At 35.7% G+C, this 288,358-nt stretch overlaps 1 long non-coding RNA gene across 1 annotated transcript; it reads left to right on the top strand.

Moving 5' to 3' along the window:
* The first annotated feature begins 28,427 nt into the window (after positions 1-28,427).
* On the top strand, positions 28,428-205,774 carry LOC309634833. Its single transcript, XR_014248457.1, has 3 exons — positions 28,428-42,252; positions 42,673-44,030; positions 196,807-205,774. It is a non-coding gene; the product is annotated as an uncharacterized lncRNA (long non-coding RNA).
* Positions 205,775-288,358: the final 82,584 nt, after the last annotated feature.

Raw genomic sequence — 288,358 nt, forward strand, 5'->3', positions numbered from 1 at the left:
GGTGGGTCAAAAAGGATCTTGCTGTGATTTATGTCGAGGAGTGTTGTTCCTATGTTTTACTCTAAGAGTTTGATAGTGTCTGGCTTTACACTTAGGTCTTTAATCCATTTTGAGTTTATTTTTGTGTATGTTGTTAGAGAGTGTTCTAATTTCATTCTTTTATGTGCAGCTGTCCAGTTTTCCCAGAACCACTTATTGAAGAGGCTGTCTTTTCTCCATTGTATATTCTTGCCTCCTTGTCAAAGATAAGGTGACTATATGTGTGTGGGTTTTTCTCTGGGCTTTCTATCCTGTTCCATTGATCTATATTTCTGTTTTTGTGCCAGTACCATACTATCTTGATTACTGTAGCTTTATAGTACAGTCTGAAGCCCAGGAGCCTGATTCCTCCAGCTCCATTTTTCTTTTTCAAAATTGCTTTGGTTATTCAGGGTCTTCTGTGTTTCCATACAAATTGTGGAATTTTTTGTTCTAGTTCTGTGAAAAATGCCTTTGGTTGTTTGATAGGGATTGCTTTGAATCTGTAGATTGCTTTGGGTAGTATAGTCATTTTCACAATGTTGATTCTTCCAATCCAAGAACATGGTATATCTCTCCATCTGTTCGTATCATCTTTAATTTCATTCATCAGTGTCTTATAGTTTTCTGCATACAGGTCTTTTGTCTCCATAGGTAGGTTTATTCCTATATATTTTATTCTTTTTGTTGCAATGGTAAATGGGAGTGTTTCCTTAATTTCTCTTTCAGATTTTTCACCATTAGTGTATAGGAATGCAAGAGATTTCTGTGCATTAATTTTGTATTCTGCTACTTTACCAAATTCAATGATTAGCTCTAGTAGTTTTCTGGTAGCACCTTTAGGATTCTCTGTGTATAGTATCATGTCATCTGCAAACAGTGACGATTTTACTTCCTCTTTTCCAATTTGGATTCCTTTTATTTCTTTTTCTTCTCTGATTGCTATGGCTAAAACTTCCAAAACTGTGTTGAATAATAGTGGTGAGAGTGGGCAACCTTGCCTTGTTCCTGATCATAGCAGAAATGGTTTCAGTTTTTCACCATGGAGAACGATGTTGGCTGTGGGTTTGTCATATATGACCTTTATTATGTTGAGGTAAGCTCCCTCTATGCGTACTCTCTGGAGGGTTTTTATTATAAATAGGTGTTGAATTTTGTCAAAAGCTTTCTCTGCATCTATTGAGATGATCATATGGTTTTTCTCCTTCAATTTGTTAATATGGTTTACCACATTGATTGATTTGCATATATTGAAGAATCATTGCATTCCTGGGATAAACCCCACTTGATCATGGTGTATGATCCTTTTAATGTGCTGTTGGATTCTGTTTGCTAGTATTTTGTTGAGGATTATTGCATCTATGTTCATCAGTGATATTGGCCTGTAGTTTTCTTTTTTTGTGGCATCTTTGTCTGGTTTTGGTAACAGGGTGATGGTGGCCTCATAGAATGAGTTTGGGAGTGTTCCTCCCTCTGCTATATTTTGGTAGAGTTTGAGAAGGATATGTGTCAGCTCTTCTCTAAGTGTTTGATAGAATTCGCCTGTGAAGCCATCTGGTCTGGGGCTTTTTTTTGTTGGAAGATTTTTAACCACATTTTCAATTTCAGAGCTTGGATTGGTCTGTTTATATTTTCTGTTTCTCCCTGGTTCAGTCTTGGAAGATTGTGCTTTTCTAAGAATTTGTCCATTTGTTCCAGGTTGTCCATTTTATTGGCCTATAGTTGCTTGTAGTAATCTCTCATGATCCTTTGTATTTCTTCAGTGTCAGTTATTACTTCTCCTTTTTGATTTCTAATTCTATTGATTTGAGTCTTCTCCTTTTTTTCTTGATGAATCTGGCTAATAGTTTATCAATTTTGTTTATCTTCTCAAAGAACCAGCTTTTAGTTTTATTGATCTTTTCTATGGTTTCCTTCATTTCTTTTTTATTTATTTCTGATCTGATATTTATGATTTCTTTCCTTCTGCTAACTTTGGGGTATTTTGTTCTTCTTTCCCATATTGCTTTAGGTGTAAGGTTAGGTGTTCATTTGAGATGTTTCTTGTTTCTTGAGGTAAGAATATATTGCTATAAACTTCCCTCTTAGAACTGCTTTTGCTGCACCACATAGGTTTTGGGTCGTCGTGTTTTCATTGTCATTTGTTTCTAGGTATTTTTTGATTTCCTCTTTGATTTCTTCAGTGATCTCTTGGTTATTGAGTAGTGTATTGTTTAGCCTCCATGTATTTGTATTTTTTACAGATTTTTTCCTGTAATTGATATCTAGTCTCATAGCATTGTGATCAGAAAAGCTACTTCATATGATTTCAATTTTCTTAAATTTACCAGGGCTTGATTTGTGACCCAAGATATGATCTATCCTGGAGAATGTTCCATGAGCACTTGAGAAGAAAGTGTATTCTGTTGGTTTTGGTTGGAATGTCCTATAAATATCAATTAAGTCCCTCTTGTTTAATGTATCATTTAAAGCTTGTGTTTCCTTACTTATTTTCATTTTGGATGATCTGTCCATTGGTGAAAGTTGGGTGTTAACATCCCCTAGTATTATTGTGTTACTGTTGATTTCCCCTTTAATGGCTGTTAGCATTTGCCTTATGTATTGAGTTTCTCCTATGTTGGGTGCATAAATATTTACAATTGTTATATCTTCTTCTTGGATTGATCCCTTGATCATTAGGTAGTGTCCTTCTTTGTCTCTTATAATAGTCTTTATTTTAAAGTCTATTTTGTCTGATATGAGAATTGCTACTCCAACTTTCTTTTGATTTCCATTTGCATGGAATATCTTTTTCCATCCCCTACTTTTAGTCATTATGTGTCCCTAGGTCTGAAGTGGGTCTCTTGTAGACAGCATATGTACAGGTCTTGTTTTTGTATCCATTCAGCCAGTCTATGTCTTTTGATGGGAGCATTTAATCCATGTACATTTAAGGTAGTTATCGATATGTATGTTCTTATTACCATTTTCTTAATTGTTTTGGGTTTGTTATTGTAAGTCTTTTCCTTCTCTTGTGTTTCCTGCCTAGAGAAGTTCGTTTAGCATTTGTTGTAGAGCTCGTTTGGTGGTGCTGAATTCTCTTAGCTTTTGCTTGTCTGTAAAGGTTTTAATATCTCCATGGAATCTGAATGAGATCCTTGTCACGTAGAGTAATCTTGTTCATAGGTTTTTCCCTTTCATCAGTTTAAATATGTCCAGCCACTCCCTTCTGGCTTGCAGAGTTTCTGCTGAAAGATCAGCTGTTAACCTTACGGGGACTCCCGTGTATATTAATTGTTGCTTGTCCCTTGCTGCTTTTAATATTTTTTCTTTGTTTTTAATTTTTGATAGTTTGATTAATATGTGTCTTGGCGTGTTTCTCCTTGGATTTATCCTGTATGGGACTCTGCATTTCCTGGACTTGATTGACTATTTCCTTACCCATATGAGGGAAGTTTTCAACTATAATATCTTCAAATATTTTCTCACTCCATTTTTTTCCTCTTCTTCTTCTGGGACCGCTATAATTTGAATGTTGGTGCATTCACTGTTCTCCCAGAGGTCTCTCACATTGTCCTCAAGTCTTTTCATTCTTTTTTTCTTTATTCTGCTCTGCAGTAGTTATTTCCACTATTTTATCTTCCAAGTCACTTATCCATTCTTCTGCCTCAGTTATTCTGCTATTGATTCCTTCTAGAGAATTTTTAATTTCATTTATTGTGCTGTTCATCATTGTTTGTTTGCTCTTCAGTTCTTCTAGGTCCTTGTTAAACGTTTCTTGTATTTTCTCCATTCTATTTCCAAGATTTTGGATCATCTTTACTATCATTACTCTGAATTCTTTTTCAGGTAGACTGCCTATTTCCTCTTCATTTGTTTGGTCTGCTGGGTTTTTACCTTGCTCCTTCATCTGCTGTGTGTTTCTGTGTCTTCTCATTTTGCTTAACTTACTGTGTTTGGGGTCGCCTTTTTGCAGGCTGCAGGTTCATAGTTCCCATTGTTTTTGGTGTCTGCCCCCAGTGGCTAAGGTTGGTTCAGTGGGTTGTGTAGGTGGAGGGGACTGGTGCCTGTGTTCTGGTGGATGAGGCTGGATCTTGTCTTTCTGGTGGGCAGGACCACATCCGGTGGTTTGTTGTGGGGTGTCTGTGAACTTGTTATGATTTTAGGCAGCCTCTCTGCTAATGGTTGGGTTTGTGTTCCTGTCTTGCTAGTTTTTTGGCATAGGGTGTCCAACCCTGTAGCTTGCTGGTCGTTGAGTGGAGCTGGGTCTTGGTGTTGAGATGGAGATCTCTGGGAGAGATTTTGCAGTCTGATATTATGTGGGGCTGAGACGTCTCTGGTGGACCAATGTCATGAACTCAGCTCTCCCACCTCAGAGGCTCAGGCCTGACACCCAGCCAGAGCACCAAGACCCTGTCATCTGCACAGCTCAGAAGAAAAGGGAGAAAAAGAAAGAAAGAAAGAGAAAATAAATAAATAACACAAAGTTATTAAAATAGAAAAAAATATTAGAAATAAAAAAATAAAAAGTAATGAAAAAAAGAGAGAAAGAAAGAAGAGAGCAACCAAAACAAAAATCAATCCACCAATGATAACAAGCGCTAAAAACTATAGTAAAAAAACCCCACAAAACTAAACTAAACAGACAGTCAGTACCCTAGGACAAATGGCAAAAGCAAAGCTATACAGACAAAATCACACAAAGAAGCATACACATACACACTCACAAAAAGAGAAAAAGGAAAAAACAAAAAATATATATATATAAAATTAAAAAAGGAAGAGAGCAACCAAATCAATAAACAAATCTACCAATGATAATAAGCTCTAAATACTAAACTAAGATAAGCATAAAACCAGAAACAAATTAGATGCAGAAAGCAAACCCCAAGTCTACAGTTGCCCCCAAAGTCCACTGCCTCAATTTTGGGTTGATTCATTGTCTCTTCAGGTATTCCACAGATACAGCGTACATCAAGTTGATTGTGGAGATTTAATTAGGTGCTCCTGAGGCTGCTGGGAGAAATTTCCCTTTCTTTTCTTTGTTTGCACAGCTCCTTGGGTTTAGCTTTGGATTTGACCCCATCCCTTTGTGTAGGTCACCTGAGGGTGTCTTTTGGGAAGTCAGAGGTCTTCTGCCAGCGTTCAGTAGGTGTTCTGTAGGAGTTGTTCCACATGTAGATGTAGTTTTGATGTATTTGTGGGGAGGAAGGTGATCTCCACGTATTACTCCTCTGCCATCTTGAAGACGCCCCCCCCGAAAGTCATATTTTTAAAGAAATATAATGATTAAAATCACTGTTTAATTATGCACATTTACACTTCATCTTGCTTACATGGAAATGACACAGATTTTTAAAATCATCATCACAAATTTTCTTTGAAATATATTTAAAATAATTTCTACATGTAAACAAATAATAGCAGTTCTCAAACAACTTTTTATATGACAAGTTTCCATTTATTGTTATATAAAGTCATGGGATCTTAAATGTTTATATTTGGGGAATATGCAATTATAAAACTTGGCTAAATACAGCTGTTTTGTGAGTAACTCTGGCCTCTGGGTCTCACAACCTTTCTGATCATCATTTTTATTTTATTCCACTGAATCCAGAACTGTGTACTAAGTCTCAAGGTGCTCTTATTAAGAACGTAAATGAGTTAGTAGTATTTTTCCCACATTACACATGGAAAAGAAATTTAGCAAAATGAAATGACATTTTCAAAGGCATAGAACTCAGTCCATATGAGAATTCGCGTTTACGATTCTTTCTTTCTGCACTAGCTAATCCCATCTCTTCTCTCATCCTCCTTGGTCAAATGAAATTACCACAGAATTAATGGCAGGTTCCGGATATATGTGACAGGTCATATTTTAGCTAAATGAGCACTTTTTTTAGCTCTAGTTAGGTTTTCTACTCCAGATCCTTCTATGTTCTTCTTAAGGGGTTAGGACCAGCTGAAATCTTACACATTGTCTTATTCACTGCTGTACCTGCAGCCCTAAAATGGAGCTGAGTGCATAGTAACTGGTCAGTAAGTATTTCTTGAAAAAATGCATTATTTACCAAAAAGAAAAAGAGATTTAAGTCTTCTCTCCTTCTTCCAAAATCTCAGCACCCCCCTCTACCCAGCAGGTTGTCCTGTATCTTTTCCTCTGATGATGACATACTTTTCTCAACATGTATCAGAGCCTTTTTCCCTAAAGATGTTGGGATGGAACTATGGGACACAACTAGACGTTCAAGAAATTCATCACATCGAACAAAACATTTAGATTTGTTAGTAACGTACATTTACCACATTTATAGATATGTTGCAATTAAAGGTAAAACACCTTATTAAAATATAATGGAAAACTTTAGCACAATTCCTGGAACTCAGTAGGTGCTTAATAAAGTTTAACTTATTTTTCCTATCCTCAGTTTAGGATAATCTTGCCATATATAATATTATCAACTTGTAATCTTCATGCACATTAGCCCAATCTTTACAGATTGTCTGTTATGTGTCAATATTCAAAGTGTGACATCCCTGAAATTTTTTCTTCAGTGTAAAATTCTGTATAGTGGATGGCAATTTCCCCCTGATTTTAATTATTTCCATAATACAATTATTCAGTTAAGCATAAAAGGACATTGATTCTGTAAGTTGAAAGCAAACAAACAATAAAAAACCAAAAAGCAAAAGCAACTTGAAGTGCAGGCTCAGGGCCAGGTCTTTCTGTATTTTTTTAATCTTGGGAGCAATTCAAAGGCCACTAGTATATTGGAAAAATTCCTACTTTGAAGGTCATGTCAACTTTAATATACATGCTAGGGAGGAAATAGATTCCCAGTCATCAGGATATTGAATGAACACACGCACACCCCAGAGTCTTGGCAGGACTGATATCATTATGAAAGGCTTTGTAATTTTTTATAGCATTAGACTAATTTTTCCCCATGGCTCTTCTTGTCATGACATGAATAATACTTAAGGAACTATCAGAAAAACAGCTATTTCTACAAGTATCAGCTCATGATAATTCATGACGACACACCTACAAGATGTTCAAGACCACAGAAGCCAGGGTTAAGCTGTTAGCCTATTTCCATTCTTACCTTGTAGAATTCATGGTTGGCCACCTCAGAGGCTAAATGTCTGCTGTCAGTGGACTCAGGCATTATCTTTTGTCTGCCTAAGCATGGTAATTCAGGTTGCAAAATTCTGGTCTGTAAAGTTTCATGAAGTTAAGTACTGTCATGGCCTATAGCTCTCTCCTGGTGCCCAGAGACTAGTGTCAGCAGAATTCAACCTGTGGAGAGAAAAGTTGGGAATGGGAAGTCATGGTCTGTCTAGATCTAAATTTGTCCCCTGTCCCTCCTAAATTTCTTGTTACTAGTTTACTCATTGTTACTGATCTACACATTTTTTCATGGTCATACTATGCTGAAAATGCTTAAAGGGAGTAAATGGAAACCAAGATGTAAAGAAACTAAGACAGATGCGTGGCTTCCTCTAAGACCCTAGGAAAATAGTCTCTAACAAGATATCAGCATTTATTAGTACCTGGAAAATTGGAATAATAGAGTCCAGGTGAAATGAATTTTCAAAGATTCTTATACTCCTGAGATCCTGAGGATAAGAATATTCTTCTTCCTGATTTTCTAGGGATCTAATATGTGCAATGAGACACTAATATATTTTGTTTCTTTCATGCTATTATAAATTGGCTCTCTTAAAATTACATTTTCCAATTATTTGCTACTATTTATAAGAATAAACTTTATATGTATTACATTTGCAATTTGTGACCTTGCTGTAATTGTTTCGTAAATTCCTTTTTTCTTTTTTTTTAAATAAATAATCATAATCATGTCACCTAAAAATGGAGATAGTTTTACTTCTTTCTCCTTTCCTCCCTTCCTCCCTCCCTTCCTTCCTTCCTGTAATCATTAGACCCTCTAATGTAACATTAATAGAAATTATGAGATTAGATATCCTTCCCTTGTCCTTGATTTTAGGAGGAACGTGGTCGGTTTTTCACAATTAAGTAGAGCATTAGCTATTGGTTTTTTATAGATGCACTTTAACAGAGGAAGTTTCCTTTTATTCTGTCATGTGCTAAGAGGTTTTAATTGTCAGTGGATTTTGAATTGAAATTGAATTCCTATTTTAATATATTTTAATTGTGAATTGGTGTTTAATTGAAATGCTTTTCTGCATCTACTGAAATGGCCTACTTTATTCTATTAATATAGTTTGTTAGATAGAATTCTAAGATGGCCCCCACATTTCCTGGTCCTTGGTGTGTACACACCTTCCATCAATTATTCAATTAAACACTAATGTAGGTGCTGTCATGAGGGGCTTCTGCAGATGTAACTAAGGCTCCTCATCAACTGACCTTAAAACAGGGAGATTATTTGGGTGAGCCTGACCTGATCAAATGAGCCCTTTAAATCTGGGTCTCAAAGTCAGAGAGAAGTCAGAGCAAATCAAAGCGTGAATGGGATTTGACAAGAGAGGAATTTTGAGTGCTGGTGTGGGAGCATGCAGTAAGGAACATGGCGACCGAGAGCAGCTTATGGCTGCAAGCCAGAAAGGAAAGGGGACCTCAGCCCTATAACCAAAAGGAATTGCTTTAGTGCTGCCAACAACCTTCATGAGCTTGCAAGCCAGTTCTTCCCCACAACCTCCAAATAAGAATTCAGTTTGGCCAAGCCCTTGATTTCAGATTTTGAGGTTCTGAATAGAACTCCACTGCCCCCTCATCAGCAATCCACAAGTGGGTGAAGCAGAGAACTTTGGTAGGAAATAGCTTCATGCCAGCAAATGGCCTCACTGTGGCCCAAAACCAGGTGCTGCATTTGGGGAAGGCTTTGCCCGAGACCTGAAGGATTGAACTTTGAGCATCTCAGGAACCAGCTCCAACGCATGACTGTAGCATCAAGCAAGCAAGCCGTGGATTTGCTTAGCAAGGAGCGATACGTCTGTTCCACTGTGGATGCTGATCATTTTAAACCCACAGACGCAGAATAACTGTATCTAACTGGGGACCTGAGATATCCTTCAGCTGGACCTATTTTCACAAGTCTCCGGCTGTGCATATGTGTGACCAATTGACTTCTAGGAAGTAGGTTTCATCTATAAAAGATCTCAATTAACATCCTTCTGAAATTTAAGTATTTATTTACTTTTTTATTGCTATGAGGCTTTGCGTGTGGGGCGGGGGCGGGGGGCGGGCAGTAAGTGCTGGTCCTGATGGAGGGGCAGGGTGGAAATGGGCTGGGAGGCACTGAGAGGTAGTTCAGAGAATAGCAGAATTCAGGCCCGAAGTGGGGCTGCTGCGCCCACTCTTTCCAGCGGAAGTCCAAACTCGGGAGGGTCTAAAGAATTCTATAAGAGCCAGCGGGGGAGTCCTGGGATGAGAAACACCTGAGTCCCCTGGGTGCCAGAGGTCCCTCCTCCCAAACTCAGAGTCACCGTGAGGGGGCACCTCGTATCAGGCTCTGGCGCAAAGACTTGCAGCTGGAACCGCCTGAGACCAGACAGAGGAAGTAAACTGCGCGTGCGCAGGCACAAATCTCGGCAATTAAGTACAGCCTTCCAGGAAGCGGGGGTTCCGAAGCAGCAACTTGGGCTTCTGGTTTGGCATTCTGGGTCCTCAGTCATACCTCTGCCAAAGTCCGGAACATGTCGATTTATCCTCGGGGCCAGTTGTTTCTCATGGCAGTTGTGAGATGCCTAGAATTCGTCCCAGGAGATCATTGCAGCCTTTTCCTTAAGCCTTTCAACTGAAGATCAGCCTCAGGTCGTTGCGCTCTTTCTGAGCCAGCCCAGCTGCCAGCACTGCAATGGGGGAACTGGCTCCTTCCCTCAACCCCTTCCATCAGGTAATGTTCTCCTCCTCTTTTGTACACTATTCATCCGCCTAGATTGATTCCATGTCTTGGTTATTGTAAATAACACTGCAATGACCATGGTGGTGCAGATATCTCTTTGGGATAGTGTTTTTGTTTCCTTTGGATAAATACCCAGAAGTGGAATTGCTGCATCATATGGTAGGTAGTTATGTTTCTAATTTTTTGCCAAATCTGCATACTGTGCTAATTTCCATAGTGGCTGCACCAATTTACATCCCCAACTACAGGGCACTGAGGGTTCCCTTTTTTCTACATTCTCCCCAGCACTTATTCTCTCTTGTCTTGTTGATAATAGCCCTTCTAACAGGTGTGAGGTGATTGACATCTCATTGTGGTTTTGATTTGCATTTCCCAATGGTTAGTGATGCTGAGCAACTTTTCATGTACCTGTTGGCCATCTGTATGTTTTCCTCGGAAAAATGTCCCTTCAGAGCCTCTGCTCAATATTGTATTTTTGAACATTGTTAAGAGAGTAGCTAGATCTTAACAGTTCTCATCACAAGAAAAAAAAAATGTAACTATGTATGGTGATGCATGTTAACTAACTGGAATTACTGTGGTGATCATTTCGAAATATATACATATTGAATCATTATGTTGTACATCTTAAACTAATATACATTTGTCCTTTGGTATCGTGGGGGATTGGTTCCAGGACCTGCTGCAACTGCCGATATCCATGGATGCCCAAATCCCATAGTCAGCCTTCAGTATCTGTGTCTTCTGCATCTGTGGATGCAAAGGGCCAACTCTATGTTTATTGTAAAAAATTTGCATATTAGTGGGCCTGCACAGTCCAAATCTGTGTTGTTCAAGGGTCATTTGTAATGTTATATGTCAGTTATATTGGATATGGCCATAGCTAAATAAAAAGAAAGAAAATTGGAACAGAGGAATTACCAAGTAAGAGAGTAAAAGGGGGAATTAGAGATTTATCATTCATGAATTCACAGCAGATTTTTATCTAACCTTTAAGCAAGAGATGAATACAACTCTATTTGGAATAAACTATCCAATTACTAAGGATAGCATGTTTTCAGGTAAGATGTCAAAACTTTCTGCCTTCATATATTAAGTGAAACTAAAGTGTTATTCATGTCTTCTTTAATGAAATAAATGTGAAAAATTTGGGATATATTTGGAGAAAATTATTCCATAGCAGGAGATGCCTGGTCAAGTTGGGATTACAAAAGACAGTACCAGTCAGCATCTTTACAGTGTCTCTGTTTCTTAAAGTCAAATAAAATGAAGATGACAAAAAAAAAAAAAAATTACTGTGAAAAGACAGTCCACAGAATGGGGAAAAAGATTTGCAAATCATATCTCTGATAAGGGATTTGTATCCAGAACATATACAGAACTTTTACAAGTCAATAATAAAAAGAAAACCTAATTTAAAAATGGTCAAATTATTTGAATAGATATTTATCCAGCAAAGATATTCAGATGACCAACAAATACAAGAAACGATGTTCAGTGTCATTAGGCAAATGTAACTCAAAACCATAATAAGATAGTTCCTCATTTGAACAAACCATATATAAAAAATATATTGGGTAAAATTGAGGAAGAAATTATTTTTGATCTGTTAGATTTGATAATGGTTTTAGGGTTATAATTTAAGGTAGGAAATGCTGTTATCTTCTAGAGGTGCACCTTGAAGTACTTATAGGTGAATTCTCTTTATGATGTTTAGAATTTACTTTAGAATATTTCTAAAAAAATATTAATTTGATGATTATATATATATATATATATAATATACAATGATGAAGTTAATGTGGCAACACTGCTAACCTTTGTTAAATTCAGTTGTCCAGTTGACAAGTACAATGGTGTTCATTATACCAGTGTCTCTATTTTTATGTGTATTTAAATTTTTTTCTATGATAAACAGTCCAAAATGGTGGGGTAAAAAAGGACTGGAAACACCCCCAACTCCACTAATATTTGTTAATATCTCCTTGAGATCTTTCTACATATAATACATTAATAAAGATACTCTCTGCGGTCTTTACCTTAGTTACGGTACAACCTCTTATGCATTTATTCAGTAAATAAACTGAAGGCTTAATGTATGCTAGGAACTGTGGTAGTGCTGACCACTTTGTTGTCCAAGTGAGAAACCTAGGAGTTAAAAAAAAAAAAAAGAAAAAAGAAAGGAAAGAAAACCCAGCTAGGCCATTCTTGGACTGCTGACATGCAGAACTGTGAACTAACAATGGATGTTATTTAAAGGTGCTAAATTTGTTATAATTGTTTATGGAGCAATAGAAAATTAGTACATATGGTCAATTATACTGGGTGGTTTTCTGACATTGAACCAAACTTTCATCCTAGAAAAAACCCCGCTCATGATTTATTGCCATTTTTTTATGTTGTTGGTTTTGATTTGCTAGATTTTATTAAGATTTTTGTGACTAGTAGTGGTATATACAGTAAGATTCTTATGAACCAATCTTTCATCCTAGAAAAAACCCCCCTCATGATTTATTGCCATTTTTTTATGTTGTTCGTTTTGATTTGCTGGATTTTATTAAGATTTTTGTGACTAGTAGTGGTATATACAGTAAGATTCTTATGTCTGTATTAATCTAAAGTTGTCTTTTCTTGTGATGCTTGTGTTTGAGTTTGAACTAAATGTAATACTGGCCTCATAAAATGAGTTGGAGTATCTCCACCTTCTCTATATTCTGAAGGAATTTTATAAGTTTCATGTTATTTCTTTTAATTTTAGTAGAATTCACCAGTGAACCCACGTGGGCCTGGATTTTTCTGGTTGACATTTTTATATGTTGGATTTAGTGTTTTTAATAGAGATAGTATTATTTATGTTTTTGTTTCATCTTGGGTCATTTTTAGTAAATTGTATGTTTCAGTAATTTTTTCCACTTCGTTTAGGTGGTCAAATTTCTTGGCATAAAACTGTTCATAAAATTCTCTTATTATTATTTTAATGTCTCTAATTCCATATGGTTATTCATGCTCTCAGTTTTTATCTTGATTAGTCTAGAAGTTAATTGATTTATAAATAATCTCAAGGCACCAGCTCTCTCTGCTCTTTGTTTTGTATTTCATTGATTTCAGCTCTTTTGTTTCTTATTTCCTCTCTTCTCCCTGGCTCCCCTCCTTGTCTTCAACCTCTTGCTAATATTGTTATTATACTTTTTTATTCCTTTTCTGTTTTGTTGTTGAGATGAAACCTTAGGTCATTAAGTTTAATACCTATAGATATAATTTTGTCTTCAAGCACTGTTTTACCTTTACCTCAAAACGTTTAAACTGTTGTATTTGTATTATCCTTTAGTTCTAAATATTTTATAATTTCTCTTGAAATTATATTTTTTTTGTTGACATGTTGATAATTCATTTTTTTTGGTGTTGAATTCTTTGTTGACATGTTGATAATTGAGACTGTGTTTTAAAATTTTATAATACTGATTTACTTAGTTATTTCATGGTTATTAATTTTTAATTTAATTATCTTGTGATTAAAAAGTATTTTAATCCTTTAAAATTTATTAAGACTTTTTTATGGTCAGCATATTGTCTATCTTGGTGAATATACCATATGCTTATGAAAAAATTCTTCTTATATTCTTCACTTATTTGGTGTAGTCCTCCATGTATATAAATCAAGTCAAAATATTTGTTGATGTTGTTTAGATTGTTATATCCTTGCTAATTTTTGTTGTGTTGTTGTTATTCACTATCAGCTGGTAAGAGGGGTGTTTAAAATCTCTTTTCTGTTTTTCGTTTTTCCATTCCATTTTCCTTCTTCTGGACTGTGTGAATAATTTTTAAAATTCAACTTTAATTTATCTCTTTTTTGTACCATACTCAGTTATATTTTAATTTCAAAGTTAATATCTTACCTCTATAATTAATAATTTGGTTTACCTCTTAATATTTACTTCACAAAAAATGCAGAAATCTTGTTCTGTAAAGATTCATTTAGCACTTCCCTTCATCACCACTGATGCTATAAAAAGTGTACGTACTACGTCATCATATATTATGAATCCCATAAGATAACTCAATTTTAAAATTTTGAACACTTTTCCTTTAAGTAAATTAAAAAGAAAATGATCACTTATGTTTACTCAGATGTTAAAGTTTTCCAATGCCCTTCATTAGTGTTTGAAGGCCTGACTTTCCTCTATAATTTTCAGCCTGAAGATTTTTTTCTTTTTTTTGCATTTCCTGTAGCATACTGTAATGATGACAAAGTCTCTTAGTTTTATTTATCTGAAATGCCTTTATTTTTCTTTATTCTTGAAGGATAATTTATGTGGCTGGATATAGAATTTTAGGTTCACATTTTCTTTCTTTTTTCTTACCAGCACTTTTAAGATGTTTACCGTAGTGTACTGTCCTCAGTGGTTTTTGAGAAATCTGTAGTCATTCAAATATTTGTTCCGATTATGCAATATTTCATTGTTTTCAGACTACTTTCAATATTTTCTCCTATCTTTGGTTTTTAGTAATCAAATTTAGATATGTCTAGGTGTGTTATTCTTATTTATTGTGTTTGGGTTGTGCTGAACTTTTAGAATCTGTATATTTATATTATTAACCAAACTTGAGAAGTGTTCAGCCATTATTTCTTCAAATATATATATGTCCTAATTTTTAAGACTTTACATTTGAGAGCAGTTTCAGATTTATAGCACAGTTGAAAGGAAGGTACAGAGATTTCCCATATACCCCTGATCTCACACATACATAGCTTCCCCCATTTATCAACATCCCCCATCATAGCATATATTTGCTATAATTCATGAACCTACATTGGCATATCATAATCACCCAAAGTCCATAGTTTACCTTATAGTTCACTCTTGGTCTTGTATATTCTATGGATGTGGACAGGTGTATAATGACATTTATCTATCATGATCCATATAGTATCATGCAGTGTATTTTCACCACCCTAAAAATCCTCTGTGCCTATTAATCCCTCCCCACCATCCCAACCCCTAACAACCATTGATTTTTAAAAATTTTCACCATAGTTTTGCTTTTCCAGAATGTCATATAATTGGAATCGTATATGTAGCTTTTTCAGATTGGCTTCTTTCACTTTGTAATATGCATTTAAAATTCCTCCATGTCTTTTCATGACTTGATAGCTCATTTCTTTTTAGCACTGAATAATAATATCCCATTGTCTGGATGTACCACAGTTTATCCACTCACCTACAGAAGGACATGTTGGTTGCTTCCAAGTTTTGACAGTTATGAATAAAGCTGCTATGCACATTGTATATGGTTTTTATGTGGACATAGCTTTTCAACTCTTTTGGATAAGTACCGAGGAGCATGATTGCTGGATTGTATAAAAGAGTATGTTTAGATTTGTAAGAAACTGCCAAACTGTCTTCCAAAGTAGCTACACTATTTTGCAATCCTACCAGAAATGAATGAGAGTTTATGTTGTTCCACATAATCCTTGTCAGCATTTGGTGCTATCAGTGTTTTAGATGTTGGCTATTCTGATAGTTGGGCAGTGGTATCTTGTTGTTTGAATTTGCATTTCCCTGATGACATGAAGTAGGGTGTCTTTTCATATGCTTATTTGCCATCTATATATCATCTTTGGTGAGGTGTCTGTTAAGGTCTTTGGCACATTTTTTAATCTAATTGTTTTTTTTTATTATTGATTTTTAAGAGTTCTTTGTGTATTGTGGATAATAATCCTTTATTAGCTCTTCAAATATTTTTTCTCTTCCATTCTCTCTTTCTCCTCTTCTTATGGAAGTTCCAATTACACAGATGTTATGTCTTTTGATTTTGTGCCACAGTTACCTAAGGCTCTGTCCATTTCCCCCCCAATTTTTTTCTGTCTCATTCAGGTGGATGAATTCCACTGATCTGTCATCAAGTTCATTTATCTTTTCTCTGTCATTGTCCTTCCATTATTCTGCTATTAAGCCCATCCAGTGTTTTGGGTTTTTGGTTTTTGGTTTTGTTTGCTTGTTTGTTTTTGAGAAGGAATGTATTTTTCAGCTCCAAATTTACATTTGGTTCTTTTTAATATTTTCTATTTCTCCGCTGAAATTTAATCTCTCATCATTCATTATTAGTGTAGTTTTCTTTACCTAATTAGCATGATTATAATAGCCAGCACAAAGTTCTTCTCTGAAAACTTCAATATCTACTGTCATCTTGGGATTAGACTCTGTTAATTTGCTTTCTCTTGAGAATGTGTCATTTTTTCTAGTTCTTTGTGGGTTGAGTAATTTTGGATTTTATCTTGTACATTGTGAATATTTTGGTGTGGAAACTCTAGATTTTGTTACAGTATTGAGGAGTACTGATATTTTTGGTTTAGTAGACAATTAACTTGGTTAGACACAAATTGTAAACTTTTCCTCAATTTAGGATGGATGGCAGTTAAATTCTCACTTCAGACTCTGTGCAGTCTGACCTTTGAATGTGTGGTTAAAGGGTCAGCCAAAGACATGAATCAAGTTTTATACGTAAAATATGGGGTTTCCCTTCGTTGGCTTACTCCTTTCTAAGATTCCCCCATCTCCTACTCCATTCTCTGGCAGCCCTAGGTGCTGCAGGCTTTTTCCCCAGCTTTGTTTACCCAGAGAGATGGCTGATCTTCTAATGAGGTTTTAGCCACCCTGCCCAACCCTGCAACTGTTGCCGTCCTCAGAGCAAAGCAAAAACTTAAAACACTTTGCTGATCGCTTCCTCCAAGTTTTGACTTGTTGCCAAAATCTGCCTGCTGTATTCAAGGTTGGTATCTTAGCTAATTATATTAAAAATACATGATTTTTATGTATTTCAGAAAATATTTAATTAAGCAGATTTTTTCATATATTGTATTTAATTTAGTAAAGCAGGAAAATAGAGTAGCAGAATAATATGTACCTTGTAAGGTTGCTATAAAGCATAAATAAGATAATGTATACAGAGTGCTTAGCAGAATCCCAGACATAAAATAGGTGTTCAACAGGTGGTAGATCCTTATCTTTGGCTCTAAGTTGATGCCAAGAAAGTCACTACTTATTCATTTTGTTTCATAAATCCAAGACAAAAAATATTGTTGGATCTACTAACATTGGAATATAAAAGGATGACTGAATATTAGGGAAAGTCTATTTACATTTCTTCTGGAGTGATGGCCTCCTGGAGAGAATATTGGACTGAAATCGTCCCACTGAAGAATCTCAGCAGACCTCTAGTTCTAGCATCTTCTTTGAACTTTACTAGAATTCTCAGTGCAGATAAAGGAAGTTTTTCATTGACCTTTCATATTTCTGAGTGTTTGAGTCCCCAGCTTTGATTAATAAACATCACGTACTTGGTTGTATTGTTTGTGTACCCAAAAGATTTATGCCATTTTTAGTCTGCTTTGCTTTTAGTCAATAAAATAAGATTGATTTGGCTACTTAACAATGGATCATACTCTATTGTAAAAGTCCCTATATATAATCTACGTTCCATTTAAAGCTTAGCAATACGAATAATTTGTGGGTGTACATGTGCCTGTGTGTATGTGCGTGCATGCTAGCTAATACCTTTTTAAAAAAATATGTTATCTATATATTCTGAGTCCTTAATTTCAGCTCTAAGTCCCAAACTGTAAATGAAATGTCTAATTACTTTTGGGTAACGAGAAATAAAATTACATTATATTATTCTGAAGAATACCTGCTACAAAGTTTTATCTAAGTTAATATATTCCAAAGCTAATACATTGTAATCAAAGCAGAATTCTACATGGTAAAGATTTTAGAAATGCCCTTGTTTCATAAAATCCTGAAATGGTCTTGGGACATGAAGCAGATTTGTTTTAGAAGCTGGCCAGGAAACAAATTGCTAAGAGAGTGTAAAAGCACATTGAAGTTGAGCCAGATATTACCCCCTGAATTAAAAGAGCAATTTAAAAATCAAGACACTATGTTTTAACCAATAGCTAGCATAGGGATTTCAGGTAGGGAGAAATATATTTTGATTAATTTTGCCCTTTTCTGAAGGAATCTGGCAGCTTTGTCCTTCACCAGCTGGAGTTTATGTAAGGCCTTATGGAGCTAGTCAGGCAACAGGGGCTTAGAATAATCTGTTCATGGCCTGGATACTGCCTTGCATGAGCAGCTTGCTTAAATAAAGTGTTTTTTTTTCAATTCCCACCAGGGGGCTGAGAACACAAAGGTATTGCGCTGGTTTCCCTTGTGTGACCAGACTTCTCAGGGAGTGTCAAGATCCTTATTTACTCCTCTCTGCCTGATTTCTTGAATAGTCTGGTTAGGGAGAAAAGCAACAGAAGATGTTATGATTAATGATACCTCTCTAATTCTAGAGTAAACAGCCATGACCTTCTAAATTTAGGAGGGAGTTAAGGTTGACAATTTTCCATTGACTTTGATTCATCCTGATTGGTAGAGTTTTTAGTTAAATGTCAATAACCACTGCTGTATGCCCAGATTCATGCTGGGTGCAGCACTTGGGATTTTGCCTTAATTGTTTTAAATTTTGTGCATCTGCTTGCTTAGCCTCCTTACTTGGCTAAGAGCAATTTAGGTATCATGACCAGTGTTGGTTTTTCTCTGGGACAAACACTCAAATATATTGGTTTTTTCATCTGGAATTGCATTTAGAGTTGTGCCAGTGCTAAGTTTACCACCATTCACATCCTTTACCCATGACCAATTTCTAGAACAGAACCTATCACACTGCATATCATCTAAAATATTTATTGATTAGATGAAAATTTCTTTATAAAGGAGAAATATATGTAACAAAAATATGACCTTTTAAACCCAACACATAGCATAGATCACTTGTTCCCCTGAGGAAATAAGATAACTTTCTGACCTGTCTACTCTTTGAGATATTCCACACCAAAATGCAGTTACACATCAAGGAGCAAAGCTATAGGGTAGTCATTTTGACTAGAATTTATCTACTCCAGTCACTTTTGCTCTTTGTCTTTTTCTAGCAGAAGTTTCAGATTTTCCTTAATTTGTAACATTCCCTAATTAACTCAGGACTTTCTCTAATAATTATATTTAATCTTTATAAATTTGGATAACCTTGACTTTTATGGTCTTTATACCGTTTTATTTAATATATATATATATTTAAATTTTTATTTTATATGGGAGTATAGTTGATTTACAATACTGTGTTAGTTTCAGGTGTAAAGTAATTCAGTTATACACATACATACATCTATTTTTTTTCAGATTCTTTTCCCATATAGGTTATTACACAGTATCGAGTAGAGTTCCCTGTGCTATACAGGAAGTCCTTGTTGATTATTTTATATATAGTAGTGTGTATATGTTAATCCCAACCTCCTAATTTATGAAGTCATTAGTACTTACCATTTAGATATGTTTCTCTTCAAAAGGGAAAAAGAATAAAGTAGGCTTTTTGTTTTGGATTTTAAACATGCCTTTTCTATATAGCAATATAAGATATATTTGGGTTGAGTCAATGAGAAATTTACCCGTTAGCTATATTACACTACCTGTATAAAATATAGAACAAAACAACTGAGATGTTAGCATGATCTCAAATTCTAATTCAAGAGAACCTTTCCTTGTTCCTAATGCCTTCACTCCCTGGGTCCACTGACTGCTTTTGTTATCTGAAAAACACTTGATTTGCAAATGTTTGGTTTTTGTCCTTTGTTTAGTGTTATAGAAATAGGAAGCTTTTAAAATGAAATGGTGACATGAGGAAGGGGACCCAGGAATATCCTGATTCTGCTTTCTGCAGGAACCATATCTCCTCCTCCTACAATTCTCAAGGAAAAGACATAATACAGGAACAATAACACTTTACTGTTAACTAGGGTTCTGACCTCAGATTACTGTGTAGAACTCCAATAAGTGGGATAGACCACCAGAAAAGCTTATTTTGATTAAGGTATGTGGCTAAGTGCTTTCTCCCCTTTATGTACAGATCTGAATTTGAGAGCTTACCATGATAAAGAACTAAAACCCAACCAACCAACAAAAAACAAAACTAGAACACCTGCATGGGGAAAATAGTCCATGAGAAATAACATGATGCTCCAATAACTGCAGGCAACTTTATTATGATTACCTCAACTCCTCTTCAACTATTTGCTCCCATGGGCTATAACCCAGAGCCTCTAACTACAGGAAATAACATCACCAAAGTGTAGTTTTCATGGAACTACTCTCTGAAGACAACTTCCTCTACATTCCATTGTTTCCCTCAGTGTTACTCTGTACACTTATCTTTTACTCCATTGAATTCTCCAGCCTTAAATCTTTCATTTTCTCCTAATATTTGCCTTCTGTCTTCATGTGCTTCATTCAGATCCAATGTAGCCTATCATTTCAACAACCTGTTATCAGGGTAATGTTGGCCTCAAACAATGAGTTAGGAAACATTTCCTCCTCTTCAAATTTTTGAAAGAGTTTGAGAAGGATATGTATTAAATCTTCTTTGAGAGTTTGGTGGAATTCACCAGTGTAGCAGTGTAGTGCTGGTCCTAGACTTTTGTTTTTTGAGAAGTTTTTGATTACTGTTTCAATCTTTTTACTAGTGATGGGTCTATTCGGATTTTCTGTTTCTTCATGATTCAGTCTTGAGAGGCTGTATTCTAAGAATGTACCCATTTCTTCTAGGTTGTCCAATTTGTTGGTGTATAGCTGTTCATAATAGTCTCTCATAATCCTTTGTGTTTCTGTGGTTCCATTGTAACTTGTCCTCTTTTGTTTTTTATTTATTTGAGCCTCTGTTCTTTTTTTCTGAGTCTAGCTAAAGGTCTGTCAATTTTGTTCATCTTTTTAAAGCAACAGATCTTAGTTTCATTGATCTTTTCTATAGCTTTTTAGTTTCTCTTTTACTCATTTCCACTCTGATCACTATTATTTCCTTCCTTTTACTAATTTTGGCCTTATTTGTTCTTTTTCTTGTTCTCTTATGTGTAAGATTAGATTGTTTGAGACTTTTCTTGTTTCTTGAGCTAGGCCTATATTGCTATAAACTTCCCTCTTAATATTGTTTTTGCTGCATCTCATAGATTTTTGCCATATTTTTATTTTCATTTGTCTTCAGGTATTTTTTGATTTCTACTTTGATTTTTTGATTGACCCAGTAATTGGTCAGTAGCATGTTGTTCAGTCTCCACATATTTGTGATTTTTCCAGCTTTTTTTTGTAGTTGATTTCTAGTTTCATACTACTGTGGTCAGAAAAGATGCTTGTTATGATTTCAATCTTCTTAAATTTATTGGGTCTTGTTTTGTGTCCCAACATATGGTCCATCCTTGAGAATGTTCCATGCACACATGAGAAGAATGTGTATTCTGCTGCTTTGGGGTGGAATGTTCAGTGTATATCTATTAAATCTATCTAGTCTAATGTTTTATTTATGGCTGATGTTTCCTTGTTGACTTTCTGTCTGCATTGATATAAGTGGGTTAGTAAAGTCCCCTACTGTTAATGTGTTGCTCCCTTTGGTCTGTTAATAATTGCTTTATATATTTTGGTGTTCCTGTGTCATGTGCTTGTATATTTATAAATGTTATGTCTTTTTGATGGATTGTCTACTTTATCATTATAAAATGTCCATCTCTGACTCCTGTTACCTTTTTTGGCTTGAAGTCTATTTTGTCTGATATGAATGTGGCTACACCCATTTTTTTTTATTCCCCCTGACTGCTGTTTGCTTGGACTATCATTTTCCATTCCTTTACTTTTAAACAGGAGAAAAAACATAGTTTATTCATATGCATATGGCAGTGCACAACTGAAGTAGCTAGCTTAATAATAAGAGATAGGTGTTTATATACCTAACTTAATAGGGGAAATGGAAGGGGGAAAAAGGCTTCTGTGGGGAGATCAAATGATTTCTTTTTTTTTTCTTCTAGTTTTATTAAGATATATATATTAAAATATAAAACAGCACTATATAAGTTAAAGGTGTACAACATAATGATTTGACATATACAGTGGAAGAAATTTTCACATATTAAGGTATGGGAAAGTCATTCTGGCTTATACATGATTTAACTTGAACTTGAGGCTAACCAGAACAGCCTGTTTTGTGGCCTATTAAACATGCATTTTTACATCTGCTTTAACTGTTAAAGAAAAAAATAAATTTAAAAATCAAAATGGAGTAACTGTGGTTCAGGCATCCAAAATGGAGCTGGGTGGCCACTGTGGATGCGGTTTCAGACACATCCTGCACCACCGAGAACTTGAATTTTCTTAACTGTATCAGACTCAAGAACACTGCCAGCCACTCTCAAAATAATATCTGCTAGCAGCTGCCAGCTGCAACTTTATGGTTTCAAGGTCTCCCCTTGGAACTGTGCAACCATTTTGGACCCTAACCAATTCCTGCTTAATAAGCACCCTTACTTCTTGCCAGCTCCAATTATAATTCTTATGTAATTACTTACGTAATTTTTTGGTTTTTGCCTTTATAAGCCTCCCCCATTGTGTAGTCTGGCAGAATACAATTCAGGTGCTTCTTGAATCTGTGTCTCCAGGGCTATAGTCCTCAGTTTGGCTTAAATAAAACTCTTTTCTGTTTATATTACAGATTGTTTATTGATTATTTCCATTGACACATACATCATGAAATGATTACCGTAGTAAGTTTAGTGAACATCCATCATCTGTAGATATAAGTTTAAAGAAATAGAAATTTTTTTCCTGGTGATCAGAATTCTTAAGATTACTCTCTTAACAATTTTCATATATAACATACAGCAGTATTAATTATATTTATTATGTACTTTTTATATCCCTAGTACTTATTTATCTTGTAGCTGGAAGTTTGTACCTTCTTCCATCCCTTCATTTTGAGTCTACGTTTGTCTTTAGAGCTGGATAAGTCTCCTGTAGGCAGCATGTAGTTGGGTCTTGCTTTTTAATCCACTCTGTGTTTCTTGGTTGATGAATTCAATCCATTTACATTCAGGGTGGTCATTGATAGGTGAGGACTTACTACTGTCAGTTAATCTTTTTTTTTTTTTTCCTTGTTGGTCTATATCTCCACTGTTCCTTTTTCCTTGTGTTTCTGTCTGCCATTTTACTTTGGTGATTTCTGTGATGTTTTTGTCAGTTTTCTCTCTTTTTTTTATATTTTGTGTCTCTGCTCTAGATTTTTATTTTGTGGTTACCATGAGGTGTGTATAAAATGTCTCATAGATAAAACAGTGTTTTTTCTGCTGATAGCATATTATATTCATTTGCCTATACAGGTTCTGGCCTTATATCCCAGAAATTTCTCAGTGATTATTTCTTTAAGTCATCTCTCCGCTCCCTTCTCCCTCTCTTCTCCTGGGATACTCATTGTCCTTTTTGTTGCCTTTTCTAATGGAGTCTGATAGTTCTTGCAGAGTATCTTAATTTTTAAACAAATTATTTCTCTCTCCTCTTCTCCCTGAATCATTTCTAGTTTTCTATATGTGAGATTGCTAATTCCATCTTCCATATGGTTTGCTCATTTCCAAGGCTTTCTAATGCATTCCTTATCTCATTTATTGAATTCTTTAGCTTCAGAATTTGTTTGGTTCTTTTTTAGAGTTTCAATCTCTTTGGTAATATATTCCTTCTGTTCATTAATTTTATTCCTGAGCTCATTGAAATGTCTTTCTAAGTTTTCTTGTAGCTTGCTGAGTTTCTTCATGACAGCTATTTCAAATTCTCTATTAGTTAGAACACAGTCTCTCATGACCTTAAGTTTGTTTTCTGGAGAATTGGTATTTTTGTGTGTATGTGATACTATATTACCATGGTTTCTCATGGTGCTTGATGAGCTCTTCCTCTTCGGGCTCATTTGAAGTAGTGAACACCTTGCTTATTTTAGTAAACCTTTATTTACTTTAATTCTAAGGATTCAACAGGTGGGTAATTAGAGGACTTTCTTTTGTTTTTCAGTAGGTGGTACTATAGCATAAGTGTCTGTTTTTTTAACCTGGGCTGCCTCTGGCTATCTTTGAGAATCTGCACTTTCTGCCTTCCACCACCTCTGCCGAAGGTGTTGCTGGTGCCCTCATCATTGCTGCTTGTGCCTTTGGGGTCACTGGTGCCTTGCTGGTGTCGCTGCTGTCACTGGCACTGCCTCTGGGTACATCAGGATGATGAGTGCCTCTGCCACATCTGGGGTTGCTGGGTTTGTGAGCACTGCTGCCATAGGAGGGGGGCCTGTGACCCCGCCTCTACTACTGCTACTGGGTTCTCTGGGGCTGTAGGCAGTGAGGCCGGGATTGTGGGCACCACCTCTGCTGCTCACCAGGTTCTTTCTCCTCTATGTGTTTCAGGCCACCTACTTTCAGATGTAGTGATGTTTGCAGCTCTCTGGCATCCTGGTGTGCTGGGCAGAGGGACCTTTGTTTTACTAGTTGTAGATTGAAGGGAGAGACGAAGGGAGCATTTCATGCTGCCATGGTACTAATGTCAGTCCCAAAATGATGCCTTTTTTTCCCTAGTTCCTCTATCGTGTCTCCCCTCTCTTACCTCCTGGCTTTTGGAAGAGCTGTCGCATCCACCAGTGTCATTGTTCCTTCTGTCTCTTCTCCAATTAGTTAACTTCTACACCCCATATGTTCAGCTCTAGGGAACATTTTCTGACTTTAACTTTGCCAGCAATGGTTAGGGGTCCTCCTATAGCACCCACTATTTATTTTATACTGTTATTTATTGAGCTTCAGTATAACTGATTCTTCAATTGGCTGTCTACCTCAGCAGCAGTAAGCTCTGTGATACCTCACTGTGTCCTCTAGCCCAGCACAATGGCTAGCACACAGCAGGCATTCAATAGAGTTGAATATATCAACAAGATTATGTCATTTGTCCAACATCATGCATTTATGAAGTTCAGATCTTGGAACCCGAGATCTGGACTCAGGTTGACCAACTTCAGTGACTTTGCTCTTAATGGGCAAAACTATAGTGCCTCATTATTACTTGATTTTGGAGTTAGCTCAGTATTAGGTGAACATTTCCATTTCTAAAACTCTAACTTTCCTACATTCATTATTTTTAAAGATTATACATGAACCCAGAACCACGGTTATCTTTGTACTTTATGTATTCCTCTATTCATAGTACTTAAAAGTTCTTAAGTATTATTCCCATGGGAAAATATCTTTCTATATTCTCATACTTCACATCAAGTGTTTTCCAAACTTGAAGTTTGCATATGCAATTATCACTGGGGCTAACAGCCCTGGGTGGTCCATGCATCCTGCAAGACTTGCTCATTTACTTTTCTATAAGACAGATAGTCTCTGAATTACAGTATAAAGTGTTTTTGGTTTAAGTAGGACTTTCACATGCTTCCTTTATTTAATATTCACGGCAACCCTTAGAAAGCATTATTATCCCTGAGTTATAGTCGATGCCAATAGACATTTTTAACAACCAACTAAAATACACAGTAGTCTATCTTCAGTTCTTTTGGATAACAAAATACAATGTAAGGTTTCATAATACTTTATAACTGTATTAGTTACAAATTAGTTTTTTTTTATCATTTAAACATACCCCAAGAAGAAACATATTTTTTATTATTGGAGATATAAGAATTTTTTTGCCTTCTATCTCTGTGTGAGTCAGAAAGATGAAAATGCAACTTTTCCTTTTTATAATGTTACTTTGAGGTGATCACCTGACACAATTAATCCTGCAGCAGAAAAGCCTGTGGTCTGTTCTTACACTCCTAAGAGACTTACCAAATTTGTTTGGCACGTTCAAGGTCAGAATATATGACTTATTTTCTGTCTGTTTCTCATGCAGAAGAGAGTTTGCTCCATTAATTTTAATGAAGGGGAAGTCGGGATAAATTCCACAGATTAACACTGGTCTGTAAATTTGCTCTGATGAACAGTGTATTTATTTTACCACATATTTTCCATATATTTGTCTATATTTTTACACTTACTTTAAATATATTGAGCAAAGATATAACTTATTTTCATGGAAATTTCAGAAATAACATTTCAGTAATCACAGGTGACTAGAGCCAGTGGGTGCCTATTAAGTTGCTCACGAGAGAAGTCAAAGCTTCCTTACTTTTATTTTTGTAGGATTATTCCTTGAGAGCCAAGCATTACAAGCTAGTACTTCTATTAGATTGCTGACAAGATACTCGCCACATATGTATGTATATATTTTTTCTTATTTTACTTACCACTTTATTTTATAGCTAAGCTTCCAAGCAGGTACATATAAGTCTGGTTGTAGGAGTGAATTGCTTAGGTTTAGATAGACGTTTCTGCAGTTGGTGAAAATGTTGGGTCCTGAGCCATTTTCAGAAATATTTGGTGCTTTATAAGAGCAGTTATGCAGTAGTAGGCATATCATATCTTTCTCTATGTCTGTGCTTATATCCACATCTGTAGATACATCATTGTCTATCTCTCTATCTCTGTCTACATATACATCTATATCTGACTACCTTTTTTGCTAAGAGTGGAAGATCTGGTAATGTTTTGCCTTCACAGGGAGGAATATGGTCTTGTTTGTTCTGATGAGACCACAGTGTATTTTTGAGTCCTCCCTTTTTCTAGACACCAATGTCTCTCTGGGCAGTGAGTCTTATAATTAAATCTCACATTCTACTTCCAAAATATTTCTAGATTCCATCTTCTTCCTTCATCCCTCTAAACTTAGGTGAAATGTATTATCGCTCACCAAGATGACTGCAGTAGCCTTTTAAATAAATTCCCTGCTTTGAGTAGCACACCTATGTAATCACATTTCACATTCCTCTGAGAGTTATTTTTCTAAAACGTACATCTGGTGGCATTATTTCTCTTTAAACACCTTTGAAGTCTCCTCCTTGCCTCCGGAATGCTGACCCCTCCCCTTAGCCGGGACCTTAACAAGTTGGCTTAAGTCCAACTGTTTAGCCTTAAGTGCGGCCAGCATTTCTTTAATGAGTATGCGCTTTTGGTGATTTGTACCTGTATTTATGCAGTGACCTCTCCTTCAAGCCCCAATTCAAATTTAACCTCTTCTGTGATGTCTTCCTCAAATTCTCGAAGTAAAACTTAGCATTCCCTCTTCTCCTTTGTGACAGCACGTTGTTCGAAGTTTATTTCTGTCCTTTTATTGTAACAAGCATGTTAGTTTGCCTACTCGATTCCACTTGTCCTTACAGTTTCTTTAAGAGCATGAATTTTATGTAGTTCCTCTTTATCTTCTCATTTTCTAACACAAATTCTACATGTCATGTGGTATGTGATCATTAGGAGAGGTCTGAATTAAATAGAATTAAACATTGCGTGTTTTTGTCTAATACTCTGCATTATTCATTATCTCAAAAAGGATAATGATGGGAAAAATAAATCCTTTAATAAATAAATTATTATAGACTTTACCTCATTTTGAAAAGAGAACAAGCCACTCACCAAGAGCAAGTAAAAGACATTGACTGAGAGAGTCATAATCACATCATGGTATCAAGTGGGCCTTGCGCACATGGTTGGGGAACCTGAGGATGGAGTGAGGGAGGAAATATGAGAAAGGAGGTACTTTAGTTGGGTATCTTATTTCAAGTAAATGTAACCTGCTTGTTTAAGGTAGAACTTAGAGGTGTCTCATGGAAACCAAGAGTAAGGATCTGCCCTGGTCTCCGAAAAAATTAGAAAGGATGTGGAATGCCTTCTGCTTCCATCACCTCTACGCATCTTTGTATTTCTACTTTATTCTTTTTTCTTACTGCAGATCAGTTTTCTTGGTTGTAATATGGCAACTAGCACCTCTCATTCAAGAGGTAACCAGATTAAGGCCGGCATCATTAAGTTTTAATTTCAAAATTAAATTAGGGAGCAAGCTTGGACCAGCTTGAACAAGATGACAACCCCTGGGCCAGTTATGTCCAGGAGTGAAGAATGGGTGGGTCCTGTTTGGTTTAGGGATTCCTGCTCCCACCTTAACATGTGGAATTGCTAGAAGAGAGACTCCTACTGCAAACTGAGATTTTGGGAGGTATGGATAAAATACTGTTTGCTTATCATTATGCTATGAAGTATTATTTTTTAAATCTGGATAAGTAAGTCTTATGTCTTTCTTTAGTGTTAAAGCAATAAGCAAAACATATATGTCACAAAAATTGAATCCAACCAATAGGACTAACTGTTGCTTGGGTTTAAAAATCCCCACATTCCTCCAACTCCCTCTTGGCCCTTAAAAAGTGTTAGGACTCTTCTACCCTTTTCTGCCATTTCCATAAAGAAATGTTCACTGTGAGCCATAGGAGAGGAGCTGTTGGGAAGATAATCTGACCCCTTCACTCAGTCTTCTCTCTCATTCTTCTTGCTAATTTGATCGATGATCCTGAGGAAGGACGGTTCTCTCTTGTGTCTAAGGGTGCACAGGGCAGTGGCCTTTTCTTTTTGCTCCTGTCCTGTAAGCGTGACCCTAGTGCAGTGGTCCAGGGCCATCTAAGAGACAGGGTAGGAATGTGGTTTTTTGCCCTCCTCTTTGAGCTCAGCAGATATGAAGCAGATCCCCCCCTTTAGTAGATTTGGAAAGAAGTGTGTGTATGTTACAAATCCTATTTTCCCATAGGTCTGGGTTGCATTTTCTATTTCAACTTTGTCAGTATTAAACTTATTTTTCCCCTTTGATCTTAAATCATATCTGAATAGAGGTTTGATTTGTTAGCTTCAATAAACCCCAAAACAAGGTACATGAGCTAGAAAACCTATTGAAATGGACCCAAACATCCATTTTGGAAACAAACTTACAAGCTTAACTTATTAGATTTATGTCAGGTTTTTCCAGTTGCAGAGGTGGAAGCCATCCGTTGTTCAGTGGTGACAGATTTATTTTTCAACTGGCACAGGCCTGCATGCCAGGAACAAGACTTTGCTGTTGATTTTTGACATAAGCAGCATGGCTGAGAAAGAAATCCGATCACCAAGAAAAGAAAAGCTCTTAGTTCTAAGAATGACTTGCCTCCGTAAAGGCACAGCTTCTATTAAAAAAAAAAAAAAAAAAAAAAAGCTCAATTTTTTTTTTTGGGAGGTGAAACCATGTTGGCTTTTTCTAATGCAGTGTTTCTCAGAATGTGGTTCCCAAACCAACAGCATCAACATAATCTGGGAACTTGTTCGAAATGCAAATTTTCTGGCTTTGTCCCCAGAGGTTCTGATTTAGTGGGTCTAGAGTGGGACTCCAGGATTTGTGGGGAGGTGATTTTGGTTTTAACATTAACTTTATAATTCTGAATTTACTTTGATCTCAAGTTTATGAATGCAAAGTGAGATAATGTTTGGATTTCAATTTCGCCCTGAAAATTAAAGTGTAGGGGCATTGAGATTTGGGAATTTTGCTCTTATTGTTTTGTACTTCTCAAATATTGTTGTCATTGTATCTTTATGATATATGGACTCGATGAATTATCTTGGGTGAAGTTGTGTTTGAAAATTAAAGACGGGAATATATAGATTGGGGAGTAGGCTCTTACCCTCAGGCACAGTTGGGGTGATTTAACCCATGTATTTTTCTGGTCCATTCCAGAGCCGTGTTGAGGCAAAAGCCAATGCTCAACAGCAGTCCCAGGGTACATAAAAGAGCAGAGGTTAGTACTGGAGTGGCAGCCTCAGGGTGGCAGCAGAACTGCATGTCTCACTGTCAACCTTGTTGGGGCCCAGGGTAGGCTGCCCCAAAATGTGCCTCAATGCCATATTATCTTGAATTAAAGTTACTTAAGAAATGGCCAACACTAGAGGGACACTCTGACTCTCTGTCTCCCTGCAAGCAGGAAATAAATTTCTCATGCAACTAGTGGTACAAGGACACCCTTATCCCCAAAGATAGGTCATTTGGGGCCAGGAAGTCTATATAAACAAACCTTGTTACTTCTTTAATTTACTCCCCAAAGCCCAAACTCTGTTTAGATCCTTCACTCATTAGGCACCCAAAACCTAAGCTGCTTTTGCCATGTCAGTTCCTCACAAATGTATTGTTTCTTTGTCTAAAAAGTATAAAAGCTGCATCTTTGGCCAATTCTTAGGTCCCATTTCTGTGGGATTTCCATGTGCATGAATTGAAATTTGTTTAGTTTTTTTCTGGTTAATCTGTTTTGGGTCAATTTTCTTAGTCCAGCCACAAGAACTCAGGAGGGGGGTGGGGGGTGAGGGGGAATTTTCTCCTCCCTGACGGCCTCCTCCCCTGAGAACCAGCAACGTCCATGGACTGTTGGGCCCATGGGTTGAAAGAACCTTGTTGTCCTAGACCTCATATTTCCAAAATGAAATGGCTGTTCTACTCCTCCGGTGGTAACAGTGTCAGGAAGATACCTCCTGCCATCTTCCAAGCCCTCCTAATCTATCTGTCCACAAAGGAGGACGAGGCACTTGCTTGCTAGATGGTATTTTGCTCAGGTTGTGTGGCTCTACCTCATCCCAGCTCACTTGAGCTCTGCCTGCTCACGGGCAATAGAAGGTTTGCTGGGCTCCTGCTGTTAGGGAGCTAGCAGCTCTGAGTTCTAGAGCCTTCCCACGTAACTCGTGGTTACATGGCCCAGCGGCAGCATCATTACCTGGGAGCTTCTTCAAAATCAGAATCTTGAGCCTTACCCTAGATGCACTGAATCAGAACCTACTTTTTAACCAAACCCTTAGGTGGTTAATATACCATTAATATTTCAAAAGCACTGATGTATCTTTTCCCAGACTTCCGAGATAATAAGAATTATACGGGGTGAGTTTTTTTAAGTGTAGATTCCCAAGATCCATCCTGTGGCCTCAGAATGTTCAAAGGAGGATCCTAGAGAAATACGAGAAACACTGGAAGTCCTTCTCCCACAGTCTGGAACAGCAACTCTCAAACTTTAATGTGTATTTATAGTCCCTAGAAATCTTGCTAACTTGCAGGCTTGGATTTAGCAGGTCTTGGTAGGGGCCTGAATTCTGCATTCCCAGCAAGCTCCCAGGTGATGCCCAGGCTGCTGAACCACAGGCATCATTCAGTAGGAAGGTCAGAACATCAGGGCTCATGGGTTTGAAGCAGTGAATAACTTTGCAAATGTGTCTGATGTGTCTGTCTTTTGAACACTCTTGGGTATGATGTCCTAAGGTCTAGATTTATAGAGAGCATGTTAGTAAGTCTGTCTGGGGGCCAGTTTCAAACAGTGTTCTCCAACTCAAATTATAAATAATACAGATGCTATTTTGATCTTCATAGGTTTGACTCCTAGGTCTATTCCTAATAGAGTTGACACTGTGTGTGTGTGTGTGTGTGTGTGTGTGTATCTGTGTCATTTTAAACCCTAGCAAGGCTTAACAGATACAGTGACGCTGTCTGAGACTCATTTCCAAATCCTCTATTCTCCACAGACAGTATCACTATTAAACTTCTACCCCATCATCTCTTCCCAATAAATTGTTTAGTTTTTCCATAAAGGTACCTCCACATGAGTTAAGATTTTTGCTAGCTGCTTCTGAGGCCAGCCATAATGTGGTCAACGTCTGTCTCTGCTTGAATCAGAAGAGAGAAATAAACATTTGACAACATTTTGAAATTACTGTAAGGAGTGAAAGAGTCCACCAAGAAAGAGATTCTGAGAGAACTTGCAAAAGGAGGCATGTGAAGTCACTAAGTCATGAGTCCCAGGCTGTACTGGTGGCACAAATCTGGAGAATCTAAAATAGAAGAAAAGCAGAAGAACAGTGATAAGATTTTTGTATATAAGTTTTGCTGGGCACTGGTGTAATATGTGCCTGAATGCTCAAGGAGAGCAAGTGCTTTGGAAAAATACAGATATTTTGTGAAACAAAGGGAAAGTGCATTTCCTTTTTTTTTTTGCAGAGAGGAACTTATTTGGAATAGACATTTGGTTGGTGGGGTGGGGGGAGCTTTCTATGGCCGACTCCATCTTTCAAAAAAGCAATGAGAGTAAAGGCTTTAGACAGAAAATGAGTCATACTCCAGGGGTATTGAAATTGTACAATAGAACCCTTTTTTTTTTTTAAAGTAGGATTCATGTTTGTTTTGGAAACTTGTCAAAGATATTCTTCAGTTATTTTCCAAACCAGTTTTTGTTGTTGTTATTGTTCTATTCAGGTACTTTTTTTTTTTGTCTTGAACATTAGGAGACACAGAGACTAAAAACTCAAAAACTATCAGTGGGGCTTCCCTGGTGGTGCAGTGGTTAAGAATCCTGCCTGCCAATGTAGGGGACATGGGTTCAAGCCTTGGTCCGGGAAGATCCCACATGCTGAGGAGCAACTAAGCCTGTGCGCCACAACTACTGAAGCCAGTGCGCCTAGAGCCTGTGCTCTGCAACAAGAGAAGCCACCACAGTGAGAAGCCCGCGCACTGCAACGAAGACCCAATGCAGCCAAAAATAAATAAAATAAATTTTTTAAAAAATCAGTGAAGTAAGGCCTTTACTGAAAAAAATTCCAAATGAAATATAGAAAGGAAAATGCTCAAAACTGATAAGAGGGTTAAAGAGTTAGTAAGCAGCTGGTAACAGAATCAAGTAGAGGATAATTGACCAAGAAAGCAGAAATAGGGTAGCCAAGAATTGAGAAGCTTTCTGAGCTAGTTCCTTATATGAAATAAAGTCAGTCTTCACACACTTAGACTTTGATTTTCATGGAATGGTTTACATTTTGTACGTAAGAAATAAACAAAATCTTCAAATAGGGTTGGAAGACCCGAAGGGGGCGCTCTCACACCCTGGGATGATCACAGAGCCAGGCAGGAGAAGGACTCTTCTTTTCCTGGCAAGGACTCAGCCAATGAGAAGCCACAGACTCCTTGTTTACTATAGCCCTCCCACCTTCCTTTTCCTTCCAATACAAGCGCTGACCTGCTGTTGCTTTGCTGGGACTTGCAAATAACTCGCCATGGTTGCAGACCCAAAATTGCAATTCTCTGATGATCTTGAATAATCCTATTTTTGCTGGAGAAATATCTGGTAGTCTATTTGTTTCAGGTCAACAGTACCTAGGAATTTTTATTTTTTTATTTTCTTGAGCGTCATATCATTTATGTTAAAATTCAGTGTTATTAAAATTATTAAATAAGTGATTTCTTATGAGTTAACAAAAAGAGATATAGGGAACAGGTACTTATTAAGCACTGTTAAGGTAATTTGACATTTTTTAGACGCACAGAATCCATTATCCCTTCCTGACTGTACTTCATTTCCTAGTGGGCAAATAATTCTTCCTGACTATATGTAGACTTTCTAGGATGGCAATTCCACAAGCAGTCTTCTATCACGGAAGATTAATCAGAAGCGCTCTCCCAGGATTTTGAATCTCCAGCAATTGATGCAAGTCTGAGAATGAATGTTTGGGTGTTTTTCCCTCCCCCCGCCCCCGTGACTAGGCTTTCCGGCAGTGAGGCTTTTTGCTTTCAGGAGCTTCCATTGTTTCTGTTTAGTCCCTAATCTGATCCTTCCAGTTTTCTGTCAATTTAGTATCTCTACCCTGCCACCCCTCTGCCCCAAATATTCTTCCAATAAATTCCTTTTTACATAAATTAGCCATTGAAGGGGAGCAACATTTGTCACCCCCAAAATATGCCTCTTTGGCATAAGGGTTATTTTATGCTGATAATTTTTAAAAAACAACATACAGGAGAGAAGCTCTGAAAAATCAAGTAGAAGTTACCCTTTTGTAAGAGCAATTTACATTTATAAGGGAAATCTCCATTTGTAAGGGTGTCTCCCTCTCTGTACCAGGAAGAGTAAGATGCCTAAATCTGTAGACATTCTTATCAGTGGGGAAGGCCTGGACTTAAACCTGCCTAACAATCATACCCTTGTTTACTGTGCTTTTCCTGAAAACCTGGCTCTCTCCCACCCAACTTTTTTTTGTTTTTTCTTTTAGCTAAAGATGGTATTTAAGGTGATGGCTGGGCCATTTCAGGGAGTTACTCAGTTTTCCTGGGTATAAATGTTATTAAACTTCTGTTTTTCTACTTTTAATCTGTCTTCTGTTACTGGGGCATTGGGGGGAGGCGTTAGCAAAAAACCTAGGAGGCAGAGAAAAAATTACTGTTCTCCTCCACACCATTTTGTGTTGTGTTGTTTGTCAACAAGAACCTGTTTTGTATAACACAAGACAAAATAGGCACCTCTGTTTATCGTGTCCAATGAAGATTTGGTTTAGAGTCCAAAAGATTAAATTATCTGTAGAAATTGCATACTGAATCGTTTTTGGAACGTTAAATATCACATATATATTTGCTATGTGTTCCTCACACTTCACGTTACCTACTAAAAGGAAAAATCTAGAGCACACAATCAAATGCAATTTGTAAAATATGGGCAACAAAAAATAATGGTATTTAACTCAGTGCAAATATGAGGTATCAGGTGAATCATACTTTCTTCTGTATATTTATATACACTATTTGCAGTTTTATAATGTGTATGCATTGTTTATATAATCAGAAATATAAGCCACTTTATTGAAAAAAATTAGAAAAACTCATCAAAAGCCATCTTATTAATAGACATATTAGGTATTAGCTTCTTGACATTTAACTATGTATCTAGCAAGATTTATTCTATATTCCTTAAACAAGGAGTGGAATTCTTACCTCTAGTTTTCTTTAGTTCTTACCTCTATTTCTTGTTCTCTTGGTTTACTCAGAGCATACTTTAAGAAACCACTTGGTAGTTAAGGACGAAAATGAATAGAAAATTCATGTGGTGGAAAATCAGAAATGTGTACAGCTAGAGATGTTAAAGTAAATGGAGAGTTGTTAAGGTTTTAAGCATTTGCTACATTTAGGATGGAATCATGTGTATTCTAAGGGCAAATACAAATTAAGAATAAGAGGCTTAATTCTCTCTGTAAGGGAAGAAACAAGTTCTGCCTTGCCTTGTCTTCCAGTATTTACTTTAGAATACTTGTAATTGTAAATACTTTCCGTGTCTCTTTGAAATGTATGTAAATCTTTTTAAAAGCTAAATAAACCTCTCGAAAACTTTAAGATCCAGGAATGCCTTTCTCAAGGACCTGGAAGCCATCTCTTTGAAATGTTATCACCAAGGAGGATAAAACCCCATCTCCCAGTTTCTTTGGGTGGGCAGGAGCCAACTTTAGTGGGTGCCTTGCTCACCTTCCAAGACTACCTCCTATCACAAAGAGATGAGTAATTTATTTTCCCTCTGGAGAAAGCTAGTTAGCTAACACAGATGGTCACCCCAACTACCAATTGAATTTAGAATGAACTACGTGTGACAAATGGTGCTTCATGTCTTCTTACTTGAGGACTAGTTGTTTATCTTGAAAATATGTATGTAATGGGTAGTATTTGCTTGGCTCTATAAAAGGGTAAGATTTTTTTTCTGTCTTTGCAAATTTCTTAGCAGATTGAGATTGATTGTGATGTGTATCACATTCTGGTTTAATGCTTATTGAATAGTAAAATTGTTTTCTTTCTCTTCTACCTTTGTGGAGAGGTTTTTTAGGTTGGGAGGAGATTTTGTTTTTAGTTTTCTTTCCCTAAAACTATGTGAAATAGATAATCATATCACTAGAGTTTTAGGAGTTTATTAAGTATTAATTATATGACTTATACTGAGAAAAGAAAAGGCATCTAAAAGATTTCAAGATCAGTTGAAAGATCAAGATCAATTTTTGTCAATTTCCTAAAATAATTTTGATTAAAAATGGTCCTTTAATAAATCCTTTTAAAAATTAAAGAAATTTAATGTACACATTTTTTTTTGGTGTGTCCTAGTAATTGTATACTCTCAGAGAAGAGGATCTGTGTTTATACTGTAATAAATAGCCCGAGTACCTACAAGCTCGTTCATTCCTTTCTGGTACCATGAATCCTTCACTTGTGTATTAGGTGATTTATTATCTTATAAATTCCAAGAAACATTTTCAGAACAATCTAATGATTTTGGTATTTATTGTCCGCTTCCTTACCGTGTTTGTATCCTTCTGGGATAAATTTATTATAAAGAAAGCCTTTGCAATAAATGGATTCACTTAGTTCCAGGAACAGACATGGTTTCTAAATATGGAATGCAGAGGTCGTCAGGCTGTCCCTCCTAACCTGTGGTCTTTGAGGTCTCAATAGTAGCGGTCTTAATAGTTCATCTGCTTCTGACAGATTTTGTGTTTTTTAGATAGTCCCAAATGTACATTATATGACCCATTTGACAGCTGGTCTGTTTTCTCCTTAGTGATGTGGCTCTGTAAGGACAATGGAAAAAAACAAATCAACAGTAACTAATTTCTACAGTAAGAATAAAAATTAAGTAAGCAGGAACTTAATCCATTGAAGTTTTGTATTTATTGTTATTCTGAAAAGATGCAACATTACTTTCTAAAAGAAATGAATAATCAAAGCACTTTGAGTTAATACTGTTACTATGTGAAAGTGTTGACTAAGATTGAATTAATTTGAAACAAATGTAAAATCTATGTGTAGGGACAACAGTAGCCACTTAATTAAAAAAAAATAATGTGCAAATACCTATTTATAAAAAGGATCCAAATTGAATGAAGTGATAACTGTTCTAAGATTATTACCTAATGTTTAATCCTTATAATAAACAGTAGTGAATACTTACAAGTTGAAAGGAAATAGAAGTTAAGAAATTTAAATAAGATAAAGTAACTCATTTTAATGCAGTAGGGATGTGGAATCCCTGGTTATATTTATTTGGATTAAATTCTAAAGTTTTAGTGGCCCGTGTGGGGATGTGATGTTTGCCTTCATCAGGCAAAATTTCATGAAAACAAAGACATCTCTAAACAGCTGCCTGATTTTGGACTGCAGCTGACCAACATTAGGAAAGAGCTGTTGTTCCTAATCAGAACAGACATTGGTCTCTTTCTCATGCAAATGATTATTTCTAATGGCACTTTGAGTCATAATTCAGGCAAGGATTGATTCTGATTGTATGGGGTTGCTAGGAAACACCCTTCTCTGAATGTGGGTGAAAAGATACTTCTTCACTGTGCAGATTTTTTAGAATGATGGATGTTACATTTTAAGATGATGTGTGAATTAAACATTTTCATAAAATTGGAGATAAAAGGTTTTGGTTCCTTAGAAAGATGTAGGTATATAAAGAATTGCTGGCTTAACTTTTAATCTAAAATATCTGCATTTCAAAATTGAAATTTCAATATGAAATTTCCTCTACATGGCAGTGTTTTTGCTGTGCATCCACAAATGTGAGATGTTTTAAACGTGATATTAATTAGCATGTTGTTAGAGTGTAAGGAATTTTAATAGCCTAACTGGAAGGGCGCCCACATGTCCCTGGAAAATTATAAGCAGCAATTCACAAGCTGTAACTGATAAGCAGATGGATAAGTATGAAGTTATTATTATTTCTTCTGGGACCAGAATGTCAAAATGAATATCTAATTAGGCTACTGAACAACTTTTAGGAACACAAAGCAAAAAATGATCAAGGAGCAGTTTTAAGAACAATAAAATAGAAGAAAGCCATCTTAATAACAAAATAAAGGCAAAAGGAGTGAAGCTTTAGAATTGTTGAATGCAATACAAATATAATATTTGACTGCTATACCTGCTTAAGTAGAATATGTGCAATTTATTTAACTGTCATTTGAAGCTGATTTATAAATTGGTGAAATAGGTACCATGGCTACAAATTAAACAAAGGAAAAATTATCTTGGTAGCAGCTATAATAATTGGCTAAGCAGTAATAGTCATTTTTGCTTGAAAAAATATACTATTGGTGTTTCTTTGAATCTTATAAAAGAGAAGCATTTATTTGAAATTTATATCAATAAATATTTATTACTTGCTCTGGGGATAGAGGTGATTAAAACCTCTGTATGCTCAAAGATCATAAAATTTACTGGAGATGGTTGAGGTAACTTGTAGAATTAGGACACAGTGCCCTCTAATTTTATACTGTAATTTTGGGAATTTAGAGTATGTGTGTGTGTATATAAAATAAGCATATTATTATTTTTCTTTTTTTTTGCATATTATTATTTTTCAAGAACTTTATTCTTAATTCCCCTCTTTTTAATTGTCTATTTGTTACTTGTTTTAACTCTTTGATTTGAAGCAATAAAATGTTTTATTGTTTCCATGCTGATTGTAGTATCATTTCTTATACAGTGGAGAGCTTGAGGTACACAGACACGTATCTTGATAGGTAGTTATTTTCTAAATGACTAGTGGTCTCCAGAAAAGAATTTCCAAATGAGAAAGAGAATAATGGGATTGTTTTTGAGACATCCAAAAGAGATGGTCAGAACATTTGAAAGTACAGGATTGTGGCTAAAGGCTTGGGCTGTAGGGTCATTCAAAACTGGGTTTAAATCCAAGATCCGCCAATTAATGTTGTTATGCCTTTGGGGAAATACCTATTAAATAATCAGTTCCCTCATCTGCAAATTGGGTACACAGTATCTTGGCTATAGAGATTCCATAAAAGTTTAATGGAAAAATGAATATAAACCATTTAGGAAATTGTTTATCACGTGGTAAGAATGTAGTAACTGCTGATTATTATGGTTTGTTTACATAAGCATCAGCTAACACGAAAATTTCTAGGAAATTGAATACATTGCATTTCTGTCATGGCATGCTTTCTTCAAAGCATCATTATTTTTTCCTTTATCTTTTAAATCTATGCCTTGGTACTTTTTAGGTCTGTTGCTTTTCAAATTGTCAGTTCCTTGTTCATATTATTACCTATTAAGTTGGCCCTACTATGGAAAAGAACTTACTGCAAAAACTGAGCATTGCTGCTTTTAAATTCATACTTGAGGCAAGCCAGAATCTTTGGCAACATCAGCCTCTTCCTTATGTATATGGAGTCCAGAACTTAAAACCCCTCCTTGTACCAGCACACCCAGTTCAACGGTAACAGTACTTTCCTTTTAATCAACAGTACTTTCCTGTTAAATGTCATCAGTGTTGTCCATTTCTGCTTTTAAGAAAACAGTGTCCACATTAAAAGCAAAATGTTTTAGATATGAATTTCAATCCTTGGAAACTCACTTTGTAGAGATTTAGACTGAACACTGGTTTAGCACCGTAAGCTTTGGAAAAGAAATATGATTAGCTAAACTAAACATTTTGAAGTTGAGTTAACTTTCCAGAATTATTTCAGATTTCTGGTGTTTATGGATATTATAAGGTAGTGTGCAAGAATTAAATGTTGAAGTGAGCTTTTCCATATGAAAATGCTTATTCAGATCCAGTAGTGACATATAACAGCTTTGTAGTATTTTTACAGTAATCGTGGAGTCACATTAATCATCCACATTTATTACCATTCTTTTTAATGGTATTTGTTGGAGTCTAAAAGGAGAGAAAAAGGCATAAAAGAGGAAGATATCCACCAGTCTTCAGAGCTTGATGAATGCATCAGCTCAGGCTCTCCAAGAAGATACCAAATGGGATGAGACATGCCAGAGATTTATTTGGGGTAAATCCCTGTGAAGGATAAAGGGAGAGGGAGCAGGAGAAAGCAAGAAATGCCTTCAGACCGTGGTAGAGGATTGAGCCCTGTGAAAGGAAAGAATGAAGGAAGGGGGATTGGGTAGGAACAGCTTCAGTTAGCAGTGCCATTCTCAGAGAGGCTCAGCCAGGCTGAAGAGAAGTTCCAAGAGAAACTTACTGGTACAGGAGGCCCACATTGGGCAGGAATAGTCTGGCTCTAAAAGCTCTTTCATGCTAGGTCATTGGTTGCGAGCAACCCAGAGGAAGCGTGGCCTGGCAAAACATGTGACAGCTGGAGGCTGTCAGCCAACTATGCTGTCTGCAGCAGGTCACTTGAAGGGTAATCTGAGCACTTGGTGAGCACCACAGTAATGCATACGTACATACACACACACACACAGACACACAGAGATAGATACATATATATATATCCCCAAAGTCCAGGAGTGTATTTGGTTCATGCCAAATGGTTTTGGACCTTTTGACATGAACGAAATGCCTGAAGGACATTTTGGATACAACCAAACGGACCTGCAAATATCAAGGACCTTTTGGTGTGGACCCACTGTCTTATGGAGCAATGTCTTATGGACATTTTGTACAGGACCAAATGTCTGCTAACCGTACTGTATATCTAGAAGTTGCTAAGAGAGTACGTCTTAGAAGTTCTCATCACACACAAAAAAAGAAAATTGTAACTGTGTGAGGTGATGGATGTTAATTAAACTTGTGTTAATCATTTCATAATACATACATGTATCAAATCATTATGTTGTACACCTTAAACTTATACAATGTTAAATGTCAGTGGTACCTCAGCAAAACTGAAAACAGTAAAATTTAAAAATAAAAAAATATAAAATATATAGCTTTATGTTAACAATCCACCTTGATATCTTAAATGATCATTTTATTTTCTCTTGGTAAACCTGGATACATTCTTCTCAATATAGAAAATCAGTTAAGTAACACCAATTACATTTGGTGTATGAGCAAAGAATCTATTAGCTGTTGTCACACTAGACACTCTAAGATATATTCCTCAATTAAGTCAGACAAGCAAAGAGCTCTACATATGACCCTTACATTTCCTTCCTTATTGATTGATTGATTCATAGATGGATGGACAGATAGATAGTAGATTAACTTATTTATTGATGGATTCAGATTTTTAAGGATATAGTAATTAGGAGATAAAACGTGCTGTCAGAAAACTCGCAGCCTAGAGGAGAATAAAGACTAACCAACTGGTTACGACAAAACAGGCTGATGGCTACTATCCTATGGAAGTATAGGAGGATCTGTAAATATACAAAAGAGGCAAAGTTCATAGAATGACTGTGATAAAATGGCAAAAATGACAGTAGTAGAACTGGAGTCCTCGGCAGAACTCCACGTTAATACAACAGAACAAGAGTTGAAGTGAAAACCCTGGATTTTCCTCTCAGCTCTCCTTCTTACTAAGTACCAGATCACTTCCCATCCCTGAGCTCCAGCTCCCTCTGTATCTCACAGTGTTAGTAAGAAAACTGAAAGTTTATGTAACATGCCTTGTGAGTTCTAAGCTTTATAAACAGATACACTTTTACTCTTGTTATCACTTTGGCAAATGTCCCTGGACGCATATTTTCCAGAATACATAAAATATGAGATGCTAGAAGTAGGGCTGTCATATTTAGCAAATTAATACAGATGCCATGCAATATTTGGAAACATACTAAAATATCATTGTTTATATGTAATTCAAATTTAACTGGAAATTTGTATTTTATCTGGAAATCCTAGTTAGAATGGAAGTAGTAGTGGAGAGGGGCAGGCGATAATGCAATGGTAAAGATGTGTAGGAAATGGATAGTAGCTAGATTACTCTATGTACTTTTTGCTTGCCTCTTTTTTTTCCCCTTAAAAATGAGTACACTGATGTGTAAAAAATTGATGACTAATAAGAACCTGCTGTATAAAAAAATAAATAAAATAAAATTCAAAAATTAAAAAAAATGAGTACACGTTCACTTAGAAAAATTAGGAAAATAAATATAAGCAAAAAGAAAACAATTGCCTGAATTATTAAATATCAAGTGGTCCTTATTAACATTTGTATGTATTTTCTAATTACACATAGGTATATGTATCCATATAAATTTAGCATGACAAATGGAATCATGTTATACATCCTGTTATATAAATTGAATTTTTTTTACCTAATGCTATATCATAATGTCTCTTTGTCAACAAACCAGGTGTACATCATGTATTCTGTAGCCTGTAGATCATCCCATTGTGTAGAATAGTTGATTTAAACAGTTCACTAAAGTTGGATATATAGTTTGATAAAACTTCTGTACTATTACGGAATCAGCAATAAGGAGTGTATTTATAGGAAAATCTTTATAGGCATATTCTTACAGTCTTATTATTCCCTTAGTATAGATTCTCTGAAGTAAAATTATTTAGTTAAAAGAATAATTATTTGGCTAGATTTTGACATAGATGATTAATATCCTTTCAAAAATATCTTACGCATTCCTATTTTCAGAAGTAGTATATGGACATATTCCTACCTATTCTGGCAAAGCCTCTGTATTATGACACTTTTGACAATTTCATAAAGAAGAATGGTGTTTTGTTGTCATATACATTTGTTGATTACTGATCAAGGTAAATTGATGTGTTTTGGCCATTTCTATTTGTTCTGTCATTGTCTACTGTGACAAGAAAATTGGCTCACTCAGCATTATCTCATTTCTCTCTTTTCGTCTACCTTCAGTAGGCTAAAGCCTGGCAAACTACTATCTATTTCCCAAATACACCAGCAGGAGTCCACGCAGCCCCTCTCTCAAACACTGCCATGTACTTAGGTTTTTTTTGTTTCTTGTTTTGTTTCCCCTGCTGCAACAGTATCTGGGAGTTGGATTGTCAGATCCTTGGCTTTCTGGGTGTCTGATGGCATTGGCAGGTGGCAGCAAGAGCATTATTTCTTTTTTTTTTTTTTTTTTATGAATTTTTTTGATGCAGAGGAAGGTGCGTTTTTGTTTTTTTTTTTTTTTAAATCCCATGCATTTTATAGCTACTTTATTTATTTATTTATTATTTATTTTTGGCTGTGTTGGGTCTTCGGTTCGTGCGAGGGCTTTCTCTAGTTGCGGCAAGCGGGGGCCACTCTTCATCGCGGTGCGGGGACCGCTCTTCATCGCGGTGCGCGGGCCTTTCACTATCGCGGCCCCTCCCGTTGCGGGGCACAGGCTCCAGACGCGCAGGCTCAGTAGTTGTGGCTCACGGGCCCAGCTGCTCCGTGGCATGTGGGATCTTCCCAGACCAGGGCTCGAACCCGTGTCCCCTGCATTAACAGGCAGATTCTCAACCACTGCGCCACCAGGGAAGCCCAAGAGCATTATTTCTATTGGAATAGTCTCTTGCTGTGACTGGGCATTACTCCTGGCTGTATCATTTCTGGTTAAATTGCATCAAAGCTAGAAATTATATAAATTTACTAATACTCTAATATATTTCACTTATTCCAGCTAGAGTGGATTCTGTTTTAAAGTACACACTCTGAACAATACACTCTTAGGCCCACTAACACTTTTGTGTCCTGAGGGTCATATTTCATTATTAGTTTGTAGTAGCATTTGACATAGTTAAGGTTGCAGTTTTCCCCATCATACACATTAAATGTTTTCTCAGTTTTCTGTTTACCTTTTAAATGTACTTAATTCACATCAACAGTTCACTAATTGCAAACTGAACTAGACATCTTAGTCCCTTTTCTTAATATATATGAACATATCTAGCTAAAGCATTGTAAAAATATAATATATTTAGAGTAGTTAAGTTCATTGGCGAACATTTGGCAATTAATGTAAATGATAAATGCAATACATTTTATATACTTTCTAATTGAGCTTCCAATTTTCTGATATTCTGCTCTTCTGAATCCTATGTTCCGTCAAATCTTTGCCACCAAGCTGGAGTGAGGAGAGACAAAGTTATCAGTTACAGTAAGACTTAACTTGCACAGGAATGAGAAATGAAACTCACAGTTTTCTTCCCAGGGAAATTTTGGTGGGAAGTGGGGTGGGTGAGATAGGACTAAACAGGCATAGAGTGAAACTTCCATGTCTCAGAGAAGGTGAGGGTAGATACCTCAAGAAGCAGGCTGAAGCTAAAAACATTAAACCCATGAGTAATATCGAGACTTTGACTCCCAAAGCTCCTTTCATTCCCTGCTCCCATCTGGGATACACCCTATCGAAGTAACCTTGCAGGCTGACAGCAAAGGTGCACCGCGTTAGTAGTTAAAATGGTTAATTCTCAACACTTGAGCTGAGCTCCTCCTCCTTCAGCAGATGCCGTCCATACGCATTCCAACCTAACACCAAATATCTCAGGTGTTGGCTATCTTAAGTTTAGTTTTCCTGAAGCTTCAAGGACCTCATTTGGCGTTGAGAGACTCAGAAGTTCTTTCATTCCCCACAGAAAAGACTCCGAGGTAACTGCGTGCAGAGCTAGTGGGCTTTCCGCGTCGGCCACCGCAGAGGCTGCTGCGGTGAAAACTCCCTCGGAAGGAGGCACAGACTTGCAGATACTTTCGGGACAGCCAGGGCGGAGGTGGGGCCTCCTCAGCCAGGGAGAACCACCGAATGCTCACCAGGCCGAGGCCCGGCGCAGGCCGCACCAGCTTTCTCCCTCGGCTGCACAGGCCAGCAGGGCTAGCCGTGCCCACGAAGCCAGAAGGTACTGTGTCGTGGGGAACACCACGTGACTTATTACTATGAGCTTTATAATATCTTTCACCTTATGTTTTTCTTAAAAATTGGCTTACGTATTTTGGGTTCTGTCTTCTATATTAATTGAGTACCGCTTTGCCGGTTTCCAGGAAAAACCATATTGGCTACTTTCTTTTATCCGAGTAACATTGAAAATATAAATTAGTTTTGGCATCGTTGTGATACGGAAGCATCCTGTCTATGAGCATAGTTTATGTCTCTGTGTATTTAGATGCATGTGGATTTCTGATCTAGTTCTCGTCCATAGAATTATCATTTATCATTTATCATTTTTCTATCAGGGACACTTGATATATATTATACATTTATTTATACGTTATCTACATTATATATTTATAGTATATATTATAATATCACTATATATATGTGTGTAAAATCATTGTATTTCAAGTGAAGCAGTGGTAGGGTGTGGTCATCGAAGTTCTGTTTGAATTACTCCATCATCCCAGTGAATTCATTCTTGATTTTTATTATCTGAGCTGGTTCTTTAAAATACGTAGTTATATAACCAAAATATTGCTTCAGAGTGTTTTGAAAAGTAATTACTTGGATACATTGTGTGAAGCTTAAAAGTTTTAAGAAATAACATGCAGAGAATTGCATCATTAGAGACTTAGGCTAATAGTTAACAACACAGAAAATAGGATTAAATGCATGAAATACTTTTTTATAAAGCCGAGTAAATATTTAATGTAGAAGCAGATAATGTGGAATTATAATTTTGATGATGAATATTTCTGAGGGCCATGTGTTATACATATGACATATAATATTATTTATAGTTACTTAAGTGATGTTTTGGATTCTGAAAGGGAGAAAATTCACTAGTATTTAACGCATCTTTGTTTCAAGCTCCAATTTTAGAAAATTCACTTTTTGTGATCAAAACAACATTAACCTTATCAATACAACTTTACTATTTTTGCTTTGAGAACTGGTTAAGCTATTTTATTTCTCCCTCTTTACTTTCTCCTCAAATGACCATTTCTTGAAAGAAAGAAAATGTTCTTTTCCCTAACTGTTTTATTCAACTGTTAAGAACAAAATGAGGCTGCTTTCAGTAGAGGATATACAGCCTCATTTATCATGATTTTTAAAAATTTATCAACTTCTGTGTCAACCAGTAGTCATAATCAATAAACTCCAATCTCTATGCTCTTATCTTTTATTTCATCCCTTTTACTTCTCTTATTCTTTGGTATGTAATTCCACCGTTTCTTTTTGGTTAATTTAATTTGGTAATTTTTCCTTCTGAGTTTATATGGCTGTAAACGAAGCGGGTGTCTGGAGTGTATCTTGGTTCTTCTTCCGACAGCCCATTTTCAGAGACGCCGCCCTCTCTCAGGTGGTTGATGTGGTCATCACGATCGTACACGCCAAAGAACTGCTGGGATGCGTGTTTGAGCCATTGTATTGTGCTGCACGGTGATCAATTGCCTGTCCAACTTGATTCTGCGCTGCTTGTTATTTTCATGGAAATTTCTTTCTTGGCTATTCTTAGGTGTGCTCTGCTTCCTACTGCCTCTACCCATCCATACTCTTTATGCATCTTAGGGGTTTAATAAATTAAACTCCAACATGCACATTAGCTGCCGAAAACATTAATATACTAAGAGTCACAATCAGAACTATTCCTGTAAACCTGTATTAGGAAATGCTGATTGCAGGGCACTTAATGGAAGTGCCCTACTTTCTGGAGTCATTTGTTTTGATGAGAGCCTGAGTGTAAATTCTGTGCAAAACACAGACAGCTATTATGCAGTTAATTATGCACAAAGTAAACATGTGCAACTGCAAACAGCAAAATGCCACCTAATAATGGATAACTCCAGATTTATGGTATGCATGCCCAATCTGTAAAGGCTTCTCATGAATCTAAAATGAATGGAACATTACCTAAATGATCCAGAATGAAGGATTTAATACATTGCTCTACCCTTATTGCTACTCATTTCTTGTCAGCAGATTCTTCATTTTGCCTTAATTCATTGTACATAAACACTATGCAAATGTTTGGGTCATATTTAAAAACATATGGCTTGTGCTTATGATTACTGCTTAGGCATATTATTACAAATTACTTGTTAAGCAAATCACGTTCTTAATTATACAGGTCAACATATAATCACCGTGCACACATGTACTTGTTATACAAAGCTCCACTAAGTAAACATATTGTGTGTAATTTAGGGAATATGTTTATGTATTGTCCCCAATATCTGTGTCAGTGTTGCCTCCTGATTATTTTCATTTATGCAAATGAAATGTCTGTTGTAATGAGCATTTCAAATTTTGTATCTTCTGCTGGTAGGGAGATTGTTCTGAAATTTGATACCAATATGTTATATCATTTGATAGTTTTATCTGTCCCCCAAATGAAAGTAATAATTGAAAAGCCACTAAATAAATTTAAATAATATTAAATTAATTTGTTTTTATCCCCCTTTGTTCTAAGAAGTTAATGTGACTTTAAAAATGCCAGAATTGCAACGATTTAAAGGATATCTAAGTGAGTATCTCAGGGTTAAGGGAAAATAAAGGTGGAGAGGATAAGATGTAGTAGGATTAAGATTAATTTACAGAACACATGCTGGGAGACTTTTCAGACCAGACAAACTGGCTTCAGTCATCTTATTAGTTAGAACAGACACACAAAAACAAATGCTTAATGATATATTATGTCAAACCAATCCACCGCTTCAGAGAAGCACACTTGTTCTTTGTTCTGAAACTGTAGAAATGTATCCTGTGCATCCTTTTAGAGAAAATAATCTTTAAAAAAGATCCCAGATGTGTCATAGTAGGTTCGTCCGTTGTAACAAATGCACCGCTCTGATGGGCATGTAGCTAGTGGGGTTGTGTGTGTGGTCGAGGGCACAGGGAGGATGTTGAAACTCTGTACTTTTTACCCAGTTTTGCTGTGAACCCAAAACCGCTCTAAAAAGTCTATTAATTAAAGACCGAAACAATATTCTCATAATTAATGCTTACGACAAGGTGTAGGCTGTTCCTCATTCAGACCTTCAGTGTAAAATGATGGCTTAATTCCAAGTACAGTTGAGTAACAGCTGCCTCCTAGGGGTGATAGGGAAGGTGATGGCTAGGTAGGTCATGGGTAGTTTTGTTATGCAGAATTAGAGAATATCTCCTTTAAGCTATTGATATATTTTCCATATTCTAAATTGATATATATTCCAAATTCTTATGGAGTATTTATATGGGTCCTAACTCATTAGGCCTCCCCTATATAATGAATGGTTTTATATTAGAAAAAGATTGCCTTGATAATCTCATCCTTGAGAAAAGGTAAGGGATGCACAGATAGACGAGATTTAAAAAAATGAATAAAGTAGATGGGAAAGGTTTGGGAGGGGTCCTTTTGATGACACAAAGCAGATTGCTTTACTTGGCTTGCATGCATTCTTTTGCACCAGGGCATTTGTGGAATCTCAGTAAACTAAGGGCTAAGTGCCTCATTGACTTTGAGAAAAATGATTTGGTATTGGGCTATTTTAGCTAAGTAAGTTTTAGAACAAGTTCTCGAAGTTGTAGCTACATATCACCTTTTCTTCTTTTTAAAAAGTTTATATGATCACTTCATAAGGAGAAAAAACAGGTAAAGCAGATCTAAGTTCTTGTTTAAGTTACTATTGTTATTTATGTTATTTGGTGTTATGGAATGGGAATAGATGAATGCCAGTGCATGAGAGGTCAAAATATGAAATCACTTACCTGATTTGTGCAGTTCCAGTTTCTATACAAAGCACACGGCTTTTCTGTTTCTTGCTTGGATACAGTGACTTGCCATTTCCCATTGCTAATATTATCAGCTATCTCTTCATATGATTTTCTTTTACGGGGTGTAGGGGGATATGATGTTATTATGTACTCTTAAAATATTCTTCTGGCTTGATTGCACTGCTTATCTATTTATTATAAAAATCAATAACTATTTTCAAAAAGTGAATGAGATCAGAAAGAGTGAAAAAGAAATGTGCCAGAGCCTAAATGCAAATCTGACTGAACAGACTATTTACTATATTCAATTAAAAAAATAAAACCTAATTATTGGTTAGAATTATGGAATTGGGGTACAGAAAAGAACAAAGGAAAAAGGGAATTAGTAGAGACTAAAATTCCAAACCTTTTAATAGCCATGCAATTCAAGTAAGTATATAAATCAAGATTCTAAAGACTACTTACACTGCAGACAATAATGAACCATTTCATCGCTTTAAATTTTCAGCGATGATTATTTGTGTTTGGAAAGTCTCATTGAATTTTACCCTGAATATTACTTAGCAATTAATATTGGAATATTGAGCAAAAATGCATTTTACCTATGCTTTCTTTTCATGTGCTTCCTCATGTTGGTCATTGGAAGTACAGACCTTCATATTTTTAAGTTGTTCTCTTAATAGTGTGAAGCTTATTTTCATGATTAAAAAAAAACTTGACTTTATTCATTAACAGTGTAACTTACACACATATGCACACACACACACAAATGAATATTTTCTTTTTGTGATCATCTTATCCTTTGGACTAATTTTTCTGAAACTTGGAGGATTTATAAAATACATCTGTCAGTGCCTTCAGTGTAGTTGCCTTAATTCTTATAATATAAACCTTAGCATATACCTTCATAAGGGACATCTAAACTTGACAGTGCTCATCTGTAAATAAGAACTCCTGTATGTTTTTTTGTAGAATACTTTTTACTCTAATCAAGGAGTTGTAAGGAAAACTTGTTTTGTTTTTCTCACAGGAAATGCCACCTTCCATTCAATATGATTATTTTCATATTCCTAAATGTATCATAAGTGCCTTGCATCTGATTTTAAGTTCAAAGAGAAATGACAGGAGTGTCATAGAAATATGTAGGTAATTTTAAAATTACAGAGATCTGTAGGAATATTATTTTTTACATCCCTCGTGCCCACCAATTCTAATAACAACTAATAAAGGAGCTAAGTGTTTATATTTCAGAACCCTTCCTCTCCTTACCACAAATAATTGGAAAGCAGCTTTCAGGAAAAAATATTGAACTGATAGGGACAGAAGAAAACAACACAAATAGTAAACTGGAATATTAGTGACAGAATCAACTTCCCAAGATGCTAGGAAAAGGAAAAAGAAGCAAATGGGTAATAAGAGAGGCAAGAAGAATGTGAGAGATGCAATTAGAAAGGAATTCTAGAGGTTAAAAGAAGAGATTTAAATAAGAAAAATTATTTATATAATATGAAAAAATATGGGCTGTTTATCCATGTATGTACTACTTCTCTGCAAAACTATGTAATTCTATGTAAATCCATTTCCACTTCTCTGCATTTCTTTCTGTTGATATATATTTCCATCTGACATCATTTTCTTCTGCCTGAAGGAGTTATTTTATTATTTCTTGTAGTGTGCATCTGCTGGTGATGAAATCTTTCAGCTCTTGTATGTCTGAAAAAGTTACAGTTTAGCTTTTGGTTTTGTGAGATATTTCACTAGGTGTAGAATTCTAGGTTGACAGTTTTTCTTTCAGTGCTTTATAGAGATTGTTTTCCACTCTCTGATCACTTACATTGTTGCTGACAAGAAATCCATTATCATTATTACTTCCCTTCTTTTGGGAGCAATATGTCTTTTTCTGTTTGTTTTTAAGATTTTTCTCTTTATCATTAGTTTTGGTGTGCCTAAGTGTAGCTTTTTTTTTTTTTTCATGTTACTTGTATTTGGAGAGACTTGAATGTTTTGGATCTGTGAGCTCACAGTTTTCATCATATTTGTAAATTTTCAGGTATTATTTCTTCAATTATATTTTCTGTCTCTCCTCTATCACCTTAAGTGGGAAATCCAATTAAATGTATATTGGCCAACTGAAGTTGTGCCACAACTCACTGATACCTTTTTAATTTTTTTTTTAAATTCTTTTTTTCCTATGTTTTATTTTATGCAGTTTCTACTGCTATGGATTCAAGTTCACTTATCTTCTCTTTTTCAATTTCTAATGTGCCATTAATCCCACTAAGTATATTTTCTTCTCAGACAATGTAATTTTTATCTCTAGAAGTTTCATTCAGTCTTTTCTATATTTTCAATGTCTCTGACATTTAGAATATATGGATTACAGCTGTGATTACTGATTTAGTGTACTCTGCTAATTCAAACATTGTATCAGTCCTTGGTTAGTTTTGATCAGTTTATTTTTCTCCTTATTATGGGTCGTATTTTCATGCCTTTTTGTATGACTGGTAATTTTTATTGAATGCCAGATGATACAATTTTATCTTGGTGGGTGCTTTGTTTTGGGACAGAGTTGTGTAACTTAAAACAGTTTGATTTTTTTTTTTTATTTTGCTTTTTAAGGTCTTCTAAACAAGACCTTTCTGAGTACTGCACCCCATGTTCCATGAATTATGAAATCATATAACAGGTACTACTTCATGTCCTATATAAGTGTCAAGTACTTTCCCCTGTAATCCTTTTGGATGATTCTTTCCCTAGTCTTGGGTAGTTTCCTTAATACTTGTGCTGATCAGAAATCTACTGAATAATTAAAATCTCTGCAGATATCTGGGGTTCTCTGTGTATCTTCCTTCTTCCGTGCTTTGTCCTGCCTTGGTCTCCATAGATACTCAGCTCCATCTTCTCCATAAGGGAGTGTGACTGGATTGTAGCTCCTTGCGCTGTGTCTTGGGCATTTTCTCAAGGAAATAAGCTGTGAAAATAATTGGGTTTATCTTGTTTTCTTTTCTCTCAGGGATCACTGTCCTTTATTGTATCATGACCAATGCTTTGAAGAAAGTTGTTTCATATGTTCCCCCCTCACCCCTGCTGGATTTGTGTGTGTGTGTGTGTGTGTGTGTGTGTGTGTGTGTGTATAGTGGTGAGAAAAAGAAGTTAAATCCAGTCCCTGTTACTCCATCATGTCAGAAGAGAAACCAGTATATATAGTTTTATTTCATGTGATAGGTTCTCACAGTGGGTTTACTGGTTCTACAGATAAGTGTTTTTTAAATTTTCATAGATGTTGGCAGATTTTGTTTTAAAATGTAACAAATTACACTTCTGCCAGCAATCTATAAAATATAAAAGTACATTTTCCTACATAACTTCAAAATTGGTTCTTTTTAAATGTTTCCCATCTGGTAAAAAGTTATCGGTTGTTTTTAATTAATAATTTGCATTTCCTGTTATTGAGTTTAAGCATGATTTCATATGCCTGTTGGTCATTTGAATTGGCTCTTCTATGAATTGCTGAGTTGTATATTTTGCTCATTGTTTTACTGTTATGTGGGTGGCCATTTTCTTATTAATTTGTAAAAAGCACACTGTGTCTTTAAAAAATTAATTCTGTGTGTAACTTGTAAACATTTCTCTCTAACATATTGTTTATTTTCTAATATTTCTTTATTGGTTTGTCTTATCCCTGATTTTTAGTTTAAAATTTTTAAAATTTTAATTAGTTGATTGAAAATAGCACATTTTTAAAAAAAACAACAGCAAGGTTTTGTAGTATCTTGAAAGATATCCTTTTCCCTGCATTGCACAGGTAGTGTTCTGGTATTCCTTGCAAGGTCTAGGGTTATCTAGGCAGTAAAATGGGAAACTGAAACCAGAACATCTGTTTCTGTGTCCTTTCCATTTTGCCATAGATCTGTTACTTGAATAATCATAATCTAGTAATTAAAATAGACTTTCAGTTTCTGAGGAAGGAAGGAAGGAAGGGAGAGAAGGAAGAGATGGACAGAAAATAGAGACCTTTAAACCATGACATTTTTTAAATTTAAAACATATGTGTCTGTTACATCTAGATTATTTTGAGAAATAAGTTATATCACTGTCATCAGCAGACCCATCAAATGAGATTCAACACATTTCATAAAGTTTTGTTTTATCAATCAAAATTTCTAAACCAGCTGGTAATATTTCTACTTGAGAGTGAAATTTGAGTGTGTATTTCAGTACATACAGTAGTGATAAAAGGAAATATAAGAGTATAGAGTATTAATATCATATACTCTTTTAATGGTATCCTCTTGAGGATTTCATGGATGATACAAGATGGTACCAGACTGGTATGAAACAAGTTCTGAGACCATGATGTCTACCTGCAGGTTAGTTCACTTTCAACTGAATGCTAGTATGTATTTCAGAGATGAATCCTATAATCATAGCTTTCTTGCATCTCTAATTGAATAGTTATACATTAGTCCATGATAAGAAGACCTTGTCTTTTGTTTTAGCTTTAACGCCAAAAGAGTTTGAAACTTTAAATGGTTCATTTTTCTTTTTTGTACTTTTGAAGCTGTCCAAATTTCACTCAGTGGTATTCTTTCATTTCTATCATAACAATCTGTTGAAGAAAGTGGATATCCAATTAACCACTTACCTGACACTACAACTTCCTCTTCAGAATGATACCTTAGCTTTGAGATACACTGAAGCTTGACTCTCTTGTGGCATTTCACTACCAAACATTCAGGTGGGTTGTATTAAGGACATTAATTTCCCTGCCAATCTCTCAAAGCAGTGCTTCAGAAATGTCCAGTAATATAGCAAGTATTATAAGAAGACCTGAACTCATTGTCATAACATAATGTTGTTAAATGTTGTTATTCAGTCTATTCTACTGTCTTAACCTGCAGACTTACAAAGTAGTGACATTTATACGTGATGTCTCTTTGTAAGGTCATCACATTATGCCATATTAAAAAAGAAAGGGAAAAGAAAATATATAAGTGCCGTTAGAAGCTACAAAAAGCAAGCAGCGTTTTCAGATTTCACCAAGTAAAATATTTTTTCCAGGATAAATGTTATAGTGTTTAGTATTTTGTTTAAAAAACATAGAATTTTACAAATATGGTTATCATTCCCTAGATCCCATGCATTATCTATCCTTATTATTCCAAGTTTACTAATAGTCACAACAATTTTGTGAGTTTTATGTCTTTGTAATTTTCTGTCTTGTGAGTTTTATGTCTTTGTATCCTCAGTGACTTGTGTACAGCTGCATATGTAGTAGAGAGTCAAAAACACTTATTGATTTTTTCTTCAACAATTTAGAAATATATATTGAAAATCTATATTGAATAGCTTACAGGTGACATAAATATTAGTGAAATAAATTAATACTTATCCTCAAAGAACGTATATTCAATAAGGAGGATAAGACAGAAGCATACAACACATTCACACATACACATATTCACACAAAAACCAAGCAGAAATTAGAAGAAACCATCCATAAAGAGCTAAAAAACATATTGTTGTGAGAGTTTAGAAGAGGGCTTGGAAACCAATTCAGTGAAATCAAGAAAAACTCCATGAGGAAGTGTAATTTAACATGACTTATGAAGAAGTTTTACAAATGGTTGGAGAATGAGGCGGTTCTATACTTAGAAAACGTATATCTGAAAGTTTGAAGGTGTAGGTTGTTTTCTTGGGGAAAAATGTAATCAATTTGAATAAAATACAGGGAGTATTCACAGGAATAGAGTAGGTCATGGTATCCTTACTTAGGACCCATTACAAAGGTACAATTATTGGTAAGCAAAAGAATTTACGCTTAAAAGTTGTTTATAAGTAGATAGATAGAGTGACAAAGCAACAACCGTAAAAGCACCAAAAAATATTTTCAGCAAAATTGGAAGACTGAGAAAACCCCACAATCTAATATTGTCAGTATTTCCCGAGGTAACAGATCTGGACAGAGGGGGCATAATATTAGAAGGTTTCAGAAATCTCCAGGAATTAATCATTACCTTAAGGACACTCTCGCACTTAGTCTGCCATGAACAAGACAATGCACAGGGAGTGAATGCCTGGTAAACAAATAGAGAGGTGATACAGGAAGATCAGAGTAACCCAGAAACAGAAGCTCAGAAAGTCAAAGCAAAACTGTCTATTCTAATCATTAAGGAAATCACTATGAAGCCCAGGCTGTGTTCCATGCCAGCCAACAGCTTGTGAAGAAACTTGAAACTCACAGCCGATATCAAAACCCCCCTTGAGCCAGGTTGATTGAGGGAAGGTAGAAAAGTCATGGTTACAGTCTACTTGTAGCAACATAAAAGGGAGTCATGATCAGGAAAGTCTGAAAAATGACCCTGGCCCACTCATTCAATCCAGAGAAAAAGCTTATGAAGAGTTGTTTAAGAAAATGCCCCAATTCAAATAGAACCAACAAGATGAAAATATATAAGATTCATACAAAGATATTGTAGAACATGTGAAAAAATAGCAGTACAAGTTTTTTCTTTTTACAGATTAGCAAAACTCATTAAAAAGATGTTGCCACAAGTAGAGACATTCCAAAATGAGTTTTAAAAAATTGAAAGAAACAATTACTTCTATGAAGGAAGACCAGAAAACACATATACAGAAATTCTCAAACAATATGGCCAAATTGTAGGATGGTAAACAGAAACATGCAGAGCTCAGGAAATGAATAGAAAAAGACAAAATCATTTGAGGAATGAAGACTAAACTAATTACAAGAAGCACAAAGGAGAATAGATCTCATATAAAATCAGTAACAGAAATAAATGATAGAATTGAAAAAAATTAATAAAGGTGTTATTTAAAGAAGTTGAGAAGAAAAGTAGATATAGAAGACAGTCAAGGGGGATTCAATATATGCACAATTCGATCCTCTGTGCCAAAAATAGAATAATAAAATACAATGAAATGTTTACATTGAAATGAAAAAATAATATGTTAAATGGCGTTACATTTAGAGTGCCCATTTCAATTTAATCTTTAATTGTTAACGTCACTTCAGTTGATCCATGTCAGCTTGTCCTATTCACATGTCTGTCCTGTTCACATCCATTTCTCAAAATTGTGCTCATTTCAAATGCTTGAATGCTTAGTGAAATACTACGCTTCTCAGTAAGTTCAAGTATCTCTAATAATTGTCTTGCCAAATAGGATGTGATCACTTGCTTGTTTAATTTTCAGAGAACATTGAGTCTTATGACAGTCATTATAGTTTGAACTTGCCTTATATTTAATGTTTGTATGTGTGTGTGTTTTATTAACATACAGATTTCGTATCATTTTCTAAAGTGACGTGGTAATAGGTGGCGTATACTTTATTAAGTATTCAATGTTTGGAATGTGCAGTTGAACATTGTAGGTGGTCAATTAATATTTGCTGATTTAATGAATAATGTACAAGTATTGATGACTAGGTTAAATGATTTTTTAATGGATTCAATCTAGCTTATTACTTTTGCCAATATTTCCAGAGGCAACAGATCTGGACAGAGGGGGCAAAATATTAGAGGTCTCAGAAATGTACCCATACACTGTATACACTGTACTCCTCACTTGCAAGCTTTGGTAATTTGAGCCACAGTAAACAAAGTACATGTATACATATATGTGTGTAGATTTGATAAAATACATATATGTTTAAAAATGTTCACTCTAATCTGATTTGGGATTGAACTTTCTGGCATCACCAAATCGAATGTAGGAATTCAGCCTGTAATTGCTTACATATTTCAGAGGCTTCTCTCCACACCACACCTGTGTCATTAATTTTTTTCCTCTTGAAACATTGTTCATTAACAGATTCTAATTAAAATTTTGCACTTTCTGACTTTATCCATCATTTGATTAGCCAGATTGAATAAAAGGCTATAGAGATTGCAGTTTCTATATTAAATAATATGGGCTCATTATTTTCTGCCTCCAGACTGTCAGGTACATAATTTATTAATGTATCTCTGTAACTTTTAAATTGCTTTGTGCTTTGTTTATCTGTCTGGCAACATCTTCCACAATTTCCCTACTTTAGGGTAAATCTTGAATGATACTAAAACATATCTAATTCTTTGAATATGCCTTTTTACTCCCTGTTACCCATCCACACAATGTTATTTCTGCTTGCAGGACCTTCCACCATTGCTCACATGCAAAGTTTATGCTTAAGCCAATAGCTCTAAATGTTTTTCCTTCACGGGCGAGGCATATTGGTTCATTTTTCTCTCTGCTCCTCTCATGCTTTTTGTATTCAATCATCAGAGCAATTTTCATGTTGTTGTAATTGTTTCCTTATATGCTTCTTTCCCACTGGATTTTAAACTCTTCAATAATGTGAGTGTTTATTCATGATTTAAATGTCATAATCTTTATAAACCCATTATTTTAGACAGTGCTTGCAACCTAGTGTTCAGTAAATGGTCAGTAATTTTTTTATTTATTTAACTTACTTTAGATGGAACTAAACCCTCTTTATATTTTCTCACCAAGGAAGTCCCATTAGAGTTGTATTTTTAAATTTTTAAAAATTTTCAAGTCTTTTGCGCCTGTTGCATTGTACTCTATAATGCACTGAGAATCCCTAGCTCAATGACCTTTCCGTTACAATGGATCTATGAGTAATGTGCTTTATCTTCACGTTTTTGATTTCCTATCTCTTTTTCTGGGCAGCCTGAGCAAGCTACCTCATCTCTCTGTGCTTCACTTTCGACCTCCGTAAAATAGGGATAATAATAACATCTACCATGTAGAGTTATTGTGAAGATAAAATAAAGTTATATATGTAAAGTACTTAAAACAAAGTATATAAAACATACATCCCTAAAATGGTTCCTATCACTATGATTGCTATTTCTAGCTGCTTCTATTTCCTTTACTCATTTTGACTTTGTACAGTGCTTAAATGGGAAAAAGACCTTGCACTATCTCTTTGGAATACCAGCCTATCCTGTATGTGGCAGTTCTTGAAAGTGACTGCTTCTCAGGTGCTAAGAATTTTTCAGTCTGCCTACAACAGACATGGGTTTTTTAAAGCCTTGATTAGGGCCAATGATTAGAGCCAATTCCTCAGAAACAAAATTGACTCCATATGTTCCAGAAGCAATTCAGTTTATACCTGATTGTACTTAATAAGAAGTTCCATTTTAAAAGGGAAAATAAATCAGGAATTATAATTATGATTACTAATATTATTACTTGGTAGTCCACACCTGTGCTGTGGTCATGTCTGTAATCTAGGAACCAAAAACTTTGTTAGTTTGCTGTTATCATTATAAGTCCTTCTGAGGAAATAAATAGCTCTGATTCTGCTGAGAAATACGTATTTACAGTCAGGTAGTTAAAGTTGAGATGAAAAGGGGTCATCTGGCTCATCTATCAAATATGTGTGAAAGTACATGTCTGTGAGAATAAAATATAATTTGTGAGTGCCTAATTACAAATGGATCTTAATGATCACGTGACTTCACTATTTCTGCTGCTTTGTCTTTTTGTACCAGTTCTTTTCCTTGAAATTGCATGGTAATTTGGGTGTACTTGTGACTTGTAGAGTGAGAAACCTAGGACAAAAATTTTTTTCAACTTGGCAGTTTGTTGGATATCCAAAAAGAATCACATTTTATCAGTAGTTATTGAATTTTTTGATCTCTGAACTTCCACTGGGGTACAAAGTCTCAAACATTAACATTTTATCAGTTGATTCAGTCGAATGCATCTTTTGATACAGAGAATATATCTACACTTATCAATAAGTTGACTAGGCAGTTGAATAGTGTATTATGGTAGTGAATGCTATTAAAAGAAATTAGGAAGAACTATATTGACATCTAGTATTTATATGAAAATATTTTGTGAAAAATAATGCACAGTTTCTTAATTCACATATTTATTGATCATCTACAATGTAAGAGCATTTGAAACACTAGAATCCTTGTCAACAACAGATAACAGAATCTTTGCCCTCACAAAGCTTATGTTCTAGTGCAAACATGATTGTATAAAAGATGTATATCATCACTTAACATTAAAATTATATATGAAAAGCTATTGTTAATTATCTTATCAAAAGAAATATTTTAGCAGGTGAAGAGAGTAAAGAGAGGTAAAGAGAGAGAGAGCAGGGTTTGCTTTATATCTACTTCTGCAGATATTTAATTAAACAATTCTCCACCAAACTGTAAATCATTTTACCAATTAAATTCTTACAGTGGGAGCTTTCAACATAAAGGGGCTTTGTATTATGAGCCTTTGCCTTGGCTTTTTGCCTTTGCCTATAATGCTCTCCCTAAATATTTTAGTAGACTAATCTCTCATTTCAGTCAAGTTTTTGTTGAAATTCCCTCTGAGGGAATGTCTCTCACCCTTTCTAATAGAGTACCTCCATACTGTCTCTCCTTACCTGCTTTATTTATTTTTTGTATGCTTACCACCAACTGATCTATTATCTGTATTTTTTGCTTACAGTCTCTTTTACCATGTAGAATGAATGCTTCATGATAATGGTGAATTTATTCAATCACTGCCATATCCCCTATCTCTGTAATAGTGATGAGAACATTGTAGGCCTTCAATAGATAGTTAACGAGGAATTAAGTAATGATGTATATAAATGAAATTTCAAACTAATTCTATATAAAAGGAATTTGTATCAAACAGTTATCTGAAATGAGGAAGAGTTTATTTTGTTCTTTTTGGCATAACAATGATTTATTTACTACAAAAGAAGATTGGGTAGCTTTTCAGCTATAACTCAAGCTATAAATACAAAGTTTAGTTGTTTCTAATCATTTCAGTTTAGTTTCTTTTTTAACCTTTTAAATGTTACACACAAGCAACCTCATTTGAACAAGCAGTCTACTTTTAAGACAGATTTTTGTAAAAATACTAGTTTTTCTTTACTATGCCATTTTACCCAGAATTTAAGCAATTTGAGAAGGTAATAGTGTCTTTTACAAAAGAGTTTTTACTGAATACTAATTACCAGAACAGTTTTAAAAATGCAGTTCTTCTAGGGAGCAGAATAATCTCATTTCTTTAAATCTCAGGTTTTCCTTTAATAATTATTCTAAAAGAAACTTCATTTCACCAGGGAAATTATGTAAGCAATATATTAATAGTTTGATCAAAATGCTGCCTCAGCAATTAATTGTTTTTCACAATGTGGGTCCACTTCAGCATGGCCAAACAAGTGGAAGCAACAGCAAATATTTGATAGAAACTGAGAGAAAAGGACATGGAAAGTTTCATGTGGAGACTGAGCCCTGTTCTTGGTTGGTATTGTTTTGAGGCCAGTGCCACATAATTGGTTACTCAGTGAATCTTTATTTGATGAATATGTCCTAAATAGTACATTATGTAATAGCATTTTAGGTTTAGTTAGGCAGTCAAATCTTAAAATATAAGTTTCTAGAAAAAGATTCTTTACTTTCTAGTGTTAATTTTTTAGTGATGTTAAATCAGTTAATTGAGTCTGTATGAGAGACATTATGTCATAGGCTGACCAGATAGCTGAACCCTATCATTTTATAGCTAAGAAACCATATGTAGAGGGAGAATAGTTCAACAGAAGCAAATAAAACCAAAACCAAAATTACATGCACTTGAGAACTGTTAGGTATTTTACAGCCTTCTTAATCAATTGATATTCTTAACTAAATTTATCTTTCATGAGAAAGTAAAGTGTTATCTGAATACTAAAATAATTTAAGCTAAGTCTCACCAAAAACATTGTTTCAACGTATTTTGAAGAGTTATACATTTTTAAGCCACACAAATTAATTACTATAAAGAGAACCATCTGAATCACATTGATTCTACTGATGTTTAAACTTGATAGCACTCTTAAAATGCAGTTTGCCAAGATAATTAGTGGTCTCTTTGCTTTTATTTTCCAAAACATCTTTTTCTGTTTTTATTTTTAACTTAGGTTTCTGAATGTCTAAACATAGACCTATTGACAATATAAGATTTTTCATATTTATTGTCAAGCATTATGACACTTTCCTGTTTGTCATTTCCAATAATATAGCATTTTTTCCTCAAATTGAATCCTTAAAAGTGATCCTACAACTAAGTAAAACGCTGATGCAGTGGACATGAAATGCCAGTCCCAAGGTGACATATCTGTCACATTAGCACAAGCATTGGCTAATAGAAGGCAGGGAGTGGTTTATAGAAAGAATTGTTTCCAGGTTTTTAATTACTTTGTGCTGTCAAATTACTACTGCTAGGAAAAAAAATTAACAGGGAGTGCTCAGTTAACTAAAATCCTCAAGGAGATAAAATAGAGGAGTGGGGGGTTAAAATTAAAACCAAATTTTAATTGGTTTCCAGAGAGCAAGATTTTTTTTTTTTTAAGAAACCTGTCAAATAAAAAAATTGGCACACTGACAGATTTTATTATAGTACATAACTGTGCCAATCACATGTAATGGAGAATAACATTATGTACCTGCTAGAATGTGATGGGTAGCAGTTTATATCCTTGAAACCTTTAGTAAAATAGAAATGTATTATCCTGAAGACCATGCTGAAAATGATTATTTCATTTAAAATTTCATGTTGGTAAACAAACGTTAAGTTTCCATTATAAGAATGCATTTGAAATATTCCAAATGAGTTTTAAAATATATAATTTATATTGTCGTTTATAATTACTCAAGGGAAGGAAGACATTCCTTTTGATTTTAGGCATATGGTGAACAAGAATTATCCATAAGAGGTGCCCAACTATTTCTAAAGCGTCATTAATACTTTTAACTTAGAGAATAATCATTGAGGTAGAGGAATGTGTTGGAAACAATAATAGATTGGAATCAGATTAGTGTCCTAATTCATCATCTATGTGGCACAGGACTAATAACTTATATGATTATTAAAAAGGGAGTTAGACTAGATAAATTGCTAAAATCCTATATGTCTTTAAAATTCCATGATCCTCTAAATTATTTTTACATAATTCTAAGGTCAAATCAAGGTACATTCAAGGAGGTCGGTCTCCTTCATCCTGTGGCCTCTCTCACCTTATAGGTAACAATTTTTAACATTATGATTTAACTTTCCTTATTTGTTTGTTATTTATAAGCATATGTTTATGTATTTTAGTTCCCCTCTATTAGATAAACAGTAACATACTACATATATACACAAAAAAAATAAAATAAAATAAAATTCCATGATTCTCAAAAGATTACACCATAAACTGAAGCACCTGTATAACCATTTGTTTCATCAAATTCTTCTATTCCTGTGGTATCAAATTATTCCTTGAGACTGAGTTTGCCTAAGTGGTGTCATAAAGTTACACTTGAGCTGCTAAATTATTATATTCTATTTATTTGTAGATTGAAAGTTATACCTCTGCTTCTAATTAGAATGGCAAGAAATGATTTCCTTCTTTTTGTGATTATTAAAGCATAATTTCCATAAAATCTGTAGATTTTAATTTTGCTCTCTATTTCTGGCTCCCTCACTTCTGCTTTCACTCTAAGCTAACTTCCCTCCCTCCTTCCTTTCTTCCCTCTTTTATTTCTTCTTCCTTTCTTTTCTTCTACTTTCCTTTCATCCCTTGTGCTCTCTGTCCTCTTTCTCTCTCATTCTCTCTCTTTGTCCTTTACTCTTTTCTTCCTTAAATACTCATTGTGTGGGTAGTGTACTAGACACATGCATTAAGAATACATGAAGAGGAAACACAGTCATGGCTCCAGGGAGTCTTAGTGTGGGAGAAGCCCAGGAAGGCAGATGGGTAGGTGCTAGGAGAGTGGTGTAACTGGTGGTTAAAAATACTGGTTTTGAGGTTAGAAATTTGGTTTCCTTTTGTATATATATAGGAATAAAAATAATCCTAACACAACCACATAGAGTGTCTTAAGGATAAGATGACATAATGCATGAAAGAGACTTAGAATATCGCCTGAGTTACATGAATGCTTAGTAAATACTATTAGCATTTTTGGTGTTAGTGGTAGTAGTAATCATAATAAACCATGATTTAATTCAGTAATCCCCTAGTTCTGGACATGTAGTTTCTTTCCAAACATTATACTGTAATAAACAATTTTGTGATGAAATCCTTAAAGCTAAATCTTTTGCTCATACTTTATTGCATTTTTATTATAATTATAGTTTGGGAACGCAGAATTGCTCATGCAGTATTTATACAGTTTGAAAGCTTTTAATATTGGTTTCACCAACTTGATGGCCCCAAACATATTTATTATATTCCCATCACAAAATTTGAAGACTTTGGACACATATTGGTAATTTAGTTTCCGTCTCACTTGTGACAATTCGTATTCTAACCTGCCCCATGTGAGGGTGTGCATTACTGCAGACTCACTTCTCAGAACAGCTTCTTGATACAAGCTCTGAAATTTAGCTATCGAAAGGGCATCATGTTGATGTTTCATTTTGGCTGTGTTCAGTTACTTATGAGATTAATATTTATCTTGTGTATTGGCATTTTTTAAATAAATTTATTTATTTATTTGTTTATTTTTGGCTGCGTTGGGTGTACGTTACTGTGCACGGGCTTTCTTTTTAGTTGCGGCGAGCGGGGGCTACTCTTCGTTGCGGTGCCCAGGCTTCTCCTTGCAGTGGCTTCTCTTGTTGCGGAGCACGGGCTCTAGAGCACGGGCTCTAGAGCACGGGCTCAGTAGTTGTGGCACACGGGCTTAGTTGCTCTGCGGCATGTGGGCTCTTCCTGGACCAGGGCTCGAACCTGTGTCCCTGCACTGGCAGGATTCTTAACCTCTGCGCCACCAGGGAAGCCCTGTATTGGCATTTTTGATGTCTACTTTCACAAATCAATATTCCTCGTCTACACACGTCAGGTTTCTCCTACCTTCCCAATTCCATCTCCCCCTGTGTTTTTATGCAATAGTATGCATTTAATTATTTATGCATTTAAATATTTTTTCTGACATTTCTAGAAAATTAGGGTGATGAGAAAGAGAGGTTTCCCTGTGTGTTCAGTCTTACTGATTATTATTACCCTGGAGAACTCATGTATTTGTTTGTCATTTGTTTTAATGGTTGGATCTTCCAGAAGACTTAATATTAGTGATTCAACATGCTCCAGACATATGTTTGACTTCGTTGGGAATAGTTCTGTAGTATTAAGATACATGTTAAATATACAACAAAAATACCTTGCTGTTTTCAATAAAATAATAATTTTCTTTTAAATATGTGACAGTTAAAATTTATTTTTCGAGTGACTTTTCTGCATCACTAAATGGTATTTTTAGCTTTTGGACCAATCGCCTAGGCAGATAAGCATAATCTGTTTTTCTAATATTAAACCTTTCTATTTATGAAATAAAATATCTGATAATAGCATATTACTAGTTTTTTTTTTTGCTGGAGTTGACTTGGCAGTTATTAAAAAGATTTTTACATTTTAAAATCGTATTTGTTCTTTTTTGGTATCGTATATTCTCTTTCTACCAAATTTCAGTAGTTTGCTCTATCAATATATTTATTATTCTTATATTATTACTTATGTTAATATAATATATTAATAATATAATCAGTGTTACTTATACTATTACTTAATTTTATACTGTTGTGATGATACTATTATACAATTAATGACTAGTTTTCTTTAAAACAACTCACTGTGCAAATAAAAATACATATATTTAAAAAGGGAATTATGTTTCACTATCATAACCATATAATTACCTGGCATCACTCTCTCATATAGAATGTTAACAGTAAAAATAAATGCAATGGAAACAAAACAGTGATATAAATTTATAACAATAAAATATCAATAATAAATCAATAGTATATAAAATTCATACTAAAATATTTTTATTTGATAGAAGAGTAGAACTATTTATAAAAAAAATATTGGATTCAGGGTTGCATAGTTGAAGAATAAGACAAGGTTCATCAATGTCAATTCTAGTTTAACTTGGTGACTGTGTTAAGAATCACTGAGAGGTCTCAGTTGAAAAGAATAAAATATATTTAAAAGTTTCTTTTTCAAAGGATGTAAGTTTAGTTTTGTTATAAAACTCATACATACCTGAAGAAAAAAAGAGTATATAAAATGCAAGTATCTGAAGAAATCTCCAGAATCTGTTGTTCGGAATTTGGCAAGATAATTTGTAATAGACTGAGGTTTCTCTTTTTATTGCTTTATCCTATTATTCATACCACTTGCTTTGTGAAATTACATAGTAAGACCTTTTGGAAAGACTTTCAATTATTTTTTTATGATGTTTAATTGTTTAAAGGATATTTTTCCAGGTTAATACTATTTGAACATAAAGAAATTCAACGTTTGTTAGTGTTTGAAAGTTAATGAGGTCACTGGAATCCTGCCCAGAGCCCTGGGCACACAGTCAGATTATATCATTTGTTAAAAGTTGATTGTATTTCAGACTCTGTACTAAGTGCTTTACAGCGATTATTTTTCTCACAATTCTTGTGGTTGGTAGGTATTGGTATTATTACACCTCTTTTACAGTGAAGGAAACAGTCTCTCAGAGACAGTAAGAGAGATCACCACATGGCACTAATGAGTGGGGAGTTAGACCAGAACGTAGACCTGTACAGTCTGGATCTGTGCTCACAAATTCCCTTCTCCACTGCTTCAGTGGGAGCTTGAGTGGAACCCTGAGCTGTAGAGACTCCTCTGTCTTCTGAGAAGACTGAGCTCCTTGCGCTGGATGGCAGGCTGGCCCAGGTACCTGTGATTACTTGTCTCAGGGGAGCCCCCAGGGCTGGCTACCACTTTTTGGAAAGCGCTCATATAAGTGGATATTATTTTAGTACATCAGTATTCTTTCTTATGAATTGAAATATTTATCAATCAATCCAGAAAACATTTTGGCTTTGTGATGCATTTTTCTTTCAAAATAAATGCTTTCTTAATTTCTCTGATATTACATTTGTTCTTAGCCAAAAGGTCAAGATTATATCAAGATTGATATTAATATTGCTATCCTTGGTGCAGTGTTCTGTTTGTGTGGTATAGAAGAATGAATTATAAATTCTCTTAAGCCATAATTATATTAGAGAGTATTTATGATAGATCAGTAGGTTAAAGAGTATAAAACTGGACACAAAGTATGAATTTCTTTGAAAATCTATATGTTTATGAACATGCACATGGAAAATATTGTACTTCTTTAAAATGTTAACTGTGGTTATAAAGAAATAGAGGTAAAAATTATTATATTTTCCTATTGAGCACTACATTTCTCCCACAATTAGTTAATACTGCCTAAAGAGGAAAAAATAAATTTTATCTTCTAATGTGTTTTTTTTCTTTATTTCTCTGAGTCTATATTATAGAAAGCCATTTGATCTGATTCTGAACAATGTTCCTTTTAGTTTTGAACTAAGAAATATTTTCATATCTGGAGAAAATATTTTATTTTCATTTTTTCCTTACAGATGGAAGTTTATACTTTTACATTTTAGGGAGTAGAAATTGCCTATGAGCCTATCTAAATATTTTGAACCCAGATAAAATAGAAATGTAAAACTTTAGTGTCACTGTCATTTTATTTTTTAATTCATAGATAAACTGAACTAAGAAAGGAAGAAGGCAATTGCAGTGAGGCATTTTTGGAAGAAGCTGGTTTTATTGGGAAGTGTTTCTTCTGTTTTATCACACCGTCTCAAAGAAGGTGTGCTAACTTTGTTGGTTAGATTCTAGGGCATTCATTGAATTACGTCGTTTCCAGATTAAGGTGTCTTTGTACATGAAGAGTTCAGCACACGTGTGTGTTGGCTGTTATTTTTATGTCTTATGGAATTAGCACCCTTTGCAAGTTTATGAGTAAACATTAGAGGGAAATGTTTTTCTTGTATATCTCTTTCTCTGCTTCTACTTTTTCTTTTCTTTTTTTTTTTTATTATTTATGGCTGTGTTGGGTCTTCGTTTCTGTGCGAGGGCTTTCTCTAGTTGTGGCAAGTGGGGGCCACTCTTCATCGCGGTGCGCGGGCCTCTCACTATCGCGGCCTCTCTTGTTGCGGAGCACAGGCTCCAGACGCGCAGGCTCAGTAATTGTGGCTCACGGACTGCTCTGCGGCATGTGGGATCTTCCCAGACCAGGGCTTGAACCCGTGTCCCCTGCATTGGCAAGCAGACTCTCAACCACTGCGCCACCAGGGAAGCCCCTAGTTTTTCTGATGCAGGTGTATGTTGGATCAGTCTTTTCAGCTTATAGCGCTGTGCGCTAAAATTCAGATATGGATGAAAACGTGTGAAAAAGACAGAAAGTGTCATTGTATGCTTTCTCTGAGATTATTTAGGCCTTGTGTCAGTTATCGATTTGTTGCCTCTCAGCTCCAAATTTATCTTCCATTGCTTCTCTGTGAAAATGGAGTGTACCCCTCTATTTCTCATTTGTCAGCTGGAACAACTTCCAATTTTGTCACTAGAGGATGCTAGAGTGAAGGAAGGTGCTTTCTTTCTGGGTTCAGAGTACTCTTCTCACAGGCTCCTGAATCTCTGGCTTCTCCAGCTTCTGGTTCCTACAGTGAACAGCTGGTCTGGTTCCTGGAGTGAACCTCTGGTGGCTGGCGGCACACAGCAGCTAACAGAAAGAAAAAAAAAAAACAAAAAACCCTTCCAGTTGCGCCCTCTGGTGGCCTCAGAGTGCAGTGCTGCAGTGAGGCTCTCCTTGGGCAGTTGTATAGTGCATTCTGGACTGTGGCATCTCCTTGTGGATGGCTTTCCCTGAAACTCCAGAGGACAATTTCCAGCAAACTTCACTGGCCAAATATCACATCCAGAGAGCCACAGCCATTTACACTCCAACAAAATCTGAATTTCAGTGCTAGGACGAGGGCGATGCTCTCTTCATCTGGTGCTCTATCTCAGCCCTCCAGGGGTTGGCTGCTCCTTACATTTGCTACTTAAGTATTCTTTAGAGTTCTTTTTACTTTTAATAGCCAATGCTTTGTTACTCCAATCTGCTTTTATAGTTAATGATTCTTTACGTTAAACTTTACTGTTCAAATCACTGTGTGTTTTCTGCCTCCTGGAAGGATCCTGACTGATACAGGCCTTATTAGCCTAAGAATGATTCATGTGGTTCAAAGTAGATTAACATTCTCTGCACTGCTGTATGTGGCAAAATGCATAGATATTTATAATGTGTATATTTTACCCTCATTTATTACTGTTCAGTCTTTCCCCAGGTCTCTTGAGAGAGGAGTCTGACAAAGACACTGTTGCCTAGTGTAGTAGTCATTCTAATTTCTTTCTTATTGAGAGAACTCTGTTTTTGTAGGTGTGAACATTGTCTTCTAGAATAAAAAGTTTCTAGTTCTCACTCTCCTTTTCATTAGAATGATTATGTAAGTAAATTCTGACCAATGCATGTGTAAGACAGAATGTTGCTTAAAGGGAGCTAATCTAACTGAAAGGGACATGACCTTTTATATACCTGTCTGCCTTTCCTTTGTCTACTGGTGTGCAACTTGATGTGATGGCTGGAGCTAGAGTAGTTATCTTGAATCATGAGGTCCTTCACCGGGGTCATAGAGCAGAAAGATACAAGCCTGTTCCTTGATGATACTATAGAGCAATTAAACAAGTTCTTGCATGCAACTTTTAACTTGTTTAAGCCACGGTTTGGGGGGGGGTTGCTTGTTTGTTTTAACTTTGTGGTATACATTTGAATATAAACTTTACTAATGCAGACTGATTATTTTTGGTCTTTATTCTGGCATTTTTCATTTGTCTGGCCTAATATCATACTAGTAAATCAATATTGTGATAAAATCAAATAGAAGAAAAATGTGCCTCCGTGTCAGATTTTATTTTCCATATTTGTTGTAGTAGTCAGTAATTTTCTGAGGCTTGTTAGGCATTCTACAGAGTACTGTCACCAGCAGGAAGAACTGCCATGGACGCATCACTCAGGGTGCCTGAGGAAGGAAGCATTGTTACAATTTATATGTGTTTCCACCATCTCCACTCATATCTCTACTCTTTTACACTCATATTTTCAGCCATTTCTTCTTCACATGACAGAAATCTTGTATATATGTTGGGATTTTATTCTACTTATTTTTCAAGGAAATGATTTCTTACACTTGAAGAGCTACAAAAGCATTTGAAACATCAAAATGACACATCACACATTTAAATCTTAGAAGGAACTCCTTAAGTTTTGGGAGGTTATAATGTCACCCGTCCCTAACATTTGCTGCTAAGATGTATTTTGCCCCTGTTTTGGTATTACTAATTTCAAAGAGAAATGGGAGGAATTTCACTTCAAGTTAGAATGTAGAAAGAATGTGACAGACTTTTGTTTCTATGGTAACAATAACAAAAGGAAATGGATGAAATAAAAATCATACTTTTCTATGAATCAAAGTCCTGAACTTAAGGAAAGTATGTTGAACTAAATTCCAGAGATAAGCAAGTATTTATAGGTGACTCGTGGGAACTTCCACACCAGGGGCCTCTGCCTGATTTGAGTGTGGAGAGGTAGAATAGCAGACCAAGCATACACAAAGAGATTTGCAGATGGAAACATATTGGTCATCATTGATCAAGTGATTTAAAGCATTATATTTGTATTCCACATACAGTTTTAACTTTATTTTTGTATTCAATTAAGTGAGAAAAAAAAATCTCTCTACCCCTTTAGTTCCTTCTTTTCTCTTTGCATCTCTTCTAAGAGGGAAAATTAATCTGGTTGAGCCTGACTCTCCAGCATGAATTGGTCCATATTGACTCTGGGGCAGGGCTGGACATGGTGGATTCTCTTTGTCAAGTTTTGCCATTCATGAGACTGGAGTGGTATTGTACTAGGGCTGGGCCATGGCCATCTTTCTTCCTGTCTCTTTAGCTTCTTTCCTACTTGTATCTGTTCAAGCTGGGCTTCATGTTCACTCTCACTTTTCTTTCTTTCACATGCTTTCTCATTTGGGGGGTTGAGGAACTACGTAAGGCTGGGGAAGGAGCTGACTGCATGTTTGGGAAAGTCCCAGGTCAAGCTTTGTATTCACATTGTTTTCCAGAAAACTGTGAACAGGGTTCTAACCCAGTCGATAATAAAATGATCACCGCCTTTTTAGGGATCTCATGGGGAATGTGGTGACTTTGTGAAGGCAGAATTTCACTATTCCTGAGTGCTTTCACCCAAGAATCATTGCATATTGCCATAGTGGACAATCACTTTATTAATAATATCAGAAACCCACAATTACATGGAAAAATCTGTTGACTGATAAATGTACTGATTATTATTACATCCTAAGTATTGAGTACTAGTTTAATAAACTTACATTAAAATCACTTTGTACAACATTGCAATCAGTTTATTTTAATTTGGATTTTAACTTATCCATGGCCTTCTCCCCACCATTATTCTAGTTAGTAAAGTTGTAATTGGCATTTTCATGTATCCATAATAAAATATTAATAATAATAACCTTGTATCATAAATCCTGAAGTATTTTAGAAAGATTAAGTTGTATTTAGCAGAGTTTTAGTCATATGAAGGGGTATAATGTATCTAATAATACTTATTTAAAAAAGAAGTTATACATTACATATTTATTATTAGATTAGTTTATGAACTATGCTTAATTTTCTAATTGTCCTAATAAAGAAAATTAACTCTATTACAAAGTTAGGAGAAAAAATGCAAATAAAGAGAGACAATGAATACTACCTAAAATCTATAAACCAAAACATGAAATTTTTGTTGCAACATAACATCTTAAATGTACAAAATGAGATAGGGGATTAAAGAGGAAAAAAATCAAATTTTGAATAACCTTCCTTACTGATAAACCTAGAGTCACTGCATGCTATCCATTTGCAGGTCAAGTAGCTATTTTCCAAACCCAATACCCATAAAAGGCTCAATGAAATTAATAAACCCATTTATTTCAGTGGGAATATATTACACTGAGAATAACTCCATGAATTCATTATAGATGAAGCTAGCATCTCATTCTGTTCACTTCTTCTACTTCTACTAATGCAATACATAAAAAGATATATATATATATATATGAAATACATTTGTTTAAAATATTTTTTCATACAAATAGATAAAATTTTTTTAGACTTGATTTTTATAACTATGTTATAAATGCAATAAAATATATCCTTTTGGTTACTCCTAGGACAGTCCGCTTACAGAAATGTTGTCTTAGAGTTATTTGGAATGCATATAGATATTACTGTTTTTACTAAATCTCAGACTATAATACAGCACATGGAAAGGCATGCCTACTAGACAGTGTTTTTTCCAAAGAGAGAGTGCGTTTTATATATAGACAGAGTGGTCCCTGATATGTAAACATTATAGAATAAAAGAGGAGTGTAGCTGAATCAGATCTACTGCTTCTGTTTTCCATGGTACTGTTCTGGATTTGGTCAGTAAGCAAGTATAAAAGCAACACATACTATATGATGGATTCCAGACAGGGGGAGGTGAGACTGAAATTTTCTGGTGTTTCAGAGTACATTTATAGTGAAAAGTATTTTGATTATGTCTTCAAATCCCGTTAGGACTTTGTAAACTTTTACAGAACTGTTTTAGAAAAGAAGGAAAATGTACAAGCTAAAAATTCACGCAAGAGTAAACAAACCAGATACGTTAGAATATAGAAAGGAATTTGATATTAAACTTCCTGCAAAAAAAATACAGACTGGTAATAGATATAAAATACATTTCTTGGCTTAAATCTTGGCAGTACAAGACTTTTATCTGCCTTTCTAGGACATTCTTCTCTTATGTAAATTTGCAAGCTTGAATGACGCAGTGAGGATGTAAATAATTGGCTTATCATCAAGATGCAATATACTAATATTATAACACACCTTATTAAAGGAATTGTTGCCAAAGGATTTCAGTGAAGTCGAGTGTGTTACATTCTTTACATAATTTACTTTCAAAGTAAGACAGGCTTTCAGAGCATTCCACCCAGTAATGAATATCCGTCGTTAGGTATGTCACCCTGTAAGTAAATTCAGAAGACAGAGAATACAAAAGAAAGACTCCTCCACAGTGACCATGCTACTCTTTTTGTATTTTAATGGCATGTGTAAAATAATAACACTTATACCATAGACCAAAGAAGGCCTTTCTTTCTAAGTATTCAAAGGACATGGCCCTAGGGAATTCTGAGGTTCATGCAGTTGCTATGTTCATAGAGTGTACAATAAGTGGAAATTAATAAATGCACTAGCAAAGTCCACTAGGGTGTATATGTGTGTATGTGTGTTTGTGCCCATGTGCTAAATCTTTGTAAAATAATTTTACAATAAAGGAAGGAGTTACTTCTCTGTACAAACCTATACATTTAGATTTTCATGTGTTATATTTGATCAAAAAGGAATATAAAACATCTTTTGGAGATGGAATTATTAAAATTTGATGAGAAACATACTTTAAAATATTTGCAGTGTTAGAGGGCCCTTGACTGAATGAACATGCATTTTGAGATTTATTTAGCTTCTTCATCGTATTTTCAGCTTCTTTAGACAGTGATCTTCCTCTGAGGTTCCAGGTAAAATAACATTATGTCTTGTGTTTTACCTCTTCTCAGAAGATCACAGATGGGTCAAATAAGAATTCCCAAGGTATCTAAGAAAAGCATTATGACTCATTTCTTTAAAAGTAGATGGTATTCAACCCTTTGGAAGGTACTTTTACCCTTCTGTGCATAGGATGGACTTAAGAACTGTTTCACATTTTAATTTCTTCTGTATAAAATCTCTCAACAAAGTATAAGTGTGATTTTGTTGTTTTTCTTATTGCTATGTGGTTGGTTTGTCTGGGGATACTGGACAATCTCACCTGGCCCCTAGCTTGCTGTCCCCAGTGCAGATGTAACTGGGTGACATAATCCTGATCGAGGCACATCCCTTACAATGCAGAGGCACCTGGAAGCCATAATTCTGTTTGGGACCTTTGCAGGCCATGATCTCCAGCCAGCCCCATGCTTTATGTGGCTACAAGTCAGATTTTCACCAGCCCATCGGCAGCACTCAGATAGATTCTGAGACTTACCTAATATGGGACAAAGATAGCAGTCAGTCTTTTGTGTTTAAAAGGTCTACCACACTTCTCCTCCCTGGAAACCCATCGCTGAGGGTCTACCTGACCTTGTGCAGACAGGGTTCCTCACTTGCCAGTAAAACATCTTCACAAAGCACGCCATCTTTTAGTGTCTAAGTAGAGACAAAGAGAAACAGCTATAAAGACTTCAAGTGGAAAAAAATAATTCGTTAGAGATACAAATCAGTAGCTGAAAGTGACCAAGAAAACCATTAGCCTCCAGGGAATTTGAAAATGCAGTTGTGTTTCCTCACAGGCTACAGGGCGCCCGTGGAGCCCATGTTCTTTATCCCTGAGATGCGGTGTTAACCCTGATGACATCTAGAATTAAAATGATCAATGACTTCCCAAAATAGTAAAATTTGCCTTTTTCAGTCTTTGGAGTTTACCTTACTGAATTTAAATTTCCTATCATTTGAAACATAGAATTGACAGAGGAGAGAAAGACAAGCCTCTGCAAGAAAGAGATGCCTCACTGCAAAGAACTTGAAGTATCTTATGAAAACAGGAACCCCTCCTGGCACTTTCCCCTCCACCTTATTTAAGGATTTATGGAAATATGGGGTGAGAGACATATTTTCCACATAAGCAGATAACCAGAAAAATGTTAGAAAATAGGGCACTTTCTCAAAAACCCCAGACTTTCAAGTTCAGTGATGCCACTAACACCATTACTTTACGTTATTTTGGGAGAGCTGCAATTCATGACACATTTGTGACATGTCATTCTTCCCCACATTGTATGGCTATTAGGAACCTGTCAGGGTGATGCAGGGGAAAGCTTTCTAGCGTTGCTCTGTATTATACACCCAGTGGCCCTCTTCCCTCTTCTATCTCTCTTTCAGTGAGGTGAACCTAGTTAAGAATCAACTACAAAGGGAATCTGATCATGAATTTTGAGTTGACTGAGTGGTGTTATCCAAGCAACACAGATGCTCTTTATAAAGCATCTGGGCACAATGCGTAGCAGATAGTCTCCCTTTGGTTTCAAGCCAGAGGCAATACATCTATTTAATCTCTTTGACTTTTATGGGTTTCTCCTGAAGAATTTCTCCTGTATAAATGATGCTTTGAATGTGTGCTATGTTTTCTTACCTCAGACTCATTTAAGCTTTAGATTTCAATAGTGACTGTCTTTTATTACTCAATAATGGATGAAAGCAGTAGTTGGAAATATGTTTTGTGGAAATGTGTATTTTTGGACTGAGAAATACCCAACAGTTTTCTCTTCCATAACTGAGTCTAGCAGATAGCATTCTGTATTTCTGCTTAGCTGGCAGGAAGTTTCAGAACTCTGTCCACTTTCCCCTTTAAATGCCAATTTATAAGAACTAAAGGTAGCTCTTCAGGGCATGTATCCTTTAGAAACTGTCAGGGACATATCTGCGCCTTGAATACAAACCCCAAAATAACATTTTTCCTAAAATTTATATAGGAGTTTTAATATTCTTCTCTAGTGTCGAATGACAAATTTGTATGAAATTTGTCTGCCTGTCCAGCTTCTAGAAAAAAACAGAATATTATCTTTTAGGAGGGTTCTCCATGTCACTTTTGGAGAAACTGGAAGGACATCTGGGGATATTTGAAGATTGTCTTCTGGGGAAAAATATTTAGTGCTAGTAGGTTTTGATAATGTAAAGGTGAAATTATTTTCCAAGGAGAAGGAGTCAGTCTTGGGCAATTTATATAGAAAGCAGGGGTTACATTTATATGGATAGAAGCATACATCTTAAAAGTTAGGTAAATCTGGTAATGTATCTAACAGCTAGAGCTGTGGAATCTCCTTGGAAAGTTAAATTGTTGGCCGGAGCAGGAGAGAAACTCAACCTTATCTGCAAATCTCCAGAAGTCCAGAGAAATTTGTCTCATGTGGTTGAGAATAGAGCATGGCTGGTGCTCAGCCTTTTAAAGTGTGAAGGACACTTTGTTAATATGACAGAAATTTGATAATCCTCGTAGACTGTTATGGTTAGTATCTGCCTGCAGATACAAAAGATGAATTCAATAACACTTCTAAATAAATTTTTTTTATTCATCACAATATTCTTTATACACATTCACAAAATTGTAGTGTAACCTTAGAATCTAAATTCCCCCAAGTCTCCACAGTCTATAGTACAAATAAGTTCATATTAACAATACAGAGTTATGCTGCTTTGACTTACTCCCTTTGACGTATGCTGCATACTTCAGAATCTCATTGCCTTCTCTTACTCCATCAATTCAATTCTGGTCCAGGTATTTCTGAGAAGTCTGTGATTTTCTCACCTGCAGGCACCAACAGCCCTCCCCTGCTCTTCCGCTTTGGGGCCCCTCATTAATAGTGTCTGTTATTACTAAAGAAGCCACATAGTGGTGACTCTGCCTGGTACAATCCCTGAAATAACTTCCAGACACAGAGGGGTCAGTAGCTTATCGATTGAGGGTCACCAAGCACCAAGAGATGATGGATGTACTCAACACAGGGCAGCAGAGAGCTTCAGGAGAGGGCACCGCCTAGAGCTTTCCTCCAGTTTTGAGTGAAACCTGGTCATTATTGATGGGCACTTGGCTCTGGTAGCCCTTTCAAGTGAGCGAAGGTTATTCTCTCATGCCTCAGGCATGGCATCCTTCTCAGTTCCTAATAGCATCTTCTATAAGGCTAACCAAATCGTTGCCCTCCTCTTTAGAAGCCGTGTGTGTGTGTGTGTGTGTGTGTGCGTGTAAATTATATGGTTTAAATAAACATAATCCTTGCTGTGTTAGTACAATAAATAAAGTTTTTGTCTGTTTTTTGCTTTTTTTTTTTGGTCTAGGATAAGTCTGATGATCCAACTAAATAACTTTCAGGTTTTAGTTTCAGTATGTGACTTAATATGACTTTCTCTTGATTTCCCATATTGCCAAATTGTATATGCCATAAATTATGTAATCCCTGGGAAAATATATCATGAGAATTATTTGCAAGATAATATTGACAGGAAGCCAAAAGGTGAAAACTCAAATGTCCATCAATACATGAATAAACAAAATGTGGTATATCCATAAAATGGAATATTATTTAGCCCTTAAAAGGAATAAAGTACTGATATATGCTACAAGGTAGATGAGCCTTGAAAACATTGTTAAGTGAAAGAAGTCAGATTCAAATGTAACATATGTATGATTCTATTTATATGAAATATCCAGAATAGGTAAATCCATAGAAACTGAAGGCAGATTGATGGTGGCCAGAAGCTGGGGAAAGGAAGGGCCAGAGGGTGAGTGCTTAATGGGTATGGAGTTTTCTCCTGGGATCATGAAAATGTTTTTGAAAGTGGATAGAGGGGACAGTGGCACAAAATTGTGAATATCCTAAGGGCCACTGAATGGTATACTGTACAGTAGTTAATTTGGTTATGTAAATTTCACCTAAAAAATGTGTTGATAGGATATTCCCTTTTGTTTTTAAAGTAATTGGTTAATTTTAAAAAAGTAATTAATCCTTAAATAATTTTTACCCTATATTGTTTAGGTTGTAAAAATCTCAGCTAGATTTACATTGTTTAGTTTATCCATAAAGATAGTATATAAGATTTTCTAATAGGAACCTGAAGACTTTGTCCTCCATATCCACCATGTCAGCTTATTTTTGGCCTGGAGAGCCTCAGAACTGGTCAGAGGAAGGGAAAAAGTTTCAGTGTCACCATACATTTTGTACCAGCCTCAGGTATTTTATTGAGATATAGCACTTTCAGCATCAACTTTTTGTCATAAGTCTATGTATTAATTAGGGTATCAGTCAGAAAAGACTAGGTCATGCTGCAGTAACAAACAGCCTTCGAATCTGAGTGGCTTCATGCAGCAAAAAAATCTGTTTCTTGCTCATGTTACATGTCTATTGCTGGTCAACTGGTCAGGTCATCACAGACCCTTAGAACATCCACCACTGCTAATTGTATTTGACATACAAAAGAGAAAAGATCCCTGGTGTCCCTCAAAGGTGTCCACCTTTAAGGTACATGTCATTGTTTTTCCGAAGTCATTGATCATTATTCCTGTAATCTCATCCAGCCTCAAGGGGACCAGGAAGCATGGTACTTCTTTGTGCCCAGAAGTTAAAAGAACTGGTGATAATAGCAGATAGCACTAATGACTATCATAATGAGTAAGCATGATATTCTAGGTTGTCAATTAGACCAACTTTCCAAGTAATCTATCACATAATTTAAGACAATTTGCCATCTGTTTTTGCTGTTGTTGTTGCTGAGATCTGTGTTTCATTTAGATTTCTGTTTGTACTTTCAACTACTACAGTGTTCCCCAAACTTTATTCAAGTCATATCTTTGGTCAAGATATGAAGGATAGACATAGAAGGATATGTTAACACAACATTTGGAAGGATATGTTAACAATAGTTTAAAAGGGTGACTGAGATTCAGAACATTGAACAATTACAAAAAGTTCTGCTGTTATCTCAGTATTCTGTGCAGTAGGTCACTCTATTAAGCATGGTGTCACTTTTCAGTAGAATTGTCTCCTGCCCTAACTTCACTGTCATATCATCCAGAAATAAGTCATTTCTCTTTGGTGTTTGATTAATGATAAATCATACCACTTACAGTATTTTATACGTCAACCTCATCTCAATATTTTATCTTATTAAAAAAATCACTATAAAACTATATGTCCTCAGTTGAAACAGAACTAAAATTTATATCTTAGTCAAAATTTAATGGCACAACAAGGAAGGACACCCTTCACCTCTCTTTCTTGTTCTCTGCTTTCTTGGAGGCCACTCCCTGCCATTAACTGAGGGTTTGGGGATTGGACACACAGTATTTTCCCACATCAAAGTTACCATAATGTCCATGTTAAAGACACACACCACTGCTTACTCTCACATTTCTTTGCCTTTAAAAATGACTTTGCCCTCACCTCCACTTCTCCTTGGCCACCACTTCCATATTGTACCTGCACCTTTTTGTCACGCAAACCTGACATCATTATCTTTTGTTTGAAGCATTTAAAAGATTCCTGTCTGGTATATTGTCCTACGGTTTCCCCTTTCCAGAATATTCCTAACATTGCCATTTTAGTAGTCTATTCAAAATGCAAATTTCGTCCTATCAATCTACTCTTTAAAACCCTTCATTGACAGTTGAGATGCAAAGTTCTTAGCATGTCATATAAGACCTTTTCTTAATTTCTCCCCTCCTCACTTTTAAACTTCATTCCTTACACTCTTACCCACTCATTTCACTCTCAGCCCACTTCTAGACCCATGAATACGCCATCAGCTCTCTTGCCTCAAGGAATTATACATGTTGCTCTGTTTTCCAGGAAGAGCCATGCCTTCCCTGTCTTCAGCCACTTACTGTTCGTCCATCACTTCTTAGTCTTCTGTGATATGCCAAGACCCTTCTTTACGGCTTTCATGATGTTTTGTGAGCTTATCATAATCCTAAGAGCTTCTCTGTATTTGTAAGCTTAACCAGAAATAGATGTTCACTTATAATTGTTTAATAAAATCAATGAATTCCAGCAGAAGTCACTTTGGCAGAGAGCAGCACAGCTGACTGAGGGAGCAGGCTATGGAGAATTCTCAAGTGAAAAGGGACTGAAATTGATTCCGGGGATTACTCATCATGAGATATTCAGAGGCTAGGGTATTTTTGTAAAACAGATTATGTATAATTTAACTCTTGTAGAAAAACATTTATTTTTCTATAAGAAATATTTCTTATCATATACTACGGCTTGGGCATAAAGTATTGGCACTGGACTTAGTTGTGAGTCCAGCTGAGTCCAACAGAGAGAATTTTTTGACCTTAAAACAGGTATAAACACTGAAGCAAAACTTAACTTCTTTTGCGCAGATGTCCCTGGTATGATGGAAACACTAGAACAAGGTCAGCGTAATATGAACACTGAAGAACACCAAAAGAACATTGAATTTAGAGTGGGAAAAACTGAATTCTGTTATTAGCTTTCCATCTTCCAGCAACGAACCTTGAGTAATCCTTCAGACTTTCTGAATTTCTAGGTTCTTATTTTTCTAAAATGGTAATAACAATGAACAGTGTCAATATACCTCACAAGATGTTATTATCCAGTTGGACAAAATATGTGAAACCACTTAGGACACCATAAAGGCATATAAGAGAGTAAAAGCATAAGTCATGTACAATTACATTTAATATTATTGTAAAATGGAAGTAGAAATTTAAAATACCTCCTGTGTAATCCCAGTGACAATTGAGGTTCCAAATGGCTTGTCTAGAATCTCATAAACCTCTCAAGAGGTTAAGACAAAAATAAGCCCACTCTATTATATATACCAGCACAGAATTTTTTCTCCACTTGAGGTGGGGAAAGTAGACATTGTGAAATGTTGATATGATTTTCCTCATATTGTCTTCAAGAACAGGTAAATGAAAACAAACAATTTGAAATGAAAAAAAAAAAAGGCAAAATTAAATATCAAACTGTGAGCAATACCTCATTAAGTAATAGTCTACAATTGGGTGTGTGTGTGTGTGTTTCAGATGTGAGTGTCTGTAATCATAAGCTTTAGCTTATAGATCTCTGAGTTATGATACTCATAACTAATTTAAAAATGGGAATAATTTCATAACCTTCAGCATAACTTTACTAATCTCTTTTCTTTACTCCTGAATATTTCTCCCCTTTCAGCTGCTCACAAGCCTCTTGCTTATCAAAGCCTAGTCTTTCCCAGAATTCCAACAAACAGTACCTTTGTGCTCTTTGGCTCTGTCCCCACTCGTAGCCTGATTGATTGACTGATTGATTGATTTTTTTATATTGTCTACAGGCTTTACTTCTTTGAGCTTGTGGTAAAATTAACACGATTTGGATTCTTACTGGTTTTCAACATTGAATAGAATAGAACTCAATTTTTTTTTTTTTTTGGAACATCAACCAATTTATTTATTTATTTAAACTTTAAAATATCCAATTTTATTTTATTGTTTTAAAAAATTTTATTGGAGCATAGTTGATTTACCAATGTTGTGTTAGTTTCCAGTGTACAGCAAAGTGATTCAGTTATACATATACATATACTCAATCTTTTTCAGATTCTTTCCTCTTACAGGTTATCACAGAATATTGAGTAGAGTTCCCTGTGCTATACAGTAGGTCCTTGTTGGTTATCTATTTTATATATATTAGTGTGCGTATGTTAATCCCAAGCTCCTGATTTATCCCTCCACCCCACATTTCCCTTTTGGTAGCCATAAGTTTGTTTTCGATATCTGTAAGTCTGTTTCTGTTTTATAAATAAGTTTATTTGTATCATTTTTAAAAATTAGATTTCACATGTGAGTGATATCATATGATATTTGTTTTTCTCTGACTTACTTCACTTAGTATGGTAATCTCTATGTCCATCCATGTTGCTGAAAATGGCATTATTTCATTCTTTTTTATGGCTGAGTAATATTCCATTGTATATATGTGCCACATCTTCTTTATGCATTTCTCTGTCGATGGACATTTAGGTTGCTTCCATGTCTTGGCTATTGTAAATAGTGCTGCAATGAACATTGGGGTGTATGTATCATTTCGGATTATGGTTTTCTCTGGATATATGCCCAGAGTAGGATTGCTGGATCATATGGTAGTTCTATTTTTCATTGTTTAAGGACCCTTTATACTGTGTTCCATAATGGTTGTACCAATTTACATTCCCACCAACAGTGTAATAGGGTTCCCTTTTCTCCACACCCTCTCCAGCATTATTGTTTGTAGACTTTTTCATGATGGCCATTCTGACTGGTGTGAGGTGATACCTCATTGTAGTTTTGATTTGCATTTCTCTGATAATTGATGATGTTGAGCATCTTTTCATGTGCTTTTTGGCCATCTATATGTCTTCTCTGGAAAAAAAATAGGTAGATTTAGCCAACATGTCTGGTTCAATCCACTACCTTCTTTCTGTCTGTATAATTCCAATTTCCCATCATAACTAACTAGATTGAGTGACAAAGAAGAATGAGAAAATAAAGAGATGAAACATTCACATGTTAATTAATTGTGTTTCAATCACATTTAAAATCATATATAATGCAAAGTGGTAATGATTATTAAGACAATCTAAAAAACTAAAAAGATGATAACTGTATTAATTAGGGCTCTTGGTTAAAAGTACCAGAAATTCAGTTCTATGTCTACTTGGCAGAATGGGGAAATTATGGGATGGATACTCAGGTGCCTCATTTTATACCAGGAGGGGTAAAATCATGCGGAGAGCCAAGATTCAACTGGACTCCTCTACAAAATTGGTTTCTCATTCATTCTCTGTCTCCTTCTGCCTTTCCCTCTGCCTTTCCCTCTCCCTCTCCTTGTCTCCTTTTCTCTCACACACATTCTCTCCAACTCCTCATCTATGCTTTCTCTTATCTGTGTGTTGGTTATGTTTTCTTGATGCAGGTAGAGTGTCCTTTTCTACCTGCCAAAGAATATGATTGTCATCAGCCCCCATGTTTCAATTTTTGCAACTCCTAGTACCAAATCAGAGGAACTTATTAGTATGTGTGTGTGTAATGTTTCCAGTTCCTAAAATTAAAAAGAAAAGAACAGAGAAGAGCTCTGATTAGCCATACTCCTTGATATATCAGTAGTGGTAAGAGGGGAAGAGAACTAAAAAATCATGGTACTCTTGTGCAAACTCATGGGTAGGGTAAAGAGAGAAACAGTTCCCAGATGAAGGGAAGATATTTCTGCTATTATCATCCTAACCAAATCAAAATGAAAAAAACAAACAAACACACAGCTATTAAAATGTGAGTTTTTAGTTGCTCTTTCATATTTTCAGAAATGTCATTTGTATGAACATCATGTCTATGCTTAGGGTGTAATTCATATTTGGAATTCTCATTCCTCCAAGGTACTGAAGGAAGTTAAATCAGATTAAAGAAATGTATCATGGCCAATTAATTGTTTGGTAATTGTACTTTAGGGCATAAATTGTATTAGAGGGTTCAGGACAGTGATTATTCCTCAGAAATTAGCACACTAAGCATAATTTCTTTGGAAAATTTATCATATTTTACTTTATACCTCTTTTGTTGTTTAAATAATTTAATGAAGGATTTTTTTCAATGAAATAATGATCCTGTACTGGCATATAAAACTATAGCAGATTCTGTTTATTTGATTTAAGGTTCTATTGTATTACAATTATTGCTAAATTTAGTATAGTATAGACATACTTAAAGATTCATATAGGATTCACATTATATAAAAATTATTTCCCACTAACTTTATTCCAAAATTGGGTATATTCCAGCAGGGAAATTTTTGCTAAATATTAAAAATATCCTTAAAGTTAGGACAAACCAAGTAATGTTATGAAGAAAAGATGTCACTGCAATACCTTGAAAGTATTCCTCTTTAACAACAACAGCTAAGCACATGGAGTTCTAGTTGTCCTCCAGTGAGTACCCAATGATTACTTTTAGCTGATTATGTGTTTTAGATAGAGAATGGGTCAATATAATGCTAAAGAAAACAAAAATACTAACTTAAAAAGATGTATGTAACCCCATTCCATTGCAGCATTACTTGCAATAGCAAAGAATTTATAATTTTGACTGTCCAAATAATATTTCATTAATTTGTTTCTTCTTTTAAGTTAGTGAGTTTTTACATCTTGGGGGAATTACTCTACTTGTACTTAATGTCTTTTTCAAGATAAATATTAAAGGATTCCCACTAGTAGTCTGGTGTCATTATCAATAGGATATGTTTCACAATGTTAGCCAGTGATTGAAAAATAGACCAAGTTTAGTAGAGTCAAATCTGGCCTGATTGAAATTTTGTCTATTACATTAGCCAACACTTCTGAACATCTACAGTTCAATAACACATTCAAAATTATGGTACTCACGAACTCCAGGAATCTAAGGGCAATGTGAATTGTCAATGATTAAAGCATATTTATTATGGAGGTAGAATAAAATGTACTTTACTGATTTTTTATTTTTTAGTTTTCTTCACTCCTCCTCCTCCCCCCTCCCCCTCTCTTCCTCCTTCTCCCCCTCCTCCTTCTTCCTCTTCTCTCTCTCTCTCCTTCCTCTCTTTCTCTTTCTTTGTCTCTTTTCAAATCAACCCATGCAAATGTGGGTGGGTAGCCTCTAGTAATGAGAATATTAAATCAGAAGCTCTTTTCTTTAACTCAGCAGGTAAAAAGAAGTTTACTTTAATAGAACACCATTCCACTCTTCATTATCTATAAAAGGAAATCTTAAATATTCATCATGGATCCATGTCACATTTTCTAGAGAAGTATAAGAGTTTCTTTATTTAAAACAAATAAGATGTAATTTTGACTAGAGAAAGGCAGACGGCAGAGGGGAAAATGGTGATAAAATCTTGGGAATTGCAGAGACTGGTATTTTTTAACTTTTCTAATGATGGAGAGAAGAATCAGACAAGAGATGTGTTTAATCTGACATATAGCAGTTTTCCAGAAGGATTTAATATCTTCTCAAGACTTCACATATATTTAAGAATTGCTGCCTTAGCTTTACTAACACTAACATCACAAATTTTCATGCCAAAATTTATTCAGTGCCATTTGTTACTTATTTATTTTTTAAATAGACTTTATGTTTTATAGCAGTTTTTGGTTCACAGCAAAACTGAATGGAAAGTACAGAGACGTCCCATATACCACCTGCCCTAACACACACACTACTTCCCCCATTATCAACATCTCCCACCCAAGTGGTAGATTTGTTACAATTGATGATTCTGCATTGGTGCATCATTATCACCCAAAGTCTGTAGTTTATACTAGGGTACACTCTTGGTGTTTTACATTTTATAGGTTTTAGCAAATATATAATAACACATATCCACCACTACAGTATCATACAGAATAGTTTCACTGCCCTAAAAATCCTCTATGCTCTGTCTGTTCATTCTTCCCTCCTCCCCTAACCCCTGGCAACCGCTGACTTTTTAATTATCTCCAAAATTTTGCCTTTTCCAGAATGTCATATGTCAGTAGTTGGACTTATCCAGTATGTAGCCTTTTCAGATTGGTTTCTTTCACTTAATAATATGCATCTAATGTTCCTCCACGTCTTTTCATAATAATTGATAGCTCAGTTATTTTCAGTGCTGAATAATATTCCATTGTCTGGATGTACCAAAGTTTATCCATTCATGTGCTGAAGGACATCTTGGTTGCTTCCATGTTTTGGCAGTTATGAATAAAGCTGCTATAAACATCCCTGTGCAGGTTTTCTGTGGACATAGGTTTTCAACTCCTTTGGGTAAATTCTACAGAGTGTAATTTCTGTATCATATGGTAAGAGTATGCTTACCAAACTCTCTTCCAAAGTGGCTGTACCATTTGGCATTCCTCCTGGTAATGAATATGAGTTTCTGTTGCTCCATATTCTTGTCAGCATTTGGTGTTGTTAGTGTTCAGGATTTTGGCCATTCTAAAAGGTGTATAGTGGTACCTCTGTAATTTTTCATATTACTATTACTAAGCCCAGAGAATTAAACAGCTTTCAGGAATATATATAAACCAGTCTCCACATGAAAGCTGATTCCCAAAGCATAGCCAGAACAAGCAAACAGAGACCCAAGAAACTTAAAGTTATTAAACTTAGTTATTTTCTGTACGCATGAACTATTTTCAGGGATTTAGGAATATTTGGTAGAATAGTACATCTACTTAAAGCACTAAAGAATAGATCAAAGTGAAATGAGTTCTGAAACCAAGGATATAAGTTTTCAAATATTCTGAATGATGAGGGCTTTGGGTACTAGAAGGTGTACCAATTGCTTGAAGGCATGTTAATTCAATGTTTCCCCCACTCTACCAAACAAATAAAACATACTAACACAATTTCACCACCAACCACAAAATGTAGGCAAACTTTGTTGATACTGTACCTGCCAGGGAAGGAAACCGTGAGAACTTAAAAAAAAAAAAGACTAATGCTTTCTATGAACGGGATGTGTTCACAGGGCTTGCTTTTTTGTTGCTGCTGTTGGGGGTAATTAAAGGAAGCACCACATGTACACACACCCATGTGCCCTACATTCTTTTCAAATCCCCAGTTTACACTCTAATGCTCTGTGCAATAAAAGCTTCCTCCATGTGGTAAAATGCTTTCTAAGCATTAATACGTGAATTTTAGATCTTTACAGCCTGGTCTCCCTCATCTCTAAATTGTTCATGTTTTTATCTCTATTCTTGTTTAATTACTTGTCTATTTTCTCTATATTGCTTTGGCTTTTTATTATGCATAAACTTATGTTTTATATAAAAAATTACTAATTCTCCACTACCAGTATCACAGACCTCATCATGGGTAAGCAGTTTCGGACTCTCTGCAGACAGCTCAAATAAGTTTTGTGAATAAATTTCAAAATGATGCCAAAAATAGAGATTGTGAAACTTGTAGACTCATATAGTTTATAGGAAATTATATTAAGCCATTTGACTTGATATTTCAGGGTCATATTCAAAGAACATAATAAACCTCATAAATACTAAAAGTTATAAATAGTATACTCATACTTCAGCAAGTAAAAAAAAATGATATTGACATCAACGTACCAAGAATTTAATACTAACAGTAACTTTATGAGGAAGGTATTAACATTCACATTTTCTAATGGGAAGGACTTAGCAACAGACAGTAAATTGGGAACCTCAGTTTATATATTCAAGGATTGGGTGACAATCAACTAACATACGATTACTTAGCAGTGATATGCTCTAATGTCTTATTATAAAGAAGCAAGAGTTATAAATTTTAGTTTTTTGAATTAATAACAGTAAAAGTAATGATTAAGGCTTTTCATATACCAACTTTTTAGAAGATATTACTGAGAGTCATTGAATAACTCCAAATTATTTTTATTAAATAAATGTTTCCCTAATGGACACACTTTCTATTTAAACATAGTTGAGGACTCCGTTCCAAAGAGAGAATTTCCAGATTACCTCTCAGTGTCCTCTATTAAAACAGATATCCTTTAAAACTGACAAATCACATTTTTCTCAATTCGTCAGCTGCAGGGGAGTTACATTGTTCAGAAGGAAATAAGATGGATATTCTAAATAGAATGTTTTTGGATACCTTTCATGAAACATCAGTGGGTCTTTAAAGAGAGTTTCTTGATTTTTCAGGCAGCACCGCAGGCAGCCCAAGATCTGTTGCTTTGTCACTTTAACGGCGGCAGTGGACGTGCCACTTTTTCTAGGAGATCTTTCTCTTAAGATTTGAAAAGGTCTACAAAGCAATTGCATCTGTCATCTCCTGCTTGATCCACTGACTCCCACAGGCCATGTCTGAATGGTTAAAAGCTATATTTTTGCCCAAAATGCTTGTTGGAACAAATGCATTTTTTTAGGGCAGAGACTCTGTAAATGAAAACTATGCATTCAAACCTGTAAACATCTGTGAGAAGAGCTGTGACCAGGAAGGAGGCAGACTTAGTGGATTCTATGAAAGACAACCAGACTTATGGCTGTGGGTCACCTGGTATACCATCTCAGACACACAACCAGTTTTCTTTGTGGCTACTTCTAGGGGAGGGAAGCTTAGTATTTCTTAAGAAAATCCATTTCATTTTGGGATTGAAAAACTTTTAAAAATGATATTTATGTTATTCCAGAATCTAGCTTCTTCTAACTTTAATTTTATTGTCACTAGGTCAGCACTTCGAAGATTGCCGTCAGCGTAACGTAACAAAACAGATTTCTTTCATCTTTGTATTTACAGCATAGTCAGTCACTCTCCTTGTCATGTCCTTGGGATGCACCAGATTTTGCAGTGTTCCTTAAAGTGTTCAATTGAAAAAATATATAAACCTTAAAGTATGAAGAAAGGGTGAATAAAATTTTTAGATAGTTCTGGATCAATGTCCAAATTCACCAGAACTCACAGGCCCTTCTTTCTTCTAGGTTTTGGCTTGAGGATTTTTTTGGTCATTTTATGAAGGATTTCTGAAAAATTAGGTTTGCCTTTCTCAAGAGGAAAATGTGGCAAATACATTTAGGTATGGATTCTAAATACATTTTGGATTATCATATACTTCTAAAAGTATATATTAGAGATAAGCTTGTGCTTATTAGCAGATGGTAATGTCAAAAATTATTATGTATTAGAGTTACTTTAAGAGTCAGCTTTACTTATACGGTTTTATCAGTTAAATATGAGCTTCTGCTCTTAACGAGTAGGTGTTCATATTCCTATGAATGCACCAATTAGGAATCAAGTTCCATTTCTGAAGCAGCAATTTTGGAGAATTATAGTGCAATGATAAGAGCATGAGCTCTGGAGTCAGATTATTTCATTTGCTTCCATCTTTATCATTCAACTCAAATAAATATGCTTCTCACGGCTCTGTCATGCCTACTTAATTTGATTTGCTCAAATGCTTGGATTAACAATGATAGACAACCAAACTGCCTCCATTGCTGAGACAGTTGGGCCTTCCTAACATGCCTGCTACCAGATACAATGCTCAGTATTGCGTTGCGGAGAGACCAGACAAACAGAGTGGAATCAAATGGTACCTCAGATCCAGTATTCGTGCATAAGCCTTGGTGCCTAAATTGGGACTGTGTCTTAGAAATGTGGCATGCAAAAAGATACCCTGTGTACCTACTGTGGTATGAATGCAGTCTTAGGAGATACATCACTCATACTTCAGATCAACTTTATGTGTCCCGTACTAAGGACTTTCCGTTTGCGAGTTAAATGATTACTTAAAGCACAAAAGACATGTGATATTCCCCCAGCCTTCCTGGTACAAAGCCACCTAAAATAAAAATATTTAAAATTAATCTTTCAATAGCAAGATAGTAAGGAAATCCTCAGAAGCTATAATCAGAAATCTTATATATAGAAAAATCTGCAAGTATTGAAGATGGATGTTGCCTTAGGGTCTCTGCCAACTGACTCCTGCCCCAGAGCTTCAGTTTTAAGGGCCATAAGTGAATGACAAATATTAGGATACAGTAAGTCCCCTACATATGAACCTTCAAGTTGCGAACTTTCAAAGATGCAAACGTGCGTCACTGGATCGTTTTTTCAAGAGGGTAGATAGAATTGAATCCAGCAAGGACCCGGAACCTGTGCCATCAACGTCAGGCATGAGTGAAATTGCAGCTTGCCCTCCGTCTGCTATTGCTGACGATCCTTCAGCTCTACCATCTCCCACCTCCTCTCCCTCCTCCAGTCAGTAACTCTTCTTGCCTGTTCACTCGATGCCAGCCCCTGTATGCCAGCTGTTGTACTGTACTACTGTATTTTTCAAGGTACTGTACTGTAAGATTAAAAATGTTTTATTTTTTTTGTTTGTTTTTTAGGTATTATTTGTGTGAAAAGTATTATAAACCTATTACACTACAGTACTATATATCCGATTGTGTTAGCTGGGTACCTAGGCTAACTTTGTTGGACTTAACAAACAAATTGTACTTACGAATGTGCTCTCGGAACAGAACTCCTTTGTATGTAGGGGACTTACTGTATATATAGTGGAGAGGTGGGTGAGAGGTTCAGAATTAACCCAGAGCCCTCAACCAGTGACACCCTCTGTGGCTGAAATAAAAAAACAAACCTTTCTTTTGGTGTGAAATATCAAGAAATCTTTGCCTGTCAGTGGCTTCAGAAAAAAACAAAACAACAGACAAACAAATCTCTCCCAAGAATTCATAACCATCCTGCCTGGGTAGGGATTAGAAATAACACTAATTGGTCCTGAAACCCACAACCAGAAAGTTTATTTTCAGTTGACCCTCAGGTGCTTGGTAGAAGCATATGCAGATCTTCTCTGGAGAAAAAAACACATTCAACATAAGCTTCAAGATGATCCCACAATAATCTTCCAGGAAAACTGATTCTCAAAAACAAAAACAAAAAATTCATAAGACACATGAGGAGAGAAGTAAGACTGTTAGAGCCAACAAACACACAAACTACAGAATGAGATATTTACCGTCTACTGCTATTGAAATTATCATCATAGAATATTAAATAAGTATGCTAAATATGTTTAAATGAAAAATGTATCAGATTATGGCTAAGAGAGAAGACTTTCAAGATGATCTAATGGAACTAAAAAAAAAATTGTAGCATTTCTAGAAAAATATATGAAACACAAAGTCACACTAAACCAAAAATGAGATGCAATGAAGAGATTAATGCAATAAAAAAAAATCAGAAGAGACATATCCAGAAATCAGCACAGAAGGATAAGAGATAAAACTATGAAAGACAGCTTAGGAGACATGTAAAGTGATAAGTTTTAACATTTATACCTTCATCTAATTGAAGTCCAAAACAAAAATTAGAATAGGAATAATCAATAGAGATAATATCTAGAATTTTTCAGAATTAAAAGGAATGAAAACCCAAAAGTAGGATAAGTGAATCTTAAAAATCCCAAGGCAGGATAAATAAACAAATGTCAACATCTAAATACATGAAACTGCAAAGCACCAAAGAGCCATTTGTGAAAGCTGCTCAGGATAAGAGACAGCTTACCTACATAGGGAGGGAAATTAAACTAACAAGTGGCTTCTTAATGGCAGTAATAAAACTAAGATATTGTGAAATAGTATCTTCAGGATACTGAGAATGCCGGGCAACACAGAATTAAATATACAATGAAATTATCTTCGAAAATAAGAGTGACATCAAAATGTTATTCGACTCATTATCATAAACATTTCTGTCATCTGCAAATTGATATTTATTCTAATTCTAATAACATCCCAATAGTTTGTTTTAATATGTTGAAGATAACTTTGAAAATTATGTGTAAGAACAAAAATTCAAAGAAAGCGCAATAAACTTGCAATTACAGAAATGAAAAGCAAGAAAATGAAACAATGTGTAGTGACTTAATCAGATAACAGAACACTTTAAGATATAAAATTTTAGAACAATGAGTGAGGAAAATGATACAAGGAAAATAAGTCACTTCTGCGGGGGGAAAAAAATTGATCCCTACAAAATAAATTCAAATAAATAAAGGGCAGAATTATATAAGGCAATACTTTTAAGGATTTTGAAGAAAATATGAAAATATCTTTAACATCAGGGTAGGTATGAATTTTGTGAACAAAATGCAAACATAATAAGCTAAAGGAAAAAGCTAAAATTCTATTACACTAAAATTAAGAACTTCTGTTTTTTCTAATAGCATAAAGGAAGTGCCAAATCAAAGCAGAACCAGAGAGAAAATATTCACCTCATACATATTACTGACAAGAGATATTTACTATCTATAACTGACAATAGATCTTATAATGGACTAAATGTTTGTGTCCTCCCAAAACTCGTAAGTTGAAATCCTACCCTCTAGTGTGATGGTATTAGGAGGTGGAGACTTTGGGAGGTAATGAAAGAGGAGCCCTCATCAATGGGATTTGTGTCGTTATAAGAACAAACTAGAGAGAGATGATCTCTCTCTGAGCCTTGTGATGATTTAAGGAGAAGATTGTTGTCTGTAAACCAGGGAAAGTGACCTCACCAGGCACTAGATCTGCTAGGACATTGATCATAGAATTCCCGGCCTCCAGAACCATGAGAAATAAACGTTTGTTGTTTTAAGCCATGCAGTCTCTGATATTCTGTTATAGCAGCTCAAACTGATTGACACATTTTTGTCTGAAAAAAAATTATATATATAAAAATATATATGTGTATATTAACACACACAATATTTATAGAACAATAAAAGTAAACAAACTAGCAAACAGGCAAAAAAAGCATGGAATAGTGAATATATATATATTCATATATTGAGATATATACATCCTGGAAAATGAGTACAAAAACAGATCAAATTCAAACATAATATTTCAGGGTAAAAAAATAAATCACAAAAGAATAGACAAAATGAATCCATTTATATAGTGGTAAAACATACAAAGCTAAACTGTTTTATTTAGGGAACATACGTGTTGCCTGTAATTATTAAAAAATTAAATATCAGAAAATTTAGAATATTGAATGATTAACTCTTCAGAGAGGCATGTCAGTCTGATTGGAAAGGTACATACAAGGGATCTCAAAGGTAGTTGTTACGTTTAAGTTGTTAAAATGAGTGATAGGTACATGTATGCTTTTAGCAAATATTAATTATTATTGGTAAGACCATAAAATATATGTACTTTTTTGTGTTTATGACGTTTTGCGGCATGAAAATCTCCAAATAATAGGAATCCATTTGCAATAGCCATCTTTAAAAATGATTAATCATTAATCTTTATGCCACCGTAATTGAGTCCTCAACATATGGAGTAAATAAATAGGGATGTGTCCAGATCAGTTCAACATTTTTTTTGTCCAACTATATGCAGGACTTAAATCTTGGACATATAATCTTGTCCAATATGTGAAATGTGTAGGGTGATGAAATGCCTGGCATTTCATCTATAGTACCATAGTCCTGCTTTAATTGATTTTAGCACCAAGCTAATTTTATGCTTGAGAAATTAAAAAAAAAATCGTGTTAAAACTTTGGCAATTTCCAATTAATTTCTGACTTATTACATCTAGTAATAGAATAGCAGGATGGAAGAAGGAACTGTGTAAATGGTTAGAAATTGTTTACAGATTATAGGAAAACAGCCAGAAAGTGTGATATGAATGATGAGAGGAGCTCAAAGCTTCAAGGACTTGATTTTAGAGATGCTCCTGTGCCCAGGATGTAGTGGTTCTTAGAGAAGGAAGATTAAAGGGAATAAAGATGGTATTTAGTGGGGGAAAATTAGACAAATGATGATTAATACCTAATGCGTAAAATAAAGTGAGCAAGCACTTGGTATTAGTTATGCTATAAATTATCCACAATGAGATTAATATCAACAAGTTATAAATGCTAAAACTAAATATCAGATGTTAGGTTACTAACTGGTCAATGTCAGAGCTGTGCTGAAATCATGGTTGCTACGGAGATTGTTATTATTTATTGGTGTGTAAGATTCTAGGAAGCATAAACATAAAAAATGTTTATTTTAATTTAGTTACATATATGCATTTCCTTTTTTTCCACAAATATTTGAGGTGCCTTAGCATTGTACATAAATCAGAATAAAATTGAAAAAATATACAAATATTTCAGGGTGATGGGAAAATACAAACAGAATAGGAAGATAAGGTCAAGGAAAAATTTGAGGAGGACTTAATTTCTTCAGAAAAGTGTTTCTCACCAGTAAATTTTATTCACTCCCATTTGTTGATATGGTTTAAACCAAAATTAAAACATAGAATGTCTAGGGAGATAAATGGATTGAAACTTTAACCAAAAATTCTTGGTAAACATCACTCTTATGGGACTTGAGATTCTACGTATGATCTCTGGGTTAATGCTATAATTAAGACCTGACTTTCACTACTTCTCTACAGGTGTATTTTTATTTTTTCATTTTTTTAATGAACAATATTATATTAGTTTCAGGTGTACTCCAGAATGATTGGGCATTTGCATACATTATGAAATGATCACCACAATAAGTCTAGTAGCCATCTGTCCTCATAAAAAGTTATTACAATATTATTGACCATATGCCTTATGCTGTATAGTACATTTGCATGAGTTATTTATTATATAACTGGAGGTTTTTACCTCTTAATCCCTTTCACTATTTCATCCCTCACTCTCCTTTCGGGCAACCACCTGTTTGTTCTCTGTAACTATTGAGTCTGTTTTCATTTTGGTTTGTTTGTTTTGCTTTTTAGATTACACATATAAGTAAGATCATGTGTATTTGTCTTTCTCTGTCTGACTTTTTTCACGTAGCATAATACCTTCTGCACTCACCTGTGTTGTCACAAATGGCAAGATTTCATTTTTATGGCTGAGTAATACTCCATTGTATATCTGTACTACATCTTCTTTATTTGTTCCATAGACATATGTATGATATTGTAATGGTGGACATGTGACATTATATATTTGTTAAGACCCATAAAATATAAAACACCAAGAGTGAACCCTAGTATAAACTATGGACTTCTGGGTGGTGTATCAATGTAGAATTATCAGTTGTAACAAATCTACCACTCTGGTGGGGGATGCTGACAGTGGGAGAGACAATGTGTGTGTTGGGGCAGAGGCATGTGAAAAGTCTCTCTACTTTCGATTCAATTTTGCTGTGAACCAAAAACTGCTCTAAAAATAGTCTTTTTTAAAAAAGATAATTCATCAAATACATTTTTAATCTAATATTTTCTTTTCATCTTTTTTTTCTAAAAAATGCCAAGGACTATAAGAGTAGACCCTAGGAGAAGGTCTAGGCTACAAGTTGGGCTCCCTCAACTAAAAAAAATAGTAAGGTTAAAATATCAAATAAGAATCAAAGTTGTCTCTCAGAACAGACCTTGGATAGATCACTATGATCTATTCAAATGGAATGTACTAAAAATGTTCTTCGTATAGCAAACTCTTTACATTGTATATTTTAAATAAGATCAGTTTATTGTGTATTGATTATACTTCAATAAAGCTGAAAAAAATTATGTCTATTAAAAAAAATGTTTCCATTAAAATAATTCTAACATACAAACCATAATATATTTACAATGAAACAAACAAATCCTCAGTGCATGTAATTAATGGTTATAATTAAAATAACAACCTCAAGTAGCATAACATCTCAGCAGAGATATACTTGGGTGAATCAGCTACCACACACGGAGTTCTTGGAGGTGCTGATGGCAAAGACTGAAAAACACAGTGGAACTAAGCATTGAACCCCACGTGCCAGCTGGGTCTTTTCTAGTAGGAGGCAACACAGACAGAATTTCGCCCATTTGGATTACATTATATAACACTTGGTTTTTGTTTGTTTGTTTGTTTTTTCTCTCTCTGCTTTTTTCAACTTAGAAGTATAAAAGTGGAGGGATGAGAGAAGTTGATAAGATCAAAGTTTCAGAGAAAAGAGGATGTTAGGAGAAAATCAAAACAATGAAAGCATATGCAAAGTTATTTTAAAGTAAAACAGTTCTACAAGGCAACAGTTACCACAGCACAACCCGGTCCTTGGTATATTACAAACCTGCTGCAGCTTCTAATCATTTCCTTGAATCATCTTCCTTAATTATCCAGAAGCCCATGATGGGATCAGGCTGTTTTTCCCACCAATTTTATGCAGCTACTACTTCTTTAAACATTTTTAGAAACAATTCTTATTGGTTGCTATCTTATGTCTTTTACATGTGTTTTATCATTGAAACCTCAGCAAAATGCTAGCCTTTTCATGTGCAACTCTACTACCGTATGGTGTATCATACAAGCATGAGTAGATTTTGGATTTTAGAATTTAAGTCTAAAGCTGTTATTTCACATGAAAATCACACTTGGCAGGGAATTAAGAAATTATTTTTACGTAATTGCATTTAACGGTTCAATAGAATTCCATTGCATAGATTGTCATAATGTTTTTTAATCAAACTTACATTGCATTCACAACATTATTTTTACTTGTATACCAACAACACACTAACATTATATAATTAAATTTTAGTGTTTTGCTGAAATTTCTTAGAAAATATTCTAGAATATCTACTGTCTTTTGGATAACATTTTAGTAAAGTTTATATATTTTTTCATTATTCCAACTGTATGTATCCATTTTCTTCTACACCTACGAGCTTTATATATTTATTAAAACAAAGCAAACAACCTGATCCTCCAAAGATGTATTCTATTACTGTGTAGATAAAATGCATTTGTTGATTACATTTGTATTTCTTTGAGAACAGTGAAGATTGAGTTAATTTATCTGATATTTACTTTTTATGATTTATACATCTTCTAATCTCATCCTTTAACTGTAAGACAACCATTTTTTATTGGTTTGTAATTTTTAAAATAATTATGATTTGAAACTTTTGTCCTGTGTTTTTTCTATCATTTTTCTTTCAGTATTATTTATATTTTAAGTACAGAAGTATATTTATGAGGTTAAATTCAACTGTTTTTGAATGATATCTTCCTATTCATGTGCTTTTCTATATTCAAAATCCTATAAATATAGACTTGATTTTTATTCTAATAATACTATGGTTTCTCTTTTTTTCCTTTTTCTTTTCTTTCTTTTTTCTTTTTCATTTTGAATGCTAAAAGCAAGTTTTTAAAGATAGTGATTTAAGTCAAATCATTGACTACTCCTAGACCCAAATTTCTAACAGGGTAGGTATGTTAGACCTGAGAAAATGGCTTGGGAATGTTGACTTTTTATTCCTTTGTAAGAGCTAAGTAAGAACTTAGTAAGAATTGATGTGTTTTGGGTTGTTGCCAATTATCTTCACTTCTTGGGCAGGTGGATATTTTCCTGTTTCTAGAGTGTTCAGAAAGGAGGGTATTAAAAATAATTATGAATGGCAAAGGGACATTCTCTAGCGATTGGTAGAGTCCTCACCTTTGTCTGGGGTATCAGTGGGTGTGTTAAACATGAGGCTGCTAGTCAAATCTGGAGGGGAAAAAACCTAACTACATTAATGTCTTGCTAGGGAAAGGAAGCTCTCAGTTGTTTTAAGCAGCGATCTAATGTAATGTAGGTTTTGGGGAGGTGTGAAGTTAAGGATTAGTGGATTTTTAGAGGCATATTTACTTGTATTACTTTTGAATGGGTATTGGAAAATTTCTGTGTCTGTGGGGATTCAGCTTTGACTCTCAGTCATTTGGAAACCCTCCCATCTACAACAGAAGGAATATTGCTGGAATATATAACTTAGAGTCATCTTAGAGAGAATGTAAGAATTAAAGTTGTAAGATTTGGGTTCAGAAACATTTGATATAAACTCTAACTTTGCCAATTACTATCTGTATGATGTTATACAAGTTGCTAAATCTCTCTAAGATTTAGTTTCCTGATCTGTAATATAAAGATGATATTAGTATCCACCTCTTATATGTAAGGGGAAAATGATCAAATAACTAACATTTCAAAGAAACAAAACAAAAACATATGTCTCTGCCTTGTGAACTAATGAACTTCTCTTCCCATCAGTAGGATGAATAATCATCTGTGTGTTGCCCTATCTCTATTAGGCTTGCATTAGTCTAGAAAATATCTGGAGTCCCTTTTGTGGGGGAGTCTATATTTTCAAAAAGTACAAAGTATGGAAGTATATGCAACGAAAATATCATGCTTTTTAAAATACTATTAGCAGGGTAACCCAGAAAGCTTTATTATCATTTCATTAAGTATTTTTTAGTCTTTCATATGGCGCAAGGCTATTTTAATTTCATAAAAATTTAGCTTCCTATAGCTACATACAAAACTTTTAATTCAATTATCAAATGCTTTAGTATGATAGTACTATCATAAGGACTTAATTGTTCATTCAGTATTGTCATATACCTTATGGAAAATATTTCCAAATTGTTGTACTCTTTGGATATAATCCCACAAGGTTGATGGTTTCTTAAAATAAAGTGACAGCTTGGAATGTCATGTCCTTTACCTTTTGTTGCTGTTGTTGTTAGTTTCCTCAGACTTATATCACAACATAATTCCCTTAGTCTTTCAAAAGATGGATCCATTGAGGAAAGAAAAGGGACATTTTGAGATAATATAAATATGACACATATTTAGCCAAAACACTGAATCAGTATCAAGGTCTAGCAATAAATAAGGTGGATGGTTTTGAAAAGAAAGTTAATTATTTTTAAGTAATGCAGCACTACTAGAGTTGTTTTTGTCTTTCTCCCAAAAACACTTAGACAGATTGATTAGCTGAAAGTTATTATTAAGTCATGACCACTTGACATGCTTAAACAGGGATCTTGGAGGACATAGATGAGTTCATGGAATATAATTAAAATACTCTTTTATGAAATACATGCATAATGCTTCTTGATATTTCAGTCATTATCTTTATTCTGCTAAAATTGGGAGTATCATGCATGCTTCAAAATCTATTCTTAGATGGGTCTATTTAAGCATTTTCACAGTCCAAAGAATTTAAGAGGTATCATTCAGTGCCCCAAAGTATATAAAATTTAACCATGACTCTATAAAATGTGTATGAAGATATATCAATAAAAAATGTATCAACCAAAAAAATAATATGCCCAGATCACAAGAGATTTGTGACTTTTGGTCTTAAGAACAACTTTCAAATAGTTTTATGTTTACCAATTTTGGCAATTTTTCTTTTTCTTTTGTTTATGATGTGCAACTATTTTTGTGTTATTGTTTTTTAATAGAGTACGTTTATAGAGGTATAAAATGAGTTTTCTTTGGTAACTGGACTTTTTCCACTATTTTTACTGAGCTAATATTTTAAAAGAATCTAGCATCCAGTTTTTTTACCTGTCAGAATTTCTTGAATTAAAATTGGTAACCAAAAGTTAGTTTTCTAACTGCAGTTTTGACTTTATCTGTTTAAATTGTGCTTTTCATACATTCGTACGATTTCAAATCTTCATTATGCATTAACTACATGGGGGGGAAGGAAGTTCAAATTATAAGCAAAAGAATCGTTACCTGTTATCATGCTATAAAATACATGCTTTGGTATATGAGATGCATGAAGAAGTATGAACTTTGGGTAAATTGCTCCTTTCTTTTTATTCTCCCAGAAGAGCTGTCTATAGTGGGTTTTATAGAGCCTGGAGTGGATTTGTGTCGTTGGCTTGGTTGCAAGTCACCCTTCCCATAGGTCAAGCCAATTAAAGGATAACAAAGGGAGACATGGGTCCAAACAGTGGCATATGGCACAGTGGCACTAGTGCTCACCAGAGAGGGAGAACCAAGTCATATGGATTATAACTTTGAAATGAAGTGAAATTGGATGGTGAACACTTTGAGCCCAAATTCCCCCTCCCTTTTTTGTTTTCAGTCTGTGTACTTTTTTCCATACTTTCTTCTTCTGTTGAGCAGATCCAGTAAAGGGCGGTAGGGAGGTTTAGGAGGTTCAAACACCAGTTTCAGTTACTTTGTTATTTTCCCTGTTATGATCTAGATCTTCCTCACTTCCTGGGTTTCTTGTTGGTACTCACAAAGGATCCAGTTTTGGTGGTATCACATATGCCCAGTGTACTAAGTCAGCTTCCTACCTAGGAAATCTGAGAATTGAGCCTCAGGATATAGGCAGACATTCAATTGGGATCATCTGAAAATTAGGCAAAAACTTTGAATACAGTATAAAAATAATACATGAAAAAATCAGTTTGAATGAATAATGTTAGACTGTTCAGTAGTGATCATAAACAAAATGACTGTTTTCAAAAATTTCCTCTACAAATTTAGGGTAAAGAGAAGAGAATTTTAGCAATAAGAAAAATAAATGGCAGTGTGGGGTTAACTCATAATATAACCAAGCCCCTGGATTGTGTCAATTAATCTTTTTCAAACAGAATATACAGAATAAATTGACAGACACATACGTATGTATAGATGTTGGCTGCTTAATTAAAAGTCCATCAGGTACTACCTCAGGATTAACTTTAGACTGCAAAACAATTTGACATCAGCTGTGATGGGATTTCCATCCATTCTTCAGTTTGTTCCCTTGGGTCTGTTCTTTTGCCCATTTTAAGAATTAAGTTTTTAAAATTTATACTGAAACAGTAGAAAATTGAGCTCTTTTGAGTCTTTTTAAGAAAGACTTTGTATTACATCCAAAATAGCTAGTTGAAAAACTATGGCTAGAATACTAGAGACTCATTTTACTTCTGGCTCTGCTACCTATTTGCTGCGTGATTTTAAACATATCTGATTTTACCTCTTTGTGCCTCAGTTTCCTCCTTTGCTAACTGATGGGATCTGAGGATGAGTAAACTAGATGATCTCTGAGCTTCCCTTCTACTTTGAAAATTTTCTGAGTATAATCCATCTATTTGTTTTCAACATCTTTATTGGTGTATAAATGCTTTACAGTGTTGTGTTAATTTCTGCTGTATTACAAAGTGAATCAGCTACACGTGTGTGTGTGTGTGTATGTATATATATCCCCGTATCTCCTCCCTCTTTTGTCTCCCTCACACCCTCCCTATCCTACCCCTCTAGGTGGTCACAAAACACTGAGCTGATCTCCCTGTGCAGTGCAGCTGCTTCCCACTAGCTATCTATTTTACATTTGGTAGTGTATATATGTCAGTGATACTCTCTCACTTCATCCCATCTTAACCTTCCCCCTCCCCGTGTCATCAAGTCCATTCTCTAGTAGGTCTGCGTCTTTATTCCCATCCTGCCCTTAGGTTCTTCATAACCATTTTTTTCTTTTTTAGATTCCATATACATGTGTTAGCATACGGTATTTGTTTTTCTCTCTCTGACTTCACTCTATATGACAGACTCTATGTCCATCCACCTCACTACAAATAACTCAATTTCATTTCTTCTTATGGCTGAGTAATTCCATTGTATATATGTGCCACATCTTCTTTATCCATTCATCTCTCGATGGACACTTAGGTTGCTTCCATGTCCTGGCTATTGTAAATAGAGCTGCAATGAACATTGTGGTACATGACTCTTTTTGAATTATGGTTTTCTCTGGGTATATGCCCAGTAGTGGTATTGCTGTGTCATATGGTAGTTCTATTTTTAGTTTTTTAAGGAACCTCCATACTGTTCTCCATAGTGGCTGTATTAATTTACATTCCCACCAACAGTGTAAGAGGGTTCCCTTTTCTCCACACCCTCTCCAGCATTTATTGTTTGTAGATATTTTGATGATGGCCATTCTGACTGGTGTGAGGTGATACCTCACTGTAGTTTTGATTTGCATTTCTCTAATGATCAGTGACGTTGAGCATCCTTTGATGTGTTTGTTGGCAATCTGTGTATCTTCTTTGGAGGAATGTCTACTGAGATCCTCCGCCCATTTTTGTATTGGGTTTGTTTTGTTGGTATTGAGCTTCATGAGCTGCTTGTAAATTTTGGAGATTAATCCTTTGTCATTTGCTTCATTTGCAAATATTTTCTCCCATTCTGAGGGTTGTCATTTCATCTTGTTTAAAGTTTCCTTTGCTGTGCAAAAGCTTTTAAGTTTCATTAGGTCCCATTTGTTTCTTTTTGTTTTTATTTCCATTTCTCTAGGAGGTGGGTCAAAAAGGATCTTGCTGTGATTTATGTCCTAGAGTGTTCTGCCTATGTTTTCCTCTAAGAGTTTGATAGTGTCTGGCCTTACATTTAGGTCTTTAATCCATTTTGAGTTTATTTTTGTGTATGGTGTTAGGAAGTGTTCTAGTTTCAGTCTTTTACATGTAGCTGTCCAGGTTTCCTAGCACCACTTATTGAAGAGGCTGTCTTTTCTCCATTTTATATTCTTGCTTCCTTTATTATAGATAAGGTGACCATATGTGCGTGGGTTTATTTCTGGGCTTTCTATCCTGTTCCATTGATCTATATTTCTGTTTTTGTGCCAGTACCATACTGTCTTGATTACTGTAGCTTTGTAATATAGTCTGAAGTCAGGGAGCCTGATTCCTCCAACTCCATTTTTCTTTCTCAAGATTGCTTTGGCTATTTGGGGTCTTTTGTGTTTCCATACAAATTGTGCAATTTTTGGTTCTAGTTCTGTGAAAATTGCCAGTGGTAGTTTGATAGGGATTGCATTGAATCTGTAGATTGCTTTGGGTAGTAGAGTCATTTTCACAACGTTGATTCTTCCAATCCAGGAACATGGTATATCTCTCCATCTATTTGTATCATCTTTAATTTCTTTCATCAGTGTCTTATAATTTTCTGCATACAGGTCTTTTGTCTCCTTAGGTAGGTTTATTCCTAGATATTTTATTCTTTTTGTTGCAATGGTAAACGGGAGTGTGTTCTTAATTTCACTTTCAGATTTTTCGTCATTAGTGTATAGAAATGCAAGAGATTTCTGTGCATTAATTTTGTATCCTGCTACTTTACCAAATTCATTGATTAGCTCTAGGAGTTTTCTGGTAGCATCTTTAGGATTCTCTATGTATAGTATCATGTCATCTGCAAATAGTGACAGCTTTACTTCTTCTTTTCCGATTTGGATTCCTTTTATTTCTTTGTCTTCTCTGATTGCTGTGCCTAACACTTCCAAAACTATGTTGAATAATAGTGGTGAGAGTGGGCAACCTTGTCTTGTTCCTGATCTTAGTGGAAATGGTTTCAGTTTTTCACCATTGAGGACAATGTTGGCTGTGGGTTTGTCATATATGGCCTTTATTATGTTGAGGAAAGTTCCCTCTATGCCTACTTTCTGCAGGGCTTTTATCATAAATCGGTGTTGAATTTTGTCGAAAGCTTTCTCTGCATCTATTGAGATGATCATATGGTTTTTCTCCTTCAATTTGTTAATATGGTGTATCACATTGATTGATTTGCGTATGTTGAAGAATCCTTGCATTCCTGGGATAAACCCCACTTGATCATGGTGTATGATCCTTTTAATGTGCTGTGGGATTCTGTTTGCTAGTATTTTGTTGAGGATTTTTACATCTATGTTTATCAGTGATATTGGCCTGTAGTTTTCTTTCTTTGTGACATCTTTGTCTGGTTTTGGTATCAGGGTGATGGTGGCCTCATAGAATGAGTTTGGGAGTGTTCCTCCTTCTGCTATATTTTGGAAGAGTTTGAGAAGGATAGGTGTTAGCTCTTCTCTAAATGTTTGATAGAATTCGCCTGTGAAGCCATCTGGTCCTGGGCTTTTGTTTGTTGGAAGATTTTTAATCACAGTCTCAATTTCAGTGCTTGTGATTGGTCTGTTCATACTTTCTATTTCTTCCTGGTTCAATCTCAGAAGGTTGTGCTTTTCTAAGAATTTTTCCATTTCTTCCAGGTTGTCCATTTTATTGGCATATAGTTGTTTGTAGTAATCTCTCATGATCCTTTGTATTTCTGCAGTCAGTTATTACTTCTCCTTTTTCATTTCTAATTCTATTGATTTGAGTCTTTTCCCTTTTTTTCTTGATGTGTCTGGCTAATGGTTTATCAATTTTGTCTATCTTCTCAAAGAACCAGCTTTTAGTTTTATTGATTGTTGCTATTGTTTCCTTCTTTTTCATTTATTTCTGATCTGATCTTTATGATTTCTTTCCTTCTGCTAACTTTGGGGTTTTTTTGTTCTTCTTTCTCTAATTGCTTTAGGTGTAAGGTTAGGTTGTTTATTTGAGATGTTTCTTGTTTCTTGAGGTAGGATTGTATTGCTATAAACTTCCCTCTTGGGACTGCTTTTGCTGCATTCCATAGGTTTTAGGTTGTCGTGTTTTCATTGTCATTTGTTTCTAGGTATTTTTTGATCTCCTCTTTGATTTCTTCAGTGATCTCTTGGTTATTTAGTAGTGTATTGTTTAGCCTCCATGTGTTTCTGTTTTTTACATTTTTTTCCCCTTTAATTGATATCTAGTCTCATAGCATTGTGGTCAGAAAAGATACTTGATACAATTTCAGTTTTCTTAAATTTACCGAGGCTTGATTTGTGATCCAAGATATGATCTCTCCTGGAGCATGTTCCACGAGCACTAGAGAAGAAAGTGTATTCTATTGTTTTTGTAATCCATCTATTTTTATTCATCAGATTTTACTCTGCACTGCAGAAAGGAAGAGTCAGGCTGAGATGAGGTGAAATTATTTAACAAAGTGCAAATAGCTAAAAAGTGTAAATATATTCTTTAAAATAATTGCTCTTTTGATTTTGAATACATGAAGTAGACTGCTGTGTTTTTGCCATGCGGTATGTTACCTCTTCCTCCATCTTCCTCCTTGGGAGATAAACTGGAAACTTCCAAATCCCTTCATTATCGTTCCTTCTTTCTCAGAATGCCTTTATCATTTTCTTGAATTATTTGCATCATGTGGCCATTGTTCTTTAGGAACCCAGATTCAAAAAACTCTTGTGTAGAATCACATTTCATTTGATTTCACCCTAGACATTTATCAGTGCCTTGTAAGTACCCACCCCCCACCATACACACACACACATGCTTCATTTAAGTACTGCTCTTCTATGCTGACAGGCTAAGTCCCACTTAGGAAAAAGCATTTTGCTGTGAAGGATGCATAGAAATGTGAAAATAATTTTTATTTTCAAATATGCTGTGGTTGAATTTATAAATATCATCAGCCCCCCATATCCGTGGATGGGGAACCCACTGATAGAGAGGACCAACTGGACTGTGCCAATTTATACTTGAGACTTGAGTACCTGTGAGTTTTGGTATCCGCAGGGGTCCTGAAGTCAAATGCCCTTAGAAACTGAGAGACAACTGTACTTGAAGTAGCATATACCTTTTACTATCCTAATTTATTGACATCTTGCAATTTTTAATGGAGAGAGAGTTCCTGCACTGGCTGTTTTATTCCATTTTAAAAATCTGTAAGCAAACATAATATTCTTCCTGAGCCTGCGTCTGGCTATGGGCAAAAGCTTTTACCTTGTTTGTAAATGCTGTGTACAGAGTCTGAATGATACCCCTACAACTTATTTTCTTTAAGATGCTACCAGCTAAACTAGAACTGGTAACAGAAATATTGTAAGAGAATTGTCATTTCAGTTTTAAAAAATAAAGGTGGGTACGAGGCTTCTGTCACGTCTCTCTATATTTACAGTGAAAAGTCAATTCTAGGCAGTTTGTGTTGAAAATGACAGCATTTCTATCAAGCTCTACATCAGCTGCTGCTTGCTAGAGTCAGAATTGTCATCCTTCACTGGGCCGTCTTGCTTTATGATATCAATTAGCAAACAATCTGTTTTGTTGGCACTTGATACAGTTAGGATGCAAAACACAATGACTGTGAAGGAAAACATTTTTCAGGGAGAAGGCTTCTTTGCCCAAGCATGGGGAAGGGGAAATGATATCAGTTTCCTGTCTGTCCGTCTTTCTTTGCCACTAATGTCAGTTTATTGACATTAATACAGTGTAATAATATTATTAGGTTGGTTGTTCTTTTAATTTTTTCCTGATAATGTTAATATTTGATTTTTAAGGGCTTATAGCTTTTAATTATTTCTTTTGTGTTTTCAGTTCTAGAAATTATATTCAAAACGCTACTTATTATAGTGTAGAAAAAACAAAATTAAAAAGTCATACTTCATAGAAAACAGGAGAGACAGTACACTAGAGGGCACTAGTAAGCTATCCTTTTGGCTTATTTATTTATTTTCATTTACCATTATAATTTGCATGTCTTTAGGGATGCTTTCACTGCTTAATCTGAACTAAGACTACTCATTTTTCTTTCTCTGTTGGTCTCTTTTTTTTGTTTTTTTAAGACCAATAGCTCATTTGGTAGTTTTCATTGACCAGGAAAGTTCATTATTTTTATAAGCTTTATCCTATATGAATTATCTGGGTGGCCTTTATACTTTTACTGAAGCCCTGCTATCTTGTCCTATGAAGTTTCTGATGTTTTGTAAGAGAATCTCCACAGCTGCAAGTAATTACTACTTAAGGCCCAATTGTATGGGCTTCAAGATATACACAAATCACTCTTGGGTATTTCTTTGAAGACACATTTAAACCCCAGTCTCCAGAGATGAAAGGCGAGATATTTAAGTAATCTGCCACCTGGCTCATTCTAAAGTGATTGGTAGAGAAGACAGATTTCATCTTCCAAAGACTATACAAGAACAATTTTTCTTAAAAGGTCAAATGAAATTTATTCTTCATGCTCAAAACTTTGGCATTTCAATTAACTTTTAAAAGTCACAAACAATACAGTGAACTCTGAAATGTCCTTAAAGAGAAAATACATTGTACTTAATAAGCAAACCAAATTTAAAAACTTCCTTAGAATATGTTGCTCTTGCCTCTTTGTTTAATGAGGTTTAAAGATTTTTTTTGAAGTTCTCTGGTAGCAGGAACACCTTTAATCTGTCTGTTGTATCACTGGGGGTACTTTTATTCTTTTGGTTGCCTTCTCTTTTGAAGTATTATTTTTTAGTCATGAGTAAAAAGATGAAACAGTTATTTCACAAGTACACATGCTATAAAGAATGTAGGAGATTTATAATGGCAGTAATTACAATGTTAATAGAAATAGTTATAGTAATATTCTTTCAGTGGGATACAATTAAAACCTTGAGCATAGTCCAAATCCAACATGTTGAGGTCTCATATTTTACAGTAAAATATTTCTTAGGATTTCTGCTCTTGACTCAGTCTCATTTCTCAATTAGAAAAGTACAAAGACTTCCAGTATATATCTCATGTAGCATGTTTTTTGTAATATGCATATGCTGTCTTTCTCAAAACATAACACAGATTGGGGGCCACCTCAAACTAGGACTAAAGAAATTCATCCTGAGTTTTACATCATCCTGAAATGTTGTATTGTAAAATATTCAGTTGATCACCTTGTTACCGAGTCCAAGCTCGCTCAGCTCACCACACGACGGGCCAATAAGTTGGGAGACGAGGTGTTGAGGCAAGGCATAGCGGCTTTATTCGGAAAGCTGGCAGACCAAGAAGATGGTGGACTAGTGTCTCCAAAAAACCATCTTATCGGGGTCTGGATGCCAGTTTCTTTCATAGAACAGAGAGGGAGAGGAGGTGAGGAAGTAAAGTAAAAAGCCACTAGTTTTGCCCGGCTTGGCCAGCATGAGGAGGGGCTGTGTTAATTTCTTCTTTTCTGCAGCCGTTCACAGTTGGGCAGGGTCAGATTGTCTCCCTGTGAGCTGAACAGAGGTACTTTAATTTAACATTCAGGCAGAGGGGCAGGGTTCCCTGAGGCAGGCCATTATGTATGATAATAATAACAAAAGCAACGAAAAGCAAAGGTTAAAGTCAAAGCAGCAGATCCAACATGGAGTCAAAATTGGCTCTCCCCTGTTACAGTCTTACTTTCCACCTCACCTCCAGCCCCACATGCTAAGTACCATTACCATCACCATCTTGTCTGTTATTGAGATTATTTTTGATTGGAAGAATTTTTCCAGTTTGAGGATGGGAAGGGTGGAAACCTATAGAAGTAGGACTCAGCTCAGCAAGATGGCATTGCTTTTCCCCTTTGCTATGCTAGTAGTTATTTTCTGGTCTGTTGTCTTTATGGCCATCAGGTTAAAAAGTCATTAATAAAATAGACTCCTCATGTATTAGATCAGATGGGATCGAAATGAGTAACTAATTTGATCAAGGTCATGCTGGCAGGCAAGTGGATGAGCCAGTCCAAGACCAAAAACCAGATCTGTTGTGGCTTCCAGTCCAAGGCTTTTTCTGCTTCACAAACCTCTTGCTATGTAGAAGTCAAAATCTCAACCCAGATATTTATTAATTTCCTCTCTGTAACTTTTGAGTAATTATTGTAATGATTATTTAAGATTATTAATGGAAGTCAGTTTTTATTTAATGAAAGGTGACTAAAAATTATTTTCAAATAAAAATGTGTAAAAAAGCTTTTAACATCTTCTGAATAAGAAAACATCTATCTATTTTAATATGAATATTCTGAGGGAATATCGCCCCTCTTTTCCAGTATGCCTTTTGAAAATTAGCAACACTATAGAAAGAGTTGAATGTTAACATTCTCAAATACAAGCAAAACACTCTTGATTGCTAGAAGTACTTGATGTCCTGAGATGTTTTGTTGTCCTAGTAGGAAGGATTTCGTTTAAAACATTCCATGGGGTCATATGCTTTGCTTTAAAATTAATTTATGGCATTTCCAACTGAAGGACAGATACTACACTTAAGACAAGCATGACTTCAACAAATCTGTTTCTTATAAGGTCACGAACTAATTGTTTAGCATTTTAAGTGTACTGCCATGATCAGTTCTATTTAATTGAAAAAGACTCATACTTAATATTAAATACACGCATTTATTTAAGTCATTTTGATTGTTTGTTTTCAGTATTACAACCATACTTCATGTTCAGTTTTTTTTTGTAAAATATAATTTGCAGAAAGATTTCATTGCTATTACACTATAGTAAGCCCACTTCGAAATACTGCAGACATATTTGTAGTCTTCATGTGAATATACACAAGAATGTTTTTAGGGGTCACCAAAGCAAGGATACATTTGGGAGCTAAAATCAAATTAGGAGGCTGTATTAACTCAACCAATGGAAAGCCCCAGGTTTATGGCATTTAAAAAATATAAACTATAACAAATTTCCAAAGGACACAGTTTAGTGTACTTATTTCTTTAGAAAACATTCTGTTTCACATAACAGATTGCTAAACTTTTACAGAAAACAAGGTCCTGAAAAAATGTAATAGACTTCATATATGTATTAATATATGAGAGAAACAAAGGCCTTTATTTTATTGTGATGTAAATAATCTGTCTGTCCAATTTGGAGATTAGATACGTCATCCATTTAACTTGGCTCCGGTTCTACAGGATGATCTAAAACCACTGTATGAAGTAATGCTGTAGGAATAGGCTGATGTGATTGGTGATGGGGGAATGTTACCAAACATAAGTTCCTGTGCCCAGTGCCAAACTGAAACATCAGAGGTTGGAGCAAAGAAAGGTTTATTGTAGGGCCAAGCAAGGGAAATAGGTAGATTGTCCTCTAAAAAACCCCGACCTCTTTGATGGTTTTGGGGGAGAAGTTTTTATAGGCAAAATTCGGGGTGAGGGCTATTGGTTGGTGGTGAGGTAACAGAGTGGTGCTCCAGGAATCTTGTGCTCATCCAGAAGTTACCATCCTCCACCTGGGTGGAGGCCTTAGTTCCTGCAGAAGAGCTCAAAGATATTGTTATATATATTCCTTGAGGAGGGACCAGGATCCTGTTTTAATTGCTGCACTATAGTTTCTTGATTTTTCCTCCTTTGTTACTGCATTCCCTCTTTCCTTGATTAGTAGCTGTTTGAATCAGCCCTTTGGAACTCAGGGCAGGTCTAGGAGGCTGAAACCTTTACCCTGGAAATAAGAAATGGGGGACCTGGAAAGGCTTTTGTGCCCAGGAGGGCCCCACAAGGTCCTGCTCAGTTTCAGTAAGAAGTTGAATTCAGCATTACCTCTTAAATTCTCCAAAAGCATATCAACATGACATTATGACTCCAATAGATTCAAAATTCAGAAACATTTTTGTATTAGACATGGTTTTCAGAGATTGTAACAGCAAGAGGTTTGTGAAGCAGAAAGAGCCTTGAACTTGAAGCCATGGCAGATTTGGTTTAATCTTGGACCTAATGTGCAGTATAGGAAGAAATTTCCCCTGGTCCTGGTGGAAAGAAGAAAAAGAGGAAGAAAGAAAGAGAGAGAGAGAGAGAGAAAGAGAAAGAAAGGAAGGAAGAAGGGGAGGGGGAGGGAGGAAAGGAGGGAGGGAGGGAGGGGAGGGAGCAGTATCCCTCAGATAATCACTTTTACATGTTAGCTCATTTCATATTCAATCAAAGTACCTGAAAGGAAATAATGCAGACATATAACAGTGATGCCAAAATCTTGGCCTCTGTGCACCGGTGCCAAATCGAATCTCAGAGACAGAGTTTTGGGTGAAGTAGAAAAAGAATAACTTTATTGCTTTGCCAGGCAGAGGGGTACACAGTAGGCTTGTGCTTCAAAAACTGTGTGTCCCAACCCGGGAGGATTTACTGAGGAGTTTTATAGCAATGGTTCAAGGGTGGGGTTGCTGATAAGGATCAGGGTGTGTGCAGGGCCTGCCCTCCTTTAATCTGGTCTCAGCTAGTCTCCTGATGAGCTTCTCGAGGTTATCAAGTTGTGATCTTCTCTGGAATGAAGAATGCTAACACCTTCCATTGGTTGGGTGTTTTAGTTCTGTAAAGAGCTCAAAGATATTGTTATGTGTATCCCTTGAGGCAGAATCAGGACCCTGCCTCAAGGCTGCACTGTTGTTTCTTGGCTGCTCCTCCCTTGTCTCTGCATCCCCTCCCTTCCCTGATTAGCAACTGTTTGAAAGCCTTCTGTGCCCAGGAGCTCCACAGGATCCTGCTGGGTTTCACCAGTCTACCAAAGGAAGAGATAAAAGTGCTTGTCTATGAAATGTTCTAATAGAGTAGGCTGTGTGTGATTGACTAGACTTATTGTTCATCAGGAGAGAGTCATAGCAAATGTAGAATAATTGTCTTCTTTTTCAAGGCATTATATAATGTGGTGTGTATGTGTGTGCTCACACATGCAGTTGTACATAAGTGTGTGTGTGTGTGCATGCACATGTGTGTGTGAAATTGTAAATCAGGATTAGGAAATGGTAAGTCAGGATTGGAGATAAAATTATTTGATCATGAAATTCTAAAACAAATTTAGCAAGTTTATGAATAGCCAATTTTACTCATCTGTCTGATCATTTAAGCATTAGGAAAAAGTCTGTGATCTTATGTTGGAGGGCCCCAAGACCACCCTCAGGTTTGATAATTTGCCAGAAGCACTCCCAGAATTCAGATAAGCTACTGTACTCATGGTTATAGTTTATTGCAGCAAAAGGAAAGAGATTAAAATCAGCAGGAAAAGGTTGCATAGGTCAGAGTCCAAGAGAGACCAGGTGCAAGCTTCTGGTTGTCTTCTCCCAGTGGAAACTCATGGACAGTGCTTAACTCTACCAGCAGTAATAGGTGACAACACAGGCAAAGTGCTGTCAACCAGGGAAGCTCATCCAAGCCTTGATATCCTTGGTTTTTACTGGTGGTCAGTCACATAGACCTGCCTGCAAGACTGACCTTAGCTACTGAGTCTCCAGTGCTCCCTCCCCAGGGGTCAAACTGATGGCCCTAGTGAACAAAAACAGGTATTTATCATAAATCACATTGTTAGCATAAACTATCTGGTGTGATCCAAGGCCCAAGGTGTACAAAGTCATTCTTATCAGGCAGGTTGTTTAAAGGGCTTAGAGGTTATCTCCCAGGAGGAGCTCAGGGTCCAGCCCTGAAAACCTTTGGAATGTGCAGGTTTTGAGCGTCCCAGACCTGCTGAGCTAAATCTTTACTATACAACATAAAGCCTACAGATATTCCCTGATTTTTATCACCTACTGCAGGAAAGTCAATATAGTACATTATTTATATTTTATATGTTAAAGACATACATGTCTTTATTTAAAAAATTAAGATCAGAGCTCTTGGTCAGTTTCTTTAAAAAGGGCATATATAAATAGAATAAGCTCTGCTACAAAATTGAAGTCAAAATTTAGCTTGCCAGGCAAATTTTAGCTTTTCAGACAAATTTCGAGTGTGGGTAAGATTTAGGGTACAAGTCACCATTCAGAGGCCACCTAGAGGTGACCACTGTATGACTGCACCTCAAGAATTAAACAGAAAAACTGGTGTGTTAGTTGTAAGCATAACTGAGGTCAAGGAAAAATCTGATTAGCAGACATCTGGAGCATGGAGCTGGAATTTGACAGGACTTGGCCACACCCATGGGATAAGGCATGCTTGGTAGACATGAAAGGCTAAGTCCTGGTGAATCATTAAAATAGGGGGAGAATAGGTCATTAATTTCCTAATGTCACTATAACAAATTATCACAAACATAGAGGCTTGAAACAACACAAATTTCTTATAGTTCTGGAGGTCAGAAGTCCAAAATGAGTCCTAGGGGGCTAAAATTAAGGTGTAGGCCAACATGCATTTCTTCTGGAGGCTCCAGGGAAACATTATTCTCCTTGCCTTTATCTGCTTCCAAAGGCAACCTGCATTCTATGGCTCATGGCTCTTTCTTCTGCCTTCAAAGGCAGAAAAATCAGTAGTCAATAACTAAAGGTTCAATAATTAAAGAGATATTCCTTACATCAAGGACTGGCTCAAACTAACAAGTATGAAAAGAGATTGATTTAAGAACTACCATTTATTTTGTATCTACTACATGTCAAATTCACCAGACCAAGTACTTACGTTATCTCATGCAATTCTCACTACAGCATTTAAAAATAGGTTTTGTTGCTCCTCGCTGAGGGAAATGGATTTGTATGCTCATTAACCTGCCCAAGGTGGCTTATGAAGCAACCTGGCAGAGACAGAATGTGAATCTGAATGATTTCAAGGCCTAGGCTTTCTCCCCTGCAGAATGCCAACATGTTGATTTACAATGTTGGATACCCCCTAACATTGACCACATTTTTATATCCATAATTCAGGGTATCTTCTTTCCCAATTGCCAGAACAAATATAAGGTTAATAACTAGGATTTCCTTGTTGAGTATAGATAACTGGGGGGAAAACAGGGGAATCCTATCAAAGAACTAATATGAAGGCTGATGGAACATTCCTTTTTTTCCTCCAACAGAAAACATGCCTTAAGTGTTAGAAATCCTTGGTCCTGTTGAGAAATGCTAACACCATCAGTATAGTGGTGACCTATTTAATAAACATAATTACCTCATGCCCTTCTTTAATACTGTTTGAGATTTTGAAATGAATTAAATAAAACTACAAATACATCTAAGCGATGGCAAGTTTAGAAAGTAAGTCATCTGGATTTGAGACACCCTCCCCACATGTTGGATTTTCTGATATCACTGTGATTATTGACTCTTTGTACAGGAGTTTTCTGTGTGGTGGGAAGACAGAGCCCTTTGAATACCAAACTTGTGCGCTTGCTTTCATAGTGGAGGTCAGGAGGGAAAAAAATGAACACAAAAACTTCACAAGTCTGTAAAAAAGGAATAGTGACTGACTTGTGGGAAAACAGAGAAATATTTTTTCTATCCCTCCAGCTCAGATTTTTCCAAAGAGGTTTCCTTTGTTATTTGGTAGCCAGATCAACCTTGAGTTCCAAATTGTGTGTGTGTGTGTGTGTGTGTGTATTTTTTTTTTTTAACATCTTTATTGGAGTAAAATTGCTTTACAATGGTGTGTTACTTTCTGCTTTATAACAAACTGAATCAGTTATACATATACATATGTTCCCATATCTCTTCTTTGGCTACCTTGAGGTGAAGATGGGATGCTAGGAAGAAACTTTCTCTTCCTAGACCTCTGAATGAAACTTAGCTATCACATCAGGAATCTGTCACATGAATTCATCCTGTGGAACAAACTAGGTGCAATTTTAGATATTTCTTGAAATCATTTCCACGAATCTTTTCTTTGAGAGTATCACTATGTCAAAAATGGAGGAGATATTTTTAGTACCAGTTTACTCTGCTCATAACTGTATTTTAGCTCTAAGTTCTTGGAGTACCATATAATACAAATGATGTTGCTCTTGGTTCTTGAAGTTTTGGGATTCATTGTATTCAAAGTTTTAACCCTATCTGCCAAATATGCCAAGTTCCCCTGAAATTTATCTTTTACAGTCTGAAGCAGTTGGTCTTTTCCCTGGTGTTCCAAAAATAGGCCAACAGCATCTTTCAGGCTCATAAATCTGCGGATACATATTTCTGTCTGTCAACGAACACACTGCAATGTGCTATAAAGGGATTTTGTAATCACAGATTTTGTGATTAAAATATTCACAAAACAATGAAAGGAATCTGATTTTGACTCATTTTTTATGTAATTGAACATCTTATGGTTGAAATTGAAGTATTCTATGAAATCACTGTGCAGGGACTTAGAAGCTGGTGCTTAAGCAGTGAATGATGCAGTCAGAGTATCCCAGTAAAAGTGTGTTTTTTCTTTGTTTAAATAGTCAGAAAATTTCCATTTTGAACCCAGATTTTTGAGAATATAGTCAATGTTTAGTCTAATATATGTATGCATTTATATGTGTGTGTGTGTGTGTGTGTACACAGATCATCGGCATCAGTGGTGATCTACAAACTTTGATCAGCAGCATTTCTTCCACCTCAAAAGAATATACACATTATTGAGTATAATTCCTTTCATCAGTAGTGTATTCAGAGCCATACTAAAGGAGATGACGGGTATGTTTATTACTCTGATCGTGGTGATGGCTTCATGGTTGTATGTATATATCCACACTCATCAAATTATATACATTAAATATGTGCAATTTTTGTATATCAATTATAACTCAATAAATATGTTAAAAAATAAAATAATCACACTATAAATCAAAATCTAATACTAAAAAAGGACAATAATCTCTCATGCAAGACCATGATATTTTGTGCTAAGATTAATTCAGTGCTTAATTATAGAATCAGAGAAAAATATACTTTCTGGTAATGCTTCACCATGTTTTGATATTGTCCAGGAGAAATGGTTTTATGAGAGTTCTTTCTAGTGGTATGAAGTTTACTTTGTTATTGTTTGATAATTAGAAAAACAGTACTGTATGAAATTTTAGTAGCCTTTAAGGTTCCTAATAATATTTTTTAATAATGTCAAGCTGTGTGTGCTACCCAACATTGTATGAAGCAGAAAAAATACTATTTAAAAAAAATTAATGTTTGCATGAGTTTTAACTGAAATATTCAGGTTGTGAGGATTCCATTATGATGACATTGCTCAGCCTTTTTAAACAAACCCAGATGACTGGATATCTGCAAAGTGAGTGCTACCTGATCATCAATTCCATTTCTTCTGTCTGGAAACTTAGCTAGATTGAATTTCCCAGTCTCCTTTCGCAGGCCTAGTCTTGAAGTGGACTTCTAGCCCATAGTATGACTCACATAAATCTTCCACATGAGCTCCTTTATGACTTTTTTGCTGCTGACTAGAATGGAGAGGGCTTCATGGTAAACTTGAGGGCCATGTGTTGCCGTAAAATGCAAGGAGCCCTCCCCTCTAAATTGCTTCTTGGAAGAGAGCCACCCAGAAGAGCTGTTCAACCAAGAATTCTACTGTTATGTTAGTGAGGGAATAAGGGGAATAATTGTATTGTCACTAAGATTTCAGAGTTTATTTACTGTAGAATCTAGCATTACTTTAGCCAATGCGGATACTTTTCTTTGCAGTTATTTCACTCCATACTTGAAAAAAGGTCCATTTTATTGGCTGCTATTTCACTTGCTCCAAAGCAGAAACAAAATATTTATTTTAAACAAAAAACAAAACAAAACAATATCGATGAGGCTGCCTGGTTGTTCTTACAGAAAATTGAGTATGTGAGTATCTGTCGGTCCATTGTCTTTCTTTCGGCCATGCTTCTGTTCCAGGTGAAATCTGTATTAACTTTCCATAAACATTTATGTTTCTGGCCTTGTAACCATTTCTATTTAATGGGGTCTAAAGCAAATCTAAATAATCTTACTTTGCCAGTCTCCTGATTTGTTGCTTCCAATGTCGGGATGAACTCTCAGAATAGATAAAAGAAGAAATGTTAGAATAAATAAATAAGTGCCCGGACTCAGTGTCTCTTTTAATGCATTTAGTAACAGTAGTACCACAAAGTTTTTGTTTTTAGTTTTAAGTACGTTCTTGTCTTAAAATTAGTTTTATACTAGGATGTGAAATATGTAAAACAATATAAATTGTCATGTGTGTAAAAACATCATATAAAACAAAGACTATGCATTATATATCTGATAATGATAGACTTTACCTACTTATTTTCTGTGAATCTGTAACCAATGGTGAAGACATTTAAAATAAAATGGACCTTCTGGGATGATTCGAAATCTCCACGTTGGAGGTAGTTTCCTCGTGTGATAGCTGAGGGATGATTCTTTAAGGACCGTTCCTTCCAACTCCACACACTTCTGGTCTTGGTCTCAAGCACTCATTAGCATTAGCAAGCAATGTCTAGAATTTCGAGTTATGTAGAAGCAGAATATATGTTCACAGTCATGGTTTGACATACGCAGTTCAAGTTGGCCATGATGAAGTGGATTTTGATATGTGTAGCAAGACGTAGTGCCTCCAGATTTAGGCATGAGAAATACATCCTGTCAGAGCACAACTGACCCTGATGCCTTGTGTCTACCCCGGTGCTAAAAAGTTTCCTCTTTCTGATGAGCAGGTAATATGATGCTGCCCAGATTATGTCAGCACTCATTCTTACAAATGAGCGCAGGATCATAAAAATTTGTCTGGGAGTAACAACAGAAGGTAGAATCAGAATTTTATCCTTTTATACTCTAATTAGGCATCTCTAGGATCACAATCTGATGACCCTGTTTATACTTTTTGATGGTAACACTGTGAACAAAATGTATCTAAAAGCATGTAGACTGCTGGTTCTCAAACTGATCTGCAGATTAGAATCACAAGGCGATCTTTTAAATGTTCTGAAGCACAGGTCACAGCCCAGAGCAATTAAATCACAATCTCTGGGGCTGGGATACTGCCTTCAGAATTGGTTGAATGTCTCAGGTGAATCTAATCTGTAGACAAGTTTGGGAACCACTCACAATAACTTAAGAATTTTGCTAATTGTGGTAGGTTACCATGCCAACTTCTCAACAGAAGTTCTATCCAACTTGGATATATATTAGAGGAAGTTCAGTAAAACAAATGGCATTATTTTAATTCCAAGATTATAGAGTTATAGATATTTAACATAGCAAACATAGCTTAAAACAAACTGAAATTAAATTAATTATAATCTCACCAACCAAAGATAATCACTGTAAATAGATTTATTTCTTTCTAGATATTTTAATCAGTCTAAATACTAATAAGGATGTGTATATGCATTTGTGTTTATGTGTGTAGATATAACAAAAGCTATAATACTATCCATTCTACTTTGTAGCCTTTTTCTTTAACAATATATGGAATCATTAATTTATCTTATTTTTTTTGGTTAGGAATACAAACTTTAAGTTAAAAAAAAACAATTCAGATTATCGCCTAATTCGTTAAAGTGGAAGGAGTAACTTTGAACTCAGTTCTACAAATGCATTAAACTTAAATTGTCAACATGCTATTATTACTCAACTGCATTTTAGCAGATGTAATCTATAGTAAAAACTAATCAGAGCAACTAAGATGATAAAATAATCATTTAAAGTTTTTAAAAAATTTTTATTGGAGTATAGTTGATTTACAATGTTGTGTTAGTTTCAGGTGTACAGCAAAGTGAATCAGTTATACATACATCCACCGTTTCTTATTTTTTTTAAGATTCTTTTCCCATATAGGCCATTACAGAGTATTGAGTAGAGTTCCCTGTGCTATACAGTAGGTCCTTATTTGTTATCTATTTTATATATAGTAGTGTGTATATGTCAATCCTAGTCTCCCAATTTATCCCTCCCCTCCTTATCCCCTGGTAACCATAAGTTTGTTTTCTAAAAAAAAAAAAAATTTATATATATATATATATATATATATATATATGTATAACTGAATCACTTTGCTGTACACCTGAAACTAACACAACATTGTAAATAACTATACTTCAATAAAAGAAAAAAACAAATAAAACAATATATGGAATCAGAAAATTTTACTTTTAAATGTTGCTTTGTGTGGCCTTATTCTACAGTCCTTTTCAAAGGCTCTTCTAGACCATGACTCCATTTCCTTATTATTACTTCTCTTTTATCTGCCCTTAAAAACGCTTGTCTTTGGGCTAAAAAGAAAAAATAAGTGACACTATTTCAGGTGAATCTTTGCATGATTGTTTGTATAAGTGAAAACTGGATATTTTCCCCTCAGGTCATATCAGAATTTAGCCAGGAGGTGTTTCTAAACTTAGCTGCACTGGAATCACCTGAGGGGTTAATAGTTTAGTTGAACTATCTATGCATAGCTCCACCCCAGTGTTTCTGAGTCACTAGTTTTAAGAGACTGGGGGTGGGGCCTGAGAATTAGCATTTCTAACAAGTTGCCAGGTGATGCCAGTGCTGCTGCTTAGCAACCTCACTTTTAGAACCATTTTAGCAACACTCTTGTTTTCCTTATTCTTTGGGTTTTCTCTGTCATGTCCCTTTATCTATTTACAAGTAATTTACGTTTGCTGCTGGTTTCATAAATACCCATCTTTCATTAGAAATTTCCAAGTACTTCCTGGAAATATTCAATTTCATCAAAATTGACTTAGACTGAGAGCTCACCTTCTGAATAGTAGTTCAAAGTTGCTGATATTTTTCTGAAAAATTGGTAAATTATGGTAAACTTCTCCTATGTCTAATGCACAAGTTAGAGTAACTCACCTCTCTTCATCTTTTTAAAAACAAATTCTATTCCTACCATGCAAATCCTAAGGGATGCTTTTATCCGTAACTTTGAGATCCCAAGAAAAAAGAAGGTCTTGTAACTGGCATGGCAAAATATTTGTGTTATCACAGTGTTTTTGTGCACCCCCTGGCTGGGAAAAACAAATTCCTGCAAACTTGCAGATTAAGGGTGTGTTGTGTTTGCCTCTGAAGCGTTTTTTTTTTTAAACCTTTTCTCTTTTCAAGTGTTAAGTCTTCCAGTAGAGATAATCTGTTCTCTTTCATGTCTCCTCCTTGGGCAATACATTTAGAAGATTAATATAATATGGATAACATGCCTGTGTGTCTTGCCTAATTCAGAATGTTGAGGATATTATCTGTGGTTTAGGGAGTTGGGAGAAATTTATATCTAGGAGGTCTGGAATGCTCAGTTATCAGACAAGCATTGCTGTATGCCTGGCCCTGGCTGTTTGCCCACATTCCTAGTGAGTCATTAATAAAGGCTACTGTTGCTCCTACATTTAGATTTTCTTCTAGACTGACTCAGCAGTTGCAGCTGTCATTTTACACTGTCATGGATCATTAAGAAGTTTCTCCTGGCATACTTTTAAAAGATGCTCTGTTCCTCTTTAGGTTAGAGCTGTTTTTCTACCCTAACTCACCTTTCAAAACTAGATTTTTTTTTTTTTTAAATGGATATCTGGGGGGGGAAGTGTTTTAATAAACAGCTCAGAATACAGTAACTAATGGTTTCAACTTCAGTTCCTTTGTGACTTAAAAATCGAGTGTTTATTTAGAAAATGCCTTTAGCAAGAGTACAGTTGGGATTTATTTCATGTCACAGAATAAATTATTGCTTGCTTACTTCACTTGAAATGCATAATTAATATTTCACAGCAAGTTCATATTAGTCATTACATTTTCTTCTTAATTTTCAGAGTCACTTAAGGCCATCTGAGCCCTGGTATTTTTACATCACAAACTATAAATCAAGTTAAATGTTGGAGTCAGGGAGCCCTAATGCTATATTTAAATCCAAAGCACTGGTAAAACTACCAGTTTATCTAGCTCTGTTACAGGCTCTCACCCAACAATAAATAATCTCAAAGTTTCATAGCTTTTTTTTGTTAGAACCACCACAACTCAAGAATTGGAAAGTACTGCAACAAATTAATGATAAAATTATAAAGAATATGAAAACTCTACTCTTGCTACTTCCATTATGAGATGTTGTGGTTTGGAGTTTTAGAATAGAATTTTAAGGCTATAAATTCTTCAAAGAATCATCTTATAAACATCACCTTGAAGATATATTCACTTTTAAAGAGTTAAAAAATGCACAACAATGTCTATTTGTGGGGAGGGAAAGCTATAATGCTTCCATCTGAGACCAAAGGAAGACATGATCTAAAAACCATAAATCTGTCTCCTTATGGGTGAGCATAAGGGGGAAAAAGGAAAACCTAATATTGAAACAGAGTCCATTACAAGATATCCTGCACCCTTAGAATGACAAATAAGCAATAAATAATAATTCTGTAATTGCATTTTAAGGAAGTTCTGTTTTCTCTTTGTTCTTTTCATTTAAAAGTAGCGAAGCAAAAATAAGTAAACAAAATAACATAATGAAAATATCAAAATTAATATCCAAACCATAATTGGGGAGATGTGCTGGGTTTGCATTTTTAGAGAAAGTGCAGTAGAACATATGAGCATATGCCAGCTCTCCAGTCACATAGAGGCTTTGACCCTTGACTCAGCCGCTTAATTGCTATGTTACAACAGTCAACTTATTTAACCTCCCTAAGCCTCAATTTCCTCAGCTTTGAACCACAATAATAATGAGGTTAATAAAACCTAATTCTTATTAATTGTAAGAATTCTCTTTAAGTAATACGTGTAGGTAATAAGAGTAATTCTATTGAGATTAAATGAAATGATGTTGTATGTACAGCACCTCCCTTGGCTGTTACATGGCAGACTTTGTATGTGTTTGGTGTATGTCATGTCAGTGTATGCCCAAGGCAAGAAATTTGCCTCTTATTCACTTAAGTGATATCCTCGGAACTTAGAACATTCATGATATGTAGCGCATGCTCCATAACTCTTAAATGGCTGCGTGTGTGTGTGTGTTCCATGCCTTGGTGTGTGTGATGGAGGCATTTCTAAGATGTGTTGAACCAGTGAGTATCCCAAGCTATTGCTGAGTACCAGCTAAGGGGAAGTTAGGGAAAGATTCCCGTGTAGGGTCACCAGATTTAGCAAATAAAAGTACACGACTAATACGGGTCAAAAGGTACAAACTTCCAGTTACAAGATAATTACTAGCAATGTAGTGTACAACACGATTAATATAATTAACACTGCTGTATGCTATATATGAAAGTTGTTAAGAAAATAAATCCTAAGAGTTCTCAGTGAAAGGAAAAAAAATTTTCCTTTATTTTGGGTCTAAATGAAATGATGGATGTTCATTCAACTTATGATGCTAATCATTTTATGATGTAAGTCAAATCATTATGCTCTACGCCTTAAACTTTTACAGTGCCGTATGTCAATTATATCTTAATTAAACTGGAAAAAAAATACAAGACACCCAGTAAAATTTTAATTTCAGATAAACAATAAAAAATTTTTGACTATAAGTAGGTCCCAGTAATGCACAATATTCACACTAAAAATTATTTGTTGTTTATCTGAAATTAAAATTTAACTGCATGCCCTATATTTTATTTGGCAACCCTAGCATGAGGATAAAGAGGGTTAAAAACTCTCTGTTGTGAAGAAGAAAGTCACTTACATGTAGTACTCAAATAATAATTATGATAATAAAAATAACATCACACTTAGAATATCTTTCACCCCTTTCTTCAGCTTTTTGCAGTACAGCCACAGTGGTCTTGTTTCAGTTTCTGGAAAATACCAGATTTTTTCTTAGGATATTTGTGATTTCATGAGACTGGAAGGAACCACACCCTCATCTCCAAACACATCATCCCTAAACGATTAGCTCAGGTGTCTCAAGCTCCTGGACACTTTCTCTGACCCAGAGCCCCCTTTCCTACTCCCCACCCCAGGTTTATTCTTTTTTGTTGTTGTTTTTTTAATATATTTATTTTATTTATTTATTTTTGACTGGTTTGGGTCTTCGTTGCTGTGCTCAGGCTTTCTCTAGTTGCGGCGAGTGGGGCCACTCTTCGCTGCAGTGCGCAGGCTTCTCATTGTGGTGGCTTCTCTTTGTTGGGGAGCACGGGCTCTAGGCTTGTGGGCTTCAGTAGTTGTGGCACGCGAGCTCAGTACCCAGGTTTATTCTTATACTCTCTCTGACAATGGTCTTTGTTTCTTTCAGAGCACTTATCTCATTTTGCAATTGTGAATTAATTAATGCAATTATATGATCAATATCTGTCTCTACTAGATTGTAGACTCTATGACAACTCTTTCTCTCAACTGTAACCTCAGCATCCAGCATATGGGGGTCATGTTTTTAATGTGAAATTGTTTGTATTTCATTTCAAATGAAGGATGCTCAGCTTTGTGATTCAGGGCAAGATCCTGATTCCAGGCTTTTGTAGGATCTAATTGGCAATTCCTACCCCCATCACATTCTAATTTTGTGTCCTTAGGACGCATACTTAAACTCTCTGAGCCTCTCTTTTTCTCTTTTTAAATTGGGGCTAACAACATTTTATCCTAGTGTCATCCTGAAGATTAAACAATATTTGCAAAGTATTTTGTATAATCTAACAAATGTTCAAGAAAAGGTAGCAAGAACAACAAAACTACTAATGAGAGGCCAAAGCCAATCAGTAGCTTTTCTAATTTAAAAGATAATTTGTTTCTGACTTTGTTGCTCATGGAAGACTTTATACAGGAGGTGAAACTTCAGCTGGGTCTTGAAACAGGTAGAGGTTTTGGAAAACATTGGAGGTTTTGATGCGATTATTCCAGGTGCTGTCCTAGAAACTCAAAGGTTAACACCTGAGCGTTCAGAGTCTCTTTAATGTTATAACTCAAAATATAGTCCGATAACATCACCTGGGAGCTTGATAACAATGCAAAATCTTGGGTCCCACGCTCAAACTACTGGATCAAAATCCTGACTTCAACAAGATCCCCAGGTACCTTCTATTTATATTTTGAGGTAGTGCTCTACAGACAGTGGTGGCCAAGATTGCCGGATCAGTAGCATCAGTATCATTTGGGAACTTGCAGGAAAGGCACATTTTCAAGCCTACAGAGACTGGGTGGTTTAAGAAACAGAAATTTATTTCTTACAGTTCTGAAGGCTGGAAAGTTCAAGATCAATGTGCCAGAGAGGCAGGTATCATTCTGAGGCCTCTCCTCTTGGCTTGTAGGAGGCTGTCATCTCTTTATGTGCTTACATAACCTCTTTATGCTGGGGGGATGGTGCAGTGCTCTGGTGTTCCTTTTTATAAGAGCACGAATCCCACATCAGACGAGGCCCCATCCTCAGCTCCTCATTGAACCCTGATTACTTCCCAAAGGAGGCCCCAACTCCAAATACCATCACATTGTGGGTTAGGGCTTCAACCCCTTGATGTGAATTTGAAGGCGGGGAGCGCACTCAATCCATAACACCTACTTAATCAAAACTCTGAATTTGGGCCCAGAGTGTGGCCCAGCAACCTGTGTTTTAACAGTCACCTCCAGGTGATTCTGATATGCACTAAAGATTGAACCACTGACTGAAAATAGAAATCACCTTGGTGCTTGCTTTGTGCTAATGCCAGGGTCTGGTTGAAGGCTGGTGGCTTTAAAGTAGAGCCAAGTTTGAGAACCATTAATTAGAGATATTTTCAACCCAAGTATATGTATAATATATCCCAGCTATTCCACGGATTTGTCATGGGGCAATAGTAGAGAATTTTCTAGATAGCAACCAAGTATTGATTGAGTAGATATTATGTGTCCTCTGTAAGTTATAACTGCAACAGCCAAGTCACTGTCATCTGCTGGAAGGAAGCACCTCAGATATTTAGGACACTCTCCATATTTAGCATTCATGCTCATGATTAATTTTTTATGTCTCAGTGAGAAATTCTGTCATCCTTGCATTTGAGAGACTTGTTTTGACCCGTGGTGTAATTGATTCCTTTCAAAAGCTATTCATTTTGTAAGTGAGTCCTGCTAAGTTTAAAGAAAAATGCACATGGGATGACAATTGCCTGAGGTAATTTCTACCTTAGATATAGTTTCATCCAGTGTTTTAAAGATATATAAATAAAAACATCAAAACCTGACCCCTGATACTTTTTAAATTGAAAATAAATAAGCTTCCAGGGGCAGACTTTCCTGTACGCTTAGACTGCTTGAAGGCATTCATCTTTCTAATGTCAGTCCTTAAAATCATAAAAATCACATAGAAGTCTTTGAAATAGGCACAAAATAACAGCAGGAGTATTAGAAGCTGAGAAGTGGTCTATAGTCTATAATTCTGAATTCTCAGAAAATAGTAAGTAGAGATAGCTATCTGTCCCCCTTTCCTGATAAGAAAACAATGCAAAGCATGGTTAACACTACAGAATCTTTTTGTTATGAGGGTAACCCGCTGCTTTAAGAACCAGAGTCTTTATAAGGTTCTGTTTTAGGAACAAACTTCTCCCTCCCTTCCATCCTTTCCCTCCGCTTGGGCTTTGGCACGTGTGATGGAGAGCTGGAGCGTACACTATTTTCAGGAACTCTGCTTGATGTAGACCAATGTCATATAACCAATATGAATCCTGCTGGGAGTGAATTGTTTGTCTGCAAAGACCTCTTACTTTGTGGTTCCAGTTTCGTTTTGGATTTCCACTTGTGTTTGTTTAAAGCTACTACCACCCCTACAATTGTGTTTACATCTCATCCAGTCAGCTGTAGCCCAGCTAAAAGAAATACAGTGCCTTTCCAGTACTTTAGTGGAGATCTGTGTTCTCACAAGTGGAACCATGAGATTTCTAACCACAAAAATAGACGTGTTGGGAAGTTATTCGATGACACAGAAACCACTAGAAAGGCTTAGCTAACATACATTAAATTTGAACCCATTCATTTTTATTGACCTCCCTCACTAGATACAAATACTGTATTGGCTTTTATTCAGTTTACTGTTCTCAATATCAGATTCGAAGTTAGACAAGAAGTTGGACCAGCAATTGATCTGGCAGTTTGCTGGGGTAAAGCAGGAGAGTTCATGTCCGGATCCTGACTCTGGCAGAACAATAAGGTTGAGCAAGTAAGTTCATCCAAAAGCTACCACAAAAGTGAGCCTAGTGCAAGATTCAGAGGTCTGAATTTGGAGAAGGATGAGTGGAATGGATGGACTTGGTTCTATGGCAAGCAGTCAGCCTCAGGGGCTGAAGATTTTATGCACTTTGAGAAGTAGGAGTCTGCTTATGACATCCTCTGGCTGGTCTGCTTTCTCCTGATTCCTAACCTCAGACCTCTGAAGTCAACATCAGGGTCCTGTTCTTGAACTTTGTTCTGAGATGCAGTTATGTTACTTGGAAACAGTCTGATCCTTCTGGGTTATGCTTTTATAATTTGTTAGGAGGGGCTGGAGCAGTACCCAGTCTAGGGCTAATTATTTCCCTCTATTGAGGCAAGATCTTTCTGTGAATTGTATCCAATGCCCCATGAAATACGAGCTTTGCTGGTAGGAACACACACTATTCCCACCTCTGTGTGAATGTGGGACACCATTCTCTCTAATCGTTCTAGATGATTCTTTCTGTAGACTTTTGGGATTCTCTTCCTGTGCAGGTCTCACATTCCTGTACTCTGTTCTATGAACTCTGATCACCTTGGTTTCCCCAGACTCTCAGAGTCTTCTGGGCTCCACCTCAGTACCGCCTCCCTGTGCCGTACCCTGTAAACTTTCTCAAGGCAGTCAGCTGGGCTGTTGTGCTGTTTACTTTATTTGTTCCATCTGTGATGGTTGATCTTATGAATCAATTTGACTGGGTCACTGGATGCGCAGATATCTAGGTAACCATTATTTTTGGTGTGTCTTGGGAGGTCGTTGCCAGAAGAGATTCACATTTGAATTGATGGTCTGAGTAAAGTATTCTGCCCTCCCCAATGTGAGTGGGCATCATCCAGTTCATTGAGGGCCTGAATAGAACAAAAAGGTTGGAGGGAGGTTGAATTCGCTTTCTGCCTGACTGTTGAGCTGGAACGTTGATCTTCTGCCCTTTGTGCTCCTGGGTCTCAGATCTTCAGACTAAAATCCACATCATGGGCTCTAGTGTTCTTAGCCTTTAGAATGGCACCGCCAACTTTCCTGGGTCTCCAGCTTTCAAACAGCAGATTATGGGACTTCTCTGTCTCTATAATCACGTGAGCCAATACCTTATAATAAATCTCTTCATGTCTATGTAACCACTCTCAGTACCACAGTACAGATTAGTCACTGTTCTCCAGAGAAACAGATGAATAGATACATATTGATTTCTGTATGTTGATTTTATTACCTGTAGCTTTAATGAATTTGTTGATGAGTTCCAACGTTTGTGCTTGAGTCTAGGATTGTTTATGTATGAAACCATATCATCTGCAAATAATGACAATTTTACTTCTTCCTTTCTGATTTGGATGCCTTTTATTTTTTTGTCTTGCCTAATTGCTCTAACTAGGACTTCCAGTACTACGTTGAGTAGAAGTAGGGAGAGTGGGTACCTTTGTCTTGTTCCTGATCTTAGAGGAAAAGCTTTCAGTATGTCACCATTGAGTATGAAGTTGCTGTGGGTCTGTCGTATATAGTTTTTATTATGTTGTGGTTTTTGTATACGCCTGTATTTTACTGAGGAATATTCCCTCTCTACCCAATATGTTGAGAGTTTTATCATGAGATATCTTGTGTGAACTTGGTTCATTTTGAAGGCATTGATAAATATACAAAGTGAAACTTTTAAAAAATCCTTGCCTCACCTTGATATTTCATTGTATTTGTGTATTTTTTTCTGGAGCATAATTACACATTTTAACCTTTGTCAGATTCTGACCTTCTACTACACGTATAGACAGAACCATTTTCCCCACATATATTTTTATGCAGTGAGTAACGGAGGTAATCTCCATGTAATTTAACAGTGATGCCAAGAACTACACAAATATCAAACATAATAAAACACCCTGAATAAAATACTGTGAATTCCTTATAGTATTTAAATGAATGGGCTTTGCTTTTTCTGGTACTTCCCTCATTCTCCTGAAAAGAATGCATTGCATTGAGAAGTGTGTAAGAAACTTGTTTACTGAAAAAAAAATAGTTTAAGCTCATTAAATATTAGTAGAAGACTTAGGCACAAAAGCATTCATAGAACAGTGTTTTCTTGTTGCTATTTTTGCATTTCTGAAGTTGGAATGGTAGTAAGTTGGTGTCAAAAGAAACTTGACAGTCTCAAGATAGGTGAATAAGTTCTAATGTAGTAGTTATTACTTGTACTTGTGAGAATTAAGTCAAAGCTTTGGTTTTATCTTGACATTATGCTGTTTGTCTGAAGATTGCTAAGAATAAGTTCAGACTGAGAGCACGGGTTATGAAAACAACGTCATTCTGTTGAACTGCAGGACAGGAAAATCAAATAGGACTCAGAGTGGGGAGAGGGCTTATTTGTGTAAGGTCATCATTATACTTCCTTACAGGGACATACATTCTTATGGGAGTAAATTATGCCCTTCGAGCTAGTTTTTTTTTTTTTTTTCATTTTTAAAAAGTATCTTATATTAAATAGGATCTTGGATTCAAGAAGATATGCTACATAATACACAAAATATTTGTAGAACACTTTCTGTCAAGCGTTGACTGAAAGACCATTCCATGAGCTCTGGCTATACATGCAGTGAGAAGGTAGAATATGACAAAACTGAAATGTGTAATTGTGCCCAAGGAAAAAAAAAATACATAGATACACTTAAATATTCAGGTCAATAAGGCAAAGAACTTTTTCCAAAACTATCCAATTTGTGGATTTACCAATACCTTAACGCAGCTCAGTGTTCATTGCAGCACTGTTTACAATAGGCAAGACATGGAAGCAACCTAAATGTCCATCAACAAAGGAATGGATAAAGAAGATGTGGTACATATATACAATGGAATACTACTCAGCCATTAAAAAGAATGAAGTAATGCCATTTGCAGCAACATGGATAGACCTAGAGTTTGTCATACTGAGTGAAGTAAGTCAGACAGAGAAAGAGAAATATCATATGATATCACATATGTGGACTCTAAAAAAAAAATGATACAAATGAACTTATTTACAAAACAGAAACAGACTCAGAGATTTAGAGAACGAAATTATGGTTACGAGGGGGGAGGGGTGGAGGGGGAGGGATAGCTAGAGAGTTTGGGATTGACATGTACATACTGCTGTATTTAAAATGGATAACCAACAAGGACCTACTGTATAGCACAGGGAGCTCTGCTCAATATTATCTACAACCTAAATGGGAAAAGAATTTGAAAAAGATTAGATACATGTATATGTGTAACTGAATCACTTTGCTGTACACCTGAAACTAATACAACATTGTTAATCAACTATACTCCAATATAAAATAAAAAGTTTGAAAAATCAAGTTCACACAAGATACTCAAGAAAAATAATACAATTCTAAAATGATCACAAATTTTAAATATTCTGAAATGGGACTTGGATTCTTTTCCAGTCAATGTTACCTCCCAGTGGTAGGTTAACTTTACTACCATGAGGCATGCAGGGGGGAAAGGGTGGTGAGGAATTGGAGGAAATAGCAGAACCACAGGTAGAACCATGGCAGAAATGACTGTTCTGGCAAGGGGTGGTTAACAAACAAAACATGTCCAAACAGGAGCCTAGAAAACCAGTGTATTTCTGGGCTGGGTTTGGGGAACAAAAAGGGTTCAACAGAAGAAAATAGAGCAGGGTCCACTTTTGAAAGCACACTGTGAAAATGGTGGCTGTGTCAGATGCAGAGTCAGCTAGTTCCAAAATTCTATCTAAAATACGAATAGGGCTCAGCTACCAACACATAAAGCTGGAAGGAATGTGCAGCCCTCCTCTGAGGTACATGGCAAGTGTCAGTGCCCTGGGCAGCATGGAGAATTCTTACAGCACAGAAAGAGCAGAAATGGACCAGGTAAGCAGATTTGCTGTCTCACAGGAGTATTTGGGGACCTGTCTGTGGGCGATGTCTCAGGAGAGCCAGGCACTTCCAGACTTAGTCTTAGAACAGTAAAGACCATTTCAAATCCCTCTTGGTAAATACAATTCCTGAAATATCTCTCAGTGAAACTGGGATTAAACTGATATTACACTAAAGAAAAATAAATAATTCTGATGAATGGGGGTAGCATTTGAGCAACTATACATGGGGATAAACTAATATACTATTGAAGAAGTGGAAATATTTTAAATAGCAGAATTAGCCTTTTTAGTAATATCTTCATGAGCGTTTTTAAAAGCTCTTCAAGTTGTGAACACTGGGTAATAATTATAAAGAGAAGGTAGAAAAAAGTGAACATCCACACCATTTGTCATCTTTATTCCATAGTATTTGTATTGTAGAAAATGGATCACATTTAAGAATATTGAGAAGGCAGATCCAGTTCTATACAAGTACTGATATTGAAGAATACCTTAAGCATATCAGTTATTATATTCTTAGAACATTTTTGCATAAAAGCACACTTCAAAAAGTGTTCAGAAGTGTCTTTCACTTTAATCAGGAGAAACAGACATCTGTTCCTCATGGACCTCTCTGCTGCAGGTTGAAAAAGAAAAATAAATTTTACATACAGTTCAATTTTTATACATTATGGGTCCCCTACATTTAAAAAAAGACCTGACCATCTGTCATCAGATATATTTTAATTTGGGAGCCATTTTCTTTTTTAGTACATTCTTCGTACCATTACAGATGACAGCTCTATCAGTTTGCTGCAGAATAATCAAATATTCCAAACGACAATTATTATTTCAAGTTGATTTTGAAGGAGCATTATTGATTCTCATTTTGGATTATAATTTTGAGAAATAAGAGCCTTAATGTACTTTGAACCAATTCATTAAGAACAATTTTTACAGGGGAGGGAAATTTCTTTAGTTTATAGATATGTTAAAAATAAAAAGCTTGTATAGTTTGGATTCCAGCACAAGAGATATTATTAATTTTTGTTAATTATTTGTGGCCTGGTTTTATTCATAGGATAAGAAAACACCAGCATTTTGTAATTTAGTCTTCTTCTTCAGTAATCTCATGTGGAGACAATCTGTCTAAATCAAATTCAAGGCAGTTCAACTATTCGATTAATGTAACTCAATAAACATGTTGCACACTTATTCTGTGTAGAGGACTGTGCTGAAAATCAAATAGCTGATTGCATTCAATCAATGAATTATAGTGATGTAAATAATCTGGAGACTCATTCACTTTTTGGAAACCTAAGTTTGTTAATGGACCAATAACATGGTCACCTACCTGCCCTCTAGGTGGATGTGTATTTTTAAAAAAACAACAAAAATTTGTTGAGACTTTTTAAAATTTTCATATGATTTGATTTAGAAATTTGTTTCTTCATTCATATGTTCATTCATTCTGAGTTCTTCATTCAAAATTCAGCATGGATTCACTGAGTATTTACTGTTATCCAGAAACTGTACCAGGCACTAAGCATCTAATTTAAAATCTGTTCTCTTAAACTGCTCATGACCTAGAAATGGACAAAAACACACAAAAGGTCTATGAGAACTATCTTCTTTCATTTTGGGGGGATGGAGATCAAGAAGAGCTTCTTTAAAGAATGGACTTTGGGGCTTCGCTGGTGGTGCAGTGGTTAAGAATCCACCTGCCAATGCAGGGGACACAGGTTCCAGCCCAGGTCTGGGAAGATCCCACATGCCACGGAGCAACTAAGCCCATGTGCCACAACTACTGAGCCTGAGCTCTAGAGCCCGTGAGCCGCAAGTACTGAGCCCGCGTGCCACAACTACTAAAGCCCACACACCTAGAGCCTGTGCTCCACAACAAGAGAAGCCACCGCAATGAGAATCCTGCACACTGCAATGAAGAGTAGCCCCCGCTTGCGGAAACTAGAGAAGGCCTGCACGCAGTAACGAAGACCCATCGCAGCCAAAAATAAATAAAATTAAAAAAAAAAAAAAGAATGGACTCCTAAATGGAGGGCTGAATAATAATGCCTTTGACAGACTAAGTGAGGGACCTGTCATTTGCATTGCCATCTTTTAAGAAGCTTGGATGTGAGTGACACTTCCCTCTAGCGACTCTTTGTGCATAATTTGCCTGCTTATGCAACCTGATCCCATTACTTGGGACACAGATGGTTAGACTAGAAATGAATGGATGAACCAAAGTCAGCCGTCTATCAACAGGGCAGCAGCCCACCAAGTGACCTTACCAGAGCTCTCTGTCCAAAGATATAGTCTGATGGATTATGCCTTGCCAAACAATTAAAATCTGTCTTTTGAGATATTTAATTCATCAGTCATTCATTTATACTTTCACAAATAATAATTTATCGCATGTGCTAATTTACTGGCATATGGAGATGAAAATGGCAGACAGATATAGTCTCTGCCCTTTAGTTTTTTGCAGTCATATCAGGTGACTCAGAAAACCAAACAAGTATGGGGAATATATACTATAATGAATGAATTATAGAGTATATCTGTGGAGTACACAGGGCTAATGCTTTAATGCACTAATCTGGATTAGGTGTCCATAAAGATGCTCACGGATGCTTTCTAGTGGAAAATGTATCTAATCCAAGCTAATAAGGAGGTAAGAAGCAAGTGAGAGAGCAGACATTCTATTTTAGGAATCTTTCTTGGAGTCATGAGGTGGGGGTGGGATGGGGTTAGGAAATTGTGCTATAATCTGAGGAAAGAAAGTAGTTTGCCCTTGCTGAGGCATAGTGTAATAATAGGGTGGTGGAGGAAGAAATACGAAATAATTTTTAAATGGTAAGGAGTTTAATGCCATTTAAAGAAGAGCCATGAGTAGTAGTATGGAGTTTGGGCATTATCCAGAGGGTAATGGGAAACAGTTAAGCATTTTAAGAAAAGAGAGTGATAGAATCAGATTTTCATTTTTGTAATAGTATTTGGGTTGTGGCTTGGGATATGGATTGGGGGAAGCATCAGATAAGGGTATAGTAGTCTGTCAGTACACTAGGGAAGGGGTACCAGTGGCCTGAATCAGGATATTAGCACATAAAGAAATCAGTACAATGGTATTTGGAAGATAGAACCAATAGTGGTTGATTAGATGTGGGTTAAGGGTGAGAAAGAAAAGCCAAAGATTATGACTAAGCTTAAAGATTGAGCAATTTGATAGATAGTAAGAATTACGGAAAATGGCATACAAATGGGAAGGAAGATGGTCAGTTTTGGATTTACTCTATTTGGTGTGTTTGAGAATTGCCCAGTGGGGCTATACTGAACAAAGTTGGATGTACTGCTAAGGAGCTCTGTCAGGAAATTAGGTCTCAGAATTTCTCTTTGGGAGTCATCAGTATATAATTAATTGAAGCTATGAATTTGGAAAAGATCACTCCAGAGGGGGGAAAAAAACTGTAATGTAAGAAGCAGGCAAAGAACAAAGATATGAAGGGCACCAAAAATGAACAAAGTAAGAAAGGCCTAGTAGATACTCAGGAGCAGAAAAAAATAGGAGGGCACTAAAATGGAGGATTATATTGTCCTCAAGTAAAGAGAATAGACTGGAGAAGAAACAAGTGGTCAAAAGTGCTAACAGCTGCTAAGAGGTCAGGTAGGAAATGGAGGCTTGTAATGGATTTAGAGCCTTCCTTGGAAGCCATTTCACATTCACCATGTGGTGGATGAGTTTGTGTTTGGAAGCCAGATGAAGAATACAAGTGAAGTGAGGAAGTGAAGACTGCAAGCATAGATCTGTTTTCTGAGATGTTTCGATGTTTTGCTTTGACTTTGAAAAATAAAAATAGGGTCATGAATGGAAGGAGGTGTATTAATGTATAGGAACCCCCCTCTTCATCTACGGAGCAGGCTTGATGAGGTTTTAAAAAGGGCAGGGGATAGTAGAGCTGGAGAAAATGAAAATACACAGGAAGAAGGACTAACCTCAGGTAGAAGGACCAGTTCTTAAATGTACACATTGGAAAGGAGACAAGAATCTGCGGACTTCTCTTTACTCTGTGGAGTAGGAAGCAAGGCCAGATGCCGAAACTGGGAAGAAAACTGGTCAGAATCACATTTTTAGGACAAGAAAAAGTTTGGACAGTAAATGGGAGGGAGAACTGATTAGGAAAACACAGACCTCTGTTGAAGCTAGAAACGATGGATTAGTGGCGTTAATTTGCATGGTTGTGTGATTTTCTGGCAAGAGTAGGGATTGATTCCAGTTTTCATTATTTCTGGCCTAGAACAACAGAAGGAAGTTGGATTTTGGAAAGAACATTCTGAAGGGATGGGTCATACAACTCAAACTGAGTATGTAAGGAAGGGAAGCAGCCAAGTTCTTGGCAGATTAGAGAGAAGTAAAAGGAATAATGTCTTGAGTCTCAGGTGTTTGAAGAACAGATATAGTGGCAAAGCTGTGTGAGAGTTGCATTATGATGAGGGAATAGGATATTTGGGTTTAATATTTCAGAGATAAAGGAGTCCTAGATTTTAATCAAGTCTTGCTGTATCAATGAGTCGGGAGTTGAATTAGAGATTAAGTTCATTAGAGGTAAGGAGATCAAGGATGCAAGAAGGAACACAATGAGGGTGGCAATTCCTATAGGCATCGGAGTCATCCAGTATTATTGCAGGTACAATCATAAAGAGAAAGACAACTGTCCTGGTCTGTGAATCCTCATTAAGGGAGAGGAGGAAGTATGGTACAGCTGAAAGGCAAGAGTTTCTAGGGATCTGTTGTTTTTACAAGAATTTGGAAGAGTAATGGTAAGAGATAGTACTGAAAAAAAAAAAAAAGTGATGCTGACCTCACCTCATAATTCTGAAATTAATGAGCTAGAGGACTTTCTGTTCTGAGGCTGTGGAGGCGCTGTGATAAGTGAGGGCAAGGTCATGAAACAAATATTTGGTGCAGACTGTAGGAACAAGAGAGTTTTTATATCATGACATAAAACTTGAAGTGGACCTAGTAGAATGTTTGGAGAATAAAAGACATTGTTCCGAGAGGTGCAAGAAACAAGGGGTATATGTATGTATAATATGACAGAGGAAAGAGAGCATCAGAATTATTTATCTCTTGGTGCTGACCAATAATGAAAGCATAGATGGGCAACATGGTGTGACATGCTAGTCAGAAGGTTGCCAAGAGAATCAGTGTCGATATTGCCAAGGAGGGTTAAGTGGTCCCTCAGTCTTCTCGGGAGTTGCCTGTGGCTTTGCTTGATCAGCCTGGTGAGGGGTTGCTCCTCTCAGGTGGGTGAGGTAACTGCAGCTCTCTGAAAAGAGTTGTGTGTAATTAGAATCCCTCCTTAGAAGAGAGTGGAGAGCACTGGTCTGTGTGTTGTGAGCCCAGCAGGCAGAGCCCAGGTTTTAAAGACCCATGTCTGAGCAGGATGAGGGGGTGCTGCCCTGGGACAGATAAAGAATACCCACAGGTGTTTTCTTCTCATGAAAGATTTTGGTGAACTCTAAGGCTGGGAGCTACTTAACTGTTTTCTTTAGCCTCAACCGTACCTCTTCTCATGCCTATAAAATGTATAATCTGGGTAAAAAGAAGTTTTCCTATCAGGGCATTCATATAACTTTCTCTGTCAAGCTTTCATAGGGATTTGAGCCATAAAAACTGAGTCAATTTATTCAGTCCCCATGTGATACTTAGCCAAGGTATTAGAGCCACTGGATAACATTTAGGTGATAAATATTCTGACTAAGCCTATTTAAGTGGCATGCAAGGGAACTAGAACATGTGAGCAGTAAGGGTTGTAGGAAAAGTAATCTCTAAAGTTTTTCTGGGGTCCTTAAAAAACTCCTTGTCTTGTCTACTCTCACTCTAGTTACTGGATATTATTTAGGGTTTTCTGTTCTTGTGTTTCTGGCCACACTAGGATTCCAAGGCTTTCTCTGCACCAAGCAATAGCTAAAGGCACCGTGATAGCTCAAGACTACTTTTACAAAATGATTGCTTAACCAAGTAGTATCTTTCCAGGATACTAACTCATCTATTAAGGGTGTCTACTGTGTGTGCTTTCAGTGCTTACTTCTCATACATTTTAAGGTATTGGACTTTCAAAATCTCAATCTGGAACTACCTCTAATTAACTATGAATTTTGATTCTGTCGTTGTGTCTATAAAGGTCAAATTCTGACAGGATTGCTCTGATTTCTTACAATTTTCTTTTTTTTTTTTTTTTAACATCTTTATTGGAGTATAATTGCTTTACAATGGTGTGTTAGTTTCTGCTTTATAACAAAGTGAATCAGCTATACATACACGTACATCCCCCATCTCCTCCCTCTTGCGTCTCCCTCCCACCCTCCCTATCCCACCCCTCTAGGTGGTCACAAAGCACCGAGCTGATCTCCCTGTGTGATGCAGCTACTTCCCACTAGCTATCTACTAGACATTAGGTAGTGTATATATGTCCATGCCACTCTCTCACTTCGTCCCAGCTTACCCTTCCCCCTCCCCATGTCCTCAAGTCCATTCTCTACGGCTGCGTCTTTATTCCTGTCCTGCCCCTAGGTTCTTCAGAACCATTTTATTCATTTATTTTTTTAGATTCCATATATATGTGTTAGCATGCGATATTTGTTTTTCTGTCTTACTTCACTTTGTATGACAGACTCTAGGTCCATTCACATCACTACAAATAACTCAATTTCGTTTCTTTTTTATGGCTGAGTAATATTCCATTGTATATATGTCCCACATCTTCTTTATCCATTCATCTGTTGATGGACACTTAGGTTGCTTCCATGTCCTGGCTATTGTAAATAGAGCTACAGTGAACATTGTGGTACATGACTCTTTTTGAATTATGGTTTTCTCAGGGTATATGCCCAGTAGTGGGATTGCTGGGTAGTATTGTAGTTCTATTTTTAGTTTTTTAAGGAACCTCCATACTGTTCCCCATAGTGGCTGTATTAATTTACATTCCCAACAACAGTGCATTAGGGTTCCCTTTTCTCCACACCCTCTCCAGCATTTATTGTTTGTAGATATTTTGATGATGGCCATTCTGACAGACTGGTGTGAGGTGGTACCCCATTGTGGTTTTGATTTGCATTTCTCTAATGATGAGTGATGTTGAGCATCCTTTCATGTGTTTCTTGGCAATCTGTATATTGTCTTTGGAGAAATGTCTATTTAGGTCTTCTGCCCATTTTTGGATTGGGTTCTTTGTTTTTTTGATACTGAGCTGCATGAGCTGCTTGTAAATTTTGGAGATTAATCCTTTGTCATTTGCTTCATTTGCAAATATTTTCTCCCATTCTGAGGGTTGTCTTTTCATCTTCTTTATGTTTTCCTTTGCTGTGCAAAAGCTTTTAAGTTTCATTAGGTCCAATTTGTTTCTTTTGTTTTTATCTCCATTTCTCTAGGAGGTGGGTCAAAAAGGATCTTGCTGTGATTTATGTCATAGAGTGTTCTGCCTATGTTTTCCTCTAAGAGTTTTATAGTGTTTGGCCTTAGATTTAGGTCTTTAATCCATTTTGAGTTTATTTTTGTGTATGGTGTTAAGAAGTGTTCTAATTTCATTCTTTTACATGCAGCTGTCCAGTTTTCCCAGCACCACTTATTGAAGAGGCTGTCTTTTCTCCATTGTATATTCGTGACTCCTTTATCAAAAATAAGGTGACCATATGTGTGTGGGGTTATATCTGGGCTTTCTATCCTGTTCCATTGACCTATATTTCTGTTTTTGTGCTAGTACCATACTGCCTTGATTACTGTAGCTTTGTAGTATAGTCTGAAGTCAAGGAGCCTGGTTCCTCCAGCTCCATTTTTCGTTCTCAAGATTGCTTTGGCTATTCGGGATCTTTTGTGTTTCCATTCAAATTGTGCATTTTTTTATTCTAGTTCTGTGAAAAATGCCATTGGTAGTTTGATAGGGATTGCACTGAATCTGTAGATTGCTTTGGATGGTAGAGTCATTTTCACAATGTTGATTCTTCCAATCCAAGAACATGGTATATCTCTCCATCTGTTTGTATCATCTTTAATTTCTTTCATCAGTGTCTTATAGTTTTCTGCATACAGTTCTTTTGTCTCCTTAGGTAGGTTTATAGCTAGGTATTTTATTCTTTTTGTTGCAGTGGTAAATGGGAGTGTTTTCTCAATTTCTCTTTCAGAGTTTTCATCATTAGTGTATAGGAAGGGAAGAGATTTCTGTGCATTAATTTTGTATCCTGCTACTTTACCAAATTCATTGATTAGCTCTAGTAGTTCTCTGGTAGCATCTTTAGGATTCTCTGTGTATAGTATCATGTCATCAGCACACAGTGACAGTTTTACTTCTTTTCCAATTTGGATTCCTTTTATTTCTTTTTCTTCTCTGATTGCTGTGGCTAACACTTCCAAAACTATGTTGATTAATAGTGGTGAGAGTGGACAACCTTGTCTTGTTCCTGATCTTAGTGGAAATGGTTTCAGTTTTTCACCATTTAGAACGCTGTTGCCTGTGGGTTTGTCATATATGGCCTTTATTATGTTGAAGTAAGTTCCCTCTATGTCTACTTTCTGGAGGGTTTTTACCATAAATGGGTGTTGAATTTTGTCAAAAACTTTTTCTCCATCTAATGAGATGATAATATGGTTTTTCTCCTTCAATTTGTTAATATGGTGTATCACATTGATTGATTTGCATATACTGAAGAATCCTTGCATTCCTGGGATAAACCCCACTTGTTCATGGTGTATGATCCTTTTAATGTGCTGTTGGATTCTGTTTGCTAGTATTTTGTTGAGGATTTTTGCATCTATGTTCATCAGTGATATTGGCCTGTAGTTTTTTTTCTTTGTGAAATCTTTGTCTGGTTTTGGTATCAGGGTGATGGTGGCCTTGTAAAATGAGTTTGGGAGTGTTCCTCCCTCTGCTATATTTTGGTAGAGTTTGAGAAGGATAGGTGTTAGCGCTTCTCTAAATGTTTGATAGAATTCACCTGTGAAGCCATCTGGTCCTGGGCTTTTGTTTGTTGGAAGATTTTTAATCACAGTCTCAATTTCAGTGCTTGTGATTGGTCTGTTCATATTTTCTATTTCTTCCTGCTTCAGTCTCAGAAGGTTGTGCTTTTCTAAGAATTTGTCCATTTCTTCCAGGTTGTCCATTTTATTGGCATAGAGTTGCTTGTAGTAATCTCTCATGATCCTTTGTATTTCTGCAGTGTCAGTTATTACTTCTCCTTTTTCATATCTAATTCTGTTGATTTGAGTCTTTTTCCTTTTTTTCTTGATGTGTCTGGCTAATGGTTTATCAATTTTATTTATCTTCTCAAAGAACCAGCTTTTAGTTTTATTGATCTTTGCTATTGTTTTCTTCGTTTCTTTTTCATTTACTTCTGATCTGATCTTTATGATTTCTTTCCTTCGCTAACTTTGGGGTTTTTTTGTTCTTCTTTCTCTAATTGCTTTAGGTGTAAGGTTAGGTTGTTTATTTGAGATGTTTCTTGTTTCTTGAGGTAGGATTGTATTGCTATAAACTTCCCTCTTAGAACTGCTTTTGCTGCATCCCATAGATTTTGGGTCATCATGTTTTCAATGTCATTTGTTTCTAGGTATTTTTTGATCTCCTTTTGGATTTCTTCAGTGATCTCTTGGTTATTTAGTAGTGTATTGTTTAACCTCCATGTGTTTTTATTTTTTACAGATTTTTTCCTGTAATTGATATCTAGTCTCATAGCGTTGTGGTCGGAAAAGATACTTGATATGATTTCAATTTTCTTAAATTTACTGAGGCTTGATTTGTGACCCAAGATGTGATATATCCTGGAGAATGTTCCATGAGCCCTTGAGAAGAAAGTGTATTCTGTTGGTTTTGGTTGGAATGTCCTATAAATATCAATTAAGTCCATCTTGTTTAATGTATCATTTAAAGCTTGTGTTTCCGTATTTATTTTCATTTTGGATGATATGTCCATTGGTGAAAGTGTGGTGTTAAAGTCCCCTACCATGATTGTGTTACTGTCAATTTCCCCTTTTATGGCTCTTAGCATTTGCCTTATGTGTTGAGGTGCTCCTGTGTTGGGTGCATAAATATTTACAATTGTTATATCTTCTTCTTGGATTGATCCCTTAATCATTATGTAGTGTCCTTCTTTGTGTCTTGTAATAATCTTTATTTTAAAGTCTATTTTGTCTGATATGAGCATTGCTACTTCAGCTTTCTTTTGATTTCCATTTGCATAGAATATCTTTTTCCATCCCGTCACTTTCAGTTTGTATGTGTCCCTAGGTCTGAAGTGGGTTTCTTGTAGACAGCATATATATGGGTCTTGTTTTTGTATCCATTCAGCCAGTCTATGCCTTTTGGTTGAAGCATTTAATCCATTTACTTTTAAGGTAGTTATTGATATGTGTGTTCCTGTTACCATTTTCTTAATTGTTTTGTGTTTGTTATTGTAGGTCTTTTCCTTCTCTTGTGTTTCCTGCCTAGAGAAGTTCCTTTAGCATTTGTTGTAAAGCTGGTTTGGTGGTACTGAATTCTCTTAGCTTTTGCTTTTCTGTAAAGGTTTTAATTTCTCCATCGAATCTGAATGAGATCCTTGCTAGGTAGAGTAATCTTGATTGTTGGTTTTCCCTTTTCATCACTTTAAATATGTCCTGTCACTCTCCTCTGGCTTGCAGAGTTTCTGCTGAAAGATCAGCTGTTAACCTTATGAGGATTCCCTTGTATGTTATTTGTTGCTCTTCCCTTGCTACTTTTAATATGTTTTCTTTGAACTTAATTTTTGATAGTTTGATTAAAATGTGTCTTGGCATGTTTCTCCTTGGATTTATCCTGTATGGGGCTCTCTGCACTTCCTGGACTTGATTGGTTATTTCCTTTCCCATGTTAGGGAAGTTTTCAACTATAATCTCTTCACATATTTTCTCAGTCCCTTTCTTTTTCTCTTCTTCTTCTGGGAACCCTGTAATTTGAATGGTGCATTTAATGTTGTGCCAGTTTTCTCTGAGACTGTCCTCAATTCTTTTCATTCTTTTTTCTTTATTCTGCTCTGCGGTAGTTATTTACACTATTTTATCTTCCAGGTCACTTATCCTTTCTTCTGCCTCAGTTATTCTGCTGTTGATTCCTTCTAGAGAATTTTTAATTTCATTTATTGTATTGTTCATCATTGTTTGTTTGCTCTTTAGTTCTTCTAGGTCCTTGTTAAACATTTCTTGTATTTTCTCCATTCTGTTTCCAAGATTTTGGATCATCTTTGCTCTTATTACTCTGAATTCTTTTTCAGGTAGACTGCCTATTTCCTCTTCATTTGTTTGGTCTGGTGGGTTTTTACCTTGCTCTTTCATCTGGTGTGTATTTCTCTGTCTTCTCATTTTGCTTCGCTTACTGTGTTTGGGGTCTCCTTTTTGCAGGCTGCAGGTTCATAGTTCCCGTTGTTTTTGGTGTGTGCTCCCAGTGGGTAAGGTTGGTTCAGTCAGTTGTGTATGTTTCCTTGTGGAGGGGACTGGTGCTTGTGTTCTGGTGGATGGGGCTGGATCTTGCCTTTCTGGTGGTGAGGACCACGTCTGGTGGTGTGTTTTGGGGTGTCTGTGACCTTATTATGATTTTAGGCAGCATCTCTGCTAATGGGTGGGGTTGTGTTCCTGTCTTGCTAGTTGTTTGGCATAGGGTGTCCAGCACTGTAGCTTGCTGGTTGTTGAATGGAGCTCGATCTTAGCGTTGAGATGGAGATCTCTGGGAGAGCTTTTGCTGTTTGATATTACGTGGAGCTGGAAAGTCTCTGGTGGACCAACGTCCTGAACTCGGCTCTCCCACCTCAGAGGCTCAGGCCTGACACCTGGCTGGAGCATCAAGACTGTGTCAGCCACACAGCTCTGAAGAAAAGGGAGAAAAAAAAAAGAAAGAAAGAAAAAAAATAAAGAAAGAAAATAAAGTTATTAAAATAAAAAAATAAAAAAAATTATTAAAAATAAAATAGTAATAAAAAAAAAAAGAAAGAAGCTAGCAACCAAACCAAAAGACAAATCCACCAGTGATAACAAGTGCTTAATACTATACAAAAAAAAAAAAAAAAAACTGGACAGACAGAATCCTTGTTCACATTTTAAAAGCAAAGCTGTACGGACACAGTCATAGAAAGAAGCATACACATACACAGTCACAAAAAGAGAAAAAGGTATAAAAAATATATATGTATATATAAAAGGAAAAGAGCAACCAAATCAATGAACAAATCTACCAGTGATAATAAGCTCTAAATACTAAACTAAGATAAACATAAAACCAGAAACAAATTAGATGCAGAAAGCAAACCCCAAGTCTACAGTTTCTCCCAAAGTCCACTGCCTTAGTTTTGGGATGATTCATTGTCTATTCACGTGTTCCTCAGATGCAGGGTACATCAAGTTGACTGTGGAGATTTTATCCGCTGATCCTGAGGCTGCTGGGAGAGATTTCCCTTTCTCTTCTTTGTTCACACAGCTCCTGGCTTCAGCTTTGAATTTGGCCCCGCCTCTGCATGTAGGTCACCTGAGGGCGTCTGTTGTTTGCTCAGACAGGACGGGGTTAAAGTAGCAGCTGACTAGGGGGCTCTGGCTTACTCAGGTCGGGGGGAAAGGAGTGGTATGGAATGCGGGGTGAGCCTGCGGCGGCAGAGGCCAGCATGGCATTGCACCAGCCTGAGGCGCGCCGTGTGTTCTCCTGAGGAATTATCCCTGGATCACAGCGCCTTGGCAGTGGCAGGCTGCACAGGCTCCCAGGAGGGGGTGTGTGGATAGTGACCTGTGCTTGCACACAGGCTTCTTGGTGGCTGCAGCAGCAGCCTTAGCTGTTGCATGCCTGTCTCTGGTGTCCGCGCCAATAGCCCCGAGTCGTGACTGTCTCTGGAGCTCATTTAGGCGGTGCTCTTAATCCCCTCTGCTTGTGCACCCCGAATCAATGGTCTCTTGCTTCTTAGGCAGATTCTGACTTTTCCCCGGACTCCCTCCCGGCTAGCTGTGGCACACTAGCCCCCTTCAGGCTGTGTTCATGCAGCCAACCCCAGTCCTCTCCCTGGGATCTGACCTCTGAATCCTGAGCCTCAGCTCCCAGCCCCCACCTGTCCTGGCGGGTGAGCAGCCAAACCTCTCAGGCTGGTGAGTGCTGATCGACACTGATCCTCTGTGCGGGAGTCTTTCCACTTTGCCCTCTGCACCCCTGTTGCTGCACTCTCCTCCGTGGCTCTGAAACTTCCCCCCTCCCAACCCCCGTCTCCACCAGTGAAGAGGCTTCCTAGTGTGTGGAAACTTTTCCTCCTTCACAGCTCCCTCCCAGAGGTGCAGGTCCCATCCCTATTCTTTTGTCTCTGTTTTTCTTTTTTTCTTTTACCCTACATGGAGAGTGTCTTGCCTTTTGGGAAGTCTGAGGTCTTCTGCCAGCGTTCAGTAGGTGTTCTGTAGGAGTTGTTCCACATGTAGATGTATTTCTGATGTATTTGTGGGGAGGAAGGTGATCTCCACGCCTTACTCCTCTGCATTTTGAAGGTCCCTGACAATTTTCTACTACCTAGAAATGCATTATGCCTGCTAAGTGATCTGAATTGTATTTGAGTTAATTGTTTTATAAAGCATTTGGGAAGGTTTACTGTTCTTCAGTCTGGGTTGTCTTTGGTCAAGAATTCACATCTTATCCTAATCAGAGGCTACTGTTTTGTTTTGGTTTTTTACTTGTTTGGTTTGGTTTCATTTTTTTGTCTTTTGTGGGAGGAAAACAGAGTCAAATTTCCTTTCTTCCCCTCATCCCCACATCATCTCTAGTGTTCAAAAAGAGAAGCATATTATCATTCTTGTATGTCTTGGAACCACTGGACTGAAGTGGTGATTCACCCTTTTGTCTCTTGACTTTGCTATGCTCTTTTATATGGTTTTGTAAACATCCAGCTTTCAATTATCACGTATATTATATATATATATGAGATTATATATAAGATCTAAATAATATGTAAGAACAGCTCTTCATGACTACTTATTCAATTAAATATAGTATTTTCACAAATTCTTTATATGGTATTTATAAACTAAAAGAATCTTTTATCAGTTACTATAAATGTTAATAACAAGAATCTATTCCATAAATAACTTGCTATTTGGAAACAACAATGAATGCATTTTTCTTAAGAACACAGCAGTTATCTTCTAAGTTTTTAAATTTTGTTTTGGCTATAAAGAAAAATATTTTTGGTTATAGCCTTTCTTTGACTTAATAGAATGTAATTGCCTCCACAGTTTTAAGTTTTGGTGTGATCTGACATTCAACAGCACATTTTAACTAAATGGAAATAGAAAAGAAGACTGATCTTATTCAAAACAATTATTCAAGTAAAACACTGTATAATTTTACTATGGTTGTAGGTAGCCATCTGCAGAGCCCTTGTTCAAAGTCAGTTTACAGTATACATATTTGTATTTGCCTGGTTTGTAATTAGATCACTGAAATAGCATGAAATTAACCAAATATGTATTTCCTCAAGCTCCAGTAGGAACTATAATTTGCAGCCATATTTTTTGATTATAAGAGAATTAAAACATATGAAATGTGAAAATGTAAGTACCTCATTTTACTAGTATTAACTATTTATTTATAATTCATTATAAAGGTCTTTGTAAAGCATATTTGTATTCAAATGAACTTCATGTTTTTTCCCTCCCTCCCCATCGTTCATTTGTAATATACTTCTGGTGCCTATCTCTGACCTTTTTATTCATAGCAAGGCTAGGATTACAGTGTTGGGAAGGAGAAGCCTTCCATACTCAGCCATAATATCTATCATCAAAGTGATGTAATTCCTACATATAAAATGTCTTGTATATAAATATACACTCAGAAATTACACCCACATCCAGAATGGTTACTACTTAAATTCTTGTTTTTAAAACAATTTTACTTAAAAAAAACTCAAAAATCATAAGTACTCCCACTATTGAATGAATATATAAATAGTAAAAAGATATCGTCTCTTTCCCTACCCAGACAATCCCCCTAACACCTACCCATACTCCCAGAATAAACACAGTTAAAAGTTGGGAGTACATCCTAGACTAAAACTTTTGTTGGAGCCAGTTACCTTCTGTGCATGGAAATATAACTGAGGTCCAAGAGCCTTGGAAGTGGCAGTTGCTGGAATCACACTGTCACGTTTACATTCCATAGATGAGTGGCTAAACAAATTTGGAATCAGGTGTTTCGGAACTTTCTGCACTGAATACATTAAAGAGCCCGTAATATAGAGATAAAAAAAGTAAGCAGATAGAACCCAGTGCTGGGAGAGTCATACCAATTAGTCATTTCTACCTGTGGTACTTATTGCCAACTGTACTTTTTTTCCCTTTCAGTTGACCTTTGAGTTTTAAAATTCCTATCTATTCTGCCCTACTACAGCTCCTTTAGTGTGACATGCTGGTTTATTGGCTGCTCTGGCTGTCAACTCTTTTCTATTTTCACCATATTATCTTTCCTAATTGGACATCTCCCCAGTGTGTACTGGACAGAATACCTGCCACATTCCCATGCTCTTTTTCTAACAGTTCCCACCCAGAGTTCTCTTTAAAGGATTTCTTCCACATAACTAATCACACACTGCTGATTCCTAATTTTGGGTTCAAGAGTTGGCACATGTCCCCAGGTAACCTATCGATTGGACAGTACCTTATAAGGTGGTCTTTCAAGACACTGCCTACAGTGGAATGATGTAGATTCACTGGGTCATCAGACCTCCTCTCCCATAAAGCTGAACTAGAGAAACAAGATGGTAGTGTTATAAATGAGGTAGCAGAAAAAAAGAAAAGCACACATTCCAAACTAGCTGAGATGTGTAAAGACTGAGTTCTAGAGTGAATTTCATCAAACTGCTGTTGCTGGAGGATTACAAGGTTATCTAGTTGTCAGACTTCTATGCCTGTTTGTAACCTTACATCCGAGTTCCATTACTTGATGTAACTTAGGTGAGTCTCTCCACTGAAACCAAAAATAAATATAGTACTCCTATCTCACCTGGTAATTGACCTCTTCAACCTTGTCCCTGGGTAACTTGTATGGGATAGAAAAAGTGTATAAATTAACCCTGCCATTCAGCACTCTGTGATCTGTACCCACAGGTACTTCTACCTATGTCTATTTTAGGATCTAATAAGAACGGTCTCCAGGACTTTAATAGATTGTAGTATATGTAAAGTTACAATATATTATGTTTCATTAACAGACATGTGCCACAGTGAACGTCCCCAAGATGTGCAAGAGAAAGGCTGACAATTGCTCTTGTGTACAGCATTCAGATTTGTGGTTTGGTATAGCTACTTCTGAATTTTAGTTTTATCTTGAAAGTTAAGCTTGGGAATGAAGAGCTTAATGGTATGTTATAATGATCTTGGATTAATAGAAAATGTGAAGTAAATTTTGTCTGTCAGATGAGTAACCTAAAATCTCTAGCTACAGAGAGATTTCAGATTCTGAGTAATCTGCCTAGACAAGAGTAATTATAGGAAGTGAATGCTAACTTTTCTAATGTTTAGTTTGAAATTTGATAACTAAAAGTGAATATTTTTTACTCAGATGTACCATTTTAAGTAATACACTCCACCAAGAGGCATGGTTTCACATCCATATATTCAACTGCCTTGTAAATTTTTTTTTTCTTCTTGTGATGAAAACTTTTAAGATTTACTCTCTTAGCGACTTTCAAATATATTCAGTACAGTATTATTAACTGTAGTTGCCATGGACATCACATCCCCATGACTTATTTATTTTATAACTGGAATTTTGTACCTTTTTACCCCCTTCACCCATTTCGCCCACCCATACGCCTCCACCCCCAGCCTCTGGCAACCACCAATCTGATCTCTGTATCCATGAGCTTGGTACTTCTTGTTTTTTAGTTTACACAGGTAAGTGAGTCATATGTAGGTTATTTGTCTTTCTCTGTCAGATTTATTTCACTTAGCATAATGCCCTCAAGGTCCATTCTTGTTGTTACAAATGGCAAGTTTTCCTTGTTTTTATGGCTGAATAATATTCCATTATAAATATAAATATATATCACATTTTATTTATCCACCTATCTGTCAAAAGACACTTATATTGTTTCCGTATCTTATCTATTGTAAATAGTGCTGCCATAAACATGGGGGTGCATATATCTTTTCAAGTTACTGTTTTTGTTTTCTTTGTATGAGTGTGCAGAGGTGGAATTGCTGGGTCATATGGTAGTTCTATTATTATTTTTTTGAGATGGATCCATGCTGTTTTCCATAGTGGCTGCACCAATGTATATTCCAGACAATGCACAGGCATTTCCTTTTCTCTACGTCCTTGCCAACACTTGCTATCTTTTGTCATTTTGAGAATAGCTATTCCAACAGTTGTGAAGTGATATCTCATTGTGGTTTTTGTTTGCATTTCCTTGATGATTAGTGACGTTGAGTACCTTTTCATGTACCTATTGGCTGTCTGCATGTCCTCTTTGGAAAAATGTCTATTCAGATTCTTTGCTTATTTTTAATCAGATTGTTTGGTGTTTTGCTATTGGGTTGTGTGAGTTTTTTAATATATTTTTGGATATTAACCCCTATCAGATGTACAATTTGAAAATATTTTCTCCCATTCAGTAGATTGCCTTTTCATTTTGTTGATGGTTTCTTTTGCTGAGCTGGAGCTTTTTAACTTGATATAGTCCCACGTGTTTATTTTTTCTTTTGTTGCCTTTGCTTTTGGTGTCAAATCTGAAAAATCATCACCAAGGCCTAACAAGGAGCTTATTGCACATGTTTATTTCTAGGAGTTTTATGGTTTCAGGTCTTACATTCAAGTCTTTAATCCATTTTTTAGTTAGTTTTTGTGTATGTTATAAGACAGTTGTCTAGTTTCATTCTTTTGCCTATTTCTGTCCAGTTTTCCCAACACCATTTATTGAAGAGACTGTTGTTTATTCTTTGTTCTCCATTGTATATTCTTGGCTCCTTTGTTATAAATTAATTTCCCATATATGCATGGGCTTATTTCTGGCCAGCTCTATGATTCTATGGTGACTTCTCATCATACAACCCAGCAGAACTGGCTTGAGTCTGTTTGGCCTAGGGGTGAGCCAGTCTAAGCCCATCTTTAGGAGTCTGGGTAAGAGACTGACCGGGCTTGGTGGGCAAAGCTATGGAACGCGAAATGTAGGATTATAGCAGCCACGATTCCAGTCCTACAGAAGAAACTAGTCTGAACAATTCAAGCAAATATTCAGAGACTGGGTGAAATACGTAGAAACTGAGTTCTGTTGGTGTTCGAATTCTTGGTCCCTGTTGTCCCTGTGGTAATATCATGCTATGGTTTGATTTTCTGAGTTGATATGTTCTAGTTTTCCTTAAGGTAATTCAAATTGGATTTTTGTTACCAATCTGATTAATATAGATGTCAAAATTAAAGGGGTTATTTAACCCAAAGCAGGGTTCACAACATGAAAATTGTGAGAGAAGATTTGAAATAAATGTCTGGCCCCCTCACAGAGATTTAGTTCTTACACAAACAGGTGGGGATATGCTAGATTAAGCTTTTTTTAAAAAAGTCATATTTATGAAATTTTGTTGAGGCTTCTATTTGAAGTCTGATTAAAATAAACAGGGCAAGAAAGAAATGATCATCTGTAAACTGAGCCAGAGAGTGATTTATAAGCGTGGGACCATCACAGAGACCAAGCCTGAACCATCACAGGGACCAAGCCTGAACCATAGCAAGCAAATCTTATTAAAATTTCAGAATCGTGGTGAGGGTTTGATTGCACTAATATAGTATTAAACTAAGAAGATATAAGCATGCTTTCCTTTCATCTCTCAGAATTTCTGTGTGCTCACTGAGGATGTTCTGTCACAAAGAATGAAGACAAATTGTAAGTCAGAATGCCACTCTTTTATTAACTAGGTTGATTCTTAGCTATTATGAGTCTACCTGGTAAGGAGAGTCTCTCCATTCCAAATCCAAACTGTGATATGTTTGCCCTAGCAATGCTACAGGAGTGAGTCACTGGGCTGTGGCTTTATAAACACTGTACAAATTCCTTGTATATCTTGTTAACTGTCCTGCCACTGGTCCATTGCCTATATTTCGGCTTGAGGGATTTTTAAGAAATATAAATCTTATTTTTAACATTGCCCTGCTTAAATGTAGTCAGTGAATATCATTAGTCCTCAAGATAAAGTACAAACCATTAGCAGAAATTACAGTATTTCTGGTTTCCACTTGGATATTACTTTCTTTAGGGAACTTTCTTTAGCTTCCAATGCTGGACTGGATATTGTCTCCCTTCATTGTGAGCTTATCTCCAAATAAATACTCTGATTGTCATACTTCCTGTAATCAATCATAATTGCCTAATAGCTCCATGTAACCCTGCTAGAATAGAGATCTTTGAAACTGGAGATTTTTTTTTTATTACTATATTTACCATTTGTCTAGAACAGTGCCTGAAGCAAATATAACACATACAAAAGTATTTCTTTAATAATTAATAGTTTAAAATCACATATTTAGCTTAAATATAAAAAGCGTGGTTAGGCTACCAAATGATATATTCAAGTTTTCTCTTACTTTCAAGCCTTAAGATGTCTAATTAATATAACTCTCCTATATTGTATAAGGAGTTGATAGTCATCTGGTAAAAAATATCAGAAAACTGGTTAGGGAAATTAAAATTCTCTGTGGATCTTGTCTTGAAATTCTAATCTCTTCTGAAGTGATATAACTATTATATTGCCAGTGAATTAAAGAGAAGCGATCATTCCATAAACTTAAGGTTACTGCCTCATTCATAAAGTTTAATTTTTTACTTTCCCAGGTGAGTGTGAAATGATATGATTACAGTTCATCTGAAATCTAAAATTAGCTCAAACCAGTGTGATCTCTTTAAAATGATAAAAGGAAAATGATGTAATGTTTTGTATGTCACATTTAATTCTCCTCTAGTCTTTATAGTGACCTATCTTGTGATTTTGTGTTTGAACTTTTACAAAAGGAAATGGAGCATTGAATGGGCTATATCCAGTCAATTTTGTTAATCAAATGAGTGAAATAGAGTTTAAATCTAAGAAAAATTATATATTCTTCATATTTCACTATAAAATGGAGCAGTAAAACTCTCAAAAATATGCATGATTATTGCTGGTGATTTGAAATGATGTGGAAAATAACCCAATTTTCTGTTTTGTTGTTGCACCTGAAATAATAAATGCAAAATAACGTGAATAACAGGTCAAATCAACTGTTTACACCCACTTTGGAAAATTGATATCTATTCATGGCACTAATATGTACAGTAGTATTAAGGATCTAGCAGAGGATCTGCTAGTAACAGAATTTTTCGAAATTAAAAATATAAAACCCAATTCAAGTAAGGGTAGAATTTCTGTCTTTTCCTTTAATCATTAAATTTTAGTCAAATTAAGAATCATATAATTTTTGATATTATTCTCCAATTTTATATATGAAGTACCAAGTGCCACATTTCTAACTTATTTATTTAACAATTTTTGATTCTCAAGAGTTGATTTATTGATCAATAAAAATGACTTCATGCAATATGAAATATAGAGAGTGGAATTTCTGAGAAAATTCTGACCTTAGTTAGCTAATATGCTCTAAATATCTGTGGGAGCAGTGGGGTTGGTTAATGGTTTTTCCTGAGCAATTTCTATAAGAAAAAAACTTTAAATGCTTTTTATTTACTTTTGGTAGGTGGGTAGGAAGAGGAGCAGTGACTAGAAGGGCTGAAAATATGATGAAAATGCAGAGCATAAAACAATGAATGAGAGCAGTTCCTTGAGCATGAAAGAATCCATTTTATTCCAAATTAGCCCTTAAGTTATTTTTTAACTATATTTTTAATTAAAAACTTTTTCAATTGTTTAATTAAGGTAACTGGAGATTCACATGTGGTTTTAAGAAGTAATACAAAGAGAGTTCTCTTGTACACTTTGCCCAATTTCCCCCAGTGGTAATATTTTGTGCAATTAAAGTACAATGTCACGATCAGAATATTGACATAAATACAGTCCTGGAATTTTTATAAAAGCCTGAATGTAATGATTTTATTTTGGCAATTTATTTTCCTTTTCATATAGTTTCCTGCTGTGGACCAGTATTATAACTGAAGGTAAATAGTGTTTATAAAAATCAGTGTAATTCATAACTTGTAATAATTTTATTCATTTAAAGACTATTACTTATATTACCAACTACATACCCACCACAAAAAGCAAAATTATTTTTTCCTCTTTCTCATTCTCTCTCTTATCCCTCTCTCTCTCTCCACATGTATATATATTGGGTTGGCCAAAATATTCGTTTGGGTTTGTCATGTTGTGGGTAAACCCGAAGGAACTTTTTGGCCAACTATGTGTGTGTGTGTGTGTGTGTGTGTGTGTGTGTGTGTGTGTGTGTATTTAGTTGGTTTCTAATGCCACTTGATAATTAAACATACAGAGTGCAGGGAGATGGCAAGACATGTCATCCATGCTGAAGATGGCATACAACATACACAGAGCAGTATTCAAGATACAGAGAAAGGAATATTTGACAGAGATGATAATCTACTGTGCCTGTCTGCCAGACATCAGTTACAACCCCTGTGTAGATAGACCCGAAATACTTGCTTTGATAATTGTGATAATTGTAGCATTTCTTCACATTTATGAGGATCATTTTGGACTTTGAGAACCCAGCCAGCTGCTCACAGGCACCTTTGTGTTTGTCAAGTTGGAGCCTGTGTTATTCTTCTCAAAAGTTCTCCTTGCTTAGTAGTGCAGTGTCAGTCTTCTTTTTATTTAAAATGTTTTCATTGATTTATTTTGTTTTTCCTTTTTTCTTTTGCATTATAACTTTAAATGCATATATTTATATATGATTTATTGTTTTCTATTATAATGATTGCATAATATTCATTCTAGTGGTAATTATATTTTTCAACTTTGATAATTCATCTTATGTGGGTTTTCTTTCGTAATGAGTTACTCTGTCAGGACTATTCTTGACCAGAGTCAAAGGGTCCAAAGATAAGTGCTCAGGATATTTCTTGCAACAATTTTGCCAATGGGTTTAGATAACTTTTTCAGTAGACCTTCCACATGAATCTAATATTTAATGAATAATTTCCTTTACTCTTACATAGGAAATATTGCTGCCACTATGGCCCTCATAGTTTTCTCAGTGAGGTAAAGAAGCAGCCAGTGACATGGCACATGGCTTTTGAAGAATTATCAATCCTTAAGACATTATTCATCTTTGAGCAACATTGTCAGTGTTGAAGATAGAGCAGCTACAGGTCCTATCATCCTCTCACACCTTGTTGCATTTTATTACAAGAAGTAGGGGAAAAAGAGCATGTATAATTATAGGTTTACATTCTCCAAGTACAGAATTGAATACATGAAAACTATCAAAACATATTTTCTGCATCATTTCTTTTACACAAAGTGATGCCAAGTAGCAAACTGTTACACAGACATTTTGGGGGTAACACTAATTTACAATGTAATATTAATGTTCTTTAATTATTTCTAAGAGAATAGAAAATTAGGATAACTTAGGTTCAATATTAGAATATCTTACTATATCTAAGGTCTAGGGCATTCCTGAAAAGTGGAGAGCCGGTAGAAATTGGATAAGAGAATGAAGCCATAGACCAAAATGTGGAATAGTGCTGTTGCTAACTCTTACTATATAGTCTTCTGCACAGGAGCTGGGGGCCTCCAGGACACCTACCTCCTCCCAGCACCACCAGCAAGGTGGGGATGGAAGGACCTCAGCAGATCAGCCAGAGGGGTGCAATGCTCCCACGCTGTGCATTCTTTCCACACCCACGTCCTGGCCCAGGCAGAGGCAGCTATATTTTCTTCCTCCAGAAGTGAGTAGTAAGTTTGAGAACTTGGGCACAGAGGTAGGGCAGAACCCTTGATAACTGGAAATAGCCTGGAGCACTGCTGCCTTCAGACATAACAGGAACAGTAACCGTCAACCAATAACAATACATACGAAGGTAGACACGCAACACAGAATCAATAAGTATTTGCAGAAATACAGTACCACTAAAGACACACAGAAAACTGAACACCAAACTTAAAGCAGAGGGAACCATAGTTAACGGAGCAAAAAAAAAAAAAAAAGGTAAAATTTAGAAAAAGGATTGTCTGTATGTATTGTAATACACATGAGACTGTATCATACCAACAAAAAATAAAGCTGCAAAACAGATAATGTAAATGAAACACTTGGACAGCAAGGTTTAAAAAAAAAAAGCAAACAGAAGAGCTCAAAATATGAGCTAAAAATCAAACAGGAATAAGAGGCGGAGTGAATTCATGAGACTGCATGGTCAAGCTGAAGAATATTTCCGGAATGCAGGAAGTATGTTTCAAAGTACAGAGGGAAGAGACCTAGAGAATGGGTATAGAATATGTAAGATCTGTCTAATGGAACAGAAAAATAATATGAGAGTACATGTGTGTACATACATAATGAAATTTCAAGACACTAAAAATATAGAGAAAACCCAAAAACATTCCTTAGAAGAAATATCAGGTCCTCCACAAAAGAACAAGAATCACCATAACCTCAAACATTTGACAACACTATCTTGAAGGAGGTAATAGAAAATTACATAAAATTTCTGACTATTTGGAATCTAGGATTCTATACCTAACTAAATTATATCCACTCTGTAGGAAAAATAGAAGTACTTTCACATATGAAAGTTTATATGTTGATGGACTCTGCACATTTATTATGGATAAAACCTCTGAAATAATTCCTAAAGGTATGTACACTAGAGGGGAAGACAATATGAATCTAAGAGGAATAATTGAGAACCAATAGTTATTTGTAAAATATTAGTAAACTTATCATGAATATAGAATATTTAGATATATTAAAAAGTATAGTGGTAAAAAACACAGGCATTGACCCAAACTGACCATTGGAATCCCAGCTTTACCAATAATTAGCTGTATTACATTGGACCTATTTCTTAACTTCTTTCTGGTTCACTGTCTTTATTTATAAAATGGAGAAAACTAATATAGTCACCTCATGAGAATATTGTGAGTATTAAATAAATGAGTACTTGTTAAATGCTGAAAACAATGCCTAGCAAATAAGCACTCAATAAATGTTAACTATGGTTATTTTTAGTGTAAAAATTAATAGTTTTGAACTAAAATTGCAGGTATTGTGGGGTTTATTTGGGACATGGAATGAGATTAAGTAACACTTTTTTGATGTTTTTGCTTTGATATAATAGGTGACATGGATGCCAATTGACTTTTGTCATTGCTAGAAAAATATTCATTTAGGAATGTGTGTTCAAAATTTAGTCAGAGTTAGTTTCTGCTTTTTGCAACCAAAGAACCTGGTGCGATTTTCTCCTTGTCTGTCCCCAGAATTATCCTTCCCTTTGTTGTCCATTCTGCAGTCAACTGTAAGTTTCTTGGGGGAAATTAGTGACTTCCTGGAAAGCATATCATATTTCTGTGTGTTTGTGTGGGAAAAAATTGTATTCTTTTGGGAAAGTTAATTTAGTATTGATTTCTTTTCTAAGTCACAATATTCAATTTATTAAAATAAATGAAGTGACATTAAGGGGGAGGTGACATATTTATTTTTTCATAAGAAAACATGGCTTTAAAAGACTGAGACTCCTAGAATTTTACTTTATAAGTCTCTACACATTTATTTCCCTATAATCTAAAATGCAAAATCCTTAGCGTAACACATAAAATCCTTAATTCAACCATTACCTAAATTCCTAGCATTCTCTGCTGTCCTTCCCTTGTAAATTTCAATAAGAAATTACATGAACCTGCCTTGTCATCTTGCCTTTTTGCCTTTGCTCAATACCCTCATTCTGTTTAAAAAGCCCACTCCTTTCCAAATAAAAACAAAAGTGTGTATATGTGTGTATGCATATTTATGTATGTATACATATATAGACAGTAAAAATTATACTTGCATGAATAAAGGAGCAAAACTGCCATCTTCTCTAAGATGTCTTACTAGATTCCCCACTATCAGGAACCAGAAATAAATATATGGACTTTTGTAGTGGGAGGAGGGAAGGGATCAGGATTTATAAATTGGACACTGTGCACCCCCTCCCCAAACTAATTAACATGTTCCCAGGCATTGTATATGAATGAGCTCAAGACTTCACTGACCAGATCTGGGGGTGTCATGCATATAGATGGTCTCTTAGAGCCTGGACCATGTAATACAAAAGACTATGTTTCATTTACACATTACCCTCTTTCTCCCTTTATCATTGTGCTTTAGTCCTTTAACTCTTTCTCTTTACTTACCTGCTCATTCCCCATTTCTCTCATCCAGGTAAGGGACTTTTCCCCAGAAATTGATAGTTGCCTAGTCTACCCTTAGGACTTAAGAACGTTATGGACTCAAGCATGGGTTGTGAGTATGGGTATTTCCTGCCTTTCAAGTTCCAGTTTCTGTTTATTCCCAGGGTCTTAACAGTGATACGTCTAGCACAGAAAGAGTTCATCTCCAACAGTCCATTTTAGGACCATCCATGAGATAAGCATTCCCCCTGCATGTGTAAGACTCAGTGCTTCAAATTTGTAAAAAATGTCTCACTCATTGCTGATTTTGAGTTCCCTTGTAAATTCTTTTTCTCAGCTTGTGGTTGAGAAATGCTGTCTTTAATCATTTCTGCCTTCCCCATTTCCAAGTTTCATGCCACATAATATTTTGCTTCAGAACTGGGCAGTGACTTCCTTGTGTTCTTCTTTAGTTATTTTTTATACCTGGGACTTATTCATTTCCTTCCTTCATTTTTCCTTTTATTTATGCTTATTTTCCATTCAACTTAATTTTATTATGTATTAAAGTTCTGGATTTCAGCTAAGCACGTTGGAGTTACTTGTTAAAAATATGTATTCCATCTGCTCTATTGGCTTCAAAGCTTGTTTAGTATATTTTTAAAGTTTCTATCACAGCTCTTCCTTTCTAACATAATGAAAGGAAAAGAGTAGACCTTAATATCCTCCTGTAACTTAAGAAGGCAAAACAGTCTGCCTTTTTGGTACTATACGCCAACAGTCTCTGTGGAGATTTGGAGGGGAGACGAGCTCCCTTCCAACTGTTTCTGAGGGTGCACATGGCCTTAGAGAATCACGAAGATGCTGGCACAGCCGTTCACCAGTCTGAATGGCAGTTGAGATAGAATTTCCTATGACTCCAAGCTACAGCGTAGAAAAATCAGTCCCAGGATTGAGTGGTGTGAGGGCAGATCAGGTGGAGCGTCATATGCTACCCAGCTGCATCTCTCTTTGGCTCTTCCTGGCTGAGCGACATTTCCAGGATGCATGGACAAGCAGCTTCCGCCTCATGCCACAGGGAACATACGTCCTCTGAGACAGAAGGCATGTCCGAGAGGTTTGGCTTTATCAGAATGACCACTCACACTGAAGGACTGAATTACAAAATGATACCTACTTAGTGCAAAAAAAAAAAAATTGGTGGATCTTTCTGCTTTAATAAAAATAAAAGGCAAACGGAAGAGAAGCACTTAATTGCAAATCTATTGTGTCAGTTAGAACTGGAAACACTGGCTGACTCATGAAGGGATTATTTTATGCTGGCGGTGGATCTGAAGTCGTCGTATACATTTCAAACATTTGTCATGCTCTTCAGTTATTATGCCTGTCAATGTACTCAGCACATTAAAAACAAATGGGCGTCAGGAAAGCAATTAGAAATTTAGTATGTATTATTCTCTACTATGCTTTGTTTTCATTTCTTTTTTATTTGTTTATATGGTAAAATAAGTGCATAGCCTCTCGAATGCCGATCTGCTGTGCAAATGATGTAAGTAGTGGATTTTTCTTTGAGGTAGGACCACCGTTATTGGTGGTTTTACTTTAACACATATTTTCCCATCACTTTGACTTGTGCACTGATGGAGACGTCTCTGGGCAAGCATGCACACTCCCTTACTCATGGGCAGGGCAAACGGAGGTGGAGATTTAACGTCAGGGTCTTAAATAAGGAAAAGAGTACTTTTTAAGGGGAAAGTTGGGCAGAGAGAAGAACTTTTTTTAAAAAGTGACAAAACTCGCTGTCCCCATTTCCTTATTCCTTATCCCTGGCTTCAAGGCAGGATCATTTTGGACTGCATATTTCTTTCAAAATGGACATTCTTAAGACCATTTAACCTAGTTATCGGCTTTGAGATTAAGTGTGGGTTGGAGGGCACTGCATAGAATGGTCTCCAGGCAGCGTTTAACCGAGTGAACGTTTAACCAGCCCACACGCTGGGAACGGGGAGTTGGCCCTCTCCTGGTGATCCTTCTTGACGCCCTGTTCCTGTCACAGTGAGTGATTCCCATTGTTCCAGTTCCCACAGGCTGACGAATCAAAACCAGAGGCTTATTTCTCTTTGTAGGATTTTTCTTCAAGAAACTTTTAGAGAAGTGAGCTTAACTACAGTATTTTACTTAGGAGGACAGACATGTTTTAACACCAAGCCCCAAGTAATCTGATAGCCAGGTCTTTATGACCCATTCAGTGTGCTTATTCAACAATACATTCTAAATAAACAGAGACCTGATATTAATCATTAATGGTGCTGCAGGTGAATTTTTATTCTTTTGATTTTCTTTTATGTTATATGGTCGTATTGAACACATAGAGCAGGGTCATAATTGGAGACACTAACCAGAATTGTCTGCTCCTTCCCTCACCCCTATCCACCACCCATTCTTGGGCCATCATTAATTTCAGGGAGAAGCTATCAGATCACCGTTGGAGAAAACAGCACAGAATTTTTTTTACAGATAAAATGAAGAGCCTAGGCTTTAGGTGCAAGGCCCAAAATGTTTCCTGGTAGCTAGAGAACCAGTTATTCGTGACTATCCACTTTCTTAAACTCTCCCCATCCCCACACACATAAGAACTGTGTAATGCTGTGTTACTGGGGGAAATGGGAGAGTAAACCAAGGCAGTGAGATGTGATGTACTTGCAGACCAGCAAGGGTTCTCAGAGTAGGTAACCCACTATCAATTTGGGATCTGAGGGAGGTAAGGCCTCATTCTCTCTCTCGAGGAAAATCTTGACCTCTGAGATAAGATCCCTGAGACACAACCGTGTGTCAGGCTAGAGCCACAATGCCAGACTGGGCTGTTTAAATGTGGGAAGGCCAGAGGCTGCCTGTGCAGCTGCCATACCTCCTAAGTGAAATGCGAGACCGTTCAAAATTCTCTATGGTTCCTGAGCATGGTACATCGGTTAACTAGGAAAGCGAGCCATAGGTGGGTTGGTGTAGCCAGAGACCGGTTCATAGGCTACAGCCTCATCAGGTTTGTTTCAGCAAACCCCAGGAGTCACTCCCCTTTGCTGCCATGACATGGTTTTTCTACATCTTTCAGACAGCTTCCATACTCTGCCTTTAATTAGAATTCTATTCAGTTTTGGCACCTGAAATAGATATGCAGGGATCATAGTAGGGGCGCAATAAATGTATTGAATTTAGTGGCTTTGTTTTACAGTTGAAGCTCTTTCTTACAGAGCTTATGAATGGTCATGAGGACAACTACCAAGTTTTATATATTTCTATATCCATCAAAGAGTTTCACTCACACCCAAAACACTGTGAAGATAAAGACAGAGAGTGGGTTGGGGAGAGAGAGAGAGAGAGGGCATGGGAGAGGGAAGCTTGTGAATCATAGAAACATAACTGCATTAGAATAGTGTTGGAGATTACAAGCACTGGCTGTGGTGTCAGGCTGTCTGAGAGTTACAAGTTATATACTCGTTGGGCCACAATTTACTCATCTGTTAAAATGGTGAAAGTAATAGTGTATGCCTCATATGACTGTTTTGAGAATTAAATGAGTTACTACTTACTACAGAAAGTAGCATGATATCTAATGTACCATAAGCACATAGGAAATATTTGTTTAATAAACAGTTTAGTGGCAATTTGGACAACCAGCTTTAATTTATAGGACACAGGAATCTGGGTAGATAATTATAACATGAAGTCCACAGAAAAGAATCGTAATATTGCCCATGGCAGTGGCTAACTCACAGAAAGGGGGAAGGGCTTACATGAACAAATTATTTATTGCCTCTCTGTTTTAGAACAACCTAATGGAAGAGATGAAATAGAGTTCAGTTAGCTTTGATGCTTTGAAAAAAAGCTAGATTTCTTTTAGCTTTTAATATAATACACAGTATTTAACATAGAAAATACCTAAGTTTTCAAACTACAATGTTCCCTTGCCTTCTTTTGCCTTTCTTCTCCTATTCCTTTTTCTTTCTCTTCTTTGCTTTGTCCTTCTATGACATGCATGCTTACTCGATGACTAGTCCTCTGATAGATGATGGCACACAGTGATACCAGAGGTACATTTTAAATCTAGCAGGGAGATAGAAATGTACTTTATCATACTGTGTGTTTGATAAGTAATATTATGAGAGAAGGATACAGAAACTCACAGGAGAGGTACCGAACTCAGACTTAGGAGTTTATGAGAGATTTCTTAGGGGAAGTAACATTTAAGGGGAGACCTACAGAATAAATAGGCGTTAGCTAGGAAAAGAGACATATTTAGCTAAGATTGTTCCGCTGTGAAAACACATGTGAAGCCTGGGCAGTTAAAGAAAGCTGAGTGTAACAAAGAAAATAAGAACAGTTTAGGTGGCTAGTGCCTAGAGTATGATTTAAAAGAAAAAAAAGAGAGCTATCTGGGATAACCTCGTGAGCCAGTCAACAATGTTGAAGGGTTTAGACTTCATCCAAAGGAGAGGCTAGATGCTTTGCTGGGCTTACACATTCAGGATAGCAAGGATGTTCAGGATATTCTTGACCAGGATAAAAGGAATGTGGGACCACACAGGTTTAGAGGACCACTAAGCTTTCCAAAGGAGATTCTAGGGTCCTGGAGGAGTTGCCTGTCCGGATAGTTTAACAGTCATTGCTATATAGTTATATAGAAGTTGAACCACATTTTTAAGGAATTTCAGAATAGCCATTTACTGTGGTAGTGAAGGGAAGTCTGCTAATCTGAACAAAGAAAGTTATAAAACACCAATTGAAACAATTCTATTTATTCTTTATTTAAACATTGAACTGTGCCCTACTTTTAACTCCTTACTTAGAAGTCTAAGTCCATTCATCTCTTTCAGAGTTCAGAGGAATACTCATCCAATCAAACTGAAAATGATCTATTCCTTACCTGGTATATAAACATGCCATTGGGTGAATATTTTAATATTATATTTCATAAATGAGGTTTCTGACTAATGAATTGCCTAATTTTTTTTAAAAAAGTAAATCTATTGTAGGAAAACCACTATGCTTTATGCTCTCCATTTCATTTTGATTAAAAGTACTATTACAATTAAAAAATGGAAATTTTATTGATATCTTAGCATGATAAAGAGCTCTTTAAAAGCATAGTTTAAAACTTCTCTGAAAATTAGTACATGCTTATTTTTATAATGATTGGTTTCCTATCTACTAGACTGCTTTTTAATTACCACAAAAAAGGATTAGTTCCTCATGCGTTCAGACACCATCATGTCTTAGAAAGTACAGTTGGAGAATGGGGCTGATTGATACCTTAAATGACAGAAAAGAAACCGTTTCATACAATGATCTTACATGGCTCTCTTCCATTACTGGCTTATTTTTCCAATTGTTTGTTTCCTTTATATTCTCATTTTCAACTTCTAAACAAGTACCACCTTTGGGCCTTGTGCAAATTGTTTTTCTGTCTCCATATCATGAGACAAAGCTGGAATAAACCCTGTACTAAAATTTGAATAAGTTTCTTGTTTTGGTCCATTTAGCCCCACCTTTCTGATAATTATTGTTAATGCCTTACATATTTCATCCTTCGTAAGTCTAACTATAACTTGCCAGTTAGTATTTTTCCTTTTTTTTTACATTGTTAAATTTTATTATCTTTTTTTATTGAACTATCGTTGATGTACATTATTATGTTAGTTTCGGGTGTACTACGTAATAATTTGACATTTGTGTACATGATGAAATAATCACCATGCTAAGTCTAGGAATCATCTATCCCCAAACAAGGTTATTACAATATTATTGACCATATTCCTTATGCTGTATATTATATCCCCATGACTTACTTATTATATAACTGGAGGTTTTGTTCCTCTTAATCCCCTTCATCTATTTCCCCCAACTTCCCACCCCGCCTCCCTTTGGCAACCAACTCTGTATCTATGAGTCTTTTATTTTATTTTGTTTGTTTTGTTTTTTGGATTCCACATATAAGTGAGATCACGTGTATTTGTCTTTGATTTATTTCACTTAGCATAATACCCTTTAGATTCATCCATGTTGTCTCAAATGGCAAGATTTTCTATTTTTTTATGTCTGAGTAATATTTGATTGTACATATATATATTCCATCTATTTTATCTGCTTGTCTATCAGTGGACACTGAGGTGCTTTCATATTTTGACTATTATAAATAATGCTGCAATGAACATTGGAGGGCATTTGTCTTTTCAAAAATTAGTGGTTCTGTTTTCTGCAGGTAAACACCCAGAAAAGAAATTGCTGAATCCAATGGCAGTTGTTTTTCTTAATTTTTTGAGGAACCTCCATACTGTTTTCCGAAGAGGCTGCACCAATTTACGTTCCCGCCAACAGTGCATGAGGTTTCCTTTTTCTCCACATCCTTGCCAACACTTATTTGTCTTTTTGATGATAGCCATTCTGACAAGTGTGAAGTGATATCTCCTTGTGATTTTGATTGCATTTCCATGATAGTGATGTTGAACATTTTTTCATGTGTTTTCTGGTAGTTTTTGTACTTTGTCTCTATTCCTTTTCTCTTTTCTTGCTGTCCTCCATTGTGATTTGATGACTGTTTTTAGTGTTATGTTTGAATTCCTTTCTCTTTATTTTTTGTTTGTTTATTGTAGGTTTTGGGGGTTCAGTTACCATGAGGTTCCTACATAATAACCTATATGTGTAGCTACCTATTTTAAGTGATCTCTTAAGCTTGAACACATTCTCACAGCGCTGCATTTTTACCACCCACCTCATGTTTTATGTTTTTGATGTCATATTTTACACCCTTTTATTCTGTGTATCCCTTAACTACTTTTTGTAGATATAGATGATCTTACTACTTTTGTCTTTTCATCTTCCTGCCAGCTTCCTAAGTGGTTGATCCATTACCTTTACTATATGTTTGCCTTTACCAGTGAGATTTTTCCTTTCATAATTTTCATGTTTCTAGTTGTGACCTTTTCTTTTCCACTTAGAAAAGTCTTTTAAGATTTCTTGTAAGGCCTATTTAGTGGTACTAAACTCTTTTAGCTTTTGCTTGTCCGTAAAACTCTTTTATCTCTCTTTCAATTCTGAATGATAACCTTCCTGTGTAGCGTATTTTTGGGTGATTTTTTTCCCTTTCATCACTTTCATGCCACTCCCTTCTGGCCTGTAGAGTTTCTGTGGAAAAGTCAGCTGACAGTCTTATGGGAGTTCCCTTGTGAGTAACCCATTTCTTTTCTCTTGCTGCTTTTAAGATTCTTTATCTTTAATTTTTGCCATTTTAATTACAGTGTATCTTGGGTGTCAAACTCTTTGGGTTGATCTTGTTTTGGATTCTCTGTGCTTCCTGTACCTGGACATCTGTTTCCTTCCCCAGGTTAGGAAAGTTTTCAGCTATTATTGCTTCAAATAAGTTCTCTGCCCCTTTTCCTTTCTCTTCTCATTCTGGGGCACCTATCATGTGAATCTTAATACACTTGATGTTGTTCAAGAAGTCTCTTAAACTGTCCTCATTTTTTAAAATTCTTTTTCTTTCTTCAATTCAGCTTCAGTGATTTCCACTACTCTATGTTACAGTTTGCTGATCCATTCCTTTGTATCATCTAATCTACTGTTGATTCCTTCTAGTATATTTTTTATCTCAGTTATTGTATTCTTCAGCTCTGTTTGGTTCTTCTTTGTAATATCTAATTCTTTGTTAAATTTCTCACTGTGTTCTTCTATTCTTCTGCTAAGTTAATAGAGCATCGTTATGATCATTACATTGAATTCTTTGTTGGGTACATTTCTTATCTCCACTTCACTTAGTTCTTTTTCTGAGGCTCAGTCTTGTTCCTTCATTTGGAACATATTCCTTCGTCTCATTATTTTGCCTAAATCTTTGTGCTTATTTCTATGTATTAGCCTTATTTGTATGTATTATAGAATGTGGGACACAGCCTTGTGTAGGTGATGTCCAAGGAGGCTCAACAGCACACTCCCCTCTGGTCACCAGAGGTATATGCTCTAGGAGCACCCCCATATGGGTCACACGTGATTTCTGTTATGGTAGGATCACTAATGTGGGCACGCTAGTAGGCAGGGCTTGCCCCTGGTCTGGTTGGCTGCCACAGTCTGATCTTGTGGGCAGGGCTGGGTCCCAGTGCAGCTGGTTGAATGCCCCAGGGGATCCTGGGTCTTGTCCCATTGGTGGGCAGGCCCAGGTTCTGGTATGGCATGCTGCATGCCCAGGGTCTCTCAGGGGCTGTTGCAGCCCCACTGGTCGGCAAGGTTGGGTCCTACCATGGTCTGCTGCATCTCCCAGGGGATCCCAGGGCTTGTGCCAGCCCACTAGTGGTTGGGGCCACGTCCCAGAGTGGCCTGCTGTGGGCCTGAGGGGGCCAGGGCTGGTGGTGGCTTGCTGGTGGTTGGGTAAGCCCCAGGTGCCGATAGGCTAGAGAGAGGACTCCCAAAATGGTGCTTGCAAGCCCCAGTGTCCTCATGGTAGAACAAATTCCCCAGAATGGCTGCTGCCAGTTCTATGTCCTCAGGGGGATGCCCAGTTTCCTCCTGCCTGTCCAGGAGGCTCTTCAAAATCAGCAAGTGGGTCTGACCCAGGCTTCTTTCAAATTACTGCCTCTGGTCTGGGACTGGAGCATGTAAGATTTTGCATGAGCCCTTTGAGAGTGGGATCTCAGTTTTCTACAGCCATCTGGCTCTCCCATAAATAAGCCCTGCTGGCCTTCAAAGCCAGACATTCTGGGGGGCTCATCTTCTTGGTGTGGGACCATCCTCTCCCCGGGCTGGGGAGCCTGATGTGGGGCTCAGAGTTCTTGCTCCTTTGAGAGAACGTCTGCAGTTGTAATTATCCTCCTGTTTGTGGGTCACCTACCCAGGAGTGTGGGTCTTGACTATAATTGTATCTCTGCCTATCTCATTGTGGTTCCTTCTTTTACCTTTGGTTGTGCAAGATTTTTTTCTGCTAGTCTTCATTTCATTCTCGTAGATAGTTGCTGTGTAAGTAATTGTAATTTTGGTGTGCCCATGGTAGGGGGCGAGCTCAGGGTCTTCCTATTCTGACACCTGGCCACACCTCTTACCTGTTATAGTTTTTAATGTTGTATGCTGTTGTTTATTTTTTTACTGAAAATTTTCAATAGAGGTTATGGGCTGTTAGCCAAAAGCTATTGAAATTCTATGCCCTGTTTTTATGTTTATTGAAAAAAATGTATCATATGCTTTCTAAAGTATTGTTTTCGTTTCTAAATCTTTCAGCAAAGTGCGTTCTTCTGTATTTTCAGCACACTATCTCCCTCTTTTGTTTTTGAGAATTTTATCATGGGCCCCATGATTTTTTTTGTCTCTTCTCTCATCTTTTAATGAGAGGAGGTCAATCCAGGCCTTATGCTTCCCCAGGAGCAGTGCCGCTGTGTTCTCCTCCTGCCCCTCACTCTTCTCCTGCATCCTTTTGAGTTCTTTTCTCAGATCTTATGCTGACGCCCACTGATGTGCACAGAGTGCATCTACAAGGCTGAGGACGGTGTTTCTGTTCTTGCTCTTCCGTTCTCTGATTATGCTGGGGTGAATGGATCTCTGGAAGATTTGATGCAGGCTGTGTTGACTCTGTGGACAGAAGGTGTGCAAAACCCCCGAAAGTTCACAGCCCCTAATGCCTTTGCATTCTTTAGCCTTTCCTAATTATTTAGCTCACCTTTCAGTGGGCAGTGTGCATTTTTTCTGTCTGATGCGGCTTCTTTATCTGTAGCAATACTGAGAAATAAAATCCTGGAGTTGTCGTAGACGAAAAGGTAACTAATTAGAAAGAGGATCTGGAAACAGCTCTGATCACCCCACAAAGCAGCTCCTCTGTGCAGTAAATCTAACATCACCCTGAGTGAAGGTGTCTAGCCAGGGAGGGGAGAAATCACTGACAGTTTTCATCATGTCTAGATTCATGATTCTGCCTCATAACCCATTCATATACACTTGTATCCACAGAAGAGCATTGCTAGTTCAAAGCATTTTGAACTTTTTCATTTGTTTCTATATTCCTATTAGATTTTCAATCAGAAAATAAGGATGGGATGAGGGGCAAGTCAGGCAGACTAGATATCACCATCTTTACCTGAAAGTCGTCTGAAACAGCTTTCACTGTATTTTCATGTTAAGTCACTGTAAAAAAAAAATAATAATAAATTTGACTCAGATTTAATTACTGGTAATTTCAGCCACCCTTAATGATTATGACATTTACTAGGAAGTGACTCCTAAAATAACTAACTAAATAAATAACTATATATATATACACACACAAACACACACACAATATATATATATATACACACACACACAACTATTTATTTGAGACTTTAAAGTTGGAGGCTGTCTCTGTGATGGCCATGAAACAGCTATGAGTGACTCTAGCTCCACCTGGCCTCCATGCAGATTCTTCCACTACCGACTTTAGTGTGACTGAATGATTCTGTCTCCCTGTCTTAGTCAGTCACCTTAAGCAGCTTACTTAAACTTGATGTGCTTTGGGGTTTGTTTGTTTGATGATTTCTTAGATTTTTTCCCCATCTGTACTATGGGAATAATGATGATACTTCCTGATAAGCTTGCCTCAAGCATTGAGTGCATTAACTTTTAGGACATGTGTCATATAGAGTAAACTTTCAATAAATATAAGCTTATATTAGTTATTCTGCTGCCTGATCATCCATTCTGTTTAGTTATATATCAGATCGTTTTCCCTAAAAATGTACTAAACATATATTTGACTAATCCTTATTGGGTAAACGTATTTGTTAGATGATTTGATCATGTAAACACCACTGTAAGTGTTTATGACATTAGTTAAGAGCTAATCATGTGGATCTTTTTGAAAAATTATCGGTGTGGTGGGACTAATTAATTTCTTTACTCTCTCACAGTCCTTGTGCATTTTTCATACACCTTAATATTGAAATGCTTCTTTATTTTACTTGTAAGCTCTCTAAAAGTTAGTACACTTGCATTATGCAAACTATGTTAAATACAGAAAAATGAATATTAGAAGTTTACCTATAACACTGCCCATTCAAGCCAACAAACCTTTTATATTGTTGTCCTTGAGTGTCACAGAAACTCTGGGAGTAAAGAAATTTACTTTGCTTGGATTCACAAAAACAATAGGTTGTGAAGCCAGGATTTGTACGCACATATGTTTCTCTCTAAAGCTGATACCGTTTTTATTATGCCGTGGTGTCTTCCCTTTGATTTAAAAATATAGGTTGACCTTCAGTTGCAGTTCTTTCCTGGTTGTCACCTACTTTAGAATGACATAGAATGGCAAATATACTTCTAGGTTGTTAATTATAAGGTGAGTTATGAAGTGTAAATATACACTGTACCCAGGCTACTTTAAAAGCATGTCACATTTCCTATTTAACTCATGATGGTTAGTGTGTATGTGTATGTATGTGTGTAGGAAAGAGACACCCATGCAGATGTGAATGATCAGTTTACATAATGTAACTCAAGAAAATTGGCTGAGGATTACTTTCACTGGTCTGGACGCCCAAGGAAAGATATGTTGTTGTTTTTTTGGCAGAAGACATATCGCCATCCTGTAGTAGTGCTGGGAGGGTCAGGAAGCACAGGAAAGATACAGGGAACTCTGAGTAATGGATCAAGGACTATTACTCCCTGTTCAGTATCTCAGCACAGAATAAAATATAGAGGTGAAAACTCTATCACATATCTGTATCACATAAAATCTTTTATTTTTTACATGAGTAATAAATACTATTATGAACTTGCTTGTATGTTTTTTTTTAATAAATTTAATTTTGTGGTGCTATTTATTTATTTTTAATTAATTAATTTATTTATTTTGGCTGTGTTGGGTCTTCGTTTCTGTGTGAGGGCTTCCTCTAGTTGCGGCAAGCGGGGGCCACTCTTCATCGCGGTGCGCAGGCCTCTCACTATCGCGGCCTCTCTTGTTGTGGAGCACAGGCTCCAGACGCGCAGGCTCAGCAGTTGTGGCTCACGGGCCCAGTTGCTCCGCGGCATATGGAATCCTCCCAGACCAGGGCTCAAACCCGTGTCCCCTGCATTAGCAGGCAGACTCTCAACCACTGCACCACCAGGGAAGCCCTGTATCTTTTCTTTTAGCAGTGTTTAAGTGGTCATCCGTGAGTCAGTCTTTTTAAAAGAAGTGCTCCAATTTAGCATTTTGGTAACATCAGTGGCACAAGCTTCTGAAAGAGCATTTCAAAGATAAGCAGGGAACATTAAGATTTTTTTTTTATGATACCAGTGTGTTAGAAAGTGAGAATTGAAGAGCTCTGGAACATGTGGAGATGGCCAGTGGTGAAAGAAGGAAGACTTGAAAGTCCAGTAGTGGATATATCCAGTGATAGCATCTGCTCCAGAACTGTAATGAAAGCAACCATTGATTGAGCTTGTACTAGGCTGCTTCCACTGTTCTAGGTGCTTCCCATACATTATCTTTAACATTTCATCCTCAAAAACAATCTCATAAATAGATATTATTTCCTATTTTTTTTCTTTCTGTTGATAATTGGCTAACCAGGCAATCAAGTTTGATTTAATTAAGATGAAAATCAGGCCCACCATAATACAGGCATCCATAACACATTAGCTTTTTGATGTTTTTAGAGAATGAATGTTAAAACTTTGGCTCAAACCCGAAAACACCTCTTGCCCACTCTGTGAGTTTGGTTCCTTTTAAATCAAGTTTAGATTTTAAAATATTGGTGCAAATGTTTATATATAATTTTCAGTTGCATGCAAATCAGTGTATTTGCCTCTAGATCCAAAATAATTGAATAATACCAATACTAACTACCACCAAAGAGCCAGATTTTATGGAGAGCGTATTATACGCCAGATATAGTAGTAAACACTTCACATTTTTTATTTCACTTAATGCTCATAATGATACTATGGAATTTATAGTAATTAAGAAACTTGCCTAAAGTCATAGATCTGAGAAGTGTTTCTATTTGTGCTTAATTTTTCACATGATTATTTAGCACTACTGAAATTATGTATGCCAAAATAATTATGATGTTTCCAATAAACCAAAAATACAGATTCTGAAATCCTATCATAAATTATGATACCATTTGCTCTGAACATAAGACATTATTCAGTTTCATCTAATTTTAATATACATCCACATTTATGTTTTTCATTGTTCAAGTACCAATTTGTTATTTTATTCTCTGACTTCTTACGAGCACTCCTTTATGGATATTTTCATCTAAATTCAGTCATTGTCTTCTGTTTCTCTCAGTATTGCAGGCTTGGAACACTCATCTGTGATTATATTTTAAACTGTTACACATAGAAGACTCCCACTTCTATCCCTGCTTTTAATCTCATTTTGGAGCATCTTTGACTCTTATTTATTGTCAGACCACCCAGGTCTGACAATTAACCTGATTTCTCTGAAATAATAACTTCCCCCTAAGGAGCTTTTCTGTTCAACTCTCCGTTCCTACTATTTACTCTACCCTCTTCTTCCCATCTTTCAGTAAACCTCTGTCTAGAATGCATGTCTTGTTTCTCTTCCTACCAAGAATGAGGGCTTTTTCCAATTTATTTATGTATCCATGAGTTCGTATATCCACAAGATGGGTTTTAACATCTCTTATATACCTATTTTATATATCAATAGTTTAAGGACAAAATAACCTTGTTCACATAAAATTGGTGGGTGAAAATAGAATAGTCTTGGTATAATAATACCACTACATTCTTTGAACTCCTTCTGAGTTATAGCTCCCAAATTACGTAATCATATATAAAAATTTTTTGATGTTTTAACACCTGGTAATTTGAACAGTTTTCTGTCCATTTTGCTGAACACACAGATTTAGAAACACTTAAATAATAAGAGTTTTATTAAAAATGCGTTAGGATCTATTACTTTCTCCATTTCAAAAAAGTAGGTCCAAAAACTTTTACCAAGGCTTAACAAAATATTATTAATTTTACCTATTATTCTTTCATTTAGAGGCATCTTATCTTACACAGAAAGGGTTGGAAAATGTTTGCATCTTGTATTTACTTCGTATGTTTTCATCAAAACTGCAGATTTGCCTATCCAGTTTTTGAAAAAGACCTTCCATGTAACCTAATTTGAAATGCTTGTCTCTATTGTTAAGTCAGTCAATCAGATCAGATTTATTCACTGTTAGGACAAACATCTCTGCATATATTTTTATTCAAAAAACTTTAAAACATGTCCCCATGATATTTATCTGACATCTGAATTCAAAAACTTCATTAGGTAGGTAGGTAGGTAGGTAGGAAGGTAGGTAGGTAGATAGATAGAAAGAAAGAAAAAAACAGTATTTTCAAGAACATTATTGAGGTATGGCTATGGATATGTTTTACATATATGAGATTAATTCATTTCAAGTATACGATTCAATGACTTTTAATAACTCTACCAAATGGCACAACAATTATGATAAATCAGTTTTAGAACATTTTCACACCTTCCCCAATAATATGCCTCATACCGATTTATAGTTCCTACACTAACCAATTCATAGACATTTAGGTCATTTCCAGTTTCGGACTATTACGGATAGTGCTGCTCTGAACCTTACATGTAACCTAATTTGTGTGCAAATGTGTGTGTGGGCATATGTTTTCATTTATCTTGGATTTAATTTTACTTAAACCTAGGAGTAAAATTTCTAGGATTGTCTGGTAGTTTTAAGTTGAATTTTTGAGAGCTGCCAACGGTTTTCCAATGTAGCTGCACCAGTTTACATTCCTACCAACAATTTATTCCTTTACTCCACATGCTTGCCAACGTTTGGTATTGTCTGTCTTATTTATTGTTGCCCTTCTAGGAGGTATGACATGCTATCCCATTTTGGTTTTAATTTGCATTTCCCTGATGACTAATGATGTTCAGCATCTTTTCATGTGCTTGTTAGCCATTTGTATATCTTCTTTCATAAATGTTCATATTTGTTGCCCATTTTTATTGGGCTGTTTTGTTGTTATTGTTATTATTGAGTCATAATAGTTCTTTGTAAAGTCTGGATATGTCTTTTATAAGATATGTGCTTTGCAAATATTTTCTCCCTGTATCATATTGGGAGATATTTGGTTGCCCCATATCCATTTTCTTTATTTGTAAGTTGTGAGGCTTACTATAGTATAAATTGTATAATTGAAGACTTAAAAAAAAAAAAAAACCTATCTGTATATCTTGAACAATTATCATAGCTGTGGAATGTCTTACAATGCAAATATAAACATTTTTGCACTGGTCTCCTGTCACGCCTACCTATTTTATTTTACCCTAAACATATGTGAGTTGACATATGCAATTGCAAACTAAGGAGTATTTCATAGGGAAGTGCTTGACATTTAGAGCCTCAACACTTATTATTTGTATGTGAATAGACTTGGTTGCTTCTTAGTTTGTCAGCATGAGGTGTGCAATTATGGCTTAAGAAACAAAATTTGAAAAGTTGCTTTCTTGTTTCATGTTGCTTAACAGGAATATAGTTTAATGTTCCACGAGCTGTTAGCTACACTGTTCTCTTTTTAAGGGTACCCCTAAACAAGCAGTATGGAGGAGATAGAAATTGGTTCAAACTTCCATTAAGCATTCACTGTGACTACAACTGCTTATCCATTTCTTTCCTAAAAGTATATGTTTATAATATGGCAATCTTCCTCCTAATACAAAATGCATTAGCTTTTTTTTTCTTTTTGTGTACTCTGCTTGGAATTTTTATAGTGTTTAATATGCATGCATTTTAGTTTTCATTTCTGTTAAGGTAACATAAAAAGTAAAACTCCAAATGTGACTTTTTAAAAATTAGCTTAAACGTGTTAAATATAATCTAATTAAAATTATCCTTAGTGTTGAATCTCAGATACAGGTAGTTTGGTATTGAATAAGATGCCAAAAATAAACTTAAGGTGGTATAATGTTACCTTTAACATTTTTTCTTTCTATTTAGAAAAGTATATGCATAACACTAAAATGAACAGTAATATCATAGCCTTTCAGAACACCAAGAAAAAAATTTTCCTATCAAAGTAGAAGCTAGCTATTCTATAAACAATGTGTTATAACTACAATTCCTAGAACAAGAGTGTTTATGAAAATGGAGAATTAGTTCTCACCTTTTTATATGGTGACAAAGACTCTCTCCTTGACCAAAATCTGGTCAGGCCTCTTGTTTCTAGTAAGCCCTCTTCTTGGCTAGACCTTAACCTTGGCCTATAAGAACTGCAAACTCAGAGCAAGCAATTTCATCCCCCCATGCCCCCAACCCCCCAGTTGCTACTATCAGCTTTACCACTTTTAATCACCCTTCATTATCTCCAGCCAAGCCACCATTGACTACTCCCTGGATCACTGCAATAGCCTCTTAATCATTCTCCTTGCACAATGACCCCTTCCATGGATTTGCAAAACAGTAGCCAAAGTCGTAAGTCACATTATGTCTCTTTTTGGCTTAAAACCCACTGTAACTCCCTATCTTATAAGTAAAATCCAAAGTCCTTAAAATGAAATAGAAACCCTTACAAGATCTGCCCCCAACGCATAGTAGTGATCTCTCTGACTTTATCTCGTTACCTTATCACACACTCACTTGTTCTCCTGACTTTTTCCACACTGTCCACTTTGGTTGTCTTGTTTCCTCCTTCCTTCCCTTCCCGCCTTTTTCTGTCTGTCTCTCTGACTGCCTACCTTCCTTCCTTCCTTCCTTCCATCCTTCCTTCTTCTTCCTTTCTTCCTCTTTCTTTCTTTCCTTTTTTTCTTCTCTTCTCTTTTCCCTTCCTTCCTCCCTCCTTCCCTCCTTCCTTCCTTCCTCCCTCCCTCCCTCCCTCCCTTCTTTCTTCCTTTTTTTCTTTCATTTTCTTTTCTTAGACCAGTTTTAGGTTCACAGCAAAATTGAGGGGAAGGTACAGAGAATTCCGTATACTCCCTGCCCACACTTGCATAGCCATTATCAACATCCCCCAGCACAGAGGTACCTTTGTTATACTTGATGAACTTACATTGACACAGTATTATCACCCGAATTCCATAGTTTATCTTAGGGTTCAGTCTTATTTTAATATTTTATGGGTTTGAATAAAGTATAATGACACGTATCCATCATAAGAGTATTGTCTGCCTAAAAATCCAACAGAGTACTGTCAGTTTTGCCTATTCATCCTAATCCCTGCCCCGCCCCCCCACAATCCCTGCAACCACTGAATTTTCTCCAATCCCTATAGTTCTGCCTTTTCTGGAATGTGATGCAGTTGGAATCACACACTAGGTAGCCTTTTCAGATTGGTTTCTTTCACTTATTAATATGTGTTTAACATTCCTCCATGTCTTCATGGCTTGTAGCTCATTTATTTTTAGCACTGAGTAATAAATATCCAACTGTCTGGATATACCCCATTTTATTTGTCCATTCACCTGCTGAAGGATATCTTGGTTGCTTCCAAGTTTTGGCAGTTATAAACAAAGCTAATATAAACATCCATGTGCGGGTTTTTGTGTGGACATAAGTTTTCAACTACTTTGGGAAATACCACGTAGTGTGACTGCTGGATCATATGGTAAGTGTGTGTTTGTTTTCTTAAGAAATGACCAAAGTGTCTCCTGAAGTGGCTGTACCATTTATCGTTCCCATCAGAAATGAGGGAGAATTCTTGTTGCTTCATATTCTCATCAGCATCCAGTGTTGTCAGTGTTCCAGATTTGGACCATTCTAATATGTGTGTAGTAATATCTTATTGTTTTAATTTGTATTTCTCTGATGACATATGATGTGGAGCATCTTTTTATATGCTTATTTGCCATGTGTATATCTTCTTTGGTGATATATTTGTTAAGGTCTTTGGCCTCTTTTTTTTTTTTTTTTTTTAAGAATTAAGATGACTTCCAACTTCCGACCTTCTCTTGTTGCTTTTTTTTTTTTTTTTTTTTAAATTATTTATTTATTTTATTTATTGCTGTGTTAGGTCTTCGTTTCTGTGCGAGGGCTTTCTCTAGTTGCGGCAAGTGGGGACCACTCTTCATCGCGGTGCGCGGGCCTTTCACTGTCGCGGCCTCTCTTGTTGGGGAGCACAGGCTCCAGAGGCGCAGGCTCAGTAATTGTGGCTCACGGGCCTAGTTGCTCCGCGGCATGTGGGATCTTCCCAGACCAGGGCTCGAACCCGTGTGCCCTGCATTGGCAGGCAGGTTCTCAACCACTGCGCCACCAGGGAAGCCCCTCTTTGGCCTATTTTTAAATTGGATTTATTTTATTTTATTTTTAAGGGTTCCTTTTATATTTTTGGATTATAGTCCTTTATCAGATGTATCTTTGACAAATATTTTCTCCCAGTTTGTAGCTCTTCTTTTCATTCTCTTGACATTATCATTCACAGAGAGGAAGTTTAAAAAAAATTTTTTTTAATGTTGTCCAGCTGATCAATTACTTCTTTCATGGATTATGTCTTTGGTGTTGTATCTAAACAGTCTTTGTGATACACAAGGTCATCTGGGATTTCTCCTATGTTATCTGTAAGAGTTTTATAGTTTTTCACTTTACATTTAGGTGTGTGGTCAATTAGGTGTTAATTTTTGTGAGGGTTGTAAGGTCTGTTCTAGATTTTTCTTTCTTTTTTGGCAAGTGAATGTCCAGTTTTTCCAGCACCACTGTTGAAAAGACTATTTTTTTCCCTGCATTGTGTTGCCTTTTCTAAAGCTCTGTTGAGTGTATTTGTTTGGGTCTATTTCTGGGCTCTCCATTCCGTTCCACTGATCTATATGTCTATCTTTCACCAGTACCACACTTTTTTGATTACAGTAGGTTTATAGTATGTCTTGAACTCACGTAGTGTCAGTCCTCCAACTTTTTTCCTTCTCCTTCAATATAAAGTTGCTTAGTCTGGTTCTTTTGCCTTTACATATAAAATTTCAAATCAGTTTGTCAATATCCACAAAGTAACTTGCTGGGATTGAATTGAGTTAAAGATCATTTTGGGAAGAACTTACATTTTGACAGTATTGAGTCTTCCATTAACTGGAATATCTCCCCACTTATTTAATTCTTTTAAAAATTTCTTTCATCAAAGTTTTATAGCTTTCCTCATATAGATCTTGTGTGTATTTTGTTAGATCTATACCTAAATATTTCTTTTTGTAGGTTCTAATGTAAATGGTATTGTGCTTTTAATTTCAAATTTCACTTGTTCATTGCTGGCATATAGGAAAGTGATGGACTTTTGTATATCAACCTTGTATCCTGGAAACTTGCTGTAATTACTTACTAGTTCCAGGAGTGCTTTTATTGATTTTTCAGATTTTCTACGTAGATCATCATGTCATCTGTGAAAACAAGACCATTTTATTTTTTCATTCTTAATTTATATACCTTTTATTTTATTTTCTTGTCTTATTGCATTGGCTTGAACCTCCCGTATGATGCTGAAAAGGAGTGGTGAGAGGGGCATCCTTGCCTTGTACCTGATCTTAGTGAGAAAGCTTCAAGTTTATTACCATTAAATACAATGTTAGTAGGAGGTATTTTAGAGATGTTCTTCATTAATTTGCAAAAATTCACCTCTATTCCTAGTCCACTGAGAGTTTTTACCATACATGGGTGTTGGATTTTGTCAAACACTTTTTCTACATTTATTGATATAATCAAGTGATTTTTCTTTTTTAGCTTTTTGATGTGACGGATTACATTAACTTGTTTCAAATATTGAACCAGCCTTGCATATCTAGGGTAAATTCCACTTGGTCATGGTGTATAATGCTTTTTATACATTGAATTTGATTTGCTGATATTTTGTTGACGACTTTTGGATCTGTGTTCATGAGGTATATTTGTCTGTAGTTTTCTTTCCTTGTTATGTCTTTATCTTTGGTTTAGGGCAGTGCTAGTCTCATAAAATGAGTTAAGAAGTATTCCCTCTGCTTCTATCCTCTGAAAGAGATTGTAGAGAATTGCTATAATTTCTTCCTAAATGTATGGTAGAATTCACCAGTAAACCCACTTGGGCATGGTGCTTTTTGTTTTGGAAGGTTATTAATTATTGACTTAATATCTTTAATAGATATAAACCTATTCATATTATCTATTTTTATGTGTGAGTTTTGATAGATTGTGGCTTTCAAGGAATTGGTCCATTTCATATATTTAAAAACAAATTGTGGACATAGAGCTGTTCATGATATTCCTTTATTATCATTTAAATGTCAGTAGAATCTGTAGTGTTGTCCACTCTTTCATTTTTGATATCATAATTTGTGTCATCTCTGTTTTTTCTTAGTTAGACTTGATACTTTTCAATTTTATTGATCATTTTTAAGAGACAGCTTTTTATTTCATTGAATTTCTCTATTGATTTCCTGTTTCAATATCAATGATTTCTACTCTCCTGTATTATTTCTCTTCTTTTCTTCAGGTACTTGGGATTTAATTTGCATTTCTTTTCTAGGTTCCTAAGGTGTAAGCTAAGACTATTTTAGTTCTTTCTACTTTTCTAATATCTGCATTCAGTGATGTAAATTTTCCTTAAAGCACTGCTTTTGCAGCATCCCAGAAATTTTGAGAACGTGTGTTTTCATTTTCATTTAGTTCAGAAGACTTTTAAATTTTTCTTGAGACTTCTTCTTTGACCCATATGTTATTTAGAAGTGTGTTGATTCATCTCCATAGTTTTGGTTTTTTTCCAGTTTCCTTTCTGTAACTCAAATGTAGTTTAATTCCATTTTCATCTGAGAACAGGCATTATATGATTGCTATTCTTTTTAAATTGTTTTACAGCACAGCATGTTGTTTATCTTGGTGAATGTTTCATGTGAACTTGAGAAAAGTATATATTTTGCTGTTGTTAGAGTAGTCCATAGATGTCAGTAATATCCAGTTGGTTGGTGGTGTTGTTGAGTTCATTTATATCCTTACGGATTTTTTGCCTGGTGGATTTGTCCAGTTCTGATAGAGAGGTGTTAAAGTCTCTAAACATGATAGTGGATTCATCTATTTCTCTTTTTACTTTTAATAGTTTTTACGACACAGTTTGCCTCAGAGAGCTCTATTGTTTAGGTACATACACATAAGAATAGTTATATGTTCTTAGAGAATTTCCCCCTTCATCACTCTGTCCTTCTTCATCCTTGATAATTTTGCTTTATCCCTGGTAACTTGCTTTGCCATCTGCTCTCTCTGATATTAACATAGCTACTCCAGCTTTCTGTGAATTAGTGTTAGAATGATATATTTTTCTCCATACATTTACTTTAATTTATACATATCTATGTGTTTATAGTAGGTTTCTTGTAGATATATAGTTTGGTTGTGTTTTTTGACCCATTTGGACAATCTCTGTCTTTTAATTGATGTATTTAGACCAGTGATACTCATAGTGCTTATTGGTATAATTGGATTAATATATACCATATTGTTACTGTTTTCTATTTAGTGCCCTGGTTTATTGTTCCTATTTTAGTCTTCCATTCTTTTTCTGCCTTTTGTGGTTTGAATTGAGCAAATTTTATTAAGATATAATTGATGTATAACATTGTATCAGTTTCAGGTGTACAAATAATGTTTTGATATTTGTAATATTGCAAAATGATCACCACACCAGAGTTAACATTAGTTAACATCCATCACCATAGTTAGAAGAATTTTTTCTTGTAATGAGAACTTTTAAGGTTTACTCTCTTAGCAATTTTCAAATATACAGTGCAGTGTTTTAAACTGTAGTCATTGTGTTCTACATTATATCCAAATGATTTATTTATTTTACAATGGGAAGTTTGTACCTTTTGACCCCTTTCACCCATTTTGCTCACCTCCTCCCCCTACCTCTAGCAACCCCAACCTGTTCTTTGTCTATGAGCTTGGGTTATGTTTTTATTTTAAGATTTTACATATAAGTGAGATATGTTTTTGTCTTTTTCTGACTTATTTCACTTAGCACAATGCCCTCAAGGTCCATCTGTGTTGTCTCAAATGGCAAGATTTCTTCCTTTATGTGGCTGAATAATATTCCATTGTATATATACACTACATTTTCTTTATCCATTCATCCATCAGTTGGACACTTAGCTTTTTCCATATCTTGGCTATTGTAAATAATGCTGCCATAAACATGGGGTATATATATCTTTTTCAAGTTAGTATTTTTGTGTGTACTTATATGAAGATAAATACCCAGAAGTGGAATTGCTAGATCACATGATAGTTCTGTTATTAATGTTTTGAGGTACTTGCACACTGTTTTCCATAGTGGCTGCACTGATGTACATCCCCAACAAAGGTTCACAAGGGTTCCTTTTTTTCCACATCCTCACCAATACTTGTTATTTCTTGTCCTTTTGATAATAGACATTCTAACACATGTGAGGTGATATCTCACTGTGGTTTTCATATGCATTCCCCTGTTGATTTGTGATGTTATGTACCTTTTCATGTATCCATTGGCCATCTGTATGCCTTCTTTTGAAAAATGTCTTTTCAGATCCTCTGTGCATTTTAAAATCAGATTGTTTAATTGATACCGGGTTGTATAATTTTTTAATATATTTTGGATATTGACATTTATCAGATATATGATTTACAGATATTCCTCCCATTCAGTAGATTGCTTTTTAATTTTGTTGATGGTTTCCTTTGTTGTGCAGAAGCTTTTTAGTTTGATGTAGTCCCACTTGTTTACTTTTTCTTTCTCTGCCTTTGCTTTTGGTGTCAAATCCAAAAATGCATTACTGAGACCGATGTCAAGGAGCTTACTGCCTATGTTTTCTTTTAGAAGTTTTATGGTTTCAGATTTTATATTCAAGTCTTTAATCCATTTTGAGTTAGTTTTTGTGTATGGTGCAAGTTAGGGGTCTAGTTTCATCTTTTGCATGTGGAGGTTCATATATCCCATCATTATTTATTGAAGAGATTGTCTTTCCCCATTTTATATTCTTGGCTCCTTTGTCATAAATTAATGAGCCATATATGTTTGTGTTTATTTCTGGGCTTTCTGTTTTGTTCCACTGATCTGTGTGTCTGTTTTTATGCCATATCATACTGTTTTGATTGCTAGGACTTTCAATACTATGTTAAATAAAAGTAATGAGAGTGAGCATTCTTGTCTTAATCCTGGCCTTAGAGGAAAAACTTTCAGATTTTCCCCATTGAATATGATTTTAGCTGTGGGTTTGTCATGTTGAGGTACCATCATGCTATATCCACTTTGTTGAGAGTTTTTATCATAAATGAATGTTGAATTTTGCCAAATACTTTCTTTGCATCTATTGAGATGATGATATATATGATTTTTATCCTTACTTTTGTTAATGTGTTTTGTCACATGGATTTATTTGCAAATGTTGAACCATCTCTCACCCTTGGAATAAATCCCACTTGATCATAGTGTATGATCCTTTTAATGTATTGTTGAATTCGGTTTGCTAATATTTTGTTACGAATTTTTGCATCTGTGTTCATCAGTGATATTAGCCTATAATTTTTCTTTTGGCATCTTTGTCTGGTGTTAATATCAGGGTAATGGTGGCCCTGAAAAATGAGTTTGGAAGTGTTCCCTCCCCTTCTATTTTTGGAAGAGTTTGAGAAGGATTGGTATTAATTCTTCTTCAAATGTTTGGTAGAATTCATCAATGAAGCTGTCTGGTCCTGGACTTCAGTTTGTTGTGACATTTTTGATTACTGATTCAGTCTACTTTCCAAAATTGGTCTGCTCAGATTTTCTGTTTCTTCATGATTCAGTCTTGGGAGGTTGTATATTTTTAGGATTTTTTTCCCATTTCTTCTAAGTTGTCCACATTTTTTGCATATAATTATTCATAGTAGTCTCTTATGATTCTTTGTATTTCAGTGTTATCAGTTCCAACATCTCATCTTTCCCTTCTGATTTTGAGTCCTCTCTTAATTGATCATTTTATATGATTTCATTTTATCTCCTTTCATAGTAAATCAGATTGATTGATTAATTGATTGATTGATTGAGTTAGTGGCTGCCTTGGATTTTGCAAAATACATTTACAGCCATTCCAAGGCCATTTCAAAAACACTGCCATTTCATGGTTTGTGTGAGTCCTTTTTAATAACATAATAATCCTAATTCCTCCCTTTTGTCTGGGTATCGTTGTTGTCATTCATTTCACTTATACATAAGCGTACATAAGTTTGTGTGTGTGCATGTACATGATACATAATCCAAAATATTTTTGGAATTATTATTTTGAACAAACTGTTGTCTGTTAGAGCAATTAATAATAAGGAAAAAAAGTGTTTATTTTACCTTCACTTATTCCTTCTTTAATGCCCTCTCTTATGTTATGATGATTCAAGTCCAAACTACGTTATTTTTTTTTTCCTCTAAGGACATTGTTTAACATTTCTTGTAAGGCAGGTTTTCTGGCAACAAATTCTCTCAATTTTTGTTTGTTTGAAGAAGTCTTTATTTCTCCTTCTCTTTTAAATGATAATTTCACAGGTTACAGAGTTCTAGGTTGGTGGTTGTTTCTCTCTTCACTTTAAATAGTTCACTTCACTTTTTCTTGTTTGTATGATTTCTGAGTATTTGGATATAATTCTTATCCTTATTCCTCTATAGGTAAGGTGTTTTTTTCCTCTGGCTTCTTTCAGAAATTTCTTTTTACCTTTGATTTTCTGCAGTCTAGAGATAGTGTGCCTAGGTATAGTTTTTTGCCATTTATTCTGCATGGTGTTCACTGAGCTTTGGTGGAACTGCCATTTGGTGTCTGACATTAATTTGGGAAAATTGTCAGTCGTTGTTTCAAATATTTCATCTGTTCCTTTCTCTCATTGTTCTCCTTCTTTTATTCCCATTATGCACATGTTACACCTTTTGTAGTTGTCCGACATTCCTTGGATATTCTCTTCTGTTCTTCTTATCTTTGTTCTCTTTGCTTTTCAGCTTTTGAGGGTTCTCTTGATATATCCTCTAGCTCTGAGATTCTTTCTTTAGCTATGTCCAGTCTACTAATAATCCCATCAAAAGCATTTTTCATTTCTCTGATTGTTTTTTTCCTCTAGATCTTAGAATTTCAATCTCTTTGATTCCACTGCCTCTCTATTCTCACGTGCTGTCTACTTTATCCATTAGAGCTCTTAGTGTATTCATCATAGTTGTTTTAAATTCCCAATCTGATAATTCCAAAATCCCTGCCACGTCCGTTTCTGATGCTTGCTCTGTCTCTTCACATTGTGGTTTTCCCTTTTTGTATACTTTTATTATTTTTCTTGATAGTTGGATATGATGTACTGTGTAAAAGGAACTGCTGTAAATAGACCTTTAATAATGTGGTGTTAAGGTGTGGGAGAGGTGAAGTGTTCTGTAGTCCTATGAGTGGATCTCAGCCATTTTGTGATTATATGTCTCTGGACTGTAAACCTCACAAGTGCTTCTCAGGTTTATTTTTCTCCTCTCTTCGTTGGGACAGGATGGCTAGAGTGGGTTGGATTTGGACATTTCACTTCTCCCAGGTCAGTTAGACTCTGATATACCCGAGCAGTTTAGACTCTGGTTAAATGGTTTCCCCTGACTGGAGGCCTTTTTAAGAAGAACAGAATGTCCTGATATATTGCAAAATGGTTTCTTTTTCCCTCCTCCTGCAGAAGCATAAGGAGATTTTTCTCCAGTATTTACTATGTGAACCTGGTTTTGCTTCTAGAGGTACATCTCACAATATTGTGGGGGTCCCCCTATGATCAGGTCACTTTGGAGTTTTGAACTCTCAGATTTGTCCACACTGAGCCTCCAGCAGTTCCTCAATTACAGTTCAGGCTTTCCTACCCTGCCACTGGTTCCCGAGGTGGTTTCTGCTTTCTAGTGAGTCTCTGTTCCAGTAAATCAAGGCTTCCTGTATTCTGCCCGTCTTTCTTTCCCATTTTGGGGGCATCAGTTTGCTCTGTGTCCTCCCTTCTCTTTTGGATCCAAAACAGTTACTGACTTTTCAACCTTTTTAGCTTTTTATTTGTTGTTAGGATGGAATGACTACTTCACATCTCCTCACACGCAGAACTGGAAGTTGTCTTACTGTGTAAACATGAAGCACACTAAGCATATTCCTCCCTCAAGGACTTTATGCTTCCTCTTCCTCTTTCTGGAATGTGCTTCCTCCAAAAATCTAAATGGCTTGCTACACCTTGTGCTTCAGATCTTTGTGGAAATATCTCCTAGGTGAGGTCTTCTGTGATCACTCATATTTAAAATCAGTTCCCACTCACTACTCTGCCAATTTAAAGCAAGAACTCTTTCTTGCTTTATTTTTCTCTGGATCACATATGCCATCTAAACTTCTATTTAGTTACTATAATACTCACTAGGCTCTACTGGGATCAGTGGTCTTTGGCTTTGGATGGATAGTCAAACTCATAGCACAATAGGTTTCTCCAGCACCATGATTATTTAGCTTTAAGAAAGGATCAAGGACAGAGGACAATACAGCATGCACAACAACAGCCTAGTGAATTCCTCATGATTCTCAGGCACAGTTTTCCATATCCACTTTCAGAGAACATATGGTCACAGGAGAAGGGGCTGAGTGGGCATGGGTCAGGGAAGCCATTAGCTTGTGAATCCTTTTATATCTAGCTAGTGGAATATGCCCTCAGGTGTAGGTGACTAGTTCCCATTCTCCACTTAGGCAGTATCACAATAGTACTGGCAACTCATTTTGCAAAGACATTCTCAACAATAAATCACAAGTAGTTGTTCTTATATATAGTCTTTGGTTGAATTCTCAGTTACCTTGGATTTGATATTGTGTCCACCTATGCACTATTTGAGTTAATATTGCAAAGAAAATTAATTACATATCAAATCTTCAAGCATCCCTGAAGCCCTAAAAAACATAGAAAGGCCATGGAAACTGTAGTTAAACCTTTCCTTCCACGTTATTTAGGTTTATTGCTGTTTGGTTTATATTCTATTTCCCCTGACATTTCCAAAGTAGCAGTATATGATACTATATGACATTAGCAACGTATGACATTTGTACAAGCTTTACTAACAAAGAACTTTGAACTTAAAACATACATTCAAACCTTAAGCTGAATCTTGAGTTTAATGTTTTGGTGGATAGATGTTGATTGTCCTAAATATAGATTTTAATTTCTGTTTTCTCATCCCTTTAGTTTTTTCAGTATGAGAATTATGCCATTTGTTATACTCTTTTCATTTTTTCCTCTGGATATCATAAGGCTCATAGTTTTATTTGGAACTCTGTGAAAAACATAGGCTAGCCTTTTTGGTCATCAGATTTTCTAAAGTTTTTCCTATAATCTTGATTTCCTATTGCAATTAAAAACTATATTTTAATGTCTTCCACTTTAAGCTACCTCACATTATTTGGTAATTATCCAATATATAAATATAACATAAAAACAAAAATAAACAAGACTTACAGATTTGATTTTTGTTTTTAAAAGCCAGCTTATTGTTAAACAGGCTTCTACTTGACTAGAAGTTTTTAAGACATAGTCCTCAATAAAAGCCTTTGAGTTTGTGTATGTGTTTTAAATATCTATGTGGATATAAATATTCAAAACAATACTGAATAATGTGTGAATAGCTGAAATGAATCAGTCCTTTTGACAAAATATTAATAGTTAAGATGGTCATAGAAAACAGTGGTCGTTGTAGACTGTTTTAAATGAAGGGTGAAATATTTGACAGGAATTTTTTTCCAAAGGTGCATTCTGTTTTACAGTTTAGATAAAATAAATTGTTTATTTGCTATGGGGTAACAATAAATGATAATAATTATTTATATATATTTTCATTCAAATGGTAATCTTAATGGAGAGATAGCTAGATAAACTGAGGTATGAAGTATAATGAATATTAAATTGCTTAATAGTAACAAGACAGAGTTGTGGCAAATCCAAAACTCTGGACTCCTTTAAAGTCAGTTTCTGTTTATTTCAGAAGATTTGGATGCTGTTTTTGAGATGATTTTGGTTTCTTTGAGGATATTTTTCTTGGGTGGTGGAAGATCACACGGTAGACCTATATTAAATAGTGTAAAGAAAGTGGCCTGTGACTAAATTTACTGTAGGTTCAGTAATTTGTTTGTAGATAATTTGTTTGTAGATAATCAATTGGCAGTCTCTATTTTTAATTCATTGTATGCTTAAAATATCAAGTTGAGACAAAAATTGTTTGGTGCTTCTTCTGAGAAACCTTAGGGAAATGAGATTACTTCAAGTAAATATCATTAAGAATATCCTAAAGCAAAGGAGACAGAAAACAGGGCCAGCATTTGCCACTTATGATGTTGACACTTTATTTCCAACCTACTAATATGCACCCATTGAAATAAATAATTACAGTCTTATAGGGAATGTCCTCAATCAGTTTCATTTATTATAACCTAGGTAAATTTGTAAAGATTGCCAGAACATTAGCTAAATCCTAACGTTACCATGTTTGTACTGGAGGCTCCAGGACAATAGGGGAGAGATGTTTTCATCATATTATTTAAATATAAAAGCAAAGGGTTAGTTACAGAGCTTGATCATAGACAATGAGAAAGTCAGAGTCTCCATCTAACTTCACATAATTAATATTTGTCAGGCATTAAAAAGGATTGAAAGAGAAAAAGTTCAGATTTAAGTTAAACAGTTTGGTCTCAACATCATTAAAAATAAGCTCCCACCTGCTTCTAATTGTCTTGTTGATTACAAAGGTCATTGGCTGTTTGAATAGTGAGGAAAAAAGGAGCTCTTAGAAGAGCATGCAAATGAAAGCTCAAGCAAGGAGTTGTGTATGTTAATGAGTGAGGGGTGTTGATCAGTATGCAGTTGCAGACTCTATGATAAACATACTTGAATATCTTTCAGCTCACAAGGGCACTCATTTATGTGTGCAAGTCAGCAGCATAAATCCATTATTAGAAATTGTACTAAGACCTTCAGTTACCTTTGTGAAAATAGGTGGTGTTTTTGTATGTTATAGGATTAGGTCTAATGGTCTTAAAAGTAGAGTTTAAAATTCTACCAAAATTACATATCTTATTAAAATATGATGCTAAATTACATTACTATGATCTCTTATAAATACACCATTTCTTCTTTTTATGTATTTTTCAACCTTCTACAAGAATGGGAAATGATGTCATCATTCATTGAGTACTAACAATGAACTAGGTATTCTCCATTATCTCTATTAATCGTCACATCAATCCTGCTTGTGAGGAATCATTATTTTAATTTTAATAATAATTTTATAGAAGAATTGAGGCTCAATTCTCTATCTGAGATGATAGAATTATTTCCTTTCAGCTAGAATACTCCCTCAGTATTCCTATCACAGGGTTTCTTAGCAAGGAGTTCTTATCAGTATCACCTAAAATATTTTTGAACTTATATAGACTTTGGCCTGATGTCTAGAAGTTCTGTTCAGTTGGGTTTTCATGATGTGAAGTCTCTGTGTTTTGTTTATTTATAATTTTAAAGAGATCTACAGTGATGCTGATTTGCACCCCCAGTTGAGAATCACTGTTATCCCCATTGTAGAATATAGTTACTAAAATGCTGCTTTCAGCTATCACTAATGTTTAGATACAGATTGATGGTCCTAGACTCTGGGTACTAGAGAATGGCTTCTATGCTATTATTACCGACTAATATCTATTGATCTCTTGTCATGTGCTTGATATTATTCTAAATGGTTTATGTCTCGGTTATGTCTCCTAGCCATTTAATCCTCATAGTGGCATTACTGGATAGATACTTTTATGAACTCATTTCATAGATAAGGAACTGAGGCATAGGGTGTTAAGAAATTTGCACAAAAGAATTTGAATGATGCTATATGGTTACAGAGCCCACTTTCTTAAAACATTCCCCGAATACTTCCTAGGATCTCTGTGGCACTCAAAAGAATCTCTTTTTTTAGATCATGAAACATTTTGCATATCCAAATTAGTATGTGTAACGTCAATGACAGGTATATGGAACAATAGTAATGAAATGCATATTTACCTGTTAAAACATAGAACATAGTGAAAATGTATTTTTACTTTCTATGTGTTTTTGTAATGTATTTGAAATAAAGTTAGGTTCATTTGTGTCTATTTGTATTTACATTTAAATTTTTTCCCCATCTTTGTTGATTTAATTTGTTTTATGATAAACACCTGTGTATGTAAATAGGTGTACCCACTCACATATGTAATTTCCCTTCCTTTCTTTATAATAAGTGTGTTTTTTGTCCTTTGTTTGTTTGACTAACAATATATCTAGAAATCACTTCATATCTGTTTAAAATACCCTTTTTTACAGTTTTATAGTACTCCATTGTGTTAAATACCATAGTTTTTCAGCCAGTCTCCTGTGAATGTATATTCAGATTATTTCTAATGTTTTGTTATTGCACCTAATGCCACTATTCCAACTAATAAACTTTTGCATATGTAGTTTTAATTATTTGAGGTGTAAAATAAGGGTAAATTTCAAAAAAGTGGGATTGCTGTGTCAAAGTATAAATGAATATGCAGTTTTGTAATATATTAACAAGTTCTCCACAAGTCTACACTGTTGTGTATTTCCATCCTCATTATATGAGTTCCTGCTCATATAATGAAGCGTATATTTTTTCCACAGTTTATCAACAGAAGTGTTTTGACAACTTTTGAATTTTTGCCAATTTGGTAGGTGACATATAATCTTTTAATATTTGTGTAATTTTCATTTGCACATATTTTATTTTGAGGGAGATTAAACATGTTTTCATATATTTAAGAACCATTTTATACCATAATTTTGAGAATTATATGTTAATATTTTTGCCCATTTTTATTTCATAATTTTTAGTCTTTTTTTTAAAAAAATTAATCACTTATGGAAACTTGCCCACCATCTTTAATATTAGTTTAAAATATTTTTCCTATTTTATCATTCATCTTTTGATATTTCCCTGTGACATCTTCTTCCAAGTACTTTTCAGAAGTATGTAATTTATTTTTTTATTACAAATGTATTTTTGAATCACAGTTAATATCCAGTCTTGCTTAGTGGTAAAACTCTCAAAGGAGAATGCCACTTCTACCCCCATCCCACCAAGGAATGGGAGACAGACAAGCAACCTTATTGTCTCCATTGTAGAAATGAAAATAGTCCTGGCTCTCTCTCTTTTAGTCTGGGTCATCTTTCAGAGGCCACAGCTTTGTGTGCTAGTCTCAGAATCAATCCCCCACCACACAGATTACTGAAACTCCCTAACACACAGATTTCTGGATTGTCAATTTCTCCCAAAGTTAATTACCTCTTTGTTTTAATACTTTGTTTCTTTCCCCTCCTCCTCGCCCTCCTTCCCCCCCTCCTCCCCCTCCTTCCCCTCCTCCTCACCCTCCTTCCCCCCTCCCCCTCTCTCTGTCCTCCCCTTCCCCCCTCCTCTTCCTCTTCCTCTTCCTCCTCCTCCACTTTTTCCCTCTTCTCTTTCTCTGTCTCTCTCTCCTTTGAGGGATTTCTCTAAATTTCTTAACATTTTCATCCATAATTTCAAACAAATGTGTTTTAGTACTTTATCAGCTTGTTTTAAATGTTTTATTTTTGTTGGTATTTTAGTATACCAAGTTTGCCATAATGCCATATTACAGAAAACAGAAGGATTAGACGTTGCTTTTCAATACTATAGAAGACATTGATAACATTGATACATCTGACTAAAAACTCTGAGGCATTCCTCTAATCTTACTCTGCTTTTCCCTTATATGAGGATGTATGAGAGAAAATTTTATACAAATATTTTGTACGCTAGATATTTATCCTCAAGCCAAAAAAAAGTAGGCATTATCAAAAATCACAAGGAAAGGAAGAGGCAAGTGTGAAGACAAAAAAAATAGAAAATCCCAGGAGAGTAATTTGAAATAGTTAAACTATGCCCCAAAAGCAGATTAAAATAATTTACTTTTCTTAGCTGTTTGTTTTTATATAGAGTTTTCCTCCATGCAAATATTTTCATTTACTTATTAATACTTAATTTCATAATCAATAGATTAACTTTATATAAAAATCTGATGAAACAGTCAGTTTGGGGCAGTAGTTTCCAGCACCTATTTATGGACAAAATTCAGGATAGCTGCATAGGAAATTCTCAAAGCTCATTAAAAATACAGATTCCTAAGACTTACCCATTGTTAATAGAGATAAATAGCAATACATCAACTTTACAGATAAGGAAATGGAGGGTTAAAAAAATAAATTGCCTAAAGTCCTACAGCTACTATATGACAAACAAGTCAGTTAACAAATATTTATGTCTGAAGATGCCAGTGTTGGACATATTCTCTGTGACATTTGTGGCAGCCTTCTCAGTTTTTCTAATGATCTATTTGTCCATCATGAGGACAATGCATCTGAATAGTGCACACTGTTTGGAAATAGCTCAAATTTATTACAAAGTAATATCATTTCTTTAGTTGTTAGAATTTTCCAAACTTGATAGAAAAATATAAACACTAAGAAAAGTTGGTTAGGATAAACAGCTTAATGTTATGTATGATTATTCCTGAAATTGGTGTCATAGTATATTTTGTGGTAGATATAATAAATTAGATGAAATAAACATGAAATGCAAATGCAAATTTATTTATTTAGAAATAAAAGCATATAAACAATTTACTTATGATTGATGTTAGACAATTCTGTTGGTAACATATTTACTGGTGTGAATATAAAACATAAGAGAGGACATTTTATCAGTCTCTTTTCTCTGAAGGTCATTCTTAAACCAAAGTGAAACTTTGGTGAGGCTTAAAGGGTACACACACAAATGCCCTTTAAGGTATGTAAAAGATATAGAAAGGGGTTTGTCTCAAAATTATCTCTAGTTTGGAATGGCAGTCTGTATGAATATCATTTCTAGTTTTATAGCTTCTCTTGCCCCAAACTTCACCTGCTCTTTTATTTTCTGAAGACATCCATCATTAAAAAAATATAAGGAAGATTAAGAATGTTTAAGGAAAAGAAATATATTCTGCTTACTCTGCCTCAATATTGAATCTCTAAGTGTATATTATCCCATAGAACCTTCCAGATAGAAGCCCCAGATTCACTATCAACAAATATTTATATATGTGCTATCATTAGTAATAAAATGTATGTCTCATTGCAAAAACTCTATTTGTTCAGTGTACCACATGCCAGGGATCATTTGTCAGTAGAAGCAGTCAAATATAAAAAGTTGAGGAAATACAATATCAGAAAAGATGATAAGAATAGATTCAGGAGAAAAGAAATAAGCAACGTGAGCCACTCGCTAGTCTAGGAGTTAGACTAGAACTGGTAACAGTTAGCTTAAAATACAGTCAACCTAATATTGAATTGATGTAGCTGGTATCTCAAACAAACCTAAGCTCCTGTAGTCTTGAAACCAAGAAACTTCACACTCTAGCATGCCAGGGAATGCAATGAATGTGTTGTTAATGGCATGTGGTATTCTTCTCATGAATTGCACAGCATGTATGGGGATTCTGTCAGTCTCCTGGCTAATCTTATCAAAAATTTCTCCAAAGGACCCATAAGATATTGGGGCATTCACCGGATTCTGAAAATGAGTTGAAATTAATTAAAATTTAGAAGCCTCCCATGAGGAGGTGTAGTAAATGAGGTGGGGAGAGACGAGTGAACCATTTTTGAATATTCCAGCCAGAAATGTGAGGAGAATTTATTTATGTTTATACATGCATTACAGTGTTTGATGGAGGAGAATGAGATGAAACCTTGATAGCTGTTAGAAATTACAACTTCAGGAAATGCCATGTATCACATGTTAGCAACACATCACATGGATGTCAGTAAGTTTCAAAGCAGGTCTGTGCAAAGAGCAAAGAAGTAGTTACAGTAATTTATAAACGTAGTCATAAATGTCTATAGCTTGCCTTGATAATGTAGAAGTATAGACACCAGAGAACTGTTTTTATGAGCAACAGTGGACAGGTTGGGCTTATCTTTTGCCTGAGGTTTTCATCAAGTATGTAGTCTATAAATAAAAGATGATCCACACTCCCCTCATCACCACAAAACCAAAATGTGAAAGGACTTGAGGTATTCCTAGGTAGGACAGATTATTCAAGAAAAATCAGGTTCACAGGATAAGCATATATTTTTTTAACCTTACAAAATATTAAAAAATAATGAAAAATAAAAGATTGTATTATTTTTAGAAAGAAAAAGTTTCCCTACATTTCCATCTTTGAGAAAACCCAGATACAGATTGTTTCAGTTGCTCCTGGAAGCTGAACTATGAAACATAATGAGTAAATAGAAATTTTAGACCAGATCAGGTACAAGATGCAGCCAAAGCTGTTTTTCATCACACAGGTGATAACAGATCAGCTAGTCTCTCTGGTAATGGCACTCTGACCCACCAATTTTTTCTTGCAGCATTTTAGGGAAAATGGACTCTTTGATGGAATCTTGAGAGGCAGTGTTGCATCTTTTAGCTGCTTTAATTTAACTTTAATGTTAAAGCAACTACAGTTTTTGACTTCCATCCTAGACATTCAGATACCCCCACTTTGAAGCTACAGGAGCAGTTCTGATATTGGGTAAACGTGACCCCTTGGAAATAAATTCAACCTAAGAGCCTCTGTAAAGGCAAGAGTTATATTACAACTTTAACCAGACTTTTCCCATCCCTGAGGAGGAGGTTTGCATTCTGAAGAAAGTCATTTTGGCTGCAGAGCTGGGAGAATAGACACTGCCTTTGACAGAGTGTCAGAGTGGCAGGAGCACAAAACATCAACTGAGGCCACAAAGCCCACCTCACAATGTCATGTTATTAGGGTGTCATTTGGTATTTCAGGGCAGAAAGAGGTACCTGAGTTGGCCTTTGGTAGGCAGGAAAGGCTGCTGAGTTGGAGGGTCAAGACATCTATCCCCAAATTATACATGTAACATCCCAGGGGGAGCCTCTGGCATCTGGAAACCCTAGTCCAAATCAGAAATCAGATAAAACAAACCTCCTGACTCTTAGCTGAATTATATTCTCATTTTAGTTTAGATTTAGTGCATATGTCTTGATTAAGGATGTCTATGCCCAGTTTCTCTAATTCATCTTCAATATGCTATACTCTAGATAATTTGACTGTAGGTTTAAGAAATACCCCATTATGATTTGAGCCTTTGAGTGACTTCCAATCAATAAAGACACATAATATGAAGAAGAAATTTGAAATATATCTTGGATTAGAACTTGATTTAGACCTTATAAAGTTATCTCCTATCTTAGCAGTCACCCACATACCAGCAGTCATGGCTTTGTCATCATTTATGTCAGCATCTGAACAGGAAAGTAATATCCTAGAAATAGTCAATTTGAAAATTAAAGTCTCCCTTTATCAGCAACAAGATAATCCTATGATGGTACAGTCTCTCAAGATATTCATAAATATATTTTTGTCACACTAACTGGATCATTTTTTATCAAGACCCTTAGTTCACATGATGACTCAGAAACATTTCTTTCATGCACTTCAGTTTGATAAATTAATCATCTCTAAATTGATCCGTTGATTGATGACTACATAAAATCATGGGAGGCAAAGATTCTGGCATATGATTTACCTCATAGATAATTGAATATTCATTCTTGGACCAAAATAAATTAGAATATGATGTTTCATGATAATCATAGCCATGGGGTTATCAAAATCCATAACTCTCATATTGCTATGCCTATGGTGGTTGCCTAGTGAGATGATCTTTAAATTAAATTAAGAAATAGGAGTAGATATGTCTCTATATCAATTATCTTTTGTCTGGCTGACAGTCTGTGATATTGGATAACTCTTTCGTCGTTCTCTTTTTAAGGGTGGTAATTCTGGATCATATCTGTTCCTGTTTCTTCCTTTCTATCCCACCTTAGGGACCATTCTGACATCCTCAGTTACTTTCTCCATCTTGACAAGCATTGCCCAAACTTTCATGCTATCAGTGGATGAAAGCCAGAGAGAATTAAGATATGGGTTTCTCTTACCCAGTAGAGTAACATATTTCTGAAGATGAGATTTTGGATTCCTCCAGAGAAATTCACCCCATTGTACTCACCAGGTGGTCAAAATGCTGAGGGACATGGCAACAAGGAAAACAGGTGAACGTGCAGGAAAATGTGTGATGTGGAAAGCTATTAAAAAATTCTGAGTGGATTTAGTTTATAAAACTGAAGACTTGTGAGAGTATTATAGCCAAGGAGCACAAGGGAAGCTCTGTCAAAGGGGAAAATTATGACATAGATCTTTTTAGTTCTTGACTGCAGATACATGACAACGAGCTCAATGTTCCTTCCAGAACGTGGTAGTGATTCCCCAGTTATTAGCCGTGTCCAAGGAGAACATTGTAATCTAAGGAGTGATTCGTTATTGGGATAAGCTCTGAGGTTCCTTTGAAACTGGGGATTGAAATGTTAGGTTTCTTTTCTATCTGCCTATAATGTTCTCCTGATTTGCCTCTGCTTTAGGCAAACAAAAGAATCCTGAAGTTTCATCTCCACAGTGATGCCTGACTAAGGCTAATCTAAAAGAGTTCTCTTTTTCTTCTCATCTCCTCTAGGGGCATCTCCTAAAACGTGTTGGGAATAATAAGCATTTACACAAAAGGTTTACAGATGTCAGGTGTTCCATCATCAAATCAATTCGAAAAATATTCGGTTACAATTAAACAGGCTTGGTTAATACATGAGTTTTGAAATTGAGAAATGTAGTGTGTTAATGCAAATTATGAGCTTTAAGGGTGAAGTATAAGATGATGAATTTCACAGTTGTGTTTAATACCAAAACGATTTTTCAGTGTGATGCAGACCTAGTAAGTATTCTGTGGATCACTTGAGAAACACTCTCATTCTCTGGCAATTATTATCTGAGCCATTTATTCCATATTTAATTATATGTTATCTTTTGTTGTTCAACTTTCCATATGTGTATACCTTTTCTTGAGGTCAAGGCACATGAGGTAAAACTTTGGTATATGTACTCTCTTCTGTGATAGCCATGGTGCCTAATGGTGACACTGAGCAACGCTAAATACTTTTTTAAAAAAATTACCTTTGTGTGTTTTCAATACAGAGGGTCTCCCTGCTATCTTGTCCACACGTTTACCCTCCTGTCAACAGCTGTATTTCTGTATACCAGAGTCTATTTTTACAGTGGACCATATATATATTATGCCACCTATGTCAATTTACAGACATGTAAAAATGTCATGTAATATTCTATCAAATGATAGAGTTTTTCTTTTAAAGGAGGAAGAATCACAATTTTTCAAAAAATTCTCTATCTCCATTTTTATCAAATACATGCATTCTTACTTTCTTAAGGATGTTGCCTCCAAACCAGAATTCTCTCATGTGAATTCTCTTTTATTTGCAGATGACTCTGTAGAATGGGAGTGTTTTTCTAAAGAAAAAAAGAAATCTTCCATTAAACTCACCTGGAAAATGTCATAAGTTAGAGTGATATTCAGTACGAGATTTTTCTTTACATTGAAGGGCACATTCTTATAAAGCAAGTGACTGTATTTTGAATTTTCCCTGAATTGGTGTCCTTCCTATTTTCTCTTTTCCCTCAGTGGTTAATACTATTCTTAGTGATATGTAGCCCTATGAATTAGCTCCTCCTTACCTTAAATATGAATATTATTTTTATAACTCTCAACAATTCTGGGCTCTAATATGTGTACCTCCTTGCTGTTTTGTCAGTGCATGTCATTTGATCTATAATGTACATCAACCTGCAAATTCCTTAAGCATGATTTCAGGTTGAAGGAAAAAAAAAACAGAATATAGCAAGTAGGAAAGCATATTTTACTAAAAATTGGTGTCGTTGAAATAATTGTTCAGGTAATTGTTTCTTTTAATTCAAATAATGCTTTTGTTAAACTCTTAACACTCTTATAAACTGATACTTTAAAATGACATATTTTCCATAGAGGTGAAAAACAAAATATACCATAGACCTAGGTAATGATCAGTAGTTCACAATGTAAAGTTCTCTGATGGAAACTGTAATATTATCTTTTATCTTGGACTTGCCAATGCAAGGGCAATATGATTTTTACACAGTTGTAATTTCCAAAGTTTAATGAAGAAAAATTGTGTAGTTGGCCTTTTTTTGAAGTGACTCATAAGGTCTACATGTAAAACCATCAACTATCCTAATGAGAAAAAATATGAAGGGATCATAATGTCATTTATTTCACTGTCATGTAAAATGCTATATAATCCGCTATACCTGATATGAGGAGTTTTGGGATTTGACCCCAGTCTTGAGCCAGCTATGTGACTTTGTGCAGAACCTATGGCTCTCTTTTTGCCTCACCTTTTTCTTTCTGAAACTAAGAAAATCATATTAAGTTTGGTGATGCATTTAAAACTTTAATGTAGAAATAAAATTGTTCTCTCAGTGAAGCCTGACTCTTCATTTGAGAAGAATAGATATAGTACCAGCATATCCAGTGCTCTGGTGATTTGGGGAAAAAATGGCAGCAGTATAGTATCTTTCTGTCTGAAGTTGATTCCATTTATCTTCAAGGATTTGCTCAACCCTAGAATCCCAATGGTACTTTAAGTTACTTTCTTCTGGACATGTAGGAGACTATCTTGGAACCTTTTTGTTTGTTTGATTCAGATTTCTGGTGTTCTGGTATGAGTAGGAACTTTAATAAGATTCTAGAGTGAGCTTCACAGTGCCCTTCTACTTGTGAGTATGGCCGTGTCTAGATCTCTTTATCCCTTTGGAGACTGTGTCCTGGTTTAGCTGTGACCTATCTGGACCATGTGTTTGACATAATTAGTAAATTTGTTCCTAAACTTCTCGTGCTTTCAGGGTCAGAGAGTGAGCCAAATTAGATTATTTTATAAAAACTATAACTATTCTCAATAGAAATGGGGAAAATGAGAGTTTTTTAGAAGAGCTATTCACTGGGAGATGCAGGGGTTACATAAAAATAGGGGAAAATACTGAAAAATTTTGGAGGGAAAAGCTTGTAAATAAAATGGGCCTCTTCGGGGACAGACTGGTTATTTCTCTTATTTGTGTATGTAACAGAGATTTCCTGTTTTCTTGCTAATAGAACCTGGTTTTGTTAAAGAATTGACATGGATGTACTAAGGGAAGGTGGGCCCCACCACAAACTCTAAGATTGTTCTGTCCTTAAATCAGCCATGGAAATCCCTTTCTCTTTTTCCAGAGAGTAGTTTAGAGTTAGAAATCTGATCTGATTCAGCACAGAGAAGTTAGGGAATTCTGCTAAAGAACTCATTAGAGATTTAAAGAAATCCTCCCCTCCTGTTCCTCCTTACCTTGGAAAAGCTACTGCTTTCAACAGTGGCATCCATCTCCAAACATATGCGGAAAACAAGAGTAGGACAAAGTGCCTGCTCTAGATCCCTGACGTTGGTGAACATCTGAATTGATGAACCCCAGATTTCCTGCTCTCTGAATTTTTATCAATTGAAGAAAAAATTTATGCAGTTCAAGCCACTTTTAGTTTTAATAGGCTGCCTAAAATTTTGCGGGGTGTTTGTATGTGTGAGTGCTTGTGTGTCTGTTTAGAGAATCTGAACCTGCTAGGATAGGGTAAGAGTATGTCCCTGATTCACTAAAGGGCCTTATAAACTAGCTAAGTGTGTAGATATAACTGAATGACTCATCTTTGCTTTCAGACTGTGCTCAGTAGAAGCCATAAGCTGGTGGCTCACAGGCCCTCAAACACACCTCATTGGTCTGCATACTGTATATTCTCTTGTTAATTTTTGCCACATCCCTATTATGTACTCATCCACTTTACATATTTACATAATCTAATGAGCTACTCTAGTCATATGACTTGAGCTTCCTGGTCAAAAGTGTACAAAATTAATCCTTGGAACACTATGTAACCATCATAAAGTTTGAAAAGGAACATATGGGATATTCTCAAACATTATTTTTGTATCAGTTACACCACTAAATATTTATTCTATGAAAATAAAGTGCCTGTTTGCAAATAATTGTAGATATTTAATTTTTACAATGGTGCTAATTTTAGCGATGAAATCATGAAACGGTTCTTAACTAATAATATTGTGGAATTGGTTAATTAAAATACCCTACATACGGTCATGAGAAATAAGTTATTTTCTTTTTTTGTTTTTCATATTTGTCCCAGTTTGATCAACTACAATAAGTTATAAAGACAGAATAACTGATCAAACCCCTGAGAAGAAACACTTATGAATTACATAAGACAGTTTTATATAGATATGAAGCAGATGTATTTTATAATTTTTGGTCAACATCCATAAGCCTGTCACGGCCATTTATATACAGAATAAACCCTTGATCTCAATTTTGGTTGTGCTTATAGAACTATATTTGTGGAAGATTTCTTGTGGAAATCTGCATATTTAAATTGCAATTCAAATAAAGGAGGAACTATATTGATATGACTGAGGATGGCAAAGAAAATTGTGAGCCACTCAAAAATTTGCAATAATTTTGTGAAACTGTCCATCACTGATTTATCAGTTTAGGGTAGCTTCTTATAAAGTCAGCATGGCAATCTCTATTCTTGGATCTACCACTTTGAGTTGCTGGAAAAAAGATATGATTTCTTTAAATTTATATTACCTTTTAATGAAGATTATATCTGCCTCTACTTACCTTCAAGCATATGAAGGTAAATGATAAAAATGTATGTGAATGGTCTTTGAAGAAAATGTGTTATTTGGTAAAATACCTTAAGATATGTTGAAAAATGTGCTATTTTGACCAAAGACTATAGATATTTAGGATATTTACTGGTACAGTAGAGTATACAAAAAAATGAAAATCTTGAAAATAAAGTATTATATAAACTGGCTTCAAATTTGTGTTTTTATATTAATTTTGCTGCTGTTGCATTTATCTTTAACCTCAGCCAAGTGTCACATTCATAATATGTTTTGCAGGTGAATTGTAATGAACTTCATAAATTTTAAATTATAATTTTGCTTATGATATTCCAATAAGGGAATAAGCTATTACTTGTAGGATGGAAAGGCAAGGATCCACTAAGTCTTCATTTATACTTTCTCTTAACCTTAAATTATACCTAAGTATCCTAGTCTTTAGGAGACAGTGTTCCAACCAAGCAAGGTAAGCAGGAACTCTCTAAAAGTTTATGCTTTTCAAAATAAAAAATTGCAGCAGATAGAATACTAGGCCATAAACCTACCCATTCATGCCAAAGAAGTGTGCAACAAAATAAGCAAGATACTGTCACAGACATTTACATTCGTGTTACAACTTTGTATGGTATTTGGGGATGTAAGGTTTGCTTAATGCTGTTGATGGCTGATTCCCTTGGATTGAAGACTGAGAAGACATATCAAAGTTTGGAATCAGGAATAAAAAAATAGTAGAGAAAGAAAAATTTATGTTGGTTAAGGGGAGAGTTTCCATAGTTCATGATACTTGAATGATATTGTAGTACAAGAAAAATGAAATCCTTCTTTATGTTTTTCGTTACGGCAACCTGATGAAAATGACAGATACTTCTTGCTTCCTACTAATGTTGTCTCGGTGACAAAATGATGATGAGTCCTGAAAATCAGCCACTAATCAAGTAAGTTTAGGTAGCTGAGTATGGATTATAGAAGTAAATACAGTTTAGAACCAAGAGCTTATTAATGAAGGACAAATTAATTAACTATCCAGATCTTAGTAGCTTAATCTCTAAAATGGACAGAAGAATATTTACCAAAGGACAGGAAAATCTGTAAAGTGCTTAGGCAGCCCTGTGTAGAACAGTTGGAAGGTACCCACTCTGCTGTGATGGTAATAGAGGTGGGGAGGAGTTGGAGAAGGGGAGAGCTGAGGTAGAGTAAAAGGAGAAAAATGGTACTTAGCAAGGATAAGAGGAAAAAGGGATGGGTTGCTGTGTTTATTTTTGTGTGGTCCATAAGAGCATGTACTTTTTTTTTTTTAATTTATTTTTTTGGCTGTGTTGGGTCTTCGTTGCTGCACGCAGGCTTTCTCTAGTTGCAGCAAGCGGGGGCTACTCTTCGTTGTGGTGCGTGGGCTTCTCATTGCAGTGGCTTCTCGTTGCAGAGCACAGGCTGTAGGCATGCGGGCTTCAGTAGTTGTGGCACACGGGCTCAGTAGTTGTGGCGCACAGGCTTAGTTGCTCCACGGCATGTGGGATATTCCCGGACCAGGGCTTGAACCCATGTCCCCTGCATTAGCAGGTGTATTCTTAACCACTGTGCCACCAGGGAAGCCCGGGCATGTACTTTTAAGACAGGGAAACCATTGATGTGCCCACAACAAAAAGTGGAGAAGTGGAGTAATGCATGGTACTTGATATAAAAAGAATGTAATTGTCATGAAAAAGAAGCATAAGTATTGAAAGGAACAGTCATATAAGCTCTTTTAAACTAAATATCTAGTGATAAAAATAAGAAAACTTGGGTGTGGTAATGGATGAGAGACTTGGAGTGGCCATCTGTAATGATGGGGTCGTGTCAGCAGACTACACAGAGGCTAAACGTGTGACTCTGAGTGTTCTCAAATAAAAAATATGGGGTTTCATGTTTTGAGGAATAATACAGTACCACTTTGCATACCCAGAACTGGCCTCTATGATGTCATAGGCCCTCTCTCAGTGCAGTATCTGCCTTACATCAAGGGAATCTCATCATTTATTCATTTATTTAGCAGTATAGAATAAAACCCATGCAGTGGGATTCTTTCAAATGATTCCTTATGAGAAATATTAATTTTATGTTGGCTGTATGGTATGATTCCCATGAAAAACACAAGTATCAATGGTCAGATTAAAACAGATCAATAAAATTAACAAATCTTAATATCTAATCCTAGAGTGAGACAGAAATTTTACCTGCTTGAAAATCAAATTTGGTAAGATTAGCATATTATTCAAGAAAAATTTGGAGAAATAGAAATGCTCTTGGATTTCCTTAGAAGCAAAATTCAGAACTTTGTTTTTTATTCTTAGAGATAGCTGTTAAACAGAAACACAGTATTTATTGTGTATATGTGTGTGTGTATGTGTATTTTTTATATTTCGCTATATAAAGGCTAAACTTAAGCTGCTTTATTTGATGTGGTATAAAGATCCCAAACCATGTATTTTAAAAATTGACGACTTATATGTTTATTATTTTCCTGTGAGGTAAAATAAATCTTAAATCTGTAGCCCGCTGTATATCTTAGAAGAAAGTTAACAGCTGCTACTTATTCACTACAGACTTATGAAATGCTAATATGTAAAGCTTCCTTAAATTCTATTGGCAAGTCACTTTCAGGTGACTGAAATGATTAGCCAGTTTTCAAACTGGCAAAATAGCTATCTGTGCTCTCTAATATTTGGTTATTATGTAGCTCTTCTAAAAGGATACATACATAGACTGTATTTTGAAGTAGATTTTTGAAACAAGTGTGACATTTTATAAGCTATTAAAATCATTTAAGGTAAGAGTTAAATTGACAAATGATATTTTACTCATTCTGTAGAACACAGGACATAACTAGTTAAGTTTATCCTCAGCATACTTACCTAATCTAAAAATAACACTTGGAAAAGTTGCTCCATAATATTTTTTTAAAGACTTAAGAATATCACGACCCAGAGAGTCATGCTAAATTGTTTTGTTCCAATGAATGAGAGAACATTTCCAGAAATTTCAGGCTTGTCAAAAACATTAGTCACCTATTTAAAAATCCATTACCGTGAAATCTAACTTTTAAGGAGGAAATACATTTTTCAATATCACTTGTGCACATTAAATATTCACCTAAATATGCTGTTGTCTTGTTCCAATGCCACAATTTAGAAATATTATTCCGTTTTACTTTCTTTTTTTTAAAAATCTTTATTGGAGTATAAGTGCTTTACAATGGTGTGTTAGTTTCTGTTGTATAACAAAGTAAATCAGCTATACGTATACATATATCCCCATATCCCCTCCCCCTTGCGTCTCCCTCCCACCCTCCCTATCCCACCCCTCTAGGTGGTCACAAAGCACTGAGCTGATCTCCCTGTGCTATGCGGCTGCTTCCCAGTACCTATCTATTTTACATTTGGTAGTGTATATATGTCCATGCCACGCTCTCACTTCGTCCCAGCCTTCCCTTCCCCCTTCCCGTGTCCTCAAGTCCATTCTCTATGTCTTTATTCCTGCCCTGCCCCTAAGTTCTTCAGAACCAATTTTTTTTTTTTTTTAGATTCCGTATATAAGTATAAGCATATGGTATTTGTTTTTCTCTTTCTGACTTAAGTTCACTCTGTATGACAGAGTCTAGGTCCATCCACCTCACTACAAATAACTCAATTTCATTTCTTTTTATGCTGAGTAATATTCCATTGTCTATATTGCCACATCTTCTTTATCCATTCATCTGTCACTGGACATTTAGGTTGCTTCCATGTCCTGCCTATTGTAAATAGTGCTGTAGTGAACATTGTGGTACATGACTCTTTTTGAATTATGGTTTTCTCAGGGTATATGCCCAGTCCTGTTTTACTTTTAAAGTTTTGAATTTATTGTGATACATTCAATCAAATGTATTTACAGAATTTTTTTTTTTTGGAAAGAAAAGAAATATTTGCATTTGAGCCACAACTTAAATTGTGAAATAAAAGGCTTTGTCTTTTAAATTTTTTTCTGACATCAAGAGCAAGTGTGACAGTACTGACGGAACAAATGGGTACCTTGGTTGGCCCCCACTCAAGCAGGACCTAGTTATCTTTCCTAAAAGTGAAGGTTTTGATTAATAACTAAACAATCATATCAATAAAGGAGGCATGATTATCACTTCCTTCTCCTTCAGTGGCAATCATTTGTATTTACTCTGAGTTCTCCTAGATACTTCTGTCCTATAACATAAAAAAGAGTTCTAAAATGTTCTGCCTTAGAGGATTTATTCTGGTATATGCTATGTGCTTAAAGAATCTTTTATATACCTCCAACATTATAAAGTTTCAGTTAACATAGTAAACAGCATAATGAAAAGGTGTAATGAAATAGTCATAATACCTTTTCACAGAGATGCCAAATAGATGGGTAATGATTGCCCTTTCTATTTTCATCTTAGTTTTAAATCACATGTCTATCTCAATAAATACTGAGTAATATGTCTCAGACCTGCAGTCCAAACCTAACTTCTGTGTGAGATTTGAAGGGACCATGTATTATTATGTGTGGAATTTTAAAAAACTTTTGTACTGGCATGCATTTAGTTTGTATAATAGTATAGGCTGCTGAATTTATTTAAAAAGGGAGAGGATAGAATACAGTTAGGAAGTATTAAGGATTCACCTGCAGGATGAGACTTGCTAGTATCGATCACATTACCACATTACCAGGAGGTGGCAATTCACTAACTTTTTTTCACTGTTAATGATTTTCAGATTTTTAAAATTTCTTTAACATCTTGCAGTTTACAAATTTCCCCCCAAATATTCTCTTACGTGACTCTCACAAAAGTCCCTAAAAAAGAGGACACATGCCTTTATTTTTTAATTTCCATATGAGGTAACTAAAGGAGAGAGAAGCCAAGAGACATACCCCCAACCTAGGGAAGAGTAGGACAAATTCTTCCCCTCCTGGTTCAATGGTCTCCTCATTGCATTATTGCTTTCTGGATTTTCTAGGAAAGTGTGTTTGCTGATACAATATTCCAGATACATCTTGGCTGATTTTGAGCTGGCAAAAGAATGGAGAAGGTAAGGCAGACATACTTGATGTAAAATTCTGAAAATAAACTGTGCATTATTTATCTCTCTGTTATGGAAAGCTATGTTCATGGTTCTCACTTCTAAAATATTCAAACGTGGAAGACAAGACCCCATTGGAACCTCTGCAGACTCCTTTGAAGTGTTTAGTAGGCACTACAGAAAAGTTTTTGTTTGTTTTGTTTTTTTTTTTAATACTGAGAAAAATTCTCTTTGGTCTTGGAATCTATGTAGTCCTGGAATCTTGTGAATACTTTTATTCTGTCCAGGTCAGTGGAGAGTTAGGGGCATGTCACTCTAGCAAGAATGCATGCTCTAGTAATAGTCATTTTAAAAATTATCTAAAACGCAAGGCAGAAAAAACTTAAATAAAATGACAAATAGAACCAAGTATTATTTTAATAGATTCAATTTCTGTAAATTTTTACTTTGAAAAGGTATATGTCATTAAAAAGGTCTTTTGTTTTAAATATTTTTGTTTTATTCAAACAAATATAGGAAAACATTCTACAAGTGCACGGTATTTCTACTAATGATAGAACTAACATTACATTTTTGAGGATTCAGTATTGACCTTTATTTAGCAAACAATGAGGATAGGGGGTAAAGACCTATATACTACAATTTTATGTGTTCCTCTTAAAGACCACTGCAGTGCTGAAGAGAGTTTTCATTTCATATCTGGAATATTCACTTGGTTTTAAATATTGCTGAGATTGTAAAGAAAACATGGAAGAAAATATTGGTCATATAATTAGCTATGTGTACAATCTCATAGCAAATTGAAGTTCAAAGTTTTATACTAGAATCATCATCCTTAAAAAACCCATTTCTTTGTGTTTGTCTGTATTCATGGAGAGACTGGATATAGGAAAAATATGTACACGACTTTAAGATAAACAATGAATGCAAAACATCCAAAATTGATTGGCTGGCGGGTGCAAGCAGGATAAAACTCACTTCCTCTTCCATCTTTAAAAAAATTAAATAAATTAAAATCCATAGCTTGTACTTTGGTAAAAATCCAAACATTGGAGCTTCTTACTTATATGGTTTTATAAGGTATCCCAATATTCCTGAATTCTAGAATTTATCATATGATTCATCGTTGTCAATGCAGATAGTGTATTTTGTTCTAGTATAGAAATAGATTATTCTTGTGTGTATATGGAGTATCCAATAGGCTATCCTATTTATTTAATTTTATTTTTCTGATTTCCTTGATTTTTGAGTGGTGCTGATATTCATATTTCTTAAATTATGCATTTAGACTTCCATATAATCAAAAATTTTTCCTTCTCATTCTCCTTTCCACTGGCAACTTGCATTTAGTCTTCTGAGATCTACACTTTCCTCCATCATTGTAAACAACAGTGATTTTTTTCTCAAACCATTTTAGATTTAGCATGATCTGTCCTCTTCTTAGAAGATTTATTATTTATAAGCCATTTATTTAGCACTTATTCTTAATTTGAATATATTTTACCTAGTATTGTTATTTAGTTTTCACTTAAAAGTTGCATGTATATTTATGGCTCATTGCATAATTAGGAAACATGCAAGAACAATGTTTTATACTTTTCTGTATTATCTTTTGTATCTTACACAATACACATGGATTCTAAAAATGAGCTCATATGCACTGCATGAGCTAGTTTGCTTCAAATGCAATCAGCTTTGTCTGTTCAGTCACAGGCCATACATATACTATCTTTTTCTCTTTGTGCCATAACATAAGTGAGGTTGGGGTGTGTGATATATTTCTTTGACCAATTCATTAATCCAAGCAACAGTATATATCCATCATTCACAGTGTAGTAGGAATTGTGCCTTTGGTAAAAATGTCCTAGGCTTTCTTCAGGCACACTTCAAATATAACTTCCACAGTGTAATTTTTTTCCAGTTTAGGTCCGGTTTTCCTGTTTTGGTTCCTTTACTTATAACTTTTCTGTAGTATTAGAAGAACATTGGGATTTTTAAATTTGTATAAAAGCATGATGTTAAGTATAATTAATTATCCGTATAAGTAGTCCACGTCATTTAGGTGTGAATATTTTGCTCTTTCATAGATTGGTTGTAACCTGCTCCGTAGCGTAATCAAATTTGTGTTTACTCAAAATGTGTGCATTTTTCTTTATAGTTGCAGTCACTTTTAGAGCATTTTATTCTATGCTAGTCATCACATAACTATGTACAACTGGCATTTAAAAAATCATTTCCTTTTAATTTTAAAAATGTATGGAACGAAAAGGCAAACTCTGGAGATGATAAAAAGACTACTGGTTGCCAGGGGTGGTGGTTGGAAGAGGGATGAATAGGCCGAGCACAGAGAATTTTTACGACAGTGAGAAATACTCCGTATGATACCGTAATGATGGATATATGTCATTATACACTTGTTCAGACCCATAGAATGTGCACCAAGAGTGAACCCTTAAGTAAACTATAGACTTTGGGTGATTATGTGTCAGTGTAGGTTCAACACAGTGCATTTGGTAACAAATGCACCATTCTGGTGAGTGATGCTGGTAACTGGGGGACTATGCATGTATAGGGGCAGAGGATAGATGGAAAAGATCTGTAGCTTCCTCTAGATTTTGTTTTGAACCTTAAACTAATCTAAAAAATTTAAAAATTAAAAAAATACAGAATAAAATATATGAACTGTGCGTCTCAGAAAAATATTTTAAAAACAGATGTATACTTCTCACTCCTAAACGCACTTGGAAGTGAACAAAACAAAGGACCCATTTTTTTAAACCTTATCTTTGTTAAATCTATATGCCACAGTTGAGCTAGATAGGATCCAAATTGCCCCCAAATTAAATAAAGACAAGGAAAATACACATATAAGTACCCTCTGAGCAGCAGGGTATGGTGAAAAATAATTGTAAAAAATTCTGGAACCTACAAACACACACACTCTACACCTCAACACTGAGTGGTAAAAATTGGATATAAGGGGAAAGATGGAGGCTAGTGCATCTTTTCCGACATGGACATGGATAAACAGCCCTCTGTGACCTTCAGATGGAGTTAGACAAGCATCTAGGTAGAGTCTTATTTGTTTCCTTGAGTGGAAGTCAAGTAATATGGGGAGTGTAGCCCCAAATCTGGTGTCAAATAGAAAACCCTTAATCACAGCAACACTGGCAAGGTATACAAGTTCTGCCAAAGGACCATGTCTGGTCTCCTCAGGTAACCGGTAATAATTCAGAGTCGGCATTCATTAATGCAGCAAGGTTTGGTTTGTGTGACAAAATAAGCAAGCTTCTATCGTGGATATTTTCATTCGTGTTTCAGCCTCTTCTCACTTCCACTTCCTCACTTCCAGCTCCATCCCTGGTGTTTCTTTTTTCGGTCTTTATGTCCATCCATTCTTGGTCACAGAATATCCTATCTTCATTTTCTATTCATTTTAATTTCAATTTGATACATTGTTGCAGTTTTCAGGGCAATCTAGAGACTTAATTGTTCGGAAGATGGAGAATCAAGTCAATCAAAGACATTCTCCTTCCACGGTGTTTGGTACAACTTTTATCTTACAGCACATTCTTAAGCCCTCCTTATAACTATCCTAGAAAAAAGGGATGTATCACCTGAAAATATAAACATATATATGCTTATATCTCTTTCCAAATATATTTATATATTTGTATTTCAAAATAAAAATTATGCTTAATAAAAGAAAACATAAATGTGAAAAGTATAAATTACTTTTTGAAGGGATTTAAACATTTTATTTCCATTCTTTCTCATTTATAATATCTTTATTATTTTTTTAATTTCTAAAGTATGGGCTTATTATGAGAAAGATCAACAACATTAAATAATAAAAAATTAAAAAATGAAAGTCACGGGGACTTCCCTGGTGGCGTAGTGGTTAAGAATCTGCCTGCCAATGCAGGGGACACAGGTTCGATCCCTGGTCCGGGAAGATCCCACATGCCGTGGAGCAGCTAAGCCCATGCGCCACAACTACTGAGCCTGTGCTCTAGAACCTGCGAGCCACGACTACTGAGCCACTGTGCCACAACTACTGAAGCCCGCACTCCTAGAGCCCATGCTCCACAACAAGAGAAACCACCACAGTGAGAAACCCACTGACAGCAGTAAAGAGTAGCCCCTGTGCACAGCAACAAAGACCCAATGCAGCCATAAATTAATTAATTAATTAATTAATTAATTAAAAAAAAGAAAGTCGCCACTTCTGTCCTTTCCTGAGGAACACTCAGGTAGCTAACAAGCGTGCTCAAGCGTGCTCTCTAGCAAGCAGCTGTTTGCATCTCTCTCTCTCTGCCTCCCTCATCCTCTCTCTCTCTCCAAACCTCCAGCTATCTAGCTTTCTGCTTGTTGTCTAAATATATATCTTTTACAGATATGATATTATGCTATATATTTGAGTATAATTTTACAATGAACTCCACAATAATATACCCAATAATCTGATTTGGATATAATACAACTGGAATTAGCTTCCACCTTCTGCCTAGCTTCAGTTCTTAATTGGAGAAAAGCTAATATTTTCATCTTTTGGGGTTGGGCAAGAGAGATATGCAGGGGAGAATGAAGCTGGGCAGAGACACAGGAAGTAACTCAGACTTGGAAAGTAGGGAGGCAAATGATGGCTAGTTGATTTCCCAGTATTCTTGTGGTCCAATATTCCTGGATTAGGCCAATAAAACTTGATACAAGGCAGTAAGAGAATTGTCATTTCGCTGCAAAACCTAGAATTACCCCATTCGGTATATGGTCTGGAGAGGACAGCTACCAACACTAGCTGCTACCACAGAGGAATTGGGTCATGCAGTAGGACTCTCGAACTCTTGGGTCGGGGGCAAGGTAGGCTCTTCGCGGTCATTTCATAAACTTGAAGTAATGTGACTCGGTGTTTTGTATGATTAAATTTTATAGGTTCCGTTTACTGTGTTGTGGCAGGGTCTTACATATTATATGTCATGTGTTTATGTCAGTAATAAAGCTCTAACTCATTATTTTAACATATTCTTTTGATCCATTAAACATTTGTTGATTTTTGGGCAAATATATTCATAAACAACTAGCTGGTAATTGTGTGTGTTATTCTTGTCTATCTTTGGTATCCAGTTTATGAGGGCTCACACAAAAAATTGAAGATTTCCATCTTTATTTTTGGCGTTGAATAGGTGTGAAAAATAAAAATAATTGGCACTTTTTCCACTCTAATATTTTCTAAACCGATATGCCTCTTGTAATGTGTTCATTTAATGCATGGTTTATTTTTTCTGTCTTTCAAAAGAACTTAAATCAATACTACTTCCTAAAATTTCTCATGTCTTAGAATTAAGGAAATCGGTATCACTTCTTGAAGCTCTGGTAAAAGTACCTATAAAATCTAGCACTTTTTGCTGGATAGACTTTAATCACATTTTCAATTTCTTTTTTAAGTATTAGTCCATTAAAGTTTTTCCCCTCTGCTTGGGTTAAACTTGCTCATTTTTATGTTCTTAGTTATTGACACATTTTGTCAAAATTTTCAAAGTTTATTGGTGTAATTTGTCTATAATAATATGTTTAAAAATTCCCTTTATCCACGTCATATTTTTCTGCATCTTTACTGTTCTTTCATTTGATTTTAGAAGTTTCTTTTTATTAATCTTTTGAAAAATCCAAAGTAATAGTTCTCAAAGATAAATTGTTTTAATTAAATCTATACCTGAATGCATGCATGCAGTCAATTAAATGATAATTTGACCAAGCATAATTTCTATATTTAAAATTATCTTCCTTCAGAATGCTTAGAAATTATTCCATGATTCTCTGGTATATATCACTGAGAATTCTCTTGGTAGTCTGACTCTTTGCTTTAAAGACTCCCGGTTTTTCTCTCTGGAAACCTGTAAAGTCTTCATTCTTCAGAAGTCTTCCCAATATGCATCGGATTTTGTTTCTTCTTTCAATATCCTTGTCTAACAATAGTGGGGCCCTTTTGATCTAAAACTGAAAACTTTAAACAATACACATGGTAGTGTATTTGTTACTAAGACGATGGTTTCTCTGAGCTTGGAGTTTCTTCCAAAACAAACTCTGTTGATAACACCTGTCTATCCAGTTATCTTACAATTCCCTCCTTGCCACAGATGTAGGGGTTTCTGAGCTCTGCTTCATTTTTCCTTCAATCAGAAATTATTGAAATTGGTACAGCCATTGTTGAAAACAGCATGGAGGTTCCTTAAAAAATTAAAAATAGAACTATAATGTGATTCAGCAATCCCATTTCTGAGTATATATCCAATGCAAATTTAGTACCTTTAAAAAATCTGCACCCCCATGTACATTACAGCAGTATTCACAATAGCCAAGATATGGAAACAACCTAAATGTCCATAGATGCATGAATGGGTAAAGAAAATGTGGTGTGTGTATACACAGTGGAATATCATTCAGCCTTAAGAAGAAGGAAATCCTGTCATTTGTGAAAACATGGATAAACCTGAAGATATTATGCCAAGTAATATAAGCCAGACACAGAAAGACAAATGCTGCGTAAGTCTCGCTTACGTGTGTAATTTAAAACAGTCAAACTCATAGAAGCAGAATAGAATGGTCGTTGGCCAGAACTAGAGGTGGAATAAATGGAGATAGTTTGGTCAAGGGATACAACGTTTCAGTTATTCATGGTGACTAAGTTCTGATGATCCAACATAAAACATGGTGACAATTGTTAATAATACTGTGTTTTATACTTGAAATTTGCCAAAAGAGTAGATCTTAAGTGTTTTCACCACAAAAAAGTGGTCACTGTGTATAGTGATGGATATGTTAATTAGAAAGATTATGATAATCATTTCATAATGTATATGTATATCAAAACATCAACACTGTGCACCTTAAATACATAATTTTTATTTGTAAATTATACCTCCATAAAACTGGAAAAACCCCAAAAACTAAAAAGAAAGTATGTGCTCTGTATCTCCTAGCTGTTTTCATTCAGCTCATTGAACCATATCCTCTTTTTTTTTTTTTTTTAACATCTTTATTGGAGTATAAGTGCTTTACAATGGTCTGTTAATTTCTGCTTTATAACAAAGTGAATCAGTTATACATATACATATATCCCCATATCTCTTCCCTCTTGCATCTCCCTCCCTCCCACTCTCCCTATCCCACCCCTCTAGGTGGTCACAGAGCACAGAGCTGATCTCCCTGTGCTATGCGGCTGCTTCCCACTAGATATCTATTTTACATTTGGTAGTGCATATATGTCCATGCCACTCTCTCACTTCGTCCCAGCTAACCCTTCCCCTCCCCGTATCCTCAAGTCCATTCTGTAGTAGATCTGCATCTTTATTCCCGTCTTGCCCCTAGGTTCTTCATGATAATTTTTTTTTTGTTTTTAGATTCCATATATATGTGTTAGCATACGGTATTTGTTTTGCTCTTTCTGACTTACTTAACTCTGTATGACAGACTCTAGGTCCATCCACCTCACTACAAATAACTCAATTTCGTTTCTTTTTATGGCTGAGTAATATTCCATTGTATATATGTGCCACATCTTCTTTATCCATTCATCTGTTGGTGGACACTTAGGTTGCTTCCATGTCCTGCCTATTGTAAATAGAGCTGCAGTGAACATTGTGGTACATGACTCTTTTTGAATTATGGTTTTCTCAGGGTATATGCCCAGTAGTGGGATAGCTGGGTTGTATAGTAGTTCTATTTTTAGTTTTTTAAGGAACCTCCATACTGTTCTCCATAGTGGCTGTATCAATTTACATTCCCACCAACAATGCAAGAGGGTTCCCTTTTCTCTGCACCCTCTCCAGCATTTGTTGTTTGTAGATTTTTTGATGATGGCCATTCTGACCAGTGTGAGATGATATCTCATTGTAGTTTTGATTTGTATTTCTCTAATGATTAATGATGTTGAGCATTCATCCATGTTTTCGTTGGCAATCTGTATGTCTTCTTTGGAGAAATGTCTATTTAGGTCTTCTGCCCATTTTTGAATTGGGTTGTTTGTTTTTTTGATATTGAGCTGCATGAGCTGCTTGTAAAGTTTGGAGATTAATCCTTTGTCAGTTGCTTCATTTGCAAATATTTTCTCCCATTCTGAGGGTTGTCTTTTCGTCTTGATTATGGTTTCCTTTGCTGTGCAAAAGCTTTTAAGTTTCATTAGGTCCCATTTGTTTCTTTTTGTTTTTATTTCCATTTCTCTAGGAGGTGGGTCAAAAAGGATCTTGCTGTGATTTATGTCAAGGAGTGCTGTTCCTCTGTTTTCCTCTAAGAGTTTTATAGTGTCCAGTCTTACATTTAGGTCTTTATTCCATTTTGAGTTTATTTTTGTGTATGGTGTTAGGGAGTGTTCTAATTTCATTCTTTTACATGTAGCTGTCCAGTTTTCCCAGCACCACTTATTGAAGAGGCTGTCTTTTCTCCACTGTATATGCTTGCCTCCTTTATCAAAGATAAGGTGACCATATGTGTGTGGGTTTATCTCTGGGCTCTCTATCCTGTTCCATTGATTTATATTTCTGTTTTTGTGCCAGTACCATACTGTCTTGATTACTGTAGCTTTGTAATATAGTCTGAAGTCAGGGAGCCTGATTCCTCCAACTCCATTTTTCTTTCTCAAGATTGCTTTGGCTATTTGGGGTCTTTTGTGTTTCCATACAAATTGTGCAATTTTTGGTTCTAGTTCTGTGAAAATTGCCAGTGGTAGTTTGATAGGAATTGCATTGAATCTGTAGATTGCTTTGGGTAGTAGAGTCATTTTCACAATGTTGATTCTTCCAATCCAAGAACATGGTATATCTCACCATCTGTTTGTATCATCTTTAATTTTTTTCATCAGTGTCTTATAATTTTCTGCATACAGGTCTTTTGTCTTCTTAGGTAGATTTATTCCTAGATATTTTATTCTTTTTCTTGCAGTAGTAAATGGGAGTGTTTTCTTAATTTCACTTTCAGATTTTTTCATCATTAGTGTATAGGAATGCAAGAGATTTCTGTGCATTAATTTTGTATCCTACTACTTTACCAAATTCATTGATTAGCTCTAGTAGTTATCTGGTAGCATCTTTAGGATTCTCTATGTATAGTATCATTTCATCTGCAAACAGTGACAGCTTTACTTCTTTTCCAATTTGTATTCCTTTTATTTCTTTTTCTTCTCTGATTGCTGTGGCTAATACTTCGAAAACTATGTTGAATAATAGTGGTGAGTGTGGGCAACCCTGTCTTATTCCTGATCTTAGTGGAAATGGTTTCAGTTTTTCACCATTGAGGATGATGTTGGCTGTGGGTTTGTCATATATGGCCTTTTTTATGTTGAGGTAAGTTCCCTCTATGCCTACTTTCTGGAGGGTTTTTATCATAAATTGGTGTTGAATTCTGTCGAAAGCTTTCTCTGCATCTATTGAGATGATCATATGGTTTTTCTCCTTCAATTTGTTAATATGGTATGTCACATTGATTGATTTGCATATATTGAAGAATCCTCGCATTCCTGGGATAAACCCCACTTGATCATGGTATATGATGCTTTTAATGTGCTGTGGGATTCTGTTTGCTAGTATTTTGTTGAGCATTTTTGCATCTATGTTTATCAGTAATATTGGCCTGTAGTTTTCTTTCTTTGTGACATCTTTGTCTGGTTTTGGTATCAGGGTGATCGTGGCCTCATAGAAGGAGTTTGGGAGTGTTCCTCCCTCTGCTTTATTTTGGAAGAGTTTGAGAAGGATAGGTGTTAGCTCTTCTCTAAATGTTTGCTACAATTCACCTGTGAAGCCATCTGGTCCTGGGCTTTTGTTTGTTGGAAGATTTTTAATCACAGTCTCAATTTCAGTGCTTGTGATTGGTCTGTTCATATTTTCTATTTCTTCCTGCTTCAGTCTCAGAAGATTGTGCATTTCTAAGAATTTGTCCATTTCTTCCAGGTTGTCCATTTTATTGCCATATAGTTGCTTGTAGTAATCTCTCATGATCCTTTGTATTTCTGCAGTGTCAGTTGTTACTTCTCCTTTTTCATTTCTAATTGTATTGACTTGCGTCTTCTCCCTTTTTTTCCTTGATGAGTCTGGCTAATGGTTATCAATTTTGTTTTTCTTCTCATAGAACCAGCTTTCAGTTTTATTGATCTTTGCTATTGTTTCCTTCATTTCTTTTTCATTTATTTCTGATCTGATCTTTATGATTTCTTTCCTTCTGCTAACTCTTGGGTTTTTTTGTTCTTTCTCTAATTGTTTTAGGTGTAAGGTTAGATTGTTTATTTGAGATGTTTCTTGTTTCTTAAGGTAGGATTATATTGCTATAAACTTCCCTCTTAGAACTGCTTTTGCCACATCCCATAGGTTTTGGGTTGTTGTGTTTTCATTGTCATTTGTTTCTAGGTATTTTTTGATTTCCTCTTTGATTTCTTCAGTGATCTCTTGGTTATTAAGTAGTGTATTGTTTAGCCTCCATGTGTTTGTATTTTTTACAGATTTTTTTCCTGTAATTGATATCTAGTCTCATAGCATTGTGGTCAGAAAAGATACTTGATGCAATTTCAATTTTCTTAAATTTACCAAGGCTTGATTTGTGACCCAAGATGTGATCTATCCTGGAGAATGTTCCATGAGCACTTGAGAAGAAAGTGTATTCTGTTGTTTTGGGATGGAATATACTATAAATATCAATTAAGTCCCTCTTGTTTAATGTATCATTTAAAGCTTGTGTTTCCTTATTTATTTTCATTTTGCATGATTTGTCCATTGGTGAAAGTGGGGTGTTAAAAGTCCCCTACTATGATTGTGTTACTGTCGATTTCCCCTTTTATGGCTGTTATTATTTGCCTTATGTATTGAGGTGCTCCTATGTTGGGTGCATAAATATTTACAATTGTATCTTCTTCTTGGATTGACCCCTTGATCATTATGTAGTGTCCTTCTTTGTCTCTTGTAATAGTCTTTGTTTTAAAGTCTATTTTGTCTGATATGAGAATTGCTATTCCAGCTTTCTTTTGATTTCCGTTTGCATGGAATATCTTTTTCCATCCCCTCACTTTCAGTCTGTATGTGTTCCTAGGTCTGAAGTGGGTATCTTGTAGACAGCATATATACGGGTCTTGTTTTTGTATCCATTCAGCCAGTCTGTGTCTTTTGTTTGGAGCATTTAATCCATTTACATTTAAGGTAATTATCGATATGTATGTTCCTATTACCATTTTCTTAATTGTTTTGGGTTTGTTATTGTATGTCTTTTCCTTGTCTTGTGTTTCCGGCCTAGAGAAGTTCCTTTAGCATTTGTTGTAAAGCTGGTTTGGTGGTGCTGCATTCTCTTAGCTTTTGCTTGTCTGTAGAGGTTTTAATTTCTCTGTCAAATCTGAATGAGATCCTTGCTGGTTAGAGTCATCTTGGTTGTAGGTTTTTCCCCTCCACCACTTTAAATATGTCCTGCCACTCCCTTCTGGCTTGCAGAGTTCCTGCTGAAAGATCAGCTGTTAACCTTATGGGGATTCCCTTGTGTGTTATTTGTTGTTTTTCCCTTGCTGCTTTAATATTTGTTCTTTGTATATAAGTTTTGATAGTTTGATTAATATGTGTCTTGGCATGTTTCTCCTTGGATTTATCCTGTATGGGACTCTTTGTGCTTCCTGGACTTGATTAGCTATTTCCTTTCCCATATTAAGGAAGTTTTCAACTATAATCTCTTCAAATATTTTCTCAGTCCCTTCCTTTTTCTCTTCTTCTTCTGGGACCCCTATAATTCAAATGTTGATGCGTTTAATGTTGTCCCAGTGGTCTCTGAGACTGTCCCCAATTCTTTTCATTCTTTTTTCTTTATTCTGCTCTGCAGTAGTTATTTCCACTCTTTTATCTTCCAGGTCACTTATCCATTCTTCTACCTTAGTTATTCTGCTATTGATCCCTTCTAGAGAATTTTTAATTTCATTTATTGTGTTGTTCATCATTGTTTGTTTGCTCTTTAGCTCTTCTAGGTCCTTGTTAACCGTTTCTTGCATTTTCTCCATTCTATTTCCAAGATTTTGGATTATCTTTACTATCATTATTCTGAATTCTTTTTCATGTAGACTGCCTATTTCCTCTTCATTTGTTAGGTCTGATGGGTTTTACCTTGCTCCTTCATCTGCTGTGTGTTTCGTCTTCTCTTTTTGCTTCACTTAGTGTGTTTGGGGTCTCCTTTTCGCAGGCTGCGGGTTTGTAGTTCCCGTTGTTTTTGGTGTCTGCCCCCAGTGGCTAAGGTTGGTTCAGTGGATTGTGTAGGCTTCCTGGTGGAGGGGACTAGTGCCTGTATTCTGGTGGATGAAGCTGGATCTTGTCTTTCTGGTGGGCAGGTCCACGTCTGGTGGTGTGTTTTCAGGTGTCTCTGGCCTTATTATGATTTTAGGCAGCCTCTCTGCTAATGGGTGGGGTTGTGTTCCTGTCTTGCTAGTTGTGTGGCATAGGGTGTCCAGCACTGGAGCTTGCTGGTCGTTGAGTGGAGCTGGGTCTTGGCATTGAGATGGAGATCTCTGGGAGATTTTCACCATTTGATATTATGTGGAGCTGGGAGGTCTCTTGTGGACCAATGTCCTGAACTTGGCTCTCCCACCTCAGTGGCACAGACATGATGCCTGGCTGGAGCACAAAGAACCTGTCATCCACACAGCTCAGAATAAAAGGGAGGAAAAAAAAAAGAAAGACAGAAAGAAAAAGATAAAATAAAGTTATTAAAATTTTTAAAAAATTGTTTTAAAGTAATAAAAAAAAAAGAAAGAAGAGAGCAACCAATCCAAAAAACAAATCCACCAATGATAACAAGCGCTAAAAACTATACTAAAAAAAAAAAAAACAAGCCAAAAAAACAAAAAACAGACAGACAGAACCCTAGGACAAATAGTAAAAGCAAAGCTATACAGAGAAAATCACACACAGAAGGATACACATACACACTCACAAAAGGAGAAAAGGGGAAAAGTATATATATATCGTTGCTCACAAAGTCCACCTCCTGAACTTGGGATGATTCGTTGTCTATTCAGGTATTCCACAGATGCAGGGTACATCAAGTTGATTGTGGAGATTTAATCTGCTGCTCCTGAGGCTGCTGGGAGAGATTTCCCTTTCTCTTCTTTGTTCGCGCAGCTCCTGGGGTTCAGCTTTGGATTTGGACCCGCCTCTGCGTATAGGTCGCCTGAGGGCATCTGTTCTTCGCTCACACAGGACGGGGTTAAAGGAGCAGCTGCTTCGGGGGCTCTGGCTCACTCAGGCCGCAGGGAGGGAGGGGTACGGATGCGGGGCGAGCCTGCGGCGGCAGAGGCCAGCATGACTTTGCAGCAGCCTGAGGCGCGCCGTGCGTTCTCCCGGGGAAGTTGTCCCTGGATCACGGGACGCTGGCAGTGGCGGACTGCACAGGCTCCCGGGAGGGGCGGTGTGGAGAGTGACCTGTGTTCGCACACAGGCTTCTTGGTGGCGGCAGCAGCAGCCTTAGCGTCTCATGCCCGTCTCTGGGGTCCGCGCTGATAGCCGCGGCTCACGCCCGTCTCTGGAGCTCCTTTAAGCAGCGCTCTGAATCCCCTCTCCTTGCGCGTCGCGAAACAAAGAGGCAAGAAAAAGTCTCTCGCCTCTTCGGCAGCTCCAGACCTTTTCCCGGACTCCCTCCCGGCCAGCTGTGGTGCGCTAACCCCTTCAGGCTGTGTTCACGCCACCAACCCCAGTCCTCTCCCTGGGATCAGACCCGAAGCCTGAGCCTCAGCTCCCAGCCCCCGCCCGCCCCAGCGGCTGAGCAGACAAGCCTCTCGGGCTGGTGGGTGCTGGTTGGCACCGATCCTCTGTGCGGGAATCTCTCTGCTTTGCCCTCTGCACCCCTGTTGCTGCACTCTCCTCCGTGACTCCGAAGCTTCCCCCCTCCGCCACCCGCAGTCTCTGCCAGCGAAGGGGCTTCCTAGTGTGTGGAAACCTTTCCTCCTTCACAGCTCCCTCCCACTGGTGCAGTTCTTTTGTCTCTGTTATTTCTTTTTTCTTTTGCCCTACCCAGGTATGTGGGGAGTTTCTTGCCTTTTGGGAGGTCTGAGGTCTTCTGCCAGCGTTCAGTAGGTGTTCTGTAGGAGTTGTTCCACCTGTAGATGTATTTCTGATGTATTTGTGGGGAGGAAGGTGATCTTCACGTCTCACTCTTCCACTATCTTGAAGTTCCTCCAAACCACATCCTCTTTTGATCATGATTTTGTTTTTAATTTTGTCTTCTTTCTAGTCAGTCGAATTTTGTGAAGGGAAATAAGTGAATTTATAGGCTAAATACTGAAGCTTAAAGTGAAAATTAATTTCTTGTGATTTGTAAGATTTTTTAAATTAATTAAGGCTTCTTTTTCCATAGTCTCTATTATATTTTATACATTATACTGATTTTAAATTTTGTTTATAGTGTTTTTGACATGGAGAAATATAGTTTATGTAATCATATCTATTATTTTTAATGGTTTCTACTCTGTTTTCATACCATGTAGACTTTCTCTCTCCTAATATTATATATATATCATAAAGTTTCTCTGAGTTTTCTAGTTAGATTTTAAGGTCTACTGTGTGTACATGTATTCTATGTATCATCTATCTTTCTATTTATCTATCATCTACTATCTACCTACCTACTTATTAATCTATCATCTAAATGTTTACCTATAAATATTGCTTTTTAAGTAATGTAAGGTGTGCTTTTATTTTTCAAATTATGAATTATTTACTTCAAAATCTTTTATTGAACATCTCATCCTTTCTCACATATTCTTGTACATCTCACCAAATGCCTGCTGCAGATTACCTTGGGCCTTATGAAGATGAAGGTGAAAGGATAAAGTCTCAGCTCTAAAAGAGCTTAAAGTATGAAATGGTACATCAGCAAACATAGGAAGAGGTATGATCAGGAGGATATAGTAAACTGTCAGTAGTTGTGTTTCCCCAACCCCTATGTTCATGCTTTGCTGAATTTATTGTACTTGCCTTCCCACCATGCTAGACTGCCTTTCCTAAGAGAAGTTCTAAAGATGAGATTATAAAGCAAAGATATCAAATTTAAAATTTAACATGAAAAATTCTTTCCAAGTCGAAGATAGGCGATTTGGGGAAGATTTCTGTGTCCACATAATTTCTCAGACTAGATTTAGACCTTCCAAACAGGAGACAGAAAACAAAGAAATGGGAAGAAATATAAGTTGAGCTGATGGGGCTCTCTGAAGAGTCTTATTGCCTAAATTGTTAGAAATCTCTAAATGGCCTTTCTGCTTCTAGACTTATCCCATCATTCATTGCCATATGAGAGCTTTTTCTTGAAAGTATGCCTGCGTGTGCGCATGCACACACACACGCAAACACACCACAATTTTTAGAATGCAAATTCATTTATTTAATTTTTATGACATTTTCCAAAAATTTTAGAATAAAAATTCTACTTCTTAGACTAGAGGTGTTTGCAATTGTGGTTTATGTTTTATCTCATATTTTTCAAATATTTATTATTTTTAATAAATTTGAGTTTTCATGCCTGTAATCCCCTATTTGTGTGTTTCCTCTGCCTCAGATGTGCTTTCCTTCCCTTCCTCCTTATTACCTCATCATTATTTACTCTTTAAGATTTTGCTCAGCCATTAGCTTCATACAGAAATGTTCCTGATTTCCTTCTTCCTCATTGTTTACCGATTGAACTCTGTACATGTCCCATGGAATTCTAGCACTTCTTTCTAAATACTTATTATGCTATATTATAAACACTGTTTAATTATGTCCATCTTCTAACAATGTGAATCCACAAACAATATTACTCATATCCACTTCAAAAGAAGTGTTTAGTATGTAAGCATTTATTGAAAGAATAAATGAATTATTTACTGTCTGGGTTTTTTAACTTTGGACATGTTTGATATTTGTTACCCCTGAGAAGGTATAGAATCTTGATGTCTCCAGGAATCGTAGTTATTGGTAAAATTCTTCTTATGTGACTGAAATGTGCCTAAGTGATTAGAAACAAATATCAATGTTTAAAAAATGACTATAATTTGTGAAAGAACTTGATGTAGTGTCATCCCTAGGAAGGGAAGTTCACTATTACCTAGACAGCAGCCTTGTCAACCTTTTTGTACATGTCACTGAAGAAATCGTCTATGGATGAAGTTTTCAAGGATTCAGACCTAAGGTTGAAATTGGGGGAAAAAAGAACAGTATCATTTTCTCTTGTCCCTCTTTCTTTCACCTTAGGAAAGATACCTAAATACTTTGCCAGCGTCCATTAGACACTGGCTTTTTTCTCTCCAAGTTCCTCTGAGTATAGTGCCTCTGAACACACAGAAATAGGAAGCACAGTAGCAGAAAAATTAGCCTATCTTTGTAATCATCTGTTTGATACTATTTTCTTCCTATGTTCATTTTGTTTGACAGACTTCTTCTTGCCCACCTACCTACTTGCCCTGGCCTTGCTCCTGGCCTCATGGATAAGTTAGACAGAGGGATGATTAGATTGCATTGTTATATCTCTACAGTGTTTGTTTTGTCCTCTTTAGTCAGCACATACAAAATATCTGAATATAATCTATTTCTAAAGAGCAGTTGTGTACTGAGTCAGGTATCATGAAATGACTATGTTATTTGCCTTGAGGAATTTTCTTTCTATCACCTACCCACACATGGTACTTGTTTGGTTTTATAACAACTTTATGGATGAATGGCATGAAGTGGAAAGCAAGCACATGGTTTGCACAGGTGTGCTTGTCTTACAGCTCAAAGCTTTTTATCAGGAATCTTTGCCAGCCAGGTCAATAGACTTAAAATCAAATACAAGATTTTCTAAAGGGTACTCAATTAACAAAGAGAGTAAAAACACAAAGAGCTAAAGTACAGTGACACTAGACTGAGCTTGAAGTGTCCTAGATTTATGAGGATAAGTCTAAAGTAACCCCCCTTTTTTTTTTTTTACTACTCCCTTTCATTTCCCATCCTGTTCTTTCTGTCTCCCTTCTATCTTGGTAGCCTGTACAGTCTTTTTTGAAAGAAAAATGTTAACCAATTTCTCTCTGATTTCAAATTGTTCCCTAAATAGGTCAGCCTGCAACATTCCTTTGCAAGGATTGTACTGAAGTGCTCAAACTGCAAATATTTACCTGAATATAAATTCCAGGAATTCTAGTATAATCGTTAAGAAAGCTCTCTTCATACCCCATTTTTTTTTTCCTTTGGACATTGTCTTTACTTAAAGAAAATGAAGCTGTGTGTTTATTCAGAAGATCTAGATTGTGGCGTGGGTTATCCTGCAACTTTTTCACTTTTTTGTTAATTGTTGTTGACTAATGAATGACACATAATATTTCCAGAAATCAGAGTAAGACCATGACAATTCTTGCTACAGCTATCTTTAAATTATACTGATTGTTTTTTTATTCTTTGCCTCTTGCAATGATATTTATATGTCAAGACCCAACTCAAATGTCACTATTTGTCAAAATGTATATTGCTTTCCTAGGTAGAGTTAACCAGTTCCCTCTATATTTCCAAAACACTCGTAGTATAAACACCCTGTAGCAATAACTGTTATTTATTTGTGTCTATCATACATCAGAAGGCTCCTTGAATGTAGGGACTATTTTATAATTCTTCATCTCCCCAGTGGCTAGTTCAAAATCTGACATGTAGTAGATATTTAATAAATGTAGAATGAATGGATAAATGAATAATTACCATAACAAAATTTGATGTTGTATTAAGCCTGTTTTAAAAATTAAACCCATTTATCTATTAAACAAATATTTGTCAAGCTTCTACTAAAAACCAGGCCTTGTTTTTAGGTCCAGGAAACATAGCAAAGAACAAAATAGACTAAAAGCTCTGCCCTAATGGAATCTATGAGGTTGAACAATATGAAACTGTAGAAATTGGACTGTTTTTATCTACAAAATTGACAATTGTATATCATTCAAATGAATATATTTTGGCGATGAAATTAAATGAAGAAGCTCAATTCAAAGCTTCTGGAAACAGTGACTATACTACCTTTACGTGTTAAACTCCCCATCATTGTTGACATCATGACTTTGTCAACATTCATGACACAACCTTGTCTGAGTCCCCATCTTCTCTTACCTGGATTACTGCAATAGCCTCCTACATGGTCTCCCTGATGCCTGTCTTCTTACTATCTGTTCTTATCAAAGCAGCCCAAGTGACTCTTAAAATGTCTAGCAATCAGATCATGACACTCCTCTGCACAAAACCCTACACTGGCTATATATTTCATGAAGAAAAAGCACTAATTTTCTTGCAATGGCCTACAAAGACCTTATGTGTTCTAGTATCCCATTTTTCTTTCTCTTTAGCATCCCTGTTTCATATTGCACACACATTTGCTCAAGCTGTTTCAGCCACACTGGCTTCCTAAATATTCCACTTATGCTTCTGCTTTAGGGCTTTTGCACTATCTCTTCCTTCTGCCTGGAAAGCTCTTCCCTCAAATACCTACCTACATAGCCAACTCCTTACCTTCTTCAGATTCTAGCTCTAATGTCATTTTCGCAGTGGGTCTACCCTAATCACACTTTCAAATATGTTACCTATTTTTCTGAATCACCCTTATCTTTTGCTGTTTTCTGTTTCCCATAGCCCAAGGGATGTTCTATCATACCATACAGTTAACCTATTTAATCTGTCTATTGTTGATTGTCTCTCTGCCCTGCTAGATGGTAATCTCCACAAGAGCACTGACTTTAAAATATATATATATTATTCACCAGTATCCCAAGACCCTAGAATAGTGCTTGGCATACATATAGGCATACATCAAAAAATATAGGTATTTTTAACGACAGGATAAATGTTAGCCATCCTGAATTAGACTAGATTGTTCCCTATCATTTGAAAAATAGAATATGCTAATATTCCTTCTATCTTAATATTTTGCCTTACAATCCAGAAGAAAATAAGGGTGGGGAAATGAACATTTACTTATTACCTGATTCTTGTAGGCAATATGCTACACACATACCTTATAGACTTCATTTGACTCTAATAACTCCATAGTAATAATAATAATTTTTTTATCAATATCTGTACTTTATTTCATGTTATTGTCAAATAAAGTTCCATTGTATGCATATATCTCATTTTATTTATCCATTTGTCAGTTCTTGGACATTTGGGTTGTTCCCATTTTGGGAGCTATTATGAATAGTACTGCTGTGAACATTCATATATAAGTTTTTGTGTGGACATATATTTTCAGTTTTCTTGGATATATACCCAGGAGTGGAATTGCTTGGTCATACGATAACTCTATGTTTAACTTTGTGAGAAATCACCAACTGTTTTCCAAAGTGGCTGCACCACTTTACACTCCTACTAACAATGTATGAGGGTTCCAGTTTCTGCACATCCTTGTCAACACTTGCTTTTTTACTGACTATAAAGCTGAGAATGAGAGAGTATAACTTATGATCCCACCTTGGAAGTGTTAGAATGTCTTAGCCTTCCTTGTTCTTTCCATTACATTTCATAGCCTAATACATTAAAAAAAAATAATTGTTATATTTTCCGAAATGGGTGCCAATAAGTTGTGTAAATCCTATGAAAATCAGAAAGGAGCATTTCTGTTACTATTGTATATTGGCTTGAAAGGTGGGGGAGTGAGGGATGGGGGAAGGAAATCTATTTGCCTATTATTTAGAAAGCCACCACTGCTGTTTCTGTTATATTACTGCTAAAATATTCTTCACCAAAGAGAAAAAAATTATTCTAAAATGCCTATTAAAAAACCCTGCTGTGACAGCCAGTTCAATCAAAAAAGCATTTGAGATGTATACCACAAGGTTTTTATAGGTTGTTCTGACTTCTGACTTTATAAGAAAGAACTAAGATGTTACATTTTCAGATGAGTCAAGACTTTTATTTACAAGTTTATGTTTGGCAATCTTTGGCAAATATTATGATCTTGAAAATGCAATTATAGCTATCAACAGATCTTTAGATTACTTCATGTAAACTAGAAGTAAAGTAAGGATTATTTTTGTTGACACTCAGTGGGGAGCTCTTTCTGGCTACTTAAAGATATCAGAATGTCATAGAAATTCTCTATAACTCTATGACATACTCAAAATTGACTTTTATATAGATTTAGAAAAATTATCTACCTACCTACCTAACCTTATAATTAGGAAAAGGTGAGCATTAATAGTTTTTCCTCCTTTAAAATAGGGAATTCCACATCAGAGTAAAATCAGTTGTCTTCTTGGTTGATCTAGAATATTTTTTCTCTTGCATGATGAAATGACATCCTTAATAATACGTTTGAATTAATATGTCCATTTGACCATAAATAATATTTTTTGAATGACTTCATAACACAGTAGTATTTTGGTATGGGATAGTGGACCAAGAATTGAGGTAGCCATGACTGCTAAACAGGAAAGAAGATTGATTATTTTCATAGTATGGCCCAGTATGTTCTGTTAAAGTGTTCATAGGTTCAGAGTGAAGAATGTGTATAGAGAGTGAAAACAAACACAGTAAGTATTTTGCATTATAGTATTTGAACTCCATTATTATATGGATATATGTGGAGGGTGGTCTTTCACATATAGTATAAAAAACATCTATGCAAATAAAATTTAGTAAATTATTAGATTTTAGTTTCTTCATATAAAAACCTTATAAGTAATGTTTTCTACATTATGAGTCTTATCCAACTAAAGACACTTTGTAAATAATTTTATTTGCAATTTACCTAGTTATCTGCATGATTCCAATCCTTTGAAATTGGTTGAGGCTTTCTTATGATCCAGCATAGGCTTTATATTGGTAAATGTTCCATGCAAACTTGAAAAAAAGGTAGTATGTTGTTTTAGGGGGTGTTCTTTCAGTTAGGTTCAGTTTCCTTAGTGTGTTATTCAGGTCTTTATTTTTACTAATTTATTTTTCCTGGGCATTCTATCAGCAGTGGAGAGAGATATGTTAATGTCTCCAGTGGTGACTGATGAAAACCCATTGCAGTTGGAGCAATGGGATATTTAAAAATAAGAAAACCTCTGAGACAAGAGTAGTAATACATGCTAGGTCCAGAACTGTAGCTAAGGAGGGACAGGAACACTTGTGAAGGCCATACCCCTGAGACCCATTGACACTGAAAATGTACACCTGTCTTGCCCCCATTACCTCCCTCACCAGGATAACTAGTATTAGATAAAAGTAACAATAGAATATTGCTGTGAGATCTCTAAGAAGCAGACTCTTAGGAAAACCTAAGGCTGTGTGTAGAACTAAAATTGAGAATAACTATGACATACTTAAACATAAGATATTGGTAGCACAATTTTACTTATTAATTTATTATAATTTTCAGTTCAAGAATTCCTTTTGTTCCTCTTCTCTAGAAAGTTATCAATATTTTAACTATTTCCTTGACCACATTAGCACAGTTAAAGTTAACTTTATGGGTGATAACTCTTGGGTCTGTTCTATTGATTTTTCTATCATGTCATCTTTTATTTTTTGTAATTGAAGTATAGTTGATACAATATCATATTAGTTTCAGGTGTACATCATAATGATTCAGTGCTTATAAACATTTCGACATGGTCACCATGGTAGGCCTAGTTACCAACGGTTACTATATAAAGTTATTAAAAATTATTGACTGTATTACCTATGCTGTATATTACATCCTCATGACTTTTTAAATGTTATAACTGCAGGTTTGTACCTCTTAATCCTTTTCACCTTTAACCTGCCCCCCCAAATCCCATTCCCTCTGGAAACCACCAGTTTGTTTTCTGTATCTTTGAGTGTGGTTTTTGTTTTGTTTTGTTTGTTAATTTGTTTCATTTTTTAGATTTCACATTATGAGTGAAATCATATGGTAATTGTCCTTCTCTGCCTGACTTATTTCACGTAGCATAGTACCCTGTTGGTTTATCTATGCTGTTGCGATGGCAAGATTTCCTTCTTCTTGGTGGCTGAATAATATTCCATTGTGTGTGTGTGTGTATGTATGTGTGTGTGTATATCTCCTTTTCCATTCATTTGCTCATGGACACTTAGGTTGTTTGCATATTTTGGCTATTGTAAATAATGATACAATGAACCTAGTGGTGCATATATCTTTTCACGTTACTGTTTTTGTTTACTTGAGATAGATATCCAAAGGTGAAATTACTGGATCACATGGTAGTTCTGTTTTTAATTTTTTGACCAAACTCCATACCATTTTCCATAATAGCTACAACAATTTACATTTCCAACAGTACACCAAAAGTTTCCCTTTTTTCCGTATCTTCGCCAATACTTGTTATTGCTTGTCTTTTTGATAATCACCATTCTGACAGGTGTGAGATGATTTGTGATTTTGATTTACATTTCCCTGATGATTACAGATATTGAACATATTTCATGTGCCTGTTGGCTATCTGTATGTCTTCTTTGGAAAAATGTCTATCTAGAGCCTCTGCCTATTTTTTGATCACGTTATTTGTTTGCAATTAAGTTATATAAGTTCTTTGGATATTTTGGATATTGACCCCTTATCGGATATATGATTTGCATATATCTCCTCCCATTCAGTCAGTTGCCTTTTCATTTTTCAATGATTTCCTTCACTGTGCAAAACTTTTTGATGTAGTCTCATTTGTTTATTTTTGCTTTTGTTACATTTGCCTGAAGAGACAGGTCCAAAAAAATATAGTTAAGACATGTAAAGAGCATACTGCCGTGTTTTCTTCTAGGAGTTTTATGGTTTCAGGTCTTACTTTCAATCTTTAATCCATTTTGAATTCATTTTCGTATATGGTGTAAGTTAGTGGTCCAGTTTCATTCCTTTGCATGTATCAGTTCAGTTTTTCCCTACATCTTTTATTGAAGAGGCTGTCTTTTCCCCATTCTGTATTCTTGCCTCTTTGTCTTAGATTAATTAACCATATAAGTGTGGCTCATTTTTGTTCTCTAGTCTGTTTCATTGATCTATCTGTCTGTTTTTGTACCAGTACTGTACTGTTTTGATCACTTTCACTTTAGTATAGTGTGAATCAGGAAGTGTGATACTTCCAGCTTTGTTCTACTTTCTTAAGATTGTTTTGGCTATTCAGGGTTTTTTGTGGTTCCATACAAATTTTAAGATAATTTATTCTAGTTCTGTGAAAAATGCCATTGGTATTTTGGTAGAGATTGCATTGAATCTGTAGATTGCCTTGGGTAGTATGGTCATTTTAATAATATTGATTCTTCCAATCCAAAAACATGGTATATCTTTCCATCTGTTTGTGTCATCTTCAGTTTCTTTCACTGGTGTCTTATAGTTTTCCAAGTAAAGGTCTTTTGCAATGTCAAAAGAAGAAGGAAGAAGAACTCCCATGATAGAGCCCTGGGGACACCAACAATTTAAATATAGGCACAAAAAGAGTGGAAACGCGTGAGTGTTAACATGAAAGTCAAAGAAAGATAGTATTCCAAAGAGAGAATAAACAGAATTACTGAAAAGTGTCCATATGCTTAAATGAGAAATAGATTTTTGTTGTAAAAGATTTAAACAATATTGATTGGGTTTAAGTTCACTAATACTCCTGGAATAGGAAGTGGGGTCAGCCTGATTTAAACCAGACAATTCTCAAATTTCATTCCACTCAAAACTTACTCACTTACCAAATGGTAACCCCTCACACACACATCTTTTCATTTATGTCTTAACTTACACTTCCTAAGGAAGCAGTAACGAAGGTGGGGAAACCTTACAGAAGCAATAAATTCAATTGTTTCCTTGTATAATGATTTTAAAGATGATGTAAATTAACATAGTTAGCAATTTTATACCAAGTTCCAAGAGGATCACTTCTAATGTATTTTTAATGTATAAGTGTATGTGTGAGTGTGTGTTTGTGTTTGTGTGTGTGTGTGTGTGTGTGTGTGTATGTATGCACTGGTACAGCTACTAAGTGGTAGAACCAGAATATGAACCTGGGACTTTGACTTCAGAACCTATGCCGTAACCATCGTACAACACTTCCTATACATATTCATAGGAAGTTGTTTGGAAGTTCTTTGAAAAATACTGATTTACTTCACTAAACAATCAAAGCCTAGGGACATGTGAGAGCCAGCGCATCTGGTTTCACAGTATCTGACCTATGGAAGTAAGTGGAGCTTTCTTTTCAAGTTTGAATCCCAGGAAAAAAGCAGTTATTGTTGGGTAGTGGGTCATGCAGCAGTATCTAAGCAGTGGTGGGCTTACCATTTCCAGAGATGGTTCTGAAGAAGTGGAAATTGTGAGCTGAGCAGGTACCCTACTTGATGTCTACCATAGCATAACTTTGCAGGATTAGTCATCTTACACTCCCCAGTGAGGATACCAAAACTACAGGGAGTCACCCAACAGCTTCACCTCTGTGCTCTTTCTCCATGTTTAGTGTGGCAGTTACAAAACAAATTCTCCTCAGGTGGCCCTTGTTGAGAATAAAACATTTGAAATTATTCTAACATTATTTATTATATGGTTCTAAAATCAAGTGCTCATACTTTAGAATTACTTGAACTGCCATGGATCTGTAATGGTGTGCTAAACTCTCTGATGACAATTGTGTTTTATCAATTTCTTTTTTCATTTCTAATGGATTTTGCTTTATACATTTTTCATGAAATGTAATTTGTCAGCACAAGATTCATGATTGTTGCAGGCTTTTGTGAATTTGTATCTTTTCATCAATATAAAACTACTTTTATTTATCCCATTGCCTTCTCTTTGCTTTCTCCTCATCCTGTCTGATACTGATTTTTACCACATCTTTTTAATGTTGACTTGATAAATCTTTGCTTGTCATCTTACTTTTAGTATTTCTTTGAAATTTTGTTTTTATTCATATTCTTTTTAATAGAGTATTACTGGGAGTTACTATTGTATACTATGTGGTAAACTTGCCTTTAAAAGGATTTATTTTTCTACATTTTGACATACATTTTATCTTGTTTATTGTTTCTGTAATCTATTATGTTTTATAGGCATACTAGCAATTTATTTTTACTTCTGTTTTTTATTGTAAATGCATACGTTTTTCTTTTCAAGTATTTTCTGCTGCAATTAGACTTTAGAGGTACTACTGTTAACTATTTTCATTTTTACATTAAAGTTTTAAAATTACAATCTTCAAATTATACTTAATAACTATCACAATGACAGGAAATTATTTATTTGAATGTCATTTTTGTAAATATATGTTTATACATTCTCCCACTCTTTAAATAACACCACTAATTCTTATTTAGATTGAGGTTGTAAATAGAGTACTTAGTTCATCAATTCTTTTCTCTTTTTAATTTATTTTCTCTCTTTTCCCTCTTCCCCTCCTTACTCCCTTCTATCATCCTTCAGATTTCTTCTATAAAGGTAAAAATCGCTAAAAAGGTAGAAACAGTTTCTTTGGTTAACAGTTTTGAATAATATTTAAACACATTTTAAGGTCATACATAAGATAATTAATTTTGAAAGTTCATTCCCAAATATTTATGATCTCAATTATTTTATGAATATCAGACTTTACTTTCATTGTTTTGGCATAGGTCTTTAAGTAATTTATCTAAAAAAGATATCTATATCTGTTTCTTTAGTCCATGCTGATTACAGGATGCCTCCTTTTCTATGTTTTCACACCACAGCATTAAATTACTGTGTATATAATTTCAAAGTATATGTGTGTGTGTGTACTTTAGATATATTCAAATTCTATATAATAGTATATAATTCCAAATCCTAACATTTTTCTTTTTTTTTTTAAATATTCTTAAGCTTTTTTTTTTTTTTAATTTATTTATTGATTTATTTATGGCTGTGCTGGGTCTTCATTTCTGTGCGAGGGCTTTCTCTAGTTGTGGCAAGCGGGGGCCACTCTTCATCGCAGTGCACGGGCCTCTCACTATTGTGGCCTCTCTTGTTGTGGAGCACAGGCTCCAGACGCGCAGGTTCAGTAATTGTGGCTCACGGGCCCAGTTGCTCCGTGGCATGTGGGATCTTCCCAGACCAGGGCTCGAACCCGTGTCCCCTGCATTGGCAGGCAGATTCTCAACCACTGCGCCACCAGGGAAGCCCCTAACATTTTTCTTAAACCTAGGCAACTATTTACTATCCTTGTAAATATTTGATATATTAGAGAAGGTTGAAATGAATTAGATTTTCCTTTATTGTTAATATTCTAACTTTTTTCTTGGATGATTGTACTTTTTTAATATCTGAAAATCTCTCCAGGTTATTCATAGTTGATTTGATTTTCAATTATTTTTCATAAACATAATACATAATTTCAGGTTTAAGGCCGATATTTTCTATGTATCAGGATTTTAAAAAAATATTTGCTTTAAATAATTTGCTTCAGCTACATCACTATATCCTCTTTTAGAAATTTCTTTTTATTCATAGGCTCATCATTTGAATATTTCCTCTGTTTTTAAACTATTTTTTCCTTTCTATATCATCTGGATATGGTTTTCATCTGAGAACTCATGTCCCTACAAATATCTTCTCTCAAATGTCTTCATTAGTTCTTCAGATATGGAAATTGGGTTTTTCTTCTTCTTGTGGTCCATCCACATTTTAAATAGCTTCTTCTTCCTAACTGATGCCATACTCTAAATTTTACTGGGAATGGGGTTAACATTTTTTAACATTTTATCTGTATGTTCCTGTATATCTGTATCAAAGGAAGCAGCTCACCTGATTGCTCAGGGTTTGAAGTTTAATTTTTTTTATATATGTCATGTTATATTTTCTGAATATATCTTTAGAGAATGAGGTAGGACTTTCAGTTATGATATTGGATAGGTTGTAGAATATTGGACTAACCCTTCTTAGACAAAAAACTAGGTATTTTTAAATATTATAAAAAGCTCTAAAATACAGGTTGGTAACCTGTTATTAGGTGAAAATGCCAGTGAAGGTAAGGAACTACAGAAGAAATCAGAGTCAAAGTAGCTTTAACTCTGAACATCTTTGCAAAATCTGTGAAACTTGAGCATCCTTTTATGGGTTCTTAAGGGATGTGGAGGAAAGAACATAAAGCAGATGCAACTGGGGATGTAAGGTAATCCAGAAATAAATTTGACTTTTCCTACACATATGCAACGTTATACAAAGAAAATAGCCTTGGGGCTGAGTTATATAGGAGTTAAAAAAGAGTCCCTGAGGAGTTATAGCTCTGAGATGGCACTCCCACAGATCTGTGCACGTAATTCACATTAACTGTTACTCAGTAAAACTGCAAGCCTTGAAGCTAATTTAGAGTGGTCCTGGGCCAAGAGTTCCCTTATATCCCTATTCACAACAAACACAGATCCTATCTGAAGAATTGCACCTACATCCTAGGTCACAGAAATTCCCAGAAATTATACTCCAAGCAGAACGAGCAGGACATAGTCAGAAATCACTAATTCTGCAAGGACATAAAGCACCATAAACATGAAGAAAGCATACTTTATCAATTCACAATTATCAATTCACAAAAATGTCTTATATTGATATTATCACAAATTATAAACTAACATGGATACTTGAAAAAAATGAAAGTAAACTTTGAAAATCTCTATGGAGAAGAAGAAACAAAAAATACAATTGACAACAAAATTGAATTTTTAGAAATAGAAAGAAATATAGGAATTACAGATTCAATGGAGAAACTTCTACTTCCTGTGATAGTCGGTACTAGACATATCTTCTGAAAATTAATGACTGGAAAACTGGGCAAAATTATTTTCAGATATCAAACTTTAAACAGCACAAGACTGACTTTCCAAAGAGAAAATAATTAAATGGCATGAAGTATCACAGTTTCCTCAAGGCACTTTCCAGCCAGAGAGGATATCACGAGCAGGAAAACACCACTGTATCACTAATTAAAGGAGATTGAGACTGGGCATATGGGTGGAAGAGGCTGTTGAAATCTGTGGGAAAGAATATCAGAGAGGAGGGAGTTACACAGATAAAGAGCTCTGTAAATCTACAAAGGAGTTACCTTGAATGTTTGGATAAAAAATAATTTGAAAATGTGTATGGTAAAATTGCACAAGGCCAGGCAAAAAACATATAGTACAGAAAAACAGCTACTGGGGAGCTGTCAGCTGAAAAGTTCCAGGGCTCACTCAGGGCTAAGAGATCTGTGCATTTCACCTTGGCAGACTGAAGGGACATTGCTGATCACATGATTAATTCAGGAGAGATCCCAAAAGTGCTCTCACACATTCATAGCCCTAGAGTAAAGTCTATACATGCTCTAACAAAGCTGAAAAATAAGCCTTTACTGGATCAAATTAATCTGCAAGACACTTAAATGCCTGACAAAACATACTCTTCAATCTTTAAATGAAGACAACAAAATCCAGACGATCAATAATGTAATATACCCAATGTTTATTATCAAATAAAAAGTGCTAAACATACAAAGAAACAGGAAAATGTGACTCACAGACAAGACAGAAATCAAACATAGGGACAAAAAGACAGAGATAATGAAATTAGTGTAAAATAATTTCAAAACAACTGTTAAAAATGTGCTCATCGATTAAAGGATAATAGAAATATGGTGATAAAGGAAATGGAAAATATAAAGAGAATTAAATGGGAATATAGAGGCTAAGAAAAAAGAAAACAGAATCAGAAATGAAAAACTCATTGTAGGCACTTAGCAGAAGGTAGAAGATAGCATTATAGCAAACAGTAAAGACATTGCAACATAAATTATCCAAACTAAAACATGGAGAGAGAAAAAGACCAAAAAAGAAATTAACAGAGACTCAGAGACCTGTTGTAATATATCAAGCAATATAACATGGACTCTATTGAATTCTAAAAATGGAGGGGGTGCAGAAAAAAATATTTGAAAATATAATAGTTGAAATATTTCTGAATTTGAATAAAACTAAGCCACTGATCCAGAAAGCTTCGTGAGACCCCAAAATAAAGAATGTAACGAAAGCTGTGCCCCCATAGATTATACACATATTATAATCATTTTGGTGAAAACCAGTCATAAAGAGAAATCTTTTCTGAAAGCCATCAGAGAAGAGGAAAGACACTTTTTCTTTTTTTCCAGAAAGCTGGACTTGTATAAGACAGCAGAGATGGAGATAAATAATGTTTATGCTTGCAGAGGAGCAAACCTTTCCTTCTGCTAGACTTTTATTGCAGTGGTTTGTGTTGAGCTAATTAAGAGTTGAGTTGCATTTGAAGCTTGTTGTTGCTGTGATCACACCCAGTGTGCCAGAGGTTTCAGATCCTTCTAGTGATACTTTGAATTTATGGTGAAGGCAAAATCTCCAGAGGATTTTTCTTAATGTCTTCTCCTTGCTTGGCTTTGGGTCTTTCATTTTGTTTTTCCCCAGAAAGCAGCTCTCCAGCTGTATCCCACCATTAGTTTTTACTTGATGCTAATTAGCATGGCGGTGGGCAGTGGACTGGGGGCATTCTTTGATCTTCTGTTTGATTCTCATTCTTAAACAGGTATGGTGAACCTGGGTCTGGGGATTGTGGCCTTTACAAGTCATTCTCTCCTTCATCCAGATATAATACTGGACCTAGCACATTGTCCTGCCTCAGCCCTCAGCTTTTTTTCCCTGTTTTCCTTCTTCAATTCTAGTGGACTTTTACCTATTCCTTTAGGTGAATAGGTTATCCTGCCTACATTCCTGAATACCAGGGCCTTTTGCCTCAGGGAATATGGGGAAGGTGGGTCTTGGTGGAGTTTCTGCACCTGCCCAGATGCAGTGAGATTCCACCAGTATTCTCAGGCTATAGTTTCTGTTGCCCTTCCCTGTACAAAAAAAGCTTTTGGAGACAGGGGAGATGGTTGTAAGTGGAGTTTCAGCCGTACCTTCTGTTCTCTTCCCATAGCTAGCATCACCAGGAAGCTTTCTTGATTCTCACATACCTTCCCTGTGAGAGCCTGGTATCATTTCTATAGAGAAAATGTGTGAATCCCATATGTTTGTCACCTACAGGGACTTCACATTATCATACTAACCCATACTTGACTTTCAGAGATTTGTTATTAATAAGTAGTTGAATCTTCTTACTGGAATATGTGACATCTATCAATATCTGTCCTGGGTAAGCAAATGCTCAAGTCCTGGTTCTCCCTATTGGCATCTGTCTTTATCCAGCTTTTGGTTAATTGTTTGCCCTGGACCTCAGCTCTTTGATAGTTTCAATAAAAGTTAATTTGTAGTTTTGTATTAGCATTCTCAAGAGAAGCAGAACCAATAGGAGATAGATAGATGATAGATAGATAGATAGATTGATTGATTGTAGGAATTGGCTCATGAGATTATGGAGGCCAAGAAGTCCTATGACTTGTAAGCTGCAGAACCAGGAAAGCTGGTATGTAATTTAGTCCCAGTCCAAACGCCTATGAACCAGGGGAGCCAATGGTATAAGTTCAAATCTGAAGGCCTGAGAACCAGGAGTGCTGATGTCCAAGGGAAGGAGAATACTAATGTCCGGCTCAAGCAAAGAGAGCAAATTCATCCTTCCTCTGCCTCTGGTTCTCTTCAGGGCCTCAGTGAATTGGATGTTGCTCACCCACCCTGGTGAGGGCATCTTCTTTACTCAGTCTGCCAGTTCAAATGCTAATACTCTCATAGACATACCCATAAATAATGTTTCACCAGCTATCAACTTAGCCCGGTCAAATTGACACATAAAATTAACCTGAAGTTTATATGGTGTTTTCCTCTTTGTAAATGTGTGAGTGATGGTCTTTACAGTTCTCAATACCTCTAAAGAGAAACTGGAAGCTGAATTCCATCCCACATCTTTTAGGTATCCTTCCAGGCATCAAAATTCATAAATGTTACTTATTACTGTATATCAAATTTCTCCCACATTTGGTGGCTTCAAACAGCAAACATATATTATCTAACAGTTTCTGTGAGTTGGGACTCTGGATGTGGCTTAGTTGGGTGCCTCCGTCTCAAGGTCTTAAAGAAGTTGGCAATCAAGATGTAACTGGGGCTGTGGTCTCATCTGAAAGCTCAGTGATGGACTCTCCCTCCTGAAGTTTTTGGCAGGATTTGGTTCCTTATGCATCATTGGACCGAGAGTCTTTGTTTCTCCTGGCAGAGAAAGAGACAAGACAGGGAGAGAGAGACAGAATGCATGCATGGTAGCAAAATAGAAGTTAGTCTCTTATTAATCTAATCTCTGAAGTGATATCCTATTACTTTTTCTATTCATATAGACATGTGTCATTAGGTATAGTACACAATCAAGAGAATGATATCATACAAGGATGTGCATACCAGTTTGCAGAGATAATTGAGAGTTATTTTAGAGACTGACTACAACAGAACAGAAGCAGGGAAATAATAAATATATGAGCAGATACCAATGAAATAGGATATATACCAATAATTTAAAAATTAATGAATCTGAAATTTGGTTCTTGGAAAAGATTAATTAAATTGAAAAAAATCTATAGCTGGATTTACCAAGAATAAAAAAAGAAAACGACAGAAAACAAAACAAATAAGTGATATAGAGAATAAAATTGGAGACATACCTACAAATTTGACTCACGTTAAATGCATAATAAGGTAGTAGTGCCTAATTTTATGTCAATAATTACAACTTAGATGAAATAGATAAATTCCTTGAATGCCAAAAATCACAGAACTGACCAGAAGAAATAGAGAATTAAAAAAAAAATACCTGTACAGTCTCTGAAGTGAGGCCCCTCTCTCATTTCTGACATTGTTAATTTATTTCTTTTTTTTCATGATTAATTAGCTAGAGATTTATAACTTGTATTGATCTGCTCAAAGTAAGAGATTTTGATTCTACTGATTTTCTTTGTTGTTTTTCCATGCTTTAGTTCATTGATTTTTGTTCTAGTCATTAATGCATCCTTTTATTTGCCTCAGATTTAATTTGTTCTTCTCTTTTAGTTTCTGAAGGGGAGAGTTAGCAACTGGCTCTGCTCCATGCTTAAGTTTGTTATCCTTATTTCTATTTTAAGCATTCAGTTTTAAGGAGCATGCTCACATTGGGACATTCTATTTTCTTGGGAAAGGGAAAGAGCAAGAGAGTTGCTGGAAACATGAAATGGCTTTTAAAGCATTTTTTTCATTTCTATTCACATTTCAATGTCCAAAGTAAATTGTATGGGCCAAAAACTCTGCATTGATGGGATGGGAAAATAGATGCCTCCCATCGTAGGTGCTGTAAGTTTCATGGCTATGGATAAATAACCCTTTAAAGGAAACAGGAAATACATTCTCTGACAGAACTAAAGCCTCTAATGATGCCACTATTGCATTAAAACTTCTTTGGCGTTTAAAGAAGACAATTTCAGAAAATAATGGAGGCATTTCAGTGCTCTGTTTTCTTAACTTTTCTGCACGCTCTGCCACTGTTGACTGTTAGATTCTGTTTGAAACTTTCTGTTTTCTTGTCTTCTCTGTTTTTGCAATTCTTCATGATAATAATGTTTCTGCCAAGTGTCCATAACTCCTAAACAGTTTTAGCTGTATTTTCTCTTCTGGATATGCTTGTCCTCCCACATTGCAAACACAATAGTTACTCTTAGTTTCTTCTTTTTCTGAATATAGAACAAATTTTTAAATAATTACTTTTTCTACTAATAAAAATAAACATTCTTAATGCAGAGTTCTTGAAAATTAGAGAAGTACACACACATGTACACCCACAAAACACAAACTAAAATTACTTCTGTTTTTCACATACTAATAATATCTGTACACAGTTTAGGTTAATTACAGGTTTACCATTTACTTAAATATACATTAGCTCTTAATAAAAAAATTTATTCATATATCAGTATAATAATTTTTACATACATAAAATATTCATCAAATATGATTTTGAATCTCTTTATAATATTCTATTTTAATAGATTTTTCATAATTACTTACCAACTTGTACTGTGCATTTAGGTAGTTTCCTGGCTGTATGTTGTTATAAATGACACTGAACCACACAATATTTTTACATATCCTTGCTCATGTACATATCTGTGCTATCCCTATACATACCATTATTCTAATTAACTTTGGGACACATTTTAAAAACATATTTTTGAGACATTTAGTATATGTATCCAATTTCCATAAAAGAAAGGTATCAACTTGTATGTGATAATTTCTGTACCTCTGTTTTCTTTGCACCATAAGGTAGTGCTTTTCTTTTTAATTTTTAGAAATACAGGAAGTAAAACTTATCTCATTTTAATACATGTTTATTTTATAACATGATTAATGAACCTATTACCATATAAAATTGTCCATTCATATTTTTGAAAGATTTTTCTGTTTTTTTTAAAAATTGCTCAACTGGCAGTTTTTCTTTTGCTTATGTGTTCAAAAGAATCTATAAATATAAATTCTCCTTTTAAGTTCAGTTTTTGAATGACAAAAGTAACATAATCTCATTAGAAATATTAGAATAATATTAAAGTGTTAAAATAATATCAAATAATAATAATAATAATATCAATAGTCTGGATGTCATGGAAAATTTGACAGAGTAAACCTGAATCTCAGGGACTTCCACCCCTAACGAGATATATAGAAAAATGGTTGGAAAATATTTCTAACAACAGTAAAAAATAATTTTTTAAAATTTGAAAAGGACTCTAATTTCATGTCATAACTTTGAAAATAAGAAGCCTATCTGAGACCAGTATCAGGGCTAAACATCCTGACCCTTTCTGATTCCTCCCAAAATTCTGTAGGGAAATGAGCTATCATAACAGAATCATGAGAATTCTCTCTAATGTTAATGGATAGTAAGGAAGCAGAAGTCAAGGAAAACATTTCAATATCAGAAAAACTAAATACCTTTAGAGAATCTGAAGAGAGATGGAAAAGGCCAGTAAAGTTGGTCACATTACAGGAAACTGCGCTCAATTTGAGGAAAGAGCCGAAGTCCATTGGTATGGGAAATACCCTCTCTGGGTGGAGTATATCTTGATATAAATTATTAAATAAAGGTCTCAGGAGAGAAAACAAAGCCTAGATATACAAGGGATACATGGATTATCAGCAACTATCTTCTCTTGTGTTGTCCTGCCCCTAGAACTACACAGAAGGTACTCAGACTCAAGAAGGTGTTAGTTGATATAAAATGGGCAAATATATGTATAATTGAGTTAGAAGAAGGAGAAGAGAATGAGGCAGAAAAAAGTATTTGAAGTAATAATGGCCAAAAAGTTCCCAAATTTAATGAAAGACAGAAATTTGTAGCTACAAGATACTAAATGAACACTAAGCAGAGTAAACACAAAATTCAGTAAACAGTTGTGCTTTGCTCAGCTTCATGGGGTTATTTATTTGTTTGCTTTCATTGAGAAAAGAGATGTTCATAGCTTTTTAATCCTATGTACACCATGTATTATAAAAATTGCTCATAGATTTTTGCTTGTTGAAGGCACCCTTCCCTGTTTTTTAGCACCGTTACATGTGTAAAAGCTCATTTTTATCATTTTTATATCTTGTTTGCAATGAGGATTTTGGAGGTAATTTAGAGGCTCGGGCTTATACTTCTACCTTGAGATAAAAGTCTTGTACAGATTTATTAACTAATAGAATCAATAAATACCCATAAAAAATAAGCATCAAGGAATAAAAATAGTAGCAAATCCATGTAACAATCTAAATCTGTAATTAGTACCCAGAATTTACGACATTTATTACACCAAGAATAGTAGGCAGCATGGCATTTTATAGAAATAAGTATAGTCTCAGTAGCAATTAAATAGATGCAAATTAAAACAATTTTAAGGTACAGTTATACTCCTATTAAGCTAGCAAAACAGAATAAAATGTAAATACTACATAGTGGCTTTTGGGGTTCATGCAATTTATATGCCTCTTATGATACTTAATATTTGGTATGCTCTTCTTTCTAGAGTTAAATTTCACAACAAAAAAACCAAATCAACAAAACTCTCTCCATACTTTGAAACTGCATTTTGCCTTTAGGAATATTCTTCCAGAAAAGTATTCCTCAAGAAGAAATTTTAAAGTAAATTAGAAATTAGGCAAAACATTTGTGGTCTCTGTACCACTATTAAAAAGTTAGAAACAAACTAAATGTCCAACAAAAATATCATTTCTACGCAAAGTATATAAGATTTACATAATGGAATACTGTCTAAATCTAAAATGTTAAATGAATACCCCATCTCAAAAGATGGAGATGTTTACAGGAAATGCTAATTACTGTGAGACACAAAGTATTATAGATTCAATGATATTAAGTCATTTATATATCTATATAAATGTTATAATGCTTGCATTATATTTTGAAGCCAATCAAATAGTCCATGAACATTCAAAAGGTCCATCAGTTTACATAATTTCCTAGTGTTAAGGCTTGATATGATTTTCTACTAATTTTAATATAGGAAATTTTTATGCAAAAACTTGAAACAGATTTTACTCAAATCATCTTACATATATTTTAAGCAAAATAACATGAATACGTAATTAATTACCAGTTGCCTTTTCGATTTTGTCATTCTAAAAAACATTTTCGGAAAAAAAACAATTGCATAAAATTTCATGGAAAGAGGCAGAAGTAGGGTATAAATCTTAAGAATTCATCACAGTGAGCTGCTGTGTACGGGAATCACTGTGGTGTTTTACAGACAATAGACCTTCTCTTGTAATTACCATCATTTTCCCCAGTTTCTGATTATTTGCAAAACAATAACCATTTGGGCAGTGGTTAATTGTTTCTCTTCAAACATTTGACACATTCTTCATTACTTTTAGTGGATGTGAGTCTTTTACTAAAGCACAATTATAATTAAGACTGATGAAATCATTAGGCTTGTTGTAAACATTCAGTTTATCCAAATAGAGTTTGGCAACATTTTAAAGGTCTTCTGTCAGGTTCATTCATTGTGTAATTATTTGTTGTTGATGTTGAATTCCAGCATGATTGTTGTCATTTGTCATTATGCTCTATTGGAATAAGTCAACTAACTTTATAATATTTCTGATTCATCTACATTTAAAATAACAGTGAATATCACTTTTTAAAAGTGTTAATTCATCTCTTCTGTTATTAATATAGTGGATGCCAAGAAGTGTTATTCTGTTCACTTGCTGGTTACATAAATTTACTATGGGCCAAGCCCCAGTGAGACAAAAATTAAAATAAAACATTATCCCTGACATCAAGGCTCTTATATTCTAGTGCACTGATAGTGTCACATAGACAAAGTGCCATGAAAAATCTAGAGAACGCTACCTAAACCCCGATCAGGCTAAGGGTTTCCTAGGTAAGTCTTGCCTCTCAAACTTTTTGTAGTATATGTTGTTAAAATACGTCAGGCATTTTTTACACAATTAAACTGTGTTTGGAAGATCCTTTTGCCCTTGGTCTGATATCTGTTCCTTGTGAATCTTTAAGGATTCCACAAGGGATATGGAAACTTGCAAGGAAATAGCCCTTCTTTCTTACACATATGTGGTCAGCAAACTGTGGCAGCTTTAACTTCAGAAGACTTTGCCTTAAAATATTTCCTTTCAGATAGGCCAACTGGTGGGTTTTATGTCTACCAGCCAGTTTCTGAGATTTAAATACTAAAAGGCTTTTGCTCTATTTAACTTGAAATTAAAAAAAAGAAAAGAAAAGAAGTCATAGTAAAAACAGGAACAAACATTCTGCTTCGCCAAAGCCTAGGATATTTGGTGAATTTGAGTGATTATGGGAGGTGGCATTTCTCAGCCAATGTTTGGATCTTTAAATCTCACAAAAAGGATTATAGCCTGGGGCGACATTCTTTAGTTTTAGTGAGTGATCAGTTTTAAAAATGAAATTAAAGGCATTAAAATAGTTTAAGGGATGATTCTTACAAAGTGCCCCTTGATTGAAATAATTTTGCTATTTTACAGTCGCTCAAGACTTTTTCAAAGTCCTTGTCTAGAGAAACCAAATTATTTTGTTACTAAATTCACAGGGGCAGCATAAAATAAGTGCTTTATATAACTTATTGGCAAATATTTCTTTTTAAACATAAAAGTAATGTTATCTAAAACTTACTGTGGATCAGGTAAGATGTTGGTGCTCAATTGTGGCTACATCTTAAGGTCACCTGGATAATTTTTGAAAAAATATTAATGCATATACACAACCATAGAGCAATTAATCCAAATTTGTATGAATAAGGCCCTGGAAAGTGTATTTTAAATTCCTCAAATGTTTTCAATGTGCAGTCAGGTATGGAAACCTCTTTGTGAGAGTTAGCTGCCCTAGTCTTGCAGATGGCCATACTAAATAAACCCTGGGTTTGTATACTGAATTGGGAGAAATATAGAGTCTGTGAGGTATAGAGCCATTTTATGAGAGAACTCCCATCAAAAGTATTAAAATGAAGTCCCGAAATCACATCATTAGCCACTGTACCATCTTGATCACTCCTCAAAGCGAGAAAATCAGTGGTTTTGGTTTTGATAAAGAACCAAGAAAAGTTTATTTTAACACAATCACATTAAGAAAATTAAGGGTCTTATTCAAATGTAAAAGCTGACCATAGTCTATATGTACCAGGCTCCTGAAAATAAACTCACTGAAGACTACACAATGCATGCTTTAACTATTTACAGTCATTTTATGGACAGCAAATTTCTTTTCAAATACTGGAGATTTACACTCAGTCTCTTTGAAGTAGAAATTCTATGGGGTGTGTGTGTGTGTGTGTGTGTGTGTGTGTAGGGAATGGCCCAATAAGAAACTATTTTATTAATATCTAATACTAAGTACAAAAATTTTAGAACTGTTTAGGTTGTTGGCAATTAGTAATAAAAATCTTTTAAATGTGGGTGATTCTTAGCAGTTGAATTATTTTGATATGGTCTTGAGCACGATTAATGCCCTACACTATTTTCCCCAGTATTTTAAATAGTCATAAGGGAAGATGAAAGCACAGGCCCCCTGGGGTATAAAAATGGTAGTAAAGTTTTCTTCCATTTTCTTGTTCTGTAAAGGATATGACTTATAAAAGTCCACATTGTGGTTTATAAAGAGCCTGGGCTTTGGAAGCAGACAGGTCTGTATTTTAATCATACCCCTATTTACTAGTTGTGTGATATATGACAAGGTTCCTATATTGTAATTTAACTTCAACAATTGTAGTTGCTTCTTTGTAACGCCATTATTATTCCTTTCTCCTTTCCCAAACCTTTAAATATCAGCAGACTTAAAAGTTTGTTAACTTTTTCCTCTCTATGTATATACATTCTTCCCATTATATTCACCTGATCTCCTGGTTCCAGAAGGCATCTCTAAACTGGAGATATCGTCATAGCCTGGTTATAGCTCCAGTGTCTTCACTGATTAGAGACCTGATTATATCCTAGACTCATCTACCAAAGTCTTTTCCAGGCATCTTAAAGTTCAACATATCCAATATTAAATTTGTTACTCTTCTCCCAAAAGATTGTTTCTCATGTCTTCCTGCCTCAATGAGCAGTATTTCTAATTTGATTGAAGTTAAATGTTTAAAAAAGAAAAATCTGCATATTCAACCTCATCCATATCTTCATCCGTCAGTTCATATCAGTCTTCCACCGAACATGTCTTTGATTATATCCACTTGTACTTCGTTCTTATTACTACTTTCTTAGTTTAGGTTAATCACCTAAATATTAGCTTAGATTAATTATTATAAAAGCCTTCTTAATGTTTTTGCTGCCTCTTGACTTGCAAATCTTCATAGATTTTTGCTCTTTCACCATAAATATCTTCTTAAACACAACTCTCTTCATTTAAGTTTTGTGATCAACACCTTACAATGACTCTCTCTGCAACTTCTTTTCATGACCTTTTGCTCTAGTAATCTAGTACTTCCTTTCATTTCTTACTATTTTCCCTTTACGTGATTCTAGCACATTAAACTCTCACCTCTAGCACTTTTCACATGCTTCTCCCTCTGCCCAAGTCTTCATATCTATCCCCCAAATTCATTTCTTCATATATTTATATATATATCTCCACATACACAATATATCCAGCTTACACTCATTCTTTATTCTTTACAACTGAACTTTCAGTTTAAATTCAGTGAAAATTAATGGAATACCTATTGCGGTTATCGTTCCTTGTATTAGTATTCTATTTAAATATGGGGGAGGTAGATTTTTTTTTTTGAAGTTTATATGTTTCTAGATAAAGAGGAGACAAAGCTGCAACTGGATCTATTTTATTGGGTTGGCCAAAAAGTTCCTTTGGGTTTTTCCATAGGATGTTATGGAAAAACCCAAACGAATTTTTTGACCAATCCAATAGATCAGAAGATCCTAGATTTCAAGCCTGATGCCATAACTGAATGAGATTTTCAGGGTCTTGAAATAAAGATGAATGTGGTTTGCTTGTGGGAGGATTGTAAGTAGTTGTGGTCAGAGGACAGAAGGCTAGGTTACAACAGTTTGCACCCCATCTCAACAAAAGGTAGAGTCACCCCTTAAATTTGGGTTGGCATTGTACTAATATGATTTGATCAACAGAGTGTGGTAGAAATGAAGTTATATGAGTTCTGTACCTGGGCCTGAAAAGCCCTTGGACCTTCCTCTTGCTGCTTCTTGGGGCCATAGGATGGCATGTGAACAAACAGGACAGCCTGCTGGAAGATTAGATAACATGAAGAATACAGATAAATCATTTACTCTGAGCAACGCCACCACCTCCACCACCACGGCTGTGCTAGGAGCTGACTGCAGACTGATGAATGGGGCCACTCAGGTCCAGTAGAAGAATCATCTAGTTTAGCCTGGCCAAGTTCAAAAGATGAGGTCAAATCACTCCTCAGTTCCAACCTTTGACAATGCTCTCCATCTTACTTAGAATAGGATCAAAGACTGATATGATCTGGTCCCCTGCTATCGTGCTGATTTATCTTTTTCTACTGATATTCTTGCCCCTTTACTGTTCACATTGGCTTCATTGATTACTCCTCAAACAGGCCAGACAAGCAAGCCTTTACTATAGCTATTACCTCTACCCCTAATTCAACACCCTCATCGGATAAAGGCTTTTGCTTTAATATCACCTTCTCATTGTGGACCACAGTGATAACTTTTACTTAAATCTGCAGCCTTTTCAGTGTCCCTCTCCTACTCTAATTTTTCTGTTTTCCTCCACAGCACTTACGACTTTCTAACAGAATATAAAATTTATATTTTTTTATTATTTATGTTTTTCCACCCACCAGAACATAAGTTCCACCAGGGCAGAGATCTTTGGCTCATGAAGGCATTTCATGCAACCAGGACAATATAAAGTGCTCAGTATATATTTGTGGAGAAAATTTATATAAAAGGGTACCATTATATATTTATATATATTTGTATTATTTTTAATTTAGTAGTCTAGAGATTTTGCTTTAAAATATTCTTTAAGCATTTTAATGAGCACAATGCTAATTTAACCATTCAGTGATTATTGGAGTTAATCTTTATACTATTAGATATAATGCATGAATGAAAATCTTTTAAATGAGTTTGTGTTTTAGAATAAATCCAATAAGGAAATGTGATGGATCAGAGGATATGAACATTTTAAAGTCACATTTTTTTCTAAATGCAAATACAATTAATGCTCAATACTAATCTCTTTTTAAAAAGTGTAAGTTAGATAGCAGATATGTGACCAAATGACAAGTGACTCTGTGACTCTGTTTTATAATTTCTCTACCAAATGATAAAACAAATATAATCCTGCATATATATGACATATATATATATATATATATATACACATATATGACATCAAAATATAGATAAACATCTTTGCATGAACTTGTGTATGTTATAGGGCAGAATTGTAATTAAATTCTGATATCTCCACCACAGTGTGGCAATTATGTCTATATGTAATTTAATATGTTCCATAAAATAAGGAGCTGGGTTACAGTTGGGATTCTGCATTTCAGTAATATTTTTATATAAAAATATATATTATATAAAAATTAGCCAGAGGTTAAAATTAATAATATTATTAAGTAAACTTTAAAAATATTAAATGATTATATAGTGACTATGTCTTTCTCTACAAATTGCATTGGTTACTTTTCTGTCTAGGAACAAATGATGGATTGAATAATGAATATTTTTCTTTAGCTTGTTAATCAAAATATTAAAATATATACCTCCTAGGAGATCTGAAAATCTAGAAAATGTAGTCATAACTGATCATCTCAGCTTTTTTTCTTAATTGCAAAACACAAGCTATTAAGGGATAAACATGAAAAAATATTCATGTGTATCCTACAGTAGAATAAACATGAAAAAAATTATTTTATTGTTCTTATCCATAGTTTTTGATGACGTACCTTTTTTAGAGATCTTCCTTTTTACAGAAATCAAACAACTTTGTTCATCTTGAGCCTTCTGGTAATTTTTGAGGCAATGCTGGAAGGTGTTTATGTAAAGGAGCTAATTTTCCCTGATTATTTGATTTCACATTGATTTCCTCCTTCAAAAGCTCCTTTTGTAACTTTTGCCTGAAACATAAAATTAGCAACTCATTACATGTTTTCTTGTTCAATGCTGGCTCCAGGCAAAATTGTTAGGTCCCAAAGGGTTGTCTGAGAGCCTCCTCATCTCTGCTTTCTATATACTTTTCCTCTTTGTAGGAAGCCTCTGCCTCAAGATTCTCTGAAAATCTTTTCAAAAAATGGTTCAGCATGAGTGTAAATTATTATAAAACAATTATTTTCCTTCTTCAATATTCACTATTTTAGCTTTTTTTCTGATTTGGGGGTGCAAGGTTCTGTTGTCTAGAACAAACAAACAAAACCCCACATTATTAAGTGGGAAGCATTCAGTGATCCTAATATCGTAAGATAGAGTTTACCTGTTACTCCTTCTCCATAAACCTGGATTTACAGATCAATGTTTTTTAGATAGGAGTTTCAGTGTGGTTTGCATAAGTCACCTATAAGTAAGTTCATAAAGAAAAAAAAAATAGCCTTTCTGCCTTTGTATGCCCTGTAGCACCTAGCACAATGTGGATATATGTCACGAGCCCAATATACACATACAGGTGTACAAAGAGGATATTGATGTATATTATTTTATTTCCGGGGATTAGGCTTATCTACAGGAGTCTATCTTCTGATTTGGGTAAATATAATTCTAGACCCCTGTCTATGTTTTTATGTTGATAAAAGTACAGGTTGATATTTGGACAAAATATTTTTATAGAATTGTCACAATGCATAGTAATTGAGTTTTTAAATAATATAAAGTATTAGTTTTATTTGTATTCAGTTTGAATAGGGAAAAGAATTTGAATTGAGAAAGATTGTTGAACTTCATATAATTTTCACCAAAAATACTGTTTTTAAAAGGATATTCTGCCATTCTTCCCATTGATTTATAAGGTCTAGACCTTTTCTCAAAGGTAGGAGAGTTCATGAATGCTTCAACCAACAGAGTATGCTATATTACTTCTGGGGTTAGGTCATAAAAGGCCATACAGCTTCCACCTGCTTTACTTGGGACTCTCACTCTGGGGAAAGTTGGCTGCTGTGTACAAAGTCCCTTTGCCCTAAGGCAGCATTCCAGTCAGCAGACCAGCTAAGCACAACCTTCTATCCATCGCTAGACATACGACCCCTCATGGATTGTTCAGACCAGCGCATCCACCAGCTGAGTACCAGGAGTGATCTCAGCCCCTGCCAGAGGGGCTGAGGAACAGAAGAATTGCACAGCTCAGCCCTGCCCAAATTTATGACCTACAAAATCTGTGCGATTAAATTAGAATGGCTGTGGTTTTAAGCCATTAAGTTTGTGGTAGTTTTTTTTCTTTTTTTAAAACATAGTAATATATGTTTATTACATATATGGAACAGCTTTCAAAAATAAAAAGCTCAATGAGTTTCAAAACGTTGTGTTGTGAAAACCTCTGTGCCAAACCAAGGAATATAATAGAAGCATATGCAAAGTGGAGACAGACAATAAGAAGTCCAAAACAAAAGATAAGCCAAGGACTCTGAGAAGACTATTTTAAAATATAAAACAAAATAATTTTTTGTTATAGATGATATGATAAAGATGCTAGATAACTGTAACAAGAATAAGAAGGGATATTATAATACTATATATTTATAAAGTAATTATAATCTGCCACCTTCCTGACCTTATTCCCCTTATCCTCTCAGCTTTTCTTAGGTATATTTATTCTTTCTTAGGAAAATATATAATAACAGTGGACTGTATTACTTTCTTCATAGGACAAAATTCTAATGTTTCTTTTCTGAATTGAATAATATACACACATATATACACACAATTTATGTACTAGTTAATAAAATGAATGTTAATTTTGTTTCTAAGTATTTTATTTAGAAGCTCTGAGTTTTATCCCCGATATCCATGGGAAAAGTGGAAAAATTGAAATCTTGTTAATTATGGTACAGCATGAAAAATGCAGTATCTTTTGAAAAAATATTTATCATATCACCTGCTTTAATAAATTTTTGTGAGGACTTTGAAGCTGTGAATTTAATTCATTCAGTTTGTGGGAAATGACCAGGAAAGGCCAGTCCTTATTGTCAAATCTATCAGTCAACTCATTCTATTAGGAATAAAAGTCTGACTTTGTTTTTCAATTCAAATTAGCATGTTAATGTGCCTCTCAGTCACACCCCCACCTCTAACTTCTGAACTTTAATATAAAAAGATGAGAGGCTCGGAGGCACCTCTGCCTTCACTCTTTCTTAGATGTTCTGTTTGTTTTTGTTTCAAATGACTCACCCTTAGATGTCGTTCATTCTTTGACAAGAAAGGGATGAAAAAGTTAAATTTTTCAAAATATTCCTCTGATAAGCACACAGATGTCTTCGCACCTTGAGGCAAATACATTAATCTAAGATTCAGAGGTGTTCTGGTAACTACATTCTTTTGTAGGAGTGAGAGAATGCAGCTTGTGAAAAGTAAGATGGAAAAGAGAGCTAGCCTGAGAGCTGTGTGAAATGTTGGCACATTCTCAAGTAGATCAGTTTTAAAAATGGAATATATTTGTAAAGTGATTTGCTTAAAACTCCCTCCCTTACATACTGCTTCTGTGAAAATCCAGATGTAAATCCAGGTTTCTAAATATCTTATTTAAAGAACACTGATTCAGACGACAAGAAACACTCGAGGTTTTACAGTGATTTAATATGGTACTTAATGACATGCAGTTAGTAACCTTTACTATTATTTTACTTATATCGATATTTATATTTATACTAGTAGTAGTATTTACTATTTGTACGTTACTCCAAAGTCCACTGAGTCAATTGTTATTTGTTATTAACTCCATCAGTGTGGGAATGAGTCTTGAATAATTTGGAAATGCTTATTATAAATTCCCAGACCATAGAGGATTAGCTATCATCAGTTGGCCTATAACACAAACTATTGATAACATCTTTCATGCTTTATCTACATTACTTAATTTGTTGCTACAAATTAATAAAAATGAAGGTTATATAATTTTATTCAAAATAAGTCCATGATTTTTTTGAAGTATATACTGTCAATTTCTTTGTAATACTTTTTTACTTCCTTAAGGTCACATGAGCAACCTCAACTTCATCATGCAGTAAGAGCGCAGTCATTTACTCATCATATTTCCACTGCTATTTTCTGTACTTGCTCATATGCATCTCATCATTTGGGCCACCCTCATTACCATTTTAGTCCAACATTTAGTTATGTGCCCTAAGACCCTGTCTGTTTTGTTCATCACTGTATCCCCCAGCAGTTAACCTAGTGTCTGATTTTTAGATGTTTTTTGAAAAATTTTTGATGAGTAAACCAATGAATTAACAGATTGACAGAAATTTGTCTTTCATGAATATTATTGAGCTTGCCATTTATTTTCCTGATTTATTTTTCCTTTGGAAGACAATAAATTGGCAGCTCTAAAAAAGTAAAATCACATTACCTTGATCCAGGAAGCAAAGTGTATGATGGCATATTGGCCAGGCTAAAGTTAAAGAATTTGCACCAATATCAAAGTCTCAGAACATTTAAAAAGAGTATTAATAACCATTATCTTAATAGTAATCATAAACTCCCTAATCAGCGCAATAGCTGTGGTACTTAATCTTGAAAAGTTCCAAACACTTATTTCACAAATTCATTGTTTTAAGGACCCCAGTCAAAATTATGCAGCTTTTTTCCTCAGTTTAATCATTCTTTTGATATATGTTATTTTATTTTTTAAGAAATATCTTTCAGTGTCTTTTGCTTTTGCATTATTTTTTGATACTTTTGGCACTAAATGAATCCATGTTTACTTTGAAAACTGTCACAGAAATTTCATACAATGAAGTATTAATACAGTTGAAATCTATTTGTCTTATTGAAGATTTAGTGTTCACTCTATTCTATCATTGTCCTTTGAATTCTATCATTATTGTCAAATGACAATATCGTTTATAAATCCTGTTAAACGTATTGCTTAATACATGCATGTTTTTCTCTCACATTTTTTAATGATTTCATTTAGAATTCTTTTCATCTAGCTTCTCATTTTTGAATGACTTTATTTCCTTTGAACAACAGACTTACGTTTATGAGCTTCTGACTGTTTTTATAACCTGCCTTATTAGAATAATCACTGGGAAACCTTTTAATTGGCTAATAATAAATATATTTCATTACTACTCTAATATTGCTCTCCTGTATTTAATGTAGTTGAAAAGACAATTCCCCATTCATTTGATATATCTTCTATAATTTAAAAAGTAATTGTCAGGATAAAATGTTGATTTATATCCAACTGTGCTTGCTTAAAAGACCACTAAACAAATTCTTCTTTGTAGTGTTCCCTGAATGCTCTTTGTCCAGCATCTTGACAGCTCCATCTCCATCTCTTTTGACATGGGATGATCCAGACTGACTTTCTAATAATGACCTAATAATTTATGACTAGCTGTCTCCACGTTAGAGGACTATAATTCTATTTCACAAGCACTTCTATATAGTTCAAGGAGACAACAATGCCAGGAGGTAAGAAGAAAAGAGCACCTTCTCTGATCCTACAATCATAAAAGATATCAACTTCATTGTAGTCTGAGGGGTTTTTTTTAATCAAAAAACTGAGATAAAATCTTGAAAGTAAAACATCTAATCTATTGCTAGGTTACTGAACTAATGGGTTTTGGTCAAACTTCCCTGTAAAACACCTTAGCAACTGTTTTCGGCACAGATATTTAAGTGTGCTTAAGTTTATTAAATTAATTTTTATGATAAATTGAGGGCACTTGAAGAAGCCACCTAAACTCCAGGACTTTTCTTGAACTAGAAGAGTCAGATGAAGTTGAGACAAAAAACTGCATTGTGCAGTGCAATTCTTTCATGCAAATCAGACCCTAAAGAGCAATATTAAAAGATGTCTCATTATAAGTAAATAAGAATGAAATAATAATTTCCTAATTTTTAAGATTAGATTCCATTGTTTGCTTTCCCAGTTATGTTTTCTAATTTTGGATAAATATTCTAAAGAACAACTAAAGAAAAGAAAATAGAATTTTTAGCATTTCCTGATTGCCGTGTGTGTGTGTGTGTGTGTGTGCACGCGTGCGCATGCGTGTGTGTGTGTATAGTCTGGATAACCTTAGAAGAACAGCTGTAATAGTCTACAGATATTATTTTCACAATTTTCCCCGGGCATGTTTAGTCTCATGTAAGATTACACTTATGTTGGATAATTTGATCTGTCACCTCCCTTTTTCTCCTAAATAGCCATTATTTTTGTCCTGTTTGCCCTTCACTTTCTTGAGTAAAATCCAATCCTCACCGTTCTGAACAGGGGCAGAAACTGCTGACGATCTTTTCAACATTAATCTCACTCATATTAATGATAACATCACATCCTTTTCAATTGTTCTTGACTCTCCTGCCTTTCTCTCTGAAAACATATAAATGACCCCAGAGCGTAAACCTACAGCCTGAACCTGAATTGGCAGTGAGCATCTCTGGATTTTAAGTTCATTATTCTTTCTGGAAACACTGTCTGTACCTTTTTAGGATGACATTTGGGCAAACTATTATTCATGGTTAATTGCTATTAGAAAAAAAGAAATGTCTTTTTTTTTTTTTCTGCTTAAGGATATTGATAGCAGTCGGCACACATTTATTAGTAAAAAACTATTTCCTATTTCAGAGACACTGAATGGTGCACTGAATTAAAGTATATTTAGAGTCTTTATAAAAATTATTTTTAAAGCCTTCGTTAAGTGGTATTCTGTTCGTAAACAACTTATTAAATTACCTTTCTATTGTACTAATTTTTATACACTTCAAAGGTTTTCAAACTGTATTTGTTCTCTTACAGTTATTATTTTCAAAAGTTCTGCTTAGCTGAATTTTACATAACAATGCCAACTTAACTAATCTATTCAGTGAAATAGCCAACAGAAATCCATTTTAAAAGTCTCATATTGATACCACTTTACTACAAATTGATAAGCAGCTTTTCTTTTACCTCTTAGTCCTTTATAAACCACAAAAATGTTGCTTAGTAAATATATTAAAGATGTATTAATTAGCAATAATTGATTTTTATGAAAATGTAATATTAAAATTTTTACAAAATATCACATTAATTGTAATTAATTTGTGTTCTGAAAAAAATGTCCATGTCTTTGGAAATACAAGCTATCTTAATTAGAGCGTAACCAGTACTTTTCGCTAAATGATTCATTTATTCATAAATATGTATTGATCTTCTACATTAAGGGTGAATAAGATATAGGTTTAATCTTACATTCTCTGAAAACATACCTCTGAATGTCAGTCATTCCCAGCATCTTAATTAGTAAAGTAACTGTCGTACCTTGGGTAAGTTACTTAAAACGGGTGTTTAGTTTCCTCATCAGTAATGGGGATAAAAATAATAGCTTCTTCATTGTATTGCTGGACTAAATGGCCTAGAATAATTCCTAACACATAACTTTTTTTATTATTGTTATTACATTCACCTATAATAGAACGCTAAAAAGTTAGAAAAGGTTCTTAATGTCACAGAGTTTACAGTTTATTTCAGGACACATAAAAAACTAATTCAAACATTAAATTAGTAAATATGAGGGGTATAGAGAAGAAAAAGAATAGGGAGTTGTAAGGAAAAAATATTATAATGAATAGGAACCTGGATAAGTTGCAGGCTTCCCCTGAATGGAACACACTTTTTCAGAAGTAAAATATGTCACACAATTGACTCAACTCTTAAGTTGTATACCATAAAAGAAGACTGGGGAAGGAGCTTTGGAAGCAGAGAAATATTATTTCCAACTATTGGAATCTGGGATGGTTTTATGAAGACGTTAGCAACTGAACTGGATTTTATAGGATTGTCAGGTTTTAGATTTTCTATGTGAGTTGAGAAAAAGGAACTCCAGGCAGAGAGAGCAGAGTGAAGCAAAGGCATATATAACATAACAATATATAAATAAAATCTCATATAATGAGCCTGTCTTCAATTTATTTAATTCCAAATATAAGAACTAATTTCTCTACTAAATGATCTTCATTTCCCATGTGAAATAAGTCCCAGTAGGTCCAAGGAAATGAGGTAAAACTGTCTAGCAGAACAAGATATTACATATTTTTTAGATTACTGTGAATGTGTGACTTTAGAGTTCTTCAATGTTATGCTCAGTAGAAATTGTTCTCACCTTCCTAAATTTACCTCTAAGCATTCTTCTTGTTACAGTAGTATTCACAGTATGGTCTGAGGACCAATATTGATCTGAAAACTGCTGTCAGCCTGCAGCAAGTATAGAAGTTGAAAGTGAGCATGTTAAAAATTATATACAATTTGATGGAGAAATTTTAGGTAAAAAATATTTGACATATTTCGTGCCCTTTTAATTTAACTTTTATAATAATTCACTTATTGTTTGCTACAGATTAGAAATTAAGACCAAACAAAATGAACAAAAAATCCCCTTTATCTTCACCCCTCAGAATTTGAAAACACATTAGTAAATTGTTTTAGAAAGTCTTCATGGTACAGTAGAGGAACTGGTTATCTTTGCAGTTGTTATTTACGCCAACAGACTGAGCTAACTCTTGGCTGAAATGGTCAGCTGGAGACGGTGCTGAAAACATAAAATGGAATCCTAGGAGAATCATGGTCACTAGATGCCATGTTAGAGATTAATTCTAAAGTCAGTTTAATACAGAAAGCAGTAAAATACCATACAATACACAACATGCTTAAGTAAAATTCGAGTAACGTATATTAAGTTTATTTGATATATTCTACGTATGTATAGATTCCTCTGTTTTGAATTAGCTTCTTATGGAGAATAATAATTATCAGAAAGATACAAAAATTAGTTCCTGACCAGCTCTGGGTAAGTTGTGGACTTGCAAGGCTGAGGACAGATCCTGAATCCATCCCAGCTGTACTAAATATAAAGATGACTCTGTGTACTTTCCAAAGTCCTTCCAGCTGTTAGAGACTAGAATTTTCTTTTAGACTATAGTTTGAGGATAAAATTAACCAATCCTCTTCTATTGGGAGTTTATAATTATGCTCTAATTTGCCTGTGAATGTTCAGGAGACACGGAGAAGAACCCTTAAACTGCTTGCCCAAAATAATTTGGATGCCAGAATCTGACTCTTAGAAACTGGTGAGCTACAGCTAGCCTCACTCTTCTGTGGCCTTTGAAGTGAAGCAGGAGATCCACTGGAAGATTCCTGAGAAAGTCTGAACTGGGAAACCAGAAATCACAATAGTTTTGAGATATCAATGATTAATCCCCTATATTGGTGATCTCCGAGTAAAAGCTTTACAGATACAACAGAGCTGTTCCAGAAAATGCATATATCTCATGTTAAGATTCAGCAATTGGCTTCTCAATAACAAATGGTCAACCAGCTTAAATGAAACTTGAAATACTATTATCTTCAGAAATGACTCTTTAAGGTAACATTCTTGAGACCCATGCATCAGATCGTATTGCACTAGAGTATATTCTGTACCTTGATTAAACAAATATGATTGTATAGTTTACAGTGATTGGTGTAATAATGATAAAGGTGCAATTGTAAGCATTATTTAAAAAGAGGAACATGTCTTCTTTGAGCCTGCATATTCAGCTAGAACCCTTTCAGACCCTTGGGCAAATCGGGAAGTGACACTGCCTGTGGCGTAGGACACAGATTCTGCCTAGGATGTGCTTAAGAATCAAGGATGACTTTCCCAAGGGAGCTGATATGTTTTACCTGGAAGGCATAGAGAGGAAACTGACCATGAAAAGCTTCAGAAAGGAAGGGGAGAAGATAGTGTATTTGTCTCTCAGGAGCAGACAGTTAGAAAGGAGGAATATTAGTAAATATGTTGGTAGAGAAAGAACCGTAGCACTCATCATTAGAACTCCTGAATTAGAATCTTAATCTAATTTCCTGTAATTTATAGTAGTTTATGTGAATTAATTTTGTTACACGTTAATTAAACCTTCAGTAATCTGAAAATTTTAGTAAACTTGTTATTTTTCTTACAGTTTATTGAAAATGAAGGAATAGTTCTGTTGGGTATAAACATTTTCCATATAAGGGAAGCAGAGAAAGACATTTATGAGAGGTAATATTAAATTGAGTTTAATAAGGATAATATTTTTTATGAACCAGTTAATTAATGGTAAATTCTTTTTCTGTTCAGTCTATCATATATTGCTTGACTCTATGGAGAAGAGTTCTTGTCTGAAGTACAAATCCTTTGATTGAAAATAATCTATTTAACCTGAGCTAAGATAGACAAATAAGGGAATTTGTTGGAAAGCCAGAGTATCTTGTCTTCCAGAGAAGCAGAAGTGAAAGAGATTAGATATTAAGCGAAGTCCAAATATAGAGTTTCCCCCAGAGTTTCACTTTCTGCTCAAAGTCTTTCCTTATTTATTTGATACCCAAATTGTGAACTCCTCTGTCAAGGAGAAGATTAGCTTCCCTCAAAGTGTGTGCCAGATACTTTGGAAATATTAATGGAGCTCTAAGGTTTCATCACCAACCAATCTGTGCATTCCTGCCATCATGCTTTGGCACTCTTGCTCCAGCTTCTCCGTACAGAAGGAGAGCTGCTCCTGCTTGTATCCTATGCAGTTTTTTGGATTGCATGCATGACAGCTTTGCTTGTGCTCAGGGTTTATAAGACCTCTTAGGAATCATTTCTCAGCATCAATAATTATGCAGAATTTTATGTTTCTCAAGAAAATTTTACCTTCATTGTTTGGCTCTCATCTTGAAATCAAATAAGCTCAAAAGAAGTCCGAGCAAATCAGAAGCCATCTCATTCCTTTAATTCTTTCCTAATTTTCTAGACCCTGTACCCTCCTCTTATCAAACTCCAGCATCATCTGCCATTTATAAAACAAGATCCTGTGGTAAACCCTTTACAAGCAGGCACTAGAAGAGAAGTCAGGTGCGGTAAAAGCTCATAAGGTGCAGATCCTTGCTTAACCAACTAAAATGCTGTGTTAGGATGTGAAAAAAAATTGTATGGAAGCCTCTTGCAATATTCATTTTTACATGATAAGCACAACGGATTTCTTTGTTTTTCAGTTTAGGTGATGCTATGCATTAGCTGTGTGTCTCCTCTCCTAGATAGGAGTGCGCTTGCTCTCAGCCAGTGTCACTTGCTTCTCAAACTCAAGTTGGCATAGCGATCAGTAGCGCTAAGTCCTGACTTCACTGACACTCAGGATGGGGCTGACGGTTGCCTCAGAGTGCCTTGTTTGTATGTGTCTGTCAGTGATAGAATATGCTCTGCAGATTTATTCTGATCAAGGACATAGATAACAGGGTATATTTGATCATTGATTTTCCTTTTTTCTCTGGCTGGTTCTTAAATTGTTTGACTGTGAAGATGTAGAATTCTGACCCCTAGGAATTTGGAGACATAATACACAGATAAGAACTTGGACTTCTTGTGAATGTTTATCAAGGCCTCTGACTGACTACCCTAATCATTCTGTAGCCCACTTCAAATAAGAAAGGGAAGGATTTTTATAAAAATGACTAACTTAATGTCTTGAGCTGTGCTCAGTAAGGTTCAAACAGAAAAATACTATTATTTATTCCTACTCACTCTTTAAAACTGCTCTGTGAATGACTCTTTTCTCTTCCCTTGAATAAAATGTTAGGCAGGTATCATAACTTTTCTCATCATTCTTGGATAATAAAAAGTCCTCCAAACATTTTCAGCCCAAGAATACTCTTATTGCCCAGGGTAATTATCAAAATGCAAAACATGTTATTTACCAGTCACATCTTCTTTATCCCTCTCCCTAATTTACTCTAGGAAGGCTGCAATGGGGTAAGTGATTGATTACAAGAGACTTCTGCTCTACTTTTCCATCATGTGTTTGTATTGCTTCTCCCCTAGCTTACTGTGGTTTCTGACCTCTCTAGGGTTGGTGTGAAGAGGAGAGAAGAATAAAAGAAAGGACGTATGGCCACTTATATGGCCACTGCAGCCATGTTTAGGTGTCACTGCTTGGCAGATATTTAAAGTTCAGTCTTTTGCAGAACAATGCATTTTATGTTTTCTTAGCAACTTCCCCAAGGAATATTCAAGAGAAATGCTTGTGGTATGGGCTGGGCGGTTCTGAGTGGTACAACTTCCAAGATAGAACACAGCAATGTTCTTCTTCTTCTTTTTTTTTTTTTTTAAGGAATTCCTTTATTTTTATTATTTATTTATTTATTTATTTATTTTTGGGTGTGTTGGGTCTTCGTTTCTGTGCGAGGGCTTTCTTTAGTTGCGGCGAGCGGGGGCCACTCTTCATCGCGGTGCGCGGGCCTCTCACCATCACGGCCTCTCCTGTTGCGGAGCACAAGCTCTAGACGGGAAGGCTCAGTAGTTGTGGCGCACGGGCTTAGATGCTCCGTGGCATGTGGGATCTTCCCAGACCAGGGCTCGAACCTGTGTCCCCTGCACCAGCAGGCAGACTCTCAACCACTGCACCACCAGGGAAGCCCAGCAATGTTATTCTTGTTTGTACTTTACTATGTGATGTCTGCCTCACAAAGACTCTCTCTGTTGAAGCCTTATACCCTCCCCAGGTCGGGTTCTGGGGTGAAGTCTTGCATGAGATGACTTTCAGTGTAGGTTCTCGCCCTTGTCAGTGGAGGAAGAGCAGTTTGCTCCCAATGCATCTCTTTCTCCTGAATTGGTTGTCTCAGGCAAATGATCCCTGTTTCCCAGGCTTGAGTCAGACTGTAATCATTTGTAGCTTCAGACTCGGAGGGACACATACCAAGCTCTCTAAGTGGTGCTTTTAACAGCTTTTATTAAACCTGAGGAAGAAAGCAATTGTTTTTTATGTTGATAGGGCAGAGGGAAAGCATTAGTGAGTCTACATATTTTTAGAGGAAGCATACATTATTTAACCATAAGCCACAAATGTTTCGGCTCTTTAGATAGATCACGGGCTGAGGGTGGCTAAGTCAGTTTTAGGCAGCTCCTTTTACAAGTCCTGTGTCAGTGGTCTAGCAGGTCGAGCGGCCTCGTTAAGGGAATGTGAGGTCAACTTGGCATCCGCTGTATTCTGCTCAACCTTTGCGTTTTCAGCTGAAACTGATCAAGGTCTCATTTTAACAAGCAGTCATATATCATCACTATACATAGGGAGCAAATATGGAAAAGAATTTAATAGTATCAGTGGGAGGAAATAAAAAATGAGACTTTAGATAATGCAATGAAAAAGGCAACTACAGGAAAGAGACCATAGGAAGATGGCCTAAGTAACAAAACAAAAATCTTTAGCATAAAGGGTAAAGTACAGTTGGTTATGTCAAACTCATTGTTATTAATTATTTACAAAGTATAGGAGAGAGTAGGAATAAAATTATTCAATTTTAATATTTTAATATTTCAATTATATTTTTAATGTTTTGAAATCCTAAAGCAAAGCTGAAATATAATTTACAACATTCTTTAAAAAGTTAAAGATGATTATGATATAAATGAAGATTTCTTCAAAAAAATAAAGAGACTAGCATGTTTTAAAGAGAAATTGACAAAGCATTTTTGATGTCTCTTAATGCCTAAATGCAGTTGGATGTGACTTCAGTCTGATTAAAGTGGAGCATAAAGAAGTATGACGTGGTGGTTTCCTAACTTGCGACTTGCAATATTCTTGAAAAATTGTTTTGGTAAACATGTTATTTTCAGTGACTGAAATATTATGAACCATTATTATCAACATGTTTATTAGCACCTTTCATCAACTGACTAAGATTTGAACACAATTTTTAAAAATGAAAGTATCTACATTATAGGTAATTTTTGGTTGTCTGAATACAAATATCAAGGCTTATTTGGATCAGCAATCTGCTACAATAAGTGGAGAGCAGAGGAGAAACTATATTGATAAATAAGAAGTAATGATATAGCTTCATGTTGAAAGATTAAGCAAATGGAAATATCCCATTGCCATGTGTTTATTTTTTGATATCAGTAAGTCTAATCATGTTCTTTAATTGAAAATCCAGACTAATTTTCACCAATTCTTTAAATTTTCCTATGTGCTTAGAGTCAATGGTAATCAATCTCAAGGGGTGATGATCACCGAAATGCACGGCTCAAGCAAGACAGCTATTCCAACAACTGAAATTTGCAGCAAACAGAAGCTATTATACAATTTAAAGCACGTCACACTGGTATTACTTTGTTTTGGAAATTGTGGGTGAGATTTTTGTGAAAAATGCAATTGAAGCCAAGGGCAGATGTTTTTAAAAGTGCATAGTCTACTTAAGTAATCTGGATATTAAAGTATCAAAATGTCAAATACTATAAAATATAATTATTGGAAAATTACTATGGAAAAACTTTGAGGAATGGCAAAAAAAAAAAAATACAGAAGACAGTTGACATTCAAATAGCCACTATTTTCATAATTGAAGAAGGTGGATGCTGTAAAGTTATAAGCATAATATAAATTTTGAAAATTCAAATGAAGAGTTATAAGTAGAAAGGTCGTAAACACCCAGAAATACAAGCTGGATTTGGAGGTGGGGAGTAGAAGCCAATATGGGCACTCTAGAAAATGCCCAGTCAGTCTAAACTCATTTTTTTTTTTCCTGTAAGGTTACTACTCTTATAGATGTGGAAATTACTGCAGGCAATTTTTATCTATATTTTACTAAGCCATTTGCCACAGGCCTATACAATATTCTTGAAGACAAGTTGAAAAAAGATAATTTAGAATTTCTGTATTTTCAGAAGTGGCTGGCGTATTGTGTTTATCAATTTCTAGATAGCTGGAGAGGTGACTAATGGTGTTATTTGGGAATTGCAGTGTATTTGTCCTGTTGTTTTAATCTTAACAATTCATACAAATGCATGGATTGCACATAAACAAAAGTTCAAAGAATTGAATTTGTTGAAAAAGTGAGAAATACCAATTTTTGGACTATTTTGAACAATGGTCAGACACAACTAGAATCAACTTAATGATTTCCCTTGTATTAGAAAGCAATAATCAAAATCGAAATGCAGATGAGGAATCTCAAAACTGTAGATGATTTTTCTTTAATTTTGACCTGAAATTCCGAAGTTGATAAAGTAGATGTTGCAATACATAAAATGAAAGTCAGAGCCACGCATAGATTATTTTAGAGTCCATTTTAAAATGTACTTTTAACAAATCTCTTTTGAGTATACATAGTTTATAATGTTCTGCACTCTATTTTAGGATAAGACATAAGTTATAGGGAACTCAAAAGATTTTAAATGAAGAATTAAGTTATTAAAAACAATTTAAATTATTTTTAAAAAGATAATAAAGGTCTTTTATACTTGTAGATTTCTCTTACAACATTCAAAATACTTAAAGGAGAATAAATAAAAGTAAGAATACGTGGATCATTCTGATATTTAAAGGAGACTATGAAAAGAAAAACATAATTATTCTTGTGGGTTGAAAATATTATCAGAAATGCTAAGGTGCTGATACTACAATATTCATTTAACCAATATATGTTCTCTTTCTTTTATCATAATGAAGATATCTAACTACCTGCAGGGGATGTTATAAAGATTAATTACTTCATTTTTGCAAGAGTTCATAAAGTTTAATAATCTTAAACAAAAGGACAAATGAAACATTGAGGTAGGAGCTATTAAACATTGTTACAAACCCAGCATTTCACTTGCAACATCTATTAATGTACAGTCAGAAAACGTGTTAAAATTTTATTAAAAGTTTAAAGACACTACTGTATATGTCTGTATGTAAAAGGTTTATGAAGGTTTTAATTAAACCTTGACAAATTCCGCTTTTTTAACATTTACTTTCCTTCTTATTCCTAACAATGTACTCTCCATTTTTTCTGGCTCTGTGGCCCTTTTTCATTCTCTCTCCTTCATTGGTTTCTCCTTAAAAGATGGTATTTCTCATTGTTCTAGCATTTTTAGTTTATCTTAGGATGTACGCATTCTTTAGGATATATCAGCTATCATCCTCATTTGACTGACTTCAAAAATCTATATTATTAGGCCTTAAATATCTTTTTCATTCAGATACAAAATCTCAAATAAGTTAAGAGTTCCACACAGATTTACTCTGTGGGTGCCTCAAAATCAACATATTCCAAATAAAACTCCTTATTTTACTTCTAGAACTTACCTTTACTAAGGACTAAATCCATATATTCATTAGAGCACAAGGTCTGGAGCCATCATACTTGGGGTTGTATTATTCATTCTTCAGTGACTAGCTGTGTGATATTTGCAAGTGACTTATCTTCTCTGGGCTTCACTTCCCAATTCAATAAGTTACTTAAAACCACAACAAAAATCCTTTATTTCTATATTACTTATTAGCCAAGACAATGACAATCTCCAACATGTCTCATGCTATTATCATGTTATTATATCTGGAATTCTCTTCCTACTCTTAATTCTGCTGGTAAACCGTGGTTATCCTTTAAACCAAGGAATCAATTAACTTTGTAAAGCTTTTCTTTACCTTCTATCCTCCACCTCTGTCAGACCAAATTTAATACTTCTTGTATTACTGCTACTTAAAAAATATGTACATATATATGTATGTGTGTGTATGTGTATATATATATATATATATTAATGCACAATTTATTCACCTACTTACTACTACATTTGATGATATGCTCTAGGAAGACATGGGCCAAAACTTACTTATCATTGAATGTGTAGAATAGTGTCTTAGTACAAGTGTTTAGGAAATATTTGTTAAATTTCCGTAATATTTAAACTCTCCACAGTGCTATTTGTGACTTCTCATAATACCACTTTAACAGATCATTCCAGTTTTATTTTCCATTACCTCCTCTTAACTGAGAAAAAAGAAGACAAAACAATAAGAAACAGTCTATTTGTTGTTTCTATGCTACATTTTTAGCATATTAACAAAAATTGTTACATGAGATACATAAATTGTTGCTCCTATATTGGAACATTTGTCACAATCTGCCTGAGCTGGAGTTGTTAATTTGGAGTAGACAGATAGATAACAAATTGAGGCTTCAGAAGGACTAAAGATGTTTCATTCTTTGGCTGAAAAATGTTAGTTGAATTAATCTAGTATAAACTAATAAAAATGGCTTTTTGTCTGAGGTTTATAGCATTCCATTTCCTATAAATAAGCATTCAAAGCTAAGGGCAATTCCACGTTAGAAGTGTGTGTGTGTGTGTGAGTGTGCGTGCACACGTGTACGCGCAAGTCCGTGCAAGCTTCCCCTATCGGAAACATAGGCAGGCATTGAAATTGAGTTAGTTTACTGAATGATAAATGATATGCTCAACAGAAGACATATTTTTGAGGTACAGGTGCTTCCTCTATATTCAAAGGGAGCCCTGGTATAACCTTGGTGAGATCTGAACTTCGCATATACAACTATAGAGTGTATTTTCTTCAGTGTGCTCAACTCTAAACGCGTGGTGATGTTTCCTTTACAGGCTTGTTTGAGTCATTAAATTGAATCATGCATGAAATATAATTGGCAAAGTTGAATTAAAATACTGAGCCTGAAGAGACAACCAGGTTTATTATCTTAGTTTCTTCCTCCCATCTACTAGCCTCTCAGTATATATGATTCAAGATTGTGCTTCAGAAATATTGCAAATAAGTCAATTTTTCAGCAAATATAACTGAATGGGTACTTTGTTCTAGGCCAAGAGATATCTCTGAGAAAATAGCTGTGAGCAGGAAAAAGTTCCTGTTGCAATGGATGCACATGTCAACTGGAGGAAATAGCAATTGAACACATAAACACAGAAAATTCTATAATTACACTTTGAAAAATGTTATAAAGGAATAGACAGAGTGTTACGAGACTCGGTAACAAGAGGCTTTGATACCTAATGAGAAGTGATATTTACAATGATGAATGTCATGGAGGAATTGATATTTAGGCTGTAACTGGAAAATTATTAAGAGTTGGCCATGTGAAGTGGGTGATATACTCCAAGCAGGAAAATCAGCATGTTTATGAACTTTTTGCAGTGCCACATAGAATAGCTACAGAATTAAGTACAGTTCATCCCTATTCTATTGTTATATTTTAATGTACATAATAGGACCAGTTCTCTACTATTTATGGAAGTGGTAAACATACAAAATAAGTAACAGCCCAGTACATGAAGGCCCTAGGATTTCTTTTCAATGTTCATATGATTTGCTAGAGTTCAGATAGGAGAATCTAAGAAACTTACTTGAGTAGCTAGATATGATAGAAAGTTCCTGGTAAGAAATTGTCAGTAGAATAGAATATTTGACTCATGTTGATTCGAAATCTAGTGAATCACTTAACATATCTATATTAACAAGAATTCACTCATATAAGTTTTTCTGGACTGGGAATCAGTTTCTCAAACTGATTTACTCATAACAACTTGCATATACCTATGAAAGCAATGATAACAATTGTGAAGTTGCAGATTCTGCCCTGATTGGCATAGATCTGTGCTTATTTTTCTACCCCAAGACATCTCAAAATGTAATTCACTAAGGTAACGAACGAGTACATATTGTGGGGAGGAATGTGGGGAGGATATGTAAAGAAAGAAGTTTTGAATCAGACATTTCTGGTTGAAATCACATCTTCATTTCTATGTATCATGGCAAATTATTTAATTCCTGTGTGTTTCTTTTCCCTTTTATTTAAAATGCAGCTGATAATATCTCTGGTGGCTCCTACAACTAATACTGTAATGTCCTTTGACAAATTAGTTGTTGTGAATATTAGGACCCATTCTCTTGGTGATCATAGTGCTTCTGGGGTCCTGAAGTACTGAAGACAACATGGAGGGGCAGAATTTTCTATTTTACTAGTTAAAATGTGTTCTGTGTGGTCTGGAATCAGTTCAGTGCCAATAATAACACAACTAAAATAATTCACAAATCTATTATAAGCCAAAATTTTCCATTTCTTGTCCTAAATTTTTCTACCTCTAATATAAAATCATAATTACCAGTATTCATTCTCTGATTGGGTAAGAGAAAGCTGAAATGGGCAATATGTTTACCTATATCTTTTCCCTTTGTCCTGGCAGGTATTCTCTTATAGTATCCTCCTAAAAATAAAAACAAAAACAAAACAATAATGTCCTTGATATTTGTCATATTTGTTATTTAAAACTTACAGAACTCTTATAAAACTTAAGAATCAAGAATAGTTTAGATATCTTCATTTATTTTATTCCCCATGTCCAGTATTAATAAGTGATTAAGCCAAGACCCCAAATTATTTAGATTCTGTAGATTAACCAAGGGAAAGTGAAAACCAGTGGTTGTTATCACTGAATCGTCTCAATAAATAAAGAAATGCAATGAGAAGTATAAAATTACTTATTGTGGAATGGGATGGAACTGAAGCATGGCCTAAATCCTGAAGACCTATGACTTCCAATCCAAGAATTTAAATTAGAAGTGCAGATTACTTTTTCAGTTCAAATGAAACAATTCTAATACAAGTAACCTGAGCATTTGGACTTAGTTTTCTCATCTGCAACATGTGATTTACCATGTATATCTATATATCTATATACCCATATATCTACATTGATATTTATATCTGTATCTATATCTATACCTGTATCATCTCTGTATACCTACTAGGGTTTGTGAGTGTGTGTGTGTGTGTGTGTGTGTGTGTGTGTGTGAAGACCCAGAAATAGAATAATGGATATAAACATATATACTAGAACACAATGAAGCTTTTCTCTTTGTTATTTTCAGCTTTTCTTTATTAAAATGTCCTGAAATATAAATATATTTTCTGGCATTTGTTCAGTTGTCATCTTGAAGTTCAACTGCCTTGCAGTTCTACTACCTTTCTTTTTTTTTTTTTTTTTAATTATTTTATTTATTTATTTTTGGCTGTGTTGGGTCTTCGTTGCTGCGCACGGGCTTTCTCTAGTTGCGGGGAGCGGGGGCTACTCTTCGTTGCGGTGCGCTGGCTTCTCGTTGCAGTGGTTTCTCTTGTTGCGGAGCACGGGCTCTAGGCACGCAGGCTTCAGTAGTTGCGGTGTGCGGGCTCAGTAGTTGTGGCTCGCGGGCTTAGTTGCTCCGTGGCATGTGGGATCTTCTCAGACCAGGGCTTGAACCCTGTGTCCCCCGCATTTGCAGGCGGATTCTTAACCACTGCGCCACCAGGGAAGCCCTACTACCTTTCTTTATTTTAGGTCATTCATAATTGAGCTAATACACAGGTAATATTATCAAATCAGACTCATTTGGATCAGAGATTTCACCCAATATCAGGCCTTAATAATTACTGTCAAGTATAAGAGAAATCAAAATGCTCAAAGCAGAGAGTTCTGGGACATCAGGGGTAACTCCTCAGAGCCTGTCTTTCTGCATTGGATTTGCACTTCTATTCCAGAATAATAGATGTAACCCATAGGTAAGGCTCATACTATCATCTCCCGCTGTAGGAACATTTCCATTTTGAACCATCTCCATTTTTAACCACAGAATCATACAGACTTCCAGGGAACACGTACTTCATAGGTCCTGAGTACTGTTTACTACAGGGGATTCTTAGGGATATATCTTGTTAAGGGCAATTCGGAGATAAAGTCTCTTCCTCCTAGAAAATAGCATTGGTCTGTTTTCCCAGAGGTCCAGTTGACAAAAAGATTATACTAAGTTATCTGCTTATCTTGGGGGCTTCATTCCTATAAAAGTAGTGACTGAATCCCAGACCAGAAGCTTTAACTTCTTCCTGCCTGGAGTTAATATCATTTTTTCATTCTTCTATTTTTTATTTTCCTCTGAATTTTGTGTAAATTTACCATGACTGTTACGCAGCTCAATGTTTCAGTTTATCACAGTGCTATATCTGCTTCTGGTATAAGTTAACTATTGCTATTTTCATTTTCTCTTCAATTTTTTTAGGTATCTTTCTCTTCATTTCCGTTAATGAATCATCTTTTTTTCCCCCCATTTTCTTGAAAAGAGTCTCATATAGTCTATATTAAATTTCCTAGAACTTATAAGACAGGAATCATTCTTCCTTTTTTTCTAGCCTTCTCTTTCTTGAATACATCTTCTCCCAAGCAAATATGTTGTTGTCTTCCATATTGAATCATTGCCTTTTAATTTTTTTCAGAATTTTTACACAGGTTCCATAATATTTTATTTTCTTGTTAATCATATTTTAAATTTTATTTCTTTCACATTATATGATCCAAATAGTTTTAAAAGGCAAATAGTGCTAGGTATAAGAAAATTCACTAGTATCTCTCTTTCTGTGCCCAGTTCTATCTAAAAAGATAAAAACTTGTCACTGATTTTGATACTTATCTTCCAATTTTAAAATTATATATTTGTTTATCTAAACATATTTTTGCTGATTATTTTTCGTTTTATACTTACTTTTATTTAAATATTCTTCCATGTATCATTATTTCTGTTTATTAATTCAATTATTATGTCTGATATATCTCTTTTAGGGAGACCTTTGTTTTTTATTAATTAATTTATTTTATTTATTTTTGGCTGTGTTGGGTCTTCGTTTCTGTGCGAGGGCTTTCTCTAGTTGCGGCAAGCGGGGGCCACTCTTCATCGCGGTGCGCGGGCCTCTCACTATCGTGGCCTCTCTTGTTGCGGAGCACAGGCTCCAGACGCGCAGGCTCAGCAGTTGTGGCTCACGGGCCTAATTGCTCCGCAGCATGTGGGATCTTCCCAGACCAGGGCTCGAACCCGTGTCCCCTGCATTAGCAGGCAGATTCTTAACCACTGAACCTCCAAGGAAGCCCAAGGGAGACCTTTCTTAAATAGATTGCATAGCCTGAATATCTAAACGCATGCCTATCATATTTTCTACCTGAATTTAAAAGCTTTTATGTGTCTTTTGAGCTCGAAGTGAATTTTCTTCTGCTTCTCAAGTTTTAGTACCCCATCAACACCTTTACTGTGATGTTCTAAAATGTCTCTGGTTTATGGTAAATAAATGTTTCTAGAGTGGCAGTTACTGAGATTCTGCAGGCTAGCCCTCTTCTTAGGCATCTACTCCGGGAGAATATTTACTAAGCTGGAGTTGCTTATTGAAGTTTCTGACTGTCAGATGAAGCCCAGATGTGCAGGTTCCTTGTCACTGTGCCTTTCCAGTCTTGGTTGTCTGTCACTCTGGGAAAAAGGCATTCTTCACTGACTTCGTCTACCTAGTGGAGGCTAATTCAGTGAGGAGGTTCTTCAACTACATCCATGTTTCTTGTGACTGTAGCTCCACCTTCTAGGATATAAAAAGTGCTAATTGCTTTACCTGCATTATTTTACTTGTTCCACCCAACATATCCATAAGGTGGACACTTTTCTAGTGATTCTATTTTATAGATAAGAAAACTGAGTTTAAAAAGTTAAACTGCCGAATTCACTCTGTTTGTAAGCAGTGGAGCTTGCACTTAAGTCTCAGATTGCCTCATTACAGTGTTCTGAAATAGTGGGTGTTCTCATAGTTTGGTTGTAGGGTTGTATACCTGACTCTGTGTGCTAGGATATGGGGGAGGGGTCAGTTTCTGTGACTTAGATGTTTACTTATCATCCACTCTGACAAAACCTTGCCCTGCAGGTTTTCTGCTTATTGTAGTCACTTTCTTTTTTTTTTTTATTTTTTAAAAATTATTTATTTATTTATTTATGGCTGTGTTGGGTCTTCGTTTCTGTGCGAGGGCTTTCTCTAGTTGTGGCAAGCGGGGGCCACTCTTCATCGTGGTGCGCGGGCCTCTCACTATCGCGGCCTCTCTTGTTGCGGAGCACAGGCTCCGGACGCGCAGGCTCAGCAGTTGTGGCTCACGGGCCTAGTTGCTCCACGGCATGTGGGATCTTCCCAGACCAGGGCTCGAACCCGTGTCCCCTGCATTGGCAGGCAGACTCCCAACCACTGCGCCACCAGGGAAGCCCCTGTAGTCACTTTCTTAATGAAAAAAATCTTCACAACAACACTTGCTGTTGCTGCTTCTTTTCTTACATACCCCAGGCTATATTCACACTTCCAAATGAGGACTCAGAATATGATTTTATTAAGATGCTCTAGCCTTATTTCCCAGACATTCTTTCACTGGAGTGAAAGATGAGAGTTCATCCCTTGTCTCTTCTGATCTGGTCCTCTATGCATTCCAAATAATTAATTAATTTTTCTATTGTATAGATGTGAGTATTCCTAGTTCTCTAGGAACCAAATAATTAATTTTTCTATTATGTAGATGTGAATATTCCTAGTTCTCTATGTTCATGAAAATTTGTTCCTATTTGTATGCATCGTTGATCATTTCATGGATATCTTCCAGTGATAGAAGTAGAAACCAGTTTTCATACCACTCTTTTAATCCATTGACTACCTGATGCTTGTTTCATTAGGAATGGTCGAAATGGGGCAAAAGGGCAGATAGATTTCTCTGATTTTGCCACTTTATTTACCTCTTTTTCTCATAATTTTCAAACACACATACTCTAGTACATCAACGGGTGTACTTTTTTCCTATGATGGTAAATATGACTCCGTGCTTTTGTCACTACTATTCCCCTAATTTTTAATATCTCCTTTAAAGGTTTTTAAATTAGGATGAAATTATCCTAATTCATCCACAGCATCCAGCTTACGTCATATATACTTTATAAAGCCTTCACTAGTTACTCTTATTTACACAGACCTTTTCTTTCTGATAATAATAGCCATTTTAATTTTTTTTCACTCTCTAGGTTTTAATATGAACTTCAAAACAATTTACATTTAATTGTGCTTTAATTATTTTGTGTTTGTTAGTTGGGTCTCTCTATATTATATGGTCACTAAGAAGGAACCATACCTCTCACAGTTTGTCTCCATCTGACATGGTCTAGTCCAGTAGTCTTCCTCCCTGACTGCCCATTAGAATCATCTTTTGGGGAGGAGGAGGGCTTGGGAGTGCAGAGTTAAAATCATCTATACCTGGGCTCCACCCAAGATCTGTTAAATTAAAATCAGGCATAGAAATTGTGTTTCACTCCCAACTGATTCTAATGTGTAGCCAAGTTTAAGAACCCCTGCCCTAGGATTATGTTGGGAATTTGACAGTGTTTAGTACACATGTGATTAAGCATCTGTTAAAGAACATCAGAGAACATCCAGGGAAGTTTCCAAGGAAGTTTCCAAGGAAGAAAGTTTTAGAATTCAGCACGGATAAATGAGGCATAAATTGTGAATTGTAAAGGGTAGCTGATTGAAGCAGAAGTAATGATTCAGAGATAATTGATAGAAGAGGTGTAATAATGGAGACATTCAGTTTTTTCAAGTAAAAGAACTAAAATTGAATCGGATTTTGTAAGCATATGTGCGGGTACCAAACGATAGATGCAAAAGATAATTCAGACTCTTTCAATTCGGACTCATCTGAAAGGAAAAGGGAAGTAGAGCAAGTTGAAGAGTAAAAGATTGAAGTGGCAGAGTACAGAAAAAGGTCTTTGATAATGGTTGTATGAAAATAATAAAATAAATTGAAAGTTGTAAAATGGAGAATCTAAGCTAGCTGCAGGCACCTTCCCCTCCTCAGAAGATGAAGGGTTCAGGGTGTTGGAGGGAGTTAAATGGAGCTTAAATAATTGTAGCTGAAGGAACAATTCTATCCTGATCTTACCGTCTCTGATGAGTTGACAGGTGCAACTATTGGTAAGCAATAAGATAAAGAATTTAAAAAGCACCCTTGCCCAAGTGTATGAGGAAATCAAGAAGTAGACTTGCTCTGGCTTCAGGCATTTAGGGTACCAGGCTACAAGTGAAAGATTAATTTGAGATCCCACCAGAAAGAAGCAACAGGACTTTTTATGTCCTCCTGTATTGTTCAGGTCTAGTTCAGGGCTGCTCACACATGGAGAAAAATAGAAGTTCATGTGTGTTTAAAGTTACTGTGCTTTCTGGCATGCAAGTCAAGGCACAGCGTATGTGAAGGGGCTGCGATACAGCTAAAGGCAAACTTGAATAAGAAAAATCCTTGGGAAACAATATGGATGAATGAGTAATACATTATCATTTCCCTCAACACAGACGATTTTGTTTCACAATCCCGGCTCATTTGTAGATCTGTAGATGAGCAAGTGTGATTCAATGTGTTTAGTGATACTCTGAGTTTGTACAGATAAGAAAAGAAGGGTTAAGCTATCAGAGATTGATAAAAATGTGTGATAATACATGCTGCTATAAAGTACATCTGAATAAATATTTATATGTGTTCATTTGCCACCCATACAAACCTTAAGAAATTTTAGGTAAAGTTTTAAACTCACATTACAGCCATTGAGAAAACTATCATTCTCCTTTTATATGTGAAGACCCTTGAGTACATTGACTTCAGGAAAACAGGTGACCGAAGGCTGCTTAAAAGAATCTTATAACCATCTCTAGTTTTTAGACCATTTTTGTGCCATAAAATAGAGCTATGAATTAGTAAATTCCTATAGTTTTCCCAAGCACCCTTTTTTGAAACATCTTAATAAAAACTGAAATATGAGTTGCCTAGTCCTCTGGTAACTTAGTCATTATTCTTTTGCTTCAGTGACACAGTAGTTGCCAAGTTTTAAAACTCTGATAGAGAAAAAGCTAATATAGATATTAAAAGCTAATAACACACGTACACATATATACTTGCTTTTTACTTTTACTGTTACTGGACAGCAATCCATTTTTGGAAGAATAAAAAGATTTTTTTCCCCCGTCAATGTAATCTGTTCTCTATATTCATTTTCTACATTCTGCAACACACTGATTGTCTCCACAATATAGCCTTAACTAAAGAACAAACCTTAGGGAAGGAAAAAGGCATTAAAAATATCTACACATCTGCTTTCAGCCCCTCCATTATTACCAAGAATGTTCTAAATCACCTTGTGTCTGATGACATTAAATCAGGGAGAACAGGCAAAGGAGGCTCCGTGTCAGCACACTGATAATGCAGCCACTGTACTGTCTTGTCGGTTTATACTCTGTCACTTCCCATTTAAAGGGCACTAAATAGAGCAATTTTTATCTAGGACAAGTTTGTAAAAGTAATTCCACTTTTCGTTTTCTTGTCTGCAACAGCAATTAGTTTATAATAACAACTGCAATATCATAAGTGTCTGACTTTTTTTTTTTTTTTTGGTTGAATTGACTTCATTGTTTTTTCTAACATCATTTTAAGCCTTTTAGAAAATACAGTAAAAAACTGGGATGACTCAAAAAATCTCTCAACCTAAGGTTTATAGACTTTAGATTCCCAATACAGTTTAAATGTACTGGATATATTTTTATTTCTTAAGCTTTGGAGAGTTTACTAATGTTTTCTGAAACGTTTATGTTTTCAGACTTCAAAAGTAATGCATGTTTGCTGTAGAGAATTTAGACAATACAGAAAATATACAGAAAAAAAATAGAGTACCCCAAAGCCAAGCATCCCCAAATAATCACTGCTAATTGTTTCAAGTATATCTTTCCATTACTCTGTGTGTGTTTGCATGCATCTCTGTGTGTGTGTGTGTGAATAATGGTCCAGCCAGGAGAGAGAGAACACAGTAATCTGAACAGGGCAGGCTTCCTATAAAGACTAATTAATTATTTACAGGAGAGTAGCTACTAAGAGGGAATAAAAGAGAACTCTGAAGAAGAGCCTAGAGCTGAGGGAGAGTAAAGAAGAAAGGCATAAACTTGAAAGTGGGCCCCCTTTTCTAATGATGGGATTCAGACTCCATTGGAAAAGGCAGGGCTGCAGTCTACTAGATGGTGAAGAAGTTTGTTGGGTTACCCCGGAATGGAGCTGGTCTCCAGATGATGGACCAAGACTAGGGTACTACTGGATGCTGAGCACCATTGAATGGCCTCTGGATTTCTGGCTACTGAGTCTCATAGGAGAAAACTGAGAAAAACACACTGGAATCAGCAAGAGAAACTCCTTTCATCCTGCAGTGTCCCTCCAGCACCTCTACCGACAATGGAAAGATATTTATAACACCAGTTCCACTTTGACGAGTAGGGCAATGATGGGTAGCTCTGGAGCTGAGAGACAATAAATTGTGATAACTGACATAGTACGTAACCTTGTCTTTGTTAAAGTATTATACTACATATTCTTTCCTAAAATTTGCCTTTTCTCACTTACCAATTTATATCAAAATATTTTCTATCTTTCTTTTATGACAAAATTTTAAAGCCTACATAGAATTTCATAACAAGAATGTTCTGTGGAAATTTTGTGCATGCTGTGTCTGTAACATAGACAGGGCATGCCTTAGTAGTTCATTTAAGTCATCTCTGTGGAGAAACACTGTCTTGTTTTCCTTTTTCTTTGTTGCTTTGGCAATTTCAATTGGTCCCGTCTGATGGCCTTTTTGCCATTGCTAATCAAGATTGTCCTCATATTTGCCCTTGCACTTCTGGGAAAGGAATTCATTCACTAAAAATTCTTAATTCTGAGGAAAATAAATGCTAGTGGGAGATGTTTTCTTGTATTTTAGATCACAAAGTCACAAACATCTTTACAGCACTCTATTTCCATACCTAACAGAAATTACAGTTGACCCTTGAACAGCATGGGTTGGAACTGTGTGGGTCCACTTATACACAGATTTGCTTCAATAAATACCACTATAGTACTACACTATACATGGTTGATTGAATCTGTGGATTTGGAACCATGGATACTGAGGGCTGACTGTAAAGTTATACATGGAGTTTTCACTGCATGGGGGTCAGCGCCCCTAACCCCTGCCTTGTTCAAGGGTCAACTGTATAACCTTCCTATGATAATAGGATCTTATACCGTGCACATTAGTTCAGATAGGAATTGTTGAAAGCTTGAACTGGAAATATTCCAAGGGGGTACTCACTTTCCAGTAGACCTCTACTGAGGTCTTTGGCTTGTGACTTGTTACTACAAGGTATGTAAAAAAACTAGTGTGTGTGTGTGTGTGTATATCTTAAAATCGTGTATAATATGTATGTATTGAAAAGGAAATAAATATACTGAATGAGTTTGTCACTTTCTAAGAACTCATTAATAACACATGAGAAGTATCTTCAAGGTATCAAGTTAAACGTAAAATTCTTTCACATGATGTACAGGATTTATATTGAATTAATTTAAGCATTGTGAAAGAAGTTAAATGGTAGCCATGATAAATATACTTTTGACAATTTCAATGAAGCAATCTTATACATAAGGATCAGTTTCAAAAGAAGCAAAAACATAGATGATCTGGCTTAATTAGTAGAGGGTTACATGGCTATCTGTATCTAATATCATTAAATAAGAATTAATATTAAAGTGGCGGGGGTAGTGGTGGTGTGATGAATTGGGAGATTGGGATTGATGTATATACACTAATATGTATAAAATGGATAACTAATAAGAACCTGCTGTATAAAAAAATAAATAAAAATCAAAAAAAGAATTAATATTAAAATTATGATCACACATAAGACAAGTTTATAAATGTCAGTTTATGACAAATTTTATGATTAAATATAAAGGAAAAACAATACTAAAGAGTATGAATAGAAGAAAAATTATGGTGCCTATTACAACCATTATCATTTAATTAAACATGAAAGGCATATAAAGAGAGTTTGTGATTGTATAGACAGGTTTACTATACAAACAAAGATGTATAAATTTATCCATTTTTCCTTCTTTCATCAAGAAGGACTCCTGAATTTTCAAGATTTTGGAAAATTTCGCTCAATTCCTCCAAATCTATGATTGATGGAATTTCACTTCTTTTCTCCAACAGGACCACACTGATCCAATTTACCATCATCTTTCCTCAGAGTTTAGCAGTAGCTTTCTAATGAATTTCCTTGCAATAACTCTAACTTCCCTCCCACATATCACCAGCACATCAGTTTGAAGGACAGCAACAGAGCTAAATGAATCATAATCCTACCACACAATGCAGTGATTGTGCTCCTAAGTATTTATTCAAATGATTTGAAAAGCATGTCCTCACCAAAACCTATACATGAAAGTTTGTAGCTCCTTTATCATCATCAAAAACTGGAAGCACCCAAGATGTCCTTTAAAAGACGAATGAAAAAATAAATTGTGGTATATCCATACATTGGAATATTATTATTCAGTGATAAAGATAAATGGCTATCAAGACACACAAAGACATGGATGAAACTTAAATGCATATTGCTAAGTAAAAGAAGTCAATCTGAAAGAGCTACAGATTGTATAATTCTAGTTATATGAAATGTAGGAAAGGCAAAATTGTAGAGAGAGTAAAAAGATCAGTAGTCATCAGGAGTTTTCAGGAAGAGGAGTGTTAAACAGATTGAGCACAATGGGTATTCTAGGGTGGCAAAAATATTTTGTATAATGATGTAATGGTGGATATATGACAATATTAATTTGTGAAAACCATAGAACTCTACAGAAGAAAGATTGAACCTTAATGTATGCAAATTAAAAAAATAATTTGGAGGTCAAGGAATCCCAGGATGGGATGCAGAGTGTGATAAAATGATCTAAATGTACTAAAAATGTATAAAATTGCCTCACTGAGGGGATGGGAGAAAATGATGCTGACCTAAGTAACTTTGGAAATGAGAGGAGTATGTAAGGATTAGGGCAAAAGAAACTGTACATAAGTTCTGTACTGTAGTTCATAAAGTTGTTTCCCATGGGAATGTGGGTTAACATTATAAATACTGCTCGAAATTCATACTGCAATTGAAAAATTAAGTAAATGTATGACAGATGGTAGAAGCCAGGTTTTTCACTGTTGAAATAAGACATTACAAAAAAGCATAGGGAGAGCTTAGAATGATCCATGTGGTAATGGATTAGAGTTGGAGACATCACCATGAACTCAGGATTAGCTTAATGTAAATGCACATGGCTACATATAGAAATATTTATAGTTGTGTATATATACAAGGGTTGGTATATATTTGCTTGCTCTGTCAGCTAAGAGGGCTTAGAAACAACAACATTCCAGTAACAATGAGTGCATTTAGCACACAGATTTTGGTTACTAATACCATTCTGCAATAACATCTCTCTTTGGAGAGATGGGTGATTCTAGTACTGCGGCTGTGAATATATCAATACATTATAAGCCTGGTGCATCTTTGAGTGCTAGAAAGTAAGGAAGTGTGAGAGGAAGGGAGGGGGGAGGAAGGAAGGAAGGAAGGGACAGAGGGAGGGAAAGGAAAGAAGGAAAGAAAAAGAAAACACAATGATGGGGGTACGTCAAAGGAAGGGACAAAAGAAGCTAACTAAAAGATTTCCTAATGGCCAAAGCTGAAACAACTTGAACAAAAAATAAAAAATAAAAAACTAGTATTGGAATATAACCCAAAGTATAAATATCCATATTACATCCTAATATAAATAAATGATGGCATATATAAATAAATAAATAGGGGAGAAAGGACAAATCTCCTGTGCGGAAGTCCAGACATTTTATGTAGATACTCCACCGCAAGAAAGTGAAACATAACTCCCCATACTTTAAGTTTGGGTTGCACATAATGATTACCTTCTAATGAGTACAAAATGGAAAAGGGAAAAAGTAATTTTATAGTGAGGAAACCTCACAAACACTACCTCAGCCATGCGAAGAAGGTAACATCAATAGTGGTAAGTCAAGTTGATAGTATATACCTTCGATATGATGTGATGAAATGGCATTTACCTCTATGGTCTTTCCCTAAAAACACATAGCCCCAGTCTAATAGTGAGAACAAAAATCAAGCAAATCCCAATTGAGAGGCATTGTACAAAACACATGACCAGTTAGCCACAAAATTGTCAAGATGAACAAAATCAAGGAACATCTGAGAATCTGTCACAGCCAAGGGGAACCTAAGGGAACAAGACAAGTAAATGTACTGTGGTATCCTGAATAGGTCCTAAATAGAAAGAGGACATTAGGTAAAAACTGAGGAAATACGAGTAAATTATATACTTTAATTCATAATAATGTACCAATATTGGTTCATTAATTTTAGCATATGTACCATAAGAATATAAGATGTTAATAACAGGAGAAGCTTGGTGTGGAGTTTTAGGGGACTCTTTATACTATATTCTCAATTTTTCTGCAAATCAATAACTATTCTAAAATAAAAATTTATTTAAGAAAATAAGAAAAACAAGAGGTAAGGGGTATGTGAGGAGGCTGTGATTTTACATAGGATTGTCATGATGTTGTTGATCAATAAAGTGAGATTTGAGCACTTGGAGGAGGTGAGAGAGTTAGCCATGTGGGAATTTAGATGAGGAGCATTCTAAGCAGAGGGATCGGTAAGGGCAAAGGCTCTGAGGCTGAGCATCCGTATGTGTTAGAAGGACCCATGTGGCTAGTCTAGAGTTAGTAAGGGGAAAATAGCGGGAGAGATATCATGATTGGCCAGATTATACAGATCCATGTAAAGATATAGGTTATGTAGGGCCTTGTAGGCCATTGTAAAGACATTGCTTTTTACAGGGATGGAAATTAGATGTCATTGGAGGGATTTCAGCAGAGGATGGCGTGAACAAATACACTCTAGTTTTATAAAAGCATGTAGAGAGATACTTTGTATCAGTTCACGCCATCCTCTGCTCAAATCTACATCTTGATGGAAGTATTGTGGACAGGATGGGAGCATAGAAACCAGTTAGGTGATCATTGCTCTTATCCAGTTAAAAAATAATTGCCCATGAGACCAGAGGTATAACATTGGGGGATATTGAGAAATGGTCCGATTCTGGACATATTTTGAAGATAGAACCAAAACATTTACTGATGAATTGGATGTGGAGTTTGAGAAAAAAGAGCAATCAAAGATATATAGTAGGTTTTTGTCTAAATAATTCAGAGTCCACTATGGAAAACAGTATGGAGATTCCTCAAAAAATTAAGAACAGTATGACCCAGCTATTTCACCTCTGGCTGTTTAGTTTAAGAACATGAAAACACTAATTCAAAGAGATATATTTACCCCTATGTTAATTGCAGCATTATTTACAATAGCCAAGATAAGGAAATAACCTAAATGTCCACTGATGCATGAATGGAAAAAGAAGATGTGGTACACACACACACACACACACACACACACACGTGAGATATTATACTATGTCCGGTGTAGAAAGACAAATATCATGATTTCACTCACATGTGGAATCTAAAAAGAAATGAAATACAATGAAAACAAACTCATAGGTACTCATAGATACTGAAAACAGATCAGTGGTTACTAGAGAGGAAGAGGGTTGGGAGGTGGGTAAAATGGGTGAAGGGGGTCAACTGTATGGGGATGTACGGTTACTATAGTTGACTTGTGGTGGTGAGCGCTCTTGAGTGTATACAGCTATTCAACTATAATCCTCTATACCCAAAATTTATTTAAAAAAAAAAAGAAAATGGAAAAAAGATAGTGATGATCAATAAGTGAAATGCATGTCATTGTTATTATGGGGGTTGCCTTGATTGGTAATAATAAGCTTAAGGGTAAGATCATGTCAGTATGTGACTAAGGCCAAGATAATTCGAAGCTAAATTAAGGAAATGAGGAGCCTGGGAGTTATCTGGATCAAGATAACCAAGTCACCAAGAATTAAGACTAAAGTAGTGTGGATAGAGTGACAGTGAGCTAAGAACAGACATCTTTGGAACACACAGGTTGAATAATTGGGATCTGAAAATGACTGTAAAAAATGAAGAGTAGTAAGTGACATGCCCAATGGATGTGAGATTCAAAGCTGGGTGTTTTTAAAAGACAGATCGTAGAATTTTATAAAAACAGCAAAGAGGGTCAAAGGATCACTAGCACACCTCCCAGCCCAACAATCACATCAATGCCTTCTACCTCCCTAGAGCACTGTGGGGGAAACAGTGTCCTCAGGAAGAAGCCAGGTACTTTTTTAGCACAAGAAAATAATAGAAACTTTCAAAGAAGAGGTTGAGAAAGCAGAATATTTTGCTGCTGACAGCCTTTGAATTCCATAGGGCATAGTTGAAGAATTTCTGAAATTGAAGAGAGGTATGATAAGGATATAAAATAGGAGATGCTCAGAGCTTTATGTTGATTAGGTTATCTGGGTGTCTGTGGTTTCTAAGGGTGAATGCATAATAGGAAAAAAGGGCGTAATGAGATTTTTTTTCCGAGTAGGTTCAATGCTGAGAATGGCACTCAGACTGACAGTTGAGAGGTAGGAATTGTGGATGTCTAGGCTCCCTCTTCATTCCTGTTAATGGAAACAAGTTGCTCTGAGGAAAGCTGTATGTGGATATCCTGCTTGATCCCAAATGATGCAAGTAAAAGCTTTAAGGGAGTTGAAATCTTGTTTCTAGAGTGTGAAGCCTAAATTTGACCTAGACCAGCCCAAGGCCAGATTCTTGGTCCTCTTACCTTAAATATCTCCATTTCACACTCTGGACTCTCATCTTGTACCATTTATGCTGATGACTCTCAAGGTTATATGCTCAGCCTTGACCTGTTCCTGGCACTTCAGATTGTTTATCAAGCTATACACTGGACATCTTTGCTTGAAAGTCCTAGGGGTATTTCCAACTTTAATTGTGCAGAACAGAGCTTCGGTTGCTCTCTTCAAATGCTTCTCTTTCATTTTCCACATTTCAGTCATGTTTCAAGACAAAAAATTGGGATCATCCTTGTTTCCTCCTTCATTTCAGCCTGAGGTATCAGCCCGCCCTCTATCAACCTGAGTTCAATCTCCTTGTGTTCATCGAAACTGTAATCTAAACAATCATTATTTCCCACCTAGACTGATTTAGCATCCTTGTAACTAATCTTCTGATCTTGCCCCTACAGGATCCATTTTATATCAAGAAGCCAGGCTGATGTTTTAAAAATAAAATTAGGTGGTTTCTTGCTCTGTTCCCCGTTCTCACCCCCACTCCCACCATCAGCACACACTCTTCAAAGGCTTCAGATCACTTTGAGAATACACTGAGTTCCTTACCCCAGTCTGCGCGTGCCTGTGTGATCCAGCTCCTGCCTCTTTCTCCAGTGTCACATCCTGCCCCTTTCTCTCCTGCTCATTATGTTTCGGCCACATTGATCTTTTCTCTGTTCTTTGTAAGTTAAGCTTGTTACTTTCCTAAGGTCATCCACAAGCTGTTTCTGTGCATGAAATGCTCTTCCCCTTGTTCTCACCATGAATAGCTCTTTCTTACCTATTTTTTTTCCCACTAATCACTTCTTCAGGAAAGCTTATTTTTCCTTGGATGTTCAATTTCACTAGAGAACTTGCCATATCCATCATTTCAGCCTGTTTTAACTCTCTGAAACATAGCTAATATTACCTGACATTGTCTTGCCCATAGAAGTTTTCAGTTATGTTCACTACTCTTAGTCCCAACATATGAAAAGCAACCTACTTAGTGGTCATTGTATATTCCCTGAACTAACGAGCAAATGAATGAATGACATATGAATGGCCGTTGACCCTGACTACCTCTCTCTTCGCATTCTAACCACCCCCGACTCCAGCCCCAGTGGGCTTCCTTTAAGTGCATTTTTTTTAAATTAATTAATTAATTTATTTTTGGCTGTGTTGGATCTTCGTTTCTGTGCGAGGGCTTTCTCTAGTTGCGGCAAGCGGGGGCCCCTCTTCATCGCGGTGCGCGGGCCTCTCACTATTGCGGCCTCTCTTGTTGCAGAGCACAGGCTCCAGACGCGCAGGCTCAGTAGTTGTGGCTCACGAGCCTAGTTGCTCCGCGGCATGTGGGATCTTCCCAGACCAGGGCTCGAACCCGTGTCCCCTGCATTGGCAGGCGGATTCTCAACCACTGCGCCGCCAGGGAAGCCCCCCTTTAAGTGCATTTTAAGGTGCATTTTAGCTCTCTTCTGTATCGGGGCCTTTCACATGTTGTTCTCTCTTGTAACACTTTTCCCCTATATTCCTCCTCACCTAGTGAGCCTATATTTATACTTCAGATTCCAGCTCAAATAGCTCTTCTTCAGGGAAATCTTGTCTGTATAACAAGGGAGATGTTTCACTATAAAGTTTCATAACATCAGGCACCATTATTTTGAAGGACTTAGCCATAGTTTCTTTTTTCAGTTTTTTAATTCTCGTATTTCTCCTCAACAAAACTGTAAGCTCCTCGGAGTCAGGACTGTATCTGCTTTTGCACTTGCTTCTCTCCTCATCTACTAGGCAGGTATGTGGTCTTGCTCAAAAATATGAATTCTATCTCTTTATCTCATTTAATTGCCAAAATAAAAATGAAAAATTTGAATCCCGTAAAAGCAATCAGTAAGTACTTTCTCAGCCAGAGCCTACCTATTTCCCTCCACAACCTGTGACTGAGCTAAGTCAACAATTAGGGCATTTCGAGCTCTAATGGACCATGGATAACAACCGCTTGGTTTACCTAGCAGCTCCCAAAAAGACAAGTGGAGGGCAAACAGTAATGAAATGGCATAGCTGCACCAACAGTCCAGGAATCCTTGTCCACAGCTGGGTGCCTCCTCTAATAGCTGGCAGGAAGGTGCTGGAGGTAATAAGGTGGAGCTGCCTTGCATGTTGAGGGCCCTGTGTTCATTCTGCTGGCAGGCCAGGAATTTCTAAGGCATGTGAATTTTACTCCTCTCACTGTGTCTTTAGTTGCCAAAAGGTAGGTCCAGTATTTCTATTTCTATCCCTTATTCTATCCTTTGTGTCTTGATCAAGTTGTATTTTTAAAGAAAACTCAGAGTAGAGTGGAAATGGGAGCTCTACCTCTTTTCCAGAACATGCCATCTAGCTGCTTCTAGTTGTACTGCATTCTGATAGATTTTGTTACGTTTAATGAAATGTGATCATTAATAACTAATCAGTCTTTTTAAAATATCAATAGAAATAAATAAAGTTTGACCTCATATTTTCTGCCACTTTGATTTTCTTTAAGTCATTGTAAGCCAGGAAAATACAAACTGGGGCAACCTACTATTTCCACTGAAGAGCTCTGGAGACCTGTTTAGCAATTCTGAGTTACTGGAGCTCTATTTGGCATCAGGAAATGGGTTTGGAACGGATCAATAACTATTTTATTTTGAAAAGAAAAATTTTGGCTTTGTCTCACCTCAAAACAAAATAATATCTATATATAAAATGAGAACTCCACCAGATGCCAACCTTTTGGTGCACCCAGCACATGCCAACCACTATTCTAGGCACTTGCCATGTGTTGCTTCAGTTAATCTTCACAACCACTTTATATATTTGTATTTTTCTTATAACAAATTTGAAGCTCAGAGAAAAATAAATCTCTTGCCAAAGTAAGTGCCAAAAGTGAAATTTGAACTCCATCTCAGTTTTCCTACATGAACAGAATGTCAAAAGAAAAACAAGTTAAAAACACTAAGATTAAACAATAACCTTTGCTAACATAATTGACATCCACTGAACAACGAGAACAAACAAACATTATGATAAGCAAATGGGAGAGTTAGGGGATTTATTTATTTATTTATTTATTTATTTATTTATTTATTTATTTTTTAAACATCTTTATTGAAGTATAATTGCCTTACAATGGTGTGTTAGCTTCTGCTTTATAACAATGTGAATCAGTTATACATATACAATATGTTCCCATTTCTCTTCCCTCTTGCATCTCCCTCCCTCCCACCCTCCCCATCCCACCCCTCTAGGTGGTCACAAAGCACCAAGCTGATCTCCCTGTGCTATGTGGCTGCTTCCCACTAGCTATCTATTTTACATTTGGTAGTGTATATATGTCCATGACACTCTCTTACCCTGTCACATCTCACCACCCCCCTCCCCATATCCTCAAGTCCATTCTCTGGTAGGTCTGTGTCTTTATTCCCGTCTTGCCATTAGGTTCTTCATGGCCTTTTTTTTTTTTTTTTTTTTCCTTAGATTCCGTATATATGTGTTAGCATACTGTATTTGTTTTTCTCTTTCTGACTTACTTCACTCTGTATGACAGACTCTAACTCCATCCACCTCATTACAAATACCTCCATTTCATTTCTTTTTATGGCTGAGTAATATTTCATTGTATATATGTGCCACATCTTTTTTATCCATTCATCTGTCGATGGACATTTAGGTTGCTTCCATGTCCTGGCTACTGTAAATAGAGCTGCAATGAACATTTTGGTACATGACTCTTTTTGACCTATGGTTTTCTCAGGGTATATGCCCAGTAGTGGGACTGCTGGGTCGTATGGTAGTTCTATTTGTAGTTTTTTAAGGAACCTCCATACTGTTCTCCATAGTGGCTGTATCAATTTACATTCCCACCAACAGTGCAAGAGTGTTCCCTTTCCTCCACACCCTCTCCAGCATTTATTGTTTCTAGATTTTTTAATGATGGCCATTCTGACCGGTGTGAGATGATATCTCATTGTAGTTTTGATTTGCATTTCTCTAATGATTAATGATGTTGAACATTCTTTCATGTGTCTGTAGGCCATCTGTATATCTTCTTTGGATAAATGTCTATTTAGGTCTTCTGCCCATTTTTGGATTGGGTTGTTCGTTTTTTTGTTATTGAGCTGCATGAGCTGCTTGTAAATCTTGGAGATTAATCCTTTGTCAGTTGCTTCATTTGCAAATATTTTCTCCCATTCTGATGGTTGTCTTTTGGTCTTGTTTATGGTTTCCTTTGCTGTGCAAAAGCTTTTAAGTTTCATTAGGTCCCATTTGTTTATTTGTGTTCTTATTTCCATTTCTCTGGGAGCTGGGTCAAAAAGAATCTTGCTGTGATGTATGTCATAGAGTGTTCTGCCTATGTTTTCCTCTAAGAGTTTGATAGTGTCTGCCCTTACACTTAGGTCTTTAATCCATTTTGAGTTTATTTTTGTGCATGGTGTCAGGGAGTGTTCTAATTTCATACTTTTACATGTAGCTGTCCAAGTTTCCCAGCACCACTTATTGAAGAGGCTGTCTTTTCTCCACTCTATATGCTTGCCTCCTTTACCAAAGATAAGGTGACCATACGTGTGTGGGTTTATCTCTGGGCTTTCTATCCTGTTCCATTGATCTATATTTCTGTTTTTGTGCCAGTACCAAACTGTCTTGATTACTGAAGCTTTGTAATATAGTCTGAAGTCAGGGAGCCTGATTCCCCCAGCTCCATTTTTCCTTCTCAAGATTGCTTTGGCTATTCGGGGTCTTTTGTGTTTCCATACAAATTGTGAAATTTTTTGTTCTAGTTCTGTGAAAAATGCCAGTGGTAGTTTGATAGGGATTGCATTGAATCTGTAGATTGCTTTGGGTAGTAGAGTCATTTTCACAATGTTGATTCTTCCAATCCAGGAACATGGTATATCTCTCCATCTATTTGTATCATCTTTAATTTCTGTCATCAGTGTCTTATAATTTTCTGCATACAGGTCTTTTGTCTCCTTAGGTAGGTTTATTCCTAGATATTTTATTCTTTTTGTTGCAATGGTAAACGGGAGTGTTTTCTTAATTTCACTTTCAGATTTTTTGTCATTAGTGTATAGAAATGCAAGAGATTTCTGTGCATTAATTTTGTATCCTGCTACTTTACCAAATTCATTGATTAGCTCTAGGAGTTTTCTGGTAGCATCTTTAGGATTCTCTATGTATAGTATCATGTCATCTGCAAATAGTGACAGCTTTACTTCTTCTTTTCCGATTTGGATTCCTTTTATTTCTTTGTCTTCTCTGATTGCTGTGGCTAACACTTCCAAAACTATGTTGAATAATAGTGGTGAGAGTGGGCAACCTTGTCTTGTTCCTGATCTTAGTGGAAATGGTTTCAGTTTTTCACCATTGAGGACAATGTTGGCTGTGGGTTTGTCATATATGGCCTTTATTATGTTGAGGAAAGTTCCCTCTATGCCTACTTTCTGCAGGGCTTTTATCATAAATCGGTGTTGAATTTTGTCGAAAGCTTTCTCTGCATCTATTGAGATGATCATATGGTTTTTCTCCTTCAATTTGTTAATATGGTGTATCACATTGATTGATTTGCGTATGTTGAAGAATCCTTGCATTCCTGGGATAAACCCCACTTGATCATGGTGTATGATCCTTTTAATGTGCTGTTGGATTCTGTTTGCGAGTATTTTGTTGAGGATTTTTGCATCTATGTTCATCAGTGATATTGGCCTGTAGTTTTCTTTCTTTGTGACATCTTTGTCTGGTTTTGGTATCAGGGTGATGGTGGCCTCGTAGAATGAGTTTGGGAGTGTTCCTCCCTCTGCAATATTTTGGAAGAGTTTGAGAAGGATAGGTGTTAGCTCTTCTCTAAATGTTTGATAGAATTCGCCTGTGAAGCCATCTGGTCCTGGGCTTTTGTTTGTTGGAAGGTTTTTAATCATAGTTTCAATTTCAATGCTTGTGATTGGTCTGTTCATATTTTCTATTTCTTCCTGGTTCAGTCTCGGCAGTTTGTGCATTTCTAAGAATCTGTCCATTTCTTCCAGGTTGTCCATTTTATTGGCATAGAGTTGCTTGTAGTAATCTCTCATGATCGTTTGTATTTCTGCAGTGTCAGTGGTTACTTCTCCTTTTTCATTTCTAATTCTATTGATTTGAGTCTTCTCCCTTTTTCTCTTGATGAGTTTGGCTAATGGTTTATCAATTTTGTTTATCTTCTCAAAGAACCAGCTTTTAGTTTCATTGATTTTTGCTATTGTTTCCTTCATTTCTTTTTCATTTATTTCTGACCTAATCTTTATGATTTCTTTCCTTCTGCTGGCTTTGGGGGTTTTTTGTTCTTCTTTCTCTAATTGCTTTAGGTGCAAGGTTAGGTTGTTTATTCGAGATGTTTCCTGTTTCTTGAGGTAGGCTTGTATTGCTATAAACTTCCCTCTTAGCACTGCTTTTGCTGCGTCCCATAAGTTTTGGGTCGTCGTATCTCCATTGTCATTTGTTTCTAGGTATTTTTTGATTTCCCCTTTGATTTCTTCAGTGATCACTTCGTTATTAAGTAGTGTATTGTGTAGCCTCCATGTGTTTGTATTTTTTACAGATCTTTTCCTGTAATTGATATCTAGTCTCATAGAGTTGTGGTCGGAAAAGATACTTGATACGATTTCAATTTTCTTAAATTTACCAAGGCTTGATTTGTGACCCAAGATATGATCTATCCTGGAGAATGTTCCATGAGCACTTGAGAAAAATGTGTATTCTGTTGTTTTTGGGTGGAATGTCCTATAAATATCAATTAAGTCCATCTTGTTTAATGTATCATTTAAAGCTTGTGTTTCCTTATTTATTTTCATTTTGGATGATCTGTCCATTGGTGAAAGTGGGGTGTTAAAGTCCCCTACTATGATTGTGTTGCTGTCGATTTCCCCTTTTATGGCTGTTAGTATTTGCCTTATGTATTGAGGTGCTCCTATGTTGGGTGCATAAATATTTACAATTGTTATACCTTCCTCTTGGATCGATCCCTTGATCATTATATAGTGTCCTTCTTTGTCTCTTGTAATAGTCTTTATTTTAAAGTCTATTTTGTCTGATATGAGAATTGCTACTCCAGCTTTCTTTTGATGTCCATTTGCATGGAATATCTTTTTCCATCCCCTCACTTTCAGTCTGTATGTGTCTCTAGGTCTGAAGTGGGTCTCTTGTAGACAGCATATATATGGGTCTTGTTTTTGTATCCATTCAGCCAGCCTGTGTCTTTTGGTGGGAGCATTTAATCCATTTACATTCAAGGTAATTATTGATATGTATGTTCCTATTCCCATTTTCTTAAATGTTTTGGCTTTGTTATTGTAGGTGTTTTCCTACTCTTGTGTTTCTTGCCTAGAGAAGTTCCTTTAGCATTTGTTGTAAAGCTGGTTTGGTGGTGCTGAACTCTCTCAGCTTTTGCTTGTCTGTAAAGGTTTTAATTTCTCCATCACATCTGAATGAGATCCTTGCTGGGTAGAGTAATCTTGGTTGTAGGTTTTTCTCCTTCATCACTTTAAGTATATCCTGCCACTCCCTTCTGGCTTGCAGAGTTTCTGCTGAAAGATCAGCTGTTAACCTTATGGGGATTCCCTTGTGTGTTATTTGTTTTTTTTCCCTTGCTGCTTTTAATATGTTTTCCTTATATTTAATTTTTGACAGTTTGATTAATATGTGTCTTGGCGTGTTTCTCCTTGGGTTTATCCTGTATGGGACTCTCTGTGCTTCCAGGACTTGGTTAACTATTTCCTTTCCCATATTAGGGAAGTTTTCTACTATAATCTCTTCAAATATTTTCTCAGTCCCTTTCTTTTTCTCTTCTTCTTCTGGGACCCCTATAATTCGAATGTTGGTGCGTTTAATGTTGTCCCAGAGGTCTCTGAGACTGTCCTCAGTTCTTTTCATTCTTTTTTCTTTATCCTGCTCTGTAGTAGTTATTTCCACCATTTTATCTTCCAGGTCACTTATTCTTTCTTCTGCCTCAGTTATTCTGCTATTGATCCCATCTAGAGTATTTTTAATTTCATTTATTGTGTTTTTCATCATTGCTTGGTTCCTCTTTAGTTCTTCTACGTCCTTGTTAAATGTTTCTTGCATTTTGTCTATTCTATTTCCCAGATTTTGGATCATCCTTACTATCATTATTCTGAATTCTTTTTCAGGTAGACTACCTATTTCCTCTTCATTTGTTAAGTCTGGTGTGTTTTGACCCTGTTCCTTCATCTGCTGTGTGTTTTTCTGTCGTCTCATTTTGCTTATCTTACTGTGTTTGGGGTCTCCTTTTCACAGGCTGCAGGTTCGTAGTTCCCATTGTTTTTGGTATCTGTCCCCAGTGGCTAAGGTTGGTTCAGTGGGTTGTGAAGGCTTCCTGGTGGAGGGAACTAGTGCCTGAGTTCTGGTGGATGAGGCTGGATCTTGTCTTTCTGGTGGGCACGTCCACGTCTGGTGGTGTATTTTGGGGTGTCTGTGGCCTTATTATGGTTTTAGGCAGCCTCTCTGCTAATGGATGGGGCTGTGTTCCTGTCTTGCTAGTTGTTTGGCATAGGGTGTTCAGCACTGTAGCTTGCTGGTCATTGAGTGATGCTGGGTCTTGATGTTGAGATGGAGATCTCTGAGAGATTTTCGCCGTTTGGTATTATGTGGAGCTGGGAGGTCTCTTGTGGACCAGTGTCCTGAAGTTGGCTCCCCCGCCTCAGAGGTACGGCCCTGATGCCTGGCTGGAGCACCAAGAGCCTTTCGTCCACACGGCTCAGAGTAAAAGGGAGAAAAAATAGAAAGAACGAAAGAAAGAGGCTATAATATAGTGAAGTAAAATAAAGCTATTATAAAGCAAAGCTATACAGACAAAATCTCACCCAGAAGCATATACATATACGCTCACAAAAAACGGAAAAGGGGAAAAAATAATATATTCTGCTCCCAAAGTCCACTTCCTGAATTTGGGATGATTCGTTGTCTATTCAGGTATTCAACAGATGCAGGCACATCAAGTTGTTTGTGGAGTTTTAATCCACTGCTTCTGATGCAACTGGGAGAGATTTCCCCTTCTCTTCTCTGTTCGCACAGCTCCCGGGGTTCAGCTTTGGATTTGGACCTGCCTCTGCATGTAGGTCGCCTGAGGTTGTCTGTTCCCTGCCCAGACAGGACGGGGTTAAAGGAGCAGCTGCTTCGGGGGCTCTGGCTCACCCAGGCCGCGGGGAGGGAGGAGTATAGAGGAGGCGGGGCGAGCCTGCGGCGTCAGAGGCCGGCATGACGTTGCAGCAGCCTGAGGCGCACCATGCGTTCTCCCGGGGAAGTTGTCCCTGGATCACGGGACCCTGGCAGTGGCGGGCTGCACAGGCTCCCGGGAGGGGCGGTGTGGAGAGTGACCTGTGCTCGCACACAGGATTTTTGAAGGCAGCAGCAGCAGCCCCAGCGTCTCACGCCCGTCTCTGGGGTCCGCGCTGATAACCGCGGCTCGCGCCTGTCTCTGGATTCTGCGCTGTTAGCCGCGGCGCGCGCCCGCCTCTGGGGTCCGCGCTGATAGCCACGGCTCGCGCTGGTCTCTGGAGTTCGTTTAGGCGGCGCTCTGAATCCCCTCTCCTTGCGTGCCGCGAAACAAAGAAGCAAGAAAAAGTCTCTTGCCTCTTCTTCGGCAGCTGCAGACTTTTTCCCGGTCTCCCTCCCAGCCAGCTGTGGTGCGCTAACCCCTTCAGGCTGTGTTCACGCCGCCAACCCCAGTCCTCTCCCTGGGATCCGACCGAAGCCCGAACCTCAGCTCCCAGCCCCGCCCACCCCGGCGGGTGAGCAGACAAGCCTCTCGGGCTGGTGAGTGCTGCTCGGCGCCGAGCCTCTGTGCGGGAGTCTCTCTGCTTTTTCCTCTGCGCCCCTGTTGCTGTGGGGTCCGCGCTGATAGCCGCGGCTCGCACCCGTCTCTGAAGTTCGTTTAGGCGGCGCTCTGAATCCCCTCTCCTCGTGCACCAGGAAACAAAGAGGGAAGAAAAAGTCTCTTGCCCCTTCGGCAGCTGCAGACTTTTTCCCGGACTCCCTCCCGGCTAGCTGTGGTGCACTAACCCCTTCAGGCTGTGTTCACGCCGCCAACCCCAGTCCTCTCCCTGCGATCCGACAGAAGCCCGAGCCTCAGCTCCCAGCCCCGCCCGCCCCGGCGGGTGAGCAGACGAGCCTCTTGGGCTGGTGAGTGCTGCTCGGCAACGAGCCTCCGTGCGGGAATCTCTCCGCTTTGCCCTCCGCACCCCTGTTGCTGTGCTCTCCTCCGTGGCTCCGAAGCTTCCCCCCTCTGCCACCCGCAGTCTCTGCCCATGAAGGTCCTTCCTAGTGCGTGGAAATCTTTCCTCCTTCACAGCTCCCTCCCACTGGTGCAGGTGCCGTCCCTATTCTTTTGTCTCTGTTATTTCTTTTTTCTTTTGCCCTACTCAAGTATGGGGGGAGTTTCTTGCCTTTTGGGAGGTCGGACGTTTTCTGCCAGCATTCAGTGGGTGTTCTGTAGGAGCAGTTCCACGTGTAGATGTATTTCTACTGTATCTGTGGGAAGGAAGGTGATCTCCGCGTCTTACTCTTCCGCCATCTTCTCCCCAACCCCAGGGGATTTATTTTCAAGACACTCTTGGTATGCATGAGCTAGATAATTCCAATTTAGCAGTTACAGGGGTCAGAGAAGACTTACTGCTTTCTTTACTTCGCAATTCAAGAATATTGTGAGATAAAATATCAGATGTTCTAACTGTGAAGTTTCTAAGCATCCTGCTGTTGTCAGTGGAGAACACCTTCACAGTTGACTGCTGCAGCTTCATCCATCTGTACCTAGATAATATTTGATGTGGGACTTATGGTCAGGTATTGGGCTACAATTTGCTTGTATTTACTGATATAATTCCTGCCAAAGGCAAACTTACAGGGTAAATGACAGTAAACAATAGTAATAGAGATTATCATTCAGCATGCATTTTGTTTGGTGTTTATGATGATTCAGATGAAACCTACAGAGACAGTTCTCTGCTTCTGTGTTCTATATTCTCCTCATAACTAGCTTTACATGCAAACAAAGTATGGTCTCAAACCTGGATGAATTCTAGGACCAACACTGACCTAAGATAGCTTTATGTAGCATTATGTCATCTCTAAAATTTCTAATATTACAATATTAGATATTACAGCTCTACAGTGCATTCAGTAAGCAGTTGAATTATTTTTGGAATTATTGTGCAAAAATATAACATGGTTTTGGTGGAATGATTGAGCTTTAAGTGAAGCATAAAAAAAGTGAAGGCTTTAATTTGCATATGTTTGAGTCTCAGAAGTACTTAAGAGTGTAGCATAATTTTGTTCATGCCCTTTGGTTATTATTTGCTTCAACTTTAAATAAAAGACTTTAAATCCAAATATCCAAATATATTATACAGTTTTAGGAATTAAAGTAAGTACTTACTGGCCCAGGAATTGACAAACAGATTGGTGAAACAGAATAGAAATTCTGAAACAAACAAAAAACAGACAGGAATCTAATGTGTCATAAAGTTTTTTATATATATGAAGAGCTCTTATAAATCAATAAGAAAAAGATGAACAAACACTAGCATAGAAAAATGCCAATGGACATGAGTAGGAATTTACAAAAGAATACATATGTAGGACCAATAAGTATGGAAAAGAGTCAACCTTAGTAAAAATTGAATATATGCAAATTAAACCTATCAAATACTATTTTTACTTGTACAACTCAGTACAGATTTAAAAACCTATAATACTTATTGATAAAGCTATATGTAAATGGATACTTTCACGCCCTATCAGTGAGAATATAACTTAGTGCGAATTTGAAGTTTAATTTGGAATAACAATCAAAGTCCTTAAAACAAGAATAATATCTGGCACAACATTTTAGTTGACCCATGTTCAACTCTGAAATCTGGACAGACCCTAAGATAGGGAGCAAGATAAGGATGTTTACTCACACCCCTTTTAGTCAACATAGTACTGGAAGCTTTAGACATTGTCATAGGCAAGAGACAATAAATAAAAGGCATGTAGTTCGTAAAGGAAGAAATAAAACGGCCCCTATTGTAGATGGTATGACTGCCTGTGTAAGAAATCCCAGGGTATCTACAAAATACTTGTAGAACTAATAAATTAGTTCAGAATAAAGATCAATAAAAATTATTCACAATCTATATACTGACAACGAACATGAAGAAAATGAAATTAAAAACACAGTACCATTTACAGTTTCTCCAAGGAAATGAAATTCTTAGGTATTCATGTATCAAAACATGTATAGAATCTGTATGCTGAAAACTAAAAATTGTTTATAAAAGAAATGACAAACCTAAATAAATGGAGAGATATGTGTTCATGGATTGGAAGAATCAACGTAAGAAAGATGTAAATTCTCACCAAACTCATCTACAGGTTTAATGCATTTCCTATCAAAATCTTATTAGCAAGTTTTTAAAAATAAGTATACACACCCGTATTCTAAAATGTGTATAAAATGGCACAGGCCATAGAAGAGCTAAAAAATAACAATAAAATGGAAGAAATTAGTCAACCCAATATTTCAGATTATTCTGTAGCTACAGTAATCCACATACTGTGGTGTGGTATTGATGAAGGTATAGATATATAGGTGAATGGAACAAAATAAAGAGCCTAGAAATGGACCCACACAAATATCCTCAATCCATGTTTTTATAAAGGTGCAAAAGCAATTCAATGGAGGAAGGCTTTTCATCAGGTGGTACTGGAGTAATGGTATTGGGCATCACATAGTGGAAAAAAAAATGTCCTAAACCTTACATTTACACAAAATTTAACTCAAAATGGATCATTAATGTAAAAATATAAAACTTACAGAAAAAGACATGAGAAAATATTCAGGAATTGGGACTAGATAAACAGTTCTGACTTGATACCAAAAGTATTATACATAAAAGTAAATATTCGCAAATTGGACCCAATAAAAATGGAAAACTTTTGCTCTGTGAAAGCCAGTATGAAAGGCATGAAAAGCTGGAGACTGGGAGAAAATATTTATAAAACGCATATTTGACCAAAAACAAGTGTCTAGAATATATGAAAAACTTATAAAACTCAATAGTAGAAAGACAACCAATTCAATTAGAAAATGGGCAAAAGACATAAACAGACATTTTGAGGAAGAGGATGTACAGAGGGCAAATAAGATGTTCAATATTATTAGTCATCAAAGACATGCAAATTAAAACCAAAATGAGACATTAGTACATACCTGTTAGAACGGCTAAAATAAAAAATTATAACGGCACCAAATCATGACAAGGCTGCAGAGAAAGTGAATCACTCATACGTTGCTAGTGGGAGTGTGAAATGGTACAGCTACTCTGGAAAACTGGCAGTTTCTTATAAAAGTAAACATGTAATTACCATGCAACCTAGCATTTGCAATCTTGGATATTCGTCCCAGAGAAATGAAACTGATATCCACATAAAAATCTGTGTAGGAATGTTCATAGCAGTTTTATTCCTAATAGCTAACAACTGGAAACAGTCCATATGTTTTTCAGCGAGTGAAAGATTAAACAAACTGTGTTGTATATATATCATGGAATACTAGTCAGCAATAAGAAGGAATGAAGTATTTGATACATGCAACAATCTGTATAAATTCCCAAGGAATTATGCTGAGTGAAAAAAAAACAATCCCACAAGTTTACATACTATTGATATATGATTCCATTTATATAACAGTTCTGAAGTGAGAAAATTTTAGAAATGAAGAAGAGATTAGTGTTAGTGAGGGGTTAGGGACAAAGTGGAACAGAGAAAGGTGAAAGTAGTTATAAAAGGGCAACTCAAGGAGTCCTTGTGGTGATGGGACTTTTCAGTATCTTTACTGAGGTGCTTGTGTTACACAAACATATACATGTGACAAAATTTTATAGACCTAAATACACATATAAATGAGCATAAGTAAAACTGGAAAATCTGTATAAAATAGGTAGATTATATCAATGTTAATATCCTGGTTGTGGTATTGTACCATTGCTTTGTAAGATGTCACCATTGTGAGAAACCGGGTAAAATGTGCATGGAATCTTTCCATATCACTTACAATTGTATGTGAATCTACAATGATATCATTGAAAATATGAATGAAAAAATCACGAGCATGTCAAAAAAACACAGGAACCATCTTGAAGGGACTGCCACTGGCCAAATCTAGGACAATAAGAGCATCAAAAAATAGTTATAATAATGATAAAAACTCATTAAAAATGTAATTACCCATGAGCCATATTGATACAAATAAATATATGGGGAGATGGAAAAGCTTTTCATTGTAGTAGAATGCCAACTAATAAATACACAGAGTATGGATGCTAAAACATAATTTTTTTCTAAGGAATGTGATATTTACATGATTTCCTCCTAAATTGCTTATTAATTACAAAAGGAAAATAGTAACTTTATAGTGGAGAAACCTGGGGGATACCACTAAAAATGTGAGCAAATCTAGAATCACCAGTATTGGAACAAAATGACATAAAGTGCCTTCTTATAAATGCACATAGAAATATACTTCTGCATTATTCCTGCCAACAATACAAAATCTAAATTTAGTCACAAGGAATAGGCAAATACAAGTTGAGGGACATTCTATACAGACTACATGTTCCCAACTCACAAGGTGTCCATGACAAGAAACAAGTAAATGCTGAGAACATATTTGACAATAAAGGACACTAAAGAGCCATGACAGCTAAATCCAGGGTTGGCCCTGAATTTGATCGTGGTTCAGGAAAAGATAGCCATAAAGAAAATTTATTGGAACAATTGATGACATTCAATATGGATTATGTTTTAGACAATACTTTTGTATCATTGGAATTTTTTGATTTTCAACACTGTACTTTATGAAAGATAACGTCTTTATTCTTACGAAATACATACGGAAGTATTTAGGGACAGAGGAGTTTGGTTTCTCTAATGTATTCTCAAATAGCTCAGCAAAATATAATAACGCATATATATGAGTGTATAGGAGGAGAGAGGAAAAGAGACAAGGACAGAGGGAGGGAGGGAAGAGGAGAGAGAAATTTGAACAGTTGCTGCTAATATGGTTAAAAAGTCTATGGGAATTATAATACTCTTGCACCTTTTCTGTAAGTTAGAAATTATATCAAAATAGGAACATACTAAAATGTGAGATATTAGACAGTGGAATATTATAAAACCATTAGAAGTTCTATAGCAGAAACATCTGTTGTCATGGACGTGTTCTCAAGTATATTTTAAAAATGAAAGGTAGCATGCTATGGTATAATGCACATACAGAATTTGAATACACATTTGGTATTCAGTGATTTGGGGATACAATACACTTTTCTGTTCTTTCTTTTCCTTTTGCTTTTTTCTTCTTTGATTTCTCTGGAAGAAATACATTTTTCTTGTATGATAAAAATAATTAAAAATTATCTTGAAATACCCTTTCAAATACAAAATGCACGACACCCTTCAGTATACATTATCCTAGGAACAAATTATTTTTTAATGTGTTACTCTAAGCTGTCCTTATAAGTATGGAGCCTATCAAACTTTAGAGTGGAGAGCATATTCAGTTGTTTACTGGTATTAACTGTGTGAATTTATTCTACCGGCTATTATCTAGTTTTCTCCTCTTGATTGACTAGGGCTATGTTGGTATGACATTAAGACAGAAGAAAAAAAAAAAAAAAAGATTGTGCTAACTCTAAGGTAAATCTCCGTAGAAACTCAGCAATAGAAACCAGGGTTACAAAAAGATACATAAACACACACCCATACACACAAATCAGCAACGAATTTAAACCACTTATTTATGACATATGAAATGGAATAACTAAATGAATTCTTAAAATTCCAAACTCTTAAATTAATATATGAAACAATCAAGATTAGTGTTTACAAAAGAAATTTTGCATTGTTCAAGAAAGTGCTAGCATGCTACAGTTAATTTCAAGTATACAAATTATACAGTGTTAAAAGAGAAGTCACAGTACCAAATGGGATTTGAATAATCATTTTTTGGGTGAATGGAATAATAATTCACTTATTATTTTTATGAATATGTTAATAAAATTTTAACAACTGCTAAATCCCTTTTGTAATGACATATTTTAATTCAGGTGTAAGAATATATGATAAAGGGATGCTGTCCTTTTACCAGAAGGTCGCAGTTCATCCCCAGTGTATTATTGTCCTCATCAATGTGTAAAAGGTAGTAAGTTATAGAGCTATCAAGCACTCAGCAAAGAATTTACACATGAAAATTTAAGAGTGATGGTCCACTAAAAAGTGGCAGAAATCTGTAAAGATATTGAATGACTGAAAGCATAAGTTTATCTTTACAGAACTTCTTTAAAATGCAGTTTTATACAACCAGCATAATGTAACTCTTTTATGCAAAATATTTATACTCTGCAGCCTTCATATTAAATTATTCTTGTTTCCACTAGGTAGTTCTTAAACTGAAAGTTCCTGCTGTAATAATTGATATAAGACCCTGCATTTTCTTCCTTTTTGCTATCGCTGAGAAGAGCAAACCAGAATTGCTGTTTGCTAGCAATAAACAACCTCTGTGATAGTACCTTAATCACTTTCTTTCCTTTGACTTTCTGAACCAATTAGGCAGTGACCTTGCACTTTATTTTCTTCCAATAATTATGTCAAATTATATAGATGAAAGAGAGGTATCTTTCAGAGTATGCAAAACACACTCCTCCCCCCCCCCAACACACACACTAACCCCCATCAAGCAGAGTAATTGGATTGTTAATCCTATCACTATATTCTTCACATATAAATAAGTAAAATTTAATGACTCTAGTGAAATAAAAAGAACTTAAAAGAATCAATTATTTGTTTAAGCCAGACAGTGGAGGAGACAGGAAAATGGAAAAGTGAATCAAGTTATAAAATTGTGTAAAAGAGAAAACTATTTTACAAATAAGCTATGTGATAAAATTTAGAATATTGGAAGAATAGTTAAAATTTAATGTGGTTTCTAAGCAGCTTGAGATATTGAACTTATTTCTACCTTCCCATGGAAATACGAAGACAATAAATCTAGATTATAAGCGAACCAGTGAAAACTATCATCATTAGCAGCTATTTACTGCGCACTGTCTATGTGCATAGATTCACAATTACGGTCATTGAGCAAAAGCAGCTAAGGTAAGGGTGACCTTGGAAAATTTCAACATAGTGAAAAAAATTAGTAAACAAACAACTACAAGTTATCTTTTGTGTTCAAACCCGTATTTCAAACAAGGCATTTTGCGGAGTGGGGAGTACAAAGGGGGAGCTGATTATTCGGTTTATATGACTAGGGCATGATTAACATGCTTTCGAGGCATGAGCTCGTGCTTGGGGTACAGCTTCATGTAGCACACAAATTTCAGATTCTGTATCTTTGTCTTCTATTCTCATCAGCATTTGTACATGGAAAGGATGATTATAGTTCTCAATTCCATTATGAGTCATCTCCTACTGTTTTTTTACCATCTATTCCTATCCTTCATTATTCAAAAATATTCTTATACACACGTCATTCCTTCAATCTGCTTTTTAATGTATGATTTTATCAGATAGCAAAATTTTATTTTCCCAATTTAGAATAATAATCTCTTATCATTG

Source organism: Balaenoptera borealis (genome assembly GCF_965194805.1).
Source record: "Balaenoptera borealis genome assembly, chromosome: 9".
NCBI classification, from domain to species: Eukaryota; Metazoa; Chordata; class Mammalia; order Artiodactyla; family Balaenopteridae; genus Balaenoptera; species Balaenoptera borealis.